The 241304-nt window shown below is 41.9% G+C and overlaps 10 protein-coding genes across 32 annotated transcripts; 2 read left to right on the forward strand and 8 right to left on the reverse strand.

The window, feature by feature from the left end:
- Positions 1-8355: 8355 nt before the first annotated feature.
- sost (sclerostin) lies at positions 8356-13430 on the reverse strand. The gene is made up of 2 exons (XM_054752754.1): positions 12328-13430; positions 8356-9656 (listed from the first exon to the last, which is right to left on the reverse strand). The coding sequence occupies exons 1-2, from the start codon at positions 12545-12547 to the stop codon at positions 9247-9249; spliced, it is 630 nt and encodes a 209-aa protein (XP_054608729.1). The 5' UTR covers positions 12548-13430; the 3' UTR covers positions 8356-9246.
- Positions 13431-22427: 8997 nt separating this feature from the next.
- Positions 22428-40920, reverse strand: dusp3a (dual specificity phosphatase 3a). Of its 2 annotated transcripts, none has more exons than XM_054753242.1 (3): positions 40601-40920; positions 36323-36549; positions 22428-29592 (listed from the first exon to the last, which is right to left on the reverse strand). In XM_054753242.1, the coding sequence occupies exons 1-3, from the start codon at positions 40792-40794 to the stop codon at positions 29363-29365; spliced, it is 651 nt and encodes a 216-aa protein (XP_054609217.1). In that variant the 5' UTR covers positions 40795-40920; the 3' UTR covers positions 22428-29362. The 2 variants fall into 2 exon arrangements, with proteins under 2 accessions (XP_054609217.1, XP_054609218.1); XM_054753243.1 differs by lacking the exon at positions 22428-29592 and adding an exon at positions 34160-36141.
- An 18003-nt stretch (positions 40921-58923) lies between these two features.
- Positions 58924-60975, reverse strand: arl4d (ADP-ribosylation factor-like 4D). Its single transcript, XM_054752427.1, has 2 exons — positions 60752-60975; positions 58924-60202 (listed from the first exon to the last, which is right to left on the reverse strand). The coding sequence occupies exon 2, from the start codon at positions 60124-60126 to the stop codon at positions 59521-59523; it is 606 nt and encodes a 201-aa protein (XP_054608402.1). The 5' UTR covers positions 60127-60202; positions 60752-60975; the 3' UTR covers positions 58924-59520.
- A 3953-nt stretch (positions 60976-64928) lies between these two features.
- tmem106a (transmembrane protein 106A) lies at positions 64929-72960 on the reverse strand. 3 transcript variants are annotated; one of them, XM_054752440.1, is made up of 8 exons: positions 72757-72960; positions 71969-72115; positions 71792-71855; positions 71571-71724; positions 68419-68559; positions 68282-68325; positions 68172-68225; positions 64929-66703 (listed from the first exon to the last, which is right to left on the reverse strand). In XM_054752440.1, the coding sequence occupies exons 2-8, from the start codon at positions 72105-72107 to the stop codon at positions 66595-66597; spliced, it is 705 nt and encodes a 234-aa protein (XP_054608415.1). In that variant the 5' UTR covers positions 72108-72115; positions 72757-72960; the 3' UTR covers positions 64929-66594. The 3 variants fall into 3 exon arrangements, with proteins under 3 accessions (XP_054608415.1, XP_054608414.1, XP_054608413.1); XM_054752439.1 differs by having other exon boundaries at positions 64930-66703; positions 71969-72112; positions 72665-72960; XM_054752438.1 differs by having other exon boundaries at positions 64931-66703; positions 72665-72960.
- A 144-nt stretch (positions 72961-73104) lies between these two features.
- nbr1a (NBR1 autophagy cargo receptor a) lies at positions 73105-85912 on the reverse strand. Its single transcript, XM_054752436.1, has 22 exons — positions 85696-85912; positions 85423-85485; positions 85333-85351; positions 85189-85211; positions 84783-84965; positions 82673-82750; positions 82351-82607; positions 82169-82288; positions 81740-82039; positions 81272-81431; positions 80802-81038; positions 80630-80725; positions 80486-80561; positions 80306-80398; positions 80055-80240; positions 78852-78995; positions 78661-78767; positions 78195-78586; positions 78040-78116; positions 75652-75739; positions 75218-75317; positions 73105-74011 (listed from the first exon to the last, which is right to left on the reverse strand). The coding sequence occupies exons 1-22, from the start codon at positions 85795-85797 to the stop codon at positions 73820-73822; spliced, it is 3093 nt and encodes a 1030-aa protein (XP_054608411.1). The 5' UTR covers positions 85798-85912; the 3' UTR covers positions 73105-73819.
- A 37-nt stretch (positions 85913-85949) lies between these two features.
- psme3 (proteasome activator subunit 3) lies at positions 85950-90482 on the forward strand. The gene is made up of 10 exons (XM_054752437.1): positions 85950-86103; positions 86519-86551; positions 86650-86712; positions 86776-86880; positions 86965-87013; positions 87080-87198; positions 87281-87417; positions 89640-89694; positions 89763-89849; positions 89934-90482. Exons 1-10 carry the CDS (start codon positions 86062-86064, stop codon positions 90012-90014), a joined length of 771 nt encoding a protein of 256 aa, XP_054608412.1. The 5' UTR covers positions 85950-86061; the 3' UTR covers positions 90015-90482.
- A 3360-nt stretch (positions 90483-93842) lies between these two features.
- Positions 93843-96452, reverse strand: g6pc1a.1 (glucose-6-phosphatase catalytic subunit 1a, tandem duplicate 1). The gene is made up of 5 exons (XM_054753260.1): positions 96039-96452; positions 95854-95963; positions 95637-95742; positions 95444-95559; positions 93843-95380 (listed from the first exon to the last, which is right to left on the reverse strand). Exons 1-5 carry the CDS (start codon positions 96281-96283, stop codon positions 94923-94925), a joined length of 1035 nt encoding a protein of 344 aa, XP_054609235.1. The 5' UTR covers positions 96284-96452; the 3' UTR covers positions 93843-94922.
- Positions 96453-98801: 2349 nt separating this feature from the next.
- Positions 98802-100676, forward strand: g6pc1a.2 (glucose-6-phosphatase catalytic subunit 1a, tandem duplicate 2). Its single transcript, XM_054753259.1, has 5 exons — positions 98802-99093; positions 99160-99269; positions 99345-99462; positions 99724-99839; positions 99914-100676. Exons 1-5 carry the CDS (start codon positions 98861-98863, stop codon positions 100414-100416), a joined length of 1080 nt encoding a protein of 359 aa, XP_054609234.1. The 5' UTR covers positions 98802-98860; the 3' UTR covers positions 100417-100676.
- A 5842-nt stretch (positions 100677-106518) lies between these two features.
- On the reverse strand, positions 106519-202778 carry LOC129167887 (ankyrin-3-like). 20 transcript variants are annotated; one of them, XM_054752543.1, is made up of 51 exons: positions 187848-187895; positions 183942-184043; positions 183775-183873; positions 182268-182366; positions 181853-181951; positions 178090-178275; positions 177847-177870; positions 173515-173607; positions 171040-171138; positions 170829-170927; positions 170545-170742; positions 168630-168728; positions 166862-166960; positions 166285-166383; positions 164267-164464; positions 164096-164194; positions 163897-163995; positions 162954-163151; positions 162780-162878; positions 162599-162697; positions 162415-162513; positions 161134-161229; positions 159735-159807; positions 159540-159599; positions 158572-158607; positions 155627-155750; positions 151408-151510; positions 149431-149475; positions 149069-149175; positions 145586-145618; positions 142512-142736; positions 141956-142054; positions 140270-140424; positions 139658-139869; positions 139374-139581; positions 138842-139167; positions 138646-138771; positions 138132-138254; positions 137624-137650; positions 137119-137200; positions 130026-136007; positions 124867-124941; positions 123889-124020; positions 123626-123769; positions 114589-115177; positions 114379-114526; positions 114161-114295; positions 112008-112091; positions 111739-111918; positions 111235-111309; positions 106519-107464 (listed from the first exon to the last, which is right to left on the reverse strand). In XM_054752543.1, exons 1-50 carry the CDS (start codon positions 187878-187880, stop codon positions 111259-111261), a joined length of 12099 nt encoding a protein of 4032 aa, XP_054608518.1. In that variant the 5' UTR covers positions 187881-187895; the 3' UTR covers positions 106519-107464; positions 111235-111258. The 20 variants fall into 20 exon arrangements, with proteins under 20 accessions (XP_054608518.1, XP_054608517.1, XP_054608523.1 ...); XM_054752542.1 differs by having other exon boundaries at positions 173509-173607; XM_054752548.1 differs by lacking the exons at positions 177847-177870; positions 187848-187895 and adding an exon at positions 201660-202778 and having other exon boundaries at positions 173509-173607.
- A 27433-nt stretch (positions 202779-230211) lies between these two features.
- On the reverse strand, positions 230212-237885 carry acsl5 (acyl-CoA synthetase long chain family member 5). The gene is made up of 20 exons (XM_054800832.1): positions 237730-237885; positions 237553-237664; positions 236026-236090; positions 235856-235957; positions 235657-235756; positions 234360-234538; positions 234140-234172; positions 232635-232686; positions 232489-232562; positions 232343-232420; positions 232151-232285; positions 231937-232071; positions 231783-231878; positions 231483-231555; positions 231301-231389; positions 231106-231222; positions 230790-230933; positions 230628-230729; positions 230474-230545; positions 230212-230349 (listed from the first exon to the last, which is right to left on the reverse strand). Exons 1-20 carry the CDS (start codon positions 237883-237885, stop codon positions 230212-230214), a joined length of 2052 nt encoding a protein of 683 aa, XP_054656807.1.
- Between the last annotated feature and the right edge of the window lie 3419 nt (positions 237886-241304).

The raw sequence follows: 241304 nt of genomic DNA on the forward strand, positions 1-241304 counted from the left end.
ATCCAAAATCAAAGAACATCAACGTCAAGCTAGCAGGAGACCATACATAAACATTTTTATGGCCAGCGTATCAATTTATTTGCAGTTTTTCAGCCCAACGAAAAGCAGGGCTCTACTGTATTATCACAATCTGGAATCCCAGCATTTCTAATATATTGGCATTTTAAAAAATGTTATGCCTTCAAGGAAAACTGCACCTTGTTTGGAATTTTACCCATCGTCCACAATCCTTATGTGAGACATGAACACATATGTCTTTCTCTTTTTTGTGCGTTTTAAAGATGTAGATAAAAAGGTAGGAATGCACTTAATGGAAAAAACTAATTCCGCCTATAAAGCCGTCTGAAAAAACCTCCAAAAAGCGTCAACAAGGCTCCATATGCATATAATGTGACCTGCATATTAACCAAGTTGCAGCGACATTGTTATTATTATTATTAACATTGTTACGCCCGTCGAACTACGTTACCGGTGTATTGACACCTTGCCACACCACACCAGTTAGCTACTAGCCGGCTAGGGACTAGCTTCACCACACACTCACCCGGAGCACGTCACAACACGCTCACAGCGCCTAAGGCAACTACCGAAGGGTAACGCTACATGTTGGAGCTGCTGCTGTGCTTTTATTTTTGAGGTTGGAAAAGTTAACGCTAGGCTTGGCGTTCCTTTCTATGTTGCTATGTGAAATCAAGTTCCGGTGATGCTTAAAAATACCAAAATACAACAAAATAGTGTAAGTATTCCACGGTATCATGAATGGGATTGTTACTACATGCTCACAGCATGGATAAAAAAAACATAAAACCTTGTTGGAGGTGTTTGGGGGTGTTTTTATAGCGGTCTGTGTGTGTCCCGTTACGTGCACTAATGAGCGGTCTTTGTTTCTGTTTTTATATCTTTAGAAGGCACAGAAAAGAGAAAGACGTGCGTTCATGCCTCACATAAGGATTGTGGATGATGGGCAAAATTCCCAAAGATGTGCACTTTTCTGTTAAAGCGGGGTTTCTGGACCCAAAATGGGTTGCAAGACTTGTTCGATTTAGGCATACAATTTCTAGGCGAAAGGCTTTTTCATTCATGTTGGACTCAATTCATGTCCGGTGTGTTCTTTTGTGTCAATTTACGTGTAAAAGTCAAAAATGTTTAGCAAACGTCTGCCTTAAAGAAACCAAACATCCTCCATTTAGCCTCAGCGGGGACTGCGGATGTCCATTTGCTTGTACGCATGCTCGTAGTCTTACGTCCTCAAAGTTTCATGCAGTGGTTCTAATTTTCTGTCATGCCCCCCCGATTTGAAATACTATTGAGAAACTGATAATATCTATTTATTTATCTGTGCTGTATACACCGAAGTCGAAACTGAAACCAGGAAAATGCAACAAAGGTAAAGCTGTGAAGCATACAAGCATACTTAAGAGTCAAATTCCATGTTGAGTACCATAAATTTGGACATGTTGGCAGGTCTGCACTAACACTAAAAATACTCCCTGCCTGTCACGCCCCCCCTGACAGTTCACCACTCCCCCCACCCAGGGGGACCTGCCTCACTATTTCAGAAGCACTGGTTTGATCCACACTGTTGAAAGTCTATTTTTGGAGAAAAAGGCAGAAGAAAGCAGTTATCGATATGGTTGTAGATCTCCGATCTCCAATTTCAGTTTGTGCCACCAGGAAGAGTCTTAGTGACCCGGGTCAACACTGGGACAAGGCGTTCGGTTCTGGAGGCTCCCCGACATGTTATAAGGTTGTGGACGAGCTGAAGTGATCCGGATCTTAAATTCTGCTAAGCCAGGGAGATTGAGGATACACGTCCCAGGTCGTGCACCCTCAGCCGCGAGGATTTTCCACCGCACTCGGAGCTGATTGTGCCGATCTCGTCCAAGCAGGATGGAGTGAAGCTGGCGCCGGATGAAACGACAGTGGGGACGAGAAAATAAAAACTTCCATGTGGGCCGATGCGCTCATGGGAAAGATAAATATTAAGGGGACAAACATGCAAACAAGCACAAAGGCACCGGTCTGTCTGTGCAAGCGGCCATCAAGGTTCCAGGGTTTGTCGTTCTGGGGCCTCCTTTACGCCATGGTTTCCTCTTCCATCACGCTGGGCCTCCTTCGCCATCACGGCCAAGCGAGCAGGATTTCTGTGGATTAACACGCCAGAGTCTCTTACTTTTAAGCTTTCGGGTTAATAATGAAAACCAACTATCATCAGTGTGTCCTCAGGTGCCAAAAAGTCCGTTATGAAGGCGAAGGAGGGTGACGGCAGGGATGGTTCGCTCATCGCAGCATCATCTGGCTCCACCGTCATTGCGGTTAACGCTGACGACACTGAGGGTTTGACTCACTACTCGGCGTCTGCTTCGCATTCAAAACAGGAGGCGAGGTTTTGGTCGGGGACTGACAAGGGCCTGTCACAACAAGCAAGACCGCCGGCCACACGAGATCTTCCATGATAATAGACTAAACATCGAACAGCAGAATATTCTCCCGGAAAAAACACAGACGTCATCATTTAACATGTTTAACCTCACTGTGAAGCCTCCTAACACTAACCCTAACCCTAACATGCTAACCCTAGCCCTTATCCTAACCCTAGCTTCCTAACCCTGACCCCAACCCTAACCTCCTAACCCCAACCCTAACCCTAGCCCCCAAACTGCAACCCCAACCCTCACCCTAGCCTCCTAGCCCTGACCCCAACCCTAACCTAATCACTTAATAAGGTGGAGAGAAAGACCTAGCTAGCATGTATTACTCAATGAACACCATGTTACCTTTCTGTTAAACTCGTAGCCTAGCATTGTGAGTAACAACAGGAACATGTGATGCTAGCGGGAATTTTCCCAAAGTCCCGATGATCCCATTAAACGTGTCTTTCCGAGGCGTCGCCTTTGTAGGCGGCGTAGGTTGAATCCTTCCAAGGTTGCAGCCCCGAAACGCCAGAAACCCCCTCATGAAACCTTATCAGCAAATGTAATGAAACAAGTTCACAAGCCCAAGTGTGAGCTAGCTATGGACTCTGAGGGAACGCCCTTAACTGGACTCAAAGTTTGCAAGCGGGTGAGTTGATCTTGAAGCTAACTGCCGAGTGACGTCACGTAAACGCAATCAAATTCAGGCGGCTCGCTCGCGCGTCGCTGCAACTTTGGCTGCTTTTCAAGGCCAAACTCTGCTAAAACAAACGGCACTTTGCTCATCCTGCAGACGGACATATTTCAAACAAAATCGGCGCCTTGTCAATGCCATCCATCAGGTGTTGAGTAACACAGAGGAAGTGTTTGCTCAGAAGAAGTCTTTGTTGACAGTCCACTTCCTCTGCTATCCTCAGTTTGCTTAACTCGGCAGAGCAACTCTGCGGCTCAGCGGAAGTCCTCTGACCCGTAAATAAATAGCTTCGGTCCATCTCTGGTGCTGAGAGAGTCTTGGTAAAATCCTCTTTGAAAGGTACAGAAAGCTAGCATGAAACAGAGACAATCTTGGACTTTGCTTCATTTAAGTCTCCAGTTTGATTCAGCCTGATAAGGAAGGGGTCGGTGCCGCACAAACAGGTCCGACTACATCCTCCAGCATCTGTACGTGTTTGATTACAGCAGAAGTTTCCACTCAGGGGAAAGTTTGATTGAAACGAATGAGGCGAATCATCTTGTCATGATTGCGTCATTGCTGATGAAGGTCTGAATCTTCGGTTCCAGTAAAAGTGTTTCATCTCTTGGACCTTGGAGCTGTTGCACAAGCTGCTGAGCAGAAACGCAACACATTACCCACGTTTATTAGCTCACTTTCTGGCACATGGGATGAATTGGTTCATATGATGTTTTATTGCAGATCAGGGGTGTCAAACTTGCGGCCCGCGGGCTGTGAGTCCCTATTTGACATCAAAGTTTGTCAGCGCAGCCTCTCCATTTGTAAGAGATGGTCAGAGGCACTTCCGCTTGGCTAAAGGAAGAGCAGATCCTTAATTTGGCAACTAATAGCCAACACTGAATTCACAATGGACAGCAGGGTCACTAGACAGAACACTAACTACAATCACTGTGCCAACACAAAAATGACAGCCCAACATCTCGCTGGCAGCAAGGAGTGGGCAAGAGAAGTTCTGAAGAACCGTTCATGTTCTGAACTGACTGGATCGGTTGTAGCTCTGAGACTGACTGGCAATCAGTCCAAGGTGTACCCCGCCTCTCACCCGAAGTCAGCTGTGATAGGCTCCAGCTTACCCGTGACCCTAGTGAGGACACGCGGTATAGAAAATGGATGGAGCCGGCCCTCCATATTATTTTATGTGGCCTGCGAAAGCCTGGAAATAATGTCTGTGTAGATCGTCATTCATCCTGGTCATGGTAATCCGCAAAAAGCTGAATCGAGACAACTGGACACTTTTTGTTGGTTAAAGACATTTCACCTTTAATCCAAAAGGCTTTTTCAGTTCTAACTTTTAGGTGTGAAGTTACCCTCTTATATGTTCCTGGTGGGTGTTTCCCCTGGGGATGGTCACCACGGGTCACCATATCAGAGAACGACCCTCTTGCATGGCCGTGGGTCGTTCACCTGGCTGGTGGCAAAAAATGGCTGATGCCACGTACACAAGGACAAATATTTTATTTTATTATTGTGTGAGATTCTATGAATCCTATGGGAATCCAATGCGGCCATTTCCAGATTTTCCAAAAATCCAAAAATTCCACAGACTTTTTCCCATTGAAAATGAATGGTCCATTTTTCTAACTTCCACCATTGGCACATTTCTCAACCGATTCAAACCATTCCACCACGAAAAATTCCACACATCCAGGGCTTCAAACTAACATTCCAAAAATTCAAACTTTTCCCAACATTACCACTTTTCCTTTGATCTTAATTACTCAAGTACTTTTTTCAACCAATTCTAACAATTCCAACATCAAATTGTTCAGCACAATCAAGACATTAAGGCTACCTATAACATTTAACATGCATTTAACCTATAACATTTAACATGCATTTAACCTATAACATTTAACATGCATTTAACATACATTTAACCTATAACATTTAACATGCATTTAACCTATAACATTTAACATACATTTAACATGCATTTAACCTATAACATTTAACATACATTTAACCTACAACATTTAACATGCATTTAACCTATAACATTTAACATGCATTTAACCTACAACATTTAACATGCATTTAACCTATAACATTTAACATGCATTTAACCTATAACATTTAACATACATTTAACATGCATTTAACCTATAACATTTAACATACATTTAACCTATAACATTTAACATGCATTTAACCTATAACATTTAACATGCATTTAACCTACAACATTTAACATACATTTAACCTATAACATTTAACATACATTTAACCTATAACATTTAACATGCATTTAACCTATAACATTTAACATGCATTTAACCTACAACATTTAACATACATTTAACATACATTTAACCTATAACATTTAACATGCACTTAACCTACAACATTTAACATACATTTAACCTACAACATTTAACATACATTTAACCTATAACATTTAACATGCATTTAACCTATAACATTTAACATGCATTTAACCTACAACATTTAACATACATTTAACCTATAACATTTAACATGCATTTAACCTATAACATTTAACATGCATTTAACCTACAACATTTAACATACATTTAACCTATAACATTTAACATGCATTTAACCTATAACATTTAACATACATTTAACCTATAACATTTAACATGCACTTAACCTACAACATTTAACATACATTTAACATACATTTAACCTACAACATTTAACATACATTTAACCTATAACATTTAACATGCATTTAACATACATTTAACCTATAACATTTAACATGCATTTAACATACATTTAACCTATAACATTTAACATGCACTTAACCTACAACATTTAACATACATTTAACCTACAACATTTAACATACATTTAACCTATAACATTTAACATGCATTTAACCTATAACATTTAACATGCATTTAACCTACAACATTTAACATACATTTAACCTATAACATTTAACATGCATTTAACCTATAACATTTAACATGCATTTAACCTACAACATTTAACATACATTTAACCTATAACATTTAACATGCATTTAACCTATAACATTTAACATACATTTAACCTATAACATTTAACATGCATTTAACCTACAACATTTAACATACATTTAACATACATTTAACCTACAACATTTAACATACATTTAACCTATAACATTTAACATACATTTAACCTATAACATTTAACATGCATTTAACCTACAACATTTAACATACATTTAACATACATTTAACCTACAACATTTAACATACATTTAACCTATAACATTTAACATGCATTTAACATACATTTAACCTATAACATTTAACATGCACTTAACCTACAACATTTAACATACATTTAACATACATTTAACCTACAACATTTAACATACATTTAACCTATAACATTTAACATGCATTTAACATACATTTAACCTATAACATTTAACATACATTTAACCTATAACATTTAACATGCACTTAACCTACAACATTTAACATGCATTTAACCTACAACATTTAACATACATTTAACCTACAACATTTAACATACATTTAACCTATAACATTTAACATGCATTTAACCTATAACATTTAACATACATTTAACCTACAACATTTAACATACATTTAACCTATAACATTTAACATACATTTAACCTTTTTTTGCTCATTTTTGTTTTCCCCCCCCCACCTCATTAGGCTTGGGCATTCACATTCAATGTCTTCAGACATTGCAATCATTGAGGTTTTTTTTTATTTTTAATTGTATACACATTTTAATTTCATGATCAATTTTATATATTTTTTTTATTTTTTTAATATCATTATATTTATTATTTATTCATGTGAAACAATTTTTATATATTACATTTTTATTTGTTATATTTATTATATTAAGTAAAAACATTAAATCAAAAAGACACTTCATCTTTCTTGTTAAATGTATTTGTCACTTTTGACAGAAAAGTTATATCTTTTTAGTCAAATCAAATTTAAAATTGTTTATTATTTATTAATGAATAAATATTATAATAATAAATTGTTGTTATTATAGTAGAATTACACACAATCGTTGTGTACTCAAAGTGGCACCTTAACGTCTTTCAACGTAAGTTTGTTGGTAAAACAACATAAAGTGAAAATGATAATGAAATGTGTCATAATATCATGATGCGATCATACATGAATATTCTTTCACAGTTACCGCTGGCCCTCTCAGGGTAACCATAACTGCGATGCGGCCTGCGGTGAAAACGAGTTTGACGCCCCTGCGCGAATTGATACGCGTCTCATCAGTGCTGGACGTGTTACAAGCTCACTTCAGGGAGTTGTTGACCAGCCCTCGAGACTTACTTTTCTATGTCCAAGCAACAAAAGTTCTGCTTTTGAAGAGCACCAGCAGGTGTAGAAGCAAGAATGAGAGTTTAAAGCATAGATGTTTGATCCTGCAAATGGCCCAGCAGGTGTTTTGTGGCTCAATGGAGGTTTGGGGGCTGCATGAACTCCTCTCAGAAAAGCAAACGTCTCCCTTGTGTTCCCACGTTTGGATTAAGGAAGTCCACTGTCATTTATTGTGGTCAGTGTGTCAGTTCTATAAATATTTCTCATGGCCCAGAGTGTGTGTGGACTGCTGGCGACATGTCAAGCTCATTTCTGAGCCTTGTAACGCAGGCAGCCGGGCCTGTGGGACCCCAGCACCTGGCGCTCCACTGATGACACTTGCAGCGGGGCTGGAGCTGAGCGCCGTGGACTTGATGCATTGGTTGGGAATACACCGCGCTCCACTTCTCATGCGCCGCAGTATCCCCGCGGTCGGGAAGAAGGGTCACTCTGGGGTCGGCGAGTGTGCGCACGTTAACGCGGGACAGATGCTTTGTCAGCGTCACTGCACTGTTTTTGCACTTCAGGTCGTGTTCTTGAGTTTCTCGCCGGGTCGGAGCTGAGTGAGTAAAGGCATGGCATGTCTGTTCTCTGCGAAAAAACACAGTTTGGGGATGACATAATGACCACACGCTTGGGATGATGTAGTGAAATGTAATATGGACTCCACTCCGAAGGCACGCTAGAACACAAGCTTGCGGTTACCACGGTGATTTCTTGTTTTGTGCGCACACGTCGTTTACTTGACCGTCAACACGAACACCTCATTTAGACGGATCCCTTTCCTGAGGCTGCTTGAGGTTGGAGTGAACGATTCCACACCGGAGAAGAAAAAACACCGGCCAAACATGAAGAAAAACAACGACCTTGTCAAATATATCTGTATTGGCTTTATTCATGTACTGTACAATCATTTCTCTATCGTACTACATCACAACAATAATGGCGATTACTATTTACTACAAAAGGTTGCATAAATAATTTAAATGTGGAAAAAGAAAATAAATATGCAGTTCATTCGTTTGGTTGTGGAAATCACATCGCTCCCAGTCTGGGATTACACTCGCTTACATGACAAAGGCTTGCTAACTGAAACAATCCAACAAGTCTGCAGACATTGTCAGGATTAGTTGAACACATGAGTGGGCAATGACGGGGCACATAGTGAAGCATCTTGGTCGTGCATGTCTATTTACAGATTTGGTCCATTCCAGGCTGGCCTCAGTGAATTCCGAGGAATGCCCTAACTCTGGTGTTTGTCCTCGTAGTAGGTGAACTCCAGGCTGAGACCTCCATGGGCTATTGAGGCCCTTCGAGGGCCCTGTAGGCCACTGACGAGGTGGGGGCCTCACTGAAGCTGTCTCCATCTCACCATCAGAGTCCCCCATCCTCAAGCTGCCAGCCTCCGTCTCGGCAGAAGCAGATGGATTGTAGTCCCTTCGGAACACCTTGTCGGCCTTAAATCAAGCAGGGGTGCGGCATTGTGTTTGTACAGATGGCTTTTAGGGCCCGAGGAGGACGTTTGTTACACTTGAGATGCGTTTATATCAAAGTCCGGGAGGACACACTGCAATGTCTCCTCATAGCAAGCCCCGACTTGTGAGGTTTGTCATGCAAAAGTTCACAAATGCGCTGACGATCGTCTGAAAACGTCTCAACTCAGCCCAGCAGTTAGCCTATGAATTCGCTCTCGTGTGACAAGTCTCTTGCATCTCCCGGCGTGTCGGTCAGCTGGTGTGTGTTTGTGTGTCTTTGGCCTCAGACGCTGAAGGAAGCATCAGTACGAGTTGCCTGTCAAAGGCGTGTCGTTCTTGCTCCGCTCCTGAGACAAACGACTGTTCTTCTTGCTGCGCGGAGGCCGTGGGAGCTCCTTAGCCTCGGACTGGTTGTGGTGCGGCCGGAAGCGCTTGCACTTGCAGGAGGTCACCACGCGGATCTTGTAAGTCCGAGTGTTGCCGGTGGGACAGTGCAGCTGCACCCGGCGGGTCCGCGAATGTGCCGGTACGCAGCGGTAGTCCGAGGCGCCACCCCGCCACCACTTCCCGCGGCCGATTGAGTTGGGCATGAGGTGCGAGGGCATGCACTGCCCCGAGCACACCAGCTCTTTCATCGGCTTGGCGCTGCGACAGGATCCGTCTGTGATGTAGCGAGTGGAACGCAGCTCCCTGCAGCTCAGCTCCGAGGCGCCTGCAGGGGAGATCGAAATATACGCTCGGTTACAAAACAAACACTGGAATAACACAGAGCTTAACTGTTTCGTCGCTTGCGACTCCATGCAATCACACCAGCACAGTTGGACACAATGAATCGGTTACCGATAACTGATCATCGGGAATGTTGTTGATCAGGTTGTTGCTGACCATGTTGCATAAAATTCGTAAGAAATGGTATACAAATTAAACACTGGCGACTGAAGTTTAAAGGGAGTGAGGTTCCCCGAGGTTCCAGGCATTTGATTTTTTTGTGCTTTCACAAGCTGACAAGCTCATATTTCTTGGCAATGTCTACGTCAAACATTCTTAAAACATGAATGTGTCAGAAAGGTTGGAAGAAACAAAGATGAATTTGTTAAATCGATTGGTGTCCTCCTGGCAAAGTGTCGACAGGCCTCCGCTCGGACGTCCAACTGGCAGCTGATAGCAAATCCAGAAGAGCGAGCTCAATCAAAAGAGTTCAATCTAACCTAACGTAGGTCTGAGCTGCTCCCAGTGTGCTGATGGAAGACTAAACGGCCGCCAAACAACGTGCTGTCATCTCGAATTTCAGCCGCATCTTTTTCGAGGACGCCTTCAACCTATTCAACACCTATTGTTAGGGTCTTTTTTGTGATGCTTTTTTTAAGAGGCGGCATGGAGAAAGAAGCAAAGAGGGATCTACTTTCCTCTGTGCCTGCTTGACAAAAAAAGCAACTAACAAAAGGATTTATGAGAAGCGACTTCCGTTTTATTCTCCCCGAGAGAACCTGATCCTGGCGCTGCAATACAACGACACCTCTCACCGATTAATCATGTTAGCTTGTCTCGTCGCTCCAAATGGACTCTGTTTGCCTGCTCTCCCAGCCAAAGTGAGAACGACTGCGGGGGAGGGTGGGCGCAAGAGGTGGTCAGGGCCTCCCACAGGGCGGAGGGAGAAATCGACAGGGCCTCACATCCATTATCAAAACAAGCTTATTCCCGTTGTCATCCCTGTTTTCAGAAAGTGACACTCACACACACAATGAAAACATGAGGCGAGACACAGGTGGGAATCATTCTCAAAGGCAGCGTTGCGTTTAAAGAGCAATTTCCAAAGCCCCCCCCTCCCTCACATATTCCCCCGAAGGAGGCTGCTGTTTTCTATTAGCCGCGACATGTTGCTGCAATCACTCGCTCGTCTTGTTAAGTAGAGCTTGACTAATAGTATAAAGTGAGAAGGGAATAAACGGATGAACAAATGAGAGGTTCCGATGTCTCCGTGAACGCTCCACTTCCACTGGTGTCAAGGAAGAAACCACAGGAGTGTGTGTGTGTGTGTGTGTGTTCATCACCGCGATGACCTTGTTCCTGTTCTTCTAATTTAAGCTGACAAAGTCCAATTAAACGTCAAAACACACGTGCAGTATGTAAGAGTCGCAGCCTAATGATAAGTAGCGTTCTCATAAATACTTGAAAAGGAAAAGGGTCAACATTCAGGAACCATAAGAAGAACTAACCTAACACTTGATGCCCTAATAAAAAGAAGTTACACTTTTTACACTTACGTCCTAAAATGGTCCCTCTAATAAAAGTGTATGTTTTCTTTTTTTATTATTTCTTTTCACGTTATTTTATGTTTATATGACCTTTTTGTCTTTTTCCCAATTGGAAAAACTGAAAATATTTCCCAGAAATGAGTTTCAAAGTAGATTATTTGGGATGAGGCTGTTGCAGCCTAGATGAAGTGAATAAGTCAAAACATTGATTTGAACGCATTTTTGGAGAAAATCGGGACAGTTTTTTTCGCTTACGTCCCAAATGTCTCTATAATAAATGTTTTTTTTAATAAATATGAATACACTTATTAAAATATAATTTTACGTTATATGGCATTTTGACATAACCCATTTTTTCCCAGTTGGATAAACCAAAAAAATTTTCCAAAAATGAGTTCCATAGTAAAATATTTGGGATGAGGTTGTTGCAGCCTTTTCTAGATTCTAGAATAATTTATAACATTGATTTTAATGCATTTTTGGAGCAAGAGAGGTTTTTTTAATGACACTTTTTAGGTCACAAAACGGTTCCTCTTACAAGTCTCATAAATAATGGAATATATATCATCTAGTTCACTTTTTCATTATTTTTGTAAGTAAATGGCGACTGCTAACTACAGTGTTCTTGCAGACATGCACCTGTATAAACAAAAGGTAAACCACATATGCAAATCTCCTATTCTATTCACCTTGCTATGGAATGATAAAGATATCAAGTTTCAGTGAACCCGCCCTAAAGCCGAGCGTTACATTAATAATCAAATACAAATGAGGAGAATGTACACATTGTCCTGAGGGTTAGTAAAGCAAAACTTAAGTGCTCATTTAAACTTGTGTAGAAATCACACCAGCAACACGCCAAGTATTCATAACAATGGATGACGTTATAATGCACTATAAAGGAAAACACGTGCATTACGTACTTTACTAATTGTCTAGGGGACTTAACACATTGCAGGCAATTTGACATTTACTGCCTGATGAATATTTCCAAAGAGGGTTTAAAGGCACCAATCGGCTGTATAAACCCTACAAGTACAACATTTAACAACAATGTCATCTTTCATGCTCTCTCCTTGCGTAAGTCACACATTACATTCTGACACACGCAGTGAAAAGTCAACTTACTGTATGTGACGGAGTTGCCTGTCCTTCCACCTGTTTTCGCCCTGTTGTTGTTATTATTATTCATTGTGTTGTTGTGTGTGACGCGCTGCTGCGTCCTGTACTCCTGTACTATGTGCTCCGTGCCGTTATTCGAGATCCCCCTCCATCGCTTGCTGGCGGCGGAGGTGCAGCAACATCCGCGGAGGAGGAGGACCAGGACGAGGACCGGAGGCGAGTGCATGCTGCAGCCCGAGCAGGAGACGCAAACTGGGGCGGGGAGGGGGCAGCGGGGGGAGGCTATAGAAGACCAGGAGAAGACGCGCGTGCTTGTTGGTTGGGTCTTCTTGTGGACGGCGGAGAGACGTGCACGCCTTTTAAAGCCGCTGCTCCAGCCTGCCAATTAGGTTGTGACGCAGGCGGAGTGGGCGGGGCCAAAGCTATGGGTCAGTGTGCTGCTGATGCTGCAATGAAGAGCTCGAGCGGGCCACGCTGCTGCCGCATCATCATCATCTTTATCATCCTTCACAAGTCCAAGCAGAATTCTTCTTCTTATTTTGACAATTCCACATCTGCTGCTCTTAATAAGACAACATGTGTACTCCAGCGCGGCTCCATTGACATGTTTAATATGGGAATGAGTCTGCTTCAAATTAGACTGTTGACTGAGAACCTCTTGGCATCCTCGGCTTGTCGGTGATTTGACAAGCGCTGACAGCTGGAGGCTCCTCGGAGGAAAGGAAAATTCCAAATAAAGATCTCTTCCTGGTCCACGCCGTGTCCGGGTGGGATCCGTTTAACATCAAGATGACATTTTGGCCTTCTCGCTGTCACCCCCAGAGACGCGGCTGTCCTCTTAATTTAAGATACCGGATGGCTCTTTTATTTCTCTCTGATGCGCTGATCTTTGATATGTCAGACATTTTAAAAAAATCAAGCGAGAGGACGACGTACGTAGAGCCAAGAGATGTGAGCCAGAACAGGTCCGGTTCTGCTCCAGCGAGCTCAGCAAAATAACTGCTCTCCTTCTTAGATCCAACTGAATCCATTTGATTCATAGTTTGTCTCTTTATCGCCCTCAAACTGAGTGGAGAACAAGGTGACTTGACTGATCCCCTGCAAGAAGTTGAGACATTACTGGTGAGAGCAAACACTGCCCCCTAGGGGGAGAAGGAACAGGAGCAACGCCTGTCTTTGGGGGAAGAGGAGGATTTTTTACGTTGCTTTTAGAAAAATGTCAGAAAAAAAGTCGAAAAAACATATTGAAAGCTGAAAGAAAATAACACTTTATGTCAGTGGTTCTCAATTATTTTCTGCCATGCCCCCCCAGTGGACAGAAATGTTTTCACCCCACCCCCCAATGCTATTGAGAACCTGATATTAATTGATGTAGCTGTACAAACCACTGTATGAGTTGTTGGCACCAGGTCGTTCAAGAATGAATTAAGACACTAACAGACCTGCCAACCTTGAAGAAAGTAGTCCCCCCCCCCCAGGCGTCTCTCGCCTCCCTAGGCGGGCCCGCCCCACTATTTGAGGAGTACTGATCCATATTAATGCTCATCACCCATAATATGGATGCAAAGTCTGGATTTGGACCAATACATCTGTACATCTCATTGATTCTCAACTGGTAGGGCGCAGAGCTCTTTTCAGTGGGGCACGTGGTCTTTTTGCCTGGCCAAAAAAATAATGTAATGACCCAATGTCCGTGAATGCACCTCACATTCTTGTCTGTCAGAGGAAGGACATTGAGTGGCAGGGGTGGACTGGGACAAAAACTCAGCCCTGGACATTTTGGTTCAGACCGGCCCCAGATGGGTAGGGTAGGTGCACTTTGCAATTTTATCGTCTTATTTGTGACAGTGCCTCGGACTGACTCAACGCTGCATGTATGTCTCACAGCAGCGATGCGCATCCTTTGCGGATGTAGCTCCCTTGTTCTGCGTGTCGGGAGGGGTGGCTCTGACTGTGCCGACTCGCTCCCTCTGTTGTGTTGTGTCTGCAGCGGCGTGAGATTTAGTTAGCGTTGTTAGCTGCCACCCGGTACCTGTCTGTGGGTGGGGACCCCTGCTTTCAACGTGCCATCCGTGCGACACACAGCTGCAGATATCTGCTAGAGAAAAGTGAGAGACAGCGTCTCACCACTGCATGTTGTGCTGTCCCTTTAAATGAAGATATTTGAGATCCCGCAACCAAACCGATTGAAAACCAAGGATTTAGATTGATGTATTAGTTACTTGGGAATTTTTTTTTTAAAATGCTTGGAAAATTCAACAAAAGTGGAAAAAAATGCATAGAAATGCTGACGTAGCCTATGACCCACCTCTCCAAAGTTATGTGGGAAAAGTAGTCATGTGGTTTTTGCCTAAACTTCTCACTAAAAAGAGTCAAAAAGCATAAAAAGTTAGCCAATAATAGGCCACATTTTGTGCATTGTTATCTAGAGCCATGTGTTGTGTGATGAGGTTCAACAGTGAGGAGATGTTATGTTGTGTGAAGTGTTGCCAGTTGTGTTTGCAAGCCGCCCTGATTATACTCTCTCTAAATATACACGCACGCCGACAGATGTCAGTCAGAATCTCCATTTGGTCCTTTCTGGCTTCTTTCACTGAGTAACCCCTTCCCCCCCACCCCCCAACCCGGGGCCCTGCATTTTTTTGTTGTTTTTTAATCATTGTGGCAGTGAAATAACAATCAGATGCTCACCAGAATGGAAGACTGCCTCCAGCACTGCACATGCTTTGTCTTAGGCGAGACATTCTGGACACTTCCAACTTTGAGGAAGGCCAGTTTCTGCACCTAGTGCACAAATGAGGTCAATGAAAGGCATGCTTGGAAGAGTTTAAGACAACATCACTGATATCCCACCTCACAAATGGACCGTTTCAATTTCGACAGATTCGTAGACGGTTGTAGAAAGTCTTTCCAGAAGAGTGCAGGCTGCAAACAGGGGAACAACTCCACATTTTCTTTTAATTTCTTGTCGGTGTCACAATACTTTTATCCACATACTGTAGCGTATTACAGGCGGTCCTTGTTTCATGGTTACATACGAACTTCATCTTCTTTCTTAAGTCTCATGCCAGCACAGCCCTGAGCCCACAGGGGTGACCAGACGTCTCCAGCTGGCATGGTTTTGGCAGCGAGCAGGGTGCTCCCCCAGTGACAGGTTCATCTGCTGGAGGACTTAGTCAATGATGTTGGACCACTGGCTACGTGGTCTCCAGATGGCTGTTGATGGGTCAAAGTCCATAATGACTCGGATTGGCGTGGTCATTGGAGCAGCACAGGACCATATGGGGGGTAAAGTTAAGTAATTCCAAGGGTCCCTGACTGACAGGGGCCCCAAAAATAGAGATGTGGTGACAACAACTGTCCAAGGAGGTCCCCAATGTGATTTTTTCCCCCAGTGGGGACCAGAATTAGTGGCGCCGCCTCCGGTCCTAGCCAGAGAACTCGACACTGACCAAGGACACAGAGGAAGTTGTGCGTCGCTACACTGAGGACGGACAACGTAACTTTAGTAATGTCTCCCAAGCGTGCTGCAGACTCTCGGGAACACAGTGCATCAAAGAAAAGGAAAGTGACGTGAAACTGGACATCGTAAAATGCACAGAAAGTGGAGAAAGGTCAACCGACATCAGCTGAAACGCAGCGACGGTGAACAGTGTGCGTGACTTAGCTGTTCATTTAGGTAAACGTTCCGACACTAAAACTCGGCTTACTGTCGTAGGAACAGAACTTGTACGTGGACCGTAAACCGATGAAGAACATAAAGAGCTCAGACTGGAAATGTTTTTCTTCTCTTCACGCACTGCAGTTGTGATGTTGAATCATTTACATGAACATTCTTCAAGTGCAAGTGTGTAAAACGTTCCCTTGCGTCTACTCCTCGTAAAGACTCCGCACCGCAGCGTCCGTGCCGACTCGACACTCGTCTGACAGTTGAAGCAAATGACTGGAATTGCATTTGGCATCCTACCAGTCGCTGATGCTGGTATGAGAGCATGAACACAAGCTGGGTGTCAATCAAGCTGTGATCTACACAATATTAGTGTGCGGCAAGCATGTTGTTGTTGCAGCCACATGTGGCTGCAATCAGAGCGCACTACCACAATAAACACCAGCAACGAGGAGTTGCATATATTTGCCGCCCTCAGATATGAGGAGCACGCTGAATGTAAATGTGCTGCTAAAGTTCTCAAACAAGCCTGACCAGGTCTTTCTCGTAAATTAGACTTTACTCGGACACAGGTTTATCATTTGTGACAGCACAATGCAAGCTCAAGAGACAACATATGGCAGTCATCTCCGACTAAGAATTCACATTTTCACATGCAGCTACTTATTCAACTCCGTATTAAACAGCAATTTATCGTCGTATCTTTCCCTGGACCCTGTTTTTGACACCCAAAGCTGTTATGTTCCTTATCCTGACTGCTTATCAGCTGGCAGCCGCCCCAGTTTGGAGTTCTTTGGCAGGGAAGGAGGTCATCGGGAGTTGAGAGACAGCTATGGGGCGGCCGAGGCACAATAAGCTCAAAAAGGGATGCTTGTACCACTCTGATCTTTTTTACAAGGCTTCCACACAGGAAAAGTGGAGATTTAACCCTGGCGGCAGTAAACGCCACATCTTCATTGTTTATCGGAGGACTTCTTTGAGAATCTTGAAAATAGAAACTGCCAAGTAGGAAGTTGGCCTGTAGGAGCGAGGCTGGCTGGACCTCAAACACTACATGGAACTCTTTGCAAACAATCCTTAGCCACTCCTTGCACCACTTGACAACAGCATGCCGGACACATGTGCTGTTCTTACAAGGAGGAGTCAATTAAATGTTGCCAGAACACTACAAGGTTAGGTTGGGTTCTATGGTATCCAGTTCTAACCTTGTTGGCAGATTACCGGGTCTTATCTTACCTATTGAGCCCACTGTCCCATCACACAGGGTTACTGTTTAACGTGTCCAAAAGAGTCAAAACCAGTGACTAGTAAGCCCAAGTTCTATAACACCCAGAATTCTAGAATGCTCCTATCCCAAGGCTGCATGTGACTGGATTCTATTGTCAGAGGCGATTCTAGAGTTTGTTGGGGGAATTGGCAAAAAATGCACTAGGGCCCCAAGCAGTTGCTTGCCTTGCCTGGTGGCAAGCAGCGCCCCCGCCTATTGTAACCCAGGGTACACTCACCCCCCTAAACCTCACTTCCATCTGCGTCATCAATGTACGTTCCAAACTGGGCTTGAACCAAGGTCCTCAGAATGCTCAGTGATTGCGCTACCCGTCAAGCTAAAAACCCAACCTGTCAACTTGATGTCAAGTGCAACTCTTAGGGTCCAGGGACTGTTGTTTACTAACGTACTTCTCACACCACTGCACTAGCTCGCATCTGTTGCACTCTCATACCGTTTTGGTGTAGCAAAGTAGAGTATTTCCTTGAAAAAAAGGTATTCCTGCCACTAAAATTAGATGCATTTCCAGTTTTTAAATGGATAATTTGTAGTGTCGGACGCTCAGCTGGCCTCATGTTCCTTCTGAATGACAGATCCCAGGATAGTATGCAAGAGGTGCTAATTGAGCATGTAAGTACAAACAGACCAACACTGGCTGTCTGCATGCTTGTTTTCAACTTTGTTTTTTTCTTTGCATGATTAATAAGTCAAACACAACAACCATGTGAGAATAATCTCGCCCTGCAGTGTTTAATCCAGCCGAGGCTAATGACAAGCAGAATGTATTAATGGCAGCAGTGTGCCGTCAATGCCGAGCGAGCCCACCCAGGGTGCGGCTTCCATTCTTAGAAGCGGAGACCTTGCTCTCTTGCACCTTCTCCACGTATGACAGCATATTTGGACACAAGCCAGGGTATGAAAAGATGATCAGTGCCCTCGTCGACCATTGACAGCCTCGGATGCAATAAAAGTTCAATTTAGAGACACACCCTAATGCAGCCAACGTTGTGATTCAGACAGGTAGAGCACCAGGAGGTGTCAGGTATAGGGCCTGGGCCCTGCATGTGAACATTTCCAAGGGTTTGTGTAACTTGCATGGTTCCGTGACAGAGGTGTGGCAACATCTGGCTGCAAAACAGGATGATCATATGCAGCCTTTAGCAATTAGCCAGGCAGCAAAAGGTATGTTTAAAAGCTACAAATGCCAGGTCTGCCTTTTAACAACGCCACCTGACTTTTTACCCCTAATGTCAACACGCGCCGTGTTCTCACCAGAATTTAGAAGATATGCTCTGATAGTGTAGCGGTACACATTTCGCGCAGCTAGCATGGGTGTGGTTCCAACACCAAGCCACCGGAACAGGAAGGGCGTCGCACAAAGGAACCAAAAGAGGAACAAAAAAATACAACTTCTTGCCAAAGTAGGCCAAAACAAATCACATCACATTATGCTTAGATCCAACAACATGCTCTTCATCTTCGCGGGAGAGAGCGCCAAGTTACGACAGTTTTAAAACATCCGTAAATTTAACAGGCTATCATGTGTTGGGTGTGATGCTGTGGTTTTATTATTGTATCTGCATCCTCCCAGTATCCACATGCGGCACAGCAAGCAGGCTGCAAACATCACAGGGATGAAACGATGGACACCGCGGGCGAAACCACTTGGAAGAGCATCTGAGAATTCGGCTCCTCCTCCCATTGCTTCATATTTCCTGATAAACCAGCGCTGTGCCACAGATGTGCTTCAACATCAGCGTCGGAAGCATCAGTCACTTTTCCACTTCATGATAGCGTAATCTCTCTGACCTTTGACCAAACAGGAAAATGCAGCTATGGATGTGCAAATGTGCGCTCTACATGACCAGGGCCGTGACGCTGACTGGCAATAACACTCTCGGCCGTGACTGATGACTTTATTTGTGGAGAAAACGTCAAGACCGCAAAGGCCAGAAATACATGCGACTGATTAGATGTCCTGGTTTTCACTCGTGAATCATTTCCTCCATAAACAAGCGTTCGACATCGGCGGCCGCCCGTGTTTTTCACAGGTGATGTTAGCTTAGCGGATGTGAGCAATGAGACGATGACTCATGAAAATAAACACGTTTCCAGGCATTTTAGGTATTTGAAACAAACAACTTGCTCAAAAACAAATAAAAAACTAAATCCATATTGACACCGACTCGTGTTTCTTCAACTCCTCTGCAGGAAGCAGTCAGTTCTGATTTGAACTGAAGCTGTAAACATTTCCATGCACAAGTAAACGCGTTGTTGTACATTGCTGGAATAAATGTCACTTCATCACAGCGCGCCCTGCGTGGATACTGATGAGATTTGAGAGCTGCTTTGGAATAAAGCTGCAGTGAGGGACCTATAACCTGCTCCAACACATTCTTACTCAGCATACTTCCTGTCCTGTGCTGGGCTCTCAGTACCTGGCATGTTTCTCCGCCGGACCCCCCTGTGCGTACACGTTCATACAAACCATGGCCAGCGGGAATCCTCGCATTTGCCTGAACAGATCATTTAGAACAATTTACAAGCTGCAAAATTAATGGAAAGTATACTTTAGTTTGAATTGAGGCCCCTGAGAGACCACACAGCTGCTCCGTAAGTATTACTGTGCATGCGGCCATGCAGTGAAGGTAGAGAGAAGAACTTTGTGGCAACACTGCTGGCCGTCATGGTTTTGGAGCGAACCGGACCATCCCAGGTATCAATCTTTTTGGTGGTGATTCGGTCATAACTTGTCATCCGTTTGGTGGAGATTAACTCATAACTTTTCATCTGATTCCAACACCACATTTCCTGCCTGAATTGATGATGGCCCTCAGTCATCTGCCCTCAGTGCAGAGTTCGGCAGAGGTTTGGCTCCACCTTGTGGTAGAGTATTGTAAACGCTTCTACTTGGGGTGGAGAATAGGAGCATCATGAGGGCATGAGCGCCATAAGTGAATTTCCGCCAAGCAAGATTCCTTGTTTATAAACGGAATACAACAGAAAACCTGTTTACGACCTTCTAAATACGTTTCTTTTAAACATTTTTAGAGCTCTTCAGACATGAAATTACCCCCTTTAGTCACCCTTGCACTCCTATTACCCAATATCGTAGACATAATAACAGAAAATAAGACATAATATAGCCTCACTTGTCAGCATTGGGAGACTTCCTTGCTGTTGTTTCAATTTCTGGACAGTAGTACTTCTTGCGGTGGCTATTGTCTCATCAATGTAGCTTTGTTTCTTCCTACTCCTTTTTGGACATGCGGAACTGTGAATTGTACTATGTGACGTATTCCAATGTACCTTGTATGCATATTCAATATAAATTAAACCATTACCCATGTAACATGATGTAACATTGCTGACACCTGGTGACCAGTGTAGAATACCACATAGCACAACATCTGGTTGCCTAATATTTGTATTTTAGTTATTTTAGCCATTTGTATGTTTGAAAATGATTAATTTAGGCCAAAAATATGTAAAAATGTGCTTTAATATGCATTTTTTTCGCACTAATAATATGTGGCAGTCAACCACCTAAAAGCATCCATCCATCCATTTTCTATACCGCTTCTCCTCTTTAGGGTCACGGGGGCATGCTGGAGCCTATCCCAGCTGACGTCGGTCGACAGGCGGGGTACACCCTGGACTGGCCAATCACAGGCAGACAAACAACCATTCACACTTACATTCATACCTATTGACAATTTAGAGTCGTCAATTAACCCAAGCTGCATGTTTTGGGAATGTGGGAGGAAACCGGAGTACCCGGAGAAAACCCACACACAGGGAGAACATGCAAACACAGAAATGCACAAGGGAGAATTGAACCCAGGTCTTCCCGATCTCCAGACTGTTACTGTGTTGACCAACATGCTAACCACAAGACCACCATGCTGCCCCCCACCTAAGAGCAATGACTTATTAATTTAATACAGTATTTTGAAAAAACATGACAGCATGAAGACAATGTGGCAAGAGACAACTGTACTTACAACAGGGCCACCCCTGGTCACACTGGGGCTGTACAACAGGGCCACCCCTGGTCACACTGGGGCTGTGGCCACCACATCTCTATCTAGCACATCACTGACCCATTCAGTTACATTAAATTTTGAAAAACTGCACTTTTTTGTGGAATTTTGGCCATCATCCACAATCCTCACGTGAAACATTTTCCTTTTCTGAATGGAAACCGCCTACTCTAAAAAAAAACAAAAAAAACCACCATGTTCCATTTGCTGTACATGACGTGACCTGCATATTAGCCGAGCTAAGTAGGAGCCAACAGCGAAAAACTACTTTTCTGGCGTAGTGAGAGTTTCAATTGTCCATCTAAATGGGGAGGACAAGTCTTGTGCTGGAAGATACAGCCATCCCATAAGTCAGCATCGCAGTGAGAATTGACATTGTGAGTGCTTTGTAGTGTTTCACTACAGCTGGATCTGCTGAGAACCCAGCAACGTTATTCTCGGTTTGGGGGAGTTAAAGTAAAAAGAAGCCTGCCATGATTAGTGATAGCAAACCCTCTCTCTATGCTGCTGTTGTTGACGGAAATAGCGTTGACCGCTGTAGACTCTGGAAAGAAGGAAGCTCCAACAATGCTTAAAATGGCCAAAATATGGCAAAATACTGTAAATATAACGTTATCGTGAATGCACCTATTACTATGTGGTCACAGCATGCTTATGAAACGTTGTTGGAGGTGTTTTAACGGAGGGTCCTAAAGACAGACTAGGTGAATCCCATTATGTGCATTGTTAGCTGCCTCCTGCTCCCAGTTTTTCCACTATTTAGAACACACAGAAAAGAGAAAGACACGTGTGTTCATGTCTCACATAAGGATTATGGATGATGGGCAACATTCCCCCCAAAAAGTAGTTTTCTTTTAAAAGGCAGCAGCTGTACTATTACACCACCATGAACTGAGACAAGTCAGCGGGTGAATTCTGCCATTTTATTCTCTTATGCTGCCGTGTGCTGTCACAGTATCAAGACTATTCCGCTTTTTTTTCTCTCCCGCTTCGGGCTGACTTGTTCTACGCCTCTTGCGCAAAATGGCCGCTCCCCCCGGTCCCCATGGATTGCGGGGCCCTCCGCACAGCACATGTTCTGTTAAACTTCATTAGGAAAAAAAAACAAAAAACAGCGAGCCAAGGTGATAACTCAGACGTTTATTTTTAACAAAGTTGTCCAATATAAGAAAAACCAAAACAAGATTGCAATCTTAAATCAAGTGCACTTCAACAAAGCCTTGCCTTCCTGTCGTGTGATGTGAAATACACAAAGTGAACAGCACACTGTGTAAGGCTTCGGGTGGGCTGCTGTGTCGTCTGGGTCGCATCGGTGAGTGGCAGCAGCAGCGTTGTCATCGTCATCATCATCATCATCTGTCCATGGGCACGAATGAAGGTGGGAGACGAGATGACAGACTCCGGGAGGAGTCAGGCAGTGGACTCTTGTGCGAGAAACCATTGAGGAGGACAAGATGGCGTCTGCCCTCCACCTGGCCCCGACGCAACCTTGTTGGTCGATTCCAAAGCGTGTTTGAAAAACTCCCAGGTGGATAAAGCAGACTGCTCGGCGGACAAAACTGGTGAACGAGTTGAGCAAGATGAGTTTCCACGATGTGGAGTATCAGTTGTCAGTCCAACAAGAGTCTTCAAGCGCAGATGTCCAAATTACACCACAGGAGACTTCACATTTGTACTCCAAAAAAAATCACGGGAAGTTATTTGGGAGTCAAATGAGCAAACTTCTTCGAGATGGACAACATCACTTGGAGCCTGGCTCCAGCGTGAAGCTTTCACAATCCTCTGCGGTCGAAACCAGCGCTGTGAATTCATTCCATTTAGGATCCAGCGCCTCGTCTAGCAACATGCACAGTAATGACGGCGTCAAGTCATGAACCTTTCCCTATCCTGCGGGCCCTTCCAGCTTCTCCTAACAAAGCAAAACAATTCAACGACAAACATCCCTGCAAGAAGTTCATCACACGTTACCGTAGACGCATATATAGTAGGCCGGCTTTAACATTAAATGCAGCAATTCACCACTTAGTGCATGGTACAGAACAATATACACAAAGGCTAGTTCACGTTTGACATTCAAAGTTTGAAATAATATAGCGAAGCAGGGTCAGACCTCCCAACGCGATGCTGGTGGCACATCGTTACACAAAATAAAATGAGCACTACAACGCTACAATGTTACACCACACTTTGTAACACAATCCAGCTAGGGTCAATTTGCAAGTAAAGAAAAGGCATAGGAGGCATTACATTGACTGGACAGCAGGTGGCAGTGTTGATTTGTTTGTTCATCATACCTGTTAGCCCTCGTTTTTCCTGGGAAACATTGCTGTTTAAAATACTTTAGTGCTGCAACCAACAATTATTTACTTAGTCAATTTATCAATTTTTATTGGCAGTAATTTCACAAAAATAAAGTCAATGTACAAGAAAAGTTTAATCATAAAAGTGGTAATTTTAGTCGTGATATTATTATGAAGAAAAAATGTATTTTAGTAGCATAAAGTTGAAATATTAAAGAAAAAAAGACCCTTTTTAAAGTCGTAATATGAGAAGCAAACAAAACAAAAATAAAGTTGTCATTTTTGGAAAATTCGGTTGTGGAAAAAGTTATGTTACAAGAATAAAGTCTAAATATTATGGGGATAAAGTCATAATTATGAGAGGAAAATTCACAAGAAGAAAGTTGAAACAGTTGGCAGCAGAAATGGGGAAAAACAGCTGTAATTAAAAAAAAAATATTCTAAGTAATCTAATATGACAGAAAGTCACAATTTTACGACAATAGCGTTGTAATATGAAGAAATATAATGTCATTTCATTACTATAGCGTTCAAATATTAAAGAAAAAAAATATTTTATAAAAAGTCGTAATATGAGAAACAAAGTTGTGATTTATGGGAAATTAAGTTGCGGAAAAAGTTATAATGTTATGGAAATGAAGTCAAAATATTATGGGAATAAAGTCATAATATTCCGATTTTTTTTTTTTTTTTACAAAGATTATGTATAAAGTTGAAATATTTGGAAAACTAAACAATGAATTGATGATTAATCAATAGCTAATTAAATATCATAGAATGAACAGAGAGTGAACCCCTCCTCTCATTCTGCATCTTTGTGGAGGCGGGGCTACTACTGTAGTGAGTTGATACAGAGTGCTAGCAGCAAGTTAGCCTTGTGAGTCAGCATACGCTAACATGAAAGAAGGCACAGACGCGATGGTTTTTAAGGCGAACGCCACAGCCCCAGTGTGGGAATATTTCGGATTTAAACAAAATGAGCGCATGAACACTGACGACCGACACCAACAATTTTCCCAACTGGGAAAAAAAACTACCGATGGAGGTGCCGTGGGCAGCGGAGCCTTCGTCCCGACAGTCAACGCTTACTGAGGCATTAAAATAAATCTAAACAAAATAGTGCAAAATGGTGCATACCCACAGTGTTGTTAGCTATATGTTAAGCCTTCCTGTTAAGGAATAATACCCAATGTTCATTATTTATTAAATTGCAATTTTGTTTACAGAGACTTGATACTACAGGGCCTATCTTTTGTTTTTCGTTATGATTGTTTTATTAAAACGCAATTTTTGCTAAAAGAGACTGGCAGTCCATTTTATTTTCATTGGGGTTTTGAGTTGAGTTGAGAAATTAAATTTTATTGGTTTTGATACGAGGCATTATTATGCTACTGTATATAAATAATGAAAAAAATGGTCTCAAAAGATGTCAATAATATCGATTATCGACAATAATTTGTAGGCCATTTATCGCTGAGCAAAATTTTTGTGACAGGCCTAGTCTAGGGCCTAACTGATCACTCGAGTCATCAAAACAAGCTTTAGATTAATCGACTAAGAAAATCATTGTCAGTTGCAGCGTTAGTTAAAATGTGCTCCTAAATATAACATTCATGCTGAAATTAAGTTAAGCACTTCTGCACTAAGAGTGCTTTCAATTTTGGGTACTACGCTTTGTATTTTAATGGAATATTGTATATGGTATAGAGTCATCCCTCATTTATCGCCATTAATTGGTCCCAGAACGGCCCGTGATAAGTGAATTTCCGCAAAGTAGGATTCAATATTAATGAATGGAATATTTTCATAGTTAGAGCATAAAAAAATCTGTTTACAACCTTCTAAATGTGTTTATCATTATTATAGCCCTCCAGACATGACATAGGACCCCTACAGTCACCTTTACATTCCTATTACACAGTATAGTAGACATGGTCAGCGATAATAATGACATTATACCTCACACATTATCATTGGGAAAGTTTGTTGTTGTATCTCTAACTTAATGGTCTTTGTTTACACCACAATGCGCAATTCTTACACGTAGGCTAAGGGATCTCTGCAGGGACACGAGACGGTTGCCGGTTTAAGCGTAGCAAGTTACCAAACTAACTAGTTAGCCTCAACTGATTTATTTTAAGCTTAAGGGTTTGGAACTGAGTAGGGAAGAAAGACAAAGTAAGAAGCAAAAACATACCACTTCCACACGGAATTGGAGGAGAACTTTTTTTCACTCTGCATCCATGGCTGACTGCATGCAGTGAAAGTTAAGGCCGTGTAATGTATGAGGTATTGTCTCATCAACGTAAAATTATTGATTAGTGACCAGTGTACATTACATATGATTTTCAATATTTCTGACTAATATGCCATAGTCAACCACGAAACAGTGATCATTTATTAATTAATTTTTGAGAAACGCAATAGCGTAAGGGAGCAATGTTCGAACCACGAAGAGGCAAGGGACGGCTGTATATTGTAAGTCACTACTCCAACTTCAGGCAAATCATTGTCATTCTGCAGATGTTGCTGCATGTCTTCATGAGAGCAGTGTAGTATAGCAGGTGTGCTTACTTTTGCTTGTAAATGAAGGATTATACGTGGCTGATAATGTGATATTTTATAACTTTGTGTGGTCTCCGGGTCATGATGAGGTGGGGGAAAAAAAACAGTGTGACACATTTTTGAACATGATCTCAAACTGTTGAACTAGTGCACCTGATGTGCGTTGCCAAACACTTGGACAAACACAACAGAGCGCGTGCGGCGGCGTGTGGGCCAAAGGACACTCGGTGCGGACAGGAAGCGGCGGCCAGAGCCAGAATGTGGGAAGGACATCTCGCCCTTCAAGGGAGAGCTTGTAGTCAGCTGAAAGCCACCCCCGCAAACAGGATAGTATTCGCCATGTTTGGACGTCAGGAAACGCTGCTTCAACACTGCAATGCATCTGGCAGCGTTTAGTCAGGTCTGAATCAGGCGGACCTGGACCACATTTGTTTGGAAGTCTACCAGACAACCTCTGCAGTCACATTGGAGCTGCTGAGTTATCTGGCTGGATGGAAGAGCGCCCCCTAGTGGAGCTGAGCTGGGAACGCGCGAGGGAGAAGGTCAAAACATGACAGTGGAAATGGTGGCGTAAAGACACACAAACATGGAGGTGATGCACACAGTCCACACTGCCACCTGCGCCTGAATGTAAATGCACAAGTTATCATGATCATCATCATCATCATCATGCTGCTCCAGCTCCGCTTGGGGACGCCTGATTCCACTATTGTGATCACAGGGAAGGCTTTACATGCACGTCATATGCGAGTATTCATTTAGTACATGTCACTCCTCAAATGAGATGTGGGAAAGCCAATTATTGAGTTCTACAAGAGCATAAAGTGATATATAAGACACACGGACGATACCTACACGTTACAGACACATTGCTCATACATTCATATATGTCAACACGTACAGTAAATACGTATATACAGTACACACAGTACATGTATATATTCATATGCATATAGACATACATATATAGCAAAGGAGGAATAAATAGTGAGTTAATTCATGAGATGAGTTCATGTGACACACGAGATGTGTTCAATAGCTGACATGTTCTTACATTCGATATATACTGTATATGATGGAGTATTGACATATATTGCAATGTTTCACTGCACACAAACCAAAAAAAGTGCACAAAGTTTTGGTAGGCGTGTGACCGATCCAATCCAGTATCGGGTTCCGATACCATCGGAAATTGCAGGAGATTTCCGACCCGTGAGCCACGTCTTTGCTTTAATGTTGTCAGCAAACTTATTTAGAAGAATATCAGCAAACATAGCCAAAAGAGTATCAGCAAAGTGTACAGTGGCTGTCCCCACACATGCACTGCATGCGGTCTCCTCACTCACGGCCACACAAAACAGTCCGGCATCCAGACTACAAAAAACGTCCGGATCGCTACAATATCATCCTTGCGTGTAGACCGGAGTTTATTACAGCCTCACTCAAAATCAACAACAATGATAATGTAATGACCCGGAAGTTAGGTGCGATTTTCTGTGTTGTCCAACTGTCTGTTGGGCTGTGAATGCGTCAGTGTGCGTGTGCCGATATTCTTCCAGCTACATCTGCTGATATTCTTTTGACGTGGTTCCATGGTTCCCAGAATTGTATGGGCATCGGCAAATGTCCAAATTCAGATAATCCCTCGTTTATCGTGGTTAATTGGTTACAGACCCGACTGTGATAAGTGAATTTTTTTCGCAAAGTAGGATTCCTTATTTAAAAATGGAAAGTTTTTGTGGTCTACGAACTTCTAAATGTGGTTTTTAACATTAGAGCCCTCTAGACAATAAATAAACAACTCTATAGCCACCTTTACACTCCTATTACCAAATACAGTAGACATAGTAAGAGAAAATAAGACAAAGAAGATTTGTGCTCATGTGTGTTGCCGTAAATGTGTTCCTGTGTTGGATAGGAAGTGACAAGCTGGTGCTTGTGTGTCTCACCCAACATTACAGTAACATTACTGACACCTAGTGACCAGTGTAGAATACACATCTTTGAACGCGTCTTCTGAATGCCTTATATTTGTATTTTACTTCATTTAGCAAAAATATGCGTGGAAATGCTTCATTTAGGCAAAAAATTTCAAATTTGCTTAAATATGCATCATTTTTTTACTAATAATAGGCTGTAAAGATCGGCACAAAACAGCTAGACTTACTAATTAATATATTATTGAAAAACTGTGATAGAGTGAAGCCGCGAAATTTGAAGCGCAAAGTGGCGAGGGATTACTGTATCGGGATCAAATTGGAAGTAAAAATAAATAAATCAATGTAAAAATTGATCTTTGCATCCCTAAGTTCTGGTCCTGGAGCGCAAAGTGGCGAGGGATTACTGTATCGGGATCAAATTGGAAGTAAAAATAAATAAATCAATGTAAAAATTTATCTTTGCATCCCTAGGTTCTGGTCCTGGATGTGAGAGCTGGCAGTGGACACAATGACTGGAAAATCACTTTTGTCCCATGATGCATTTGACGAGTTGAAACGGAGGCCTGTGGTTGTTTGACGTGTTGGCTGTATCACTGGGGGATGCCGACGCTGGCAGAGCAAGACGAGAGGGAATGTATTTGATCAACATTCACGGGACCTCGGGTAGGATGCAGCTGAGATTTTGTGTCACCTCATTGGCCTTAAGTCACACAAAGCCTAGGCTACTTTATGCAGACTTTTTGGACCTCCCGGGATCCTGTGAACAGTTGGTTTTTATGCATAAAAAGTCAAGATTCCGTGTATGTGCGTGTGTGCGCGAACATGGAATGCTTCTCTGCCTCGTTTAATGCCTTTGTTGCATGGGGGTTGGGGCTGTGGATTTTTACTTTGAGGATTCCTCTAATGGCGTCGAGGTCAGCGACAAAGGCGGCAGTGGAATCTCTTGGAATGACTGTGCTGTCGTCTTTTACGTTAGGGTAGGGGGGTCAGGGTTTCAGAACTAGACGGAATGCTTTAAGTAGCTTCTTTCTATGAGATCTAGATCTATGGCAGAGGACTGATGGGGATCAGAAGGTAAACGTGGATGTGTGTGTGTGTGTGTGTGTGTGTGTGTGTGTGTGTGTGTGTGTGTGTGTGTGCGTGTGTAATGCTCTACATTGCTAAAAGCATGTCCCAGAATACCCCTCTCGAATGGGTGCTGGTTTGTGGGCGGGTCCTCCAGAGCAGCAGAAACCAGTGAAAGGCATGATGGGAGGTTTTCATTTGGTCTTTAGTTTGCCCACCTCTCCGTTCAGCCTGCCCTCCTTGACCAGCTTCTCGTTGAGTTGGCACAGCAGGCGGAGGAATCCGTCGTTGGGGCCGATCTCCCTCTTCTGTCTCACGGTGGCCACCGCTTGCCGGGCGTCCATCTTGTGGCGCAGCATGAGGTAAGCCACCACCATGGTGGGCGAGCGGCTGTACCCTTCTCTGCAGTGTACGTACACCTTCCCTGCGGGGCGCACACACAACAGTACTGTAGATGACGTTGTGTTCGGGGTGTGGACCCTTCTTGCCTGCAAGAGGCTTCAACGTGAACACAAAAAGTGAGTCTTTCACACTGCGGCATCTACTGTTATGACTTTGTGGGGCTTCTGTGTGTGAAAGAGGAGGAGACAGTGTCTCCACTGCAGCAACATCAATGCAGCTCCTCGTTAAAATCCTCGACCTTCAACCTTTTGAGAGCTTGCTTGCAAATGACGGTGACAAAATGTGCCAATAATGCAAAAGCCACCAGCACACGGGTTGCAGCGCCTCTCGGCTCATTTATATGCAGGAGCAAATCTTACAACTTGAATGTGGAACATTTCCTACAAAAGTTATGCAGTATTTAAACCAAAAAACGCTTGGGATCTACAGGTGTAGCAATGCCTGCGTGGATGCTGATAAACCACACGATATGATCTGATTATGGAATATGGAGCAGGACTCTGGGGTGAGTCGCAATTAGTCGTAGATGATTGTCTTCCGTCTTTAAGCACACCAACATTCCCACACAAACGTCTAACAGTTTTTCCCATATATTCGCTATACACGTCATAACGCCACTTCAAAATCCCACATGGTACGCATTAAAAGTGAAAGACAGGAAGTGTTTCTTGCATCATGCATTTACTCAGCTATCAAGTACAAGCGGTCACGAAAAGGCAAAGTAATCACAGCGGGAAAGCAAAAAGACACAGACATGCAGGGCACCTCCACAAGCCCAGGGGTGCGTGCATTATCGCCGGTGTGGAAGCGTGCGGAACACCCCCACAGGTGTGCAGCACAGCCTGTGAGCAGAGATAGTGCTATGAAGACAGAGCCTGGAGACACTCTTCCGTTGTTTGCTAACACTTTGTCCAAAGTGTGGTCTGGGAGCCATTTGTCGACCACAGCTCGTTTTAATATATATATATATTATATAAATGTTGATAATACCACAAAAATTCCTCATTTCTAATTACTTTTGCATTGTTTTCTGCATGTAAGACTGTATTTATTCTCTATAGCATATATTTATATTTGCTATTTTTAGGTGTCTGGAATGGATTAACATTACTTCCTATCGGCAAAAATTACCTCGGTTTTCATACACTTTTCTTTTTGACTGACATTTTGGAACAAATTAATAACAAAAAACAACGTACTTCTTAAGTACTTTATCAGTACTGGAATACTGAAGATGAATTCTGCTGAATACAAATGATGTCCCGCCATGCCAGATGATGAAAGTACTTCAAAAGCAGGGGTGCCCCAAGTACAGCCCAGGGGTCGCCGGCTGTTTTTTTTTTTTTTGTTTGTTTTTTTAATTGGCCCATGGCACATTCTAAATCTATAATCTACCAACAAACCCCAAAAAACTGCAAAAATGGAAAACTCAGCAGTAATTTAACAAGAATAAAGTCAAAATATTAAGAGGAAAAAGTTGTAACTTACTAAGAAAAAGTTGTAATTTTATGAGGACAACGTCGCAATATTATGAGGATTATAAGCAAAAAGACGTAATTTTTTTAAGTTGGACTATTATGAAAAACAAATAAAACAAGTCAAAATTATGAGAAGAAAATTTACACAAAGTAAATTGAAATAGTTGGAAATTTAAAAAAAAAAACAGCAGAAATAGAAAAAACAGCTGTAATTTTACAAAAATTATGTCAATATATTAGAGAAAAAAGTTGTAATCTAATGAGAATAAAGTCGCAGGATTATGAGGGAAAATAATAATCTAGTCACATAAAGTTCAAATATTCAAGAAAAAATATTAGGGCTGTTAAGCGATTAAAATATCTAATCACGATTAATTGCATTTTGTCCATAGATAATTCATAACTAATCGCAGATAGAAAGAAGTTTTAATCTTTAATAAGTAGGGAAGTAAATCTCTCTGTGGTAAACGATTCGACACACATGTAGATACACAGGTTAAGATACGATTAAAAATATATATATTTCTATACCGTATTTTCACAACCATAACGTGCACTCAAAAGTCTTACATTTTGTCCAAAATGGGCGGGGCGCCTTATAATGCGGAGCGCCGTATGTGTGTACCGAGTTCCAAAATCTGTAAGTGTTGCTGCGTGACTTTTATGAGCGCTCCGCTCGACTGACTGGGAGCGTCTCCAACCGAACTCAGTTTTGCTCTCGCTGGCTTTTTAAAAACATACAATAGCATGCATGCTAGCGTATTGTAGCGTCGCTGGGAGCACTTCCTGTTCCCCAGCGTGCTTTGCGGTAGTGTTTTGGTGCAAATGCTCTTAAAGTGACATGTTTGAGCTACATAGTTGTTAGTTATTGTTCTGCAAAAATAGCGGTAGTGTCTGTTTTTGCGTTGCTGTGTGATGTTTTTAGTTGTGCACCATGACTGAGACTGTTGTGTTGAGTGATGACCATCCTGATTTCAAGCGGGTTTGATAAACTCAACGAGAGTTCTGCTCTTACTGGTAATTTATCTAAAGAAATAAAGCATTGTCACGTCCTCACTGACTTCTGAGCAACAGTTTTAGCATGCATACCTGCGCCCAATAATATGGTGCACCTTGTGTATGTGTTAAATACAAAAATAGCACCTGTAACTGAGACTGCGTCTTTTAATACGGTGCGCTTTATGGTCGTGAAAATCCGGTATATATAAAAACAGAAGGATTCCATACTGTGTACAAACGATACAATTTGATGGCAACATTTGTTGATGTAGACATTAATCTTACTTTATAAATTACAGAAGCGGCACTTCAAATGTGTAAAAGAGCACATCATATCCCTAAGCATGCTGTAAGGCAGGGATCCCCCACCACCGGGAAACGTTCAGGTGCAATGATTAAAAAAATAATAATAATAATAATAATTAAAAAAACAATAATTTATAAATAACTACATAAAAAAATTTGTAAAGTGATACAAATTTTGGAAATATGGGCCATTATTATCATCAAAAAATAATATACTGTTAGAAATCCCACAGTTTTTTGCATGTTTAATGCGAGTGGAGACTTGTCCCACTTTGTTCAACGGTCCTTGAACGGACCATCTCGCTTGCTCCCACACTGCACAGATCGACTACTAAACTGTATTTTTACCCTTTTTCTTTCGCATCATATTTGGTTCCAAATGCTGCTACTACCCGCGACCCTAATGAGGATGAAGCGGTATAGAAAATGGATGGATGGATGCGGCTACTAAAAAAAACAAACTCCAGGCTAGCACTGGTGGATGATGGGTCTGTATTCATTTCGTGCTTTTAACTGGATGTTGTTCCTGTCATAGTTTTACACAATACATAATAAATATCAATTAGATCAATTAGATCGCAATAATGTACGTATGTTCTGCTAATGTGTTTAAAACCTTTCCCGGTGACTCGCCAGCTAATGCTAGCGCTGCTAATGCTATTTACATCCATTCTCGTCTTCAGTCATGGTCACACTGACACAAGCCAGTAACTACAGTAGCAGCTCGTAACCCAAATTTTAGCTTGCAGTTCAAAGCAAAAAATCAGCCGAGAGATGGCTTGCACCTAGAAAACACTCTTCAGCTGGGACACTCGTATGCCAAGGTACCACTGCATAAATGACATAAGTGCTCCAGCTTCTCACTTCTCTCTGGCAGTCGACATACCCCGTGACAACTCAACTCACAGCGACAGTAGATACAAAATAACTTTGGTACCTTTGCTACCCTTTTTCTTTGTCCATTTCTGCTCAATATTTGCAATATGTGGCTCAACATCCACCGCTGCGTTTCCTCAAACTACGGTGTGGGCCGAGTGACAAACAGGACATTCGCATGTTAATAACGCCTCAAAAAGAAATAGTGCCGTTAAATTTCTGTAACTTTGACAGCCCTAAAAAAGTTTGTTTTTTAAAAGTTCTAATATTATGAAAAACAAAACAACAAATCAAGTTGTAATTTTTGGAAAATTTGGTTGGGGGAAAAATATATATTAAATACACTCGTGATCAAAACCTTAAGACCAGTTGAAAAACTGCTTGAATTTTCATTTTTCATTTGGATCTTAAAGAGGTTTTAAGTAGAGCTACAATATGCAAAATCGAGAAGGGGGAGTGAGACAAAAAGCACTTTGAAAAAGTAATTTATTGAAAACAATTCAAATGAAATAGGCTGTTTATCACCTGATCAAAAGTTTAAGACCACAGGCTATAAAAGCCAAAATCTGATCAAAATTGTCATTTTCTGTCAGGCATTCACACCGTCATGCCCTCCTGATGGCTAAAGCTAAAAGCTTTCTCTTTTTGAACGTGGTCGGATTGTGGAGCTGCATAAGCAAGGCGTCTTGCAGCGTGCCATGGCTGCTGAGGTTTGGAGCAGTAAATCAGTCATTCTTTTTTGAAAGATCCTGAGCATTATGGAACAAAAAAGTCAAGTGGTAGACCCAAAAAAAAAAATCACACCTGCGCTGAGCCGGAGGATCCAATTGACTGTCCATCAAGACGCAGGGCGGTCTTCCACCCACATTAAGGCCTTTACTGGTGCCGACTGCAGCGCAATAACCATCAGACGGCATCTGCGGGAAAAGGGTTTAAAAAACGAATTCAAAGACCTCGTCTCCTTCAACGCCACAAAACTACCCGTTTAGACTTTGCCAGGGAGCATCAAACATGGGACATTGAAAGGTGGGAAAATGTAACCTTGACGGTCCAGATGGCTTCCAACGTTACTGGCATGACAAGGAGATCCCACCTGAGATGTTTTCTACCCGGCACAGTGGAGGGGGGTCCATCATGATCTCGTGTGCTTTTTCATTCAGTGGAACACTGGAGCTTCAGGTGGTGCGGGGTCGTCAAACGGCGGTGGCTTACGTGCAGATGTTGCAGTAGGCATCCCTCATGACTGAGGGCCCTTGTCTGGTTTTTCAACAGGACAACACTGCAGTTCACAATGCTCGCTTGACCAAGGACTTCTTCAGGGAGAATAACATCACTCTTTTGGACCATCCTGCATGTTCCCCTCATTTAAATCCCATAGAGAACATTTGGGGATGGATGGCAAGGGAAGTTTATAAAAATGGCCATCAGTTCCAGACAGTTGATGCCCTTGGTGAAGCCATCTTCTCCACTTGGAGCAATGTTCCCACTAGCCTCCTGGAAACACTCGCATCAAGCACGCCCAAACACATTTTTCAAGTGATTCACAAGAACGGTGGAGCTACTCATTAGTCTCATGAGTCCCACTGAGAACATTTTTTGTTCTGGTTTGGAGAGTTTTTTGTTATTTTTTATTCTTTTTTTGGTTATTTCTTAAACTTTTGATCAGCTGGTAGGCAGCCTATTTCAGTTTAATTGTTGTTTTCAATAAATTACTTTTTGAAAGTGCTCCACCTTCTTGTTTTTGCATATTGTAGCTCTACTTAAAACCTCATTAGGATCCATCCATCCATTTTCTATACCGCTTCTCCTCTTTAGGGTCGCGGGGGCATGCTGGAGCCTATCCCAGCTGACTTCGAGCGACAGGAGGGGTACACCCTGGACTGGTCGCCAGCCAATCACAGGGCACATATAGACAAACAACCATTCACACTCACATTCATACCTATGGACAATTTAGAGTCGCCAATTAACCTAACATGCATGTTTTTGGAACATGGGAGTACCCGGAGAAAACCCGCGCACGGGGAGAACATGCAAACTCCACACAGAAATGCCCATCATTGAGATCCAAATGTGCAAAATGCAAATTCCATCAATTTTTCAACTGGTCTTAAGAGTTTGATCAGGAGTGTACATTAATATATTATATATTAATATATTATGGGAATAAAGTCAAAATATTATGGGAATGAAGTCATAATTGCAAGAAGAAAATGTATGAGAACACAGTGGAATTAAAATAAAATGGCAGAAATGGAAAAAAAAAGCTGTAATCTCATGGGAATAAAGTCATAGTCTAACGACAAAAGTTGCAATTTTACAAGAATAAACTCGTAATTTTATGGGGGAAAAAAATTTAAGTCCTTTTAGTAGCATAAAGTTAAAATATTAAAGAAAAATATGATATTTTTAAAAAGTGGTAATATTTAAAAAAAATGTTTGAATATTATGTTGGGAAAAAGTTATAATATGGAAATAAAGAAAATGTTACAAAAATAAAATTTACAATGATTATTTAAGAAGAAAGTTAAAATATTTGGACAATTAAAAAAAAAAAAAAAAGCAAAAATGAGGGGAAAAAAAATGAGCAACGATCCAAAGTTCATACTTTTCATACAGCAGGCTTTTCCACCTACTGTATAACAAAGCAGAGATGCATTTTTTCATGAAATACATACAACTTGTTAGCATACCTACATGTGTTGCATCCTTCCATTTTTCACTATGTGGCCCTCACTGGAAAAAGTCTGGACACCGATGGCATAAGGCACCCAATCAAATTGCTCTGATGCCATGACTTTATTTCTCCCAGGCACTAGGGGACATGTTTGCTGGCTGTTTATAGTCTGAAAGCCCGGAATGATGTCCTGGGAATAGCATCTTTCCCGGTTGAAATGTGACCCTTACGTATCCTGCATTGGAACAATTTGATATGAACAGTTAAATTTGTTTTGTATGCTTGCTTAGAGGTCATACTTTGGGGTGCCAAGAGGGGCTTGGCTTATCTACGATGACAGTGAAGGTTCAAGATTGTGATGCTTCTGCATTATTCTGTCTAAGCTCCGGAGTTGCCTTGATGTCGGTTCTTCTCACCTTTATTGTGTGCGAGGGCCTTGTCAATGAAATCGGCCCCCTCCTCAAAGAAGGCACTGAGGTCAAACTGCTCGGTGTCGTTGGCCTGGATGCCGTGGTACGTGATACCCGTGCCCGCGTAGAAGTCGACGCTGGTGTTGACGTGCATGAAAGAAGTGCCCTCCGCCATGTTGAGCACGTGGGTCACTCCCAGTTTCTGCAGACGCATTGCATTCTGGGCCACGAACCTGCAGGGAGGTAGGGGGACAAACATTCATCCCCTTTAGCACTTTTCTGACAAGATGACTGCTTGGAAAGGCATGTGAAGCAGTGAAACAGCACAGTAGAGGGATGACTGATGCATATACACAACAGAGGAACAAAACATCACACTGCAGTGATAAAAAGGCAGCGTGTCAGCACAATTTATTTGAAAGTGATATATGTGCTGCATCTTTCATAAAACATTTTGCTGCCTCAGTTGCTACAACAAACACTTTTAGCTGAGGCAGTGGTTGTGTTGCATTGAGTCAATGCCAGTGTACTTTTTTAGCAACGCGTTGCACTTCCAACACCAGCATGGGCGTTTGACTTGCGTCCTCGCCATAAATTGGGGCCTCAAGTTGGTCTGACTCCTCAGGGAGCCTCTGAGAGAACTTAATGAGCTCTCTCAAGGACTGAAGCACCTTGTCGGCTTGGCATAGGTCAAGGGTGTCCGAAGTGCGGGCCGTAGGATTTAAAAAAAAAAAAAAAAAAAAAAAAAAAAAAAAAAAAAAAAAAGGAAAAATCAGCAGTAGTTTTACAAGAATAACAGCAAAATATTAAGAGAAAAAAAGTTGGAATTTTACAAGAATAACGTAATATTATGAGGAAACATAACGTCATTTTAGGAGAATCAAGTTGAAATATTAAAGAAAAAGTATTTTTTTTAAGTTGTAATATTCTGAGAAACAAACAAACCACAATGTTGTAATTTGTGGAAAATTGTGGTTTGTGTTTTTTTTTGTGGTTGCTGAAAAAGTTATAATGTTACAAAAATAAAGTGGAATAAACTAATAATATAAATTGAAAATTTACGAGAAAAAAGTTGACATTGTTGGGGAAAAAAACAAGAACGCTGTAATTTTACAAGAATAAAGTCAATATATGAAGAGAAAAAAGTTGTAGTTAAATAAGAATAATGAAGTTGTAATTTTTGGAAAATTCGGTTGGGGAAAAAGTCAAAATATTGCAAAAATAAAATTTACAAAGATTATTTACTACACTTATTTATTTATATATATTTTAAAAAACAGTCCAAATGGGAAAATTAGGTTGTGGAAAAAGTTAAAATGTTACAAGAATAAAGTCAAAATGTTATGAGAATAAATAATATACACACATAATATACAGAAAACAAAATTTACAAAAAAAAAAGTTGAAATATTTGGAAATTTAAAAAAAAAGGCAGAAATGGAAAAAACAGCTGTAATTTTACAAGAACAAAGTCAAAATATTAAGAGAAAAAAACTCAGGCTAATGAGAAAAAAAATGCAATTTTACCAGAATAAACTAAAATATTATGAGGAAAAATGTCATGTTTTTAGTAGTATAAAGTTGAAAAAACATAATAAAGTTGTAATTTTTGGAAAATTAGGTTGGGGAAAATGTAACAATGTTAATAGAATAAAGTCAAAATGTTATGGGAATAAAGTAATATAATATTACAGAAAGATAATTTACAAGAAGAATGTTGAAATATTTGCAACATTTTTAAAAAAACAGCAGAAGTGGGAAAAAACAGCTGTAATATGACAAGAATAAAGTCAAAATATCAAGAGGAAAAAGTTGTATTCTAATGAGGCAAAAATGTCACAATTTTACCTGGAAATATCCCAATATTATGAGGAAAACTGCCATTTTAGTAGCATAGGGTTGAAATATTGACGAAAATTTTCATTTTTTTAAAGTCGCCATATTATGAGAAACAAACACAACCAAATAAAGCTGGAATTTTTTGGAAAAATAGGTTGGGGAAAAAGTTATAACATGGGAATAAAGTCATAATATTATGAAAAGAAAATTACGAAGAGTATTTAACTCACTCAATAACAAAGACGTACTTATACGTTTTTTATAAACGCGAACACCCAATCCCAAAGATGTATTTACATGTCTTTTACAGGGGGGTTTTTGCACGAGAGGCAAAAAGAGGTGATGACGCAACTGCACACTAAAAGATGTCACTTTTAGAGCAGTTTTAAGCCATTAAAACAGCCACAAGGTGGCAGAAGTGCATTTGATAAGAGCTCGGCGTGGATCTTTTGCATGTAAAACACACTCGACAGCAAGGAGGAAGTGGAGGAGCGCGGAGGAGTGCAGCATGCAGAAGGTTACGCATTGCTGGGAAATTTGAATGCATGCACACGTACACACAAATAGTTTAGTTACAAATGTAAAAATTGTAAATAGTTCATGGTGTCATATTTGTAAATAAATAGTCATTTTGACGTAAAGCAACCCCTTTTTTGTGTTGTTTATGTTGCGGTATGATTGTTTAGATATTTGAGCTGTCACAAAAGCAAAAAATATTTGTGTGAAAGTGAAAGTTATTCTTAAAATGTATCTTTTCACAAAATCCTGTTTTTCTCCCTTTTCTTGTTGGGTACTGATACTTTCCTGAAACTTACCTATGTTCTACTGCTGATTACTAAAGAATGGAAAAAGGTAAAAACTAACTTTTTTTTCTGATGAAAGACAGTAGTCTAATCTTTCTTTTGGTAGGTTCCACAGAACACAATATTCCGTGTGCGTTGAAAGATCAAAGTCAAAATCGTCTAAAATGGCCGGTACTGAGGGGGTTGTCTTTTGAAAAATGTCTAGGACTGAATGAGTTAGAAAGTTGAAATATTTGGAAAATTTTAAAAACAAAAGCAAAAATGGCGGTAAAAAAAGCAAAGAGTGACGTTGATACAATAATAGGCTTTTGCTCAAAGTGGGCCTTGCATCCTCTCATTTTTCAATATGTGGCCCTCCCTGGAAAAAAGTTTGAACACCCCTGGCACAGGTCATATGCACAAACACAAACACAAACGACATGAGTACAGCCGCTTTGATCCAATTAAGACACCGGCGAGGTTGCGGTGAAGCGGACACGTCAGCACAAAAAGGCTCGACGGCGGGTCCCCGAGGTGGTCGCACGTGTTAAAATCGGCGATCAATAACACCTTTGCGCTGTCGGAGCAACACAGAACACGACCTTCCCTCGACACTCAGTGCACTAATTATCACACCCTGCATAGGTGTTTGCAGCCTTGGCCCGCCTCATTGACATATTCCCATCGATTGTGTTGTAGCAGTGATACATTAAAGTGCACGCATAGCATCCCGCTGCCTTTTCCTGGCAACGACCGGAGCCAAAAGATGGAGAGCTCTGGGACACTAAGCTCCTCCACTTCTTCCTGGCATCAGTCTAACAGCAGGCTCGGATCCTTGTGTGCAATGACATGACACTTGATATTTATTCTGCACGCTCAACTGGTAAAAATGCAACTCTATCAAACATGTACCATTGACAATCAAATTAAACGTAAAGAACACAGCCAACAAGTCTTCAAGCAGGTTGATCTATACATAACCAAGGATTGACTGTAAAAATTCCTTGAGCGTGGACACATTCATTGGAAAGCCGATAGTCGCCAGACAGCCAGGGGCAGCATCCACAGATTTATCCTCCAGTTTCATATGTATATGTTTGAGTGTGGGTGCTCTCCAGGTACTCCCGGCTTCCTCCCATAATAATGATCCTCATAATATAAACATGATCATGATAAAGACGGGATAAGCTGCTTTGAATGCTATCAAGCGTGGGTGAAAATATAGCACCAAAAGTAAAAACAACAATCCATGGCGGTATTATCTTTTTTATGTCATTAATTGTGCCCAGCAGACGGCAGCCTGGCAATAATGGCGGCGCATGTTAATGTTAAACTAAAATAAGAGGGCGACTTTGCTTTAAAATGTGTTTATTATAAAAATAAAAATAAAAACAACATCTTTCGGATTAAGCAAAGGCAGATATTACGGTTAACTCAACATTAGAATGCCATTTTACTTAAAAATGTGTGTTTATTATAAAAATAAAAACTAAACAGCCTGGGCGGGCGCGAGCACTTCGCCATGGCGCGAGGCGGAAGCAGATGAACGCGGAAGTAGGGCATTCTGCCAACAACTACCTGCTACCTGTCGGCGTCACCAAATAAGACCAACAATAACAATAACAACAGTAATAATAATAACAACAAAATAGGAAAGCCTCACGCGTTGCCGATGTAAATCCTCGGAAAGACCTCGTTGAAGTGCTGCGTCGGAAGGCTGTAGAAGCCGCTGCCGTTGGACAGGAGCTCGTTGAGTTGCTGAACAGTCACCTCGCCGCCCGGAGCCGTCGTCGTCGCCGCCGGGACGTCTGTCGCCGCCAGCTGCTGCTGCTTGGTGGGACTGTGGTGTTTCTTCATAGCTCCTCCGCTCGTCAAATGGACGTCAGACTGAAGTTCGTAAGGAGCTAGCAAAGCTTTTGTTTTTCTTGAAGACCATACTTGTCGACACACGTGAGTCGTGAGCGCTCACCGTCTGGTACACAAGGTGTCTGACAAGTGACATCATGTTGATCGGAATCGCTTACGCTACTTTCGGTGACAACCTTCAAAGTAAAAGCTTCAGTGAGCACACCACTACTAATAAAAAGAAATTGTGATTATTGTAACGAAAACGTAAATTAAATTATACTAACTTTTACTGGGCGATACACATTTAATTGGCAGAGTTTAGGGTTTGAAATCGTTTAAACAGATATTAATTAATTTTATTTTGATATGAAACTCTGTCTTTTCCGTTGTTGTATCCGCTAGCTTAGCTCTGTGTTGCTCCCAACAGACACGCCCCACCGGCGAACACAAGCTCAGGTCCTCGTCGTGGGTTTTGGTTCTCACCTGACAGGCAGATCCCCCTGTTAGTGTGTTACTAGATCAATGAAAACCTCCAAGAGAAAGACTGCAAGAACAGCAAGTCAACGTGCTCGTGAATGGAAGGTCATTAGTTATCGCCCCCTTGCTGACTGCCATACATGTAGTAACTCTCTCCTCCTCTGGATGTCGCCATTTACCCTCATACGCTTTGGGCCCGGTTGAGATGACGTCACTTTTAGTTTCGCCCTGAATGTTGTAGAAAAAAAAGATTGTAAGTCTAAAAGTAACGGAGACACAATGTGACACTTTTGCATGTGCATTCATCATCTTCTACCGGTGAAGATTGCACGTCGCGCTTGCGTTAGCCCTCCTTACATAAAGCTAACCACAAGGGGGTGCCACCTTTCCAGTGAAGCTGCACACCGGTGACTGCATCATGAAATAAGGATTATTAGTGATTATTTCACCAATGTAACACAACTAGTACACAGACTGTAAAATACGTTGCCACTAGTTATCATCCATTGGCACATGTAGTCATTGACATACATGAATATAATGATTCAATGATAATGGTAGTTGAAAGGGTACATCGACTTGTATATCAATTGTTTTTTATACAAAAAAACAATCCGAACAACTATACCTTGACTTAAAAACTTCCCCCAAAGCGCCACGCTAGTCATCATTTTTGTGTTTCCATGGAAATATGAGGAGATGCAACACCATGGCAACAACAGATCTCGTGGACAGTTCACTGAGCAATCAGTCAAATGACAGAGATTAGAAAGAGCTGCGTTTCCATTTTAGCAGCTGCAAGGTTTTTAGCATCACAATAAACTCAGTCAGTCCCAGTAATGGTCTCTCCAATTTGCAGTAAAGTAACATGAAATCCAACAGTGATAAATCCAAGTAAGGGGGATTCAGTGACATCCCGTGTCCCATCTGGCTTAGAATAAGACTTAGCATTGATTTAATAGCATTTTTATTGACAGCATCCCTCCTCATGCTGCAGCAGGACCGCTTAATTGGACCAGGACCACCTGAGTCTGCCTGCAAATCAGCTTGCAGTGACAAGCGGGGGAGTTAAACCAAATGCTCAAATGTGATCTGCCGCGACCTTGTGCGCCTTAATATCTGATCCGGTCTTAATTGAAAACACCCACACAGAGTCTGGGACTGGCTGGCACCCCCACTTTTCATGTAAATACCATTTCATCAACCTCATTAGCAAAGGCCTGTTGGAAAATTGGTTGGATTTTTAGTTTCTAGGCCACTTTTTGTCTTGAGTCATCCCTCAAAGTCCCTAGAAGGAGAAGTCTGTGCATGTTTTTTCCCAGAGGCTGATAGAAACTCTGACTTGAAAGATGCTTTTATCATCCTGTGAATGGACACGGTCCATTTGTCCAACATGCATTCACGTCTTCAAGTCTAAAGCGGTGTGTTAAAAAGCTGCATTCATGGCCTGAAGGCCACATAAAACACAGACGATGAGAAGATAGATATTGTAGTGCTTTGGTTTACTCCAATGCTTTGTCATGCAGATTCAAGCATTAACACACTGAGAAATGTTTATTAGCCTCTTTATTAAAACTTCTTTGCCTTTTTCCTTTCCAACGAAGATTAATCCCCCTCAGCACTTTTTTTGTGTCGAGTTCTCCAGATGGTCTCTGCATGTGCTGTCATTGAATGCCTCATGCACAACAGCAGAGCGCGCACGTGGCGCCTGTAGGCCCTCCGAGCACCTTTTTTTTTAATGGTGGAAAGTCTCAATCAATCTGCGCTCCTTTTATTCGCAGCACGGTCCATCTTGCGCTATTGTAAGAGTTAGCGATTTGTCTGGAGTCAGAGGATCTTCAACAATGGACTTTTCTCCGGGAGGTGATGGATGCACCCGCCTCAGATCGATGAAACTCAAAAGATACTTCCTAGGCCACAATCATTGCTTTGCTAAATGCTAAGAACCCCAGCATGTTTGTGTTTAGACGTTATTTTGCTCAAATTTCCTTGGGTGGCCTGCACTCACGTGCATCCTGCAGTTCGGAGAGGACGTTGACCCCCCCTGCCCCCAGATGTTTTCCTTTCAGGTCCAGCTCACTGATCATGTGGCCTGAAAAGGCAAATAAAACAAATCTTCTCTGCTGCATGAGTGGTCCAACATTTCAGATGCTGAGTCTTGTTGTGCTGGTTCTCCACTGATGCACTTGCGTACTTACACTCAAGTGTCTTGAGTGCGTAAGTGCGTGCACACTGAGACGTACGGTCAAATGCAGTGCGCCGTCAGCACCCGGATGTTGCATGATGAGGAGAAAAATGCAAATTAAACAAATTCATTTTGAAGTAGATGAAGCAGTTTGAGGAGAAATTGCGTGTGAATGCTGAAAGCTGCACCAAAATCTAGAACGAATGTTGAAATGTCCTAGAAATGTGTTCACACACTGAGGATTGGCGCAGCAACCATCAGGTTGAGAGACCAACCGAGCTATGCCACCGTGCGCAGAATAGGCTAGCTGGCAAGCTAGCGAGGTTTGGGAGGGGCAGGGAGCGATCAGTTACTCATGTTTTTTTGCCATTCACTGGCTGTCTTCAAGGGGATCAAACTATTCAACTTCTACAGTCTATTAACAACAATAATTAATCATAATAGTTTTAGATATCATAATAAATTATGTATTTCTTTTTATTCATTATTTTATTTATTATTATTATTATATTTCCATTAAATTTATGATTATTTATACAAATATATATTATAAAAATAACAATTAACAAACTATTTTGTCAACAGTTTTGTCAACAAAATATGTTGCAAATGTGCAAAATTGAAGAAGATTCCATTTTTGGTCCACGTTGAGGTATGATTTTGCGAAGACACAAAACATCTGCATATTCCACATACAGCTACCTCCTGTGTTCTGCAAACAATTACAGTAATCCCTCGTTTATCGCTGTTAATTGCTTCCAGACCCAATTGTGAAAAGTGAATTTCCGCACAGTAGGCCCACTTGTGTATAAATGGAATATTTTCATAGTTGGAGCATCGAAAACCTGTTTACCACCTTCCAAATACAGTTTTTTATCATTATCAGAGCCCTCCAGACATGAAATTACACTCCTAGAGTCACCTTTGCACTCCCATTGCCCAATATAGTAGACAATAAGAGATATAAGGCATAAATAAAACGTGTCGCAGTAAATGTTTTCCGGTGCTAGTAGGGGAGCAGAATGGGTGGTGGACAGGAAGATGGTTAAGAGTTGAGTGGGTTATGGACGCAACAGTAGCCCGTGTTATTATTATGATTATTGTTGTGCCTGCTGTGAGATAATTTAAAACATGTTCTGGTGCTTGTCTCACGAAACAATTACTGACACCTAGTGACCAATGTAGAATACTACATTCACTATTTGAATTAATGCCTTATATTTGTATTTTATTATAATTATTATTATTATTATTGTTACTATTATTATTCTTGAATGAAAAACTGTACACCATACACAGTTCTCCAATCTGTCTTCCTGCCCTTAAATACGATTCTACGGCTGTTAGCATGAATCTTGTTGCTGCGTTCACTGATAAGACGTCGCTCACTGACTTCTGGGAACGCTGATAGCGCCACCCCGACCCCCGACGGCACCCCCTCCCCCCTTTGCCGTTTACAACTACCGCTTGTGTTTGCGGCGTCTGACGTATGGCGTCCATGTTTGCCTCTGGTCGTCAGTGCCTCTTTGTGGTGCTGTGATTAGGTGTTTGCAACTGCAGCGGTTACGTGACGCTGTGTTTGGTTGTGGTCATCTGTGTTTGCAAGGAAGCAAACAAACGAGCGCCTGGGGAAGCTTGACTCACTGTGACCTTATACGCTAAGCTGCCATCACCTACTGAAATGTCCAATGTATGGCCGTCATGACCAAATCCCCTCACTTATATCACAAAGGCTGAATTGTTTGATAAGCTGGTTACATGTACTGTATGTGCACCACCTGCTGACCCCCTTCTTAAATCCTTCTTTTACGTTGTTGCGTGTTTGACGGCTGACCGATTTGGATGTCTTGAATTGTTGACGTTCTCAGGGTGAGCTATTACGTTGGCAGCATTTTTAGCAAGACATTCTGGACAATCGTATGCTTCCATCTTTGTCTCTTCTCGGTCTTGTAGAACGTCTTCCCAGAAGAGTGAAAACTGCAAATCGGGGAAACAACTCCACATTTTCTAAACATTTAAGTTCCTGTAGGTGTAACCCGCCTGGCCCAGCCAGCCCAGCGTTCCGCCCAGGCTCCAACCAGGGTCCACAGAATGACAGTCGAGAGGGCTAGCCGTCGAGCTAAAAGCCCGAGCTGTCAACTCGATGTCCAGTGCGACTCTTACGGCGTCTTAATGTGCCAATGTACTCTTGCACACCTGGCATCCGTTACATAGGTGTCCCGATACTTTGGTCCAGTGGTGCCCAAAGTGCGTCCTGGGGGCCATTTGTGGTCCGCAACTGTTTTGTTATTGGCTCGCTGCACATTCTAAAAATAGAATTTAACAAAAAAGCTAAAAAACAACAACAGCCAAAATTAAAACAAGCAGTAATTTTACACAAATAAAGTCAAAATATTGAGATAAAAAAGTCATAATTTTGCGAGAGTAACATAATATGAGGAAAAATAATGTCATTTTAGCAGCATAGAGTTGAAATATTAACTCGTTCAACACGAGAAGACATATTTATACGTTTTTAGAAACCCAAATGCCCGAACCCAACAACGTATTTATACATCTTTTATGTTTTTTGCCGAGAGAGGCAAAAAGAGGTGATGAGGCAACTCTCCACTAATGGATTTCACTTCAGAGCAATTTAAAGCCAGAAAAAAGACCACAAGGTGGCAGAAGTGCATTTGATAAGCGCTCGGCAGGGATCGTGTGAACAGAAAACTCACACATTGCAGCAAGGAGGAGGTGGGAGAGCACGGAGGAGTGTAGCGTGCAAAAGGTTATGCATTGTAGGGAAATTTTAACACATGCACGCGTGTGCACACACGTGCACACACATTGTTCAGTTCCAAATGTGAAAATTGTAAATAGTTGGAGTTATATTTGTAATGAAATTGTTATTTTGATGTAAAACAACCCCTTTTTTGTGTTTATGTTAGTATAGTTGTTTAGATGTTTGAGCTGTCGCAAAAGCAAAACATTTTTGTGTCAAAGGGAAAGCTTGAAATGTATCTTTTCACAAAAAGCCGGTTTTCTACCTTTTTTCTGTTGGGAAATGATATTTTCCTGTAACTTACCTACGTTCTACTGCTAACTATGTTGGGAAAAAAACAGCTGGAATTTTGGGAAAGAGTAAAGTCAAAATATTAAGAGAAAATTGTTGTAATTTTACAAGAATAAACTCGTATTATTATAAGGAATGTCATTGTAGGAGCACAAAGTGAAAGATTAATTATTTTTTTAAAAGTCATAATATTATGAGAAACAAACAAAACAACAAATCAAGTTTAAATTTTTGGAAATAAATGTATGAGAAAAAATAATGTCATTTTAGTAGCATGGACTTGAAATATTAAATAATTTTTTAAAGTCATAATATTAAGAGAAATAAACAAAAACGACAAATAAAGTTGTAATTTTTTGGAAAATGAGGTTGCAGAAACAGTAATAATACTACAGGAATAAAGTCAAAATTAGATGGGAATAAAGTCATAATTATGAAAAGAAAATTTACAAGAAAGAAATTGAACTAAGATCAAAGATGGCGCCCTCCGTGGCAGACGTCTCTGTGACACTCTCCCGTGTTTTTCTATTTTTTGCTATTTTATTGTTCATTTTGGACATTCAACACACTCACGCAGTACATTACAACAGGGAGACACTTTTGAACATCGGCAGGGTTCACCATGAACTTTCATTTAGCCTCTCAGACTTTGCCTTTCTTCTGCGCCGGGAGAACGCAGCAGCCTGCGGCCCCGGTGAGCTGAATACCCGGCGAGCAAAGCATCCGAGGCGTAAACGAGGCAAGCGAGCCGGCCTGCATGCTAGGCTAAAAGCTAGAGCGACGAGGCCACCGCTACCAAGCCTGCTGCTAGCCAACGTCCGCTCTCTTGAAAACAAGATGGACGAACTACGAGCAAGGATTACAGCTCAACGTGAGATCAGGGAATGCTGTGTCCTCACCTTCACAGAAACCTGGCTGACGGAGGATATACCGGACTCGGCGATCCAGTTGGAATCATTTGCTGCTTACCGGGGAGATCGGACTTTAGCGTCTGGTAAACACAGAGGTGGCGGCGTCTGTGTTTACGTAAACAAACGGTGGTGCACAGACGTACAGACGATGGAAAAGTACTGCTCGCAGGACATTGAGCTGCTGATGGTGAAATGCAGACCTTTTTATTTACCTCGTGAGTTTAGCGCTGTGTATTTAACTGCTGTTTACATCCCACCACGAGCTAACACCGCTAATGCACTAGGCCTCCTGCATGACATCATTGATAAACACGAGACCAAACACCCAGACGCTGTATTCATTATATCTGGCGATTTCAACCACTGTAACCTCAGGACTGTCCTCCCCAAATATTACCAGCATGTGAGCTTTCCCACAAGGGAAAATAACATCCTGGACCAAGTCTACTGCAACATGAAAGGTGCTTTGAAGGCTGTTCCAAGACCCCACTTTGGAAAGGCCGACCACATCTCTATATTCCTTTATCCAACGTACAGACAACTTCTCAAAAAAGCTCCCCCTGTAAGTACAGCAGTTAAAGTGTGGAATGAAGAAACTGATCAAGTACTTCAGGACTGCTTTGGCTGCACAAACTGGGATGTGTTTAAAACTGCAGCGGGGAGGGAAGATTGTACTGTTGATTTGGATGAATATGCTTCTGCTGTTACTGGCTACATTAGCACATGTATAGAGACTGTTACCACCACCAAGTATTACAGAAAATACCCTAACCAAAAACAGTGGATGAACTGTGATGTAAGGGCTAAGCTACGTGCTCGTTCGACTGCATTTGTCATGGGCACCGCTGATGACTACAAAAAGGCCAGATATGACCTGAGGAGGTCCATACGAGAGGCCAAAAGACAGTACAGACAGAAGCTGGAGGGCTACTATTCCACCTCAGACCCTCGGCGCATGTGGGCGGGGCTCCAGCACATCACAGACTATCGACAGCAGAGTAGCATAGCCACGTCCAGCCAAACCACACTTCCAGATGAGCTGAACGAGTTCTATGCCCGCTTTGACACCCAAACTCCTGATGAGCAGAGAGGGTGGCTGAACCTGGGGAGCACACAGGACTCACCTCTCATGGTGACATCAGCTGATGTGCGCAGGGTTCTAAACAAAACAAACCCACGAAAAGCAGCAGGCCCAGACAACATCTCAGGACGTGCACTTCGGGTTTGCTCATCAGAGCTAGCTGATGTGCTTGCTGACATATTTAACCTGTCGCTTGCACAAGCATCTGTACCGACCTGCTTTAAGTCCACCACCATAGTGCCCGTACCCAAGAAGAGCAACGTGACCTGCTTGAATGACTATCGCCCTATAGCACTCACTCCTATTGTTATGAAGTGCTTTGAACGAGTAGTCATGACCCACATCAAAAAGAGCATCCCGGCGGCAACTGTGGACCCTCTACAGTTTGCATATCGCCAGAACCGGTCCACAGATGATGCAGTCAACACTGCCATCCACACAGCCCTTTCTCACCTACAGGGCCAGGACACATACGTCAGAATGCTATTTATAGACTATAGCTCTGCTTTTAATACAGTCAGCCCCCACAAACTCACAAATAAGCTCCTCACACTTGGCCTGTCTCCCTCCCTCTGTAACTGGGTGTTTAACTTTCTCACGGGCAGACCCCAGTCAGTCAGAGTCCACAACCGCACATCCAGCTCAAGAATTGTGAGCACTGGGACCCCACAGGGGTGTGTGCTGAGTCCACTCCTCTACACGCTCTTCACCTACGATTGCGTGGCCTCCCAGAACAACACCAGCATCATTAAATTTGCGGATGACACTACAGTCATCGGACTGATCACTGGTGGTGTTGAAACATCATACAGAAGAGAGGTGGCGGACCTCATAGCTTGGTGTCGTGATAACAATCTCCTTCTCAATACAGATAAGACTAAAGAGATGATCATCGACCCAAGAACAAGGGAAAAGGAGCCGCATAGACCCCTGTTTATTGGTGAGACTGAGGTGGAGAGGGTGAAAACCTTCAAGTTCCTTGGCACACACATCAGCGAGGACCTCACCTGGTCTCACAACACCCAACAAATTCTGAAGAAGTCCCAAAGGAGACTGTACTTCCTGAGAAGACTGAGGAAATTTGGCATGTCCACCACAATCCTGAGTTGCTTCTACAGATGCACTATCGAAAGTGTCCTTACCGCCTCCATCACTGTTTGGTACGGTAACTGTACAACACGTGATAGGAAGGCACTCCAGCGGGTGATCAAGACCTCACAGAACATTGTTGGGGCAGCCCTCCCCTCACTGCAAGACATTTATAAAACTAGAGTCCTACGAAGAACACACAACCTCATCAAGGACAGCACACATCCACAACACTCATTATTCACACTCCTACCGTCAGGCAGACGCTACAGGAGTTTGAAGTCCAGGACCACAAGGCTGGCAAACAGCTTTTACCCACAGGCCATCAGGCTCCTCAACGAAGCACTCGCACACGCCGCACGCAACACACGCACACACTCATAGCACTTTATTTATTTATTTATTTGTATTATTTACTTGTATTAATGTCTCTTCTGTTGTTGTTGCTTAAATTCTTGGTATTTATGTTTATGTGTTTATGTTTCTTATGTTCTTATTCTTTCTTGTGTTTTCCTTCTTTTCTTGGGAGAATGAACAGGATAAGATTTTCATTGCATGGTATAACTGCTGTTTTACCATGCACATGACAATAAAACTCTCTTGAATCTTGAATCTTGAACTATTTGGGGGAAGGAAATAGCAGCAAAAATGGGGAAAAACAGCTGTAACTTTATAGAGAAAAATATTGTACTCTATTGAGAAAAAAAGCCACAATTTTTTACAAAGATAAAGTCGTAATTTTATAAAGAAAAATAATGTCATTTTAGTAGCACAGAGTTGAAAATGGAAGAAAAAAGACATTATTTTTTTTAAAGTGATGATATTGTGAGAAAGAAACAAAACAACAAATAAAGTTGTAATTTTGGGAAAATTAGGTTGTGGAAAAAGTAACAGTATTACAGGAATAAAGTCAAAAATAAGTCATTATGGAAATAAAGTCCTAATTATGATTTTAAAAAAAAAGGTGAACTATTTGGGGAAAAAATAGCAGCAGAGATGGGAAGAAAAAAAAAACAGAAATTTTACAAGAATAAAGTCAAAATATTTTGAGAACAAACTTGCAATTTTACGAGAACAAACTGGTAATATTATGAGGAAAAAATAATGTACCAAAAAGATACTACTTTTTGGCACCTTTCCGCAGCGGTAGGGTCGCTAAAGGGGCGGAGCTAGACCCAGTGCAAAGTGTTGATCGAAAATGGGGAAGAAGAAAGCAAAACCTTGAAGCGGAATGGAGTGCTTGGTGGAAAGGTGTTTTTTCTAGGTTTTTAGGACAGCGTTCATAAGCATGATAATCCATTCTTCACGTTCAAACGAGTTCCGATGGGGTGTTTGGCCCGGCGATTGTCAAGACGAGCTCGTGTTGGGTTTGTGCAACCTTGACAGAGGCGAGCTGAGAGCCTGCGAGCGCTGTGCTATCTTTAGCTTTTGTTCAAGCTTTTAGCGCTGGCCTCCTCCTCTTCCTCCTCCTCTTCTTCCTCCTACTCTGCCCACTCACTGCTGCGTGCACATGCAAACGTGCACACGTATGCACGCATGCTTGCACATGACCGACACACACGCTGGCGTACAGACGTACGGAACATGCACGCCGCGTGGCTGTTACCGGGCAGATTAGAGCAGGCAACCTACTTCTGGGATGAAAACATGAGCCCCATGTTTGTTTTGCAGCGCAGAGCGAAAAAAGTGACTCCTCCTGTGCCCTCATTCCCGTCTGGAGGAGCAGCCATCACACTGTGCTGCTCATGCCAGGCTGTTGAAAAACTTATATAACTGCGCTCATGCACCAGCACTCCAATGTACAAAACATTTCACAGCAACTAAGCAAACATTCCCAAAATAACTTAGTACAGTGGTGTCCAAACGTCTTGCAGCGTGGGTCACATAGTGAAAAAGGAAAGGACGCAACTTTACGACTTTGATATTTTATAAAGCAATAAGAAGTTACATACAGTGGTGTGAAAAAGCGTTTGCCCCCTTCTTGATTTGTTTTTTTTGTTTCAGATCATCAGACCCCCCTCCCCCCCTGAGATTAATTGAGATCTATCAGTCTGGCAAAGATTCTAAAGCCGTTTCTAAAGCTTTGGGGCTCCAGCAAACCACAGTGAGAGCCATTATCCACAAATGGCGAAAACATGGACCAGTAGTGAACCTTCCCAGGAGTGGCCGGCCAACCAAAATGACCCCAAGAGCGCAGCTACAACTCATCCGAGAGGTCACAAAAGACCCCACAACAACATCCAAAGAACTGCAGGCCTCACTTGCCTCAGTTAAGGTCAGAGTTCATGACTCCACCATAAGAAAAACACTGGGCAAAAACGGCCTGCATGGTTCCAAAATCAAAACCACCGCTCAACAAAAAGAACATTAAGGCTCCTCTCAATTTTCGCCAGAAAACATCTTGATGATCCCCAAGACCTTTGGGAAAATACTTTGAGTTGAACTTTTTGGAAGGTGTGTGTCCCATTACATCTGGCCGCATTTCAGAAAAAGAACCAGTTGCGGAGCCAGACATTTTTCACTGGGGTGGCCAAGGTGAGACCATTACTCACATAGGGGTGGCAATACGCTGATACCTGAAACGTCTCCACATAGTTCCGCCACTGGTGAGGTGGCCGAGGAGCGGCCAATGGTGGCCTAGCCACCAATGCAATATATGGAATATATTTAAATTGCAACGCTTTTACCAAAACATTTACTGAATTTTTATGGGAAAAAATTGCAAACTATTTATTTTTTTCAAAAATACATCTTTTATGAAAATAATTACATTTGTTTTTAAAAAAATTGTTTACAAAACCTTTTTGAATTAAAAAAAAAACTTAGTTTAACATTTTTTAAAACAAAAACATTACTATTTTTTAAACCAAAAAAAAAAACTTTTTTTTAAACAAAAATGACATTTTTCCCAAAAAAAAGGACAAAATTTTACAAAAAAATTAAATTTTTTTTACCATATTAAAGAAAATACAAAAATATCAAAGTGGCCCCCTGCATCTTTTGATTTTTCAGTATGCGGCCTCGGTGGAAAAGGTTTGGGCACCCCTGATCTAGATGCCCTCATCCCTTTCCCTCCACCTTTTCATTTATTCCAGAAGACTTGCTGTGCTTTTTAGTTGTTCCTGCTAACCGCTTGATATTAGAATAATATTGAGGCCCTCGCTTAAAGCTACAGTTTTACCAAAATCTTCTTTCGTGTCCATGCTCCATCACAATTTACACTTCTTGCAGCCTTTGTGTGCACCTGTAATCGTATCTGCCGCTGGTTGCTTCTGCACTGCAGCGTCTGAAGCTGTCAGGGGAGTTCACGTCATGTTTGCCCCGAGCACTGACTGCCAGGCAACCGCCTCCTGTGTCCTCCCGGGTTCACCTTCCTTCCTGAGCTGCCGTCTCATGACACCGGATGACAGTGATGAGAAACTATTGCTTTTCCTGTGCGGCCAAAAGAGATTAGATGCTGCTGCTGCTGCTGAATAATGAAGGCCAGGAGCATCATTGTCATATTTCCAGCCCGGGCAGGACTTCATCCAGGTTACAATTTGCAGTTAGCATCATTTCCCCAAAAACTATTGTGTGACCTTGACAGAATGAGTTGCTGCTGCCCCGAGGCCTTTTATTTTTTTCCCTTCACACTCTGTGAGTTTAATAAGTTCCTAATGAAAGTGTGTTATTGTCACTCTCCTCTGCACAGTCACAGATCATTGGAGGCAACAGTAGGAGGATTTAAATAAGTGCCATGGGGACACAATGCAGGCATCTCCATTTACCTTCCACCCTTCCCCGCTGTTATTAAAGCTGCATGCATGCTACAAGGTCTGCTTTACTGGAGAGTACCATCCCTACACAAGAACTGCCTCTTCACAGTACTCCATCCGTTTGTTATCTCACGTGTGTGTTCTACTTCCTGAAAACATAACAATCCTGCTGGTCAAGAACTTTGCGAGGATTTTTTTTTGGAGGTGCGGGTCACACACAGTGTGGTCTGCGCTGGCACCTCGGGGGCTGGCGAGGTGTACGGGTGTGTTCAGCGGTCACAATGCGTGCCTGATGGCAGGTCTGTTGGTCACTCTCCATGAGGAGTGATTTTATTTGTCGTGTGAATGCGTTCCAACGCATGCCTGTTTTTCCAGAATGACTTCCACATTTCTCAACAGATTGCAACCATTCCAACGTCAACATGGACACTTGGACGCATTGCAATCATCTAGTTAACTTTATTTTCCCTAATATTTGTGGTATCGAGCGGCAAAGTCCCAAAGATTAACCGGTCGATACAATGGACGCGTTGGCAACCCCTGGTTTACATCGTGGGTGTCCAAAGTCCGGCCTATTGGCCATTTGTGACCCACAGTTGTAGTTTTTTAATTGGCCCACATCATAATCTATAAATAACAATACTAACATTCCCCTCATGCTAGATGAGCCCGCCCTGTGTATATAGCAAAATAAAAGGCTCAGGCTTCGCTACATATCTTAAAATGAAGCTCTGCCAACTATCCGTCAGTCAGCTACAGACTGAGCTGTAAGTTTGTTTTGGTTTTTGTCAGCGAATTGACTAACCTAGCATGATGTCATTGTTAAGTGACTACCTGACTGTAATGTTGGCAACGAAGCTAACATTATATGGTGTAAGTTTTCTATGAACAGACTTTTTGAGGGTTTTGCACCCAGAATCAACAAATCAGGTGTCAGTGTACGTCATCCCACTCGTCGCGACGAGCGTTAAGAGCATATCGGACCTGTCTTCATCCACTTGGTGGTGGCTGACAATGCCCCCAGTTTGAGTGGAAGCTAACAGGATTAATGACATGCAGCGGGAGCATGCTGCACAAACTAGGTCATCATGTTTTTGCAGCCGGCAGAACTTCAACTAATTGACTGTCAAGGGTACAAATATCATATTTCATCACAGGAAGCCTGTGTGAAATGTTTCTCTGAGTCCACTCTGTTGGTTTGAACAGGTGGGCTGAGTCCGCCAAGTCCACAAACGCTGCCATCTTTCATAGAATAAGAAAAAAAAGAGACAAAACAAAAGGAATGCTGAGGCAGAGCACAGCTCTGTTTGTGGGGAACAAAAAGACCAGTATGGTCGCCTCATTTGGGGGATCAAGCCCCAAATACCAGATCTGATCTGCATGGTTTCCTCTAAAGAACCTCACTCAGGACTCAGAAACTGACTAGATGGACTGAAGATTGATGTTACCGCGATTAATCACACTGTAGCCGATAATTATCCCCAATTTTAGTGGACTTGTTTCACTCAGAAAAGCCTTGCAGGGTTGGTGTCACTCCCGGCTGACCTACACTCACTCCCCCCTTGCGTTTGATATCCTTCAAAGTGGATAAAACGTGACGAGGTCCAGTGCAGCTGGCCCTGCATCCAGGCGAGACCTGAGGCTTTGTGTGTATTCCCAACAAGCTGCGATAGACTCGGGGTGATCAAGCGTGTCTTAATTGCGTCCAAGGAAAATACATAGCCAGATGTTTCAAAACAAGGTGACGTGGGGCATCACTTCATCAGACGACGCATGAGGTCATCCGTGAAGTCATGTTTGCCCCCCCCCTGTAAGAGAGACAAGTATAGACCTAAAGTTTTAATCAAGTTTCAAAGTGGTTCCCGGGAGTGATGAATCATGCCTATTTGGAGTGTTTATGGACATGAATAAATGCATGTCCTGTCTTTAAGGCTAAGATGATCTAAGCCATATGTTGTTGGGTTTTTTTGAGGGGGAGGGGGTTATGGTAACACTCCAAGAAGGAAAATCCTCACCACCACAGCTTGAAGAGCCAAACTCTGCAGTCACTGTGTTAAAGCCAAGCATCTCTCCCAATCCCTTCCCACCCCCTTCCATCAGGTGGGCTCCACTCTTATATGGAGGCCAAGTGGCAGCTTTACGACCTGTAAGAGATACTCCCACAAACATTGTTCCTTTTCACTCCAGCACCGAGGACCTTACACTGGACCGACACACTACCTCAACGTCCCAAAAGCGCGTGGCGGTGTGAAATTTGAGCAGCGGCAACACGAGGACAGTGAGCATAAACGTAAAAGGTCAGCGGTGGAAGGCGCTCTCATGACTCCGCTATTGATTGCCGAGTCTAATCTCTCCCTGCCCCCTCGCTAACCTCCGCTACATCGAACACAAAAGCAATCTGACCCCTCATCACCCTTTCGGGACTGATGAAGCCTGGTTGCCACGGCGATAGGACATTACTTCTCAGGGCTTGCTTGGATGTGTTAACAGTGACATGGTCTGTTTTTTATCACAAGGACTCCAGGAAGACCACAGGAACCGTTTTTACTGGGGACACCTCATGAAATGACTTTTTTAAATGTTTTATTTGGCGGAGGTGGAAGTTGACATGATTTTTCCAAAGCTACACCTTGAATCAGTGATGAAGCCTATGGCCTAGGAGTTCCCAACTTCTACCTTCAAGATACTTAAAGAGCTTTGACACTGTTAGCACATTTACCTACTGGAGCAACAGGGGGTGTCGTATCTTCCCCAAGGATATTTTGGCATGGTCACGGGAGGACTCTGAATTGAACCAGCAACCTTCAGGTTGGGAGACTGTACCACTGTACCACTGTACCACCTGATCCGTGCAGCTCAGGTACAACTGCAAAGGACAACCAAGGCAACTTTGATGGAACATGGTGGAGTTGTGGGACAACTATAAAGATTTGTGCAGCAGAGGCACGGTCTTCCCAAAGACTTTGTGTCCTTGAGTGAGGTGTTGAACCACCACCGACATTAATGGTACTTCGTAAGACTTCCTGCATCAGCAGAGAGTTCCTGAATAAGATGACATCCTTATGAATGTTGGGGTCACAAGTCCCTCTAAGGGTCAATGGTGGAGAAGTAGGATCCTTCCACAGTCTTCATGGTACTTTGTAAGACAGGCTGCACCTTCAGAGTGCGGATGAAGATTATGTCCTTCTGAATGTCGGGGTAACAAGTCCCTTCAAGGGTCTATGGTGGAGAAGCTCAGTCTTTCCACAGACTTTGTGTCCTTGAATCAAACAACCTTCATGGTACTATGTAAGACACGCTGCACCTTCAGAGTGCGGATGACCCAATTATATCCTAATGAATGTTGGCACAACAAGTGCCTATAAAGGTTTGTGGTGGAGAACCCGACCGCATTGCTTTTAAAGCCCAAAGAGGAGCCTGTCTCTGGTTTATGTCCCATAATTCAAGGGTTGCATCTGACTTTATGGGACTCTGTAGGTCAAACCTTGGCATGTAAACCGACCCCAGTCTCCAGAGAGAGATAAGAAACAATGGGGAGTCTAAAAAAGAAAATATGCAAGGCAAAGGAGACAATGTGCATGCAGCTTCCTCCAGTTTGTCCTCCACAGGGGGGATCATGATTGCTATGCAGGAAGTCAGTCATGTGAGCAGTGTGAGGTGAGAACAACACTCCGACCGAGGCTGCATATCAGATACAGGCCCTAAATGGGATTTGGGCATGAAGACTTGCAGTGTAAATTCTTAGAAAGAACTCACACCGTGTGCGTTTCGGGCTGATTGACGCCTCTGCACGCCCCCGCTGTCTCTCTGCTGCGACACCACAATGCTAATGAAGCCGGGAGGCCAGCTGGCTGCTGTGCGGAGACGATTCCGCATCCTTGAGGACGTTTTTTTTTTTTTTTTGCTTTGTTTTAATGAGCTCACAGGTGCGGGTAGCGGGGGGAGAGGCGAGGTCACGCAAGTCCGTGTGATACGCTGGCGTTTGTTCTCTTGCGCAAGGACGTCGGATCTTTTGAGATCACACGGCCTGACACAGTCCGAGCCATTATCTCATCATGTCGCGGCAAGACAAATACATGGCCTGCGTGCACGCAAGAAGTAGCAGGCAGCTCTGTTGCATAATGTAGTCCAGTGGCAACTTTATAGAGGATTTGTGGTGAAGCAAGCACCTTTCCAGTCTTTAAGTGCAAAGGTAGTCATGTGCGGTCAAAGGAGGCAGGAGCATAAAATAAATCTTGACATCTGTCCGTTGATGCGGACTCTGACCGGTCGATATATATTCCTACCCTCACCTATGGTCATGAGCTTTAGTTAGTGACCAAAAGGACAAGATCCCGGGTATAAGCAACCGGAATGAGTTTTCTCTGCAGGGTGGCTGGGCTCTCCTTTACAGATACGGGGAGAAGCACTGTCATCTGGGAGAAACTTGGCAAAGAACCGCTGCTCCTTCGCATTGAGAGGAGCCAGATGAGGTGGCTTCTGGACGGGATGCCTCCCAGACACCTCCCCGGGGAGGTGTTCAGGGCACGTCTGGCTGGTAGGAGGCCTCAGGGAAGACCCAGGACACGTTGGAGAGACCATGTCTCGCAACTGGCCTGGGAACACCTCGCAAACCACCCGGAGGAGCTGGACGAAGCAGCCGGGGAGAGGGAAGTCTGAGCTTCCCTGCTTAGGCTGCTGCCCCCGCGCCCAGACCCTCGGATAAGCGGAAGTTGGATGGATTTCTCCATTTAACTATTTTCTAAATCAATTTTCTGTATGATTTCAAACGTTTTTAACATTTCCTTAGGTAAAAATCACTGAATTGGCACATTTCTTGATCAAATGCAGGGCAGAAACCTCAGACGAGACTGCAAGGAGTTTCTCCTCTCGGCTTAGTGCACAGCTGAGTCTCCCGTCTGAGTGCACTGAGTTGGATGGCGATTTTCTGTTTGTCAGTATGTTGCCAGTATGAGCAACCTGTTTTACAGTGACAGTGCAGTTCATGGCTGGTGGGGCACTGACTTATGTTAATACAGGTTGCTCATTAAGACGATAACAAGAAAAAAATAATAATTTTTTGGTTAAAAATGTTGCTTTCCAATACTACAATCCCATTTATTTGTATTTGTAAATGAAGTACATGCACTCTATCCTCCAGGAAGTGCTTTGATGCTTTGGTGTAAAAGTCTCATCACCTTCTGGTAAGCTCGGTATGTAATCCTCCATCCTGGCAGTCAAATTCATTAATTAATATAATCATATTAAACAAAACACTGGCTTTTCCTCTCTATGGAAGGGCGGAAGTGACAAGCACCTACCAGCTCACCCCTTCAGGACAAATAGCGTACCGCAAGTGCCTCGGCATATGATGTTTCTGTGTATTTTATTGTCTAATTATCAAGAATAATGATGTCACACTTGCATTAAAGACATTAGACTGTAGAAAGTGGTGTACAATAAACGTTTCTACAGCCTCATCTTACGTTTCTGCCCCGTATTAGATCAGGACGTGCAAATTCAGCTGTTTACTGAGAAACAAATGGAATCATAGAGAAAATGCACTTATGATATGGATACCACTGCACATGAAAGACGTCAAACTGTGGAGTGCATTGCTTTATTCATTCGCCCATGTTACAAAAACATACAATTTCTATAGTAGTAGTGGTGGTGGTGGTGGTTCTAGTAGTTGTGTGGCCTTGCATGTCATACAAAGTGCCAGCAAGAACAAATTCAGCTTTTTTGTACATTGTCGAAAACACAGATTTTTTTTTTTTTTGCTCACTGCGAATTGATAAAAAAAAAATGACAGAGGAAGTGCAGCTTATCCAGCCATTCTTCATTCTTCCACGTCCGAGCTCGACTTGTTTGGTCTGTGCAAGCCAATAATCATATCTTGACTATTTTGGTGCCACGTGAGTATAAAAGGTGCGTTCTTATCGAATATGAGACACCGCTGCAAACTACAACCACTACGTTAAATGAAGGAGGTGTCAATCAAGGCAGTTTTTAGTATTTATTGGACTGTGCAGGGATAACAGATGTGCGTATTAGCAGGCATGTAGTAGGAAAAAAAGTACTTATGGAAGACTAATTAAAGATTAGCTTTATTTGTCAACACTGGTTGGATTTTCTGGTGATAATTAATTCTGCCGAGGCCGTGTGGGATTGTGCTTCCTGAAGGTGGACCAAGCAGGTCTTCATCTCCTCCTGCTCCTGCTGTGCTTGACCAACTTCTTCCTCTTCAAGATCATGTCATAGAGTTTCTCCAGGCCTTGCTGCACCCCCTGACCGTCCACGGCGCTGCAGCTGTGCACGTGGTGCAGCGTGCACGCGCTCAGTTCGTGCACGGCCAGCAGCTTCTCCACCTGGCCCACGGGGAGCGCCGCGTCCAGGTCCTGCTTGTTGGCCAGAATCAGCACGGGCACGCCCTGGTTCTCCGAGCTGCGGCTGATCTTGTGGAGCTCCACCTTGGCCTCCTCCATGCGCTCCGTCTCGGAGGCGTCCACCACGAAGACCAGCCCGTCCGTGCGCCGAGTGTACGACTTCCACAGAGGACGCAGCTTCTCCTGGCCGCCCACGTCCCACACCTGGAAGGTGACGGTCCGGGAGCCGCCCACTGCCACCTTAACCTTCTCCGTGTTGAAGCCCTTGGTGGGGATGGTCTCCACAAACTCCTTCAGCTTGAGCCTGTAGAGCAGAGAGGTCTTCCCAGCAGAGTCCAGCCCGATCACCACCACGTGCACACGCTGGAAGCTGGGCAGGAAGGAGCCGGTGGGCGACATGTCGCTCACCCGGTTACCCATAATTCGACAGCTGAGGCGCTGATTTAGAAGCTCAGCATTGGGCCGTCACCTCGGGGGGGCGGGGGGGACCACAAACCTTATCAAAACAAACAACAATGGCTGCTTAAAGGTGCACAAACACTTCTAAGTACACACTGAGATCAGATAGTGCTGCTAAGTGACATTGAATGCATCTGATAAGTGACATTGAATGCATCCAATCAAAGAGAGAACGCCTGACAGTGTCACGTTAGCGAGACAAAGGCGCCTTAATGAGGCATTCAGGCGCTCAGTGTCTTATTTACCAAAGATAATCTTCTTAAAAGTGTTCAATCTGAGCGGCCCCATTTTAATGGAAGCGCGCTGGATGGAAATAAATGCAAACAGATGATTCTCATGCTCTTAATCCCGTTGTTGACAACCTCATTCCCCATCAAAAACAGCTCCACAGCTTCTTTACAGTCACGAAATACCTTCAAAAACTGCATGCTCGCGCACAAAAACGTTCACGTGCACAAAGGTGAAGTAACAGGCACAATATCTCGCTTTAAACATCAACTCCGGCTGCAACGGCAACTCCAGCACACTTGCGTGCATTTCTGAGCGTGAAAAAGAAGTGCGAGTCTGCCACGACAGCAGCACGTACCTTGGAGGAGGTCGTTTTCAAGTCCGCCAACGCATCACGAAAGAAGCCTTCGTTCAAAATGGTGTTTGTTTTTCTTTTTCTTTCTTAAAAGGCATCCATGTTCCACTTTGTCGTCAAAAACATGCTCGTCCTGACGTGCGCGTCCTCTCTCTGTGCTCGTCCAGCGACACTGAGGTGCGCGCGCGCACACACACACCGCCGCGCAGGAGACCCACAGAGCCCTGATGACGTCACAGCCAACGAGCACCCCCCCCCTTCCGCCCCTTCTCTTTTCATTGCACGCCGACGACGCGCGCTTTTTTGCATCTTTTCTTGTACTTATTGCATTCAATGCAGCACGAAGCGCAAAGTTGTTCAAATGGTTTGGGTTTGTCTTTGCACTCGTTTGCAACGTTGACGAAGCAGCGCCCCTGTGCGTCCACTCCCCGGAACTGCAGCTTCAATTTCCTTTACTAAAAAGGGAGAATCCAGTCTTAACTTGGCAACACTAAAGCAAGAAACTACACTAATCCCTTGTTTGCCGCGGTTAATCCCCGCCAATGACATGTGAATTTCCACCAAGTGCGATTTCTTATTTATAAATGAAATATTTTTGTTGTTAGAGCATAGAAAAGGTGTTTACAAGGTTTCTAAATACGCTTTTTAACATTATTCGAGCCCCTATAGTCACCTTTACACTGCTACTACCCAATATAGTAAACATAATAACAGAAAATAAGACACACCAAGCATAGAAAACCTATTTAACACCTTCTAAATGCAAATTTTAACATTAGAGACTTCTCGACATGAAATAACACCCTTATAGTCACCTTTACACTCCTATTACCCAATATAGACATAATAACAGAAAATGGCTTATCAGGCATAGAAAACCTATTTAAGACATTCTAAATGCACTTTTTAACATTATTAGAGCCCTCTAGACATGAAATAACACCCGTATTGTCACCTTTACCCTCCTATTACCCAATATGGTGGACATCATAACAGAAAATATGACATCAGGCATCGAAAACCTATTTAAGACCTTCTAAATGCACTTTTTAACATTATTAGAGCCCGCTAGACATGACATAACACCCCTAGAGTCACCTTTACACTTTATTACCCAATTTGGTGGACATAATAACAGAAAATATGAGTTATCAGGCATAGAAAACCTATTTAAGACCTTCTAAATGCACTTTTTAACATTATTAGAGCCCGCTAGACATGAAATAACAGCCGTATTGTCACCTTTATACTCCTATTACGCAATTTGGTGGACATAATAACAGAAAATATGACATATCAGGCATAGAAAACCTATTTAAGACCTCCTAAATGCAACATTATTAGAGCCCTCTAGACATGAAATAACACCCCTATAGTCACCTTTACACTCCTATTACCCAATATAGTAGACATAATAAGAGAAAATAAGACATAATGTAGCCTCACACATGATAGTAGTGGAAGAGTCCCTTCGTTTTTTTTAACTTCCTGTCTGGACAGTATGTGCTTCAGACAAAAAACTACGTAAAATATGCACATTTTTGAATAAGAGACCGTATTCAACCACAAAGCAGCGTGTTTAGAAAGAATGTGACAGAGCAGGGGTGTGCTAACGTTTTCTACCAGTGAGGACCACGTAGTGAAAAATGAAAAGATGCAACTTTGCCACTTTTATGAAGCAACACATGTAGATATGCTAACAACTTATATATATTTCAAGTATACACTAAGTCCCCAACGAATGAACACAATTGGTTCCAGACGACCGTTCTTATGTTGAATCGTTCTTAAGTAGGGGAAAAGGTAATATTACCAATGATATAGGTACTATATGTACGTGTATACATATACAGTATATGTGTATGTATGCAAATATGCGTTTGGATGTAGTAGTAATATTAAACGAGGATAATTAATGAAAAAACAATAATAAAAGTGATATAATAATATATAATGATAAATGTTATTTACCTTTGAAGAGGAGTGGTCGAGCATACGTCGTTGTGGAGGAGGAGGAGGAGTTATTGAAAAAAAGGACAAATTTTCGGCGTTAGACTCTGTGGGTGGTGTAGAATTAAGCAGGCCTATTAACTCTTCATAAACTTTAATCACACGCTCTGTCCGGGTTGTATAATTTAGCTTTTCATTTAGCTTTATCTCCCCAGCGTCTAACTCTTCCTTCGTGGGTCTCATTAGCTCAAATGGCTTCCTCTGTTGGTCCCATTAGCAGTGTCACAGTGCCCTCTACTGGTCAAGCATGTACAGTAGCAGTAGAAATACTGATTGAGCGACTACAAGGCAAAATTAAATAAAATATAGACCAGTCGGCTTGTGTTCATATCCACGAGTGTTCGCTAGTCGGGTGTTCGTAAGTTGGGGACCTAGTGTACTCTCTTTGCTTTTTTTCCTGTCATCTTTGGTGTTTTGTTTTACATTGCCCAAATATTACAACTTTCGTCTTCTTGATGTCTGAATCTTTACAAATTATTTTTGTAAAATTCTGACTTTATTTCCATAACATTTTGATTTTGTTCCCATATTATATCTTTTTCCCCCCAAACAAATTTTTCCAAAAATTCAAACTTTTGTTTTGTTTCTCTTATTACGACTTAAAAAAATACAATTAACATAACAAAGACAACAAAATAACGTAACAAAAGAAGACTGCTTAACAAACTTAACAAAAAAATAACATCTCAACTGTGTGCTACTAAACTGACTTTAATTTTCGTCATAGTATTACCAGTTTATTCTCGTAAAATTGCGACTTTCTCGTTAGACTAAGAATTTTTTGATTTTCTCATAAAATTATAGCTCTGAGGATTGGCACAGAAAATGAATGAATGAAACTCTACTATGAACTATTTCAACTTTCTTCTTGTATATTTTCTTCTCGGACTGTTATGACTTTATTCTTGTAACATTACAACTTTTTCCATAAACCTATTTTTCAAAAATTACAACTTTATTTTGTTTTGTTTCTCATAATGTTACGACTTTTTAAAAAAAGCATCTTTTTCTTATATTATTATTTCAACTTTATGCTACTAAAATGATGTTATTATTCCTCATAATGTTGCGTTATACGACTTTTTCTTGTTCGATTACGTTTTTCTCTTAATATGACTTTATATTTTTATCAACACAGCTGATTTTTTTTTTTTGCTGTTGATTTTAGTTGTCTTGTTAATTTGTATTCTTTAGGGCTGTCAAATTAATTAAAAAGTCAGATTAATCGGTTTTTAGATTCAATTATGGCTAATCACCATTAGCAACTATGTCTGAAATGTGCCCGTTTTTACTGTATTTAATGAAGAGAAAGATAAATGACAGGACAAAATAACAGCTCCAAATGAACGGAATATGTCAATCAAGCTAAAAGATACCACACAAATCAAAAAATCTATTTGTCTAACACTAGTCTCTTTAATAGTAGCAGGACATTTGAATCGCCACTTCATGCTTTTTATTATCTTCCCGTTTACACACACACACGCGCGCGCGCATTATCAAGCCATTTATGTGATGTTCAGAATGTCCCTGAATGCATCTCACGCTCTTGTAATAACAATGAGGAAGCGTCACTCCCAGGATGAACGGACTAGAGACGTGTGGGTTGGTGATACATACTGTACGGTCTATGGTGTTGCAATTGTACTGCTGGTGATGTGTTCAGGTCACAATGAAGTTATAAAAGAGCGTCAGACTCTGGGGGTATTGTGCGAAGCGTAGCTCTTTTAAAGCAGCTGTATCGTCATGGTAACTTAGGCTGAGATCATAGCCTGGCCGGGACCAGGTTAAGTCCAGGCTTTCATCTTAAAATCGGCTATGAAAGTGCCACAGTTTCACTGTTAACTAACGCGGAGATGGCGTCTCCATTTATTTAGAACCTACGAGGTTCCAGATTTTTTTTAAAGAGCATTCCCTGATGACCTTATCCAGCTGTAAGTGAGATAGATTTTCAGGCGAGGGAATACGCTAGATATGCTCACGTGAGCACCAGAAATAAAATGCAATATGAAATATTAATACATTTTAGTAGATGTAAATGCCATAGGAGTCCTTGAGTACTGAGGCTGTTAGTCTTCTTATATTACAGTATTTGCTTGAGGAATAAACACTCTGAGGAATCAATCAACTGCATTAATACACTTGCTTTATTATAAAAAGGAAAAAAAATTAAAGTCGCCACACGCAAAACACTGCCACCTAGTGGTCACAACTAAATATAAAAAAATATTTAATGAAACTATAGCATCAAAAACAAAAGCTGTTGCTCCAATGCATTTATTTTTTTTAATGCGTAAGTGTTAATATGTCAAAGTTGTGCAATGTTGAGCGTTAGTAGGGTATAGTTTTTAGAATAATGTGTGTTGACTTGCACATTCACATGCAGCATGCTGGCATGCCAGCAGTCCTCCCTCGCTGTATTGGCGGCGACAGTGTTGCTTTCACCAGTCAGAATCTTTTCAGAACCCCTCATGATCCATCCATCCATTTTCTATACCGCTTTAGGGTCACGGGGGCATGCTGACTTCGGGCGACAGGTACACCCTGGACTGGTCACCAGCCAATCACAGGGCACATATAGACAAACAACCATTCACACTCACATTCATACCTATGGACAATTTAGAGTCACCAATTAACCTAAGATGTTTTTGGATGTGGGAGGAAACCGGAGTACCCGGAGAAACACACACACGGGGAGAGCATGCATGTCCATGACCCCGCATGATGTTCCATAATAATTACGTACTCATTTCTTGCAAAACACACTGGCTGGGATCGCATCACTTTTTAGTGGAAACGCCCCCTTTCATGTGAACGCGCTCTTCGCACAAAGCCGAAAACCCGTCTTGACAACGTAAGCTGCTAACCACCGTCGCGGGACCAATTAAGTCTGATTGCGGACGTTAGGTTTTGTCGAGTTACATCTTGAACACAAAGCCTGGGTTTGTGGAGCCACTTTAGTTGTGTATACCCCCTCACCCCGTCATAACAGAGGCGCGCTTGCTCTGGTGCGCATGCGTTAAAATTATACTAAACATTTTTTTAACGTAATTACATAAATTAGCTACCAATGTTAACGGGTTATTTTTGACAGCGCTAGTATTTTTAGAATGTGCCACGGGCCAATAAAAAACCCCTGGACACTCCCAATTGAGCAAATATTATGCTTGAAAATGTTTCATCTAGGCAAAAAAACCCAAAACAAAACAAAACCCAAAACTAAAATTGGCTTAAATATGCATTTTTGACTACTGTAATAATAGGCCGTATTCAACCTTGATGACCACAGCAAGATTTATTAATGCATGTTTGAACATCCATGATAAAATGAAGCTGCAAAATTCACAGTGGCGAGGCATTACGGTACTTTTGTCTGCACTAGTGCCAAATACATTGTTGGCAAAACAATGTGAGGTCAGCTGACAAAAATGAAACCCGTTTTAGTATTTTTGGTGTACAAAATGAAATAGATGAAGAAAAAAAAAGTAGGTACAGATGGAAGATTTTGACATATGTGGGTGATAATAAAATCTACCTGGTGTAGTTATTTTTCCTTTTTAGCGACATTAGCATCATTACCTGTCATGGCAACATCATTCAAATCCTCCATGTTACATATTCACATTAGACAGAAGCTGAAATGAACTTGGTTAGAATAAAGTGCAATGATGGCAGACACTGCCTTCCCTACATGAGCACATCTTTCAAGAAAGTGCCACATAATTTGACATTTCAGCAAAAGGTGCTTTGGTTCCCTTTTTAGGGGCGGTCTGAGTGCTTTCGCCGTTAAAGCGTGTTTAAAAAAAAAAAAAAAGGTTTGCGGTTGGAGGAGATCATCTGACCGGGTGCGGGGTGGTGGAGTTGGTGCCGCAGTCGATGTACTCGAACGTGTCCACCGACAGCTGCTCCGTGTGGGACAAGTAGGAAATGTTCATGGTCATCCTGGGAGGAAGACACGCAGGGAGGACGTGAGCTTCATCACAGCATCTCACCGTTTGCCCTGATGTTCCTTTATTTTTTGCGGACCGCCACTTGCCCTCGCTCATAACACACACACACGCACACACACACGGTATAGTAATCCAAGAGTGTCCAACAATTTCTACCAAGGGCCGCAAACAAAAAAATAAAATATATACATATTTTTTATTGCAAAATGGCTAAAAGCTTTGTGCTATTAGTATCAACATGTCAGCTTTTTCTTGACATTGTGCCTTTTTATTTTTGTGTTTTAGTGTTCAATTTGATTTCTCCACCACGCCGCTGGCCAATAATAAACGAGTCCCACGAGCCACTTTGGATGCCCCTGCAGTCATTTATTGCAGTTGATAGAAAACCTGTTAACCACCTTCTAAATACAGCTTTTAACATTATTAGAGCCCTCTAGACATGAAATAACACCCCTATAGCCACCTTTACACGCCTATTACCCAATATAGTAGAAAAAATAAGAGAAAATAAGACATGACAAATAAGACAAATGACATACTATAGGGAGTTCCTTGTTCTTTTTTTTAACTTCCTGTTGTGTACAGTACTAGCCAATGGTTAGTCAGAATTATGAGATAAAAAGTCAAAATGATGCTTTCCCATCTCATGACGTTTTTATACTCTTTGGACTTCAACTTTTTATCTCATAATGACTTTATCTTGTAATTTCAACTTTTTATCTCGTAATTTCGACTTTTTATCTCATATTGGATTTTTTTTCTCAAAATTTCAATTTAATCTCATAATTATGACTTTACCTAATTAATTTCACTTTATCTCATAATTATGACTTTACTACTCAATTTTTTATCTCATGATTATGACTTTTAATCTCGTAATTTAGACTTTTAATCTCATAATTATGACTATCTCATAATTTCAACTTCTTATCTCATAATTATTACTTTATCTCGTAATTATGACTTTTATCTGACTTTTTTTGACAGACTTTATTTCTTTCTGTGGCGGAAACGGACTTCCATATGCTTGTGACATTAAACAAACAACAAAAAAGCAACTGTTTTGTTAGAGTTGACTAGAATTGTAAAATATAAGCACTGTAGACACGGTTGCGCACACATGCACGCACGCACACACACACTTGATTGACACGACCTTGAGCCAGTTAAATGCTAACACAATCTGACAGGCTGATCCACAGAGGACAGAGTAACGCCCCTGCGTGGGCGGGCCTAAAGTGTCGTATAACCTAGTAGGCACTTGAGAGCTCCAGCCTGCTGTACTTTGTGACATCTGCCAGACAATTTTCTCACTAAAAGATTGAAAAGACAGAAAAGTGTGTCCGCCTGATCTCTTCTTAGGAAATACAAACTCGGGCGTGACATGACCACTTATGCAAATTAGATGATGACATCATCCATCATGACAGTAAGCTTTGTTGCATGTGACCAAGACTTACTGCAGCTCCACGAACAAGGTGTGGATCTTGATGGCGCTGGACTGGCAGTACGTGCTGCAAGACAAGGACCATGTTGGACCTCCTCACGATGAAGATGACATTACGCTTACCTTAGGCCTTTGTCCGTAATGGGCAGGTCAATTTGATAGGTGTACTGCCAATGTGAAGGAGAGAGAAAGACAAGATTAAAAAAAAAAAAAAAAAGACATTTAGCAAAGATATTCTGATCCTCTTCTTTCAAACTGACCGCTTTCTGCGAGCGGGACGGGATGGTGGACATGTTGGACAGCTTGGTCTTGCTGATGACCACGTGGGACACCAGGCCTTGGACGTCAAATTCCACAATCTGGACCGGGACAAAGTTCTCGTTGACGATGTTGATGAGATTCTGGGGGACGGAACGCACCTTTTTATGGAAAAGTCTCAGGGAACTTTGTCCACCTTTTAAAGACCAGAACGGCAGCTTTTACAGCCAGGCGGTCATGTGAAGGCAATCAGTTCAACTGATTCATCTCTCCCAACCTCCACTGCGACATTCTTCATTCAGCTCTTTGCAAGCAAGTCAAGCTAGAAAAACTCATTTGGTCCGTCCAGGGCATGGGTGTCCTAACTTTTTCCAGCAAGGGTCTCGTGGTGAAAAATGAAAGGATGCAACTTTGCCACTTTGATATTTTGTAAAGCAACACATGTAGATAAAGTATGCTAACAAGTTAGATATGTCTCATATAGGTGAAAAAGCCTTGTATTAATATCAACATCACTCTTTTTTCCCCCCATTTTTGCTGTTTTTTTTTTTTAATTTTACAAATATTTCAACTTTCTTCTTAAATAATCTTCACACAATTTTTCTTTTTGTAAGATTCTAACTTTTATAACTATTAGAACTTTTTCCCCTAAACTTATATTCCAAAAATGACAACTTTAGTCGTAAATTTACAAGAAAAAAAATCTTAATTTACAAGAAGAAAAGTTGTCAATTTACAAGAATGAAATCGTAAACTTCTGAGAAAAAAAGTCCTAAGAATAAAGTGTAAATATGAGGTGTGGTGGTGTCGTACGTGTCAGAGGGGAAATAGAGCATAGCTCTTCAGGAAGGAAGGAAACTTTGCTCTTCCTTCAGGTAAGCTTTTATTTATAACGTGGCAGCAAAACAGCGGTTGAGCACAAACAGATTAGCATTGCTAGCCCTTCTCACTTGCGCCTTCCTTACCCCACCCACTCCACATGCCCAAGGCCAAAGGTCACACGAGTCCCCCTTTTCATAGCTGTCTCAGGCAATGCCTGGAACATAACAGTACGGGTGTTTTCTCGTAAATGTACAACTTCATTCCCAAAATCTCAGATTATTTTAAAACTCCGTCATAATAGGCATTGCCTGAGACAGCTATGAAAATGGTGGACTCATGTGACCTTTGACCTTGGGCAAAGGGAATATTATGACTTTTTTTCTCGTAAATGTACAACTTTATTCTCGTAAATTTACTACTTTATTCTTGAAATTTTAGATTTTTAACATGACATTATTTTTCCTCAATAGCATGACGAGTTTATTCTCGTAAAATTGCAACTTATTATCTCGTTAAACTACGACTTTTCCGTTTCTGCTGTTTTTTTTAATTTTCTTTTTGTAAATTTTCGTCTCGTAACTATGATTTTATTTCCATTATATTTTGACTTTATTCTCAAAACGTTTGACCTTTTTTGGCTTGTTTGTTTCTCATAATATTAAGACTTTTAAAGAATAATACTTTTGTAGCATAACTTTTTCCGCAAGCCACTTTTCCAAAAACTACAACTTAGTTTTATTTCTCATAATATCATGACTTAAAAAAAACCTTTTCCCTTTAATATTTCTATTCTGTGCTACTAAAATGGCATTATTTTTCCTCGTAAGTGTTTTTTTTTTCTTAATACTTTTTCTCTTAATACAGGGGTGTCCAAACTTTTTCCAGCGAGAGCCACATAGTGAAAAATGAAAGGATCCAAGTGCCGCTTTGATATTTATGTAAAGCAACATGTGATATCGGTGAAAAAACCTATTGTTAGTATCCACTTTGGTCTTGGCACTTTTTTCCCCAATTTTGCTTCTCCAAATATTTAAACTTTGTTCTTCAATAATCATAAATTTGTTTCTTGTAATATGATAACTTCTATCCATCCATCCATCCCTTTTCTATGCCGCTTCTCCTCATTTGGGTCACGGGGGCATGCTGGAGCCGAATATGACAACTTTACAACTTTTAATTTTTTTTTTTACTTTATTCACATTTTATAGCTTTTTCATCATAACATTATGAGTTTATCCTCATAAAATTGCTACTTTTTTCCTTGTTCGAATTCTGCTTTTTTCTTGTAATATTTTGACAGTTTTCGTAACATAACATTTTCCGCAACCAAATTATATCTTTATTTGTTGTTTTGTTTGTTTTTTGTTTTGTTTGTTTGTTTTTCATAAAATTATGACTTTAAAAAAAGCATCTTTTTTCTTTCATGCTACAAAATTTTCGTTATTTTTCCTCATAAAATCACAATGTTAATCTCGAATAATTACAACTTTTTCTTGTTAAATTACAACTTTTTTGTTTTAGTATTTTCATTTTATTCTTTATTTTTGCTCTTGACTTAATTATTTTTTTTGTTTTCTTAATAAATTATATGTTTGAATTTTCCATGGGCCAATAATTTTTTTTTTTTTTTTTTTTAAACAGCCGCGGGCTGCAAATGGCCCCCAGTCTGCACTTTGGACATCCCTGTCTTAATATTTTGACTTTGTTCTAGTACAATTACGGCTATTTTTTCCCATTTCTGGTGTTTTTTTTAATTTGCCAACTATTTCAACTTCATTCCTGTAAATGTTGTCCTTGTAATTTTGACTTTATTCTCGTAACATTACAACTTTTTCCCCAACATAATATTCCAAAAATGACAACTTTTGGTTTGTTTGTGTCTCATAGTATTATGACTTTTTAAAAAAATTACATTTTCTCTTTAATATTTCAACTCTATGCTACTAAAATTATGTTATTTTTCCTCATAATATCAAGGGTGTATTCTTGTAAAATTACAGCTTTTTTTTTCTTCAATTTCTGCTTTTTCCCCCCAACTATTTCAACTTTATTATAAATTTTCTTATTGTGGTTATGACTTTACTCCCATAATATTTTGACTTTATTCTGGTAAAATTAGAACTTTTTCCCCCCAACCTAAATGTTGCATAAGAGGTCCCGTTATAATGTGTTTATGAGCGAGGGTCATCATTCATTGGCCACCACAAATAAATGAACGATTTCAGCATACAGAAGAAGTAGTGGAGACTTTATGCACACACTCTTTGACTTTTTGCATAACAGATAGCTTGCTAGCTACCTGTTGTTTTAGGAAAACAAACTCGTGACTCACCGTGACCTCCATCTGCACGGCGTCCGGGGTGAAGAAGACCATGACGGACAGCACGGACACAGGCGTCAGGGTGACGCTCCGAGGGAAGAGGAAGAAGAGGATGAGACAGCAGAGGAAGAGACACAGCACCATGGACACGCACACGTACAGCTTCCTGAAACGGGATGTCAATATTATACTCAAGTGTGGCAGGAAATGTTATGTGATAAAAACCCTCTCACGTGCGTCTGGGCTGGAGTCTTTTGTCGTTACAGGGGATGACAGCAACCAGCTGGTCTTCGTGGCCTGGAAACACACTTTTGTTGAAGTGAAAGTGGACCACCTCCTTTGTAACTTACGCATCAAAACCAGCAAACAAATCAAAGCAACACATAAAAATGTTCAGCAATGTCACCAACCTCTTGGAATTCTTCCCGTGCCACGGCAAGTGGGGCAGGCGTCTCCCAAGGTGCCATAGCAAGGCAAATGTTTCAGGGTCTTCACGTTCTCGTTCCTCTCATCTGGCTCATCTGGGCTGCTGTGCTGGCTGGTCACCATGGCGCCTCCTCAATAAGGCCAAACGGGGGAGAAAAGTTCAACGGGCACGCAGGGAAGACGAGGCATGCTAGCAGTTAAACTGATGGCGTCAAAAGCTCCTGTTACGACACATCAAAGTACGATGCTCACGTCTTGATAACACTTTATTGTGCTGCACTTTCTTTTAACTGTTAAAACTGATAACCAACAGTAAACAGCAGCTTCTGACTCAGCAGTAACACTTCACGCGATCAAACGATGACGCCACACCGAGTCAATGCTGCCTTGTCATCTGACTGTAAATATCACTCCGCCACTTACCGGAAATCCGCCTTACTTTCGTGTACACATTTCGACAAACATGTTTTCTGTCGTTATTTTTTTATTAACTTTAGCATTGCAGCAATAAAAAAAAACTTAGCTGCAATGCTAAATCCAACTTTGTGTAACACAACATATTTCGTTTATGCCGACGCAGCTACCTTAACTTTCGTTTTCAGACTATGGTGTTCATGGAAGTCTCGGTGGCCAGCATTCTTTTGGAGCTTATTCGGTGCGACTTTAGGTTAAAAACTCACCTTTCGTCCGTTGAATACTCGAATCTTTAAACAGTAGCTATCATTTCTGTGGCTCTATTAACAGCTGCTAGCTCCCCGCCGGCGTAACTTACAATAAAGTCCTTTTAAGATCCAAGTTTCATTTGCTCAGTTTAAAAAAACAAAAATGCCAGGTGGGAGGGACACTTCCGCCTTCTTCGGGTGACAGTTAATCTTTAAACAGTAGATGTTTCTGTGAATCTATTAACAGCTGCTAGCTTCCCGCCGGCGTAACTTACAATAGTCCTTTTAAGAGCAGTTTCATTTGCTCAGCTAAAAAAAAACAAAATGCCAGGTGGGATGGACACTTCCGCCTTCCTCGGGTGAGTTATACTGCCCCAAAGCGGCGGAGAATGTGTACTGCATTTGCAGCACCACAACACAGTTAACAGGAGAACGACTGTTCTCAGGGAGGAGCCAAGCAATGTGCAAATTGTTTATTTTTCAGATCTACAGCAGAAGGGTGGTGAATGTGGTTGCCGAAGAAATGACAAGCATTTATTTTCCAAAGCATCCATCTTGAGATTGAGCACAACAACGGACAACACTCGACGGGAGAAAATAGCGCTCAAACGGAACGCCACTCTCGCTTGCACGCATGAAAGAATAGCAATCTTCTCTAAGACACACAGCAGACAAGCAACTGGAATAATGATACTTCATGAAAAGGCAATGTAGGAATAAGAAAGACTCACGGTACTACTGGAGATTGAGGAATGTGTTGTTCTGGAGACGTCTCAGGTTCTACGAGTGCTAAATGACCATCGCTAGTTTTGGTGAAAGCGCGCACGCCTGTCGGTGATATACAGATTTTTTGTATACATTCCACACGTCAACGTCTAATGAGAGAGAGAACAGTACTCGGATACAAAAGAGATTGCATTGTTTAGGCAAAAGTGGACTACAAGAAATGAAGAAAGGTTGCACGCGGAATATTCACGCCCCCTAAAACAATTGTGACCCCACAACATTCAGCACTTCTGATTTCGTCAGCTAGCCACGCCCCACCTAAGAATAAAGCAAGTCACGCTTGGTCCGAATGGAGACTTAAAAATCATGAGTGGCCTACTTCTAAATAAAGCTACACAGCTTGAGCGACCACATGAAATACTTCGGGACAAAAAAATCCCCTCCCCGTCAGTGCCGAGCCTCCACGGCCCGGTTGGGCGGCGTGTCCTCGGCCATCTGCACCAGCTCGTTGACGGTGTGCAGCAGGTTGTAGCTGTGCTTCCTCAGCAGCCGCTGGTTGAGCCGCTGGTCCCTGAAGCCCATCTCCAGCAGCATGGCCATGAGAGACGGGTCCTGGCGGGTGGCCGGGTCGATGCCTCGCTGTCCAGAAAGGATTGGGAAAGATGGGGAATTCACATGGAGTGTATGTACTCACACTTGGATTTTTTTTGTACATTTTGTTGTGGATTTGATTTAATATTGGTGAATTTATTCATATTCTTCAAGTATTTAAATGGCTATTCTGTTCAACTGACACGTCACAAAATTCCCTAAAAATAAAAAGTTCCTGTTTTTGGACAAAATGTATATGTTTAAATGATATTTCAAAAGCACAGATTTGGCACCGGTATCAGGTGATCAATGATACCCAATCCTACATTTAACTAGTGTGAACGCACTGATCCGTCCCAGGCTCCTAACGTCCCCTTGAATTTGAGCATCTAATATTATAATAGGCATATAGGGACATATTATATTAAATGCTAACATTATAATATTAATATAATAACGCTAATATACTACATTTAAAATAATATAGTGTCATCGTAGTGAGTTAGATTATTAAGTATTATAATAATCTACAATACTACTGTAATTACATTATTATAGCTAATAATATAGTAAGGCATCAGTGAGTTATAGAATATTACATTTTAAATATAAAAGTTATATATTATACTATATAATATAGTAAGTATAGTATAATCTTTGTGAAATATGAATTTTAACATTATGTATTATAATTTTTTAATATTATACAATCATAACGACAATAATAAACATAATTGTAATAAGCATATTTAACATTTAAATCTGAAAAATATTAACCATAGTATTACAGTATGCGATTGCTCCAGTATTACAGTATGCGATTGCTCCTCGCAAGTTATTCATGCTAACCGACAAAATTCCCAATAGAAATAAAATCCAAATAATTAAAATGATCCAAGAGTCAACACTCACAGCACGCTCCGCTCACCCGCGACTACACTCATGTGTGTACTAACGACGTGCCATTGAATTCACGCGATCGCTCCTCTCTCAAGTCACTGATGACAGCTGCTAACTTACACAGTAGAAACGATCAGAAAAAAGTCAGAAATTGCAGAACAACAGAATACAAGCGATGGGGCGAGTCAACTGGTTGTAGGAGAGCAAAGCGGGCGTGGCACGAATGACCTACAATAGTGCGAGTACGGCCTAACTCGTACTCCTTAGCAACTCCAGACCTTTACATCAAGCTGGGTTTTCTCAATTTTTCCATGCCTAATCCCCACCTCTGATTATATAGAATAATCCATGTACCTGTACGGGACAGTTGGGCGCGGTGAACAGAGCCTTGTAAGCGGACGCCGCCACTGAAAGAGCCCCCTTTACCAGTCCCTCGGTGATGCCCCCTTGGCCCCTGGAATGAGCACAAGGATGAAACAAGCTGAATTGCAAGTTATCACAAACGCTTGATTGCAGTTGTTGCTACTAAGGGTGGCCCAACCAGTTATTAGCTTTAGGGGGCAATCACTTTTTCACACAGGGACATGTAACTTTGGATTTTTTTCTCCCTTAATAATAAAAAGTTTCATTTAAAAACTGCATTTTTGTGTTCAGTTGTGTTGTCATTGACTAATATTTACATTTGTTTGATGATCTGAAACATTTAAGTGTGACAAACATGCAAACAAATAAGAAATCAGGAAGGGGGCAAACACTTTCACACCACTGTATGTCATCTCAAAAGTGACCTGGGCTGCAGTGCGTTGCTCGGTCTGGGGTTGTACGTCTCAAAGGCACTCGAGGCTGAGCCTGCAGATCTGGACAGACCTGATGAAACTGCAAAAAAGATGGAAGAGAGAGAATAAAAAAGTAAAACAACACAACACGCTAATGTTATATAAGGGGAAGCACTCCTTCTGCTGAGGCAACACATCAAAAAAGTCTTCCGCAAAGTCTTTCCTGTTTGGACCCCAAAACGAGTCAAATTCTCTTCATGGAGTTTCAGCAGTGACAAAGTGACATCAAGTAGCATGAAAGATGAACTTTGTGTCTTTTGGGAGCTACAACATATGTTTGAAAGTGAAAACTAAAAAAAAAAAACTCTTTACACATGGGGTCCCAAACTTTTTGAGAACACGGACCCCTTACAGGAGAGAACGTTCTTGTTAAAATTTGCATACATTTTTGAATGACAATTTTTTTTTTATTTAAAACAATGTAAAAAAAAAAAAACATAAAATGAAAAATTATATAGTAAAATAATAAAAAATTATATTACACATGGGGTCCCAAACTTTTTGAGAACGCCCTTGCACCTTTGCAGAGTAAAACATTCCTGTTAAAATTAATTACAATTTAAATAAATTAATTGAATGAAAAAAGAAATCAATATATAATTTAAAAAAATATATAATAATAATAATAATCCACGTCTAAATTAAATTAATTTTAAAAATCATAATAAAAAATTGAAATACTCTTTTAAATTATTATTTTGAAAAATAATACATTTAAAAATAATTATTTTTAAAACTAAAACAAAATTGAAGGAAACAAATAAAATAATATAGAATAAAATTACAAAAAAATTTAAAAGGATAATTAAAAAAAAAATACAAATACAATGATCAAAGTTGAGGCCTGGGGGAGAGGGATAGCATAGTTACGATGCTAAAATTTCTTTGAAGCTTGTCAGGACTGCTTTTGGTGTGTTCCAGTCTTATTTACGGTTCATTTTGTTTATGCTTTAAGATGTCTTAATTATTTTAAATTTAAGTTAATTTTGGTCAAACAGTCCGAAGCAATTAGGTTCAAATGTTTGAAACAAACATAAATCATTCCTACAGCATCTACATTGTGCCACTTCAGGATTTGAATTTTGCGGCTTCACTCTGTAGCACTGTTTTTAAAAAAATATATAAATAAATCATGCTGTTTCATGGATGAATACAGTATTTCTGGTCCAAAAATATGCACATTTGAGCAAATTTCACGTATTTTTTGCATAAATGAAACATTTTCAAGCATAAAAATGGCTAAACAAAAGTAAAATACAAATATAAGGCATTCAGAAGATGCATCCAAGACATTGTGATGAACGCTCCCAATGCTAACATGTGAATCTATATTATGTCCCATTTTCTGTTATGTCTACTATACCAGTAGATACCAGTAGGTACCGGGCCGTGGGTCATTTGGTACAGGGCAGCACAGAAAGAAAAAATAATTTCCATTATTTCATTTTTTTATTGAAAAGTAGCCGGATTCTCTCTGTTACATCCGTCTCACTTGACGCATGTCCATTGTGCGTGTGCTAACTTCATCTCACGCCGCACAGATAGACTACTACTGTATTTTTACCATTTTTCTTTCACCTCATATTTGGTGTCAAATGCTGATACTATGTGGGAATGCATAAAGGTAAGTTTTGATGACTTATTGAGTGCTAATGTGCACATTTGTCTCAAGTTAATTCATGCTAGCACACTGCCTTTCACCACACACGTCAAACAGCCATGTAATCATCTCTCTGGAAACACTTGGCTGGAACTTGAACTGGTGGATGGTGGGTCAGCATTCATTTTGTGCTTTTAATTTGATCTTATTCATGTCTTAGTTTTACACAATACATAATAAGATAAATTAGATCGCCACCCCCCACCCCCACCCCACCCCGGTCCGCGGGAGATTTGTGGGACCACAAGACGGTCTGTTGGTCAAAAAAGGTTTGGGACCACTGTACTATACTAGATAATAGAAGCGTAAAGGGACTATAGCGGTGTTAGTTCATGTCTACAGGGCTCTAATAATGTTTAAAATTGTATTTTGATGGTCGTAAACAGGTTTTCTATGCTCCAACTGCAGAAAACCAAACTAAAATCCAACCTGTCCTGCACAGCACGACAAAGTCCTGGTTTTGCGAGGGGGGAGTTAGGCGTCTTCCTTTAAATACTTCTAACCTGATATCACACACAAATCAAAGTCACAGCTTTTGGCACTTTTTCTACGACTTATTGCAGTGTTTTTGTGGCATTGCAGTAAAAGCAGCAACATGTGTTCATTTCACCACATTAGTTGGTATGAAGTGCTTGACTGTATCAGATATCGGAAAAGAGGAACATCAAAACTACTCTCACTGTTAGCGTGGACCCTGGGCGTGTGCGACTCGTCCGCTTCATGACAGGCGTCTTCTGCCAAGTACAGCGCCTCGGATCTGAGACAAATCAGCTTACTCTTAGTAACTTCTAACAGAAGTGGACTAAGAAAGGTGGCCTGTGTGCGACCGTCCAACCTGGGTGAGTAGAGGGCGGGCGGCGGGGGCACCACTTCTGGGGTGAGCGTGGCGGCGTCCAGAGTCTGAGAGGCGCACAACATCTGGTTGACGCTGCTGTGGATGGTGAGGGGGGGCGTGGCCAGAGTGCCGCCGCCGGCCGGGTCGATTTCATCAACACCCTCCGTCTGCTGCTCCTCTTCTCCGGGTGGCGATGCCTCACCCACATCAGAGGTGTAGTCCTCCTCCTGCAGCAACTCCGGGCTAGCCAGGGTCGCCGTGACGACGGCGTCGGGCTGTGACAAGGCAGAGCTGTACATGGACTCCCCCAGTGGACGGCTGATGTCAAAGCAGTCGGGGAGGACGATGATGAAGTCATCGCAGGAGGACGAGGAAGAGGTCTGGCTGCTGACCTGACACACAGCGGGAAGAGGAGCGCATGGTCATCATCACTGTTTAGATGATTCCTTTTAAACTGTGTGCTCACCTCATCCCAGTCTTCCACCTTCTCATCTTTACTGCCCTTCACGGTTTCATCCTCATCATCATCATCGTCATCGTCGTCGTCAGTGTGACGCGAGCTAGCGGGGGGGGCTTTTTGTGAGGAAGACAAATACCCATTCATCACCAAAACCAAAACGACAGGATAATATCGAATCCACAAAGTTCTCCCCTAACCTGTCCTCGTCTCTTCTTCCTGGGCGAGGCACAAGATGGGTGGCAGAGCTACACTGGCACCCGCGAGGCCGCAAATTTCATTTCCTTCTCCCTCGCTCTTCTCAGACGCCGCCGTCCTCTCAAAGGCGGGGCCCCGAGAAACAACTGCAAGTGTGGAAACAGTCAGCGAAACAAGTGTGGAAACAGTCAGGGAGAATGGGTTAGTCCTATGGTGTCACCATGGAAACGCAAGCCCTTTTTTTCATTTTTATTTTTTTGTTTTTTTAAGTTAAGTCATTTATATTACTAGTTATTTATATATATATATATATTTTTTTTACACTTTACACTAAGTCATTTTAATTTTCATTTTCTTTTTGCCTTAATTTAAGTTATTTTTTACTTTTTTTACACTCATATTTAAGTCATGTTCATTTATATTTTGTATACTGCTTAGTCAAACCAAGCAATTTTTTTTTTTATTGAAACATTGATAGACATTATTTCATGTCCAAGGTGCATTTTACAGTAGAGAATTTATCAAGGCATTTTGTCAAGGAAATGACGAGGAAGTGACTAAATATGCTCAATTTAACTTCAAAATAATTGACAAAACAATTCATTGACTATAAACAACTTGAGTTGGTTATCCATCCATCTATCTTCTATGTCGCTTATCCTTATTAGGGTCGCGGGGGTATGCTAGAGCCTATCCCAGCTGAATTCGGGCGAGAGGCGGGGTACACCCTGGACTGGTTGCCAGCCAATCACAGGGCACATATAAACAAACTTACATTCATACCTATGGACAATTTAGAGTCTCCAATTAACCTAACATGCATGTTTTTGGAATGTGGGAGGAAGATGGAGTACCCGGAGAAAACCCACACACGCACGGGGAGAACATGCAAACTCCACACAGAGATGCCCAAGTGGAGATTCAAACCAAAGTCTTCCCGATCTCCTGACTGTGTGGCCAACATGCTAACCCTGCGGTCGAGTTGTTTATCACATACTTTAATATAATGTTTGACTTCCTGTCTGCGGCCCACCGGGGAGAACCACTGCTCTAGATGATGCAACATCCTGTTTACAGCTATTATGTCATTAACTTTGCAATGAAAGTCTGACGTTTTCGGTAGGTGTGTGGTCGAGTAATCGACGATCTGGCGGAGTGTGAAACACGGCACATTTGCACATTTAAGGTCGCGGACGGCTTCTCACCTTGTGGCAGGCGGCTACAGTGCAACTGGCTCCTGCGCAGGGGCCTGTGGTCGGGCGCCTCCTCCAAGGTGAGGGAGCGGATGACCGTCTCACACAGGAACTGAGCGCCACTGATCTCCTCCTCACGCTCCTCCTCCGGGGTGGCAGACTCCCACGGGTGCTCCCTCTGGATCTTTGGTTTCCCTCCTGACAACAACAAACATTGCTCAAACGCGCGTTAAATGCACTTTGCCATACTGTTAGTGCCTTACCAAAAAGTTTTCGGACACCTGTGACCTCTGTGTCGTCTTTGGCGGCATTCTCTGGTTCATCGGGGGGCAGCGGGGAAATGCAGGGTGTCAAATCTAAGGGCAAATAAAGCGATTAAGGCAAGTCTAGCTTGCTACAACGCAAATCCAATCACATCAGGAAGCTTCTGCTGCTCTTCTTACCCACGGGGGTGTTGGTTGGCACCTTCTCCAGCTCCTGCACAATGTTTATATCCATTAACTCGAAGGACAGAAGATCCTGTAGAAAGAAAATGATGTGAATGTGGCGACAAGCCGAAATCGGTGCTATGTGGTCTGAGCGTGAACCTGTGCAGTCAGCAGGTCCATATACGGCGGGAAGGGGCCCTCGTGGCTGTCCAAACAATCCTTGGACACCTTCGCTCCTGACTGCAGCTGTTTCCTCTGATGACATCGTTAGCAGCATTAGCATCTTAGCATGAGGAGAGCAGAAACTAAAAATAATGTAAGGGTGACTCGCCAGCCGCATCCGAGCGTTGATGGCGCTGCCGCGTTCCACCACGACGCTGCACCACACGCGCGGGCCGAACTGCTGGCCGCAGTGCGCCAGGCGCCAATGGGAGCTGTATGTGCCCTCCATCATGGGGGCCACCAAGGTCACGCTGACCATGCCCACTTTCCCAGGCGGCAGCAGAGGCACCGGCACTGCCCTTTTCTCCTGCGACGCCAGGCTGAGGTTCCCCCAAACTAACACCAGCTAGACGCACACACGCACACACACACAGGACACACAAAAAATAGGAATAGACACACGAGGAGCGCGGCAGATGATAAAGACGCTCAAGCCACGACCATCAGAATCACAAGTGAAATGAGACAGAAGACTGGAATCTTAGCTGGTGTTAGTGAAGAGGGCTCAGAGAGGGGGAAGGGGCAAAGACTGCAAAAGCGTGGAGGCTGTCCTCGGGCAGGTTAAGGGGGGGGCGGTACCTTGGTCTCTGGGGTCCAGCTGATAGTCCCCGAGTTCCTCATCTTCCAGTATTTGATGAAAATGGTTCCGGGCTCCAGACGGGTGCCGTCAGGCAGATTTTCATCCAGAAACAAGGCGGCCATAGTGGGCAGCAAGGACGAGTGCGCGGCCCCGGGACCCCTAGTTTCAAGTGTACAGAGCATTGTTGAAAACAGCTCTTTTCTGGTCTACCAATCAAAAAAAAGCAGGAGCCCAGATTTGTTTGCAGCTCAAAAGCATTTTTTTAGAAAATCTACGAAGCAGCAGCAGCAGTTTTCACACTGAGGTAGTTCCGACACTTTCCCACCAGCGCAGCGCAGCCAGCGACACACTCACACAGACTAGATTACAAAGATTTCTTTTCTGGGGGGGAAAAAAAAGACTTTTTGCATCCATGCTGGATGGGAGGTACCCAGCACTGTCTGACGCCCTTCCCAGGAGGCGCTTACTCTGGACTGGAGGCCTGCGGGTCGGGGGCCGGGGCCGGGGCCGGGCCGGGGGCGGGGACGGGACCTGAGGCTGTGTCTGAGGCGACGGGCGGGGGCAGGGCAGGGGCCTGGGTGGAGGCGGAGGCCGTGTTAGCCAGGACGGCTCGGCCTGAGGTAGAGGGCCCGCTCCATTGCAGGCCCCTCTTCTCCAGTCTCAGTTTCTTCTTGATTTCCTTCACTTCGGCTCTCAGCTGCCTCCTTTCTGCTTTGAGGCGCTGGCGCTCGGCCTTGCGCACCGTCCTGTCTCCTCGCCGTAGGAACCTGGTTTGGGATGTTATCAGGAAGACCTTTTTGTTGACTATCAAGACTGACAAGCACCTATCTCCTACAATCTCCTACTTTTAGACGTCTTTGTCCCTTGAAAGATTTCAAACAATCGTCATTCTTTACCTCAGTTCTCCCGACATTCCGTGTTCCGGGATGGAGAGAGGTGTCTTGGTTCTCACGAGGTTGTGGCTGGGGTCATGGCTGTGTCGGCACATCTCGCAAAGGATGCAGGATGGGCAAACGCTAGCGGGGCAAAGAGTCCACACAGTCAAGCAAGCTATGAAGGTACAAGTGCGGCCTCCTACCTGCACTTGTAGGCTCCTTCAGAGGTGAGCTTGTTGCAGCTGCTGCAGTTTGGGGTGTAACCTAGAGATCCACTGGAGGTGGAGGGGCCTGGTTTGGGTCCCACCGTGGTGGTGGGGGGCCCAGGCCTGGGCCCCATGGGAGCACAGCTGGCTCCACTGGGCTCAGGGGGCGCAGTGGGAGACTTGTGTGTGCAACACTGGCCAGAGAAGTCACTGCACATCCTTTCCACTACCTCTTTAACAACCTCGTCTTTGAACTGTGCGGAAAATACCTCGTCATTGCAGCACAAAGCGGGAAAATGAGGCTGATTTGGACTCTTACCTTCTCCATGTATGATCTAAACCACATGGGAGGAGGCTCGTCGTCTGCTTTGGTCCCCTTGCTGTCCTTCACAGTCACCTGAGGACAAACACACAACAATGAGCACATTATTTTTATACATACATACATACATATACATATACATACATACATACACACACACTCACACACATACATATATATATACACACACATATATACACACACACACACACATATATATATATATATATATATATATATATATATATATATATATATACACATACATATATATATATATATACATATATATATACACACGGTGGTCTAGGTGTTAGCACGTTGGCCAACACAGTAACAGCTTGGAGATCGGGAAGACCTGGGTTCGATTCTCCCCTGGGCATTTCTGTGTGGAGTTTGCATGTTCTCCCCGTGTGTGTGGGTTTTCTCCAGCTTCCTCCCACATTCCAAAAACATGCAGGCGAGGTTAATTGACGACTCTAAATTGCCAATCGGTATGAATGTGAGTGTGAATGGTTGTTTGTCTTTGTCTGGCGACCAGTCCAGGGTGTACCCCGCCTGTCGCCTGAAGTCAGCTGGGATAGGCTCCAGCATGCCCCCGCGACCCTAATGAGGAAGAAGCGGTATAGAAAATGGATGGATGGATGTTTTTATGGTCTTTGTAGCTCCAATTTTTTTCTGCAGGAAAAAACACAAAGTCTATTATATTTAAATATAAATATGTATAATATTAAATAAAATACACACAAAAAAACAATTACATTTTTTTAAATTACAATATACTGTTTTCACTTTGACTGAATGAAATTTTTCAACCATAGGTTTATTATTCAAAATATATATTTTTTACATTTCTATGGTCTTTTTACTCCCCATTTTTTTCAAAAGGGAAAAAAAACACAAAATCTGCAATACTTTTCCCAATTGTAGCCTTGACAGGTTAATAATTGATAATAATCCTGATTGTGCTGCATTATTACTTCTGGACCTCATGAGCGTTTATTAAAAATAACATTTTACCACAAGGTTCTAAAACATTCCATCTCATTAAAGTCTAATAAAAATATACTAAATGACTGCAATGTCTGGAGACATTACGAGTGAATGCCTAAACCCGATGAGGTGGAGGAAAAACAAAAATGAGCAAAAAAAGGAATAATGAAACAGAAATACAAACTATGTGACGTAAGAGTATGTGATGTAAGAGTATTCAAGACTATGACATCATGACAGACAAAGTATGCATGATGTATGTTAAACGTTATAGGTTAAATGTATGTTAAATGTTATAGGTTAAATGTATGTTAAATGTTATAGGTAGCCTCGATGTCTGGTTTGTGCTGAACGATTCGATGTTGAATTGTTAGAATTGATTGAAAAATGTTGGAAGTACTTGAGTAATTAAGATCAAAAGAATGTTAAGTTAGTTTCTGGAAAAATGGGAATTTAGGGAAATATTTGAATTGTTTAAATGTGAAAAATAGATATCCTTAATTGTACTGAACCATTTGATGTTGGAATTGTTTGAAAAATGTAGTGGAGTAATTAAGATCAAAGGAAAAGTGGGAATGTCGGGAAAAGTTATTTTTGGAACATTAGTTTGAAGCCCTGGATGTGTGGAATGTTTTCATGGTGGCATGGTTTGAATCGGTTGAGAAATGTGCAAATGGTGGAAGTTTGAAAAATGGCCCATTCATTTTCACTGGGAAAAATTCTATGGAATTTTTGGAAAATCTGTGAACTTTAGGTAAAAACCGAATGACAGCACACTATTCAAGAATGAGCTGACCGATTTGATGCTTGAATGGTGTGAATCGGTTGAAAAATGAACGAGTAGTTAGCGGACAAAAAAAACGCAGAAATAAGAATAAAATGGTGGCAAAACTTACCAATTTACCAACCAATTAGTTACATCAAATATCAGTAAGAACACCAATATCGAGCGTCTCCAGTTGAGACATGCGAGTGTGGGCGGGATCAGCTTTGTACAACAACGGCGGACATTTGTGAAGAATACATTCCGGAAAGACTGCTTATTAAGGAGTGACACATTGACTCATACTGTACGTGCAAACACACGTGAGAAAGAAAAGGCGATGGTCCTTACAGCTTCTCGCTCTGGAGTGACCTGCGTGCCCTTGTCCACCGTCTTGACCCTTGACGGATACGGCGGTGCGGGTCGCAGGTCCCCCTTCAGCTCCTTGACCTCCGTCTTGAGCGGGCCTCCGCAGGCTTGACCTTTCATCTTATACACGTTCATCTTGAGGAGGCTGCCTTGCTTCTCTGCGCTCTGCTCACAGTCAACGTGACGCAAACACACAGAGTCAACAATTTAACAACACAATGACGGGAAGGAATAAGCACTGGTAAAAGAGCGATTGTATTTGATGTTTTTAGCCATGACATCATTGCCACATTAATGCATCATTGCTTTTCAGTCTATGAGCTCGCCTTTGGTTTTTCTAGTAGAAATAGCCTAATAAAACAACAACATTTTTGATAATCGACCGTACCTTGATGGCTTCTTCATACTCATCTGAAACCAAAACAAACATTCTTGTGGTAAGCAAATGTGCATAAAGACAACTTACATTCCTTATGTTTATATTTCATTGACCATTAACTAACACGGATGAAGAAACAGGTATTTATCTCACCTTGACTGTTAATGCAAATCTGAAATAAACAGAGAAAGATTTGTATAAATAATGGAACATGTTATCTTGTATTCATAACGGCTTTGTTACCTCTTCACTGTCTTCATCAAAGTACTTCACTTGAAAGTGGTTTATTCCGAATGAGGCTTTAATCTGAATTTCAAAGCAAACAAAACATTTCATTACAATTTGACACAAAATTCAACCGCGCTGCGTTAACTTGTGGCGTAAATGTAAGCACTCATCAAAGGCTAGTAGTTTTTTTACATGAATAAATATAAAAAAAATGTGTTCCGAGGGTAGGCCACGACCAGGCCTTGTTCTCCTCGAACTGCGCCAACAAGCTCGGCTATAGCCGCTCACCCAGGTTTCCACCGAGCTCCACTCCAGCTTGTCCAGCTCGCCCGCCAGGAATCTCTTCACATTCCCACGAAAATTCACTTTAATGATGACAGGCAGGCCCATGTTGGTCGATGCCGAGGCGCAGACTGCTTTAAAGTGGAGGTGTCACCGGCCTGCTAGACTGTCTTTTCTTGTTTACATCGTCAGCTGCGTAGACCAAAATACGGTGACGTTTTCGCGCAGGCGCGGTACAATCAAGTCGTTGGCCGCTTGTTGATGCCGTCATCAGCAAGCTCTCAAGTGTGGCTGGCAAGCAGTAAGCCACACGTTTTCAAGTCAATTTAATGCTGTTAGCACACTCGCTACTCGCCTATCTGACAGCATAAGATGTCTTCACTGCTCAAAGTGGATAATGAAATTAAAACTAAGGTAGGCTCCGGCTTTCGGACGATCACGTTTAAGCTTACCTTATGTTGCCATTCCTTTGCTAGCACGTTAGTTTCATTTTTGGAGCATGATGTGAACGATCAGGCCGTGCTAGAGGCGGCTCGCCGGCTTCTTTCCCGCCTGTTAACACGCAACTGTCAAATCTTTTTTGGGTGTAATGTCGCCAAGATAGCGATGAACTACTTTACTGATGAAGAACAGATTCCTACCCGGTGTGGACATTAGCTTTTACGTGAAGATGACACCGAGTCGGGCCTCTTAGCTATTAGCTCCCGTGTTAGCTTAAATGTAGCAGACGGGTTTAGCTATCATACATTACTTAGATTTCTACACCATACAGTTATAATTTACAGTCCTTATCACTATTGAAGCTGACTTTTGCTCTATGTGTGTTCAGGTTGATGCATTTAGGGAGCGTATCACTGCAGAGGTAAGTAATTTCACTGTAGCATGGATAGTTACTGCCTCTAATACCACACTGTTTATTTTACCGTCATGCCATCCTCTCAAGTCCTCATTCTCTTTCAGGCCGAGGACCTAGTTGCAAATTTTTTCCCAAAGAAGTTATTGGAGCTGGATCACTTCCTTAAGGTTGGTGTCACTTGGTTGACACTTCACTTGCTGTGTGTTACTACACACATTTTTGTCTTGCAGGATCCTATCATTAACGTAACGGAGCTGAAGGAGATCCATTCGGAGATAAACCTGACGGTGCCTGACCCCATCCTGCTGTCAAACCTCCACGATGGAGTTGATGGAGTGAGGCTCCTCTCTGCCGTTTTATTATGACTCCATCATCACCATCTAGCTTGTTATGACTTGTCTTGTCTGTGTGCCTTTTAGCAAAACGCCAAAAAGAGAAAGCTGGAGGACGAAGATGCAGGGGACAAGGGTGAGTTTTAGCCTTAGACAAACCCTGAGATCAGATGGAGACATTTATTTTCTTCTTCCTAATTAGTGACTGGCACCAAGGTGTTTGTCATGCCCGGTGGGATGATGAAGAGCAACGGCAACCTTGTTCTTCTTATAGAAAAGGTCAAACCGGAGATCCGGACGCTCATAGAGAAATGTAACACAGTGAGTTTTGTGACCGTCGCGATGGAACTAAAATGTCAGTCTGTCTCTTTGAGCTTGCCCTTCTTTCTTTTCCCTGGTGCAGGTGAAAATGTGGGTGCAGCTGCTGATTCCCAGGATAGAGGACGGCAACAACTTTGGAGTGTCCATCCAGGAGGAGACCGTTGCTGAGCTCCGAACGGTGGAAGGGGAGGCGGCAGCTTTCCTGGACCAGATATCCAGGTTTGTTGAGGATTGGATGGATACGGGCGCTAGGGGTGTAGTGGTACGGCATCCTCATGATTTGGTACGTATCTCAGTGTTAAGGTCACGGTTCGGTTCGTTTTCAGATATATATTAATAAATCTTGCTGTTTTGTGGTTGAATATGGCGTATGAGTAAAAAAAATGCATATTTAAGCTAATGTTACATATTTTTTTGCCTAAATGAAGCATTTTCAAGTATAAAAATGGCTAAATGAGGTAAAATACAAATATAAGGCATTCAGAAGACTCATTCAAAGACATGATACTGTATGTAGTATTCTATACCGGTCAGTAATGTTGGGTGAGAGAGACAAGCACCGGACTTGATCACCGGAACGACAGGCTTTTATTGCAGGTTGGAATCCATTTCGAGGGCTCTGTCCACACGGGAATGCTCTGCAGATTTTTTTTGTTTTTGGCGGGTGGCACACAATGGCCAAGTGGTTAGCATGTTGGCCACACAGTCAGGAGATCAGGAAGACCAATCTCCGCTTGGGCGTCTCAGTGTGCAGTTTGCATGTTGTGCGCGTGTCGACATGTCCACACTGTGCCGGATTAGTAAATAGTTGCATCCAGATGGGAACTCATGACTGGGGTGAAAACGACGTAATACACAAGGCACACCTACGTGCGGCGCTGTGAATAGACACGCAGACGGAACCACATGACACACCAAACTATAGAAGAAGACGGAATCCATGCGCAGAAGTTCGTCGTCTTCTGCTTTCCAAGGCTCATCTAGACTTGCGGCACTGAGAGTCATTTTGGGAGTATAAGACAAGAAAATACCAGGAGAATGTCGACTGGGTGAGCCATTTCACTCAAAATATTCCGATATTATGTTGGCATGTCGTCAAAGCTCACCTCTGGTGACGCGACGGGTCGGTGACATCGTTTTCAAAAAGCAGTGGATTGCTCGCCTGTACGGAAATGATGAGTCGGTGTTATCGAGATGTTCCCACCCTGGAAGCTGTTTTCAAAAAATACTGTGTCAGGGCACCCAGAATGCTGTTTCCGTGTGGATGAGAGGCTGAAATGGTAAAATACCATCACTCTGCCGTTTTGACCTGAAAACGTTTCCATGTGGATAGCCCCGAGGTCCCAACGGGTCGTACGGGCGCCTATGGCCGGTCTACGTGCCAAAAAAAAAAAAATGCACGGAGGGCGCACATGTGACTTGCTGATTTTCGAGCCGTAGACTGGCTGTAGAGGTTCTTTGTCATGGCAAACAAACACTACAGGGCCTTCAGGTTTTTTTCAGGTTACAAGACAAATATACGCACTTTCATACGTCTTCGTACGTCATCCGTACGGCCAACGTGTGTCTTTCGTACATTTTGCCGATGTCAGCTTTGGGCAAAATGTAATTTTTTTTCGTACGTCACACTTGTGGACTCCAATGTGTGTCGTGCGGCACACGTGCACCCCACATACGTAATTATTGCGGCCAACGCACTTTCAGATATTTCATTCGTCCCATTCGTCATTCGTGTGTCGAGATCTTACTCCTTCATGGTCACCACAACTACATTCTCCACAAAAAAAAAAAAAAAAAAATGACGCAGTGATTTGGGGAACACCAAAAATCGCACGGCCAAAAAAAAACATATACCTGGTTGTGACCTAGGCTTAACACGGGCTGCGGTTGCGGCCATAACCCACGCCGGAACACATCTACAGCAACACACACCAGTCCCAATTGTGTGATATTTTCTCTTATGTCTGGTATATTGGGTAATAGGAGTGTTCATGTGACTATAGGGGTGTTATTTCTTATCTAGAGGGCTCTAATGTTAAAAAGCTACTTCACGGAAATTCACTCAACCGATTAACCGCAATAAGCGAGGGATTACTGTATACATTTAAAACTAAATCTTTCTGTTATTAGTATCAACATTTCAGGTTTTTGTCACATTATGCATTTTTGCTTAATTTTTTAATTTGTTTTTTTTTTGCTGTTTTTTTAAAAAAAATTGTACAATATGCCATAGGCTCATGAAAAAAAACAGCACCCAGTCCACACTTTGGACACCGAGGCTGTCAAGCTCATGCCCTTGGCAATAGGTGGCGCTATAAATGCTAACGATAAGGCCACTTTAGTTCATCAGAAGGTCTTATTTTGCTATCTAAATACAAACACTGATGTTTTGGAATGTTTTTTTTTTCTTTTTTTTTTAATAATTGTCTCTGTGCTTACAGATATTACATCACTCGAGCAAAGCTGGTTTCGAAAATAGCAAAATACCCCCATGTGGTGAGTAAACATGTCAATTAACTCACGTGAAATCATTATTATTAATATTTGTGTTTGTCCTCGTTCAGGAGGACTATCGGCGCACGGTATCAGAGATCGACGAGAAGGAATACATCAGTCTGAAGATCATCGTATCGGAGCTAAGAAATCAATACGTAGGTTTTCATTCATTTTTGTTTCATTCTCACTTGCCGCGCTTTTAGTCGCTCGTAACGCGGTCGACTCGTTCGTCTCCACAGGTGGCGCTGCACGACATGATCCTGAAGAACATCGAGAAGATCAAGAGGCCTCGCAGCTGTAACGCCGACGCCTTGTACTGATTGCCATCGCCACCTACGCCGCCAGTCTGCCCGCCGCCCCCTGAGAGGCACCGTCATTTCAGCACAATCAAACCCCCAAACATGGACACAACTCCTTCTGTTTGTTTGTTTGTTTGTTTTTTTATGTACAATGCTTTTTTCTTCTTTTAAACCTTTCAGAGATGCAAGAACTCGGGGAAAGACGCATTCTCAGCAACCGTGTCTTTTTTTTTAATTTTAATTAAACAAGGTTACGTACGCACACATTGGAATGGTTTCATTTTTAGCTCTTACCAGAACGTTCCCATGTCACCACTGCTGCTGCTGCTGGCCGGGCCACTTTTATTGTCTTCTGTATCTGAAGGATAGTCCAGGCTTCACAGGGAATGTTTTACGCCGTTCTGTCTGCTTGTAGGTCCTAAAAAAAAGAAGAAATCACCTCAGTATCATGAAATATTGATTCTATTGAATAAACATTTTTTTAAGAAATGTGAGCTTTTTGTTTCAAATCCCTCACTCGTCTCAAACGGCCGCTGTGTTGCAGTTTGCTCTTGGCCTGTAGCAGACCTGCTAGCATGTACGTGTTTTTTTATTATTATTATTTAGCGAGCGGTAGCAGGGGTGAAAAAGTACCGGTGGGTCCCGATTTTGTAAAAATTGTGTGAGTTTTGAACGACTCGTTTGTGACTCGCAGATCTCAACCAGACAGCCCAACTCGGTGAACACCGATTTTGAACATTTGCAATAAAACTTGTGATTTGATTAGTTCCAGCTACAATAACACTTCCCTTCACTCTTTAATTATCATCGTTTGCTTGCTACTAAGAAAGCAAACATGCTACTGTAAATAATTGAGTTGTGGTTGCTCATGTCGCCCACTCGGAAAAGAAAAGCGATATAAGGGGTGTCCAAAATGTGGCCCATTAAACAAAAAAAGGAAAATTAGAGCAAAAGGCATAATGTAACAAGAATAAGCTGAAATGTTAACTATTAACAGCTTGGTCTATAAATATCACTTTTTTTTTTTAGCTTTAAAACAATTAGGGTGGTCAAATGATTACAATTTTTAATCAGATTAGTCATGGTTTTCAAAGACATTAATCATGATTGTCACCACTTGCAACTACGTCTGAAATATTCAATTTTTTTTTACCAAATTTTATGAACAAAGATAAATGATAGAACAGGATGATATACTGTATATTTGTTTGTATTAACGGCTCCAAATGCAATGAAAACTTTAAATCAAGATAAAAGACACCACGCTGGTATGAAAATCTATTTGCCTAACATCTTAAATAGTAGAAAATTATTTGAATCACACTTTAACCGCGTCATGGTGAGCAACAGGGGGGTTGCGTTCAAACACACCAGGTCATTTAAGTGTCAGTCCAGTGTTGAGTGTAGTTTCTGGGATTTCGGAGCATACTTGAATGCAGCAAATCGTACTTTTACATTAAGAGTTACAAAGTGAGCTGTAAGAAAATGTCTTTGTTTACACCACACTTGCACGCAGAATAAAGAGGTGACGTTGGGAGTGTCCCTGAACGCACCTCGTGGTCATGTAGTAAGAATGATACACTGTCGTTCCCAGTACAAACGGACTAGAGGCGTGTTTGTGAGTTGGAGAAACATATATGGTGTTGCAATTACACTGCTGTCGATGAATAACGCTATGAAAGACCTCAAACTGCGTGACCGTGTGGGGACGCTACACTGCGTCTGCCGTCATAACAGAGAGGCTGATGCACATGCGCTAATTAGGCTAAAAGTTTTAATCTTATGAATGACATAAATACTGAAAACACAACAACAAAAAAAAGTCTTAAAAAGGTATAACCAGAAAAGGAAAATCGGCTATATGGGCCAAATTGGTTTAAAAAATTCCTGTCAAATTTGAAAAGCAAACACTAGAAAGGTGGTAGATGCTAAATTGCGAAAACTTCTTGCGATTTATAGGTGCCCCCTGGTGGCACAAGTGTAAACTCGGCATATGAATAATTTACCAATAATAAATTGGTTAATGTGGTTCAAATGCAGCAGCTATTTGATTCCTGCTTGTTGTTTTCGCAGAGATAACGGCCCCACGTTGAAAACAAGCCTGTGCGAATGCTGATAAAGCTGTTGCGCAACCTTGCTGACACACTCACTCAAGTCTGCACTCGGCCTCTTTCAGCGTCACGCCGCCATATGCACAGTGGTGTGAAAAAGCGTTTGCCCCCTTCCTGATGTCTTATTATTTTGCATGTTTGTCACACGTAAATGTTTCAGATCATCACACAAATGTAAATATTAGCCAATGACAACACAACTGAACACAAAAATGCAGTTTTTAAATGAAACCTTTTATTATTAAGGGAGAAAAAAATCCAAAACTACATGGCCTTGTGTGGGCCCCCCTTAGCAGCAACAACTGCAATCAAGCGTTTGTGATAACTTGCAATGAGTCTCTTACAGCCTGGGGAGGAATTTTGGCCCACTCATCTTTGCAGAATTGTTGTCATTCAGCCACACTGGAGGGTTTTCCAGCATGAAGCGCCTTTTTAAGGTCATGCCACAGCATCTCAATAGGATTCAGGTCAGGACTTTGACTAGGCCACTCCAAAGTCTTCATTTTGTTTTTCTTCAGCCATTCAGAGGTGGACTTGCTGGTGTGTTTTGGATCATTGTCCTGCTGCAGAACCCAAGTTGGTTTCAGCTTGAGGCCACCAACAGATGGACGGACATTCTCCTTCAGCAGAATTCATGGTTCCATTTATCACAGCAAGTCTTCCAGGTCCTGAAGCAGCAAAACAGCCCCAGACCATCACACTACCACCACCATATTTTACGCCAGATGTAATGGGACACACCCTCCACACCCTTTTTCTTCTCCCTTAATAAAAAAAGGTTCCATTTAAAAATTGCATTTTTTTTTCAGTTGAGTTTCAATTTGTTTGATGATCTGAAACATTTAAGTGTGACAATCATGCAACAAAAATAAGAAATCAGGAAGGGGGCAAACACCTTTTCACACCACTGTGTGATATGATATGCGGATATGACGCACGCTGATAAGCACGACAATCGTGAGAGAATTACGAGGGCCAGATAAGACGGAGGCTGCAGATTCGCCGGTGGGGAAATGTCACAAGGTTATTATGTCATACGCATGTGGCTATGGTATGTTATCCTCGGACATTGTCCCCCCCCCCGTCCATAATGAGTAAAACAACATGACAACAAGTCACGGTACGCGGTCAAATTGCGCACTAGGTACATTTTACACGTTCTATGTTTTCTGCAACTGTAACACATTTACGATCAACAGGCTTTTTAATGAGCTTTGTGCGACGCACGTGTTGTCTGTGACATATTCTGATCCTCGACTCTGGGGGTCTGTTGGCGGTGTCCCTATGTGGGCCGGCCGAGTGAGCAGAGCATGCTCGGGTTAATGTTTGACGCTCTTCCCTGCCAGAGAATTAATCAGTATAAAGTGCCGGGTGGAAACATGAAAAAACTTAGCGTATTACCGTAAGCGCGCCATCTCGAGCTAATGATTATAAAGTGTTTTTTTGTTTTTTTAATTCAAACTGTATTTTCCAGTGAGCTAAAAAAAGCCAATGGCTAGGTTACAAAAATCGACCAATGAGAGTAAAAAGGTTGTTTTTTGTTGAGAACACCGTAATGTAGGCGTGTGTTGAAAGTGATTGGAAGAATTATATGTAAAAAGGAAAACAAAAGTAAGGAATGATAGGACGTGAGCTTAGCATAGCTTAGCATGTGCAGTACCAGTACACTGTGTCTCCAAACTTCGGTACAGTGTAGGTGCAGTGCTTCCCGCAGGACTGCAATCAGGCGGGTGTGGCATCTCATTTGCAAAAAAACACTTTTATTGACAAAAAGTGAGCAAAGAAAAACAAGCAAAAACCAAAGCAAAACAAATACGTTTGGAATTGCAAACAAACTTTCTTCTGTTGTTCATTTTTTTTGTTTTCTTTCATGTTTCAAGCGAGACCCGCTGCTCGTTGAGAAGAGCCATACAATGCTTTCACTGCCAAAAGTGAAAAAACGAGAAAAAACTTTTTCTCTCGTTACAATACAACATTTTTCTCTTAATATTTTGACTTTAGTCTTGTAATATTATAACATTTTTGAAAAATTACAACTTTATTCGTTGTTTTGTTTGTTTCTCACAATAGTATGACTTTTAAAAAATGTCTTTTTTAAACATTTGAACTTTATGCCACTAAAATGACATTATTTTCCCTCATAATATTACGAGTTTATTCTTGTAAAATTGCAACTTTTTTTTCTCGTTAGAATACAATTTTCTTTTAATTTTTTGACTTTATTTATTAATTATTATTATTAGTATTTCAACTTTCTTGATGTAAATGTTCTTCTCCTAATTATGGCTTTATTCCCAGAATATTTTGACTTTATTCTCGTAACATTAAGCTTCTTCCGCAACCTAATTTTCCAAAAATGACAACTTTATTTGTTGTTGTGTTTGTTTCTTATAATATTACGACTTTAAAAAAATATATATTTTTTCTAATTATTTTACGTGATATTTCAACTTTATGCTACTAAAATGACGGTATTTTTCATCATAATATTCTTCTCATAAAATTGCGACTTTAGAGTCCAAATTTTTTCTTGTAATATTTTTGCATTATTCTTGTAAAATAACTGATGATTTTTCTATTTTTGCTGTTGTGTTTTTTTTCTTTTTTTTGTTAAATGATATTTTTAGAATGTGCCGTGGGCCAATAAAAAAAACAGCAGCGGGGCACAAATGGCCCGCGGGCCGCCCTTTGGACACCCGTGCCCTGAAGGTTCCTACGTTGTACTTTTGACACGTGTAAGCACATTTCCAACATGAAACATCGACTCGATCCTGGCCAAAAATCACAAGTTCTTCTCGTCTCCATTTCTCGTGCTCATTCAGCGGAGAGCCCAAGGAACCACCGCGGTCGGGATTAAAAGTGCGACTGCGCTCTTGCTGAAGGACAAGCAGTAGAAAGCTACGAGGTTCTCTGAGGAAAATGTCCAAGCATCTAAGAGACGCAGCAGCGCTAACGAGGCAACGATGCAAACCGTCTTGAAAGCGCAGCTCGTCTTCCTGGGCGAGTGCAGGCTCAGGCCGACGCCAAGACCCAGCAGGCTGCCCGTGTTGCGCAGGAGGCTGGCGAAGGGCGTGGTGTCCAGGTGGACCCACTCGGCCTTCGTGCACCACCGCTGGGCCTTCTCCAGAGTCCACAGGAGGTCCACACCCACAGCTTTGAGCATGAGGTAGAAGCCCACCGCGAAGGAGATCAAGAAGGCCGCGGTGAAGGTGTACGTCCTCAAGCTAGCGCTGTAGATCCACTTCACCCCGGACACGGCTTCAGCCACGAGCACGCCTGCCAATGAGGTCTCAGTTTAAGGGTGCGCCTTTAACCAATGATCAAATAAGATGGATTAACCTGCCACAATGCCGGCGATGACCTGGTGTGGGAAGTGGGCGGCCATGTAGACCCTGGACATGCACACCAGCAACACCAGCAGGACCATGAGCCCCCACAGAAGCACCTGCAAGACACTGCACAGTGGGTAGACCTACAGCTGACACTCAACCAGCCTCAGAGCCACGCGAGCGGCCATCTTGACATCACTCACGTGTACAGTGACGGCGGGCATCGTTTCTCCGCTGCGATGGCGAGCAGAGCGGTCACCATCACGTACCAGACCCCCGCAGCCCCCATGGCATGACCAGAGGGACTCCCTTAGAAGCAGAGTGGTTTTCAGATGCATGTTGCCAACATGGTCAACTAGAAACCAAGCATCACGTCCACTCACAACAATAACTTGGACTTTAGAGCAAACTGAAGTGTACCTGGTCCAGTTTCACACGTGATGGGGAACTGGTGCAGCGAAGGGGCCGCCCCCGCCCTGTAGAAGTGGGTCTCATGAACCCACCAGTATGGTCTCTCTCCAAAAAGAACCCTGTCACAGAAAGACCAGCAAACTCAAAACCCCAGCACTTCTCTCTCTGCTGGGCTTGCTTGCGACAGGAGTTACCATTTGAGGACCAGGTTGATCCAGTCTCCGACGACAGCCACCCAGACCAGCCGGAGCCCCGTGTCCCTCCGCAGGTGGAACCAGATGGGGAAGAAGAAGAAGAAGGTGGTGTGCAGGTCGGCTACCGTGGAGGCCAGACTGAACAAGCCCTCGTATCCGCTGTATTTGGTCTGAAGGTGCTGCGCCAGCTGGACCCCCCAGCTGTGGACAAGATCCATGATAGCAGACTGGTCCCTGAGGAGCATGCGCTGGATCTGAGGTCTTTTTTTGGCTCGGTTAGAACGCCTTCAGGCTCTGTCCCCTCTGTTATGTCTGTGTGTGATCCCCATTGGACTTTACTCAAGGCTAGCAGGCTTGTTTGCCTTTGGGACGGTACAGACGAGTTCCTTAACCTTTATACCCCCCGCCCCCCTTTGCTAAAATCCATCAGAAAAATCAGACTGACCATTGATGTGCAGGAAAGCTGGTGACTTCTTAAGTGGATGCTTCTGACTAGACTCTTTCGGCTTGGCTCACTAAAAAGAATCGACTCCTTCAGCTCCCAAACGGCTCTTTAATTCATTGCTTTCATTCATTTCCAAAATATGTGCGAAAAATATAATTATATCAAATGATGATCCGATACAAAAACAAAGACCTCAATTCGAAACACTAGACCAGGGGCGTCCAAAGTGTGGCTGGGGGGGTCATTTGTGGTCCATGGCTGTTTTTTAACTAGCCCGCGGCACGTGCTAAAAATACAATTTAACAATAAAAATCTGCAGTAATTTTACAAGATTAAAGTTAAAATATTGACGAAAAAATTGTAATCTCACAAGAAAAAGTCATAATTTAATGAGAATAACGAGGAAAAATAATGTCATTTTAACAGCATAAAGTTGAAATATTAAAGAAAAACAATGTCATAACATTATGAGAAACAAAACAACAGAATTGTAATTTTTGGAAAATTAGGTTGCGGAAAATGTTAGAATGTTATGAGAATAAAGTCAAAATATTATGAGAAGAAAATTTACAAACAACAACAACAGCAGAAATGGAAAAAAAAAGTGCTGTAAAGCTTTTTCACAAAGCTGAGATGCAGTTTTTCTTGATATAGAACAGGGGTCACCAACCTGGTGTCCACGGGCACCAGGTAGCCCCCCATGACCACATGAGGCGCCCGCAGGCCTGCTTTTCATTCAGGTTTTCAGTTAATAATGTGTGACTAGAAAGAAAAGTATTCTGAAACATAAAATGTGAGTTGTGGATACCAGCATTTTGTGGATGTTTTGGTAAAACAAGCATATTTGATCTGTTTGGGTTGAAATAAGGTAGGAAAATCATTTCTACAAAAATGAGTCGCTCGTGGCCATTTTCATTTTCTCAGCATAACAACATGTTTTGCTTTACAAAATATCAAAGTTTGGAGACCCCTGCCCTAGATGAAGCAATGTCAGTAGAAATTGCGAGTGAATTCTGAAATGTAGAATGAATGTTGAAATATCCTAATGTGCTAAAATCTATCCGCCCACTGAACCAGCAATCATCAGGTCGCGAGGCGAGCACTCTACACCCTGAGCCATGCCACTGTGCACACAATAAGCACAACGTTACATGTAATGTCAAAAGTGACATGAATTTCCACCAATAGGGGAATTGTCCTTTCATTTTCAATGGGAACAATGTCACCGAAAATATTGAATTGTGGAAAATGTGGGAATTTTGCAGAAAAGCCCTGATAGATAGCTTACATGTCCCGAATAAGCTGAACATTTTGACATCGGAATGGTTGGAAGCGCTTGAGAAATGTGGGAGTGGTTAGCGGGATTTGAAATGTTGGAATGTAAAAATGGAGATTGATTGTTGAAATGTAGGACTGAAGATAGAACCAGCAACCATCAGGTTGGGAGACTAGCACTCTGTCACCCTGATGTCACCCTGTAGAATTAAGCAGGAGGCTACTGATTTTTCACCAGTAGGGGGCACCATTTCATTCGGCCATTCGTATTTACTGCAAATTTACACAAAATGGCGGAATTTGAAATGTTGGAAAGTAAAAATGCAGAGCGGACGTTGACATGTATAAATAAGTTGAGTGATTGCGGCTAACTCGAGGATCAAACCAGCAACCCCGGGGTCGGGGGAAACAACCACTCCACCTCCCGAGCCATGTCACTCTGCTTAATAAGCAGAATTCAACTGCAAGACTAAAAGCAGAGGGAAAAAAACAAAACAACAACAGCTCGTTCACTTAAAAGAGCGTTCACTTAAAAGAGTGTTCACTTAAAAGAGCGTTCACTTAAAAGAGCCGGTTCCAAGAGCTGTTTCGTTCACGCCAGACACATCACTGCTTCTGATGCTGTCCTTCCGAGAACCCTCCAAACCAGATGGACTACGGTCTCACGTGCGAGAGCTTCCCTCGGATCCATCGCTGCGTCCAAGCCTCCAAGTTGCTTTGAATCTTTTTTTTATCAGACAATCAGCAATCAATCAATCATTGATCACCTTACGTAATGCACAGGACCACAGAGATGTTTCATCAAAAGACACAAGAAGACATGTCAGGTGTTCATTTCTGTGACAAAAGTGTTTTGGTGCTCCTGTGCCGCCTCCGGTAAATCTGCCAGATGTGACGGACTCAGACGCTGTGTTTTTTCCACGGCGTGTTTGTGTGCCAGAGCTGCCAAACTGTCCCGACCCGCAGTGTTTTATTACACATGTGCAAGGTCCAAAGATCAACGTGAGCATGCGTCTGGGTGGTGGGCTCCTGGGCTATAAAAACAAGCGCCGTGTCACCGCCGGCGACACTGTACACTCACTCGCGCTCTCGCCGCCTAACGATGCTTAACGCCATCATGGACGCCATGCAGGGCTTTGGGGTGAGCAGCACCCGCTACCTGCAGACCAACTACCAGGATGCCCAAGGCTTGTTCCTCTGGGTGTCCTGGGCGGCGGACCTCAGGAACACCTTCTTCATCTTCTTCCCGCTCTGGTTCCACCTGCGGCCCTCGGTGGGCATCAAGCTCATCTGGGTGGCGGTCATCGGAGACTGGCTCAACCTGGTGTTCAAATGGTGAGTTGGGATAACATCTTCTGCGAGTCCAGTTTGGAATCGCTAAGTGCGGGTTTCTGTCTTCAGGATTCTGTTTGGCGAGAGGCCTTACTGGTGGGTCCACGAGACGCCTTATTACGCCGACAGCGCTCGCCCTCACATCGAGCAGTACCCCATGACCTGCGAGACCGGCCCAGGTAGGAAACATGAGGTTCAGGCACGGCCGGTAAACAAAATTTCCCAAAACTTAAGAGGCCATCTTTGCCACCCAGGCAGTCCCTCTGGCCACGCGATGGGAGCGGCGGGCGTCTACTACACCTTGGTCACCTCCATCCTCGCCATCACGGCCGGGAGGAAGAAACACGGCAGCAAGAAGTCCTCCAACAAGAGGTGAAGCCGATAATTCCTCGTCAACACCACTTTGTTTACAGAGTCTTTCGCGCTGAGCTTATCACGTTGGACATCCTACCTGCTCTGAGCCGTGGTTGATCATTGACTCGTCACAGTTGCCCTGAATGACAAGTGGGCTGTCCGGGACTTGTTTTGATGTCCAGGTAGCCCAAGCCAACTTGCTGCCAGGAGCGGGAGAAGATGGACACGGCAGGATGAGTTCTTCAGAACTGAAATGACTTTGATGTTGTGCTTTGCCAGATACCTGAAGGCTATCCTATGGTCCGTGTTCTGGGGGGTCCAAGTGTGTGTTTGTCTGTCGAGGGTCTTCATCGCCGCCCACTTCCCCCACCAGGTAGTTGCTGGTGTCATCACAGGTAAGTTCTTGAAAAGTCGCGTACCCCACACACACAGACCGCACACCACGTCATGGACTCTGTTTGGGCGTCAGGCATGATCGTGGCCGAGGCCTTCAACAGAACTCAGTGGATCTACAACGCCAGCATGAAGAAGTACTTCTACACGACCCTCTTCCTCACCTCCTTCGCCGTGGGCTTCTACCTGCTGCTCAAGGCTCTGGGTGTGGACCTCCTGTGGACGCTGGAGAAGGCAGGGAAGTGGTGCGTGAAGGCCGAGTGGGTCCACCTGGACACCACGCCGTTCGCCAGCCTCCTGCGCAACATGGGCACGCTGTTCGGCCTGGGCCTGGGCCTGCACTCGCCGCTCTACACCGAGACCAAGAGGAGCGGCAGCACGTTGGCGAAGGCGGGCTGCGTGCTCAGCTCCCTGCTCCTGCTGCACCTCTTTGACTCCTTCAAGCCGCCCACACAGACCGCCGCCCTCTTCTACCTGCTCTCCTTCTGCAAGAGCGCCACCGTGCCCGTGGTGACCGTCAGCATCATCCCCTACCTCGTCAACGGTGCGCTGGGCCTGCACGGCAAAAAAGCAGTTTGAGCCAGACGGAGCACTGTACAGACTGTAAGAACCAGGAAGTGTGGAGTAAAGACTTGGTGCTAAATGCCTTCATGAAAGCCAAAGCCGAAGAGAACAACGAGACTGCGCGGCCCCAAGACGCCTTGAGGCACTTGCAAGACCTCAGCAGCACGTAATCATTGTCGACTTTGCTCTTATTTCGCTTATTTCATTAACTGTTGTGTTTGTCGACGTCACAGAGAATATTTTTGACTATTTTTAATAAAATCTTGAAAACATAACTCGCAGCAACCTCTTTTCAGACACATTCTCCATTAAAAAAAGGGAGCTCTTTAACTGGGCAAGCGATAGGCAACACTGAACAGTGGGGTCACGAGACGAACACTGACTACAATCACGGTACCAACACACGCACGGGGCAACTACTACTACTTTGGGGAATAATAAACAACCATGTTAACTCGAAACACGAAACTTTAGCAGCTTTTTAAAAAACAAGTGCCACAAGGCATGCTGGGAAGCCATTTCACTGATAACGTTGCAGGCCTAAAGCCGCTCAGGTCATGACATTAATCATCAAGAAAATGCTTTCTAGTGTACAAACAAACCAAAACGACAGACACGAGGCACAGTTGGATGTTAATAGTGAGATTAGCTTTGGGAAAAATGGGCATTTCAGTCTTTATTCGAGGGACAAAGGCTCTTCCAATTCTTCTGCAATTCTTCCAAACGCACGCACATTTGAGGGGGCCACATACAAGCTCAAAAGGCCAACAACATGACCTTTGCCCTGACTTCCTGCGATGACGACAGTGCGCACGTGAGGCGTGGGCCGGTTACCGGTTTCAAGGTACAGCACGGCGTGAGAAAGTCACGCTTTCAAAACCACTAAAATTGTGCGTCAGACTGTTTCTATGATGCGAGAGCAAGCGGAAATACTTTGTGACGTCCTGTGTTATTTATTTGCATTTCGCTTTGCTTGTTTTTGTTATATTTCTTGTGTTGTGACTTGAGTTGCAGGATTAGCCACAGTAGACTGCATTGATACCTGCATTTTATTTATTTAGAAAGAATTCCGTTATCTTTTGTTACTTATTTTTAATTTTAAAAGGGGTGAGAAAAAGTGGTTGCTCCCCGCTTCCTGATTTCTTACTTTTTTTGCATGTTTGTCACACTTAAATGTTTCACACCATCAAATAAACGTAAATATTAGTCAATGACAACACAACTAAACACAAAATGCAACTTTTTATTATTAAAGAAGAAAAAAATCCAAACGTTCATGGCCCTGTGTGAAAAAGTGCTTGACCCCCCCATTAAAACATAACGGAGATCCATCAGTGTGGAAAAGGTTCTAAAGCCATTTCTAAAGCTTTGGGACTCCAGCAAACCACAGTGAGAGCCATTATCCACAAATGGAGAAAACATGGAACAGTGGTGAACCTTCCCAGGAGTGGCCGGCCAAGCAAAATAACCCCAAAAGCCCAGCGACGACTCATCTAAGAGGTCACAAAAGACCCCACAACAACATCCAAAGAACTGCAGGCCTCACTTGCCTCAGTTAAGGTCAGCGTTCATGACTCCACCATAAATAAGAAAGACACTGGACAAAAACGACCAAGTTCCAAGACCAAAAACGCTGCTGCACAAAAAGAACATTAAGGCTCGTCTCAATTTTGCCAGAAAACATCTTGATGATCCCCAAGACCTTTGGGAAAATACTCTGTGGTCTGATGAGACAAAAGTTGAACTATTTGGAAGGTGTGTGTAAAATTGATGTAAAATTAAGGCTGCATTTCAGAAGAAGGATCATAACAACAGTAAAATATGGTGGTGGTAGTGTGATGGTCTGGGGCTGTTTTGCTGCTTCAGGACCTGGAAGACTTGCTGTGATAAATGGAAGCATGAATTCTGCTGAAGGAGAATGTCCGGCCATCTGTTGGTGACCTCAAGCTGAAAGCAACTTGGGTTCTGCAGCAGGACAATGATCCAAAACACACCAGCAAGTCCACCTCTGAGTGGCTGAAGACTTTGGAGTGGCCTAGTCAAAGTCCTGACCTGAATCCTATTGAGATGCTGTGGCATGTCCTTAAAAAGGCGCTTCATGCTGGAAAAGCCTCCAATGTGGCTGAATGACAACAATTCTGCAAAGATGAGTGGGACAAAATTCCTCCCCAGCGCTGGAAGAGACTCATTGCAAGTTATCACAAACGCTTGATTGCAGTTGTTGCTGCTAAGGGGGGCCAACCACTTATTAGCTTTAGGGGGCAATCACTTTTTCACACAGCGCTACACAAACCTACACATGTAGGTTTGGATTTTTTTCCTCCAGTTTCATTTAAAAACTGTATTTTGTGTTCAGTTGTGTTGTCACTGACTAATATTTAAATGTGTTTGATGATCTGAAACAATAAAGTGTGACAAACATGCAAAAAAATAAGAAATCAGGAAGCGCGCACACTTTTTCACACCCCTGTATGTTCCACTTTCATTGTGTTATATTATGTGGTTTCATCTTTTCAATAAAGATATTTCAAAATAACACATTTTAGAGCTGTAATTAAAATACCTTGACACCGTCAAACCGTGATATTTTTGCCCAAGGTTATCATTCCGTCACAATCTGATTCCGGCCCATGCCTAGCGCACGTCCTGACACACTTAATGTGGGCCAGAGCGCACGAGACCGACCTTTGCAGTCCAACAACCAATATTTGCTTGTTTGTGCTTTGCAGAGTACGGGACACGTGAAGAAATGTTAGCCATGTTTGTGCACGTCAGAGAAGCAAAGGTTACAGATTGAAAAGAAAAACAGTTGGACTATGATGACGTCATTTCACCTGAGACTGTTTATCCGCAAGCTAGTAGACGTCCAAACAAACAATGAGCAAACCACTTAGCTGACATTGTGGTTCTGCATCAGGGCTGTTCAACTGGCGACCTACTCCGGCTGGAACCAAAAGTGCAGTTCAGAATTTGACGACTAACATTTTTGCAGGAGGTCCATTACAAAACCCCAAAACAAAACAGCCGAGCGCTCTTGTCATTTGGAGGATCTTTGACCTTGACTGTTTTTGCAGTACCGCTGTCATATATGTACGTATGGAGCAGGGACACATGGCCCACGGTCTATGGTCTCATGCTGGGACCCACATTTACCAGTAGTCATTAAGTCATGACCCACTTTTGTTTACTTTTTAAATGCTTTTATCACACTCATTATTTTTAATTTGCTTTTTAAAAATGCTTTTACTTAAGTCATTTTTATTTTATTATTTGTTATTGCTTTTATTCAAGGAATTTTTTTTATGCTTTTAAGGCATTTTTATTTTTTAAATGCTTTGATTCGTCATTTTAATTTTTTTTTTAACTTTTTAGAAATGATTTTATTTCAGTCATTTTTATTTACTTTTTAAAAATGCTTTTACTTAAGTCATTTTATTGTATTATGTGTTAATGTTTATATTTAAGGCATTTTAATTTTATTATTTTTATGTTTGTATTTTTTTTAAATGCATTTATTTTGGTCATTTTTATTTGTAGTTACTATTTAAAAAAGTGCCTATACTTAAGTCTTATTTTGTGATGCTTTTATTTGTCATTTAGTCGTTTTTATTTTTATTCTTTTACTTTTTAAAATGCTTTTATTTCTGTCATTTTTATTTTTATTTTTTTATGCTTTTACTTCAGGCATTTTTATTTAATTTTAAAAAAATATTTTATATATAGCACTTTTATTGTATTATTTTTTAATGCTTTTATTTAAAGCCTTTTTATTTTTTAACTTTTAAAAATACTTGTATTTAAGTCTAACCAAGCCACTGCTTTTGTTTTTTTCAATTGCCTACGTCATTCGTTTGTAAACATTAAAACACATGCTTACACGCCCAAAGTGCATTTTAAAGGAATTTATTAAGGCTTTTTTTCCCAGAAAATGAGGAAGAACATAACTTCACGCATACAAATAATGCATATGAAATATCACAGTGACACTAAATAAGACCACAAAGCAGGTTTTTCAGTTAGACCTGTGCAATGAATATACTGTATGCCAAAGAGGAAGACGACTAAAATACTGCTCAATTTTACTTGGAAAAAACAAACTAACAACAAAACAAATCATGCATGGGTTGTGTATTACATATTTGAATTTCATTTTTGACTTGCTGTCTGCGACCCACCCAGAAGGGATCTGGCACCCACTTTTGGTTCCCAAGCCAGCGGTTCAGATATCAGAATCCCTGATACAGACGATCTTTGACTAGAGTAATAATACAGTATTGCTTGCATTTTCATTCATGACTATGTTAGCCGTTTGATGAGTTAAAAATGGGAAGGCATTGGCATTATATTTTTTATTCATTATAATTTCTTTATCTCCATTGTCAGTATGTATTTATCTTAAATATAATTGGATATTTTTATAATTTTCAATTGTTAAAAATTACAAACACTATACGAGTCATCAATATTCAAGAGTTTTATTGTCATATGCACTGCAAAACAGGCAGTTATACTACGTAATGAAATTCTTATTCTGTTCATTCTCCCTAAAAGAAAAGAAAACACAAGAAAATGAATAAGAACAGAAGAAACAATAATACCAATAAATTAAAAGCAACAATATGTTCAGTATTATGAGTGTGTGCGTGTGTTGCGTGCGGCGTGTGCGAGTGCTTCGTTGAGAAGCCTGATGGCCTGTGGGTAAAAGCTGTTTGCCAGCCTTGTGGTCCTGGACTTCAAACTCCTGTAGCGTCTGCCTGACGGTAGGAGTGTGAATAATGAGTGTTGTGGATGTGTGCTGTCCTTGATGAGGTTGTGTGTTCTGCGTAGGACTCTAGATTTATAAATGTCTTGCAGTGAGGGGAGGGCTGCCCCAACAATGTTCTGTGAGGTCTTGATCACCCGCTGGAGTGCCTTCCTATCACGTGTTGTACAGTTACCGTACCAAACAGTGATGGAGGCGGTAAGGACACTTTCGATAGTGCATCTGTAGAAGAAACTCAGGATTTTGGTGGACAAATTTCCTCAGTCTTCTCAGGAAGTACAGTCTCCTTTGGGACTTCTTCATAATTTGTTGGGTGTTGTGAGACCAGGTGAGGTCCTCGCTGATGTGTGTGCCAAGGAACTTGAAGGTTTTCACCCTCTCCACCTCAGTCTCATCAATAAACAGGGGTCTATGCGGCTCCTTTTCCCTTGTTCTTGGGTCGATGATCATCTCTTTAGTCTTATCTGTATTGAGAAGGAGATTGTTATCACGACACCAAGCTATGAGGTCCGCCACCTCTCTTCTGTATGATGTTTCAACACCACCAGTGGGGTTCAAATGCCAGACGTCGGTCCAGATTCAAACCCAGTGACGGCCCTTTACGGACCATCATGCTCACGGACCGATCGCAGCGGCGTAATTTACTTCAGTTATTACGGTTACCGTCTCAGCAAATGTGGTGACGTCAATCAAAATGAGCCAATGAAATAGTTTACTTGCCCCGCGAATAAGAACCATCCATCTATCCGAGTCTGCGCCAATGCTTCAGCTGAGTGGCACATCGTCTCCCGTACGGTAGGTGGCGGTATACACCTCCATTTAAATTTGTGGAAAGGAAGAAAGAAAACTTGACTCTTAATTGAACACTGCCATAAACTGTAATGTCTTAGTTTTACGGGTTTAACCGTTGATTAAATTACGTCATTTATAGTGGAGTAATGACGTAATTAGACGTCAATATCGAGCTAAGCTATGGCTATAAGCGTCCATCACTCGGCATTGTGATGTCCAATAAAAAAAGAGAGAACTTACCGACGTGACAACGCCCACAGAGTCTTCATTGCAGCCCGTATGAAGCTTTAGTGGCGGCCATAAATCCACGGAAAGTGGTCTTGTTTTGTTGGGTGGATATTATGCTTGAAAACGTAGAATTAGTACTTCTTCTTCTCTGAAGCAAATCAGAGGAGAGAAAGCCTCCTGGTGGTCATGTGGTTAAAGTCACTCGTGCTGTTTGGACAGCTGTTCATGTAGTTTCACTTTCTGTCCACAAGATGTCAGAATTTAGCACAACAACTCACTTTAGTGACGAAGTGTCATATTTCACTGTAATAGCACAATAATAAACATGAGAGCCGTTCAGTTTAAACATTTATTTTTTTTCTGTTTAAATAAGGTCATGGATCATCCAGTGTAGGCTATGTTGGTTGTGTCATACATGTTGGTACCAGATTCATCATCAAGGAAGGTTAAAGAGGCTTCATAAGAATGCAAAATAACCCCCAAAAAACAAATAAAAAGGTTCACACAGGAACAGAAAATCTGATTTTTAACAGTGTTAAGTAGCAGTAAAAAGTCTTCCATTTGGAGTATACAGGTAAAAATTAGATTCTCTGTTCTCTTTTTAATGAAATAAAAACAATCCAAATGAGTAAAAACATTCCCGTTTGGGAAACGACAATGAGCTGAAATGAGAGGTTGTTCTAGAAGCACAGCAATGAAGCTTTGCGTTGTTATTCTTAGATTTCTTCTTATCTTTGCAAAGATGTGCTAGTTATTGTGAAGGAAGGAGCGTGGCGTCCTCTGTCCAAGAGTTCCAGTGCTTTGGATTTGGCGGGAAAAAGAAAGCTGAAATCAAAGTGGCGCCACATGCAGTCGAAAACATCAGTCTGATGTTGGGAAGAGCATGGCGAGTGCAGAGCTTCCAACTCCCATCAGTGCATAAACACCTTGTGAAGCGCCTGATTGTTTCACACACAACTAAATCACTCTTTTTTTTTCTTTTTTTTAAAAAAGAACCACATGGTACAGCCCGGCTCTGTGGGCTCGGCAGGAGAAAACGGACCAAGTAAGGCGTCTCGCTCGTCTGTCTGTCGTTGTTGTTTGTAACCTTTTGGTCACATGACATCCATCAAAGGTGAGTGGGTGTGGTCCGTGGGTCTCCGTTGTTGTTTTCTTGTTCCCGACCGTCCTGAAAGTGTCTTCTGGTGGTGGGCATGCTCATGCCAAATGAAAATTTTGTCTTGCTGTAAAAACCATGCGCACCGATGATTCACGCCGGCCATTTTCCGCACGTCAGCGGATCTGCGGAAGGTAAATAAAATGACATTAAGGCAGTGCTTCTCACTGGGAGGGGGCGTGAGAGGCAGGGGGGGTCATAGTCATGTGCCAGCAAACCATACAGTGGTTTGGATAGGCCTGTCACGGTAACACATTTTCCTGGTCGATAATTGTGCTGCAAATTATCGTCGATAATCGATATTATCGACTACATTTTTTGGGATCATTTTTTCATTATTGTCATGAGGTGTAATTCACATTTGAACCACTAGATGGTACTCAAGTACAGTGTACCTGTGTGAGCCACATTAGCTTGACACAGAAGTTGCCCGTATGTATGTTGTTTAAAATATATGCCATACAACCATATTGAATGGTTGCATTTATTTTGCAATGCAGCGAGCGGCAATGTCTGTGAGCGCGCACCATTTTGCACTGTTTCGTTTATATCTGCCGAACAAACGCCTCAGTAAGTGATGACTGTCGGGACGAACTGAAATATTCCCACACTGTGGCTGTCGGCTGTGGCATTCGCCTCAAAAACCATCGCTTCTGTGCCCTCATTCATGTTAGCGTTTGCTGTCTCGCGAAGCTAACTGCTAAACCCTCTGTATCTACTCACTAGAAAAGTACTGTAAAAGATTCAAGAGATTCAAGAGAGTTTTATTGTCATGTGCATAGTACAACAGCAGTTATACCATGCAATGAAAATCTTATTCTGTTCATTCTCCCAAGAAAAGAAAGAAAACAAATGAAAGAATAAGAACATAAGAAACATAAACACATAAACATATATACCAATAAATTAAGCAACAACAACAGACGAGACATTAATACAAGTAAATAATACAAATAAATAAATAAATAAAGTGCTATGAGTGTGTGCGTGTGTTGCGTGCGGCGTGTGCGAGTGCTTCGTTGAGGAGCCTGATGGCCTGTGGGTAAAAGCTGTTTGCCAGCCTTGTGGTCCTGGACTTCAAACTCCTGTAGCGTCTGCCTGACGGTAGGAGTGTGAATAATGAGTGTTGTGGATGTGTGCTGTCCTTGATGAGGTTGTGTGTTCTTCGTAGGACTCTAGATTTATAAATGTCTTGCAGTGAGGGGAGGGCTGCCCCAACAATGTTCTGTGAGGTCTTGATCACCCGCTGGAGTGCCTTCCTATCACGTGTTGTACAGTTACCGTACCAAACAGTGATGGAGGCGGTAAGGACACTTTCGATAGTGCATCTGTAGAAGCAACTCAGGATTGTGGTGGACATGCCAAATTTCCTCAGTCTTCTCAGGAAGTACAGTCTCCTTTGGGACTTCTTCAGAATTTGTTGGGTGTTGTGAGACCAGGTGAGGTCCTCGCTGATGTGTGTGCCAAGGAACTTGAAGGTTTTCACCCTCTCCACCTCAGTCTCATCAATAAACAGGGGTCTATGCGGCTCCTTTTCCCTTGTTCTTGGGTCGATGATCATCTCTTTAGTCTTATCTGTATTGAGAAGGAGATTGTTATCACGACACCAAGCTATGAGGTCCGCCACCTCTCTTCTGTATGATGTTTCAACACCACCAGTGATCAGTCCGATGACTGTAGTGTCATCTGCAAATTTAATGATGCTGGTGTTGTTCTGGGAGGCCACGCAATCGTAGGTGAAGAGCGTGTAGAGGAGTGGACTCAGCACACACCCCTGTGGGGTCCCAGTGCTCACAATTCTTGAGCTGGATGTGCGGTTGTGGACTCTGACTGACTGGGGCCTGCCTGTGAGAAAGTTAAACACCCAGTTACAGAGGGAGGGAGACAGGCCAAGTGTGAGGAGCTTATTTGTGAGTTTGTGGGGGCTGACTGTATTAAAAGCAGAGCTATAGTCTATAAATAGCATTCTGACGTATGTGTCCTGGCCCTGTAGGTGAGAAAGGGCTGTGTGGATGGCAGTGTTGACTGCATCATCCGTGGACCGGTTCTGGCGATATGCAAACTGTAGAGGGTCCACGGTTGCCGCCGGGATGCTCTTTTTGATGTGGGTCATGACTATCCTTTCAAAGCACTTCATAACAATAGGAGTGAGTCCTATAGGGCGATAGTCATTCAAGCAGGTCACGTTGCTCTTCTTGGGTACGGGCACTATGGTGGTGGACTTAAAGCAGGTCGGTACAGATGCTTGTGCAAGCGACAGGTTAAATATGTCAGCAAGCACATCAGCTAGCTCTGATGAGCAAACCCGAAGTGCACGTCCTGAGATGTTGTCTGGCCCTAATAAATAATAAAAGTACTTATTTTAAAAAAAAATCACCTTAATTCTTGAAAATATGCAATTTTATTCTTGTAAGATTATGACTTAAAAAAAAGAACATTTTTATCCTCATAAATTTGTGACATTTTTCTGAAAAAAACCCAAACGTTTTCCTAAAAAATGCATGACTTTATTCTTGCAAGATTACTTTTATTTAAATTCATCTTAATATTCAAAACCATGTATGATTTTTTCCCCCCATGAAAATATGACATTTTTATCCTCCTAAGAGACTTTTCCTCTCAAAAATATAGGATTTTCTATCCTCATAAATTAGATTCTTTTCCTCAGAAAATAAAACTCTCAAAAACGAATGACCTTATTCTTGTAAAATGACTTGTGTCTCAAAAAAATGAAAAAAATATACAACTTTTCTTCTTGAAAATATGAAAGATTACAGTTGTTTTCTCAAAAATACAGTGTACCCTCACTCTTCGCTGTTTTGCGGATTTTTTTTGTGCTGCTGGGTTTTTTTTTTTTAGCTTTTGGGGAAAGGTTCCTGAAATAGCCTGCAATAAGTGAAATCCGTGAAGTAGCCAACTTCATTTGTTTACAGTGATTATGTATGTTTTAAGGCTGTTAAAGCCCCCACCATACACTTCATACACTTTTCTCAGACAGGCCTAACATTTTCTCACATTTCTCTCTTTTTGAACACTCTCAAAAAAGTTCAAACCTTCCTTTGAATTTTAATGATCAACCTTCATGATCAACACAAGAAATGATTAAGTCGCTCGCGCATATTTCACTCCTGTGACCGTGCCTTTTCGTCCTGGCGCCGTTCCGCTGTACTGTAGCGTTTTTGTATCCTTGGTAAAAACATGTTGCTGCACACGAAACAAAGATTCATTTACAAGCTAGCTAGCGAGCAAGCAAGCTAGCGAGGACACAGGAGACATGGCGGGACGGCAAGAAGGAGATTGATTGATAATGGTCTCCAGCCAATCAGGACGCAGAAAACAATGGGCGGTGCAGACCGACGAGAGAGGGAAGAGATACACTCAACTTCCAACAATGCAATTCTTCTTAAAGAATTGCAGGCTCGGCCTGTAACAGCGTTCATACGCTGTAATAAAAATAAGAAGCGCTACAAAAATTCTGCGAAATGGCGAATCCGCGAAAGGTGAATTGTATAGAAATTATCAATCATGAATTGATGACTTTTTTCTGGAAAAAACCCCCCAAAACTTACTTGTTTCTCAAAAAAAAAAATTCAACTTGATTCTCATGAAAATATGCAATTTCATTCTCTTAAGATTACAACTATTTTCTCAGTAAAGTAGGATTTTAATCCTCATACATTTATGAGTTGTTTAGCAAAAAAAATCCAATAATAAAGAAAAAATGGTCTTCAGTCTCGTAAGGTTACTTCCTTTTTCTTTAAATGTTGTACTTAATTCTCGAAAATCTACAACTTTTTTTGTGTGACAATACGCAATTTTAATACGGCCCCCGCCTCCGTTTTTGTTTTGGGAAAAGAGCGTGTGAATGAGTGCTCGTGCGCCATGGCCAACCTACCAGCTTGCGTCGGGAGTTGTGCCGTTACGAGTGACTCCTCCTCCCCGGTTTGTTGCTGCTGTTGCCATTCCCCGGCTGGGGAGCAGAAAAACACAAACACAAAGAAGAGTTAAAGTTAGCGTCATCGGGCTCGGCGCCGGTAGAGCTAATGTCGCTAACATCCAGCCTTCAAGCGCTCACACGGCTGACAAACAAAACAAACTTATGTTAGTTCAGAGGAAATGATGACGTCACCGTGAGTATAACTAGCATAACACACAGTAAAGCTCCACCTACAAGCTTCAACTTAATCTACGCGGTCCGTTTCTATCCTGCAGCACGGGCCCGCTCAATGTAGCAGCGACATAAACCAACATAACCCACCAAACTATGCTAAGTGTAGCTTGTCGCCACCTGTTGGCCAAGACGGAGAATGCACGGCTTCATTCATCACACAAAAACAACACACAAGCGGCAAACTTCATGCGGGTAAAGTCGCTCGGGTTCGGTTGCGAAGGCGCCAACCTTTCCGGGCTTTTCCGCCTTGGGGCCCTGGTGGGCACGCTTGCCCCGCCTCTTGCCCTTCCCCCCTCCTGTGGCACCACCCGTCGCTACGGCAACGGCGGCACCGCCTTCATCAGCATCAGCGTCTTTTTTGTTTGGCTCTGAGCCGCCCACCACACGACGCACCACTTTTCTGATCACCTGTGAGGGGGTGGGGGGCAAATAGAACGGTGAGGATAGGAGCGTGTGTGTGTGTGTGTGTGTGAGGCAAAGATGGCGGTGGCGGTTACTTTTCGTGTGACCAGATTCCCATCCTCGTCAGTGAACTGCTCCTCTGTCACAGACTCTCCGGGAACGTTCCGGGCCTCCTCCCCCTGATGGAGGCGCCGTGAAAGAAGAAGAAGATGACGACGATAGGGGGCGGAGTCAAGAAAGAGAGGGACATATAAGAGAGGGGGGCGGAGTCAAGGAAAGAGGTTCCACCGAGGACAGCGGTCAGAAAATGTCATGTGGTCGCACATGCCGACTAAAAATGACAGTCCAACACGACATGTGACACAATCCATGTCTAGAACTGAGACAACCGCGCGCGCGCACACACACAAGCACACTTAGCGCTCCCCCTAGCTGCAACACTGGTACACTGCACACGTCTCCTCGTCTTCATTTTCTTAAAAATAAAGGCCTTTACTCTGGTAAAATTACATTTTTTTCTTCTCGAAAAAGTCAACTTAATTCTCAAAATTATACCACTTTTTTGTGAAATTATGTAGTTGTATTCTCGTAAGATTACAACTTTTCCAAATCAAAAATACAATTTTGTAATCTTTATAAATTTAGGACTTTTTCCCCCAAAAATACACATTTTTTCTCAACAATTAAAGACTTTAAAATTACTTTTTTCCCTTCTAAAAATTGGACTTAATCCTTGAGTAGACAACTTTTTCTTGCAATTATATGCAATTTTATTCTTGTAAGATTTTGAGTTCTGGAGTTTTTGTCCTTACAAATATGATTTTGATCTATTTTCTTTCTAAAAAAAACAACAATAATTTAAAAAACGACCTGTGTGCTCAAAAATAAAGGACTGTCATAAATTTAGACTTTTTTAATTGAAAAAAAAGTTTTTGCGCTTGAGAAAGTACAGGCAACTTAATTCTCAACAATACAGGACTTTTTTTTCTTAAAAAAGTACAATTTGATTCTTGTAAAAAAAAAAAACAACAACTCAGAAACCAGGATTTTTATTCTTATAAATTTAGAACTTTTTTCTCCAAAAAGACAACTTTTTTCCTCAAGAATAAATTACTTCATCTTGCAAAATGACCTATTTTTTTCTTTAAAAAATTCAACTTCATTCTTGAAAATATGCAACTTCCTTTTGAAAATATTCAATTTTATTCCTGTAAGATTATGACTTTTTTCTCAAACATAAACTATTTTTATTTACTTAATAAAAAATAAATACAACTTTTTTTCTTCAAAATAAAAGATCTCATTCCTGTAAAATTACTTATGTTTTATCGAAAAAAAAGTTTGTTCCTGAAAAAGTACACAACTTAATTCTCCAAAATACACAACTTGATTCTCATAAAAATTTGTCTTTTTCCCACTCAAATACAGGATTTTTATTCTCATACATTTAGATATTTTTTCTTAAAAAAATATAAATTTTTTAAAACAAAAAAATAAAGGACTTAATTCTGGTAAAATCACTTATGTTTTTCTCTAAAAATGTGATTTAATTCTCGATAGTATACAACTTTATTTTGAAAATATGCAACTTTATTGTCATAAGATTAGGACTTTTTTCTACAAAAACAAAAAGTATCTTCATAAACTTAGGACTTTTTGTCAAAAAAAAGTTATTATCATCAATTTTCTCAAAAAATACTTTTTTTCCCCTAAAAAGTAATTAAGTATTGTTGTACAATTATTCTTTTTATCCTTAAACCTAAAAAAACCCCAACTTTTTTTCTCAAAAATAAAAGACCAACGTCCTGTAAAATTTCAAAAAATAAAATAAAATAAAAATAAAAATAAATAAATAAAGATTTTTGTTCATCTTAATTCTCGAAGATACAATTTTTTTCTTCTCAGAAATATAGAATTTGATGCTTTTTTCCTTAAATTTTTTTATTCTCATTAATTCATACTTTTTATTTTTTGTTTTTATTGTGGTAAAATGATTTACTACTCTTTATGATTATTTATCAATTTTTTTTCTCAAATGAAACTTTTTGGTTTTGTAAGTCCCCCAAAATATGGGACTTATTCACGTTACAGTCAGATTTTTTTTCCTCTGAAAAATACCACATAACTCTTTTTTCCAAAAGCTTCTCATGAGATAGAAGTCACTGCATGATAACCAAACACGCACAGCAAGACCAAAGAGCTCCCCCTAGCGGCACACTGGTGCACTGCACACGGCAAGCGCACACACCTTGAGTATGAGCCGCCTGCGAAACACCCTGGTGGTGACGGTGGTCTCCTCCTCAGAGCTGGACTCCACCGCCTCCTCCTCCTCCTCTTCCTCCTCCTCATCATCATCCTCGTCATCAATGACATTTTGTGCCCACTATGCGCAACATTTGAAAGGCTTTCAAAGGGGGCGGGGCATCCCAAGCACATATGGACCAGCGCGGGATCGCATCCTCTCACCTGGACTCTGTGGCCCGACCTGTCGCCTCCTCCCTCCTCGGCTCCCCTCCTCTTGCCCGACTCCTCCCCGGCGGCGTCGGCGCCACCTCCGCCATCTTTGCCGCTGCGCGCCGGCGGCTGCTCCAGCGAATCGGCCAGACTGTCGGGGCTGGCGGGGAAAGAAATCGGTCTGACACGTTCCAAACTGAAAAGCCAGCTGGTGGTCCCTACCTGCCCTCCTCCGAGGCGGCGGTCTGCATGATGGCGGCGTCCCCTCTCCAGCCTGTAAGCGAAGACAAGTCTTTTTCTGCCTGTCGCACTTGCTGAAGGATGGCGTGCACCTTCTCTTCCGTCATCTCCTCATCCTCCTCCAAGCCTTCCTCCTCCAGCTTGATGTCCTCCAGGAGACTCTGCAACCTCTCCTGGGTCATCTCCTCCTCCTCCTCTTCCTCCATCCTTCCGTTGGCAGCCTCCCGCTCCGGCTTCTGGTCGCGACCCGAGGCGTAAGCCCCCTCAAACTCAATCTTGGTCCCTCGCTGCTTCGCCGCCCGTCTGTCGTTGTCGGGCCACTCGCGAGACACGCCGCTCTCGCCGGACGTCAGGCTGGTATCCTCCACCCGCACCAGTGGGGGCTCTCCGCGGGTCCCGCCTGTGGTCTGGGCGAGGGAGAGGTCGCTAGGCCTGGTGAGGGTGGCGGCCTGGCTAGGGGTATCTAGGGGGGCTTCGCCCTCACTGAAAAAGTCGTCGGAGCGCAGCGGGGTCGGGGGCGCGTACTTCAGGTCAGAGGGGGTTTGCAGCTCCAGATCTACATTGTGGTATCCTGGGTGGGTGGCAGGAGGACAGGATTAGCATGGGAGGGGAGGATGCGGTGGGGGTGGCTGTGTTGTGGTCAGGTGGGAGAAAGGAAAAGTGGGAGGCAAAGCGGTGGAGGTGATGAAATGAAGGAACAAGCAAAGAGGCGCTGCTTGTTCAAAAGACACATCAGTAAGGAACACCGGTGGGGTGGAGGGGGGGGGGTACATTTGAGTAATATCGTACGTCTGAAGTACAAACAATCACTGAGGAACACAAATGGACTCATCTTCTCAGCACGTCCGAAATTGCTGCTGCTCTGGCATCCTTTTTCATTTACACTCGCAAAATTGCAACTTTATCGTCGTCATAACACACAACTTCATCCTCACTTTATCCTTTTTACTTTTCTCCAACATACACAACTTATTTCACTCAAAAATAAGACACTTTATTCTTGTTAGAGTGTGACGTTTTTTCTGAAAAATATTTGTTTTTTAAAAAAAGAGCATCTTAATTTTCTACATGAGTTATTTATAATTATGATAATGTATCATTTCTAACATTATTATTATTTTTACTTTTGTAAAATTAAAAAAAATCTAAACAATATAGAATTTCTATGCTAAAGTTTGAACTTTTTTCTCAAAAATTAAAAAGTATTTAAAAGTACTTTTTTTCCCTCACAAAACATTTTACTTAATTCTAAAAATGATACAACTTCCTTCTGGAAATATGCTATTTTCTTGTTATTTTGTTCTCTTGTTATTTTGTCTTCAAAAATATAATTTTATAACTTTTTCTTGTTACAAAAATACAATTTTAATCATGACTTTTTTTTCAAAACATTGGATTTCTATTCTCAGATTTCTTCTCAAACATTTTTTTTCTTAAAAAATAAATGACCTCATTCTTGTAAAATTCCTTTTTTTTAAAAAAAAAAATCAAACATTTGACTTAGTTCTCAAAAACATAACTTTCTCCTGAAGATATACTATTTTATTCTTTATTCTAAGATTACAACTTTTTGTCCTCAAAAATATCATTTTTGTTCTAATAATTTTGAGACTTTTATATCCTAAAAAAATTGGACTTTGTTTTCTTAAGTCCCTCAAAAATAAAGATTATTCTTGTAAGATAACTTCTTTTTTTCTCCAAAACCTTTCTTTTGGTTGTCAAAAAAAGCATAACTTATTTCTCAAAAAAAACTTTTCTGCTGATAAATGTACAATTTTAATCCTGACGTTTCCCTCAAAATATAGAATTTATTTCTCAGAAATGTAAGACTTTTTTCCTCAAAAAATAAACTTTTTTTCCTTAAAAATGAATGACTTCATTCTTGTTAGACTGCTTATTTTTTCTCAAATTTTTTTTGGGATTGTCAAAAAAGCCCAACTTAATTTTCAAAAATTCAGAACTTTTTTTTCTCTCAAAACATATGATTTCTAGTCTCATAGATTTGTGACTTGTGTTTTTCCTCAAAAATAAGTGACTTCATTCTTGGAAAATGACTTTTTTTTCACAAAACATTTGAATTCTCAAAAATACAATTTTTTTTCTGCTCATAAACGTACAGTTTTAATCATGAACATCATAAACTTTTTCTTTTTACAAAAATGAAATTTTAAAAATGACTTTTTTTTCTCAAAACATAGGATTTCTATTCTCATAAATTTGTGGCTTTCTTCTCAAAAATGCAATTCTTTTTTCAAAAAGAAATGACCTTATTCTTGTACAACCCGAAGAATGTACTTAATTCCCAAAAATACTGGATTTTTTTTAAACATGCCATTTTATTTTTTGTAAGATTACAACTTTTTTTTTCACAAAAATGCCATTTTTATTCACATTAATTTACGAGTTTGTTCTTCCATAAATGAAACTATTTTTTTTTCTTAAAAATAACTTTATTCTTGTAAGATAACTTATTTTTTTCTTGTCTGGTTGTCAAAAAAGTCCAACTTAATTTTCCAAAATACAGAACGTTTTCCTTTTTAGAAATATTACATTTTGATTGTGACTTTTTTCCCCCTCAAAATATGGGGTTTCTATTCTCATAAATTTGTGACTTCTTTCTCAAAAAAATTTAAAAAATGTTCTCAAAAATGTACAAGTTTTTTTTTTAAATATCCTTTTTATTATTGTAACATTACAACTTTTTTTTCTAAAAAATGCGACATACTTTTATGACTTTTGTCTAAAAAAAAAAAAAAAAGAAACTTTTTTCCCCCTCAAGAATAAATGACTGTTCTTGTAAGACTTCCTTTTCCTCAGAAATATTGTTCTTGGTTGTTGAAAAAGTATAATTTAAAGAACTTTGTCTTCTTAGAAATATACAATTTTAATGACGACTTTTTTCCTCAAAATGTAGTGTTTTTATTCTCCTAAATGTAAGATGTCTTTCCTCAAAAATAAATGACTTTATTTTTGTAATATTAAACTTTGTCTTCTTATAAATATAACATTTTATCTATTACTTTTTTCTCCAAAAAAAAAATATTTTTAATCTCATAAATGTATGATTTATTTTGTAATTAACATTCTTTTTGCTAAAAAAACCAAAAGGACATTTTTTTTCCCCAAAATTATACAACTTTTTTCTTGAAAATTTCAACTTCATTCTCAAAAATAAACAACCTTTTCTTGAAAATGTCATTTTATTGTTGTAAGATTACGACTTTTGTAGAAATGTAGGATTTTTATCGTAATCATTTTTTTTTCCAAATATAAATTTTTTCTTACAAGACTTGCATGAGTGCTTATTTTTTCTCCAAAAATTTGACTTAATTCTCAAATATACATCTTTTTTCTTCAAATGATTTTATTCGTGTGAGATTACACCCTTTTTTCCTCCAAAATATGATTTATTTTTTTTTTACTCATAACTTTACAACTTTTTTCTCAAAGAATAAAACTTTTTTTCCTCAAAAATAAAAGGGCTTTATTCTTGTGACATTACTTTTTCCCAAAAGTAGAAAAAAACATTTCTTAAAAAATTCAACTTAATTATTAAATGAATAAATACAATCTTATTGTCGTAACACAACAACAAAAATTAAAGATTTTTATTCAAAAAAATATGACATTTTTCTAAAAAAATAAAATTAAAAAAGACTTAATTCTTGTATATGATTTATTTTTCCTCAATATTTTATTTCTTGAAAATATACAATTTTATTATCGTAATTTTTTTCTTCTCAAAAATGACTTTTACTCTCATAAGTTCATCTTCTTTTATTTGAAGTTAATTTTTTCCTCAAAAAATATAACTTGTTTTCTGAAAAATAAAGGACTTTATTGTAGTGCGATTAAAATTAATTGATTCACATTAGAATAGGACTTTTTTCTCTGAAAAATATGACTTCCCTTAAGTAAATTAAAATTTCCCCGCTGTGGGATAAATAAAGTACATACATAAAATACAAAAAAAAACATATTTCATTCTCATAAGATTATGTTTAGTCTCATAAATTTACGACTTAGGTTTTCCCAAAAAAGTGCTATTTTTTTGTGAAGTTAAAAGCTGAGACTGCATAAGTGTGTGTGTGTGTGTGTGTGTGTGTGTGTGTGTGTGGTGTGTGTGTGAGAGACAAGATGGAGACAGATTTAAAGGGACAGTACAACAATTTCAGGAAATTGACATCTGCGCTAATCTACGTTCTTTGGGCCAAATGTGAAATCAGAAGGGTTTTTTTTGTTTTTTTTTTTACTAAAAGGGGTGGAGTCACATGATTTTAGCATGATTAGCTTAACTAGCATCCATGCGGGTTAGTTTGCGGATTAGTTGAGGTGAGTACAAATTGTGTTTAGATGTAGACTTCAGGGACGGAATGGTCTCGCCTAAAGTGAGGAGGGACGCCAGGAGGGAGAGGGGACGGTGGGGAGGAGGCGGGGAGAGAGGGAGGTGAAATCGCTGGGGGAGGAGCAGGAGGAGGGGAAGGGAAAGAGGAGCACGGCGAGGAGAAAGCGGGAGGCGGCGACAGCAGGTGGAGGTGGGGAGAGCGAGAGAAGAAGAAGGAGGAGCTGAAGGGGCTCCGTGGGGAGGAGGGAAGCGGGGGGGAGTAAGGCAGGTCGCACAGGTGGGGGAGGACGGGGGCGACTGGGAGGAGGTAGACGGGGGGCGTGGGCGGGGGGGAGGGGAAGCGGAACACGGAGGGAGGGGAGGAGAAAAAGAAGGCGGCGCCAGGGAGAGGAGGCGGAGGAGAGGATGAAGAGGCGGGGCTAGGGAGGGGGACGCCGGCGTGAGGCGTTTGAGGACACTGCGGGAGCGTGGGAGAGCTAAGAGGCTTTGGAGCTATTTCAGGTCGCGCACAAACAAACAAACAAACAAAAAAGGACATTAATGACAAACAGGAAGTGACCAGGTTGCTCATCTGGATCAATCAAACATGATCAAGTTTTCGAGGAAACATGAATGTGACACGGAAGGATGGGGGGGGCGCGTTAAAGGAGGCTGTATGGGAGCTAGCAGCCATGTTGGATGACTTAGCTAGCTGTGCTCAGCGCTGAGTCAGCGATTCTCTGCAGGAGTTAGTCTGAGGAGGAGGAGGAGATCTGCCGGCCTGAAGAGAGGATGAAGCTGGGAGGAGGCGAGGAGGAGATGACGTCTTCACACACGCTGGGGTGAGGAGAAACCCTAACAGGCGGCGACGCCCTTTCCAACGCTGGGAAAGGCGTCGTCGCCGTTAGCAGGAGGAGTTAGTCTGAGGAGCATGCACGCTCATGTTAACGCAACACGGCCTGCACCTCTGACCCTGACCCCGCCCCCCCACCACCACCACCACCACACGGGACCATTCCAGACCACAACATGTCACGTGCCAATCAAAGCGGTCTGCAATGTCCCACGGCGGACGTGTCGGGGGTCAGAGAACAAACACGGTGACGTTGTTACCAGAGGGAAGAGAGAAAGGCAGAAGGCGAGGAACTAGCAAGCAAACTAACGTGTGCTTTCTGGCTCATGGTCATAAAGTCAAATAAAAAGCAAAGGCATGGACGGCAAGCAATCAACCAGCGCTGTGACCCGGAAGCATGCTCACACATGGAAAACAACAAAACCTAACATTTTGCTTTCAGAATCGACGGCAATCTAGGCCTCGAAATTCACATCCTGACAAAAAGAACTCTTTGTGAAATCATACAAAGACGTCATATCACTCAGAAGTACAACTCCAGCCGCTATTGCGCAAGAGTCATGTGAAGACATGATGCATACGTGAACAGATTGCTTGCTGGAAACCCCCCCCCCCCTTACTTCCGTCAATCATTATTACTATTTAGTAAAAGGGGTGTAACGGTGAGCCGTCTCCACAGGTCGGTTAAAAATAAAATGAATTATTATTCAAATTCATTAAAATAACGAGTAAAAATTCATTATTAAAATTTTGTCACTTTAAAAGTAAACATTAAAAATATGGCAAACTGCCAGCAGGTACTTCTAGAAATGAAACATTTGAAATAAATAAATATTAAATAAAAATATAAAAAATGGAATAACACCTAATTGTTTGTACGATTTCTTTTTAGTAAAGTGCAATAGTTGACAATTTTCACTTGTAAAATTAAACATAAAAGAACCGGCAAACTGCTCCGATAAAAATAAAACATAAATATTAAATTAAAATAACAAAACCAAAATACAGTGTTCCCTGGTTCACCGCGGAGGGATAGGTTCCCAAAATAGCCTGCAATAAGTGAAATCCACAAAGTAGCCAACTTCCATCCATCCATTGTCTATGCCGCTTATCCTAATTAGGGTTGCTGGGGTATCGCGGTAGCCAACTTCGTTTGCAATGATTATATATGTTTTAAGGCAGTAAAAGCCCTCACCATACACGTTATACACTTTTCTCAGACAGGCATTAACATTTTCTCACATTTCTCTCTTGTTTAGACGGTTAGCTGCTGCTTCTTCTATTGTTTATTGGCGGTTAGCAAGCAGTTAGCTACTGTAGTTTGCTAGCGACTACTGACAACAACAGGAAATGGCACAAAGATTGATTGACAATGGTCTACCAATCAGGACGCAGAACACAATGGGCGAGAACTCTCCCTTAGCCAATAAGGACTGTTGTGGCTCTATATTTAGCCGGCTATTGTCTACTGTGGGTTCCTAAAACGCTCGTACAGGCACGTAAACACACACTGAGCGATGGAACCGCACTGTCTTCAACTCTCACATGATCATACAACAGCCTCTGCTGGTAGCAGTAGTAAATACAATAACAGACACATACAACAGAGCACCAATAGATCGCTCTAATACACCACAAGGATGCAGAAAACAATGCGTGTTCATAAGTTGTAAAAAAAAAAAAAAAAGAAAAAAAAAAAAGAAGCAAAATTGCACTTAAAAAAATCTGCTAAACGGCAAATCTGCGAAATGTGCGATGCAGCGAGGGAACACTGTAATATCTAGTAGTTAAAGGGTTTTTATTTTTGGAAAGTGCAACAGTTTATATTTTTCATGTTTAAAATGACACATAAAAAACTGCAAACTGCTAGCAGGTAGTTGTCCGACAAAGGAGAAAAAAAAGGAAAAAAAAATGTGTACACACTACTGGTCAAAAGTTTTAGAACAACCCAATTTTTCCAGTTATTTAAGTCGTTCAAGTCCAATGAATAGCTTGGAATGGTACAAAGGTAAGTGGTGAAGCGCCAGAGGTTAAAAAAAAAAAAGATAAGGTTACGCAAAACTGAAAAATAATGTGTATTTCAGAATGACACAAAAAAGGCCTGCTTCAGGGACCACAAAATGGGTCAACAATTTGAATGGAGTTTGATCAAGCCTTGGCAGTTGGTGCAACTAATTCCTACAGGTGTTCCACGTTCTGGAGTACTTACTACCTCCTCGGTCTGCATAAAAACAGTATTCAGAACACACTGCGGTACTATATCCTCGTCATCATCAGTCGAACAGCATTGTGAGTACTGGAGAAAGTCACTGGTTGCTGCAAAAGGCAATTAACAGTGCAAAAGGGACAGACCATTTTAACACTTCAAAATGCAGCTTTTTCCTCTAGAGAAATTGGAGTGTTCTGAAAGTTTTGACCAGTAGTTTATACACATACATAATAAATATTATATCAAAATAATAAAAAGGAAATACAATCTAGTATGTACTTTACCCAGTAAAGTGCAACAGTTTGTTTTTGATGTTTAAAATTAAACCTAAAAAAGGAGGTTGTTCTGCAATAAAGAAAAATAAACAAATAGATTATTAACAAAAATAGAATAATAACATAGTTTTTTTTTTTTTTTTTTTTTTAAGTAAACTGCAACAGTTTAGGTTTTTCATGTTTGCAGACTTTAACAACGGCCGAGGGTTTTCAAGCTCTAGATTCTCCTTGGCACTATTGTTACCCAAAGGCTTAATGTGTACCGTGTAGGAAATCGTAGGGCTGGGCGAAATGGACCAAAATTCACATCCCGATATATTTAGGTTGAATCCTGATGTACGATGCATATCCCGATATTATTTAAGCAAAGTGAGTTTAGACAAAACCAAAGCCAAATATGCGTGTCAAGTTGTTTTATTGAAATAAATACTTAACATGACGATGTTTTTTGACATTTTAAAGCTTCATGCAAGATGCACATTAAAAATCTTATCTAAAAATAACCTCTAAAATAAAAGTAGGCCATTCTCTTTTTGAAATAAATACAGAAAAAGCCAAATCCTTTAGCTATGCTCAAATCCTCAGCTAAGAACAAAAGAACAAACTATGAAGGAGTGCCCGGTTTAAAAAGACATTTTAAAATGTCAGCAACTCTAAAATACTTTCAATTGAGTTTTTTAGGTAAATATTTTTTACAAGCCACAACCATGTTCTTATTTTGTGCCAGGAACACCAACCTGTCAAGTGCATCAGGCAACAGGAAGCTCAGCTTCACACTTCCTCGTATTGGAGTTTATGCCAAGTTTTCAGGTGGTGAAAAATATTTAATTTATGCTTTGAATTTGAAGTACCTCCACAGTACTGCGCTACCGCCGGGCTTCTGCTCCGCCCCACCTACCTCCTCCTGCATGCAGGGATGAGGGAGATACAGCACAAATCCAGTCTATATCGATATCAACGATATGGTTGGTTTTGATATTGTGCTTTAAATAAATATCGATACATCGCCCAGCCCTACGAAATTGATACACCTCTGTACCAAAGCAAAGGTTCCGTACGGGAAAAAATGTGACAGTACCGTTACACCCCGATTTATTACACTTTCACTTTGGTCAGCGTGAAAGTGCTGTTGTACTATATCTACAATATTCCGCTCTTCACTGCAGGACAGCTAAAAGTTGGCTTCAACCAGGCTGGGTCGGGTCAAGCGTGATTGCTTCTGTAAGCGCTAACGAGGTCGGGCGTGTCCGACTGAGAGAGAGCAGGTGAGGAACGGTGAAGGTAAAGATGAGAGAGAGAGAGATAGAGAGAGGAATAGAGTCTAAAAGAGTGAGGAGCTAGGGTGGACTACAATTTACCATCGGACTGTTCCGGGAATACTGCGTTATCATCGGCAAAGCAGCGCGTGCCTGAAATGTTACCGTAGTCAAATATGGGCCCTTCCAGCAAAGTCACAATATCCAAGCGATTGATCTTATTCAGCACCGCTGTTAAAGTGTCCGCTGGAGAGGAGAAAGACACACACACACACACACACACACACACACAAACACACAATGAATGTATTATTAAGCACGCACAACTGTAGGAATGACTCGACTGTGTAGAGCGCCTGGCTTACTTGTGGCGTTTTTACCGTCCCTGTGCACCCATCTCTTTAGCAGCATGAAGCTCTGTGCCGTCAAGGAGTTTGGGTTCTCCACCCTGATCAGGTTGATCTCCTCCACGGAGAAGTCCAGCTCCCGGGCCAGCTCTGGAACACACGCAACATCATTCACCATGGAGGCAAAGCACACCATTTACAAGAATAACGTTCTAATAATATGAGAATAACTTCATAATATTATCAGGAAAAATTATGTCATTTTAGTAGCATAACGTTTTTTTAAGCTGTTATATAATTACAAAAAATATATTTATCTCTCTCCCATTTCTTGTCCACTTAGAACCTCCAGATCCACTGCATACTTTTTGCATTGGATCTAATAAACTGTGCAGGTGAGATCGATTCTCGGCAGTAAATTGAAAGCGGAGAGAACATTGTGTTCACTTCAGTGCTGTGGTGCACGTTAAAAATGGATCAGAGCCTCCACATCGGGCCACCGGTCAGACAGGCACGCCCCTGCGAGTGTGTATGCATGCACACACACACACACACACACACACACACACACACACACACACACACACACACATACACGTATGCATGCACAGAGGCGTGGGTATGTGCTGCAGTGCAGGTGGTCTGGCTCTGTCTGGGCTGCAGAGGCCACACCCTTAACGCTGATGTCAGTGTGCACATCCACTGACACGGCATGCACGTATCATGACATCATTTGTGCACACAATATCTGACATTGAACTTCCAACCTTCTACTGGTGATGTGGTGCACATGATGTGTTTCTGATGGATGTGACGACGCCACTGCAGCACAAGTCATCAGCATATCCGTGTAATATGTAGCTACACAAAGCACAAGTGTCCACCAGATGGCAGCAAAGACTGCAAATCTGGCTGTTCTTGGCTTGCGTGTGTGTGTGTGTGTGTGTGGGTGGGGGTGGGGGTGGGGGGTGGGGGGTGTTGTATGTTTGCGCTCACCAGTCCAGCTGAGTCCGAGGTGGTCTGCGACTATGGCCATGCGAAGGTCCGTCCTCTCGCAGGGACTCTGGGGGCCTACAGCAGGCGGCGCAGGACACAACAAAACCATTGTGAGATACGCCAGACGGGTGAATGAACAAATGTGATGATAAGTTCAAGTTTGCTAACTCACAATGAAACGACACACAAGGGTTGAGAGAAGCGACGGCAAATGAAAACAGAAGGTTTGTTTACTTTACACCGAAGAAACCCGAGTCACTTTTGTGTAGCGTCAAATTATCGACTAACTGGAGATCCCCTGCTTTTGTAGACAAAACATCCCCAGTGGTTGTGCTTGTGGTATGTTAAGTATTCTCTCACAAAACAGAAGAAAGTCAAGTCCAATCGAAAGGGTCTGAGAGGCCAGAAAAGTCTTAAATGTCCAGTACTGTTAGTAAAAATATATAAGTGTGGTGTTTTTGTTTCACAGCACAAACAATCCACCATCAGGCAACATTGATGATGAAAACAACTCATGGCTGACACTTGAAACCAGAACCCATCCGGCAGGCATGATTTGGCAATCGGTGTTCACCATTGCTCACAAACAGATTACAATGAGACTGTAAATGTAGACAACTGTGACAACTCCGTACAGTAGGTGGCGGTATGGCTGGTAACTGCGCTTCTTAATCCACCTCAAATGCACCAGGGGCCTCCTCTATAAAGCTTGAGTATGCACAAAACGGGGCCGAAAGGTTGCGTACGCCATTTTCCATGCCAAGTATGTTACCGATAAAAGCATAACCTGACGTGAGAATGTGCGCACCGCTATGCCACCTTTGTAGTTGCCATACGCACTTTTTGGAGACATGGCAAAAAGGTGAAACACATTTTAAGGGGTGAAGTGAAATCATATGTTAGAAATAAACACGCAATGGAAGCCAATAAAGATGTATCCATCATTGCATGAAAACATCACACCATTATTCTTCATCACTTTATTTATCATTATTTTATTTATTTTACATAATATGTGTGGATTAATATTAATTATAACAAACATCAGGTTGTCAATTAAATAATTCTACGATTTACGTTTACGTGACACAGAACTAATATGTCCTTAGTGCTCACTTTCTCCCTTCTCTATAATATATCTAATAGTTTGGTGTTGTTAATGTCACCATAAAATTAAATATTTTTAAACTACCCATCTGGAATTTCAGCAATTCATTTTCGCAACAACTTCATCCCCGTTTTGAGTATTTGTGTCCACTTTTAAATGAAGCAGATTTTGCTAAGCTTATATTAATCTAAAAAAATAGAAATGTGTGCCTTGATATGAGACTGCTTTAAAAAAATTTTTTTTAAAGTTTTGCCTCAGTTGGCTCTGCTCCATTCAAACAAAAGACAATGAACATGCTGTCACTCAATCTTTGTTTTGTTATGCCACTGCTGTGTCTCCCAAATATGACACCTTTTCCAGTATTTCCACCTCCATTTCCAAGAAAGTCCGCTTATTCATCCTCGTCGTCTTCCCAGCAGCCGTGATTCCAATGCAATCAAGGCTCCTTAATTTTGGACGCCACATTCATGAGTTAGTTTGCATTGACCTTCTATGGTGAAGTGGAGGCGTGGAAAAGGCGTAACTAGAGGCGGAGTTGCGTATGCACACTTCTTGTCAAGGTGGAAACTGTAAACCTCAAATTGCGTGAGTGTGTGTGTGCGCGCCACTTTTTATAGGTCTGAATACTTTTGTCCGTACGCACATTTTGGGTTTCTGGTGTACGCAAACTTTTGGTCAGATTTCCACACACATTTTTATAAATGAGGCCCTTGGTCTGCCAGAGAATAAGAAAATGTTGCAAATGAAGCACAGAAACTAACCAGAGGCAAACTTGGTCTTACTTAAAACACTGAGTTACACTACACAAGGGAACAGGAAGTCACTAACTCAAACACCCAATTGACTCATGGTGCAAACAACATCAGAAAGTTAACACATGATGAAACCTTATCTGCACCACACGGACGACAAAATGAACGCCTACGCACAAACACGATGTCATTAGCCTTCTTCTGATGCCAGTATATGACGGTATGTTTTAATAGAATCCTTTGTGTAGACGTCCTCCATATGCTCGATTTCTGATTCAAATAGCCTTGGGGTGGCCGGGCATGTGACTCTGCCCTTCACCGTCTATGTCCCCCACAGGGTGAGAAGATCACCCCACCCCTTGCATATGTTGCTTCCTATATTAACTCACATTTCTGCATGAGAAGGGAGACATTTTCTCTAGAAGGTATCTGTTGAAGGTTGTACTGATTTCTTTGCTTGAATGCAAGTTTTTTCTCTCATCATTCTCAAAGAACTTGTCTCGTCTCTTATCTATTTTGGAGCCAGCAGCAGATTTTCCCTTGACAATAAAGCACAAGGATTAAAGGGATAGTTTGGATTTTTTGACATGAAGTTGTATGACATCCCTATCAGCAGTGGGCTATATCAACAGTGACTTACCACCCCATTTGGTCCCGTGAGTCCAGTTCTGGTCGGATTTCCATGACGAGGAACTAAGTTCTGCTTAGTTGCTGGGTCATTTAAAGAGTTTGGCTTCTCAAAACAATATGCGTTCAAAAGAGTAATAAATTTGCATCATAAAATTGCCTCTCCCAAAAAAAAAAAAAAAAAAAAAAATCAGCCAAACTCTTTACTTAAATGACCCAGCAACTACGCAGAACTATGTTCCTCGTCACGGAAATCTGACTACAACTGGATTCGCGGGACTAAATGGGGGGGTAAGTCACTGTTGACATAGTCCACTGCTGACGGGGATGTCACACAAAATCTGAACTATCCCTTTAATGCCCCCGTCCCCGTGTGGAACACTGCATGAGGTCTGATTGTCATGTCTGGCCAATGAATTGTTTTCTCAGCGCTCCCAAACAGCAAAAACACCACCAAAGGTGACGTCTACAGACCAGGCAAGCAGACCAAAACCAACACAATGTCACAGTTGTTAACATCTAAGTCTCGAATAAAGTTCTTTGTCATGTGGCGGGTTTGACAAGCTAATAACAAGTGTCGTTTTACAAATCCTTGGAGAGGCTCCTTCTGTTCGAGCTGACCAGTAGAGGAGAACCAGGTTGGGTTCTATACTCAAAATCCAAAACTGGGTGCAATGAAACCATTGACCAAACCAAAAGACTTCAGACAATCGCCATACAGTTCTAATATGCAACATCATGTTGGACAAATTGATTAACCTCAGAAGTCTGGTACAGATCCAAATTAGGATTGCTTGGTCTTGGCAGAGTGAGTGATTGCCCCTATGGTGTTAGTGTGATGAGTACAGATGGTCACTGAACAACACGTTCAAGTGGAACATCCACCCATCCTCAGCCTATCCCAGCTGACCTTGGGCGAGAGGCGGAGTACATCCTGAACTGGGCACACATAGACAAACAATCATTCACACTCACACTCATACCTATTGGCAATTTAGAGTCACCTGTTAAACTAACATGCATGTTTTTGGAATGTGGGAAGAAACCAGAGTACCCTTTCTTCCCTAGAGGGAGTTTTTACTTGCCTCCACCGCTAATGCTTGCTAATGTGGCGTTTGGTTGGTTTTCTTTCACGTATGAGGAGCATGCTTCTAGACCTGCATGATGTAAAGTCTTGAGATGACTTCTGTTGAGAAGTGGCGCAGGATGGACAAGTAGTTCAAGGAAAGATATGAATGATTTGTGTCACGCTCCTGACGCTAGGTCTGAGCGGGTGAAACATAACCTACCACGCTAGAACTGAAGGAGCCTTTCACAAAAGAGTCCAGGATTTGACAACTAAAGACTCATCTCTTCCATCTACCTTCCACGTACTGTCAAAGGATTACCCGCAAACGGCTTTGTCAGACAACACAATGACACAAAAATGTGACAGCTACACTTGCATGACACCACAAGCACCCACGACAGCTACATGCATCAGAGAGAGAGATAGATACACAGGAAGTGCTTAGAAAGAGTTTACAAACTAGTCGTGTTTGCGGTGACGGGACTCGTGATTGGTTGATCAACCTTATTCCCTTCCTCCTTCTGCTCCTCCCCTCCATGTGTCGGCCTACTCTTCCTCCTGCTCCTCCTCCTCAGCCTCTGACTGCGGGCCTGCTCAAGCTCAGCGCTCGCGGCTCTAGCAGAAGGTGTTGATGTGGTGGATGTGGAGGTGCGTGAAGGGCAGGAACTTCTAGATGGTTCTGAAAAGAATGTGTCCCTGCTCGTGCAGCGTTCTTGGTCCTCAACATGAGGTCTTGTCTCCTCTAACTTTGGCTCAGCCTCCTTGGAAAAGGTTGGGTCCAGAGGATTATCTACATGCCTACTGATTGACCTATCTGCAGTGTCATTTGTGCTACTTATTTGCCTTTCCCTGAACGTATGTGTCCGGATGAGGAATGTATTCGCTTTGTCTTGCATCTTATCAGTGTCAATGTGTCTGCATAGTTGATGTTTGGGGATTCTCACTGGTATCCTGGACTTGTATATCGGTTTTTTGACCCCTTTGGGTCCTGTGCTTCGTATTGCTACATTAGTAAGAGCACTTCCATCGTTTCTGTGGTTGTCTAGCTGGCTCAGGGAAAGTTCTATCAGGTTGGATCTACTGCCAGCTTGAATAACATCTGAATGAACACAATGAGGGTAGGTGGTGTTGCTGTTGGTGTTGATACTCAATGATTGTGTGTTGGTCACTCTTTGTGAAGGTGCAGTAGAGCCATTTTGGCTCTGGGAGAAAGTGCTACCCAAATCGTCAAATGTTCCTGATGTGTCCACAGGACCGCTAGAATTTGAGAGACTTGGTGCATTAAAATTTTGATAATTTGCATAGGTTACTACATTTATACCTGAAGTTATAACATTATCAAAAGTGACATTACATACAGAGTCATTAGTTCTATCCGATGATGCGACAATTCCCGTTCTAAATGTAGAGAATGTCGGTTCATTTGCGTCTCTACAGAAGCTGCTGACAGCGTTTGACATTTCTAGCTGGACAGTGGCCGTCTGTGCAGGAACATGAGGGACAATTACAGGACTACATTTTGCATCCTGACCCCTGTCTCGTGAGGAGGCATCTACCTTAGGTTCCCTGACCCTGTATCTGCCCGTCGAGAAGGAATGCTCACCAATCTGAAAAAACTGGAGCCTCTCCTCCACCATGTCCCTCTTGCTCATGTCAATTGCACCACTGCGCGTCATCTCAAACATCTTTCCCTCGTGGAATGGGAAGGGGTTTGGCTCGCTCGTTGGCGTGCTATCGTCTGTTGGCGTTCGGGCCGGTGTGGTGTCTGGCGTGGTGGCCTGAGACTGGTCGTCGACTGCCAGCCCGAAAGGCTTGGGCTCGCCGTTGCTTCCCTGCGTTTCTTCCATGTCGACGACGTCGTCTTCAGTGCCTTTACTGGGCCAGGGGTCAAAGTCCAGGCCTTTAGTGGCGACAGTCTTAAACGGAGAATTGAACTCCTCTTCTAACTTATAACTAAAGTAAGTATCTGAAAAACCCTCTTTATCTGAGGGTTTCTGATGGTTCATTTCAAGACCATCATTAGGTTTTTCACCATCTGAAGGAAAGTCTTTATGGTCCTTCTGACACTCCTCTGGGGTTTTCTCCTCTTCAATAACTTCAAGTTTAGTCTGAGGAAAAGAACGCTCCAGGGATCGAAACGTGTCAGGCGCCCAGACGTCTCGCCGACTATCTAGGGTTCCGAGCGACTTTAAATCAGCTTGTTCGTACATACCATCGTCCTCGTCTTGGAGATCATATCCATCCAAGGAGTCTATCTCTGTTGCATCAGTATCATGGGAAAATTCAGCTGTTGTGGCGAGGGAACAGTCCGTTATAGACTGGTCATTTCCGTTTTGCTCATACTCATAGTCCTCTCCCTTGCCATTAGAACCATTGGAACCGTTAAAACCACTGGTTCCATTCGCAAGTTCTTTGTTGTTTCCATTCTTGTCATGTTTTTTTAATTTCTCCCTCCTCTTTTGTTCCTCATCCTCCCTGGGAGCATTGAAGGTGAATTTTTTACTGGGGATTGGGTGAAAGATTGACCCTTCATCATCGTCTTCACCATTCGACAGACTATCCTCTTCATCTGGGGACACTGGTGAAGGAGGCTGAATACGTATTATTGGCTCAGTCAGGAGCCTCTTGTCGTGTTCCTCCTGTAAATTCACTTCCATCATTTCTGTCTCAGTTTCTGATGAAGCACAAGAACCTTTCCTGTCTGGATCGGATGTTTCTGAGAGATCCAAAGGAGGCGGAGGGGGGAATTCAATGTATGCCACCCCTTTGTCTTTTGAGACGTCCTGCCCTGCTTTTTCGTCATAGCCGTTAATTGTGTTTTCTTGCAGATTGGAAGTATTTTCAAATCTTTGATAGTTATCAGTCATTTTATTTTCTAGCATATTAGCATTAGCAAGGTCCGCTTGAGTTTTGCTTTCACTTGGGGCGTCTTTAAAAGAGAAAATGTCTTTGTTTTGGTCATCTTCTTCTAATTCCTCAGATACCTCCATGATGGGGCTGGGTTGACCTGTCAGTAATCCCATGAAGCCATCAGGGGTCCTGGAGGTGAGGTCATAACTGACCTCCTCAGAGCTGGGGGTCTCAGGGGTAAGGGGGCTTTTCCCTGAGCTATCTATGAAAGAGATCTGCTCTAGCGTGTCGTCATCTGGGCTTATGGGAAGCACAGAGTTCTGTTTGACGGCCTGCAGCGCCCCTTTGGTTTCCCGCTCAGCCTGACGGCCCACCTGGAGGCTGACATAAACAGGCAACGTTTTCATGCCTTTAAAATTCTCTTTGGTTGCTGCAGCAGTTGGAGGGGTAATGACCTCCAGAATGTCTCTCGAACTGACTAAATTATTGGAGTTGGAATCTTTAGGAGCGTTATCAAGAATCTCAAAAGTTACATTTTCGCGAGTTTTTGCTGAAGTTTTCTCAAGGCTTTTACTTTTAGATAGTGTGGGAATCTGTGAGGGTTTGGTTACTGCAGGTTTCTTTGGGAGGTCATTATCGTTAAAACTGGAGGGCGTTCTTACAGGAATGTGAGAGTCAGACTTTTTTCTGACATTTTTATTTGTCATTTCTTCGCTATCTTTACTTGAAAGCTCAGCTGAGACATTCTTTGCGACTTGATATTTGTTAACATCTCTTTCTTTTTCAGGAGCATTACTGCCAGCCTTAATTGCTTGAGTGACGACAGAATGAGCATCTTTGACTTTACTGGTGCCTTTCTCAGGCTCAACCACACTACTTTGTTTCTGCAGTGAGAGCTTTGGGATATTTCTGTTCACCAACATATCGCCACAGTGTTTTGGGGACTGAAGTGACACCAAATCAGGTTTGTCACATTTATCATCATGACTACTTTTGGAGATGTCCTCTTGTGAAGTTTCAGTCACTTTAGACGCTTTTCTGTCAGCAAAAAATTGGTAAACGGGGAGTTTGCTCTCCTGTAATGTCTTAATTGAAGGTTTTGGCTGAATTGGAGGGGGGATTTTGGTTGGACTGGACTGACCTTTTCTCTGCGACTCAGATTCAAACTTCATCCTCACGGAGCTGACTCTGGATGTTGATGTTATGTGGGCAGGAGAAGAGGGTTCAGATTCACTGATCTTTTTTTGTTGTTTAATTGCATCACTTTTCTGAGGACTGCTTGGCAAGCTAGAGGTTTTCTTTTCCGTTGGTAGAACGCTGCCAAATGTTCTACCAACAGACGGCTCCCTGAGTTTGCTTTCATAGACTCCTTCCTCGCCTGACTTAGTTGTCTGCTGTGTTTTCTGAGGACTGCTGCAAGCTGAGGTGGGCCAAGACCTTGGTTCTTTTAGTTCTCGTCTGATAGGCTTTTTCTCAGGTGACTGAAGCTCATCGTTGAGCTTTTCTGTTTTGTCACGGAAGAATTGGGAAACCTCACAAAGCTTTTCTTCCGCTTCCTTCACAGATTGGTCTACCCGGTCCTCATAGAGGAGCTTGTCCCTGCTTCTGTCGTGTTTGTCCTCTGTAAATCTCATCCAAACAGCATGTTTGGGACTACCCTGTTCTGTTGAATAATGGAGCACTGTAACTTTATCAAACTGTGGCGGTTCATCTCTGTGTAAAAATGTTCCTTGTTTTGGAGAACTGTCTTTTGATGACTTAGGAAAAAATTCTTTTTTGGGGCTCGTATGCTGCTGACCTATGTCATCAGATGTTAGGTTTTTGGCAGCCATCGTTGCAGAATCTTCAGTGTCTGAGTGACATGTTGATGCTGCATCAAGTTTCTCTGAGAGGAGCATTTTCTCAGCAAACCTGTAAGACTCGCCTCTGATCTCTGATAGCTCATCATCACAGTATTCTATGGAATGCTGACTAAGCAGTTTTAGGGCTTTGTATGAATCATCGGCTATCAACTGAGCAGAGCTTGGCCGACTGTCATCCTCCTGCGACACTGGGGTGTTAACACAAGATGTTTCCAGGAAAGGAGGCAAGGATTCTTCGACAATCAGCTCCTCCTCTTCCTGTTGGTTCTCATCATAATCAAGCAGTTCCTTAAAGCTCCTGTCCCCTTTGTAGACATACATCTCAGGGTGTTTCTTAGTTTCCCTGATAAAAACCTCAGTTGGCTCTGCTGTGCTGTGGCCCTTCTCAATATGAACCTCAATTATCCTTTCTACTTTGGGTTTAGATTTACTGTCTCTGTCAAGGAACCTAGGAGATAGCTCATCACCTTTGACAGAGTCCTGACTAGCTTTGTGTTCAAAAAGCCCGGCAAATTCTTTGGATGGGTCTCTACCAGACTGAAAGGCTTTCATGATGTCTCGAACTGACATGGCTTCCTCAATCACCTCAGCACCATCAGGGATCTGAGGCTTGTGATAGACCATTCTAGTTTTAGTAGTAATGTGAGTTTCCTCTTTTAGACACATGCTCATCGAGTCCTCCTCAGCAACTTTCATCTGGACGGCTGAGGTTGAGCTCGTTGAAGGAAGATCAGACACAGCCTCTTCAATGAGAACCGGCTCATCATAAGGCTGCTCGTAACTTTGAATGTGGCCCACCTCAGACCTGCTCTCAGTGACACTTGGGGGGATGGGAGCATCCGTGAATAAAGGCTTGGGCTCTGTGCTTTCTGCACTCTGGGGAGCAGAAGGTGTCTTTTCACTCCTGGTCTCAAAGCCGCTGTCAGACAGAGGACTCTTGTCCTGCTCGTGAGACAGCTCCTCTGGTGATTCAAGAATAGTGTCTCCCCCCTGATATGACTCAGCAAGCTTGCTTAGGTCCTTCTCTGATGGAGATCTGAGCATTCCTGAGACTGGGGGAGGCATTTTTAGCTTATGCTCCTGTATTGTCATGGATGGTTTGAGGACACGTTTTTGTTTCTCTTCCCCTTCCAGTTTTGCCTCCTCCTCATACCTACATTTCATTTCTGCCATTTTGGAGAGAGAGCTAGCGCCAATGTCGTTAGTTAAAAAGTCAACCACTTTAGCCAGTTCTAGATTATTATTTGACTGAAGCTTAAGCCGATGTGTGTCATCCTCATGAGAGAGGACGCTTCGTTGGGCTTCCTCAATTTCATCTGTAGAAAATTCCTCCCAGCCATCCTCCTCGACTACTCTCTCTTTAGCCTTACTTTCACTCACAATGTTCTTCTGTAAGATCTCACTGACTTTCACTAAATCTTCTTTGACTTTCTCCACCAGAGTATATGGCTCATCATCATCTAACTTGCTCTCTTGAGGAGTACTTGTGAGAGATGTTTGGACAGTTTTAGCTGCTGTCTGCGTGTCTGTCTGTAAGATAGCAGTCATCCTCATGAGGTCCTCTTTCATGTCGGCTACATCTTTCAGTATTTCCTGGTTGGAAGCTGCGGCACGATGGACAATGGGGGGAGTGATGAAGGGAGGCGATTTCAACTGGGACTTAATTTTGGAGGAAGTAACGCAGGACGATACAGAGGAAGAGGGCGAGGCACGAGGGGAATCGGGAAACGCCATTTTAAGAGACCCTGGCCCTGGCTTGACTGGGTTCTCTACCATGACATTGACCAATGAATAAACAGGGACCGTGACTGTATTTGAAGAAACTGCAGGACCTGGGGAAGCAGCTGCAGATCTCAGAGAACCATAAGCAGAGCTTGCTGTGGCAGATCTTCGAGGGGAAGACAGTGATTTAAGAGTGCCGTAACCCGACACAGAGCATGAGTCGATAGCTTCGTTTATGGCGGCGCTGATGCCAGACGTGGCTGCCTGCGTGGTGGCTTGGATTCTCTCCTGAAGGCTGCAGCTCCTCTCCGACAGAAGCCGAGAAGAGGGTGAAGAGGGCGTGGACGAGGATGACGGATATTTTACAACTGAGGCATTTCCGTTCATCATGGACAATTCCGATGAAGCAATGGTGGTCCTTCCAGTGGAGGAGAGCGATGATAGGGATGACTTACCCCCCCGTGGAGAGAGGGTTGAATCGGAAGAGGTTTTCAAAGAGGACAGGCTGGAGATGCTTTTAGAAGAAGCAGGATTTGGTGCTCCTGGATCCATCTTAAAAGGCACACCAGAATTGTAGATGTTGTATGGGGTCTTTGGTGATACTGGAGCTGCATTAGATGACGACTTATCCGACACATAACCATTGGCAATTGAGTGAATTGGGGAGGTCCTTGAAGTGAATGCTGAAGAAAGATTTTTGATGGATGCAGGATCTGTGGCAGGTTTAGATGGACTTCCAGAAGACACCAAGCTGGCAGATGCCTGCACAGGATATTGACCCTGCTGGACAACTGTTTTAATGGGTGATGGTATAGTCCTGTAAGACCTCAAGGGGGACGAGGGCAGTATGTCGCTAACTGGAGAGGAATGGTTAGGTGCTTGAAGTGGAGATCCCATGGTGGATCTAATAGGTGCAGAACATGCAGGTGATGGGGAAAAGAGCCAGGGAGATTTCAGTGGAGAAGCAGCTGCTGAGCCTGCCGGTGAATCGGCAGCGGTGACGGAACCCCCCACTCCGCTGAGCCTTGCTTGGCCAGGGATGGTAATAGGAGCAGTCGACCATGGTGGGTAAGGTCTGGTTGGAAAGACAGGTTTGTGAGGGTGACCAGCAGGCAGTGTTCTTGCTGGTGTGCTTCGCTCAACTGCTGTTTCTTCAGGGCAATTTGTAGAAACAATGAAGTCATAGGGAAAAAAAAATCAAAAGAAAGTGGAGAATGTAAACAAAAAAATGATGTTGGGAAATGGAAAAAAAGAAGAATATGCAAAAGAAGAAGAGATCAGAGGAGGGAGAGTTGGTCAGTGAAGCAGTCCTGGTATTCAAGGAAGAACAAACAGCAATTTTATGAAGTGCTCAGATATTTGAGTAATGATTGAAGATGGAATTAAAAGGGTGTTTTAAGGTGTTACTCTGTAATGACAGATGACACAAACACTGACAACAACCACAACAGAATAGATGGTTTAAGGCCCAACAAAGCAGCAAAATAAAATAACAAAATACCACAATAGCGCTGAATTAGCAACAAAAAAATGACAAATGCACCATTATTACTATAAAAACCGCTCCTCTTTTTGGACTCGCTCTAAAATCAACGTATGCATCCTGGTTCTTATTTCAAACCCCTTTAAAAGTGCCTTTTATCTGTTTGGTCCCAATGTTACATTGCAGATACCCAAAGACAGATCAGACCAGAAGTAACAAAAGAGCCAAGGGCTGCAGGAGTTTCCCCTTTTCCTTTTTTCCGCAATGACAAAATGTGTTCTCCAAGACTGACGTTTTGGCCCATTTTGTCATGCATGAGATTGTGTAGAACCAAAGAAAGAAAACAACCAAACAGCAAAACTCAACACTGCCAGACATGCATGGCCGTTCCACAAATGAAGCTGCTATATCACAAAGCCAAAAGAGCTCGAAACTCAGATGGGACAACTGAAAAATCAACCATTTCTTTTCTTTGACCCCCCACCCCATTGACAAACCTTAAACATGGAGTTGGACAGTCAAAGAAAAAGACTGATGAATTTGGAAAATCAATCAAATGCGGAAGAACAACAACATCAACAACGTGGGCAAGCACAGCACACAAATTCCAAAACCATCCATTGACGCATGCAAAAAAACATCTACCATGTTGTAAACAAGCATGTGGACAGTGCAAGTGGTGTCAGGAGAGAAATACTCATTTACTAGAACGCCTTCTACATAATAATATTAATAACTATAATGGCGAGGTTTTGTTAGTGAAAATGTGACAAACTCACTCAGTGCAGGCTCGGCCAGATAGCTGTAGCGCTTACGTAAGGCTAGAGATGCAAAGGTATGACGTCGCTCGGGCTTTTCAGTCTGCAACAATAGCAAACAACACAAATGGCTATCAGTGGTATGTCGCTGCCCGCTGGAGCAGTACCTGGACTTCCCTGTGTCACATTTCAGCAAACACAACCGTCTTATTTAAGAGCTGGTTTCGCTTCAGTTGTGTGACATTATCAGCTTTGTCCAGATAGACAACAACAACAAAGTGCTTATGTTTGTAAATAAACATTTAAGGTCTTAGCAGTGGCTAACAGATATCTAATCTTTAAAAGTATTACTAAATGGACTAAAAGCAAATATCTGTATGATATCATGCAAAAGTCAGCACTTTGATCAAGGAAAATGACAACATTTCCCTTGTGGAAGCGGCGAGATTAAGGCTATGCTAAGCAGAGCAGGGCCGCTACAGATCTAGCAGAGGGTAGCGCATGGTGGGGAGGGGGTGTGGTTTACCTCATCCTCGGCATCTGACTCCATTTCCTGGTTCCCAAGATGCATTGCAGAAACAGGGGGGAGTAACATAATGAAAGCAGGGGGGAAAAGAAACATCAGGGTGTGAAAAAGGAGAGTGATTGACAGAAGCTCCAGCTCTGATGAGAAGCCACTGTGGCAAACTCAGCAAAGAAACAAAAAAAATCACCAAAAGTAACAGCAAATGAAAAGTCAAAAGCTCCAAGATTCAAATGCAAACATCAAAGCCACAAAAAAAGCCAGCCTGATAGCAAATGAAAATATATTGTTGCACAAAAGCCATCAGCCAAAAGCATTCAAATCAAAACGGTCGATAAATGAAACAGCCAATGACAAGGAACCACTGCATACAATATTGAGAGAAGCCTTAAACAGATAAAAGACACAGTGTTTGGACCGCCTCCGTCTTTAGCCTAGCTAAAGCTCTTACTTCCCTGATCATGTGGATGGTTATGAAAGTGACGACACACCATGGGGACTTCCACCTTACCTTTCTGGTGGCGGGAAGCGTAATGTTCAGGTTGCACACGGCCGTTTGTGGAAGGCATTTTGTGCTCTTGCACTCTTTGAGGAAGCTAAGACGACCGCACGGCTCCTGGCTGGGGTCTCTAACCTGTGGGATGTGGGAAATTGCTTCTTTACATACCGCATGTAATGATATGATTCATCATCCACAAAGCATTGCACGACAATCCTTCAGGCTAATTGTAGAATAATGGCTAATAGGAAAGTCTTTTCTTACGCAATGTTATCAGCCCATGGCCCCAGATAGGCATGTCCTACTTAGCTGTGTTCTCATGAACTGGTTCTACAGTAGTTCACACGGAGCAGAAGTAACAGAGCAGCATAACGAGTATTGACGGTGAAGATCACAAGGTTAGCGGGTCGATCAATTCCAGGGGCAACTAGGTTATCGCCTGTGGATGGGCTCCATTGTTCTAAAAGCTAGCATGACATGTTTGGTCTTTTTTAACAGCCCTACTTTCATGTAGCATAAGTGTTACCTTGACGCAGAAGGGCAACCGGTTCTCCTTGAAGGCATAGAAGTTCAAAACTAACGGCTGACCACTTTTGGTCAGAGGGGCCAAGTTGCCATAACAATCCACGTAAATGGGCCGACCTTCCAGAACCTAAGAGCACACAAACAAGTTAGAACCAGAGAGCCATCAAGATCCACCCTATTTCAACACCAGTACGCACCTCGATGTCTTTGCTCCTGGCCACCTCCTCAAAGTTCTCCTGCTGTTCCAAGGTCTTGTCCACCTTGTCATCCGTCATACAGAAGCACCGCAGCCTGGACTCCACTGGGTCGTTCATCTTGGCAAAAACCACAAACTTGGCCATGTAGGGCACGCAGATCAGCTCCCTGTAAAGCTGCGAGGCCAAGCCCACTGTCTCTGGGATCTGGTGGCAGTCTGCTAGCCAGAACCTGGCAGAGACGTTGGTCGTGAAGGAGACACAGTCGTTGACGAAGGTGAGAGGAGTAGTGCCCGTGATGTCTTCCCACTGTGCCGGTGACGTACCGCCTGAGAGACAAGGGTAAAATACAATTGAAGAGACAAGATGGCATTATGTGTTTTGGCAGAACCCTGGGTCGAGTTGTGTGACAGATACAGGTGACAAAACATTGTATCTCCAACGCTTCAGTAACTTGGTATGTATGCAACACACATCTTTCGCAGGGTTTGTTTCAAATGATCACTATGAGTCCCATCATCTATAATCAGAATACCTGTGATGCTGCAGAGAAGGCGCAGGCAGGGAGTGCCGTCTCCTTTGTATCCATTGGAAAGCCCCTCTCCTGAGAGGGGCGGGACAGGGATCGTCATGGTGATGGGTTTATGGAACTTCCTCCTTCTGGGCTCCACCGTCACAATCGGGCTGAAGGTGGCTCGGTTACCAAGGATTTTTTTCACGGTTTCATCTGGTACAGGCTGGGCCTGATAGGGTAGAAGTCATGATAAATAATCATCTGGTTTAGTTTTTCTCGTTTACATCTGTTCTTACTTTACTCACCTGCAGCCCAACCTTGATCTTCTTGGTTAATGCCCCCTCCGGAAAGGAGGCCTGAACCAATGGGACACTCCGGCTGCAGAGCGTCCCGCCCTCGGGTCCCATCTGATGGGTTTCCTGCCTAATCCGAGACACCACGGCGAAATACTGGGGGAAGTCTTTGGTTATGATGCGGCAGATCCTCTTCTTCTGCAGCTCCTCGGTGTTGTCCAGTTCTAATGGAAATAAAAAACATGACATCATGTAACGGATGCCAGCAGGGATGGCTGTGCGTGTAAACTTCAATCCCTGATGCTCGGAGATCAATTTGACAGCTCGATGCCAAGCGCTCATGGCTTTCATTCGGTGGACTCTACTTTCGAGCCCCAGGCGTGCGCAGGGCTGGACCACTTGGACGAGAGTGAGGTTTAGGGCGGTGAGTGTAACAGATGCCAGCAGGGATGGCTGTGCGAGTAAACCTCACTCCCTGATGCCTTATGAGTCATCGAGTAGAGCTCTCGACTCTCATTCAGCGGATCCTGGTTCGAGCCCCGGGCATGCGCAGGGGCAGACCAGTCGGGTTACAATGACACTAACTGACATTCTGACAAATATTCCAAGCGAGCAGGTCTTTACCTTCATCCATCCCATTGAGGAGCTGACGCAGGTCCTCGGTCTTACAGTCGTACAGATGCTCCTTCCATGTTTCTCCGTTCTCGCTTCGCAGGAGAATAAGTTCTCTCTCCTGCCCCCGCATGGAGCCAAAGTGGGGGATCTCCACTATGACAGGCCTGGGAGAGAGATGTGATCATACAGCAGCATGATCTACTGTGGCAAGCAGTGACTGCTTACAACACATTCCACAAATTCTATTTGCAAGTCTAACAGAGTAGCATCCATTCATTGCTCTACCATCTAGAGATAAAGTAGGTGCAGGTGTGAAAGGACAGTGGTTCTGCTGGGGGTTTCAGCCATGTTTGTAACAAGCGTTACAGTTGTTAGCAGAGCGACACACCGTAAATTGCCCGTTGAGTCAACAAACAAGAGAAACGGAACATGTAAATTAACCAATCAAGGGACAGCAGAGTGTCTTTCTCCAAGCAATACCCAACTGAATTTCTTGGTATAAACATGGCTTTACAGTCGATCAATGGCACATTGGGGATGTTTAAAGCTTTGCATGAGCTGCACGGAAACAAGGAGTGAAGAAGAGAAACCTTAGGACTGCTCCAAAAAGCAAAACATGATTACATCACAAGCAAAGCGGGAACAAAGGCAAAACCACAGACAGTTAATAGATAACTGGTAGAAGCATAAGAGCAAACCCAAAACTTATTTGAAGATTGCAGAAACTGAATACAGGAAGTAGACAGAGCCAGCATGACTTCACCCTCCGGTTTATGGACTCTTTATGGACTATGCTTGATTTTTTAATGCTGCTATCTTGTTTTTAAGTGCAACAAAAGGCCGTAATGGGATGCGAGGATGTAGCAAAAGATATAACAATAGTTTTTGCGTTTTTTTGTCCAAGACAAAGAATATGATGACCAAGCGTCTAATCTTCGGTATAATGACTCCTATCATCGTAACACAAGAAGTTAACCGAAAGTAAAGATTTTCATAAAAGTATCCGATGGTTTATAGGAAGCAGGATGATGCTCAAGGAGGAAACAAAAGTCACATGCCTAAAAAGCGCAGTCCAGTCCAAACAGCCATTGTAGACCAGTGATGTCAGAGGGCCATCACAATAAAACACCTCGCAATGAAACGAGAAGTAACGGCAATGGTTTCAAAGCCACTTACTGGTGTAGTTTTAGGAAGAACTGACAGCTCACAAGTCACATTTTCCATACATATGGACAAAAGTGTTCACAAGTCACAGCTCTTACTCAGCGAGAGGGGAAGGAATGGGCGCTTAACAGTCAAACACACAGCTGTAGATATCTGCTAGGGAACAGCACGCCATTAAGACAGAGACAGCACCTTGTGTTGCGAGGGAAAATTCCACTGGTCTAGAAAGACCAGAGTCTCTCCACTTCCTGAGGGTGGAATGTCACCCAATACGTTTGCCCGTATACTGTCAACATATTACCGTTGGTTGTCTTCCCTTGCAAAACGTCACCAATTTCTTCCCAAAACTACACAGCAACCATATATGACCATCATGAACTTAAATTCACTGCAAATGTGTAAAACAATCAGCATGATTCAGCCTGCCGTGTTGTGACGGGGAGGAGCGGCAAGGGGTGCAGTGGCGGGTGTGGGTTGGTGGTGCAGTCATGGAGGGGGCAGGAAGGGACGATGCTATGTCTTTGTTCCTACCCAACAAATCTAGTTCCTCTGGGTCCCAGCTGGAGCACTGGACTAACCAGGCTCTCGCCTTCATTAAGAGCTGGCGGCTGTCTGGGAAGATGTAGCTTACTGCATCCGCCAAACACAAACACACAAACACAAGATACATAACACACACTCGTGAGCTCGGGGAACGCAGACATCCACGAACGAAAACACATTTCCAGCAGAACACACCTTTGTAAAGTGACAACATGGTGGGCAGTTAGCCTCACTTTGAAGTTGTTGCAAAGTCGGTTGTCAAATTTGCAACATATGGCAGACTTACAAGACGTGACCAATCAGGGTGAAGTGTGCGGAGCTAAATCAGCAAGCTCCAATGCAAACATGTAGTTGCTGAATATTCAATGATGTGTTTATATTTTACTGTTTCACAAGCTTAAACTGTGGGAAGTAGACACACACTCCAGTAGAAAGGCAGATGGCGGGAAATGGCAGCGGCAGGAAGCGCATGTCATCAAACCAAAGAGCACCAAGCCGATTAGCAAAGCGACAACGCTATGGACTATAAAGCGTCACTTCTTACCCCAGGAACTGAGCTCCGGCCGGACCGACCTCCACCAGCCTGCTGGCCAGACCCTCCCCCTCCACCATGGGGGGCGGCGACGCCAGCTTGTGCCTCTTGACCAGGCGGCAGGTGATCCGCGTGGGTGCCGTGCACTTCCTGGGTGGAATGATGATGCGCATGCCGTTGTGGCGACTTCCTCTCATTGAGCCGCCCCTGGCATCTACCATGAAGCTGACCAGGAACCTGGAGAAGGACGAGGAGGATGGAAGAGGAAGTAAAGATTTAGCTTGTCATGGCCAGCGGATTTGATTCCATCCCATGCTGTGGTTTTCAGAACACACACAAAGTGAGCGCAAAAGGGAGGAGAGATAAACAAACCACCAAAGTCAGGAGCATTCTGGGTGGCGATCCTTGGAACTTATTGAATCAGGTTATGTCCCGAATGGTTAAGAAAAGGAGATTGAAAGCCAACCCAGAATCCTCCATTGCCTCCAGTGCTACACCACACATCACCAGCTGGTGTACTTCTGTGTGTTTATGACCACTAGGGTCACCGTGGCGCAAATAAGGGAGAATTAACATTGCAAAACCTATATTATGAGAAAAAGTCATACTAGAAGAATAAGGTCAAAATATTGAAATATTACAGATGTAATATTTGGGGAGAAAAGGTCTGTAATATTACAAAAATAAAGCTATAATGTTTTCGTACCAAAACGCTGAATCATTTGTGAGATCTCTACTTTAAAAAACATCTGTGGTATTTGACAACATCCATCCATTTTCTTCTGCTTTTTCGGGTCCGGGTTGCGGGGGCAGCAGACTCAGTAGGAAAGCCCAGACTTCCCGGTCTCTATCCACCTCTTCCAGTTCCACCGGCAGGACATTGAGGCGTTCCAAAGGCCAGGCCTGTGAGACATAATCCCTCCAGGGTGCCCTAGATCTGCCTCTCTTTCAGTCACTCAAAGCTCATAGGTGAGGGAAGGAACACAGATGGACTGGTAAATTGCAGGCCCTGCGGCAAGCCGCTTGTCGATCTCCCACTGTAGCCATCCGTCACTCGTGAACAAGACTGCATGATCCTTGAATCCCTCCACCTGGGGTAAGACCTCACTCCCAACCCAAGGGTGCAATCTACCCTTTCTGGCTGAGAACCATAGGCTCAGATTTGGAGGTGCTGAGTCCCATCCACCATCAAGAAGGCACAGCTCTCAATTTACCAGTCAATCTATGTTCCTACCCTCACCAATGCTCCCAAGCTTTGGATCGTGACCGAAAAAACAAGAATGCATATATAAGCGGCTGAAATTAGTTTTGTCTGTAGGGTGGCAGAACTCACCCTAAGACAGGGGTGTCAAACTCAATCGCACAGAGGGCCAAAAATCAAAGCCTACTTTACGTTGTGGGCCAAACTGGACATTACCCCCCCACATGGACATTTTTGGGGCCTGAGTTTGACACATGTGCCCTAAGAGATAACGTGAGGAGCTCGGTCATCTGGAAGCAGCTCAGAGTAGAGCCGCTGCTCTTTGACATTGAGAGGAGCCAGTTAAGGTGGCTCAGGTATCTAGTACCAATGCCTCCTGTACGGCTCCCGGGTGAGGTGTTCCGGGCATGCCCAGCCAGGGGGAGGCCCTGGGTAAGACCTAGGAGGAATTATGTCTCACAGCTGGCTTGGGAACGCATCAGTGTCCGCCCGGTGGAACTGGAAGACATGGCCGAGGACAGGGAAGTCTTGGCTTCCCTACTAGACGGCTGCCCCCGCAATCCGGATAAGCGGAAGAAAATGGATGGATGGAATATCATTCTGGAAGATTCACACTCGGCTGTGAACCACCCCAGTAAACGCTGAAGGTCACAGCCTGATGTGGCCATCAAGACCACATCATCTGCGAACAGCAGAGACGCGATTCTAAGGCCCCTAAGTTGGACTCCTGCAATGCCTTGGCTGCACCTAGAAATTCTGTACATAAAAATGATGAACAGAATTGGTGACAAAGGGCAGCCTTACCGGAAGCCAGAGTTTACCCGGAACAGGCTTGACTTACTGCTGGCAACAAACAGGAACCAGCAGTACCTGTACCGCTGCAAACCATGTCCTGCTCCGGACATACAAGGACCGAATACAATGTTGCACATGTGGACCAGCTGGGCAAACCACCACGCACCCTCCAGTACACTTGCAAGGGTGTAGATCTGGTCCAGTTTTCCACGACCAGGGCGAAAACCACATTGCACCTCCTGTAGCTGAGGTTTGACAGTAAATACCCTTCCCTCTCCAGCACCCTGGAATAGACTTTTCCAGGGAGGAAGAGAAGTGCGATCCCCATGTAGTCAGAACACACCGTCCGGTCACCCTTCTTAAAATGAAGGGCCTACCACCGTAGTCTGCCATTTGACAACAAATACAAGATATTTCTTCCTTTTGCATTTATTCTAGTAATATTTTTTCCTCATAGTGACATTTTTGAAAAACATTTTTGTAAAATTTGAATTTTTTGCTGTCTACTAACACTTTTTCGTCAAATATTGCTGCATTTTGTCTTGTGATTCTGACCTTATTCCTTGATTTGTCTTCTTCATAATATCAGCTTTATTAATCTGACTTATTATTACTAGTAGTATTTATTTCATTTCATTTCATTTGAATCTGATCATTCAACAGTTTTAATGTAACGCACACAGAACTACACCACTCAGCTCTGGTCAAATGTCAGGTTAATGTGTAGCTGCAAAACAAAAACCACACACAATATAAAAGTCATTCACTTCACAAGTGTGTGTGTGTGTGTGTGTGTGTTTGTGTGTGACAGAGAGAGAGAGAGGGGTTAATCTGGCTGCTCTTGTCTCACAGACCACCTCGGCCAGGGATCAGTGGCGTCCTTCAAACACCACAGCAAACAATTCCAAAGCACCACATGTCTGGATGGATACACGTCAAGGCATTAAAGAAACACTGCTGTTATGAGGGAACAAAGAGAGAGAGGTAGGTAGTGTGGGAGGTTGGGGGTGGGGTGACATCACCGGAAACAACACAAACGAGGTAGTGTGGTGGTGGTAAACGAGGACAGTCAATCACATGAGTCGGTCACCTGCTGTCGTACTGCGGGAGCGGAGAGGAAAAACTGCGGGACGGACGACAACAAAGCTGCGTCACATGATTGCCAGCACCGACAGGTGCAGGTAAAGGCAGTCGTAACCATGATGACCGCTGCTTAAAAAACACCCATTTTATGAAGCACAATATAATCACAGCCAATACATGAAATTACACCTTTTTGATTTATATTTCTTTTGGAATTCACTAGCTTGGGTACAAATCTTCAATACAACAAACAAATAAACAACAAAAAAAACAACCCAAGTAATCTCACTACCTGTTACATCCGTATGCATATGCATATATTATAGTAATTGAGGAACATCACATTTACACTTAGCAACACTCAACAGGAACTAAGTACACAGTGTACACAGTATACTTACTGAAGTGTACTGACGGAAGTGTTTCCGTGTTACCATTTTCTAATAGTTAGAGACACACATACACACACACACACACATATATATATATATATATATATATATATATATATATATATATATATATATATATATATATATATATATATATATATATATATATATATATGTACACAAACACACATATATATATACTGCTCAAAAAAATTAGAGGAACACTTCAAAAACACATCAGATCTAAACTGGGGGGAAAATGATCTTGAATATCTTTCCCGATAATAATTGGGTGATGTATTAGTAACAAAATGATGCCACATAATTTGATAGAAATGAAAATGATCACCCTATAGAGGGGGGAAATTGAAGACACCCCAAAAATGAAAGTGAAAAAATGATGCAGCACACTTGTCCATTTTGCTAAAATGTCATTGTAGCAACTCAAAATGATTCTCAGTAGTTTGTGTGGCCCCCACGTCCTTGTACGCCTGCCTGACAACGTCGGGGCATGCTCCTAATGAGATTACGGATGGTGTCCTGGGGGATCTCCTCCCAGATCTGGACCAGGGAATCACTGCGGTACATGGACTACGGATGGTGTCCTGGGGGATCTCCTCCCAGATCTGGACCAGGGCATCAATGAGCTCCTGAACAGTCTGAGGAGCAACCTGGCGGCGCCGGATGGACTTAAAGATAATGTCCCAGAGGTGTTCTATTGGGTTTAGGTCAGGTGAACGTGGGGGCCAGTCAGTGGTATCAATTCCTTCATCCTCCAGGAACTACCTGCATACACTAGCCACATGAGGTCGGGCATTGTCGTGGACCAGGAGGAACCCAGGTCCCACTGCACCAGCGTAGGTTCTGACAATGGGTCCAAGGATTTCATCCCGATACCTAATAGCAGTCAGGGTGCCGTTATCTAACCTGTAGAGGTCTGTGCGTCCTTCCAGGGATATGCCTCCCCAGACCATCACTGACCCACCACCAAACCGGTCATGCTGAATGATGTTGCAGGCAGCGTAACGTTCTCCACGGCATCTCCAGACCCTTTCACGTCTGTCGCATGTGCTCAGGTTGAACTTGCTCTCATCAGTGAAGAGCACAGGGCACCAGTGGTGTAGTTGCCAATTCTGGTGGTCTATGGCAAATGCCAGTCGAGCTCTACGGTACTGGGCAGTGAGCACAGGGCCCACTACAGGACGTCGGGCCCTCAGGCCACCCTCATGGAGCCTGTTTCTGATTGTTTGGTCAGAAACATTCACACCAGTGGCCTGCTGGAGGTCATTTTCTAGGGCTCTGGCAGTGCTCATCCTGTTCCTCCGATACCGATCCTGTTGAAGGTTGTAGGACCTTCTACGGCCCTGTCCAGCTCTCCTGGAGTAACTACCTGTCTCCTGGAATCTCCTCCATGTATCCAGGTACCGCAGTGATGCCCTGAGGAGATCCCCCAGCACACCATCCGTAGTCTCATTAGGAGCATGCCCCTACGTTGTCAGGCATGCGCACAAGCACGTGGGGGCCACACAAACTACTGAGAATCATTTTGAGTTGCTACAATGACATTTTGGCAAAATGGACCAGTCTGCTGCATCATTTTTTCACTTTCATTTTTGGGGTGTCTTTGATTTCCCCCCTCTATAGGGTGATCATTTTCAAATAATCCGTTCCGAGAACCTTTATGTTGTAGGGTTTTTATGTTATACGAAGCGTAAAATACATGTAAATAGCCTAATCCGTTCCAAGATCTTCCCAAACTCACCCCTTTGGGCCTTCAAAATATTCAAAGTCCACCAAATATGGTGGGAAAATATAAGAAAACGTGAGCAAAACATAGTAGAGTAACATTCCAATATAAAATAAGGTAATAAATAACATTACTGTAAATGAATAAAACTGAAAAACAAAAACAATCTTACCGTTCAGGAGAGTGCAAGTGGAGAGGAGGAGGAGGAGGAGGAGGACTAGCCTGAGTCGAAACGCGACTCAAAGAGTCTAAGAGTCAGCTGGTCTCAGAGACAAACGCACACGCACTACAAGATAATGCTGTGTGCAAAATTTTAATTTGTAACTTAACTTAATTGTTTAAGTTAGTTTAAGGGCGACTACGAAGAGGAAGGAGGTTTAAGGGCGAATCCTGTCTCTCACACAAACGCATGTACCTGCTGTGTAAGTCAGCCAATGAGATGAGAGCGTAGGCGGTGCCCTGATAATCAGCCAATGAGATGAGAGCGTAGGCCGTGCCCCGATATCAGCCAATGAGATGAGAGCGGAGGCGGTGCCCCGAAAATCAGCCAATGAGAGCGTGAGGCGTCAGAAGGTGTCACCAAGTGTACTTTTTTTAAAAATCAACTATATTAAACAAGTGCACCGACTCGATGCATTACGTTATATGGAATTTCTTCCGTAATACGATGCAAAAACTTTACATAAATTCTTTACGTTCAGTGGAAAGCTTTATTATTATTATTAAGGGAGAAAAAAATGTCTCTGTGTGAAAAAGTGATTTGCCCCCCTCAAGCTGAAACCAACTTGTGTTCTGCAGCAGGACAATGATCCAAAACACACCAGCAAGTCCACCTCTGAATGGCTGAAGAAAAACAAAATGAAGACTTTGGAGTGGCCTAGTCAAAGTCCTGACCTGAATCCTATTGAGATGCTGTGGCATGTCCTTAAAAAGGCGCTTCATGCTGGAAAAGCCTCCAGTGTGGCTGAATGACAACAATTCTGCAAAGATGAGTGGGCCAAAATTCCTCCCCAGCGCTGTAAGAGACTCATTGCAAGTTATCACAAACGCTTGATTGCAGTTGTTGCTGCTAAGGGGGGCCCAACCAGGGCCACACAGGGCCATGTAGGTTTGGATTTTTTTTCTCCTTTAATAATAAAAAAAATCATTTAAAAACTTCTATTTGTGTTCAGTTGTGTTGCCGTTGCGCAACATGCAAAAAAAAAAATTAGGAAGGGGGCAAACATTTTTTTCACACCACTGTATACTAGAGTATATTCTGTATACACTGTGTACACTACCAGTAAAATGACAGTGTCTCCAAACCTTTGGCTGGTATACTGTATGTATATAAATGGTCATGTTCACTTACCCGGAGTGCACCGGCGAAGAGACGAGGTTGATGTTGTCCATGGCGTCTGGCGTCCAGCTGTATCTCCTCAAGGAGTCGTTGTCAGAGTCTTTGGCCACCGCCAAATGCTGGCGAGGAGAAAGAAGGTCAATCGGGAAGCACAGAAAGTATAATTCGCAAACATAAATGGTGTCAAAGTGGCAAAAAATGTCATGCACTGAATTTACAAAATGCTAACATGAATCAACTTCCAATCAGTCGTACGTGTTGCGGTGATAGCTTACAGATCAACAAGCCTTCATGAATGGAAAAAAAATGAGCGGAACTCAGAAGGAAGAAGGGCAAATGATAAAGGAAGAGCATCATCATGCGGCAATGTCTACCTTGTTGTGGTGTTCTACAGTGAAAGACTTTTCCTTACAGAGCATCTGGAGCAGCGTGAAAGCAGACAGGCTGTTAATCCCCTCGTTCACACAAAGATGTATGCTGACCGCTTCTTTTGTCCACAAAATATCACACTGTGTGTGTTGCCCTTGTCCCACCGATACACACCAAATATTTCAATGCACCTCGACCAGAGCCCTTACCCTTCTACTAATACAGTACATTAGAGTCGATCCTTGTGTTCCAACGTTCCGATGTTTAGTTTTGCTACGTTTTGTTTGCTACGTTTTGTGTTCCAACGTTTCGTGACCCGACATCTAGTTTTACTACGTTTTGTGTTGCCACATTGTGTTTCGACGTTCAGTTTTGACGTCTTTCCGACATTTCGCGTTTGAACGCTTCACGTTCCGACGTTTAATTTGACTATTTTCATGTTGCGACGTTTTGTGCTCCAACTAGGGCTGTCAAAATTAACGTGTTGACGGAAGTTTCCTTTAATGGCACTATTGTTTTCGACATATCGAATCGGTAACCACAAAAAGATTGAATACCTTCTTATTATAGAGAAAACATATTTGTATCTGCGATTAAGTGTGATAAAATGAGTTAACTTTGGACAAAATGTGATCAATCACAATTAAATATTTTAATCGATTGAGAGCCCTACTTCCAACGTTTTGTGTTCCGACGTTTAATTTTGCTACATTTCATGTTGCGATGTTTTGCGTTTTGACATTTTGTGTTGCAGCATCTAATTTTGCTACGTTTCATGTGGCAACATTTCATGTTCTGACGTTTAGTTTTGATACGTTTTGTATTCCAACGTTTTGTGTTCCGACCTGTCGTGGTTCAACGTTGTGTGTTCCGACGTTTAATTTGGTACGTTTCATGTTGCGACGTTTTGTGTTCCGACTTTTCGTGTTTCAACATTTTGTGTTCCGATGTTTAATGATGCAACGTCTTGTGTTACGACATTTCGTGTTTCAACATTTTCCGACGTTTAATTTTGGTATGTTTTATGTTGCGACGTTTTGTGTTCTGATGTTTAATTTTAGTACGTTTCATGTTGTGATGTTTTGTGTTACGACTTTTTGTGTTTCCAGTTTTTGTGTTATGACATCTACATTTGCTATATTTTGCGTTGCAACGTGTTGTGTTCCGACGTTTTGTGTTGCTACGTTTCATGTTCCGACATTTCGTGTGTTCCATGTTCCATGTTGCAATGTTTTGTGTTCCGATGTTTTGTGTTCTGACGTTTCATGTTGTAACGTTTTGTGCTCTGACATAAAGTGTTCCGAAGTTTCGTGTTCATCCTTTTTTTTCCCGACATTTCGGGATTACGTAAACACTCCCATTAATTATTAATACTGCACAATAAAAAAAATACGTGCATGGCGGAAGAATACGTAAGCGGAAGAATATTTAGGCAGAAGAATATGCAGGCGCACGTCGTTATACTGAAGAAACAATTCATTTTCGTTCTTTTTAGTTAACTTCTTTTTTCTTCATGTCCCCCAAGTGTAAGGCAGACTCTTCTGACGGCGAAAGAGAAAAGTGAATTGAAATTAGACATCACTTTTTCACACAGGGCCATGTAGGTTTGGATTTTTTTTCTCCCTTAATAATAAAAAGTTTCATTTAAAAACTGCATTTTGTGTTCAGTTGTGTTGTCATTGACGAATATTTAAATTTGTTTGATGATCTGAAACATTTAAGTGTGACAAACATGCAAAAAAATACGAAATCAGGAAGGGGGCAAACACTTTTTCACTCCACTTTATGTCGCCGTAAACAAGACAGATCTTACCATGAATAAAGATTACTTGTTTGTGTCATGGCCGAGTCTGGCCTGAGGTGATTGGTTGGTTCTCGGCACCGCACATTGGTGCATTCGGAGGTTAGTTTGGAGGTAAATGAGTGACAGTTGCAGAATCCTACACCCTAAATGTAACAAAGTCATGCATCGGCGTACGTACCATTTCCTTGCTCGGCGCCAGCATCTCCTCGATCATCATGCTGTCCCGCGTGAAGGAGCTGCGGTTGAGCGTGTTGGACCTATCAGAACTGAAGGAACGCAGGCTTGGTGTGGAGGTCACGGGTTACCAAGACAACAGTCACAATGATGAGGGATGGGGAGTGGGGGTGATGGTAGAGGGGAGATGAACAGAAAAAAAAAATATCATCACTTTAAAATGCATGCAGCTTCCAGGAACCAGAACCAGCAGAAACACGAATGGGCCTCCAAATGACACAATGAGACCCAAACTGCACACTATTTCAACAAACTAGAAGATAAGGCGTGGTAGTAGATCTCCGCAGGGAAACATGCGGGACTTCACTTCAAGAGTGTGTCAACTGTGTGTACGGTTGCTATGACAACGACCTGAATGAAAGAAGCGGATGATGGACAGCATGTTGACATCGCACGCACCACGTGTCCATGAAGATTTACTGGAATTTGTCATGAGTGTAAACAGAGATGTTTGAGTCTGATGAGTGCTGAGACTTTTTACTGCACATCAACGCACATTCCCCAGCGATGATGCGGCGCCTTCCCGCCTGAAAAACATCACGGCCGCTATGCTGTCGGCAGGGCAACGTGGGCCGAGGCCACAGCGGAACATGAAAGGGTGGGACAGGACCACACAAGGATAGCTATGTGTGCTAACAGTACAGTCACATTTTAATTTCAACATCATCTGTGTAGCCTATTTGCTGAAGATAAACAAAAAGATAAAACTTACAGCTGCCGACGTCATATACATACGGCAGGCTCATCTAATCCTTTGTTTATGCCGGTTAATCGGTTACAGACCCGACCGCGATAAGTGAATTTCCGCGAAGTAGGATTCCTTATTTATAAATGTAATATTTTCCTCTTCAAAAGCATAGAAAACCTGTTTACGACATTATAAACAGGCTTTTTAACATTATTAGAACCCTCTATAACCCCTTATAACACCCCCTTTACACTCCTATTACCCAATATAGTAGACATAATCAGCAAAAATAAGACCTATAAGACATAAATAAGATATAATATACATATATGTTAGTATTGGGAGAGTTTCTTTTTGTTGTTCCTTTTTTACTGTACTTACTGAATTCTACACAGTACTTCCTGAGGTGGTTATTGGCTCATCAATGTAACATTACACCTAGTTACATATCGTCACGTCTTTGAACGCGTCTTCTGAATGCCTTATATTTTTACTTTAGTCCATTTTATAATTTTTATACTTGAAAATGCTTCATTCGGGCAAAAAATATGTAAAATTTGCTTAAATATGCATTTTTTTAAGCTAATAGGCCGTATTCACACACGAAACAGCACAATTTATAAATATATTTTTGACAAACCGTGATAGAGTGAAGCAGCAAAAGTGTGAAGGAATACTTTACATGAATTTTACGTCATAATATATTTAGATTTTACAATAAAATGGACTTCATTTGACAAAACATCTACAAAAGATTTACGATTTATGAATTAGTTTGGCCGTGACGTGTGCACAATGCAAACACACAAAGTAGTAAAGACAAAAACTTCCCTATTTGGACAAAAAAGGCGCACGGGTTCAGGTCCCCGGAAGCTCGATGAAGGAAACCAAAGATGTTGCAATGAGTAAAACCAGAAGGCCTCACCACAAAAACACAAAAACACGCACAGTAACACACAACTGGTCCAAATGGTTACGTAAGTAACATCAAACAAACATTAGCTCAGACCAGGAAGTTATGACATCATCTGCGGCGTGGAGGGGGTGCAAGTTGGGAAGGTGTGTGTTTTGGAGGGGGTTGGGATGGTGGTGGTGGTAATGGGGGTGGGGGGTGGAGGTGGGTGGGGTCAGCATGCTGTCAGCCTTACCTGACTTTGGGACTAACACACAGAGCGCACATGAGGAGAGAACAAAAAATCATGAGAAAGAAGGATGGACCACAGCGGAGGAGGAGAAGGAGCTGATGGAGGCATGATGTCACACACACGCTTACTGCATGATGCATTCAAGAAAACTGGGAATTCCCAACATCAGAGTAGGAAAAGTGCTTGATGTTCCTCTAATACTAAAAGTCATGCTCACTGAGGTGGTCAGCCATGTTTTTTCTTTACTTTTGACTTGTCTGAAAATTTTAAATGGGATATTTCCCATCATCCTGAAATGCATCACAAATCCCACTTGAACTCATTAAAATGAACCTTCAACCCTTTTCTGGCGGTACAAACACATCACTTCCTGGACTTCCTGAGCTGAAAATGTTTTCAACCCTGCAGCACTGGTCAAATCCAGCACACACGGTGCTCGGGGCGATGAAATCGAACATGTTTCAAATTTCCTGTGGCTCGGTGGACAAGTGTGTCACGCCTCAGACATGCAGCGACACACCCCCCTCCCGTCCCTGCCGCCCTCCACGCCGTGTTGTGTAACAGTCAGTTTTGTTGGGTTTGTTCCATCATTTACTTGAACAAAAATATGTGAGGATAAACTGAAAAAATTGGAGCAAATGTACACAGCGCTTACACAAACTAGAAAATTAACTATAACTTAGTCCAAAATAATAGATGCCTCATATCACCTGCAACAGGGGTGTCCAAAGCGCGACCCGGGGGCCATTTGTGGCCCGTGGCTGTTTTTTTTATTGGTCTGCGGCACATCAAAAAAAAAATTGAACAATATAAATAAAAAACAGCAAAAATGGAAAAAAATCAGTCATCATTTTGCAAGAATAAAGTCAAAATGGTAAGGAAAAAAGCATTAATCTCGACAGAAACAGTCAATTTTACAAGAATAACAGTTATATAATGAGGAAAAATAAGTACAGCCGAAATATTAAAGAAAAAAAGACATCTTTTTTGAAAGTCGTAATATTATGACAAACAAAACCGTTGTAATTTTTGGAAAATTTGGTTGCAGAAAAGTTATGTTACAGGAATAAAGTCAAAATATTAAGGGAATAAAGTCCTAATGATGAGAAAAAAATTTACAAGAAGAAAGTTGAAAGAGCTGGGAAAAAAAACAGCAGAAATGGAAAAACATCTGTAATTTTTAATGAGAATAAATTTAAAATATTAACAGAAAAAAGTCACAATTTTTCCCCCCAAAAATTGTGATATTATGAGGAAAAATTTTAGTGGCATAGAATTGAAATATTAAAGAAAAAGGGAAGCGTTTGGTGTGTTGTTTTTTCTCGCACAATTTGTAAAACTTCAATAAAATAGATTATTGGAAAAAACATGTTTTTTTAAAGTCGGAATATGAGGAAAAACAAAACAAAATAAAGTTGTAATGTTTGGAAAATTAGGTTGGGGAAAAAAGTTACAATAGTTTGGGAATAAAGACTAAATATTATGGGAATAAAGTCATAATATTACAAGAAGCAAATTTATGAAGCTTATTTCAGAAAGGACAAAAAAAAAAGTTAAAATATTCAGTAAAGTAAAAAAAAAAAAAAAAGGCAAAAATGGGAAAAAAAAGAGCAAAGATAGAAGTTGGTACTAATAATAGCCTCTTTCACCTACAGGACAAAACTGAGATGCAGTTTTTTCTTGAAATATATATAACTTGCTAGCATAGCCACATGTGTTGCTTTATAAAATATCATAGCGGCAAAGTTGCATCCTTTAATTTTTCACTATGTGGCCCTCGCTGGAAAAAGTTTGGAGGAGAAATGTTGACAATGACAAATGTTAGCGACGCTAGCATAGCTAGGTGATGCTGAAGCGCTAAGATTACACTCTTTAACAGCAATATCACGCTAAGTTAGTTAGCTGTGTTCTCAGAAGAAAAACAAAACAAACTTACAACAGCTCCCATATCTGTAACTGACTGACAGATGAGTGGAAGAGCTTGATTTTAAGATGTGTAGCAAAGCCTTTTTTTTCCTTTTTTTTGAACAAAGTGCTGGTGGGTAAGAGGCGGTATCATGTCCAAGAGGAAGGAGACTTTCCCGTCATGTAACTTGAAAGCGAGCGCTGGAGTGCCTCTTCTCTCAAAAGTGCAACAAATAAGTGAGGAAGATGACAAATTTGGCTCACGTTTTTATGCTTGTTGCTCTAGGGACACATATTACTGTTACCACCGCACTTTAAGGACGTCTTGCACCGTATCTCGCGGGTGTACCTAATGAAATGTCCAGTGAGGGTGCATGAGAGCATCCGATGGACACAACCAGGATGCTAAAAACATGGTGTCCTACCTCTGCGAGCGAGCGCCCACGCTGAAGCCCATGTAGCCCTCCTGGGGCAGTGAGTCGTCGCCCAGCTCCCGCAGGTCCTGGGGGGCCAGGTACTTGTCCGTGTCCCCTGTCATTGCGTCGTCACCTTGGGCAGACAAACACACAGAGAAAGAGAGAGAGGGGGATGAATCTTTGGAGAGCACAGGAAGATGGACCAGTGAGGAAGCCCAGCGTCAGGATACACACGACCACTAAAAAGGCGTAAAGTCCTAAAGAAGCACATGCTCAAGCTTCTCCTGAAAGGCCTCCAGGTGTCCACGCCGCCAATGCTGCATCGGTCATAAGCGTGTTAACAGAAGCAATCGTGTGTTAGAGGTGGAAACCTACTTTAGAGAAGAAGAGCAGTTAGTGCATGTTGCTGTGCTAGCGTGTACTGTAGCCCACTCATGACCTCCCACTGCAGAGGAGGAGGAGGAGGAGTTAGAAAGAGGAGAAGAAGGGAGCAAGTGCATGCAGGCGGGGAAGCGACCGGCAAATAAAGAATGAAAGGGGACGGCATTCCAGCCCGATCCCTCCCACCCCCACATCCCTGTCACCTCAAACCCTTACTGCTGCTGCGCCCCCCCTGCCACCCCCCACCCATAAACTTCCACAGACCTCATCTACTGGCGTTCCGAGCCATTATTTGGGATCGCTGCGTTCCCAGCAGGAGCCCCACACAAACTCACCTCCGCCTCGGAAGCACTTCATTCAGTCCACCGACACTTTGAACAACTTCTTCCTTTGGGGGAACGTCCCCTGCCTGAACCGCCTGTCGCTCGCAGCCAGGCTCGATCACGCAAACAGATCCGCTTTCTCCCGCCTGCCCTCCCTACTCTGGGATAATCCAGTGCGTGTGTGTGTGTGCGCGTGTGTGTGTGTGACACAAATAGCAATCAGGGTGTGACTCACACTAAAGTTGTCTAACTTGATTAAGCTGGCGTCTATCGCTAATTAACTTGCTAAATCAATTAAGTCACGTGGGTATATTTATACGATATACAGGACATCACCACAACATTCGGTACACCTAGGCCTGTCACGATAACAAATTTTGCTGGACGATAATTGTCCTACAAATTATTGTCGGTAAACGATATTATTGTCAACATTATTTTGACACAGTTTTTTCATTAATGTAATGATAATATATGGCATAATAATACGAGTACACCGCATCAAAAGCAATAAACTTGAATTTCTCCAGAGTATTTAACATTGAAAAAAAAAGAGAGTATTTAACATTTTATCTGAACATCAAGAGCTTTAAAAAAAACAAAACAAAACAATGTAATACATAAAACAAAATAAAGACAAAAAAAAGGACTGTCTTCTTTAGCAAAAATTGCACTTAAAGGGATAGTTCGGATTTTTTGACATGGAGTTGTATGACATCAACAGAGACTTATAACTCCACCCCCCGGCTTCTCAAAACAGTAATACATCACAAAAATGTCTCCTCGAAAAAAATCAGATCTCACAAATCGCTCTGCGTTATGTTTGTCTCACGGCGTATTCCTGCGCACTGTCGCCTGTCCAGTTTGTGTATGTGATGAAGGCGCTCGCAGCTTCTTCCTTGACGGAGCGCCGCGGCTATCTTCCACAGCGGAAGAAGATGCGAGCGTCTTCATCACATACACAGGAATGGACAGGCGACTCCTTACTTGTGTAACCCCAGCGACTACTTCACCACTGAAATCCGACCAGAACTGAATTTAGAGGAGCAAATGGGGGGGTAAGTCGCTGTTGATGGACTACACTGCTGATGGGGATGTCATACAACTTTGTCAAAAAATCCAAACTGTCCCCTTAAATAAAAATCACAGTCACAATATTTGTGATTTTGCATCAGTGTCACTTTCGTCGTTGTCTGAATGTTGACAAAAGAAAACGAAGGAATAATCCGGAAATACACTGCAACATATGTACGTCTTGTCATCAGGAACATAGTTCTAAGTTATCCATTTACGTCAGTTAAGGTAGTTATTAGTTAAAGCTTTTCCCATCATGCATTTCTTCCCAGCAGAGCAGTTCATTGACCGTGGCTGCCCGGGCTGCAATAATTAATTCAGCTGCCTGTGTCCACTAGAGGGAGCTCATAATCTCCTCGGCCAATGACCTGCTCTGCTGGGAAGAAATGCATTATGCGAAGAAGTTCAAATAGCTCTTGTTTTATATTTTAAATTGGAATTGGTACTTGTCTTGTATATTTCTTAGCTACTTTTTGAGTGTAAGTAATGACCTCTTGCGATTTCCGATGGGTTGACAGGCTCATCGTGAGTTGCCTTATAGCTCGTGATTGGCTCCTGCCAAAGAAAGAGCTACCGTTTCCACGAGCGGCACAGTATTTAAACAATTAGTAGTAGTTCTGAAATAAAGGAGATGTCACAAGATTAGAATTTAGCCATAGATTAGCCACACCGCTGTATAAGCTGCAGGGTTCAAAGTTTACGAAAAAGTAGCGCCTTATACACCGTAAATGATGGTAATTTAAGATGGAGCCGTGTTCAAATTTGAGAAATCAGAAGCTGCTAGTGTCAGCTAGCTGCCCACTAGCAAAAACTACAACTGCAATAATAAACATGGCTCCTGTGGCCAAGCAACGTCATTGCATAATAACACTATAATAACATAGCAATGCATGTTGCTGCCTTTAAAAATAAATATAATCGCTTTGACCGAGTGAATTCATTTTACTTTGGAAAACACTTCTGGTGGGCCGACACTAACAGTTTACATAAGCAGGGGGAGGTGAGGGTGGTCCCAAATTAGAAGCGCGCGTGTGTGTGTGCGTGCTGCTTATGTGTGCGCTTACGGTTACACATGAGCCAAACTTAGACGAGGAACATATGAGAAGTCACACACTCACTCTGGTCATTTGGGTTAGTTGCAATGAAAACAAATCAGAGTTGTTGTTTCGGACTTACACGAGTAGCTGATGCAGACATTGCCACAATCCATCTCTGTTTGGACAAAACACAAACACACCGTTTATGCTCTGTCTTATGCTTTCCATCACAAACGCTGGAAGACCCTCCACCGGGACATTGCTTAGTTGTTTGAGCCTCGTGCTTCTGGTGTTGCAGCAGGAGACCGTACCACTTTCGGAGGGTCCTGGCTGAGCCGCTCTTTGGGGGGGAAACACATCCGGCTGTTGACGGAGTGTTTGCTTTGGCCCGATTGTGTGAAGCGACATTGACAAAAGATCAAGTGTGTGTGTGTGTGTGTGTGTGTGCAAACAACGCGGGCCGAAAAGAAAGCGGTCACACACACTCCACTCCTGTCACCATGGAAACTGAGAGAAAAGGCTGACTCGCAACATTTTGGCACCCCAGCGAGAAGGGACGGGTCGGTTGAACACGTGACAGTAAATCTAACATTATACTCAACAAAAATGTAAACGCAAAACTTTTGTCGCTGCTCTCGCTTGTACACAAAAGGCCTATTTCCCCCAAATATTGTACAGGTGGCTACAAAAAAAGGCCACTCTAAAATGCATTAATGCAGTTGCCATGCCTATTGCACGCTCCCTCAACATCCATGGCACTGTGCTTTGTGAGAAAACTGCACATTTTGGACTGGCCTTTTATTGTCGCCACCTGCAAGTGGCTAGACTATCTCGGCGTAGGTGAAGCGACACAGATTCATAAAGGTTTGTGAATAATATTTGAGGGAAATATGCCTTTTGTCTACATAAAAGATGGAAGCAAAAACAACACTTTGTGTCGCGTGTATACAGTATGTGAACCAAATGGTAAAATAGTAAAGAAAATGATGCTTTTGGGCGAAAAATCCAAATATAAAAGGAATAAGTGTAAGCAAAAAGCAGAGAAATGATACACGATGGAAAGGAAAAAGCAAATATGACTAAAAAGGATGAAAAGATGACAAGTACCTTCATCAACATCAGACAAATAGTCCTCTGTGATCTTTTCGGGAACATTGGCCTTACAGACTGTGTGATCGGGATGGAGGGAAGATGTTAGAGGAAATGATGGAATGAAAGAAATAGGTTGATGGTGAGTCACGAAAGAGAAATCTATCATGAAAACTTGGACCCACTTCGATTTGATCAAAGAGCAGAACTTACCATCATCGTCCGACATGTCCAGCACCTCGTTCATGGTCTCCGGAACGTTCATCTTGTGTTTCTCCGTCACCGTCTGCCAACAAATGCAAACATTCCTGATTGAACACAAGCAGTTATCTTATTTCCACAGGATTGGTCAAATATCAACGAAACAGAAAAACATGTAGAAATGTACTGTTTTTTTTCTGGTGACTTTTTTTGTCTGGGTTTTTTTTTCTGGTAACTTTGTTTATTTGTCAGCTTTTTCTGATAACTTTTTTTGGTCGATTTGTTTTCTGGTAACTTTTTTAGTCCATTTGTTTCTGGTAACATTTTGGTGTTTGTTTTGTTCTGGTAACTTTTCATTTTTTTGTCAGTTATTTTCTGGTAACTTTTTTGTGTCTTTTTTCTGGGAGCTATTTTTTTTTGGCCCATTAATTCATGTTAACTTTTTTTGGTCATTTTTTTCTGATCACTATTTGTCCGTTTTTTCTGGTAACTTTGTCATGTTTATTTTTTCTGGTAACTTTTCTTCTGTTTTTTTTTTCTGGTGACCTTTTTTTTGTCTGTTTTTTCGGGTAACGTTATTTATTTGTCTGTTTTTCTATGGTAACTGTTTCCGTGTCTATTTTTTTCTGGTAACTTTTTTGGTCTTTTTTTTCTGGTAACTTTATTTATTTGTCTGTTTGTTTCTGGTAACTTTTTTCCCCCTTTTTTTCGGCCAACTTTTTTCATGACAGTGGTTTGATGGCGCTGTCTGCAGGGGAAAAGGAAATGGTGCAATTATGAGTCCAGCAGAGGGCGCTGTCTCCATGTCAATTCAGTCAACATTAACCAGCAGGAAGATGTGACAAGACGTGATATTGCGTAACTGCATGTTTTGTAATACAATGCTGTATATTGTATGGCTGTCATTGAACCTTAATGTGTAAAACTCAATTTAATTTAAAATGTGTTTAAACCCGATAACATGCCTCTCGCAGTTATTATAAATAATAAAAATAGGTGTCCATTATTTGCGCTCGCTATTCGCTGGGGGTCTTACAATGTAATCCCCATGAATACCAGACAGCTACTGTTTCTGGAACATGATCAAAGTTATCGTTAAGGTATCGTTAAACTTGCACAGTTTAACATGTGCGAAAGGGAGCAGGAAGAAGAAGAGCTTATTTAATCTTCCCCCTCCTGAGTTTCAGCAGTCATTGTTAAATGAACATGTCCCATTTTCTAAAAGAAAAGGATGAAGAATGTGTAATAGTAAAGTTAATACATACTGTAGGGTTTGTTGATAGCAAGTTAGAAACATACGATTGTCCAAAATGTCTTGCGAAGAAGACCAACATGCCCAGCTTGACTTTTGATTGGTTCACTGATTGATTTGTCTTAATACTTTTGTCCATTCCGCCGGAGCATGACGCACCTGAGTGGTCAGTGTCTCCTCTGTGACCACCTTCAGCGTATCTACCACGGAGATGTAGCCCAGTCTCCTTGCGATGGACAGAGCGCTGTTCCCGTTCTGCAAGGTCAAAAAGGTCCATTATCAGGGTTTGTTCTCCAGCAGGATGACGACAAACAGCTTCCACAATTCCCACAAAACTTAACAGATGTTAAGACAAGAAAGCCAGTCAATTTGGATATGGAAACAAGTGGAAAAGTTACAAAGAAAAAAAAAAAAATTACAAAAAAAAGTTACCGGGAGAAAAATGGACCAGAAAAAAATTGACAAAAAAATAATAATAACAAATACACAGGACTTGAAAGAAAAAGTCATTTGTGCCAATAGATGGTAATCACATGAGGCGTGGATGTTGAAAGTGGCGTGGGAACTTTATCTTAAATTAAATCGTAAATTTTGGGACACATCATAAGTAGTGTACCTTTAAATCAGTGGATGTTTTGGCCTTTGAACACTAGACACCCTCGTCAAAGGCGGCCAACTGTGTCCCATGCCCAATCATGAGTAAAGTGAGCTAGGCAGTAAGGTCCCGAACTGGGATAAAAAAAAAAAAATGCCCCGCCCACCGGGTCATCGCTCAGCCTCCCCTCTGTCCCTGAGTAAGAGCAGGAAGTAAAGGGGTGGGTTTAAAAGTTCTTTAGGGTCGTCAGGTGGGTACCCTCCTTCATTGGTGTTTTGATGATAGGACCATGACACCTCCAGAGAGCTCATCGGCAACATCTGGCATCCCAGGTGTGTGCCCCCCTCTGTTTTGAGCCCAGCAAGTGTCCTTGCGCTTGATCCATAGCCAGTGACTGCTTCTTTCGGCCGCTTCAGAGACTGATCTTATTGTTGACAATAAAACAACAATTGACAACAAAAAAGTTTAAAAAGATAGCAGAAAAAAGTGGACAAAAAAAAAGGCATCAGAAAAAAAATTACCCCCCCAAAAAATCTTACCAGAATGGACAAAAAAAAGTTTGGACAAAAAAAAAATATTTAATAGATTACTAGAAAAAAAACACATAAAAAAAACTTACTTTTATTAGGGTATTTTCCTTAATGAGGTCCTATCCTTCTCATTTTAGGGGCTTTTAAAATGATATTGGATTCCAGTGAGAATAAACAGGGAAAATCTGCATTCTTCTCCTCTTGGCTGAAACTCTCTGACTTGGCAGCCTCCTGCCCCAACCACGTCTACCGACTCTGTTGTGATTGGCCAGGTGTCAGACGTGTGTGTGTGTGTGTGTATGTGTGTGTGCTCACCGTGGTGAGTTCGTTGGGCGCGGCCCCGTGATGCAGCAGCAGGTTGATGATGTGTGTGTGTCCCTGCTGTGCGGCCTGATGAAGAGGCGTGTAGCCGTTCTGCGGAAAAGCAAAAGTAAATGAATCCAATACTACTACAGCACAGTAGTACTCCATGCAGCCAGCCAGCTTGTAAAATGAGTACCTTGGTCTTAGCGTTGACCTTGGCCTGGTTTTTCAGCAGGAAGTTGACCATCTTCACGTTGCCATAGTGGCAGGCCACGTGGAGTGGGGTGTAGCCCAACTGATGCATACAAGGACCATGAAAATATAAATATTTTTTTAATGTAAATAAGAGGAAGATGTTAGGGGCTTTTCAAGCTAACCTTGGTCTCAGGATCTATGGTGGCTCCGTGGTTGACCAGAACTTCAGCCACGTTGACTTTATCCTCCTGGGCAGCCAGGTGGAGAGGCGTTAAGCCATACTGAAAAAAAACCCCAACACATTTTAGCTCAGTGCTAACAAGTTAACAAGTTAAAAAGGAACTCGTCGGCAAAACCTTGTTGCCCGTGTTGACCGGAGCATCTCGGGCCAGCAGCAGCGTCACCACATCCACGTGGCCTTCCTGGGCGGCCAGGTGCAGCGGCGTGATGCCCTGGCGTGTAACACTGTTGGTGGAGGCGCCGTACTCCAGCAGCGTGGTGGCGATCTCCATCTGGTTCTTCTTGGAGGCGATGTGGAGCGGCGTGTAGCCGTTCTGGGCCAAAAGAACGGACATGATTGCTGCCAAAATACCTCAGGGACCATCGATGATAATTAGACAAAGCAATTTCAGTAGAAATTGCGTGTGAATGCTGAAGTAGAACTGAAATGTAGAATGACTGTTGAAATGTGGTGAAATCTGGACAATTGCCAGAAAAATAAGATATCTGATGGTACCGGTATTGAATTTTGCTGCTGATAACAAGCTCAGTATGTCTGCGGTCTGAAACTATTCACAAGTTTCACTTTCGGATTGTAAATATGCAATTTGCAATGATTTTGCATAGTGTGTTCGTTACAAGACATTTGCCTATATCGGTATCGGTTGATACTAGCATCAGTAATGAAGAGCCTTACATTACCGGACATTGCCAAGAAAGCTAATATCAAGCATCTCTAGTCATAATCTATTATTTTATTAACATGAATAAGTCATTTTCTGTTGATATCATTAAATGTATGCCAAGATATGTATGCTAACATGTCAGATACATTTTAAAAACTAGACTGACACTCATTCACACAGAAACAAAGCAGGAAACAGCGTCAACATTTTCAACATTTCAACATTTACAAGAAAACTGAACGCTCCTAAGTTCCTAAGTTACAGTCTATATTTTCCCACTCCAGTCTGGCGGGTGGCAGTAATGAGCATTTCAAAATGGCTGCCAAATGACACAAAATGTAGCAAGATGCGATACTTTTGAAGCTAACATGATCCAACGCTGTCAGGCTCTTACCTTGGCAGCAGCATGCGGCGACGCTCCCTGCTTGAGCAACAGCAGCGCCACCTTCTGGTTATCATAGTGCGCGGCCACATGCAGTGGAGTTAGTCCACTCTGGACAAACACACACAGTTAGGTGGCATTCACACACACAAAGCTGCTGTGATCCAGTGCACATGCTCTGGACTCAATCAGGAAGGTAGATGTGTGTTACCTTCCCAGCTGCGTCAGGCTCGGCATTCTTCTGCAGGAGAAGGTTGGCCACCTCCATCTTGCCGTACTTGGCCGCCACATGAAGAGGAGTGAAGCCCTTCTGTAGGTAAAAAAAAAAAGATTCACTACTAGCTTGTGACCAGAGGGGGTGTTGGCTCTTGCGTGCATTAACCTTGGTGGTGATGCCCAGACTGGCTCCGTGGTCCAGTAGCGCTGCCGCCACCTCTCGGTGTCCCTCCCGGGCCGCTAGGTGTAGAGGCGTGTACCCCGAGCTGGTGGTCGTGTCGGGAGACGCTCCGTTTGTCAGCAGCTGCTGGACGATGTCTTGCTTGCCCAGACGGCTGGAGATGTGCAGCGGCGTCTGGTCGTCCTGTCCACAGAGGGGAGTGGGGGCGGAAGTCGTTTACTACCGTGCGCACACTAAACCAGAAGTGGAATCTTAAGTGTGGTCCGTGGACTAGGATTTTTTTCGGCATACACTGCAAACTGTGTCAAAGGCTAAGCGTTCACTTTACCGGCCCATCTACGTTCCTACCCTCACCTATGGTTATGAGCTTTGGGTCGTGACCTTTGGGTACAAGTTGCGTAAATGAGTTTCCTCCGTAGCTTGGCTGGGCTCTTCCTTGGAGCTAAGTTGAGAAGCACAGTCATCTGGAGGAAACTCGGGACACCCTTACTTTTTGAAGTGAACAATGAGAACCGATTTGCAGATATACAGTGGTGTGAAAAAGTGCTTTCCCCCTTCCTGAACAACTGCAATCAAGCGTTTGTGATAACTTGCAATGAGTCTCTTCCAGCGCTGTGGAGGAATTTTGGCCCACTCATCTTTGCAGAATTGTTGTCATTCAGCCACACTGGAGGCTTTTCCAGCATGAAGCGCCTTTTTAAGGTCATGCCACAGCATCTCAATAGGATTCAGGTCAGGACTTTGACTAGGCCACCCCAAAGTCTTCATTTTGTTTTTCTTCAGCCATTCAGAGGTGGACTTGCTGGTGTGTTTTGGATCATTGTCCTGCTGCAGAACCCAAGTTGGTTTCAGCGTGAGGTCAATAACAGATGCCCGGACATTCTCCTTCAGCAGAATTCATGCTTTCATTTATCACAGCAAGTCTTCCAGTCCCAGACCATCACTCTACCACCACCATATTTTACTGCTGGTATGATGTTCTTTTTCTGAAATGCGGCGTAACTTTTACGCCAGATGTAATGGGACACCTTTTGTCTCGTCAGACCAGAGTGTTTTCCCAAAGGTCTTGGGGATCATGAAGATGTTTTCTGCCAAAATTGAGACTAACCTTAATGTTCTTTTTGTTCAGCAGTGGTTTTGGTCTTGTAACTCTGCCATGCAGGCCGTTTTTGTCCAGTGTCTTTCTTATGGTGGAGTCATGAACACTGACCTTAATTGAGGCAAGTGAGGCCTGCAGTTCTTTGGATGTTTTTGTGGGGTCTTTTGTGACCTCTTGGATGAGTCGTCGCTGCGCTGTTGGCGTTATGTTGGTTGGCCGGCCACTCCTGGGAAGGTTCACCACTGTTCCATGCTTTCGCCATTTGTGGATAATGGCTCTCACTGTGGCTTGCTAGAGTGCCAAAGCTTTAGAAATGGCTTTATAACCTTTTCCAGACTGATAGATTTCAATTAATCTCACTTAAGTTGTGTTTTAACGGGGTGGCAATCAGTTTTTCCATACAGGGCTAGTTTTGGATTTTTTTTTTCCATTAATAATAAAAAGTTTAATTTAAAAACTGCATTTTGCGTTCAGTTATGTTGTCATTGACTAATATTTCAATTTGTTTAATGATCTGAAACATTTCAGTGTGACAAACATGCAAAAAAAATAGGAATATAAGATATCGCTTAAAAGAGCCGTTCAAAAGACTTGACTCATTTGCAAACGTCACATCAGGAGAGGTCCATGCAACAATGGCAAGCCGGAGTGGTCTGTGGAGTTGAAAGTGTGGTGTTCAGTAACGCAATGATTACTTTCCATGGTACCTAATTACATTTATGAAAAAGTAATTCCATTACTAAATACTTCTGCAGGGAAGTAACTATAATCACTTTGACACCGCCTAAAACAGTTTGGCTGAAAGACCAAAATGGATAGATAAATATATGTTTCTAAAAATAGCCATGGTCATGTGGTCATGCTCTTAATCTCCCACAAATACACACATACACAAACACACTACCTTGGCCTTGGCGTCAACTCGTGCACCATTCTGGACCAAATATCGGACCACATTGGATTGTCCTGCCCTTGCAGCCATGTGGAGAGCAGTCTCGCCTCTCTGGAACACACACACGCGCACACACCGACACACACACAGACACGCACACACAGACACACAGGTTAGTGCATCGAATTAAGAACTAACCAACTACAATAGTAGTTTTCCAACCAGACAAATAGGTGTAGAAATGAAGTGCTCCTGCTTAGCACGCGCGCAATAACGATGTCCCATAATGCTCGTTTCCACGGCAACCCCGCCACAGACATGGCGTGGGCGGCCAAATACTTGAGGTTGATGAGTTAACTGTGAAGCACTTTTTCCCTCCTCTTTTTTTTTTTTTTTTTTGGGAGTTTGCAGCCACTCCAAAGAGCAGCTAGCATTCCCGGGCCCAGACGAGAGAGGTACACATGGAAATAATATCATCCTACACGGGAGACTTTTTCATGTTTGCTACTTTTTATGTCTCTGAGTCTACAAGTGTGGTGGTTGCGGTTGAAAACATACATAAATAAATACACATATTTCCAGTACTGACCACATTGCTGGTATTGGGCGAAGCTCCGTGGTTGATGAGCTGGTGGACGATGTTTTCATGTCCCATGAACGCCGCGACGTGGATAGGAGTCAGGCCGGACTGCCGGGACAAAAATGAGTACATCGCATCACTGAAGTGCCACTTGTAACATTTGATAACTAATTTTTTTCATGGGAAGAGAAAAGTATTTCCACAAAGTGGGAAGGACACAGTTTTCCGACTCGCATTAATGTTTTTCTTCTGTATTTTAAACACTTTTATTTCTTCCTTTTTTTATTTTCCTGTTATTTTTCAACTTCTGTTTGGTTACTGCGTTTTTGGACATGTTGAATTGTGCAAATGCGACCATGGGACGTTCCTTAATGTAACATATTAAGCATGTCTGAAATAAATAAGCCATACCGGTGGTTCCCACAGGACTGCAGTCTATTTGCATCTATTTGCATTGGTATTTTGTAATTTTAGCAAAAAATGCTAAATTTAAAATAAATGTCTTGAAATAAAAATTTCATCTGTGGCTTCTTTTTAAATTTTATATGATTTATTTTAGTTTTAGTTTTTTACATTTCATTATAAATAATAAAATTGTATTATGATATATATATATATATATTTTTTTTACATTTTATTATAAAAAATTGTATTGCTATTTATTTTATTTATTAGTTATTTTATTCATTTAGTTTTTTAAGCACCTACAAGCCCACAACAGCACCTGCTGCTCGCTGAGAAGAGCGATACATGCTTTTATGTTAAGAGTCTCCAATGAGTGGAAAAAGACACTAGATTTGTCACTAGTCACTTTTTTCAGAAAAGGAGAATCTACAGAGGTCTGAATACTTGATAGAAAAAGTTAAATTTGCATAATTGTTGCAGGTGCATATAATTTTAGCAAAAAATGAATGAATGAAAATTTTAAAATAAATGTTTATAAATATAAAATTCTTCTGTTGCTTCTTTCTAGATTTTATAGGATTTTTTTTGGTTTGTTGACATTTTATTATAAATCATAAAATTTGATGGTTATATTATTTATTGTTTTAAATTGTATTATTAATAATAAAGTTGTATTGTAATTATTTGTTATATTATTTATGTATTATTTATTTATTTATTTCAAGCACCCACAGGCCCACAGCAGCACCCGCTGCTTGTTGAGAAAAAAAGTTTAATTTGCATAATTGTTGCATGTTCATGTAATTTTAGCAAAAAACACACACACAAAAAATAAGTTCAGAAATATACATATGATTTATATAATCAATTTTATTTAGTTTTCTTTTTTTACATTATACTTTTTTGGTTATTATATTTATTTTTTACATTTTATTATACATAATAAAATTGTATCATTTTTATGCAGGCCCCGCTGCTCGTTGAGAGGAGCAGCTTTCATGTTATAGTCTCTAATGTTAGTGGAAAAAGTCGCTAGATTTGTCGCTAGTCACAAAAAAAGAGAATCTAGAGGCATCTGAATACTCGCTAAAAAAATGTCCCCCTGCTACGTCTTCTTATTCTCCGGCAGACCATGTGCGTATGAGATGTGTTAAGAAGCTATGATGAAAGTTACGATACCTTCTACTGGTTACAGAGTCGTAACAACGATCTACATTCACAGACAGTCCAATTATAATGTGTTTATGAGCGAGAGAAAACAGTATAAATAAATGTATGGCAAACATTGCATACCATACATAAGATAAAGCTGGACTAATCCATTGTTCTGTCCCAAGACTTTTGTCCATCTCTAGAAGACAGATGCACGCACCTCGGTGACGGCCTGGATAGAGGCGCCATGCTTCAGGAGGAGCTCCATCACCTTGACCCGGTTCTTCTTGCAGGCGATGTGCAGCGGTGTGAAACCATTCTAGAAGACACAATTCAAACCTGGTGATCAGGGAACGCTGCACAAGGCGGGACACATCTGGAACGCCGGGCGGAAAATCCAGCCTGTCCTTTCTTCCCCCCCGACGAGCACGCGTGGAAAGAATTCTCTCAGAATGCAAAGTTAGCCTTGCTGCCTTCTCCTGCCTGCTCTCCAAAGCTTTTGTCTGAATGACTTCATCCGACTTTCTCCCCCCCCACCTTTTCCCAAGACCTAACCACACCCACGTCTCCCCTTACACACCCGCCTTGGTTGTCTTACACCAGGACAGGACAGAAAAGGACACTTGCATGTCCTCTTATCTTCATTCTTGCTTCAGTGTACATTTTAGTTTTGTTCGTGTCTTATGGCGCATATCTTTTACTTTTTTCTGCTCCTTTGTTCTACTCCGCCCTCACTTATTGATGAAAACACTTCCTATTTTAGCCTGTAGCATGGTCGCTCTAGCATACGCCGTTCAAATGGAGCTAAACGCGCAACTTTGGAGGACATTGGAGAAACTCAAGTGGGGATTTGACCGCTATACATGCTACCAGTAGGGGGCGCCACTGGGTCAGTCTCGAATGCTGGGCTGACAACTTCTGCCCCGGAAATGCACAGAATACATCCGGAAATGCAAATAAAGCATCAGGGAATGCAAACAAAATTTATAGTTTCACAAGAAGAAGTTTTTGATTTGGAAACAAAAGTAGCATTTTTAGAATTCTGGTCATTTTGTTTACAAAACTTTTTCTCATTAGATTACAGCTTGTTTCTCTTCATATTTTGACTTTATTCTTGTAAAATTACTGCTGATTTTTCCATTTTTGCCATTGTTCTCATTTCAATTTTAGAATGTGCTGCGGGCTAATAAAAAAACAGCTGCCGGCCACAAATGATCCCTGGGCCACACCTTGGACAACCCTGCTCTAGACCGACCAAATCAATATGAACATTTAGTGGTTTAGTCCTCAACATATCATAAAAGAGGCAAATATGATGATCATTGTTTTCCAAAGTCAAAGATGAAGTATGTGACTACACTTGGCCCCCAACTAACGAACACAATTGGTTCCAGACGACTGTTCGCAAATCGATTTGTTCGTAAGTCCAACAAAAGGTAATATTACCAATGATATAGGTACTACATGTACGTGTATACATATACAGTACATGTGTATGTATGTAAATATGAGTTTGGATGTAGTAGTAATATTAAACAAGGATAATTAATGAAAAAAACAATAATAAAAGTGATATAATAATACGTAATGATAAATGTTATTTACCTATGAAGAGGAGTGGTCGAGCATACCTCGTTGTGGTGGAGGAGGAGGAGTTATTGGAAAAAAGGACAAATTGTCGTTCGCAAATCGATTTGTTCGTAAGTCCAACAAAAGGTAATATTACCAATGATATAGGTACTACATGTACGTGTATACATATACAGTACATGTGTATGTATGTAAATATGAGTTTGGATGTAGTAGTAATATTAAACGAGGATAATTAATGAAAAAAACAATAATAAAAGTGAAAGTGAAAAGTGAAGTGAAAGTAGACATGGTAAAATGCTCAGAAAGTGGAGAAATGCTGACCGACATTCAAATCATTCATTGCGACCATCATGAAGGAAAAAGATGGTATCTTCCAACATGTGAAAGAATCTGCTCCTATGAAATGGACAGTGATAACTAAGCAGGGCAGTGGTGTGATTACTGACACTTCCCCCTCCCAATGAGCCTGTCTTCTCTCCCTCCCTTGCAAGGCCCCGTCCAGTGTGCAAGACAACCACAGGGAGTTCTAAGCTCCTCCTCACCAAGGCCTTGGCATTGGGGTTGGCCTTTTTATCCACGATGACCTTGGCCACCTTGTAGTGCCCGCAGTGGGCGGCAACGTGCAGCGCCGTCAAGTAGTCGTTGGTCACGTCATCCACAGGCGCGTCGTGGTGCAGCAGCAGCTGGACGCAGTTAAGGTGGTCGCCCTGCGTGGCCATGTGGAGCGGCGACAGGCCGTTCTACGGAGAGGCGTTAGGCAGGAAAGAGATGCTAACCCACAAGCTAACAGGAAGCGTGTGGACAAACGTAGCCGAGGGGCGCATACCTTGGTCTTGGAGAGGATGGGGGCGCCCCTGTTGAGCAACATCTCCACCACCTGCTCGTGGCCGCTCCTGGCTCCGCAGTGGAGCGGCGTCAAACCGTCCTGAGGAATCAAAGGCGGGACTTAAGCGAGCGTGCTCAGGCTGATTAATTCATCATGTCATGTATGAATTGTGGACCTGCCAAATACACCTGACAGGTGTTTGTGAGCGCACCTTGGTCCGCGCGTCTATCTTGGCTCCTCGCTCCAGTAGAAGCCGCACCATGTTGCCGTTCCCACGCTTGGAGGCCACATGTAGCGGCGTGATGTCGTTCTGGAGACGGATGAAAACAAAACATCACTTTGAAAGCAAACACTGCGAATAGCTTCCATTACCACGCCACAGCTCTCCTGACGGCATGGGAGGAAAAGAGGAAAACGTCTCCCTCTATAGCAGGGGTCGGGAACCATTTTAGCTAAGAGAGCCGTGAAAGCCACATATTTGAAAACGTATTTCCGTGAGAGCCATATAATATTTTTTTTAACATTGAATACAACTAAATGTGGGGATTTTTAAGCAAGACCAACAATTTTAGAATGTAATAAGTGTCTGAATTTATTCTTTTTAATAATGTTGTTTTACCGGAGCTAACCAATAATACATAAAATACTTCTTACCATTAATGCGACTTCTGGTGCTGCATGGTTTTGCACCGTGACTATTTGATTAAAGGAGGGAAGTTTACTTCTTGACTTCTCAATGACCCGGGTATTATCCAGTAATAATTGATTTGGTGAATGAAAGTAATGTTTTACTTTTAAAAAGTCTAAAGCCTATCCCAGCCGACCTCAGGCGACAGGCGGGGTACACCCCGGACTGGTCGCCAGCAGGGCACATATAGACAAAAAAACATTCACACTCACATTCATACCTATGGACAATTTAGAGTCGCTAACCTGCATGTTTTTGGATGTGGGAGGAAACCGGAGTACCCGGAGAAAACCCACGCACACACAGGGAGAACATGCAAACTCCACACAGAAATGCCCAGAGGAGAATCGAACCCAGGTCTTCCCCATCTCCAGGCTGTTACTGTGTTGGCCAACATGCTAACCACTAGACCACCGTGCGGCCCCACTTCTCAACCAATGTTCCAAATTTGAACCCTCATGTTGAGCAACACAAACGCAACATTGATACAACATGCATTTGCTGACGTTTATTCACTGTCAGGTTCTGGTCACTTCTCAAATAATGTTCCAAATTTGAAGCCTTTTGTTTGACTTTTGGGCTCTGTACATTTTGACAAAACAGAATTAGTAATAATAATAAAATAATAATAATAGTAAAATAAAATTGTCGCAATTCACAAATACAACAATTGGTTCAATGTTGCTTAAATGTTGCACTTCAACGTTTACAAACTATTTTGCAACGTTGTTTCAAGTTTAAATGTTGAATGTTATGAATGTTTATTCAGCGTCGTATCAGCGTTGTGTGCCTGCTGGGATAGGTTCCCTACACCTCCTCTAGAGCAGTGGTTCCCAAACTTTTCACAGTCACGTACCCCTTCAGACATTTGACTTGAAGCCATGCACCCCCTACTCCTGCACACTTAAAAAAAACATAAACCATTTTAAACTTTTATTAAATTAAAATATTAAGCATGATTCATTGGTCAATTAATTTATATGAAGTAATTCTGTTTTAAATAGTTAATAAAGTTTTACATGAGCACTGATAAATAGATAAGATGTGAATTTCTCTTGGAGCTGAATAAAGTATCTATCTATGTATTGGTCCTACATATCTTTTATTTCAGCCGGATGTTGGGATCCTTGCGTTTGAATGGTTTGATGGGTTGAAGTCTGCATATTAATTTGATCCCAAATTGAAAGGGAAAGTTAAACAAACATGATAAAGCAGTATCTCAAGTACAAAAATAGATACAGGCAGCGATAAAGTCTCATTTTCAGGGGTATCTCCAATGTCTCATCCTGGCACGCACATTCCAGTGCAGGGATTGGAACACCAATATGAATTAAACCTTCAAGATGAAACACTCTTAATACACCTCTTAATCATCAAACTTACTTACTAATTCATATAACTCACACAGAGCAATGAAGAACTTCATGCCGTGTCTCCTTCCTGCTTTCTGCTATGATTGTGCGCTCTGTGCTATGAGGCATTCAGGTGCGCTTGTAATTGTGAGTGTTACGCACTAACTGTTTTTCATTTTTATTCACGTACCCCCTATGACAATCGGTGCACCCCGTGGGGTTACACGTACGCCACTTTGGGAGAATGGGCTCTACGGGAAGAAAACCACGTTAGCCGCCATCTGTTAGCCACATTAGCTTTGGGCCATATGTGTGTAGTGCAACTCGATGCAACAATAAAGCAGCACCCATCATTGCAGCTGCCATTCCCCGGGAAATAAAATAAATAAATAAAAGTAATTGTCCATAAAACTTTAGGAGTCGTGGGCCAAGAAAGAATCCATGAATAAAATGTTAATAACAGGAGGTAGTTACAAATGAAGATAACGGTCGTCCAAATTAGGATTGTTTGGCCTTGTGGGAGGTCTGCGCTCCAATGCAATTTTAGGTACAAATTTCTCTCAGTAGAGTGACAAGAACAGCTGGTGTTCCATACGTCTCTCACATGCACACACACACACATTCACACACACACACTAACCCGTGCCTTGAAATCCACGGCGGCGCCTCTGTTGAGCAGCAGCGTTGCTACGTTGATGTTGCCGTAGTGAGCGGCGATGTGGAGAGGCGTGAAGCCGCTCTGAGGCACAAAGACAAGAAAACAATTAAACAAAGACCAGGTGAGAAGGTTCCGCGCGGCAGCAGCAAAGCCAAGCGTGATGGGACGCTGTGCACCAAACCAGCTAACCGGGCAAAGCTGCACAAAGCTCAGCAACACGTGCGCTTGAGAACAAAGTGTCTTGCAAAAAGCCTTCAAAAGATAAAGCGCATTAGCTGCCATCCAATGAATATCATGCAGTAATAATACACTTGTTTTAGTTGCTGGAAATGACAGAAACGACTAAAAAGTACACATGAAGGGCAGCATGCATCTGCAACAGTGAAGCGCTACGAACTGTAAAAGAAAACCTGTACAGTAATCCCTCGTTTATCACGATTAATTGGTTCCAGATCTGACTGTGATAAGTGAATTTCAACCAAGTAAGATTCCTTATTTATAAATGGAATACTTTGGTAGCATAGAAAACCTGTTACAACCTTCTAAATATGCGTTTTAATATTATTAGAGCCTTCTAGCCATGACATAACACCCCTATAGTCACCTTTGCACTCCTATTACCCAATATAGTAGACATAAGAGAAAAGAAGACATAATAAGACATAAAAAAGGCATAATATAGACCAGGGGTAGGGAACCTATGGCTCGGGAGCCAGATGTGGCTCTTCTGGTGGTTGCATCTGGCTCTCTGGCTTTAACACAATCACATTTTTTCGTTGTAATTTTATTTGACGGAAATCACAGTGTTAAAAATAACATTCAAAATATAAAACTTCTTTACGCACTTTAATCCATCCATCCATTTTCTACCGCAAGCACAGAAGTCACATTAATGGTAAGAAGTATCTTACAGTATTTATTATTGGTTAGCTTCAATATAACGGCATTATTAAAAATAATAAATTCAGAGACTTATTATACTCTAAAATTGTTGGTCATGCTTAATAATGCACACATTTTGTTGTGTTGTCAGTTGTTAGTTGTATATGGCTCTCACGGAAATACATTTAAAAATATGTGGCTTTCTTGGCTCTCTTAGCAAAAAAGGTTCCCGACCCCTGATATACACAAAGGCTGCGCGGTAGCCTAGTAGTTAGCATGTTAGCATGTGGCCACAGAAGAATAAAGGAAGATCTGCGTTCTGTGTGGAGTTTGCATGTTCAATACAAGGAAATAAAGCATTGGATTTAAGCACGGCAGGCTTTATATGGATGTGTGTTTTTAGCACTTTTAATGATAAAGAGGCCGTGCTATAGGCTGGCAACCAGTCCAGGGTGTACCCCGCCTTTCACCTGAGGTCAGCTGCGTTAGGCTCCAGCATACCCCTGCGACCCTAGTGAGGATAAGCGACGTAGAAGATAGATGGATGGATGATAAAGAGATAAAGAGACGCTACTCCATTGAGTCTGCCTGTCTGTGTCTGTGTCATCGCCTTCAGACAACGGAACGTAGCATGGCGGATGGCAGAAGACAAGCTGGAGACCGAGAAATAATTACGCCACAATTACGGTCCAGTGTGTGGATACAATTTGGCTTTTGTAAAGAAGGAGATGTTGTCAATAAGGATATGTAAAGGTTAAGTGAAATCCAACGGCATCGCGACAAATCTCTCCACCCACCTACTAAAGCTCCATGGGATTTCACACAATGCTGACCGTCCAGGCACCACCTGCGGTGTTCCCGCAGCAGCAGCAGCAGCAGCGCAAGGTAACATCATCTGCAGAAGCCTCAGGTCTCACCAGCATGTTTAGGGAGACTAGGCCAAAACTGTAATTGTTGTTTACATCCCTAATTAATTTATACCTCATTCCCTTACAAAAAACAACAGGAATGTAGGAAACTTCCCCTGCACTGCCCAGTATACATGTATTTATTTCACAGTCACACTGGTTGAATTTTTGGCTAAAAAGTTAATGAATCTATTTAAAATTATTGAATCGTTTTAAATCGTATGGTTCTAAATGAACCAATATTGTCCTTGAATCGTATCGGCAATAGTATCGTTATTGAAACGAATAGTTACAACCCTATTCCATCCATCCATCCATCTTCTATGTCACTTATCCTCATTAGGGTTGCGGGTATGCTGGAGCCTATCCCAGCTGACTTCGGACAAGAGGCGGGATACACCCTGGACTGGTCGCCAGCCAATCGCAGGGCACATATAGACAAACAACCATTCACATTCACAACCCTATTAAAGATGCATATTTTTGGACAAAAAATTATTTATAAATGGAATATTTTCATAGTTAAAAATCATCAGCAAAGATCTAATATATTTTTCAAAAACGATGATAGAGTGAAGCTGCGAAATTCAAAGCGTAATTCAAAGTGGCGAGGGATTACTGTACTCAACAAAAATATAAAACACAACACTTTTGTTTTTTGCGACCATTTTTCACGAGCTGAACTCAAAGATGTAAAACTTTATCTATGCACCAAAAGGCCGACACAGTTAAACAGCACACTTTGGAGTGACCTTTTATTGGGGCCAACCTAAGGCACACCTAAGAATCATACTGTAATCAATCAGTCACAACTGTGAGGTAGATGAATCATACCTGAATATATCTTAATAAATTCCTCTAAAATGCATTTTGGAATTATGTTAATTATGTGTGTTCATGTTTAAAAAGATGACCTAAGCCAGGAGCGTCCAAAATGTGGCACAGGGGCCATTTTCGACCTGCGGCTACTTTTTCTGGCCCGCAGCACATTCTAAACTACAACACGAAAATTGTAAAAAAAAAAAAAAAAAAAAATTGAAAAATTAGTAGTAATTTTACACGAAAAAAAAAAAAATTGTAATCTAATCAGAAAAAGTAAGAATTTTGTGAGAATAACGTTGTGGAAAAATAACATAATTTTATTGGCATAAAGTTAAAATGTTAAAGAAAAACATTTTTTTTTAAGTGATAATAATAATAGTTTTAATTTTTGGAGAAAAGATAAAAAAGAGTGTTATTCCAACAAAAAACAGTCGCAGTTTTACGGGAATAAAGTCATCATATTATAAGGTAAAATAATGTCATTTTAGTAGCATAAAGTTAAAATATTTAAGGAAAAAATATGTTTTTTTCAAGTCGGAATATTATGAGAAACAAATAAATAAAATAACATTGTAATTTTTAGAAAATTAGGTTGGAGAAAAAGTTATAATGTCATGAGAATAAAGTTATAACATTATAGGAATGAAGTCAAATTTTGCGAGAAGAAAACGTACAAGAAGTAAGCTGAAATGGTTGGAAAATGTAAAAAAAACTAAACAGAAATGGACTCAAAATAGTAAAAGAAAATTATGTATTATAACAAGAAAAAAGTTGCTATTTTACAGTAATAAACTCATAAGATTATGAGGAAAACTAATGTTATTTTATTAGCATAGAGTTCAGGTATTAAAAAAAACACGTTATTTATTTAAGTCGTATGGAGAACCAAACAAAATTAAATTTAAAAAAATGCGGAAAAAATGAGAAACAAAAAGAGCAAAGTATAAAAACGATACTAACAATATGCTTTTGTACCAATATCACAAAGCTGATGAAGTTTTTTTCTTGTTTTTCTTGTCTTTCTTGTTTTTTTGTCGCAATGTTGAAAAATTCTAACTTTCACTGAAGCGGTAGCCAATTGTCAAAATTAGACATTTTTCTGGGCGTTACTACCATTACTTGCGGATTTTCATTATTTGCTGGTGGGTCCGGAACCAAAGCCCCGCTGGGTTGAATATTCTGATATTTTTTACCGCTTTAGATTTCACCAAAATCTTCTAAAATATACTTTTAAAGAGCACAAAATTCCAACATATTTTGTCATACATGCCATTTCTGTCTGCTGTCTTAACACATGTAGCCTTTTCGGTTCCATGTAGTGAACTACCGTGAAGCGAACAGCACTCGGAAGACCCGTCTGTCGAGTGGTGTCGGTTTGGCTTGTTTGGTGCTCACTAACGATTCAAATGAGTCCCAAATATAGAGATGGAATGTGTCGTGGCTAAAACCATGTTTACAGTCTTTATGCTAAGCTATGCTAACAATTTTGCTAACATGGCGGCAATACAAACACTGTAGGTAACGGTGAGTGTGCTCGAGAGTATGTGTGCACTCACACAACAAGGCTGAAATGAGATGCAAACGCCATGAGGCAGCAAAAGCTTTCATGCTAGCATTTAGCGCTCATGCTAGCAGCCTGAAGGCTTTGCGATGGCGACCATGAGGGTGAGAAGGAAGAGGAAGAGAGGAAGGAAGAGAAGGCGTGTACCTCTGTTGTTCTATTCACCATCATCTAGAAACAAAAAGTCAGAGGGGGTGGGGCAAGAAAGAGGGGGAGGGGGGGAGAATGGGGTGGTTAGTGTACCACGAGTACGACACCAAGCGGCATGATGGCCACGCACTCCATGAATTGCGGACGCACAACCGGATGCCGCCACACCCATCGCAATGTGTGGTTGGTCAAGTGTGAGTGTTCACCCGTAGCGGGCGTAGCGGGGGCCCGATGGCCTACCTTGGACTCCACGTCGGCGTTGTGGTCGCTCTGCAGCAGGAGGGCGGCGGCCTTGGTGTCGTCTTTCCTGGCGGCGATGTGCAGCGCAGGGAGGCGCACCTTGCCCTTGGTGTCGTTCTCCAGGAGGAGCGACACCACCTGGTCGTGGCCTTGCTGCAGCGCCACCGCCAGGGGGGTGAAGCCGTCCTGCGGGCGGGCAGAAAGAGATGACTGCTTGTCACATCAATCATGACAATATCCTGCAGGGCTCACCCCTAATTCACTATTATTATGATGGCGCTACCTACAGGGACTCTTCCACAGTCAGTGGGGCTACATGCTGAGGCAGGGATGTCCAAACTTTTTCCCATGAGGGCAACACAGTGAAAAATGAAAGGATGCACCTTTTATTTTGTAAAGCAACACGTAGATATGCTAACAAGTTATATATATTTCAAGAAAAAACTAAATCTCAGCTTTGTCTTTGTGTTTGCCCCCTTCCTGAATGCTAACAACACAACTGAACACAAAATACAGTTTTTAAATGAAAGTTTTTATTATTAAAACGAGAAAAAAACATTCAAAGCTACATGGCCCTGTGTGAAAAAGTGATTGCCCCCTAAAGCTAATAACTGGTTGGGCCCCCCTTAGCAGCAACAACTGCAATCAAGCGTTTGTGATAACTTGCAATGAGTCTCTTCCAGCGCTGGGGAGGAATTTTGGCCCACTCATCTTTGCAGAATTGTTGTCATTCAGCCACATTGGAGGCTTTTCCAGCATGAAGCGCCTTTCTAAGGTCATGCCACAGCATCTCAATAGGATTCAGGTCAGGACTTTGACTAGGCCACTCCAAAGTCTTCATCCATTCAGAGGTGGACTTGCTGGTGTGTTTTGGATCATTGTCCTGCTGCAGAACCCAAGTTGGTTTCAGCTTGAGGTCACCAACAGATGGATGGACATTCTCCTTCAGCAGAATTCATGCTTCCATTTATCACAGCAAGTCTTCTAGGTCCTGAAGCAGCAAAACAGTCCCAGACCATCACACTACCACCACCATATTTTACTGTTGGTATGATGTTCTTTTTCTGAAATGCGGCGTTACTTTCACGCCAGATGTAATGGGACACACACCTTCCAAAAAGTTCAACTTTTGTCTCGTCAGACCGCAGAGTATTTTCCCAAAGGTCTTGGGGATCATCAAGGTGTTTGCTGGCAAAATTGAAACGAGCCTTAATGTTCTTTTTGTTCAATTTTCATTTTGGAACTCTGTCATGTACGCTGTTTTTGCCCAGTCTCTTTCTTATGGTGAAGTCATGAACACTGACCATGACTGAGGCAGGTGAGTTCTGCAGGTCTCTGAATGTTGTTGTGGGGTCTTTTGTGACCTCTTGGATGAGTCGTCACTGCGCACTTGGGGTTATTTTCTTTGGCCAGAAACTCCTGGGAGTGTTTGCCACTGTTCCATGTTTTCGCCATTTGTGAATAATGGCTCTCACTGTGGTTTGCTGGAGTCCCTAAGCTTTAGAACAGGCTTTATAACCTTTTCCGCACCGATAGATCTCAGCTATGTTTTAACAGAGGGGGAAATCACTTTTTGACACAGGGCCATGTAAGTTTGGATTTTTTTCCCCCAATAACAAAATGATTCATTTAAAAACTGCATTTTGTGTTCAGTTGTGTTGTCACTGACTAATATTTAAATGTAATATTATTATTATTATTAAATATTAAAATATTTAAATGTGATAATCTGAAACATTTAAGTGTGACAAACATGCGAAAAAAAAAAAAGAAATCAGGAAGGGGGAAACCACTTTTTCACACCACTGTAGATGAAAAAGCACATTATGGGTATCAGCTTCGCTCTTTGCTCTTTTTTTCCCCCACTTTTGCTGTAGTTTTTTTTTTTTTTTTTTTAATTTACCAAATATTTCAACTCAGGATGCAAATCTCTGTGGGAGACGATTCGATACACATCTAGATACACGGATAAAGGTAAGATTTTGATTACCTTATTGAGTGCTAAAGTGTATATTCCAAGCTTGCACTGGTGGATGGTGGCTCAGTATTCATTTGGTGTTTTTAATTTGATGTTGCTCCTGTTATAGTTTTACACAATACATAACAAATTAGATCACTTATATGGCTATAATGTACGTATGTTTTGCTGATGTGTTGAAAATCTTTCCCCCGCGACCCTAATGAGGATAAGCGGCATAGAAAATGAATGGATGGATGAAAATCTTTCCCGGTGACTAGTTAACACGCTGCTACTATTTTTACGTCCATTCTCGTCTTCAGTCATGCTAAGCTACGAAGCATGGAAGACAATCATTTCGCCGGCAGCCCAGGCTGTCGTGTTGTTTAAGACACTTACTGTCAGTTGGTTGCTAGTCTTGCGATACCCGCTGCATGTATCTACAATTCATTCATCTAAGGATTTATGGCTGATTCTTACCCATCCAGGAAGCTGCTACCAAAGCGCCACCAATGCGGACCGATATCCTGTGGGAATATTCTTCTTAAATAATTCTTACGATAATTTCGTAATATTATGACTTTTTTCCGTAGTATTTTGACTTTATTCCCATAATATAACATTTTCACCAACATAATTTTTTAAAATTGACAACTTTGTTATTTTGTTTCTCATAATATGACTTTTAAAAAATAACATTTTCTTTAATATTTGAACTAAAATGACATTATTTTCCCTACTAATATTACGAGTTTCTTCTCATAAAATTGCGGCTTTTTTCCTGTTAGAACACAACTTTTTTCTCTTAATATTTTGACTTTGTGGTAAAATTACAGTTGTTTTTTTCCATTTGAGTTTTTTTTTTATTTAACTATTTCAACTTTCTTCTTGTAAATGTTCTTCTTGTAATATTTTGACTTTATTCCCATGATGTTATAATTTTACTTACTTTTTAAAAAATTGTTGTTTCTCATAATGTTACTATGCTACTAAAATGACATTTTTCCTCCTAATATTACTATATTAGTTTATTGTCGTAAATTTGCAACTTTTTTTCCTGTTAACTGTTAGCCTGTTAACCTTTGACTTTACTCTCATAAACTTACAGCTGTTTTTTTCCCCGTTTCTGTCCATTTTTTGTTGTTTTCAGTATTTTTTTCCTTGTAATTATGACTTTATTAAGTCAATAATATTTTAACTTTATTTTTGTAGCATCCATCTATCCACTTTCTATTCCGTTTGTCCTCACTAGGGTCGCGGAGGTATGCTGGAGTCTATCCCAGTTGACTCTGACCGATAGGCGGGGTACACCGTCGATTGGCCGCCAGCCAATCGCGACAATTTTCGTAACATTTTAACTTTCCCCGCAACCTAATTTTCTTTACTTTCAACCATCACAAACTTTAACCAGCTTTATTTTGTTTTATTTGTTTCTCATAATATTACAACTTTAAAAAAAAATCCTTATTCTTTAATATTTCAACTTTATTTTTCCTCACAATATTATGACATTATTCTCGCAAAATTACAGCTTTTTCTCCAACTTTTTTCTCTTAATATTTTCACTTTATTCTTGTAAATTTACTGCTGATTTTTCCATGTTCGCTGCTATTCTGTGCTTTCTTGTGGAACAATTTTTTAGAATGTGCTGTGAATGGGCCAATAAAAAAAAAAAAAGCAGCTATAGGCCGCAAACAGCCCCCGGATCGCGCTCATGTGCTAAGTTTAAGGCTGCTGCTAAACAGCAATTTAACTGTAATAAAAACACCTGAGGAAAGAATTGATCGCATTTGTGCTGGCGTTCACCTCAGTGGCGATGCTCTGACTGGCGCCGTGGTCCAGCAAGAACTGCACCACATCCAGGTGATTCTCCTGCGCCGCCATGTACAACGGCGTGAAGCCATTCTGGAGACAAATAGAAATAAACAAAATTTTTAAAAATAATTTTTAAAAAGTTATATTTCAACAGTGCAACCCTGCTGCGACCTGTCTCTCTTTCTCACTCACACACACACACACACACACACACACACACACACACGCACACACGCAGACACACACTCCACAATGTTTTTGCAAGTGTCAAGCACGTACCGCCACCCGTGTGCATAGCTTACACCTGATAAGAGAAGATAAAGTGTGTATCTGCATGCCCCTCCCCATTGAAACACAACACAGATTGTGCTTGTTATTATCTTTATGTTTGTGTTTTGTCCTTTACCTGCGACTGCGCGTTGATGTTGGCTCCGTGAGTGACGAGCTCCTTCACCACTTCCGTCTGGCCGGCCAGAGACGCTATGTGCAGGGCGGTGTTACCTTTCTGCTCCGGGAAAATGAAACACGTTTGAAAATGTGGAATCACAGACATCGCATTTATCGCCTTTTTTTTGGTGCAGAATTCTAAAGAAAGCAGCAGAGCACTCCTGTTATATAGTGGATCTTTGAATAGCACTTTTTCCAGTCGGTCCTGAAAAATAGCAAGAGTGCTCCTGTCATATAATGTAGAGCAGGGGTGCCCAAAGTAAGGACCGGGGGTCTGTTCATTTTTATTAGCCCTAAGTATGTTCTACAAGTAAAATAAGTATGTTCTACAAATAAAATACATTTATTATTAATGAGATCAAAACCAATTAGTGTCATATCTATAATTAGATATGACACTAATTATCATCTACAACATGCTAAAATGCAGATGTTTTGGTCAGTCAAAAGTACTGAGACACGTTTTTGAGCACTTCGACTTTTTTTTAATTTTAAACAAGCCGACATAGGTTAATATACAGTACCAATCAAAAGTATTGAGACAATATTGCATTCTATTCAATGAGAAGGTGTCCCAAAACATTTGACAAGAAAACCTATGACTTTCTTTCTTTCTTTTTTTTTTTTATAAAAACAACCCAATGTAGGTCAATATACAGTACCAGTCAAAAGTACTGAGACACTATTGCATTCAATTGAATTAGAAAGTGTTGTGCAACTTTTGACAAGGACAACCTTTTAGCCCCTGGCATGTACCAAAAATAAAATACTGTACATTCATTATTAATGCCATCTATTATTAGACATTACGCTAACTGACTGTGTCACCTACAACACAAACCTGAAATGTGGATGTTTTGGTCCAAGCGAGCGCAGGTCAAAAACAGTACCAGTCATAAGTAATGAGACATGTTTGCATTCAACTGAATGACAACTTGTCTGCAAACTTTTGACAAGCACAACTATATACAGTACCAGTCAAAAGTATTGAGACACGTTTGCATAGAATTGAATGAGAAAGGGTCCCAAAATGTTTGACAAGCACAACTTTTGACTTAAAGAAAAAACAAGCCAACAAGAACGTGTCCCCAAACTTTTGACTAATACGTCGGTCAACATATGGTACCAGTCAAAAGTTTGGAGACACTTTTGCATTCAACTGAATGAGAAAGTGGCTCCAAACATTTGACTGGTACTGTAAATTGATATGCAAAATACAAAATGTATCATATTGGCCCTCTGGTATGTCGCCCTCAGTGAAAAAGTTTGGACACCCCTACTGCAAAGGATTTTTGGCTAAAATAGCGCTCCTGTCATACACAGGATCTTTGGCTACGCTTTTGCAGTAGGTCCTTCAAAACAGTAAGTAGAGCACTTGTCATCTAAACTATGTTTGACTTGTGTTAGCATAGTGCTTCTGTTTTCACTTATGAATAACCTTACACATAAAAATAAGAATAAAGCACCTTGGTGGCGGCGTCCACATTGGCGCCCTGCTGGAGGAGCTCGGCCACCACTTCCACGTGACCCTCCTTGGAGGCGAGGTGCAGCGCGTTCAGGCCGTTCTGTTGCGACACGTTCATGTTTGTTGTTATTGTTGTCTCAACTGTGAAGGCCCCGACGAGAGCGTTACCTGATTGCAAATGTTGATGTCCACGCCATTCTTCAGGTAGTCCAGCGCCTTCTCCAAGTTGCCGGCGCGAGCTGCTCGCAGGTAGCAGGCGTTGACGTCAGTCTGAAGATAAAGAAGGTGTAAATTAGCTGAAACGCTATTTTTCCACATGTCATCTGTTTGTTTTGTCTTTTTTTTGCCGTTTTATGCGACAGAATATAGGCAGGAAGTTACGCGACGTAAACAGACAGATTCTTTTATACTATTAACACAGCTTCACTTCTTTTTACACTTCTATGACACAAAGAACAAAGTATTGTCATTTCCGCCACTTCAGAGAACACAATGGCCAACATGGTGACAACAAACGCTCAGCTGCCAGCGTTGTGTGTCAAATTGTCACCGACACGAGCAAACATGCCGGTGGTGGTCGGATGCGACAACTGGTGTCCCAAAATAAGGTGGCGGTGCGGTTCTGTAGGGTGGAAAGCGGGGCCGAGCGAGCACACAGATCTAGCCGCTCACAGAGTGTCGTCATGCAGACGTGATGAGGCCGAGAAGGTGCAAACGGGAAGTTGATGCGAGTCTCAGATTGTACCACTGCAGCAGCAGGAAGCGAGCTCTCCAACTAGCCTTTGGCATTCCCAGGAGACACACACACACACACACACACACACACACACACACACACGCGCGCACACACACACACACACACACACACACACACACACACACAGGCACTGAACATTTCTAACATTGCTGAGAGCAGTTTGCATGATGAATGAATGGAAATTTCCCTTATTTTTCCATTCCTTTATACGACATATTATGCTTTGTGTTTGTCGTTGTAGACCAGGGTCGTCAGTCCAGGGGTCATTTGCTTACACGCAGCTCATTTTTGTGATATGTAGTATTCTACGCTGGTCAGCAAGTGTCATTAATGTCACTGTAATGTTTGGCGAGACACACAAGCACCAGACTTGATCACCGGAACAACCGGCTTTTATTGCACGTTTGAGTGCTCTCACAACAGGCACAGTAATCCCTAACACGGGTTGCTGTTGGGTCCGTAACCCACGCCAAGCTAAAACTCAACTCTGAACTCCTGGCGTCACTTCCTGGCTGCCCACTCTCTTATTATGTCTACTATATTGGGTAATAGGAGTGTAAAGGTGACTATGGGGATGCTATTTCATATCTAGAGGGCTCCAATCATGTTAAAAGCCATATTTAGAAGGTCACAAACAAGTTTTCTACGCTCTCACAATGAAAATATTCAATTATAAAGAACTATTAGTAAAAAATATGCATACGTAAGCAAATTTTGTCCTATTTTCACCTAAATGATGCATTTTCAAGCATAAAAATGGCTAAATGGATTAAAACACAGATGCAGTTGTTTATAGCAGTTAAATTTGTTCCAGACGCGGGCGCAATAAATGAATTTCCACGATAAGGATTCATGTTAATAAGTGGAACATTTTTGTAGTTAGAGCATAGAAAACCTGTTTAAGATTTTCTATATACGCTTTACCATTATTAGAGCCCTGTAAACATGAAACAACACCCATAACACCTTTACACTCCTATTATTCTTTGTTTACAACATATGCTCAACTCTCATGCTGCAGGGATTCGAGACAAGACGGTCGCTAGCTAGCGAGTTAGCGAGCTGACAAGCTAGCGAGCTAAACAGTTATCCTCAAATGTATTTCTTCTAAACTTAAGACTCCACACGCAATGAGAGGAAACCCACACTCTTTTTTTTTTTTTTTACTCTAACATCGGTTTCTGCCAAACCATACGTCACAACTCCCCAAAAATATATCAACTGTCTCTGTGACAGCGAGACCGCCTCCTGCTTACGGAGCGCCATGGGACACGCCACGGCTGACTTCATGCAGTGCTAAGCTAATGTCATGTAAGCTAATGTCTCAATGTTTTGTGTCATTTCTGCAGCCTAGTGACCAGAATACTACATATCACTTGTATTTCAATGTTTTGACTAATAACAGACCATAGTCTGTCACCAAACAGCCATCATTTATTAATTATAAATGACTATAGGGGTGTGATTTCATGTGTAGAGGACTCCAAAGTAAAAAAAAACAAAAAACTATTTAAAATGTTGTGAACAGGGTTCCCTATGCATTAACTCAGGGGTGCTCACACTTTTTCAGCCTGCAAGCTACTTTTAAAGTGAGCAAGTCCCAAAGTGCTACCTCCTATTATAAATATAGAAAATATATACTATTTACTTTATTTATAAAAAATGAGTATGTGTTTATGTATGTTATACATCTATATCGGGGGTGAACACTTTTTCAGCATGCAAGTTACAAGTCAAAATGATCTACCTCCATCCATCCATCCTTTTTCTTTACCGCTTATCCTCATTAGGGTCGCAGGTGTATGCTGGAGCCTATCCCAGCTGACTTAGGGCGAGAGGCGGCGTACACTCTGGACTGGCCGCCAGCCAAAATGATCTACCTCTTTCTCTAAAACATAACATGGACAAAATCTAACCGGTAAACTTTGAAATACTACTGTAAATATTAAAGATTAGTATTTCACATTCACACTTGATGGAGTGTTTACAGGTAATCAAAGTAGTTGATACCATAATTATGTTCGATACGGCCATAAAGATAATTACATATAATTCCACAATAGTTGTGTACTCAACCTGAGTACCGTCAAAATAGCTACGCAGTGTTCATGAGGCACACAGTTCATGTATTACATCCAGTTAGCATTTGCTAGCAAACATTACCGACATACAAGAAATGAAAACGATGATGCAAAAGACAATGCAGCCCAAGTCAAGGCAACATATTCCAAAGGTTTCAGCAATGGACACATTTTCCATTTCATCATGAAATAATAGTTTAAGAAACAGAAGTGTAGAAAACACTGATTTCTACAGTAGAGTTCACGACGCGACGCAAAACCATTAACAATTGACTTTTTTTCGACACAACTAGCCGCTACGAGTGAACGGACAACTTTTCATCTTAGCTCTCTGATAGTTTATCCGTGATGAGAATAATAAAGATGACAGTTGCAGCTTCATGTGCGGCTTGAAACGCAACGGGGGACAAGAGCGAATCAGGAGGGAAGCTTAATGTCAGCTGACTGATGTCATATGACACCCTCGCGATCGACGTAATGGGCACCCTTGCTCCAACTACAAAAATAGTCCATTTATAAGTAAGGCACCCTACTTGGAGGAAATTCACTTATCACAGTCGGGTCTGGAAGCGCGGTAACCAAGTGATTTAATGTAATGGTAGACAAATGAGTACAAACACACACTTATGACATACAATGAAGGCCAAATAAACATACGTCCGCATTTGGGACATCCTGGCAGACTTTATTTACCCGCCAGAGACATGCAAAGAACGCCACGCTTCCACATATACATTACATTATGCCAGCAAACATGTTTACAGGCAACTTCCACAAACGTGTGCTGCAGCACACATTGCTGAGGCGGGGGTGGACCTTTACATGTAACCTTTTAACGACCGCTCAGCAGCAGCCGACGGCGGTCATGCTAAGAACACGCCAAGATCATAAAACAACAACGTAAGCAAATAATAAGTGCATGTACAGGCTGATCGTATGCTTCTTTTCAGCCTGGACTTTCGTCTTAGAGGAGAACGCTAGCGGCCAAGGTCAGCCGTTTACATCTCCCAGAACACTCATCCTCATCATCATCATCAGAGATGTACGCAGGTGCAATCAAGACTGCAGTGAGGACGCACCAGCCGCCACTGCAGAACGCGGAGAACCCAAAATGTCACCCCGATTCATCCGGCAGCATCCACGCTACAGTAAGTCCCCACAGGCCTTAAATGCCTCGTCCTGTCCCCGGAGGGTGGTGGTGGCAGGTAAGGGGTTGCGGGGGTCAAGAAGGCTTACCACGGGACAGTCGGCCGCTTCCTCCACGGCCATGTTGAGCCTCAGCCTGCAGCAAAGAGTGTGAAACCTGAGCGCCGCCGCGCTGGAGCTGCACTCGCTATGGCACGAGTCCTCACTGAGGATGGGGGGGGGGGCCAAAAGGGTGGGTGGGGGGGCTGGAGGGGGGGGCTTTATGTCCAAGCTAAAAATACCTGGCATGCAGTGAGAAAGTCCAGAGCGTGGGGGGGAGGGAGGTAGAGGGGGTCAGACAGAAGAGTTCCGCCGCTAATCTCACATCAACTTGCAACGTGTGTGTGTGTGCGTGCGTGCGTGCGTGCGTGCGTGTGTGTGTGTGTGCGTGTGTGCGTGTTTGATCCTGATCTGCTACAAGTGTGATGTCATTGTCCTCCTATAGCGATGTTATTGTTTCTCCAAACAAGATCTCTATCGATATTGGTTTTGGCCGTCATCAGACACAAGATGGTCCAGGTTAGCTGAGGGCCAAGACTGAAAATAGAGAATGCCACCGTCATGTTTTGCTCTTCAGGAAGCAGTGTTGGGAGTTCTTCACTTTTACCTGAATATGAATATCTGCCAGTATCTGATACCAAGAGTTCTGCTTGCTTTAATGTGCAACCACGCCAAAAGAATGTCAGCAAATGTAGCGAGAAGAATATCAGCGAGCCGCACACAAACAAGTGCTCAGCCTGACGCGTTCACTGTTTCACCGACGACACAGAACTCTGAACGTCGCACATAACTTCCAGGCGGCCGCATTATCATTGTTGTTGACTGGATATTAGCCTGTAGGAAACTCATCTCTCCAGGCAAGTAGGGTAATGTAGCCACCCAAAGGTTTGTCTGGTGTTAAGAGTTTGTGATGTCCGACCCTTTTTAAGTGGCCGTGAACGTGTCAGCCAGCGCGCTTCCTTGATGAGAGCTACGTTGGCTGGTACCCTTTTGGCTACGTTCGCCGACATTCTTCTGGCTACGTTCACTGATAGTCTTTTGGCTGCGTTTTGATATTATTCTAACGGTGTTTGCTGATACTCTTTTGGTTGGATTTGCTGATGTTCTTCCAGCTATGTTTGCTGATACTCTTTTGGCTGCGTTTTCTGATGTTCTTCTAGGTACGTACGCTGATACCCTTTTGGCTACGTTTCGATATTATTCTAGCTACGTTTGCTGATACTCTCTTGGCTATTTGTACATTTGCTGATGTTCTTCTAGCTACATTCACTGATACTCTTCAAGCTACGTTTTAATATTCTTCTAGTTACGTTTGCTGATGTTCTTCTAGCTACGTTGGCTGATATGCTCTTGGCTACATTTGCTGATGTTCTTCTAGCTACGTACGCTGGTACCTTTTTGGCTACGTTTGCTGATGTTCTTCTAGCTACATTCACTGATACTCTTTTGGCTACGTTTTGATATTCTTCTAGTTACGTTTGCTGATGTTCTTCTAGCTACGTTGGCTGATACGCTCTTGGCTACATTTGCTGATGTTCTTCTAGCTACGTACGCTGATACCTTTTTGGCTACGTTTGCTGATGTTCTTCTAGCTACATTCACTGATACTCTTCAAGCTACGTTTGCTGACAACATTAAAGCACAGATGTGGCTCATGGATCGAAAATTTCTGCAGGTGGTATCTGCAATTTCCGATTTCTGACTTGAATTATGCTGGTATCGGAACACAATACTTGACAGCCAAGCAACCTTCACAATTATGGGCACCATTGTTTTATGCTAAAGCCAGATTCCCCAACCCCAACCCTAACCCGCTAACCCAAACCCCCAAACCTAATCCCCTAACCAAGCCCATAATACAAACTCCTAAACATATACCCCACCAAACCATTTCCATAACCCCTTAAACCTAACCCTAACTCCTTAAATCCAACCTAAGCCCCTAACCTTAACCCAACACCCAACACCAATACCCCTAGTCCTAATCCCCCATCCCAGGCCTACAACCCAAACCCCTAACCCAAGCCCATCATGCAAACCCCTAATACTAAACCCGAAACCCAAACCACCTAAAACAAATTCCATACCCCCCTAACCCTAACCCTGACCCTAACCCCTCAACCCCAAACCCCTAACCTCGATTCTTAAAGTAACAGGACATCCATTATGACTCACCATATCAGAGGCAGACATCTGCTGCCTCCACACACCGCGTCCAAAATCATCTCCTCAAAAGCCCACCTTACCGCTGGGTACACAAAAGGCCATGTGTAGGCACGTAAAGGCGCCATGTTGTTAACTAGAAGCTGGGCTCGCCTTACGCTCTGCTTCCAAAATTAGCGCAGACGGACACAAACACACAAAGGCAGCAGACGAGGCTTTGGAGGCAAGGAGATTAGCAGGCTTTAGAAGGTTCCTTCAGGTATTTAAAGAGGCAAAACACTTTTTAGGAGGCGTCGGCTTATCATCCAACCACCACACTGAAGTTGTTAGCAGAAGTAAAAAGTTCAAAAGGGACTTTTTAATGTTGTGCTAACAGTAATATGTCTCCCTAGAGCACCACAGGTGAGAAAAATCCATCATCTCCCTGACTTGTTTGCTCTACTTTTGAGAGAAGAGACGCTCAAACGGTCGCTTTTCAAGTGCCATGGAGCAAAAGCTTCCTTCCTCATGGTCATGATCCCGCCTATAACCGCCCGCTAGCTCGATGAGCCTGCTCTGTGTGTACACCCACCAAAAACGGGCTTCGCTACACATTTAAAATCCAGCTCTTCCATCTATCCATCAGAGAAGAGAGAAGCCGCGACTACAGAATCCATACTGACGCCCGTTGTCATTCCAGTAACACTTACCATCATTTATTAACATCACCTCACTGTTAGTTTTCAAAGCTAGTGCTAACATAGCCATGTAGTCTCACAGCAACTATGGTGCATTCCAGGACCACAGAAGAAAGTGCAAAATCTCAACACATGACGAAAAAACATTATCGATGAAGCATAAATGTGGGCATGTACATTTTACCTTTTTAATCGCGTACTTACGACTTACTATGATGTGTTTTGTGAAAAAAAGGCCTAGTTTTGGAGAAAAAAAAATGTAAAAACATTTTTTGACCAAGAATCGGGAGCGTGAATGCTGAATCTCGAATGTGCGGTGTTCTGCTGCACTGAGATTGCAAAGAAGAAAATGCACTGCAAATGTCTTATTTATTTTTTTTATTGGCCCACGGCACAATCTAAAACTAAAATATTACTTACGTAAAAAAAAATTAAACAAAAAAAAAAAATTGAAAAAAATCAGCAGCAATTTTACAAGACTAAAGTCAAAATATTAAAAGAATAAAGTTGTAATCAATGAGAAAAATAACATCGGAATATTATGACAAACAAATAAAACAATGAATGAAGTTGTAATTTTTGAAAAATTAGGTTGTGGAAATTAATGTTATGACAAAGTTGAAATATTATGGGACAAAAGTCATAAATACGAGAAGAAAATTTACAAGCAGAAATTTAAAATTTTAACTAAAATTTTAAAAAATGCTGTAATTTTTACGAGAATACAGTCAAAATATTAAGAGAAAACCGTCGTATTCTAATGAGAAAAAAGTCGCAATTTTATGAGACTAAACTAAACTGATACGACAAAAAAAACGTAATTTTACTAGCATATTGTTGAAATATTCAAGGAAAAAGACTTTTAAGTTGTAACATTATTTATGGAGACAAATTTACAAGAAAAAAGGTAAAATAGTTGGAAAATTATTTTAAAAAACAGCAGAAATGGAAATAACAGCTATACTGGAAATTTACAAGTTTAAAGTAAAAATATTTAGAGAAAAAAGTTGTTCAGAAATACAATAATGTCATTTTTGTAGGATAGAGTTGGAATATTAAAGAAAATAGACATTATTTTTTTAAATTTGTAATATTATGAGAAACAAACAAAACAAAATAAAGTTGTCATTTTTAATTACGTTGGGGACAAAGACATAATATTTAGACAATAAAGGCAAAAAATTCAGAAAATAAATTCATAATTACAAGAAGAAAATTTACGAAAGGAAAGGTGAAATAGTTGGGAAAAAAAACAGGAGATATGAATAAAACAGCTGTAATTTAGAATACAGGTCAAATATTAAGAGAAAAAAGGTGAATCAGTATCTTCAGTATCTTGCCCAAGGACACGATTACGTGAGGACGGAGGCTCGAACACGCAACCTTCAGGTTGGGAGACAACCACTCTACCACCTCAGCCACACCGCCCCATAACCTGAGTCGTGGTAATATGTCCGTCAAAATAACTACGGTACATAACATCTATTGGACACACACTACATGTGTTACGTTAGCATTCGCTAGCAAACATTACCGACATACAAGAAATGAAAATGGTTATGCAAAAGACGATGCAGCCGAAGTCAAGGCAACATATTCAAAAGGTTTCAGCAAAGAGCCATTTTTCCAATTCATTAGGAAATAATAGTTTTAAAAAAAAGTAAATGTAGAAAAACACGCATTTCTATCGTGGAGTTCATGACGCCAAGCAAATCACTCAAACAATTCACTTTTTTCAACATAACTAGCCACTACAAGTGAATGAATAACTTTTGCTATAGATATCATCTTACCGCTGAGTCACTTTTTGTATAACTGGAATATTAAAGACAAAAGTTGCATCTCTGTGTGTAGTTTGAGACACTACGTTCACCGTGGCTGCGGGCGAGGAAGAACCAATCAGGAGGGGAGCTTAATGACAGCTGATTGATATCACATGACGTCTATGAAGCGACGTTTATGGGATCGACCCAAACTACCTTCGCGATCGACGTAATGGGCACCACTGTGTGAGGACATGGATGCGTTCATGGCCATGTTATTAAATCTTGTTTATCTCTTATTGTTATTATTATTTGGATGCCTAGCTCATGGTGAGAAGTGTTGGGCTGCATTACCCTGGAGGACCAAGATCAGACCCCAGTGGACAAAAAGGTGGCTACTTCATCATCTGGAATAAGAACACTATGATGAGTTTTAAAGGGTCCCTGACACGATTCCTCAACTTTGCTTAAATATGTTATATGTTGTTTGTAATTATGTTCTACATTGTTAAATTCTTTGAAGCAAACAGTAAATTTGCAAAAATGACATTTATAGTTGATGCCGCCACCCATGACGAGCTAGCTCTCGCAGTTCAGCCTCATTTCCGGGAGTGCCGCCATCGGCGTACTCTCACTCAACTCCACCAACATAGCGGCGTACGAGACAGAGGATGTTTACAGTGATTGTGGCCAAGATTTGAGCGACGTGTCAATAGTTTGAGGAGAAAAGACGGGAGAAACATTTGGAGATGAAACAGCAAACATTCACTTGAGCCTTAAGACATGGAGATGAAGATCGGTCGCCTTCAAAACACAGAATGAGAAGTGTAAATGACCCTGGAGTTGCTTATCCTTCAACTATTGTTTTAAATCGGCTTCTTAATGAGCATAAAGGGCTTTTTATAGCCTGTTTTATTGTACATGTGGCCGCACGTCGAGGATACATTTTCACCGGCAGCGGCCCCCGCCCTCCACAGTATATGGCTGTGAAAAGATGAGATGTATATACAGTATAACTTGTATTATACTTTACAGCCTTGTCGCTATGGTGGAATAGTGTTTAGAAGACATTATGTAAACGAGACATGACTTACTCTGTTCTGTGGCAACTTTGACGCGGTGGTCATTCTTCCTTGTTTTGTGTACCTGCACAATAGCATCCTTTTTCAAAATGCGTTTATACTAAAACTGTGAACGATAAACCGATGCAACCAGATATCCGGTTTGACAAGCCAGTGATACAGTTGCACCGGTAGAAGCCTCCTGGATCGATTAGAATCAGCCATGAATCCGAAAGACATTCACCGGGTATCGCAAGACTAGCAACCAGTTGACAGTCTACGTGCGAGAGTATATGCGTGAGAGTGTTTTCCACTTTATGCAAGGAGCGTTTTACAATGCCGGATGACGACGTGCAGGTTGTGAGTGAAAAAAGACGAGGAGCACGTTTATTTTTGCACCCAGCTCATCTCAGCCATAAGCAGACATTCTCAACACACACGGAACACAAGAACACACTTCCGGCCTTCAAAATAAGAGCGTCATTTGGCCCATGTCTAATTGTGTAAACTATATAAGCGTGTCATAAAAAATATCGTATGCAGCTGGAATTGCATCTGTGACGGCATCTTCATGAATCACAAACACGGGCATTACAGCTTGTTGAAGATTTTGTAGCAATGTGTGCAGAAGCTGACATCCCATTACAAAAGTTAGCCAAGCTACATCCATTTCTCAATTATTTGATTGATGTATTGTGTCAATAAATGTACGTTTTTTTGCATTTAATTAACGGACATTTTATTCACTAACCCAAAAAGCATATACTCTATGCTGGTAAAAATAATTGTAAAATGTAAAAAACGGAATTCTAAAAAATGAAAACAAAAAAAGACAGAATTTGGGAAAAATAAAAAGGGCCCTAGAAAAGAAAAAAACCTACAGTATCGCTTGGAAACTGTGAACATCCAGCAGCAGCACAACTTTTTTACATGACTATCGTTTTCACAAACGATATACTGAACCAAATCAAAAAACTACCTTGAGAAGCGTTTGCTTACTCTGCTTTAGCTGAGCGGTGTCACCTCGACGATGCCACTTCCGGAAATGAGGCTGGTCTGCGAGAGCTAGTTCGTCATGGGTATAATATAGTTGATAACATAATTACAAACAATATATTACATATTTGAGCAAAGTTGATGAATCGTGTCAGGGACCCTTTAAACCTAAATAAAAGCCGTATAATGAGTATAATAGCAAATGCAATGCTTGTGTTATTGCGTTTATTTATGTTATAGCATCAACAGGGGTGGGCAAAGGATGGAGTGTGTGTGTGTGTGTGTGTGTGTGTGTGTTGTCCCGCTCCTGAGTGGCTGTAGCATGCTGCAATCTGATTGGCCGCACAGCTACTGCAGTCCCGGCTCTTGAGATCCATATGGAGGAGGATAATAAAAACACACGGCAGCTAAACTCTCAGCATCCTCTCCTCCTCCCTGAGCGGCGTGTCCAAGCGGGACAACTTCCATGTTGCTGTGGCGCATCCGGAACGACGGGCTGACATGTTTACCGCACGGCCCTCGCCCTTGCTTGGACACCCCTCTGCATGATGCCGTGAGAAAAGAATGAAAGAGCAATAAAGACGGCAAGCATCGGCAGCTGTGGTTGCTTGCGTGGTTAATCTTCTCTGACGGGGGCAGATCGAGCACTCACTGCTGGTCATGAATAAATGAACACAAAAAGCGCACAACATGAGTGTGTGCTGCACAACTGCGGCGACATGCAAGGCCAGTGCTCTCTTTTAACGTGATTCATGGCTGCAACGATACTAAATATGACAATGTTACGTTGCCTAGGCTTTCACTTCCGTCACACAAGAATCCATCAATTAAGTTTTCAACTTCAAGTTTGTCACAAAGTTTCAATATCCGCCCTGTTAAAGTATGTCTAATACACACACACACACACACACACACACACACACACACACACACACACACATTAGCGTGACCCCAGCAGGACCCCACCCGTGTGTTCACCTTCAAAATGTCCGCTTCACGCTGACATTACAGCATCAGCGTGTTACATACACGCACGCACTTCCTGTCTGGCCTGCAGGATCAAACCCCCCACTGACGCTCGACAGTAAATATTTGCACATTTGGACGTCCGCCTGCGCAAATCTGATACAAAACACACCCCGATTACGAGCTAGATTCAGGTTTCATCTTAAAAAGCAAACAGAGTGAAACACACACACACACACACACACACACACACACACACACACACACCCCCACACACACACACACACACACAATGGAAATAATCTGTTCCAGGGTCAAACGGTGGCCACGAAAAAGCCTTCATAAACTCCACAGGCAATATGATGACGATGATGAGGTGACTCGTACAAGATGGATCGCACTGTCATGTTTTCACTCCACAAGGAGGATGAAGAGGACGAGGAAGAGGAGGCAGCGTGCGCCGAACCTGCTGAATGTGCACGTGTGAAGACAAGAAAGGACTGGCCCACTTCTTCATCTGCAGCAGGAGGAGGAGGACGACAGGAGGCTGAAACCAGCAGCGTCCTCATCTTTTTTTGACAGAGTGAGACATCCCACTGCTTTTTGAGAGGGCGGATTTAATTAGGTTTCAGCATTTTTTTTTTTTTTTTGCAGGGTGTACGCATAAAAAAACATGTATGGAGGGGGTTTAAAAACCATATGAGATAGATTATGAGCATTAAGTGTAAAAATGCATTTCCAAAAATGAGAAAAGAGAGCAAAAAGGCGTCATGTAATGTGGTACACTTTCAAATAACTAGCATATTAGATATTTTTATTCATTAAAATTATTAAATTCCGCATCCTTTTATTTTTCTGTATTTTTTGCGCACACCTGATGTTGATGGTAAAAAACGCTTTTTTTGCAGTATTGTGCCTCTTTTTTTTTAAATCCTATTTTAATGTCAGATTAAATAGAACTTTATTGGGCATATTAAACACCATTCCACTAGTATAATTCCCCTTTACAAGCAGTCCTCCCTTGTTAGGAATGGAATATTCTTCCTCTGCTATCAACATGTCTTGTTCAAAGCAGAGGGAAAATGTTCCATTCCTACCAGGAAGAGAGATCTGGTGAGACTAAAAGCTTCTTGTTGGTAGCATGTCGGGAGGTGGACTAGCCAAGACAAGACTGTTTGAATCAAACTGTAAACTGTCCTTGAGACTCCCAGACTAATTTCTAACTCATTCATAACACTCTCACAGCAGGGGTGGGCGATAACACAAATTTTGGTATTGACCCTCTCCCAAGTAAATACAGGGCCAGTATTGCCAATACCGAGACAGATACCGACAATACGTTTTGCCTGACATTTTTCAAGAATGCTCATACTGTAATTACACAGGACAAAGATTTTAGGCAAGCAAAAAGTATTGCAAAAAAATATAAAAAAATTTGAACAATTTAACAATTTGTTATCATTAAAAAAGTTAAGCATATGCATATGACATACTGCGTCATTTACAGTTTTCGGACATGTGCTTCTGTTAGGAATGGATTTTTTTCCCCCCTGCAACATGTCTTGTTCGAAGCAGAGGGAAAATGTTCCATTCCTAACAGGAGCCAAGCTCTGGTGAGGCTAAAAGCCTCTTGTTGGTAGCGTGTGCGGAGGTGGATTAGCCAAGACAGGACTGTTTTTCTAAACTGTCCTCGAGACTCCCAGACTAATTTCTAACTCATTGATAACACTCTCACGGCAAGGACGGGCGATAACACAAAGTTTGGTATTGATCCTCTCCCAAGTAACCACAGAGACCAATACTTTTTACATGACATTTTTCATGAATGATTTACATGTGTCGCTCATGTGGTACACAGGACAAAGATTTTAGGCAAGCAAAAAATATTTATAAAAAATTTAAATTTGTGAACATTTTCATATCATAAAAAAATGTGGCATATGCAGTGACGTATTGCATAATTTCCAGTTTTCGGAATGGAATATTTTCCCTCTGCTATCAACAAGCATCCACGACATGTCCTGTTCAAAGCAGAGGCAAAATGTTCCATTCCTAACAGAAGCCAAGATCGGTTGAGACTATAAAAGCCCTCCTGGCGGTAGAGTGTGGGGAGGTGGACTGTTTTTATTTATTTATTTTTTTAATCGCAATCACACTTTTTAATGTATTATTATTATATATTATTATTTGTAATAATAATAATAATAATAATAATAATAATAATATATGACTTCTTTATTATTAATATATATATATATATATATATATATATAGTAAATTAAATAAGACTGTAAAAAGTATCATCAAAATAATACAATTACTCTCTTTTTATAAAATTATTACATAAAATCATGACTGCAAAATACCTTAAAAAAGTACTACTGGCTTCAAACCCTCCTGCGTCCAAGTACTTATTCCCTGAGATTGTATATCTATATACTGTATATAACAATATATACATATACACATTATCAACATTCTGTACAACAAAAAACAGATATAAAATGGAATATATTAAAACCTGGTATTAAAAACAGATAAAATACAGACAGAAGAGAACTGAAAAATATGACACTAACCCTTGGTTTCGATATTTGAATCGAATACGTTGACGCACGTCCCTTTCCCCCCACTTCATTATGTCATACACACAGGTAGACTATTCCGAAGGGCAAAGAAAAGGAAAGTGAAAAGCAAAGCAACATGAGTAACACCCTCAGAAAGCGGGGAAATGCCGATGAACGCGGTACACGCTCGTTTCATTTCCACATCAACTAACCGGCGCCCCCGCCTGGCAAACACGCTGTGCGCACACTTCCTTCATGGCCTTCTGTTTGTCCCTTTCCTCGCTCGCTGTGCTCTCTAATGGACTTCTTCTATAATTCATACACACTCTCTTCGGCAGGGCTTCAACATGCTCACACCAGCTTGCTTTTCTGTGTTTAAAAAAGGTTGGTTAAAGTAAGAAAAAAGGTGGCTCGTTTGTTAATGCTTTCAGAGATAATACATACGGTGAGGCGCTATGCGTTCATGCAGCAGCTCAGCAATTCAGCCAATTTAAATGATATACAAAAACACAACTGCAGCAATGTAGAACAGCAGTGATGTTCCTAATATTGTGACCCTCCCATGCAGCTAGCCGAGAGAGAGAGAGAGAGAGAGAGACGTAAAATAAAGGCAGGAAAAAAAATGGTAATTGAGGCGTCAAGAGAGGATCATTTTTCCATCATGTTGCCAAGAAGTGTCCCCGGGCTGGCAGACTACGTTATAGATTTACTTTATGTGATCTCAGGATAGGAGATACCCTCACTACGCCCCACTGATACCACTCTTACACACAAGAGACAATACTACGCAAAGTACACTTTACAGTATTCAGTGCACAGCTTGAATAGCAGCATAGCAACTTTGAATTTTGTAAATGTAGATGTGCTAAGAAGCTATATATACTGTGTATATATAGGTGAAAAAAACTATTATTGGTATCAACTTCACTCTTCCCCCCCCCATTTTTGCTGTTGTTTTTAAAAAAATGTTCAAAATATTTAAAGTTTCTTTTTAAATAATCTTTGTAAATGTTTGTTTTGTAATCTTGTGAATTTATTCCCATAACTTTTTGACTTTCCCCCAGCCTAATTATCCAAAAATACAACAATAATTACAGCTTTATTTTGTTTTGTTAATTTCTCATAATGTTACACCTTTTCAAAAAATAAACATGTTTCTGTAATATTTCAACTCTATGCTACTAAAATGGCATTATTTTTCCCCATAATATTACAAAATATTTATTGTCATAAAATTGACACTTTTTTCTTAATATTTTGACTTTATTCTCGTAAAATGACAGCTGTTTTTTTCACATTCCTGCTGGGTTTTTTGTTTCCAAATATTTCATATTTTGACTTCATTCTGGTAACATTCTCACTTTTCCCAAAACCAAATTTTCTAATTTACCGACACTGACCAGCAGCACGGGAGGACGGCAGGGAACTGTGCTCTTTACCCTGTACACGTCCGACTTTCAGTCCAACTCTGAGAACTCTGACCATGTACAGAAGTATGTGGACGACACAGCCATCGTGGGATGTATCATGAATGGACAGGAGGATGAGTATAGAAAACTGATCCAGGGCCTTGTCAACTGGTGCAATGCAAACCACCTGCACCTCAACACCACCAAGACCAGGGAAATGGTGGTGGACTTTAGGAGAAACAGGACACATCCAGAACCTGTTCTCATTAAAAAGGTGGCTGTGTGGAGGTGGTTCACACCGATAAACTGGATGATAAACTGGACTGGACTGCCAACATGGATGCTCTGTGCAGGAAAGGGCAGGGCCGTCTGTACTTCCTCAGAAGGCTGGCGTCCTTCAATGTATGCAAGAAGCTGCTACAGATCTTCTACCAGACTGTGGTAGCTAGTGCCCTCCCGTATGCAATAGTGTGCTGGGGGAGCAGCGTCAAGAAGAAGGACGCCACACGCCTGGACAAACTGGTGAGGAAGGCAGGCGCTGTCATTGGCACTGCTGGACAGCCTGACATCTGTGGAAGAGCCAAGGACATTGAGGAGGCTCCTTTCCATCATGGACAACCAGCATCACCCAATGCACGGCATCATCTCCCGACAGAAGTGCAGTTTCAGTGGCAGATTACTATCACTGTCCTGCTCCACTGATAGACTAAGCAGATCATTCCTCGCCCACGCCATGCGGCTTTTCAACACAACAGACGGGGAGTGATTAAAAAACACACACATGACTGGACTTATTAAATTATTATGCATATGTTATTTTTTGTATTTATCCTTATTCTATTTTATTCTTTTTCTTATTGTTCCCATCTTAACTTGTTTGTGACTCAATTTATCAGGACATTTTTGCAGAGCTGCTGGAAATGTGAATTTCTCTTGGAGATGAAGAAAGTATCTATCTTTCCTCTTTCTTTAATATTTCACCTTTTTGCTACTAAAACATCCCCTCATAATAATACGACACCATTCTCATCAAATTATGAGCTTTTCTCATTAGATTACAACTTTTCACGGTCGGCCAATTAACCGCGATAAACCATCAATGACTGTACGCCCTGCAGGATGCATTGTGGTCGTCTACGAGCATACACCAAATAGGACATTTTAGAATTGTGTTGGATCACCACGTGACCGTCGCCAACAGGCAGGAAGTCAACTCTCATTTTGACCTTGAAGTCAATAAGGTCACTGCTATTGATTGTTGGTGACAGGTGGCTAACCCCGAGGCTCGCCCTCCCACTCACGTACACGCACACACACACACACACACACACACACACACACACACACACACACAGGACAGAAATCTCAAATGTCATCTACGCACATGCAAACTCCACCAATCAATTACAGCTGAAATGTTTACGTTGACACAAATGATTATTGATTATTAGACATCCAGCTATTGATTGATCATCTCAGGGATGTTTGCACATTTCGGGGCAAGTCTTAACTTTGTCCGAGCGTACCGATGTCCTGTTTGCACACACACACAAACACACACAAGAAACCGCAGGGCGTGACTGCTTACAGATACAGATTATGCACACACACACACACACACACACACGCACACACACACACCATCTTCAGCATCAAAAGTCCATCACTGTGAGATGACAGCGGTGCGGCGTCAAGGGTGGTGCCGGGCCTGACACACACACACACACGCACACACACGCACGCACGCACACAAACACACAAACTCTGCTGGGATGAAAGAAGCTCATCCTAGCATGTCAGCATCTTGTGTGTGTGTGTAAGCCAAAATGTCTCTGCAAAGACAAAGTACACACACTCACTCACGCACACACACACGCACACGCAGACACACAGACACACACACCTGCAAACATAAAACTCCATCACTGCATAAGTTTGTGTTCTTCTATGATCATGTTAAATAGGTGAGTGACACAAAGCAATCAAAAGGAGGTAAAGATGGCCGTCCCCTCTCATTATGGAACATAAGTGTGTGTTTATTTGACCATTAGAATTGATAAAAGTCATGACAACACATACACACACACACACACACACACACACACACACACACACACACACACACACCAATATTAAGACCAGCCCGCTCCCTAAAAATCCCAGCCTGTCCTCCATTCTTTTCTCTCCACTCGTCTGTCTTTTTACGTCTCTGTCAATCACTACTCCCAAAAGGACAACCCCCCCCACCCCCACCCTTCTACCTTTTTCTTGACATCACGAGGACGCTTCCTGGCCCTTTTCCTCTCCTTCTCCCGCTCCTCCTCGGCGGCCACCAGGTTCTCGTCCGCCTTCTTCTTCAGCTGCGAGGCGGCGTGCGCCATGCTGCCGGGTTAATCCTCACAGGTGGGAGAGACGGTCTCCTGCTGATTAGCTCTTTGCCCCCCCCCCCTCCCTCCCCCTCTCCAACTTGCTTTCCTTTAAGTCCCAGGCTGCCCCTCACAGGTGGGGGCTGGAATGGAGGGATGCTCCTGCTCAAAATGCTCTTCCTGGATGCAAAGATGGGGAGGGGGGGGTGAGGCAGGATGTTCCCGCTTTAGAATGATTCCCAAATAGCATCCACGAGCGGCGTTGCAGGGAAGAGGCGTAAAAACATCCTAGTGGAGCTCCAGAGATCCATGAAGGGGCTCAAGAGGAGGGGAGAACTGGTCTTGTCCCATGCACAGCCCCAAAATGAGCACCTGAGCCATCCTCCATGACTCCATGGGACGTGTGATCGAGGACGGGGAAACGGCAGTGGAAAGGAGGTTGAGGGAGGGAGCGGGGAGGAGGATGAGAAAGAGGAGGAGGGGCAAGGGAGCAGCTGGGAAATGAAGATCCTTCGCTTATGATGGAACCATCAGACATTTAAAGAAGGAGCGTCTGGAGGTGACGGAGGACGGACGGCGCTCTAAAAAGTGTCCCATGTGACATCACAAGGAATCCTGGGAGGATCTATTCCCAGTAAATACACAATTGTGCTTCAGAATGCCGTGCACTTCCTCCAAGGTCAAATTCAAGCAAATTCAAGCATCCTTTTACATAGAGGATCTTTGACTATGGGGTTTTCTTTTGCAGTAGGTTCCTAAAAACAGCAGACCACTCCTGTCACGTAGAGGATCTTTGAGCAACATTTTTGCAGTTGGTCCTTAAAAACAGAAGAATGTCACTTTTATATAGAGCAGGGGTCACCAACCACCAGGTTGGTACCAGTCTGTGAGCGGACTCGAACAGGGCCGTGGGAAGCTTTCAGGTGCAATGATAAAAAAAATAAATAAATACACTTAAAAAAAAAAACATTTGTAAATAATTACACACATTTTTTTACAAAGTGCACATCAATTTTGGAACTATGAGCCATTATTTTATTTTATTTATTTTTTATCATACAAATCCCATAGTTTTTGCATGTATCTGTTGTTGCAAGCAGCGACCCGTCCCACTTTGTTCGACGTTCCTTGAATGCAATATTGCGCGTGTGTGCTAACTTTGTCCCATGCTGCACAGATAGACTACTAAACTGTATTTTTCCCCTTTTCTGCGTAAAGGTAAGATTTGATGATGTTACTGAGTGCTAATATGCGTATTTGTTGGTGCACAACCTCAAGTTAATGTTAATTTAGTTGGGGGTTTTTTTGCAGTAGGTTCCTAAATCACTCCAGTCATACAGAGGATCATGGAGGATCATTTTTGCAGTAGGTCCTTAAAAACAGCAGAATGCTACTTTAAATTCAGGATTTTTGACAAGGGTTTTTTTGCAGTAGGTTCCTAAAAACAGCAGACAGCTCTCGTTATGTAGAGAATCTTTGAGTAACATTTTTTGCAGTAGGTCCAAACAGCAGAAGACTACTTCGATATAGAGGATCTTTGACTACTGCTTTTGCAGTCGGTGCTTAAAAACAGCAGAACGCTACTTTTACAGAGGTGATCTGTGACTAGGCTTTTTTTTTTTTGCTGTAGATTCCTAAAAACAACAGACCGCTCCTGTCATACAGAGCATCTTTGAGTAGAATTATTGGAGTAGGTCCTTAAAAACAGCAGAGCACTACTTTAATATAGAGGATCTTTGACTACTGTTTTCTAAGTAGGTAGTTAAAAACAGCTAAATGATCCAATCATCAATCTACAAATATCTACAAACATAATGAACATAACTACAGCATTTTACCACAATAAGAGAAGCAGTAAAAGTAGAATCATGCTTTTCTTGTCCCCTCATACTAACAAGTAAACTAGTACTTCTTGACATATACAAGTATATATAAAATATATAAATCTATTACTGTTACGTTTACCTATCGTGGTATTGTTGGCTAGCATTGTCTGTTGCTAAGAAGAAAATGTGACAAATGTGGCAAAATATGCAGCTGCTGTGAATCAACGGGCTCAATTATTCATGTGGTCATCATGCATTATTCATGATTAATTGATATATACTCGGATTAAGTGGAGGTTAGCTGGGGGCTACTATTGTGATGCCATTGCAATTAGCTACTCTCCAGGCTTTACATAAATCTCATTGGGTGCCTCCACAAAGGAGATGCTTTTAATAGCAAGATGTTCTTAGAAGAAAGCCAATGTTTTGTTGAATAAAAAAAATGTTTGCGTGTGTGTGTGTGTGTGTGTGTGTGTGTGTGTGTGTGTACACGATGAGCTCATGACTGCAGCCTTCTTAATATAAACCATCTATGATATAAACAGCCTAGCAGCATTGAGGGAGCATGTGACCTCCGCCGAAGGGTTCCTATTGGTGCTTACGTACTGTCCGAGGGCAGTGATTGGCTACTCGGAACGAAAATTCCCGCCCATCAACTGACAGTCACACAAAGATGACAAATGGACTTCAATAGGGACAAAGTGTACGCTCTACGTATTGGATTTCTTCGTCATTAGGAGAAAATAACATCACAACAACAATTATGTATTTGCGTTACACAATTAAATGTTAAAGAAGAAACCTTAATCGTGTTCTTTATAGGCTGTGAGCGGCTGTTTTGCTGCGGTGTCTGGCTCGCTCTAGTGGCCACGAAGCCTTCAAACAGCCTGAGTTAAGAGTCCGAGGTGTAATGCGCTCTGTGGCCACTTGAGGCCAGCGTTTCACACACATACCCAGAGAGCTTCTATTTCATTATTGACAGTCGATTTTGGATGTGAATAAGGGTGTGGCTTCATGATGTATTTAAATATTTTGCCGTTTCCTTACGTTCTCTTGGAGTAACGCATGACATATGTAGAAGGTGGGTCACCGTAAAGGTGTACAATTTTCTTCGGCTCTAAATTAGGGAAATGGCGGAAGCTTGTTATTGTAGCCAGCAAAATACATCTCTAAAAATGACCGACAAACACCTTTTCCCCCCAAAGCGTAACTTGATACCGGTCCATTAGTGATGAAAGTTGGGACGAAAAAATAAATAAAACAATAGTTAAATTGCCAACAGCAAAGCACGAGAAGCACTTTACGGCAAATGGACCCAAACTAGATAAGGAACGATGTGATTTATCCAGTCTGTGTTTCGATGCAATCACATTCAAAGTAATGGAGCTTTCAGACAGACACAAACCACAACACCACGGCTAAATGCACAGCTGAAACCCCTTCAAATATTTCCTATTTCAATGTTTTTTCATATATCACAACTGTTTTTTTCCCTGCTGTCTGTCTGGGCTTCTCCTCCCCGGCACCCTGCCAGCTGTCACCTAGGCAACCGTTTACACAGCCACAAATAGCACGCACAGCACAGTATCCCTTCGCGTATCGAACCGCATCGCGCGGCTTCACACTTTGCAGCCCTCCACACGGACAGATAGGACCCCCTGAAGATGAGATGGTGTCAGTATGAGGTGGAATCGCCGCTAAAATCTTTCTTTCCACTCAACAGAAAATCCATCTCAATGTCGGCCATCTTCAACCGGTGGCCTGATGGCCAAAAAACGCCTGGGAATGAAAATCAGAGCAACAGCATAACGCTCCTTTGATATAGAGGATCTTTGACTAGGGATGTTTTTTTTTTTTTTCAGTAGGTTCCTAAAAACAGCAGAGAGCGCCTGTCATATACAGGATCTTTGAGCAGCATTTTTGCAGTCAATTCTTAAAAACAGCAGAACACTACTTTTATATAGAGGATATTTGACTAGTGTTTTTGCAGTCGGTGCTTAAAAACAGCAGAGTGCTCCTGTCATATAAAGAATCTTTGACTAGGGTGTTTTTTTTGCAGTATGTGCCTAAAAACAGCAGAGTGCTCCTGTGATTCAGAGGATCTTTGAGTAGCATTTTTGCAGTCAGTCCTTAAAGACAGCGGAACTCTACTTTTATATAGTGGACTTTTGACTACTGTTTTTGCAGTAGGTGCTTAAAAACAGCAGAGCACTCCTGTCATATAGAGAATCTTTGACTAGGGTGTTTTTTTTTTTTACAGTAGTTTCCTGGAAACAGCAGAGCGCTCCTGTCATATACAAGATCTTGGAGTAGCATTTTTGCAGTCAGTTCTTAAAAACTGTAGAAAGCTACTTTTATATAGAGGACCTTTGAATAGTGTTTCTGGGTAGGTGCTTAAAAACAGCAGAGCTCTCCTGTCATATAGAGAATCTTTGACTCAGGTGTTTTTTTTGCAGTAGGTTCCTAAAAACAGCAGAGTGCTCCTGTCATATAGAGAATCTTTCACAAGGGTGTTTTTTTTTGTTGTTTTTTTTGCAGTAGGTTCCTAAAAACAGAAGAGTGCTCCTGTCATATAGAGAATCTTTGACTAGGGAGTTTGTTTGTTTTTTGCAGTAGGTTCCTAAAAGCAGCAAAGTGCTCCTGTCATATAGAGAATCTTTGAGCAGCATTTTTGCAATCGGTGCTGAAAAACAGCAAAGTTTTCCCAATTATACAGAGGATGCGCTATATCATTCCCATTTATCTATCATTTTTTAACTACGTCCTTAAAAACAGAAAAGTGTTCCTGTTCTATCGAGCCTGTTTTGACTGGCGTTTTTGCAGTAGGTTCTTCAAAACAGCAGAGCTCTTGTGCCATGCACGGTGGAGGATCTCTGACAACACTACATCCATAAAAACAGCAGAAAACTCCCATCACTTAGAGGATATATGACTTGCATTTTTCCAGCAGGTCCTTACAGTACATAACAATACAGCAAGCAGTCTATGAGCGGCGCTTAAGAAGGGAAGACGTGCCATCTTTCTTTATCCAGGCTCGTTGACATTTAGTCCGTCTTAGCAAGTCTACAGAAGCCTCCTTGATGCTGATGGCAATCTGTCATTACACTGGATTGTAAACCACACGCTTTCATCTCTTTGACTCGTGACAAACACTCATCACCCTGCCCGTCTCTAATCCGCATGGAATTATAATCCTCCCTGACATTATGAAGGTTAATTACACATTCTAGTACACACACACACACACACACACACACACACACACACACACACAGGATGAGTGTCCTGGCCTGACTCAGTCGAGGCGTGCAAACGACACCTTGGCAGGTTGTCATGGCAACACAACAAGGAAGGAGCAGCCTTCGGCTGGAGGACGAGGAGGTGATGGGGGAAAATATTTGACAACATTATTTATCATATTTGAAGTTATAAATAAAAAGGGTGTCATGTCATTTCTTTTTGGGGGGAGGGGCGGGGGCAGGAAGCGCTTGATGAGATTAAGGCTGAAGGAAAGAACAGGAGAGCATGCGTGGACACATAAGAGAAGGGGAAAAAAAAAAAGATGGATGTTTCCCCGAAAGCCGTGACATCACCCTTGGCACACTCCCGTTGCCATGGAGACACATTCACATTAGCCTACTCGCATGGCTGTCAGACATTCGCCTCTATGAGCGCCATGACAGTACAGTACATGTACACTGGTCCCTTGTTTATCGTAGTTCATCGGTTCCAGACCTGACTGTGATAAGTTATTATCTGCTAAATAGGATGTTTTATTTATAAATTGAATATTTTCATCGTTAGAACATAAAAAAACCTGCTTACGACCTTCTAAATACGCCCCCTGGGCAAGACATAACACCCCTATGGTCACCTTTACACTCCTATTACCCAATATAGTAGACATAAGAAGAGAAAATAAGACAATATAAACTCACACTTTTGCATTTGGAAAGCTCCTTGTTGTTGTTGTTCTTTTACTTCCTGTTTCCATACAGTACTTCCTGCGGTGGCTATAGTCTCATCAATGTAACATTACTGACACCTAGTGACCAGTATAGAATGCCACATTCTTAGAATGCGTCTTCTGAATGCCTTATAGTTGTGTTTTACTTCACTGAAACATTTTTATGCTTGAAAATGTTTAATTCAGTCAAATAAAATATAAAATTAGCTTAAATCTGCATTGTTTTTATTTATAAATGAAACATTTTTGAACTGAAAGCATTAAAAAAAATCAATTTCCGACCTACTAAATATGCTCTTTAACATTATTAGAGCCCTCTAGACATAAAATAACACCCCTATAGTCACCTTTACACTCCTATTACCCAATATAGTAGACATAAGACAAAATAAGACATAATATACACCTTAGCATTTGGAAAGCTCCTTGTTGTTGTTGCTTTTTTTTACTTTCTGTTTCCGTACAGTACTTCCTGTGGTGGCTATTGTCTCATCAATGTAACATTACTGACACCTAGTGACCAGTGTAGGATACTACATATCATCACATCTTTGAATGCATCTTCTGAATGCCTTATATTTGTGTTTGACATTTTTATGCTTGACAATGCTTCATTTCAGCCAAATAAATTGCTTAAATAGGCATAGAAATGAAATATTTTGGTAGTTAGAGCATAGAAAACCTGTTTACAACCTTCTAAATACGCCTTTTAAAATTATTAGAGCCCTCTACACATGAAATAATACCCCTAAAGTCACCTTTACAGTCCTATCAAAATATGACATAATATAGGCTCACATGTTCTCACGCATGTTCCGTTTTCTGTACAGTACTTCCTGTGGTGGCTATTGTCTCATCAATGTAACATTACTGACAACTAGTGACCAGCGACTTTTATGTTTGTATTTTATTTCATTTAACCATGTTTATGGACGAAAATGCTTCATTTAGGCCAAAAATAGGGAATTTTTTTTTTCTAATAATTATTGATAAATGGAATATTTTCATTGCTAGTGCATAGAAAACCTGTTTACGACATGCTAAATACACTTTTTAACATTATTAGAGCCCTCAAGACATGAAATAACACCCCTATAGTCACCTTTACACTTCTATTACCCACTATTGTAGACATATTAAGAGAAAAAAGCTATAATATAGACTCACCCATGTTCCGTTTTCTGCAGTGGCTCTTGTCTTATCAATGTTACATTACTGCCACCCAGTGGCCAGTGTTGAATACTACATATCACCACAACATCTTTGAATTAGTCTTCTGAATACCTTATATTTGAATTTTACTGCGATGAGCCATTTTTATGCTTGAAAATCCTTCATTTAGGCCAAAAATACAAGTTTGCTTAAATATATTATTTTTACCAATAATTATTCATACATTTAATATACTGTATTTGTAGTTAGAGCATAGTTATGACCTAAACACGCTTTAACATTATTAGAGCCCTCTAATCATGAATTAACACCCCATAGTCAGCTTTACACTCCTATTACCCAACATGGTAGTCTTAATTAGACAAAACAAGACACATAAGACATAAATAAGACATAATATGGACTCGCACGTTAGCAGTGAGAGAGTTCCTTGCTCTTTTTAACTTCCTGTTCTGTATAGTACTTCCTGTGATGGCATACTACATATCATCACAATGTCTTTGAATGTGTCTTCTGAATGCCTTATTTTTGTACTTTACTTTATTTTTATGCTTGAAAATGCTGAATTTAGACCAAGAATATGCAAAATTTGCTGAAATAAGCATGTTTTGACAAATAATAGGACATTTGCAACCACAAAACAGCATGATTTATTAATCCATATATTTTTTGAAAAAACAAGATCCAGTGACTCAGCGAAATTGGAAGCCCAAAGTGGCGAGGGATTGCTGTAATTTGCTTCTTTGCAACGTCTGAGGTCCGCCTGTATTTGTTCTTTTGCTAGCTAACAGGCTACTCTCAAAATCATGCCAGACGGCGGGATTGAACATATTTCAGTGTACTGACATCAAAACAATGTCTCATTTGGAGTGTTTTTTTTGGTCCACTTCCCAAACACCTCCTTCAGCAAGTTTGTGGCAGAAGGTCACGTGATGCCAGCTAACGAGATAATTATCAGTGCAGGCCCGAGCGTGAAACACGCGTCTCCAAATTGCGGCTTTAAGGATTAAAACCCATCTCGCTGATTAACAAAAGGGAGAACGTCTGCCTTTCCAAACTGCTGACAGCAATTTGCGTTTGGAACGCCACCACCAGAAGAAGGAGAGGAGGAGGAGGAGGAGGTGAACGAGCCCTGCGAAGCCAAGCGGGCCTTCATCCTGTTCCCGTGAAAGTGTGGAGGGAAGCCGGCCAAGCGTCCTGCTCAGCACAAACACAATATGTTGGCTCGGAGGGAGCGCGCCTAGCGGGAACTCTGATTGCGGCGGCCGTAAGCTGCTTGCTTGGTGACACGACGCCGGTGAGAGGAAGCGATGATGCGGGAGAAGACGTGCAGGAATGCTGAGTCATCATCTTACACGTTCACATACATAGCCGTGAGAGGCTAGACCGGGGGTGTCCAAAGGGCAGCCATTAGTAGACTAAAGCTCTTTTTTTGCCGGATTTTTTTGACAGATAAAAACAAACGGGCACTCGCACCCCCACACAACTCAGGGTTCACGTGAGTCGGAGGGCTTGTTTCCATTTCCTGTTGCCACTGAATGGCGCTGAAACAAATTCAGGAAGTGACCGATACAGTACGTACCTGTGGAACTGAGTTATTACCGTTTACAGTTTATTGGCGAATTGTCAAAGTTTGTCAACATGCCCCGCCCACATCTTAGGGGACAGCCTAAAATCTTTCACAATACAACATCGCCCGTCTGTCTAGTATCTCTGATTTTCATTTGGGCTCATTTGCTCCAAGTGCCTAAGACTAGTTAGTTGAAATACAACCCCCAGTTTTCGCACCAAATTGCAGATGGAAACCAAAATGGCTGACATCCTCTTTGTTTTGGAACATGGCTTCTTGAGAGCTTCTTGTGCATCCAAATTTTGTGACGTTCTGTGAAACTGGTGGCCTTTTCAAAGTTTACTGAGTGACTTTTGGTCCTTCGTCTTTGGGACCCCCGAAATATCCCATTTTTGCACCAAATCTGACGCGTTTGCAAATTTTGTTGAGTTTTCATGCATGTTAAGGCCCTCAAAAATGCAAGAAAAGTTGCAAAATATACATCAAACAATAATAATAAACGTAGCAGTTTTAAGAGGGTCTCGCATGTCTGTGCTCCGGCCCTAAAAACAGAAGCTAATAATCCTTTAATATATCAAATTAATATTACATTCAGTTTATTCATTTATTTTAAAATAATGACATTTAAATTAAATTAAATTAAATATATAATACATTCAATGAAATTTTAATAAATTAAATATATAATATTTCAATACATATAAGTTAATATGATTTATTTAGTCATTTATATGTATTTTTTTATCAACATGCCAAGAGCCAATGAAAATGAGCCGGGGGCCGAAAGCTGGGGGCCTGCACTACATGGACAACGGGATCGTAGTCAATTAATCAATCAATCAATCAGAGGCTCGGCAAAATGTCGGCTTTGCATTTCGTTTATTTTGTGGTCGTTTAAATAGCAACACTTCCTGTAATTGTATTCTGGCTCTGCTTTGGAGTCCACAGCGGGTCCGCTCGTGGCGGCTATCGATCCGTTTACCTTCAGCCGAGCCAAGTTCTTGTCAACTCGTGAATCAAGCTGGGCCTGAAGCTGAATCCTCGATCTTAGCCGGACGTGTTGTATGCGTCCGACCTGGTGGTGACGCCTTTGGAAGACCCTTTTCTGTTCGAGATGCGTGAAGATTATCGCAATGAGGATGGCTTACAGGTGTAGGCATGATTGGAGCACAGTGACTAAAAACCACGCTGGCGCCTCATGAGAGGACTGACATGGGAGGGTGTGGGATGGAAAGGACCAAACGTGGGCCGGCGTCTTACATAATAAGCCAGTGGAGTCCATTTCTGTGAAATATACTGTAAATAAGACCAGCCAGGGCCGCATACAATAAAAAATGTAGTATGCAGGGGCCCACTGCAGACGTTTCATGGTGACGTACACACAATCATAAATGATTCACGCTGTACAAAAAGGAAGATTACTACTCACCTGCACGTGAACAATATGCAGGAAGGAAGGACAACATCGATTTTGCCCTTTTTAGTGCATTTTTTGAGGCAGATGCAGCAAGTCACAGAAAAGCAGAGTCAAAGTGAAAATGTACATGAAATCAGACATTAGACATCGTAAAAAGTATATATATATATATATATATATTGTATACACCCTGAATTTATGAATTTGTGAATTATTTGGAAAATTCCATAGAATAAGAATTCATAAGCAAAATGTGCGTTTGAGAAAGGAAGTTTGATAAAACACAGTATTTTAAGAGAGTTTTTAAAATGTTTTTAATTCAGTTTTTGAAACAGTGTTTTAAATTCAGTTTTAAACCTTTTTTTTTATATATTCTGTTTTAAGATAAAAATTAAATTAAATTCTGCTTTAAAAATGTGTTTTTTTAAACATTCCGTTTTAAAAAATAGATATATTTTTTATTCTATTTGAAAAAAATGAATTTTAAAGATTCTGGTTTAAAAACTTTTTTTTAAACTTGGTTTAAAAATAGTTTTTTAAAAATTCCTTTTAAAAAAATCTTTTAAAAAATCCTGTTTAAACAGTTTTTTAATTCTGCTATAAAGCAAAAAAAAAATCAGTCTAAAAGAAAAAAAAGTGTTTATTCAGTTGTTTTTTTAACTGTTAAAACTGTTTTAAATTCAGTTTAAAAAATATATTTAAAAAATAATTCAGTCTAAGAATTTTTTTTTTTTTTTACAAAATTCTATTTAAAAATGTTTCTAAAAATTATGTCTTACGAAACTAAAAACAACTATATTTAAAAAATTGCTTCAAATAAAATTTCAGTTTAATTTTTTTTTTTATTCAGTTTTCTAAAAATTCAGTGCAAAAAAAATTGGATTTGACATCTTCATTTTCCAGAAGTGTACATCGGATCAGATTTATTTGCACTGATTTTTTTTCCACTGAATATTTACATAAAGAAATTTAAAACTCCATATTTTAGCAAAGTCAATTTTTAAACACTGTGTTTTAATCTGACTTTCGAAACACATATTTTGGTGATTTTTTTTTTTTATTTTCAGTGGAAATTTCAGCAATTTGATGTAAAAAAAACTGTTCACAAAATTTAAATTACATGAATTCAGGGTCTAAAAATGCTTTAGTAATAAAGAAGCAAACTAATCTTGATATTCTTCTCCTAAGAAATGGACAATGACAACTAAGAAGTGCGATGGTCTCAGGATTTTTAGGGTTTGTGGAGGCAACATTGCCGAAATCAAATCGCAAAGGTCTCGAGCAGCCACGGCAACAATCCTATTGATCTTGAATGGCATCCAAAGCAAGGCGGCTAGCATGTAGCGTCACTTCCCGCCACGTGTGGATGCTTTCTTGACGCGGTTTAGAAATGAATCTCAATTCAACTGCCCGATTGTTGTATTGCGTCGTAGCAAAAACCCTGTTGACTTTGAATTGTGTTGCAAACAAGGTCAGAGTTGAAATCACTGCCTGGCGCTATCAATTTACCGATCATTAGAGTAAAAAAATAAGAATCTTTAAAAGAGACTGATGTCCACAGTCAAAGCAAGAACTCTATTGCTTTTGACTTGAAACAAGATGACTAATGTAGCAAAGATAAAAAGTAAAAAATTATAATATAATAAAAATTATTTAATTATTATTTATATAATATTTATATTATTGTTCTAATTAATTTTACATTCCATTATAAAATAACATCCTTTACACGCAGATTACTACACTGTAGACGCCTGTGTGTCTAACTGCTGAGTAACTTCCCCAGCTTCCTGGAGGGATGCGGTTGCCACGGTTACGGCCGCTAACACCTTTTCTGTCCCTCTCCTTACATCAACGGAAGCGCAGCAGCCTTGGCCTTCATTATTCTACATTGTAGAGCAAAAACAAAACAAAACAAAAAAACACTCGACTCCAATGCTTCCTGGCTTTTGTTGTTCTCACGGCAACGCCCGACTGTCTCATCCTCTCGTCGTCATGGCGACGCGGCCATCACTTCTCATCAGCTCACGGCGCTTCTTCCCACCGAAGTCCCTTTCGCCCATTTACCTTTGTTCGCTCGTACCGTAGGGCTTCCTGTGTACATGAATACTTCCATGACTACTTACTATACAGCACAGAGCCGTGTAGAGTGAATGGAGCGAGGTTCCTCGGGCTGGTGAAGTTAGCGCGTCATCAACAGCAACCCCACTTCTTTCGCACGGTGCCATGTTTATTTTCCCCACGTTCTTTAGATGGAAATTAACCTCTGAGCCTCAGGTGGAGCTGACTTTTTACCTTCACGTTCCGACACTGAGCTTCTTATTGAGCATTTTGATGCTACTTTAAAAAAAATACACACGCACACACAATTAAGCAATACAGTAGATGCCCTATTTTCGTGGTTGTTACCTCCCGGGACCACCGGCTACGCCCATAAAAATGTCTACTTTTAAACACACAGCTCATGCTTCCCCCTCCAAACCCTCCTGCTTGCTTGACGTTGACGTTCTCCTCTGATTTCAGATCAACATTTGCAATAAAAGTAAAAAAAAATCTGTACATTCTGTACATTACATTCATACTTGATTATATCAAAATAATAAATTAGATATATAAAAGGAAAATAAGAATCTAAATATTTCATAAGTAGAATTATTTATTACAAATTATAAATAAAAATTTAAAAAATAAAAAAATTATAAATATTTTTAATGCAGTAATCATTCGCCACGTCACACTTCAAATTTCGTAGCTTCACTCTCACAGTTTTCCAAAAATATATGAATTACTACATCATGCTGTTTGTTGTTTGAATATGGCCTATTAGTTTTACACATTTTCAAGCATAAAAATGTCTAAATGAAGTAAAATTCAAATATTGGGCATTCAGAAGACGCATTCAAGGAGGTTGTGATGATATGTGGCATTCTACACTGGTCACTAGGTGTCAGTAATGTTACATTGATGAGACGATAGCCACCGTAGGAAGTACTGTACGGAAACCACAAGTAAAAAAAGAAACAAGGAACTCTCCCAACGCTAACGTGTGAGCCTGTATTATGTCTTATTTTGTCTTATTATGTCTATTATGTATAGTGGGTAATAGTCGTGTAAAGGTCATTATCGAGATGTTATTTCATGTTGTGGGGGTGTGCTGGAGCCTATCCCAGCTGACTTTGGACGAGAAGCGAGAGGTACACCCTGGACTGGTCGCCAGCAAATCACAGGGCACATATAGACAACCCCATTTATAAATAATTCTCAGTAAAATAAACCCGCATTTTAAAAAAATATCCTATTTTTGGCCTAAATGAAGCATTTTCAAGCATAAAAATTGCTAAATAAACTAAAACACAAATATAAGACATTCAGAAGACGCATTCAAAGATGTTGTGACGATATGTCGCATTCTACAATGATCACTAGGTGTCAGTAATGTTACTAGCCAATACAGGAAGTACTGTACGGAAACAGGAAGTAAAAAAACAACAACAAGGAACTCTCCCAATGCTAACATGTGTAAGTCTATATTATGTCTTATATACGTCTTATTTTCTCCTATTATGTCTACTATATTGGGTAATAGGAGTGTAAAGGTGACTATAGGGGTGTTATTTCCTGTCCAGAGGGTTCTAATAATGTTAAAAAAAGCGTATTTAGAAGGTCGTGAACAGGTGTTCTCTGCTCCAACTATGAAAATATTCCATTTATAAATAAAGAATCCTACTCTGCGGAAATTCACTTATCACAGTCGGTCTGGAACCAATTAACAACGATAAATGAGGGATTACTGTTTTTGTTTTTTTTTCCAAAACAGTGGTACAAGTATACTTCACATTTTACCTGTATTACCTCCTATGTATTCATTATTAGCGACTTGGGGTGAATGAGATGTGTCTTCTGCAGAAGAAACTGGGTTTTTTTCAGCGAAAAAACAATTTAAATGACATTTGTGAGGCTTTGAATGCTGAAACGCAAATGAAATTGAGAAAGAACATTTGTTCAGTGTCCATCCTGACGTGATGCACACTGCATGTTCTTCATCTGTGAGAGACACAGCTGACTAAGCAAAAGGTTACATTTTACACAACATTCTTGGCCGGCTGCCTTTTTTAGATTCCAACATTTAAAGGAAACATCAAGACTGGCCATGGAGCTTTTTTCCGAATATGTTAGCCCCCCCCCCCCACAAAAGTACAAAAAAACCCCCAATTTTAATGTCTTTACGCCATTTTGATGCAAGACTCAATTGAAACAAAGTGGATGATGGGTGTGGGGTGAGGGTTGGGGGGCATTTTTGGCATCAACAGGCTGCATCAGCGCGAACACACCCCAGCCAACGCACAACTATAACTCCCATTTTCCATCAGCAGCGCACACACACACACACACACACACACACACACACACACACACGCACAAATACATACTGTATATGGGGATGTCAATAGAGGAGTGGCCCAGCAGAGGGGTCTTGCAGCAGGTGTGTCACACCTGCCCCATACTTTTGTAAAAAGCTGCCAAGTTGACAGCCCAAATAAGCCTTGAACGAGCAAGACAACAATCAACGCAACAACAAAAGACGCCCGACAAAGACATCGGAATCACATTTCAGCAAACATTCCTCGCCTTTTTACCTTCTTCCCTTTCTTCTTGCGATGGGCAGACTTCCCCGACGCCTTTTCCCGAGCCTCCTCGCTCATCGCGGCCGCTCCGAGGGTCCCCGGAGACCCCTTGTTTACATCCAACAAAATTCAGAGATTAAAAAAAAAATTTATAAAAAAAAAAAAGAGGGCTTCTAATCCAGCATGGGCGAGTACAAGCAGGCAAAGATGTGAGTGTGTAAGTGTGTGTGTGTGTGATGCACACATACATACACACACACACACACACACAGAGCCAACGAGGCGGACTGACTGGGCGGAACCAGGAGGGACGCCTTCTCGCTCTTTCTCTCTGCTCACACTCACACACACACACTCTCACACACACACACACACACACACACACACACACACACACACACACACACTCTCTACAAGTGGGAGTGGAGCAGCAACAAGCTACAGCAGCCATGATGTTTGTTTACCTTGTGGAGCCAACAAGCATGCGGCGCTTTGAATTTTACAGCTTCACTCTTATCATGGTTTTTCAAAAATGTATGAACTAATATATAGTCGCTGTTTGATGGGTGAATACAGCCTATTATTGGTCAAAAAATATGCAAATTTAAGCAAATTCGACATAATTTTTTGTCTAAGTTAAGCACTTTCAAGCATTACAATGGCCAAATGACCTAAAATACACGGTCACTCGGTGTCAGTCATCTTACATTGATGAAACAATAGCCGCCGCAGGAAGTACCTGCAGAACAGTAAGTAAAAAAAAGAACAAAGAACTCTCACGTGCTAATATGTCCATATTGTTTCTTATATGTCTTATTTTCTCTTATGTCTACTATATTGGGAAGTAGGAGTGTAAAGGTGACTATAGGGGTGTTATTTCATGTCTAGAGGGCTCTAATAATGTTAAAAAGTGTATTTAGAAGGCTGTAAACAGGTTTTCTATGCTGTAACTAACAAAATATTCCATTTATAATATTATATTATTAGTAAAAAAATGGAAGGAAATGGTTCCTATTTGGGGCTTAAATGAAGCATTTTCAAGCATAAAAATGGCTAAATAAACTAAAATATAAAAATTCAGAAGACGCTTTCAAAGACGTTGTGATGATATGTAGTATCCTACACTGGTCACTAGGTGTCAGTAATGTTACATTGATGAGATAGCCACCACAGGAAGTACTGTACGGAAACAAGACATAAAAAAAGAACAACAAAGAACTCTCCCAGTGCTAACGTGTGAGTCTACATGATGTATTTTATATAGTATATATTTATATATATTATTTTCTCTTATTATGTCTACTATATTGGGTAATAGGAGTTTAAAGGTGACTATAGGGGTGTTATTTCATGCCTAGAGGGCTCTAATAATGTTAAAAAGTGTATTTAGAAGGTCGTAAACAAGTGTTCTATGCTCCAGTTACAAAAATGTTCAATTTTTAAATAAGGAATCCTACTTTGAAGGAAGTAGGGTTCACTTATCACAGTCGCGTCTGGAACCAATTAACCATCATAAACGAGTGGCTGCTAACGCATGAATGCTAACATCCACACCAGCAGGGACGCATTCATTAAAGTCTTCAAGAACATTATAAATCACATAGACCATTTTTTAGTTGCTCTCATTTTGCCTGAGTTACAGTAACGTGTCCTCATTGATGATCCAATAAAGGTGTTGATTGACGCCTAAGTGCACATAAATGTAGTGTATATAGTGCCATTTGATGGCGTGGAGCTGACTGGTGCACAATGGAGTGCAGTACTCAGCTCCAACCAGCAGAGGCACTGTTGACTCAGTCTCAACTAGAATGATTCTGCTGAATATGATGACACTGCTATTGAAATATTGAGAACATTCCCCATTCACGATTTCACATGACTGGATGGATTTGTTTGTTTCACTTCTACTCCTGAACCGCTGCACACAAAAGGGTGAAAATGCGTTAAAACTTGTTCCCCTACTCTGTTGCGTGTGCCATTATTTTTCTCACAAATACACCACATGAAGGCACGTTTATTAAACCCCACAAGTCACATTGAGTCAAAATTTCTCACACAGCTCAATGCCCTCTACAAACACCCACTGTAACTTTGGGGTGTTCAGCCGAATGACCACCAAATTTGGTCCACACCTTAAGGGGCCTGACGAGTGCCTGTGCCGAATTTGAGCAAAATTGTCTGAAAAAAATGGCCGCCATGGCCGTCAACTTGCTACTAATATTGCCCAAAAGTCATTGCGCTTTTGTCTACTGATGAAATGAAAATAATTGTTGTTGCATATAATAATAATATCAAATAAATAAGATTGTGGGCAAACATGAACATTATTCTTATTGCATATAATAATAATATGAAATAAAGAAAATCAGTATTAGAATGAGATAAGACTGTTTCCATAGATTGATAGAAATTGTGAGCAAAAAAGAAAAATTTTGTTGCATCTAATAATACAGAATACATAAAACAATAATTATTATTCTAAAATAAGATGTTACATTTTCTTACATACTTGGAGAGAATTTGTCAGAAAAAAATGTAATACATTTTTTGTATATCATAATAAATAATACAATAAACAAGTAATAAGACATGTATTTTTTAACATAAATTGTTAAAAATTGTGAGAAAAATTTAAAAAAATGTTGCATAGACAATAACAAGATAAAATAAATGCAATAATTACTATCATAAAAACCTTTTTTTATGTACATAAATTGATAGAAAAAAATGAAAATTGTGTTTCATATAATAATATCAAATTAAAAATATATAATAATAATAAAATAAGACATTTAATTTGTGGACATAACTTGATAGAAAATGAAAAATGAAAAATTGTTGCATGTAATAATAAGAAGAAATAAAATTATAATAAAATATTTTTTTACATAATTTCATAATTGTGAGCAAAACTGAAAATACATTTTGTTGTATATATTACTACTACTACTACTACTACTACTAATAATAATAATAATAATATGAAAAAATAAATATTATCATAATAAAAATACAACATTAAATTTCATCATCTTACGTGAGCCTCTTAAGCACGAAACGCAATTAAGTAAGGTTGTGAAACTCACAATGATGGCGCAATTAGCTCTTAATTATACTCTTCAGCTTCGAGAGGGCTCGCTTCCTTGCAAAAAGAAAAAGAAGCCAGCCTGACATCTAGTGGCCATATCTTGACATGACAACTATTTGTGCACCAATTTTAGCACAAAAAACAAAACAGAACACACAAGCATGTATTTCATCATATATTCATGCAAAATCAGCAGAGTTTAATTCACTTTTCACTACTTGATGAAAGCACAATTTCCTCCACATCCGGCCAGCGCAAACACACCAAGACAATGACTGTGCTTGTGTGTGTGTGTGTGTGTGTGTGTGTGTGTCTGTGTGCAAGCACGTGTAACACAATACTTTTTACAGTGGGCCATAAAAGGCCTCCTGGTGAAAGGGAGCAGGTTTTATGTTGGTCTTTAAGTGCGTGGTTTGAACGGGCCGTGGAGAGCGCTGGTTGGGTGGCATGCAGGTTTGTAAGTGCTAGCGCATGGCTAATGCAGCATAGCAGCTCAGAGACACACACACACGCACGCACACACAGAGTCGTCTTTAAGTCTATAAGTATTACTTTTCCATCCTGTGTAGGTGTCCCAATGCTTTTGCCTATATAGTAAGACAAATTAATCATTGACTAAAATGTGTCATGTGACAAAAGCAAAGTCAAAGGCTAAAAACGGTTGAAGGTTGAAAAGTCCAGACGACCGGGGAGCCTATGTGAGCGGAAAATATCCTCCTAATGTTCAAAATTATTGCTTTTGTTACTTTCAATGCAACTTTAAATATAATTCTAATTATATTATTATTATATAATATAAAATAATTATAACTAGAAATAGTCACAATACTTAAATATGAATAATTTATTTTTATTTGTTTGAAATTGAAATGTATTGAAGTAAAAATAGTGATAATCTGAGGCTGAAATCAATCTGAGTAGTTGAATAATAGTAAGTTATTTTTAATTATTAAATAAAAACATAAAATACATAAAAATAACTAAAAACATAAATAAAATAATCCGAACTCAGGAGCGGCTCTGGGCGTCTCCTATGGGCTGGGTGTTGGGGCCCTGGCCGCACCGTCTGCAAGAAAAGGTCGCAATAATAATAATAATAATAATAATAATAATCTGTGGCGGTCTAAACGTATCAGTGGCGGGCCACCACACTAATAAATGGATGCATGGGAGACATTGCACAGTGACGTTGTTGTCCATGTGTGTCCATGATGCTCGGCCTCTACAGAGCGTGCTTGTCTGAGACGGTGTAATCAACACCAACACTCCATTATCAGAACCAGCAAAGGGCAAATACTGATCCAGTCACAGAGAATAAACGCTCCTTTATCCAAACGCAGTCCCGGGGCTTTAAGGGGTTTGATTGTCGCTGCAAACAACTAAAGTGATTCTTTATGACTTCCACATCTCTGCCAGCATCCCTCAACGTGTGCATGCATGGGTGTGCGTGTGTGTGTAGCTTGAAGCCATGATTGAGCCCAAATCATCAACTGCAGAACCTTCCAGCATTCGGACCTCTGCTGGACGTGCACGCCACTGAGAGGCACATGCAGCCAGCATTACTTTTTCACTTTCAGCTCCTTCCGTGCTCTGATAGTTGTCGAGAGTCGTACGTGCACGCCTGCAAACGTGCCACAGGCGATTGCCCGCAAGCGCGTAAGAGGCGCAGCGAGCCGCCGCCTGGCAGTGATGCTAACGTGAGCTAATGAGCGTCCCAGCTGCACCAATTCACATCCGTTCCAAAAAGCATCTATGACGTCATCACGCTAATGCACGAAAAACACATTCAGGATCGCCATTATTCCTGTGGCACAAGCGGGATATCGCCCTCCATTAGCGGGAATTAATGGCCCGCCCGGCGGGTCCTGTTAATGGCCACCTTTATTGGATGTTGGACCAAGTTACTTTGGGAATAATGACTAGCTGTGAAGAACTGAAAGAAAGAAATATGCCCATTTTTACTGTATTTTATTGAAAGAAAGATAAATGGACTGTGTGTGTACATATATATATATATATATATATATTTTTTTTTTTTTTTTTATTTTTTTTTTACCTATTTACCTAATACTAGCTTCTGTAATAGTAGCACAACATTTGAATCACAATTTAACCGTTCAAACACAACGTCATTTACGTTGAATTCACATTTTGAGCGCATTTTCTGGGATTTCCGAGCATACTTGAATGCAGCAAATTGTACTTCCGCATTCAGAGTTACAAAGTGAGCGATGAGAATATTCACTTATTGTTTTTCGTTGTCTTTCTGTTTATTTAGACGCCTAATAAACACGTTTTTATGATGTCGAGATGCATTCAGTGTCCCTGAATGCATCTCGCGGTCGTGCAGTGACAATGAGAAAGTGTTGTTCCGACGACGGAGGGACTAAGACGCGTTTGTGGGTTGGAAATGCATATATGTTGTTGGAATTGCACCGCTGTTGATGTGTTCTGGTTAGATTAAAAGTTATAAAAGAGCGTCAGACTCTGTGGGGAACTACACTGTGCTGCCGTCTGTCCTCATAACAGTGAGATGTGGCTTGCCATAAGGTGTATGCGTTAATTATGCTAAAACAAATAATCTAATTAATCAACTAAATTAGTTACCACTGTTAACGGGCTATTTTTGACAGCCTTATTTGGATATATATTTTTTTCTTTAATATTTCAACTATATGCTACTAAAATTACATTTTTTCCCTCATAATATTATGCGTTTGTCGTAAAATTGCGAATACATTTTTTTTCTCTTAGTATTTTGACTTTATTCTTGTACAATTATTGCAGATTTTTCCATTTTGCTAGTTTTTAAAAAAAAGTTTTCTTGTTAAATAATATTTTTAGAATGTGCCGTGCTTCGGGATGCAAACGGTCCCCGGGCCGCACTTTGGACACCCCTGATTCAAAGCATGCATGAGTATGAGTCGAGGTGGTACAACACTCAGTATAAATCCGATACAAAACTGAAGAGGAAGAAGTAATCTACCTACCAAACATGTATACGAATGAAAATACATCCGATATGATATGAAAAAGCAGCATTTTCAAGGACGTCCCAGTGTCAGAATTTACCGTCAATTACTTCCGGGAATTCTAACATTCCTACAAGTGAGGATAAGCGGCATAGAAATGAATGACTGGAAGGAGCAAGCGCATATCAGTGGGCCGATATTATCGGATATCCCTATTAACTACCAAAATATTCTTTGTGCTTCTCAACAAGCAGCAGGTGCTCCATCGTGCTTGCAATATAAAAACCCAAAAAGAAGTGATGGAGGAAAGTTTGTTTGTATTTCTGAACATCTTAGCTAAACCAGTGAGCCTGCATGTTGTTATTGTTTGTTTGCCAAGGCAACGCCATGCAAGCTGATGGATCTCCATGGAGACGACAATCACGCAGCATGATGTCTCCGGGTTCCGTCCTCGAGGTTTGGATGGAAAGTTTGGTCAAACTCAAGAAGCAAACGAGTCCTTGTTGGGAGTCTATAATGGAATCATTCTCCACAATGCCACAAAGGGAGAAAAGGTTATGGAGCACTTGTTGATGGGGAATAAAAGAGGCTCATTTAGACAGGAGAAATCCCACGTGCACGCGCGCGCACACACACACACACACACACACACACACACACACACACACACACACACACACACACACCAAGTGACATAAAGCAGACACAAAAACATGAGTCACTTTGTCTCACAAGCCGTCTTTGTCTCAGGACCACCGAGTCATCAAGAGAGACCACTGCAGGGATGGACATCATAAACACCCGATTGTTTGGAATTGATTGTTGATTGATGGCGTCTTGAAGAAAATGGGGAACAAACTCACACACACACGACATCCGGGCTATCAGAACATTCCATAAATTCCAGGTTTTCCCGCAGTTTCACATTTCCGTTGAAAATGAACCGGCCAAAAAAAACACCAACAAAAACTAGCGCAAGTGCATTTCTCAACCGATTCCAACCATTCCGCTATTGTGACATTCACTCCCTCGGGACATGTGGGCTAACCGTTTCTCAGGTTTGAAAAATTCCCAGTTTTCCCCAAATTTCACATTTCCCCACCCCATAATTCCCACTGAAATGAATGAAGAATTTTGACCAATTACACAACCGATCCAAACATTCAGGCGTCAAACCATTCACTTCATTCAGCTCATTCCAAAAATTCCCACTTTTCCGGTAATTCCACATTTTCCGAAACACAAATTCCCAAATTCTCTTTGAACTTGAGAATCATTCCATCCATCAGGGTTTCTCAATGGATTCAAACCATTCCAATGTCAAAATGCTCAGCTCATTCGGGACATCTGGGCTATCTATTGATACATACTAAAAATGTCCACTTTTCCTAAAATTCCACATTTTCACGGACATAATTCCCATTCCACCTCGTCGGAAAAGGGTGGATTGCACTCTTTGGGTTAGGAGTGAGGTCTTGCCCCAGGTGGAGGAGTTGAAGTATCTCGGGGTCTTGTTCACGAGTGAGGGAAGGTCGTAGCGTGAGATTGACAGGTGGATCGGCACAGCGTCTGCAGTAATGCGGTCGCTGTGCCCGACCGTCGTGGTGAAGACAGAGCTGAGCCGGAAGGCAAGGCTCTCAATTTACTGGTCGATCTATGTTCCCATTGTCACCTGTGCTCATGACCTCTAGTCCAGATGCCTCCTGGACGCCTCCCTGGTCAGATCTTCCGGGAATGCCTAGCCGGGAGGAGGCAGACCTAGGACACGCTGGAGGGATTATGTCTCACAGCTGGCCTGGGAACGCCTGGATGTCCTGCTGGTGGAACTGGAAGTGGAAAGAAGACTGGACTTCCTTACTGAGACGGTTGACCCGGACCCGGGTAAGTGGAAGACATTCCTCTCGGTAGAAATTCCAATTGAAATAAATTGCAAATTTATCAGACAATTCAAACCATTCCACCATCTAAATATCCAGCTCATTCAAGACATCAGGGATACCAACTGCTAACATTCCAAAACTCCCCAGTTTCCTGCTCAAGGATTCCCATTGAAATGACATTGAAATTCAAATTCCACATTTCTCAACCGCTTCAAACTATTCTGGCGTCCAAACACTCCCACTTTCTCCTGTAATCTCGCTTTCTGTACAGCAGCGGTCACCGACCTTTTGGATCCCAAGATCCCCGGTCTTGGTCGTGAACCTTGGCAAGATCTTATAGATTTTGTAGAAAGTTTTTTTTTAAGTGATAGATATTTAAAGACAAAGTTTTGTGTTATTATTGGTTGTTGGTGTCAACTTTCACTTTTTTTTCCCTCATTGTTCTTTTGCTCTCACTGGTTGGCACCTCCGGCTGGGCTTTGGGGACCGAGCTCAGCGCTGGGTGCATGCCTGGAGAGTGGCGAGGCGTGCAGGCATGTTCAGCGGTCAAAATGCGTGTCTGTTGATCACTCTCTGGGACGGGAGGGCACTGACATGGTAATGCATTTATTTTTCCCAACCCAGTCATCCCTCGCAATATCGAGGTTCGATTATCGCTCCCTTCGCCATATCGTGTTTTTTCAGAAATGAATTAATGAATAAGTGATGGCTGTTTGGTGGTAGACTATGGTCTACTTTAGTCAAACATATTGAAATACAAGTGATATGTAGCATTCTGGTTGCTGGGCGACAGTAATGACAAAAAACATTGAGACATTAGCTTACATTGCATTACCTTAACACTGCATGAAGTCAAAAAAGTTCTCCCATCCCGTGTGGAAGTGGTACATTCGGGGCCTTTTAAGATTACAAGAGATAAATTTGAGGCTAGCTGGTTAGCTTGCTAGCTTGTTGGCTCAATAGCTTGCTAGCCCGAGTCCCTGCAGCATAAGAGTTGTAAACAATTAATAATAGGAACTTAAAGGTGACTATATGGGTGTTATTTCATGTCTACGGGGCTCTAATCATTTTAAAACTCGTATTTAGAAAGTCATAAACAGCTTTACCATGTTCCAACTCCGAAAATATTGCATTTATTAACATCGAGTGTTATGTCACGGAAATTCGTTTAACGTAGTCGGGTCTCAAACCAATTGACCGCTATAAACGAAGGACGACTGTGTTTTCGCCATTGTAGCGGAGGGTATGTGATTTAAGCAAATGTGCTGGAGCACCTCATCCGCACAGCTGCTGCGGTCAGAGAGTCTGACGCAATGGAACGTTTGATGTGCTTTATTGATAAACAGTTCTCTTTTTTGATTGATTTTAAATTGATATAATGTCTGTTGTATTGTCTGGTATCTTTTATCACCAACACAGACAGACATAAACATATACGCACATTTCAACAGCAGCTGCCCGGCCTGAATGTCCCATTGGTTCTTAGAAGGACCCTTAGCTGCCCTGTAAGGTGCCTGGCGTAAAAAACAGGAAGTCCGCCCTGAACAGTGCCTGCGCTAAATATAAAAAGTATCATTAGGGAATTTTCGACAGCGATCGAGCGGGCAAGTCACAAACATCGACGGGTTGTTGACCCCTGCCATACAGCATTTCGGGGCTTCGTCATTCACACAGTTAAACAGGTCGGCTATCTTGTTGGGCATCAACGTTGTTATTATCGCTCCAGCTGAGAGTACAATCGAGAGCGTTGTCTCGCCTCAACAAGGTGACACTAGCTGGCCTGCGCTGAGCTGGTGTTTACTGGTTCCATGACAATAGCCGGCACGGAGAGGCACCCGCCACCAAAGCGACGTGCTGAGTCAGCCCAACCCGACTTTTGTCATCACAATGAGGGCGGAGGGGTGGGAGCGAGGGGGGGGGGTGTCCTTTGTGAATAGCTGCCAGAGCTTTTGTAACCTTTCAGAGTGGCTATGAAGGCCAATAAATGACTTACTTCCTGCTTACATGTCATCACCATGTGGTCTGTTTGCTCTTCTGCGGAGACACAGGTGGAGTCAGCTGATGTTTGCTAGCTTGCACGCTGTCGTGACAACAGGCCGCTATTAGCTTGAGTGCTGTGGTCAACCATTAATGGACGCACGCTGACAAACGTGCTGCTTTGCAGCCTGCTGGTGTGTTGTCGTACAACGACTCTTGACGGGGGCGGTGCCCTCGTAGCTTCTGCTTTTGTACCATTGACACTTTTACGCCGCATGCAAATGTATCCGAACACATTCCACCTACAGGAAGTTCAAAAGGGAAGAACATGTGGCGTGGTCCCTCCCCCATTGCAGCTTTGGAACGAATGCCTGTGCACTTGTCAAGTTTTTCACACCAAACATTTCCAAGCATGCCTTCATGGAGTATTGAGAACACAAAAGGGTCTTCCCCAAAGTGTTCCCACAAAGTTCAAAGCATAATTAGGCTCCAGGGACAACTAAGGACTGTAGTTCAACCTCTCATTCATTGATTAGGAGGCTGAGAAGGTGAAAACTACAAATATGGTCATTCCGAACCTACAAAACATCAACAGAGCACATCTACATCGCCTTATTATAGAACCCAATGAAAAGAAAAGACACTTTTCACCTTAAAAGCAGCCAACAAAAGCAACAAAACACAAACAGAAACGTCCAAGACAACCTTCCTGCACATTTAGCTCTGACAGCGACGCTATTAGTCTGTCAGCAGAATTAGTATGCATGTATCGCCCAAGAAGTCAGGTTAATGGCACACAGTGATCATAATTGCATGTAAAACTATGAACATTGACTCCATTCGACTAGATATGACCACACACACGCACAGAAAGAGTGTTGCGCAAGGGCAGTGATGATTAACCACAACTACAACCACATTTTAGCACAACTAAATTAGCATTTGTCTCAAACCGTACAACATTTGCAACAATCTGCTTTTATTTTGCACATTTAATACAAAAAACCGTGCACATCATCAAATACTTTGATGCTATTTTAGCTGCTGCAGCACAGCATCAGCCTGCACGGGCTCTTCAAGACATGCTCCGTTTAGTGACAGGACCTGGTGAACAAGATCTAACAGATCGTTTCGAAAGTAAGACTTGTACGAGCACTAATTCATGTCATGAGCTGCTGCAGGCTCTCTTGGATTCCATTCAAAGAGAGACAAGGGCATATTTTATTTTAAGTCTTATATTGCTCTTTAGAAACGTTATTTTCCCCGTTAACAAGTCCAGGTGGTGCTAGAAAGGCGTGGGTGGCGAAGTCTCCTTACCTGCTGACGGCGGGCACCTGTGGCGGGAGAGGCCATGTTGGTTCCCAGGTGAGTCCAATCCACGCAGTCAAATAAATAAATAAATCCACACGCGCAACAACGCCGGACCCTCGGCGGGACCACCAGAAGGACCGAAACGAGGACCGCTCGGAGTGAGCCGAGGCTGGCCGGCGGAGGAGCGACTTCTACTGCGGTGCGTGCGGGGAAAGTTGACCACCCCCACCCGGGTCACATGGAGCCGTCAACACCATGCATGTGACGTCACAAACATCGGGCCCGTCAAGCAAGAACATATCCATCATTGTTATTCCTTTGTTTTAATTTTTTTTGTCCTGTCTCATAATCACTTTTATTTGGTTTGACATATGTAATCTTGTCATCCTGCTCCCTTGTATTTTTCCTGTTCAATAAAGTTAAAGTTAAAAAACAACATACTCATTATTAATACAAACTGAAATAACTTTATTCATATGTCTGCCTGGTCATTACATTAGGTACACCTGCACAATCCAATGTCTTTAAATTATTTTTGACACGAGATCATATTTTTATTGTGGTTGCAACTCTTAATATTCAACTCTGTACAGTTGAACACATATTACTATAACAAGCAGTTACAGTAAGACCTGAAAACATACAAAATAAAAATGTTTTTTGTGGGGGACAGTATCAAACCAAATAATACATAAGTCTATCGCTACCGAGGGATTATTAAATGTAATGTAAATAAATTACTGTATCGGTCAAACGCAACAGTTGCTGCAGTGAACAAATTTCACCACACGAAAGCACTATTGTCTTAAAGTTGCCAGATTACAACAGGTCAAAATATATGCACGTTAATATTTGTTTTGAATTAAACACACACACGCACACTTTGATGTAATGGTACCTTATTCGGAATGTTTATACAGTATATATGTAGTATACAGTATATATAAGTAACGGAGTGTAAAATGTGTTCAATTTGTGGAGTGTTAAATTCTGGCGGAAGTGTTGCAACAGCGCCTGTTGCCGGCGAAAGGTGGCATGTGCAGGTTGCAGTTGGATATACAGTTGAGCTGTGAGGAATGAGACGTTTTATAATGGCCGGGATATTTGGAAAGTTAATGCTTATGTGTTCATATTTTGTAATTTACCATGTAACATACACCAAAGAACATTGGCTAATTGTCACGCGGCCGGACTGCACGTCAAAGCAACGTTTTGCAGACAAAAATACACTTTTTGTGTTAAACTAACTTGTAATTGCAGAGGTACAGTTTAGATAATCCCGTGACCAAAATCTATGATCATATATCACTTTTATGTCAAACGGTGTTACAGGTAGTATTTTATGTCCTTGTGATTGTTTTGTGCCAAAGGTACTGTTTCTACGTTGTTAATGCTAGCCATGATAGGTTTCATTCAATACCGCAACCTGGAGCCATATTGGTTGTGGGAGATGCACTCAAGGACATCATGTAAACACTGTTACAAACTTTTCAGTAAAAAAAGTAGCTATTGGCTGTCCTAGAAGTCGCTATCTGGTTTGCATATGATCTTGTAAAATGCTGTAGGAGAGACGAAAAGAGTGAGTAAAAACACTTTAATTACGTCTAGAACTACAAATAAACGTGATTCTTGGTTTGCTAATTAAAAATTGTCCATTTCATAAAAATAAAATATTTTATCTCGGCCAGCGCCTCTCAAAGTTCTCCCATCACACGTTGGCTATTGACAACTTTAAAATTAGCACAACTGAACAGTGAATAAGATTATGCTGTGTTTATTGTATGGCTCACGTTAACATGATTCAGTGTGGTTCATGAGAGGCACACTCTTTGCAATACATGTAATAGCACCTGGTTTATTAATTACATTTGATCGAAGAATTGTAAGATAACCCACTTCATTTTACAAATAGAGTAGCAATAGACTAACAAAACATAGGCTTGAAGATTAAACATGCGTTTTAGATCTCGCTGTGGAGAACAGGGAGAGTTCCACGGCTCATGCAAGCATGATTCATTTATACTTTCGATGCATCGTGCTCCACATCATGCTGTGTGCCATGGAAGCTGACTGTACACTGCCAGCTTGTGACACCCTTTGAACGCGGCGCACCTGTCAACAGCACCCATTGTTGCTCAGTGAGAACAAAATACGTTTTCACTTTCGAGTCCCCAAACACCAGAATACTCCCCAATGACAGAAAAAGTCGCTAGTTGCTTTTGAGAAAACGTCAAGGCGGGTTGGAATGTCACCAGAGCTCACAATAAAATTGTAAAGTTGGCACCACTGCATGTAAAGTTTAGTTTTTTTTGCGTTAAACGGATTATAAAAGATTTTGTGCGTCAAAGTATAAAATGTGAAAACATGATTGCAAATATTGTGAATTAAAAGAGTCACAATACAATCATAACCAGCTGAAACACTTTTGTAAAATGGAAGTTTTCATAATACAGAGCTGTAAGAAATGAGGTTATCCCGTGACCGAAGTAAACACTCATCTCATTCCTCTGTCAAACTGTAACAGGACAGATATAATCCACCTGACTGCATGGGATGCATTAAAGTGAAGCTGCATGTTCCCCATTTAGCCTAACAGTCTGATTACTTAGATTCAACAAGACAACTTCGTTGGCATTTCATTTTATTGCGCGTTTGCGTAAAGCTGGTCGATTTGCGTCCTGAAGAAATCCTTGAGGTCAGCTCTCTTGGCTTTCAGTGTGGGGGTCAAGAGGCCGTTATCAATGGTGAACTGCTCCGGGTGTAGATACACATCCTTCACCTTACCAGGACAGAGAACAGTGTAGGATAGGTTATTGTTCAACAGAAACTCATTAAAAGCAACTATAGAGGGCAGCTTGAGCAACATGCTGTAACGCCAAGCAAACTCATGATGGGTTTGTTACCTGCTCAAAGGATTTTAGTCCTGCTTCTTTTCCCAGACTAATCATGTCGGACAGAACAGCTTTCTTGACCTCCTGCAAGACAAAAACCTTCCATGAAAGCATTCTTCACTCCTTGCAGTCTTTTCCCAGCTGTTGTATGGAATCAAACAGGGACCTTGTTGTTGCACAGTTCTTCCATGGAGCCCTGGCATCCCAGATTCTTGGCGAAACCCGGCAACACCTCCGGATCGGGAACCACAACTGCAACCAGGAAGGCCTGGCGAGACCAAGAAGTTGCAGCATAGGAGACTGGCAGCTATGTACGCACTGGTCTTACCTGTAGACTGTCTCCATGCACAAAGACTTGGGCCACCGGTGCACTTCGCACGTAGACATTTTCAATCTTCTCTGGTGCGATGTACTCGCCCTGAGCCAGCTTGAAGATGTTCTTCTTGCGGTCGATAATCTTCAGAACTCCAGTCTGACCACAAGGACAGAAGAGTAGCCTTAAGCCTGGTTTATGCTTTTGCATCGAGGTGCCAGCATGCACCACGCCAGCTTGTTTGTTCCCCTCCGGCGCAGGGACCGTGCAGAAACATCATCCCTGCTTCAGTTGCCATGAAAAGTTAGCAAAGTAAAACAGTGAACTTCACCTGCAGCCATTTTCCAATGTCTCCAGTGTGGAGCCAGCCATCTTTATCCAAAGCCTCAGCAGTCTTCTCAGGGTCTTTCAAGTAGCCTTTAAATACATTGTTTCCCTTGATGCAGACCTGCAGTCGACCACAATGATGATTCGTCATCCACGCAGAGCTTCATGACCATCACAAGTCCTTAGTCCACAAACTCACCTCGCCTTCACCATTGGAGGCAAAGTAGTTCATCTCTTCAACGTCCATCAGCTTCACCACGTTGCACGGCAGAGGAACCCCAACGTGTCCTGAGATCAAACCATTCACAGGCCCGTAAGCAAGAAAAGACCACAACAAGGACGTTCAACATGGAGTTTTAGCAGACACAGTGGACTTTGTACCCGAAGTGGAGTCTCCAGGCATGGTGAAGGTGCAGCCGGCCGTGCACTCTGTCTGACCGTATGCCTCAAAGATCTACCATCAGTCACATGGGAACCAGTGGTTATCATGGCGATGGGTAGCAACCAAAGAAAGTTACATGTCATGGATTAATTATCAATGGGCCTCATTCACAGACACTGAGAAATAACCACTCGAGTCATTCTTTTCTTGGATTCTGAAGACTTGCAGTACCACCCATGTTGGTGAATGAGGCTCAAAAGCCTGGAAGAAGTGGAACTTTACTCCAGTGAGAACGTTACCTGGCAACCGAGTGAGGCCCTGAGGAAGTCCAGAACAGAAGGCGAGATGGGTGCCGCCCCTGTCACCATGACTCGCACTCGTCCACCAAGAGACTCCTAATTGACAAGTCACCAATCAGTCACTTCCTGCATGTTTTGTTCTGTGATGTCGTACCTGCACTTTGTGGAAGATGAGCTTGTCCCAAATGCTGTTGTTCCTCACAATTCCTTCCCGAACCTCTGCCAGTTTCCTCTCCACTGCAAAGTTGAGGAGCCATTTTTTGAAAGGCGACTTGGCACTGCTCTGCACCTAGACACGGGAGAAAATAGACTAAAAAGACAGCAGGAGGTGAATTTTTTTTAATTAGTGACAAGGTGCTACTACTAACTCTATCATAGACCCGGTTGAGAAGTCGAGGCACGACGGGGAAAATGGTGGGCTGCAGGGTCTTCATGTCGTCTGGCAGCAGTCTGATGTCCCCCTGGAAGAACCCCACTCGAGCTCCGGCGCCGTACATGACAGTCTGCAGGAAGGGGAGACTGATACTTCGGCAGGTGTTGAACCACAATCAAGTTCTTACCTGCACTACTCTCTCGAACATATGCGCCAACGGCAGGAACGAGATGCTAATGTCTTCAGTATTTGGAACAATGGACGTCTAGGGGAAGAGCAGCAGTTAGCATAACACCTAAATGCACTTCTACATACATTTTAAAAACGGGAGACCTCAAAGGCTTTGACGACACCAGCAGCATCAGAGACCACGTTCTCATGGGTCAGCATTGCACCCTTGGGATTCCCTTTGAAGAGACATTAAATGACTATCTTGTCTGAGCTCGTCTTTCTGGTTCCTCGCCCATTTGTATGTTCACCTGTAGTTCCACTGGTGAAGCAAACAATGCTGAGGTCTTCTGGCTTTGGTGGCTGCAGTGGACAACAGAACATCCTTACAATCAAAGCACCTTAAATCAGGGGTGTCCAAACCTTTTCCAGCAATGGCCGCATACAGAAAACATTGTGTGCATTAAAAGATCTGTCCACCTATATTCTTCCGCTTGCCTGAGGTCATCATGGGGGTAGCAGCCTAAGCAGGGAAGCCCAGACTTCCCTCTATAAAGCTACTTCAACCAGCTCCTCCTGATGGATCCGAAGGTGTTCCCAGGCCAGTTGTGAGACGTGCCCTAAACACCTCCTCAGGGAGGCGTCCGAGGGGCATCCTGACCAGATGTCCGAGCGACCTCATCTGGTTTCTTAATGTAGAGGTGCAACGATTCTCTGTCTCCCAGATGACAGTGCTTCTCACATTCTTTAGGGAGAGCCCAGCCACTCTTGAAATACTGTAAACTCATTTTCTGCTGCTTGTACCCATGATCTTGTCTTTTTGGTCACTATCCAAAGCTCATGACCATAGGTCACAGTAGGAACGTAGATTGACCAGTAAATTGAGAGCTCTTCCCCACAACGAACGGATGCAGAGTCTGCATCGCTGCAGACGCCGCACCGATCTGCCTGTCCATCTCACATTCCACCCTTCCGTCCCTTGTGAACAAGACCCCAAGGTATTTCAAATTCTCCACTTGGGGATCTCATCCCCAACCCGGAGATGGCACTCCACTCTTTTCCTGGCAGCGACAGTGCGTTAAAGCAATTAAACTTTGATATAGCCCCTTACATCAACTTTGGCTGAACAAAAAAAAAAAAAAAATGGAACAACATTTATTCAAAGACAAAATAAGTGTCAATGCTCTTATGTGCCAAATGCAGTTCAGAACAAATGAGTTTTGCTTTAAATGCAAGTCTGATGGTCTGCAATTCAACAGGTAAGTCGTTCCAAAGCCTGGCACCAGCAACAGAAAAGGACTGGTTGTAATTGGGCCGAGGCACCTCAAGCAGCTGTTGGTTGGCAGACTGCAGAGCTCTGCTTGGGCGATGAACGTTAAACAGCTCACATAAGATGGCACACTACCATGAAAACATTAAAAGTTTCAAATAAACTCTGAAACGGACTGGAAGCCAGTGATGTGGCTCTGTCTATGAGTGTGGGTCAAAAGCGTTGCAGCATTTTGAGTAAAGACCAGTTGATATTAAGATGGAGGGCGTTACCGTAATCAATGCCAGAACTAATGAACACATGCATGGCCATTTCAAGATCTCGCTGACTAATAGCTTAAACTTAACACCCGGATTATTAACCACAGGTTTACAGCAGGGGGCAAGAGGGTCCATATCGGGACAGCACCGGTAAGCAAATGAAAACCAAATGTAATCCACTGTACAGTAGGTCAATATGATATCTGATCAATCCTTTTTACAAAAGAATTTGGCCCTCAGGCCCCATTTGACACACTTGCCTTAGAACGCCATAAACATTACCTACCACTGGCTTCTGGAGGTCACTTTTCCCAGCAGCCTGTGGAGCAAGAAAAAAAAAAAGTTTTCAATATCAATGGTTGTTGCTTAATGATACATGGCCAAAATTAGTGGGACATATTCCCACAGAAGTGCAGCTAGAACATCCACTCTTCATAGACTACGCTTGCACGCATACAACTTTGAGACGCAGCATGTCCCATTACTTATTCGTGAAGCTGAGATACCTCCACATCCTGCATGGACACCACGTCCACGCCGCACTTGGCTCCTCGCTGGACCAGGTCCGAGTCGAAGGGATCCATGACGACAACTGTTTTGAGAACGGGAGTGTGGCCTCTCTCACGGTTCTGCAGCAGAGTTTCGGCTTTTTTCTGATTGTCACACAGCACCGTGGAGATGTCCGCTGAACAGAAGACATTTCAAGTAGATAAACGAAGGTCTAATTAAAATTAAAGCTGCGAGCAGCGTTGGACCAATTTTATCAAAGTCCCTAGCTGGGACTCGTTCTTTGACATACAATCCCGGTTTTTGCCCAAAACCGCTAGCGGAAACGTCGTGTTTGTTTTGAAACGTGGGCTCAGTAGAGCTCTGTGCATCCTGTCACGATAGACTTCAAATTTTGTGACAATCCATGGAACTTTTGGGACCCCTGAGAAATACATTTTTCACCAAACCCGATGCACTTGCAATTTTTGGTGATTTTTCCATGCATGTTAAGGGCCTCAAAAATACGAAGAAAGTCAATCAATAGTTTCACGTTGGTGCTTTGGTCCCAATTAAAACTGCAAGCAGCCCACATAACTGGGTTCACGCAAGTAAACTTTGTCATTTCCTGTTACTACTGGGTGGCACTGAAATTCAGGTAGTGACCGATGCATAGCTTCAGGATGTCACCTCCATCATACGTATTCATTATTATGATCTGACCTCGTGGAGCAGGGCTTACATTTTTTGTGGCAAATCGCTAGACTGTCCAAAGTTTGTTGCCATGCCCTAAAATGCTTTGCAATTTATCATCGTCCATCTGTCAAGTATCTGCGATTCGGATTTGGGCTCATTTGCTCAAAGTTCCTCGGAGGACTTGGTCAAAATAAGATTTCTGGTTTTGGGCCGAAATGGACGGTCCAAACCAAAACAGTCAACTTCCTGTGGGTTTGCGAGCAGACCATTTCTGTTCGCAAACCAGACTATTTTGTGCATCCTGTCATGATAGACGGCTCCAACAAACTTGGCGATGATCGGCGAAACAGGTGGCAGGGGCTATTTTTGTAGGAATGTGTAGGTAAGCCTTATTGAGGGAGTTTTGGGTGTTTGTGTTCAAGAGCCTTGAAATACCAACATTTAAACTTCAGTGAGTTTTCATGCACCCAAAAAGGGGAGAAAATATATACATACAAGTAGTTCTTCCTATAGTGCCTTCAGCTTCACAACCACTGTCACAAAAGATTCCCACAGGAACTGAAGAGCTCCTGGACTTGCTGTGTAATCAGCAGCATTCGAGTGCGGTGAGGCTCCAATTACCTTGGTCGATAATGAAGACAAGAGCCTCAGGACCCAGGGTGTCGTACAGGGGGACCACCACCATAGAGTAGGTGTAACAGGCCAGCTCACCAATAATCCACTGGGAAAAAAAACAACAAAAAACCCAGTGAGTAAAGTTGTGGGCTCAGGAGGGCCACTTGGTAATTACGCCCACTCCCTTTGTGATGTTTGGACTTACCTCTGGTCTGTTCTGAGCAAAGATGCCAATGAAAGTGTTTGGCTCAGCCCTCAAGCCGCGCTGAAGAAGCCCCGAGCCCAGATGTTCCGCTCTATCAGAAACCTTCCAGAGCAGAACAAAAAGTCATGATTCTATCTTGTGTGTGCTTAGATGCCTTTTTTTTTTTTTACCTGTTTGTACCTGAGCCACTGGTACGGCCTCCCTGCTTTTCTGTAGCCCAAACATGGCCCATTACCTGGAGTGTTAGGCGGTCTAAGGTCATGAAATGTGGACATGTGTACTTTCAGGTGATAAAAAAAAAGGTACATTTTACGTGCTTTTGCACCACTGATAAGAGACCATTTCACAATGCACATTAGCGCGTAACACTCAGTTACACAGTGCTCTTGAATGCCTCATGTGAACAGCGCAGCGTAGAACACGGGTGTCCAAACTTTGTCGAGCAACAGTGGGATTTTGACGTTATTTAACTCTTTCAACTTTCTTCATGTAGATGTTCTTCCCACGACTTTATTCCCATAATATTTTAACTTTCCCCCCCAAACTCGATTTCCAAAAATGACAACTTTGCTGTTTTTTTTTTCTTACTTTTTTTTTATTAATGTATTTTTCTTTAAAAGTTTTTACTCTAGTAAAGACTTTTTCCTCATTAAGGTTTCTTGTAAAATTTAAACTTTTTCTGGTTAGAATATGACTTAATATTTTGACTTTATTCTCTTAAAATTACAGCTGATTTTTAACCTACCGTAAAGCACCGTGTATAAACCACTTTTTTTCCCCCACTGTTAAAAAGCAAAAAATCGGGGCGCGGTTTATAGATGACAGGTCTGTGACCAGATGCAGAAATTGACGAGAAGTCCATTTTAGAAGAGCCGCCTGTGGGTCAGACAGTTGCTTTGACTTTAGCGCCCTCTGCTGTACAGTTGCTGAAAATGCTTGTGTATGCAACTAACTTATCTGACGGCTGTCTGTATTTTCACAGTGAAACCATCTCATATACACTGAAGCTAACCTAAGCTTCCAATGTAAAATACAACGTTGGAGTTTATTCAAATTCACACTGAAGCAATGCAATAAAATGAGAAAAAGAGAAGCAGTGAAAGATATCAAAACATCTCTGAAAATTGCAAATTTCTTTATTTTGATTTTTATTATTTAATAATCTGTGCTTAGCCATAATATTAAAGCTCTAGATGCCGAAGTTCAGATTTCTTCTTTATTCTTTTTGAAATTGCTTAGTACCTTTACGCATGTTGATTTGAGATTGAGAGATTGAGTTGGCAAGCATTTATGAACTAAAAGCTGGTTTTCTCCCTTTTCTAGACATTTTCCTGAAACCTACCTATGATTACTAAAGAATGGAAAAAGGTAGAAACTTTCCTGCTGAAAGACGGAGTCTTTGATTTGGTAGATTCCACGTTTATACAGTGTAGTACAATATTCCACGTGCATTGAAAGAGCAGTCAAAACAGACTCAAAAATACTGAAGGGGTTGCCTTTTGAAAAATGGCTTGGATTGAATGAGTTCATATTTTGACTGGTAACATTAGTGCTGATTTTTACCTTTTAATTTAAGTTTTATTCATTTTTAAAATGTGCCATGAGCCAATAAAAAGTTGCGTTTTTGATAGCGCTGGTGTAGAAAGACCACAAAGCTGTTCATTGCTGCGTGTGCAGAATAAAAATATCAATATCACCTGAAACTCTCATCCCCCTCTGAAACACCTGATACATGGTCCTGGTGGCGTCGTAGTAATAAGCTAGCAGGTTGTTGTTGTCCTTGAGCAAGGCGACCTTCCTGGCTCCGTCCTAAAAGACGAATATGATGAAGTACACGTCACAATAAAACAAGATTGAAGGCGTCACTGCATCACCTTGATGCCCATGGTCTGGCAGTTGAGGTCAGCTGGGGGCCGTATGGGGGTGGGCCTGTTGTTGAGGTACAACAGGGTCGCGGCCGCCACGACAAACAGTGAGATGATGGCCGGCATGGGGAGGGGCGAAAAGAGCATCTGGAAGAGGAACTCCATGGTGCACACTCTGCAGAGACATTTCCGAAAGAGTCCGCTCAGAGCTCCTTGACGTGTTCTTCGTGAATTGGGGTCAAAGTCAACACTCTTGCACAAGTCGGACTTCAATCACAAGAACCACCAAACGCACCAGCAAAATGTTAATGTGGGTTAGGGTTAAGAGGGGTGGGGGGGGGACCACACACACAAATGCCAAGGTTGCTCTTATGCTAAAAGTGCTGGAAGGCGCAGATAGAACAGACTTGTATGAACCTTTAGATTGTATAGCGAGTGCATATGACAGACGACAGTAAACCTTCACCACTTCACACATCCAATTTCATGGCTTCACTCATGTTTTTTTTTCAAAACCATTAATAAATCATGACTGGTTTGTGGTTGAATACAGCTTAATAAAAAAAAAAAATCTGCATATTTAAGCAAATTTTTACTTTTGCCTAAATGAAACATTTAAGCATAAAATGACCACACACACACACACACACACACGTAAGGCATTCAGAAGATGTATTTAAAGATGTGGTATGTAGTAGTCTACACCGGTCACTGGGTGTCAGTAATGTTACACTGATGAGACAATAGCCACCGTAGAAAGTACTGCACAGAACAGCCTCCTATGAGAGTCTATATTGTGTCATATTTCTATCTTATTATGTCTACTATATTGGGTAATAGGAGTGTAAAGTGCCTATGGGGTGTTATTTCATGTCTAGATGGCTCTAATTAAAAAAAAAAAACATTTAGAAGGCCATAAACAGGTCTAACTACAAAAATAACGATTTATGAATCATAAATCCTGCTTTGCCAAAATTCACTTATGGTCGGATCTGGAACCAATTAACCACAATAAACGAGGGATTATTGTTGAATATTTCAGGTTTTTTGCCATTTAAACCACAAAAGAATTGCATTTCTACATGTATACAACAACATTCATGTGCTTTATGTGAATTTTGGGTGTAATTTTGTGATGTTTTTGAAGCTAACCGATGAGATTTCATCAAGAAACAGTATAATTGTGTCGCATTTGCACATCAACGAAAGTTGCCACCATTTCCTAAGGATGCCAGCGAACAACACTGGACCAAGCATGGACCCCTGTGGGACACCACAAAGCACTCTTGTAGAAGTGAATCAGTGCTAACATTTAATTATGCGATAGCTGGTTTTAATAAGGAGAATGCTCTTACCGGTGGCTGGTCCCGTCAGTGTCAGCACGCAGCAGAACCTCTTCATTGGCTCTCACACAAGGAGAAGTTAAAGCACTCCCAGGTGGACCTTTGAACTTTGCTTGTTGTGATAAAAAAAAAAAAAACGCAAATTGAGCAGAGACAAACACGATAGCGTGTCAATAAAAAAGGTATTTAGTGGGAAAGAAATCACAGAGGAGGAGCTAGCTTGTCTTCAAACATTTGTGACAAAAAACAAATAGCGAAATGATGAATAATAAATAAAAGCAAATAAAAATCACAGCTTTCAGAGCCGACTTGAAGAGACTAAAAAGCACATTACAGCCTGACTAGTCATTACTGTGGTCCTATTTTAATTGACTTTGAGCAGCCGTGTATTACTATGGGATGCAATGAGGCTTCGCACAAGCCTGACCATGTGCAAATCAAACAAAAGCTTGCGTGTGCGTGTGCGTGTGCACGTTGATCAGAAGGTTACCTGCTGGGATGAGATGTTTTGGCTCAGAATGAGTTGGGATCCCCCGTGGAAAAGCAGCTAAAAATCTGCAGCCGCACCACCACTAATGATCACACCTGTGCTCATTAACGCCTCCAAGTGCACGCAGCTGTGCGCGTGTGCTTGTGTGTGTGGAGATGTGCGGCATTTTGTTTGTTTTCAATCATCTCCTGCACATTAGAGAAGTCAGTGCTAATCAAATCAGTCATTTTCCACTCGAGCGTTTGTGCGTGGAAGTGCGTTTCAGGGTGACCTTTGACGGTGCTTTTATCAACACCAGAGATAATTAACCTTTGGAATTTGTTGATAAAATCTCATCAGGAGCATCAAATGTGTCCTTATGATATCTGACAGGCTTTAAAAAAAAAAAAAAAAGTGAATTTGCTACGACGCAACACGGAGCAGAGGCGCCATACGCAGATTTAAATGAAGTAAAAGTGAAATTGTGTGTAATAAATTTGGATTTAAAGCAAATGTTGAGATTATGTCCCCAATGTGCAGCATCTCGTAGGAACATATGGACACTTCATTAGGTACACAAGAGCTGGAGTAAAGGTGCGCCTTTACAAAGAGGTGGAAAGTAACGACTTCCATTTACTCACGGTACTGTAATCATGGTATTCCTTTTTGTGTATTTCTACTTTTTTATTGTTATTATTTAAAATTATGCACCTAGCATGTTGGCTACACAGGTTCGAGTCTCCCGTGTGTGTGTGGGTTTTCTCCGGGTACTCCGGTTTCCTCCCACATTCCGAAAACATGCATGTTAGCTTCATTGGAGACTCTAAATTGTCCATAGGTATGAATGTGAGTGTGAATGCTTGTTTGTCTATATGTGCCCTGTGACTGGCTGGCCACCAGTCCAGGGGGTACCCTGCCTGTCGCCCGAAGTCAGCTGGGATAGGCTCCAGCACGCCCCCGCCACCCTAGTGAGGATTGGTGAGGATAAAGTCATAATCCCAGAAGAAAATTTACAAGAAGAAAGTTGAAATAGTTGCAACATTTTTTTTTTAAAAAGGCAAAAATGAAAAAAGCAGCTGCACTTTAACGAGAATAAAAGAAAATGCGAGAAAAATTTGTATTCTAACGAGAGAAGAGTCGCCAATCTCACGAGAATAAACTCGTAATATCATGAGGAAAAATAATGTCATTTGAATAAACATACAGTTGAAATATTCAAGAAAAAATGCATTTTTAAAAAGATGTACTATCACGAGAAACAAACCAAACAAAATAAAGTTAAATTAGGTTGTAGGAAAAAGTCATAACATTACGGGAATAAAGTCATCATTAAAATATAAAGAAGAAAAATTGCCCAAAGAAAATTGAAATACTTGGAAAATAATAAAAAAAAAACAACAGCAGAAGTGAAAAAAAACAGGAGAATAAAGTCAAAACATTAGGAGGAAAAAAGTCATATTCTAACGAGAACAAAAGAATAAACTTGCAAAATTATGAGGACAAATAATGTCATTTTAATCACGTAGATTTGAAATATGAAGTTTTAATATCAGGAGAAACAAACCAAACAAAGTTGTCATTTTTAGAAAATGAGGTTGGGGCAAGAGTTACGATATTACGGGAATAAAGTCTAATTATTATGGGAGGAAAGCTAGAATATTACCAAAATAAAATGTACTAAGAAAAACAGTTTTTTTTAATACATGACGAAGCTGAGATGCAGTTTTTTCTTTAAACATATACACTGCTGATCAAAGTCTTAAGATTTTAAG

Source organism: Dunckerocampus dactyliophorus, chromosome 15 (assembly GCF_027744805.1).
Source record: "Dunckerocampus dactyliophorus isolate RoL2022-P2 chromosome 15, RoL_Ddac_1.1, whole genome shotgun sequence".
Lineage (NCBI taxonomy): Eukaryota > Metazoa > Chordata > Actinopteri > Syngnathiformes > Syngnathidae > Dunckerocampus > Dunckerocampus dactyliophorus.

What these genes read in the sequence shown, in the direction of transcription:
- g6pc1a.2 (XM_054753259.1), top strand. Translation starts at nt 98,861, where the DNA reads ATGCTTAACGCCATCATGGACGCCATGCAGGGCTTTGGGGTGAGCAGC. An exon ending in CTCAACCTGGTGTTCAAATG is followed by an intron (nt 99,094 to 99,159) that starts GTGAGTTGGGAT and finishes TTCTGTCTTCAG; the next exon opens with GATTCTGTTTGGCGAGAGGC. An exon ending in AGTTGCTGGTGTCATCACAG is followed by an intron (nt 99,840 to 99,913) that starts GTAAGTTCTTGA and finishes TTTGGGCGTCAG; the next exon opens with GCATGATCGTGGCCGAGGCC.
- sost (XM_054752754.1), bottom strand. Translation starts at nt 12,547, where the DNA reads ATGCACTCGCCTCCGGTCCTCGTCCTGGTCCTCCTCCTCCGCGGATGT. An exon ending in AGGCAACTCCGTCACATACA is followed by an intron (nt 9,657 to 12,327) that starts GTAAGTTGACTT and finishes TCTCCCCTGCAG; the next exon opens with GCGCCTCGGAGCTGAGCTGC.
- nbr1a (XM_054752436.1), bottom strand. Translation starts at nt 85,797, where the DNA reads ATGGGCCTGCCTGTCATCATTAAAGTGAATTTTCGTGGGAATGTGAAG. An exon ending in AGTATGAAGAAGCCATCAAG is followed by an intron (nt 84,966 to 85,188) that starts GTACGGTCGATT and finishes GACTGTGAGCAG; the next exon opens with AGCGCAGAGAAGCAAGGCAG. An exon ending in TCAACGCTCGGATGCGGCTG is followed by an intron (nt 80,726 to 80,801) that starts GCGAGTCACCCT and finishes CGATGTCATCAG; the next exon opens with AGGAAACAGCTGCAGTCAGG.
- psme3 (XM_054752437.1), top strand. Translation starts at nt 86,062, where the DNA reads ATGTCTTCACTGCTCAAAGTGGATAATGAAATTAAAACTAAG. An exon ending in TCCACGATGGAGTTGATGGA is followed by an intron (nt 86,881 to 86,964) that starts GTGAGGCTCCTC and finishes TGTGCCTTTTAG; the next exon opens with CAAAACGCCAAAAAGAGAAA. An exon ending in TAGCAAAATACCCCCATGTG is followed by an intron (nt 89,695 to 89,762) that starts GTGAGTAAACAT and finishes GTCCTCGTTCAG; the next exon opens with GAGGACTATCGGCGCACGGT.
- tmem106a (XM_054752440.1), bottom strand. Translation starts at nt 72,107, where the DNA reads ATGGTGACCAGCCAGCACAGCAGCCCAGATGAGCCAGATGAGAGGAAC. An exon ending in AGACTCCAGCCCAGACGCAC is followed by an intron (nt 71,725 to 71,791) that starts GTGAGAGGGTTT and finishes ATCCCGTTTCAG; the next exon opens with GAAGCTGTACGTGTGCGTGT. An exon ending in CCGTGCAGATGGAGGTCACG is followed by an intron (nt 68,560 to 71,570) that starts GTGAGTCACGAG and finishes TCCGTCCCCCAG; the next exon opens with AATCTCATCAACATCGTCAA.
- arl4d (XM_054752427.1), bottom strand. Translation starts at nt 60,126, where the DNA reads ATGGGTAACCGGGTGAGCGACATGTCGCCCACCGGCTCCTTCCTGCCC.
- acsl5 (XM_054800832.1), bottom strand. Translation starts at nt 237,885, where the DNA reads ATGGAGTTCCTCTTCCAGATGCTCTTTTCGCCCCTCCCCATGCCGGCC. An exon ending in TGTCTTCATTATCGACCAAG is followed by an intron (nt 234,539 to 235,656) that starts GTAATTGGAGCC and finishes TCTTCTGTTCAG; the next exon opens with CGGACATCTCCACGGTGCTG. An exon ending in AAGAACTGTGCAACAACAAG is followed by an intron (nt 230,546 to 230,627) that starts GTCCCTGTTTGA and finishes TTTGTCTTGCAG; the next exon opens with GAGGTCAAGAAAGCTGTTCT.
- g6pc1a.1 (XM_054753260.1), bottom strand. Translation starts at nt 96,283, where the DNA reads ATGCTCCTCAGGGACCAGTCTGCTATCATGGATCTTGTCCACAGCTGG. An exon ending in CACGTGTGAAACTGGACCAG is followed by an intron (nt 95,743 to 95,853) that starts GTACACTTCAGT and finishes TCTGCTTCTAAG; the next exon opens with GGAGTCCCTCTGGTCATGCC. An exon ending in TGCCCGCCGTCACTGTACAC is followed by an intron (nt 95,560 to 95,636) that starts GTGAGTGATGTC and finishes CCCACTGTGCAG; the next exon opens with TGTCTTGCAGGTGCTTCTGT.
- LOC129167887 (XM_054752548.1), bottom strand. Translation starts at nt 201,779, where the DNA reads ATGGCGCACGCCGCCTCGCAGCTGAAGAAGAAGGCGGACGAGAACCTG. An exon ending in TTTGTCTGATGTTGATGAAG is followed by an intron (nt 158,608 to 159,539) that starts GTACTTGTCATC and finishes TTGTCCAAACAG; the next exon opens with AGATGGATTGTGGCAATGTC. An exon ending in GGTTGCCCTTCTGCGTCAAG is followed by an intron (nt 138,255 to 138,645) that starts GTAACACTTATG and finishes CACATCCCACAG; the next exon opens with GTTAGAGACCCCAGCCAGGA.
- dusp3a (XM_054753242.1), bottom strand. Translation starts at nt 40,794, where the DNA reads ATGAAGAAACACCACAGTCCCACCAAGCAGCAGCAGCTGGCGGCGACA. An exon ending in AGGATTTACATCGGCAACGC is followed by an intron (nt 36,550 to 40,600) that starts GTGAGGCTTTCC and finishes ACCTCCCTGCAG; the next exon opens with GTTCGTGGCCCAGAATGCAA. An exon ending in GGCCCTCGCACACAATAAAG is followed by an intron (nt 29,593 to 36,322) that starts GTGAGAAGAACC and finishes TGCGCCCCGCAG; the next exon opens with GGAAGGTGTACGTACACTGC.